This window comes from Natator depressus, chromosome 27 (genome assembly GCF_965152275.1).
Source record: "Natator depressus isolate rNatDep1 chromosome 27, rNatDep2.hap1, whole genome shotgun sequence".
In the NCBI taxonomy this organism is placed as follows: Eukaryota; Metazoa; Chordata; order Testudines; family Cheloniidae; genus Natator; species Natator depressus.
In genome coordinates this window covers 14,447,772-14,728,614 of record NC_134260.1, presented here as the reverse complement: position 1 = coordinate 14,728,614, position 280,843 = coordinate 14,447,772, and the positions used below count along the sequence as shown (strand labels likewise).

General features: G+C 53.4%; 5 protein-coding genes across 12 annotated transcripts in view; 4 read left to right on the top strand and 1 right to left on the bottom strand.

The window, feature by feature from the left end:
* DHX58 (DExH-box helicase 58) overlaps positions 1-11,038 on the top strand; it is an 11,524-nt gene extending 486 nt beyond the window's left edge. For both annotated transcript variants that reach the window (XM_074941003.1, XM_074941004.1), the window contains exons 2-13: positions 146-332; positions 1,269-1,470; positions 2,208-2,398; positions 2,930-3,046; positions 3,370-3,496; positions 4,422-4,613; positions 5,160-5,416; positions 6,120-6,269; positions 6,885-7,046; positions 7,322-7,512; positions 8,075-8,171; positions 8,913-11,038. In XM_074941003.1, coding sequence (XP_074797104.1) covers positions 165-332; positions 1,269-1,470; positions 2,208-2,398; positions 2,930-3,046; positions 3,370-3,496; positions 4,422-4,613; positions 5,160-5,416; positions 6,120-6,269; positions 6,885-7,046; positions 7,322-7,512; positions 8,075-8,171; positions 8,913-9,086 — 2,028 coding nt within the window. In that variant the 5' untranslated portion in view covers positions 146-164 and the 3' untranslated portion in view covers positions 9,087-11,038. The remainder of the gene's footprint in view (positions 1-145; positions 333-1,268; positions 1,471-2,207; positions 2,399-2,929; positions 3,047-3,369; positions 3,497-4,421; positions 4,614-5,159; positions 5,417-6,119; positions 6,270-6,884; positions 7,047-7,321; positions 7,513-8,074; positions 8,172-8,912) is intronic.
* A 55,861-nt stretch (positions 11,039-66,899) lies between these two features.
* On the top strand, positions 66,900-261,450 carry ZNF385C (zinc finger protein 385C). 5 transcript variants are annotated; one of them, XM_074940636.1, is made up of 9 exons: positions 66,900-66,952; positions 142,411-142,650; positions 224,275-224,417; positions 237,452-237,562; positions 246,951-247,110; positions 249,695-250,036; positions 254,743-254,930; positions 255,638-255,736; positions 257,498-261,450. In XM_074940636.1, exons 1-9 carry the CDS (start codon positions 66,907-66,909, stop codon positions 257,720-257,722), a joined length of 1,554 nt encoding a protein of 517 aa, XP_074796737.1. In that variant the 5' UTR covers positions 66,900-66,906; the 3' UTR covers positions 257,723-261,450. The 5 variants fall into 5 exon arrangements, with proteins under 5 accessions (XP_074796737.1, XP_074796736.1, XP_074796739.1 ...); XM_074940635.1 differs by having other exon boundaries at positions 255,638-255,751; XM_074940637.1 differs by lacking the exon at positions 66,900-66,952 and adding an exon at positions 105,355-105,451 and having other exon boundaries at positions 255,638-255,751.
* Positions 200,987-211,657, top strand: C27H17orf113 (chromosome 27 C17orf113 homolog). The gene is made up of 3 exons (XM_074940634.1): positions 200,987-201,024; positions 205,936-206,565; positions 209,444-211,657. Exons 2-3 carry the CDS (start codon positions 206,047-206,049, stop codon positions 210,974-210,976), a joined length of 2,052 nt encoding a protein of 683 aa, XP_074796735.1. The 5' UTR covers positions 200,987-201,024; positions 205,936-206,046; the 3' UTR covers positions 210,977-211,657.
* A 327-nt stretch (positions 261,451-261,777) lies between the features above and the next one.
* On the bottom strand, positions 261,778-267,522 carry NKIRAS2 (NFKB inhibitor interacting Ras like 2). 2 transcript variants are annotated; one of them, XM_074941039.1, is made up of 4 exons: positions 267,422-267,522; positions 265,707-265,842; positions 264,702-264,943; positions 261,778-263,643 (listed from the first exon to the last, which is right to left on the bottom strand). In XM_074941039.1, exons 2-4 carry the CDS (start codon positions 265,798-265,800, stop codon positions 263,404-263,406), a joined length of 576 nt encoding a protein of 191 aa, XP_074797140.1. In that variant the 5' UTR covers positions 265,801-265,842; positions 267,422-267,522; the 3' UTR covers positions 261,778-263,403. The 2 variants fall into 2 exon arrangements, with proteins under 2 accessions (XP_074797140.1, XP_074797141.1); XM_074941040.1 differs by having other exon boundaries at positions 265,707-265,814; positions 267,422-267,516.
* A 2,609-nt stretch (positions 267,523-270,131) lies between these two features.
* Positions 270,132-280,843, top strand: part of DNAJC7 (DnaJ heat shock protein family (Hsp40) member C7) — a 25,704-nt gene continuing 14,992 nt past the window's right edge. Inside the window, exons 1-2 of one of the 2 annotated variants that reach the window (XM_074940844.1) lie at positions 270,161-270,258; positions 273,467-273,526. In XM_074940844.1, coding sequence (XP_074796945.1) covers positions 270,176-270,258; positions 273,467-273,526 — 143 coding nt within the window. In that variant the 5' untranslated portion in view covers positions 270,161-270,175. Of the gene's footprint in view, positions 270,259-273,466; positions 273,527-280,843 lie in introns of both variants that reach the window. The other variant, XM_074940845.1, reaches the window with a different exon arrangement.

Sequence of the window (280,843 nt, the reverse complement as noted above, 5' to 3'; positions counted from 1 at the left end):
AATGGGGGATGGGGGCAAATTGGGGGCTGATCAGGGGGTGGAGAGAGGGAGGGGTTGGAAGGCAGGGCAGGGGGCTAGCCCCTCTTGTTTTGTCCATGCTAATACCAGCTTTGCCCCCTTCACACTGGCCCTGCGCTTCCTGCAGGTGCCCAGCGCCTGCCCACATGGAGCTGCGTGACTATCAGTGGGAAGTGATCCTGCCTGCCTTGGAGGGCAAGAACATCATCATCTGGCTGCCCACGGGTTCAGGGAAGACCCGGGCAGCCGCCTACGTGTGCAAGAGGCACCTGGAGACTCGGGAGCGGGCCAAGGTGGCCGTGCTGGTGAACAGGGTGAGACTGGCTTTGCACTGGTTGGGGGGCATGGCTCATGCGGGGTGGGGCTGATTCTCCCAGCCTGGCCTGCCCCGGCCAGACATGATGGGGAGGCAGGACGTGTTGGGGCTGCAGCCGGAGAGGGGACCAGCCAGAGTGAGGAGCCGCCCCCGCCCCAGGCCTTCAGCTCTTTGCACAACAAAGATGCTACATGTTACGGAGGAACCGTGTGGGCTGAGTCCCCACGTTCCCTGGATGGTCACCATGTGCCAGGCGTGGCTGTGGGGGCAGAGGGCCTTTGGGCTAATTACCCACATCAGGCTGGCCTCACGGTCTCAAGGGGGTGGACTTTACGCTAGGGGGGGAGCTGTGTTCATGCAGCGGGTGGGAAAGCAAACAGGCAAAACATGCCCGCTTCCCCCTCTGCCCAGGTAGCCGAGAGCTGGCTCAGTCCCTTTGGCCAGACATCTCTGGGGGCTGCAGCCTTTCAGCTTGCACAGCGGCCAGGTCTTGTGGCCACCCATCCTCCCCCACGGCCGAGCATGGCACCCCAGCAGTGTGTGCTGTGTTCTCTGCATAACTGGTCCATGTGAGAGGATAACAGCCTACTACTGCTGCTAGCTAATGGCATTACCCTGTTAGCTCCGGTGATGGAGAGGGCTGTGCTGAAGGTCCTGGGTTCAAAACCCGCCGATGACCCATGCTAAGGAGGGAGGGTCCCCAAACACCTGCTCCTACGCTGGAGCCCCCTAGACCGGCCGGGCGTGGCTGGCTTGGGGTGGGCAGGGGCTGCTCTGCTTGGCCTCTGTTGTCCATGGGAGGTCGCTCAGTTCAGCAGCCAGGGCTCTCCCCAGACCCTGCTCTCCGCCCCACCCTGAGCTCGGGGAAGGTTCTGGGCTGACGCTCTTCAGCACACAAGCCTCACCGGGTGCCTCTTGCGTGCTGGGTCGCCAGGTGCACCTGGTGGAGCAGCACTACACGCAGGAATTCCACGCGCTGCGGGATCGCTTCCAGGTCACGCCCATCAGCAGCGACAGCGACCGGAAATTCTTCTTCTCCCAGGAGGTGAAGCTGAGCGACCTGGTGATCTGCACGGCGAAGATCCTGCAGAACGCCCTGACCAGCCAGGACCAGGACATGCACGTGGAGCTGACAGGTAGGAGCCCGGCGGGATGGGAGCCGTCCCACGTGGGGCTGGGATCTCAGGGCCGGATCCCCAGCTCAGGTCAGTCGGCTGTGCCTATGTCAGCGCTGATTGACACCGGCTGAGGATCTGGCCTTTGGTTACTGCTGACCGTGCACAAGCCAGCGAGAAAACCCAGCTTGACTCTCAGATCCTGGGGGATGGAGATGGTGGGAGCGAGAGAAAAGGGCTGGTCCCTGGGCAGAGCCCTGGGCTGGGAGCCAGGCCCCAACGTGACGGTGGCCGATTCATTCCCTGTCGATACAGTGGGGACAGTGAGCCTGCCCTGCCTTGGAGATCAAAGGGCGGGAGAAGGGCTAGTGCCGGTGTTTTGTAAACTGCCCACATTTGATCTGGAGTCCGTGGGAGGCAGAAAAGACAGTGTCATTCCCCTGCCCCCGGCAGTTGCTGGTCACCTTGCAGAGCAGACCCCCAGCTCTGCCCACACGGTCCCCTTGCTGAAGCATCTGCGCCTTGAAATCCTCCCAGACCTGTTATCTCCATTTGGCAGCTGGGGACTGCAACCCAGAGAGGCTAAGTGACATGCCCAAGGCGCCCCAGGGAGTCTGTGGCAGAGCTGGGAACTGGCCCCGGGTCCCCAGCTAGCACCCTAGTCACTCCCGCTCCTTCCGGAGCCTCTCCCCACCCCCCATCCCCATCAGCCTCTCTCCAGGCCCCTCAGCTTGGCTCAGCCTCGTCTCCCTGGGCAGATTTCTCCCTGCTGGTGATTGATGAATGCCACCACACCCACAAGGACGGTGTCTACAACCAGATCATGGAGGATTACCTGGAGTGCAAGATGAGAGGCGAGCGGAAGCTGCCGCAGATCCTGGGCCTCACCGCCTCTCCCGGCACCGGGGGGGCCACCAACTTCCAGGGGGCCAGGCAGCACATCCTGCAGGTGAGTGGAGCGTTCCTCGTGCCCCGCATCCCAGCTAAGAGGGGGACATGGCTGGCTGCCACCCCAGTGGCCCAGGAACTGCGGTACCTCCCTGAGATTGCACCAGGCTTGTCTTTTGGCTGCTGGAAAAGGCCCTTGGAGCCGAAATTGGGGCCGTGCAAGCTGTCCGCCAAGGGAGCCCATCTCCTCGGCGTCTGGTCGCCTGACACACCTGAGATTCTAGCCACAGCAGCCACATGGGTCACGGAGCTGCAGTGTTGTTCCCTCTGGCGTCTGTCAGGGAATGTTCCCCAGGGTGTGGGGGTGTGAGTGGCTGCTGGTGCCACGCTGGAATGCTGATGGTACCCCTGCCGGGGTACATCTGGGATATCCCCCCCCACCTCCTTCATTGCACCGGGACCTTCCCAGCTCGGTGCGTCCAGGCATGTGCCCTTTGGCCCCAGGCTCGTGCCTGTGGCTCAGAGCAGGATGCCGGAGGGGCTGGCATGTGGCTCATACGGCTCTCGGGGGGGGGGCATTTAACCCTTTTAGATCTGCGCCAACCTGGACACCGCCAAAATCATGTCGTCCCAGAAGCACCGTGTCCACCTGGAGGCTCAGGTCCCGCAGCCCAGGAAGCAGTACGATGTGTCCCACGAGAGGCCGCAGGTATAGGGCTCTCAGAGCCGCCAGGAGCTGCCCATGGGTGCGGACCCCAGGGGGGAAGAGAGAGACCCCACTGCAGGGGAGGCCAGTGACAGCCCTTCGGGGTTTAAACCCCTCCGTCAGCTCAGCTTAGGTCAGAGCCTTGGAGGTGGGCAGGGGTGGCCGAGACAGGGCCCTTCACAGCCCATCCCATAATCAGCTGGGTCCCCTGTGGTCCCAGCCTGCGACCCGGCTTGCACCGTGCCCTCAGGGCACCCCGTGGGCAGCAGCCTTCCCCTGGAGACACTGAGCCCCTCTGAGCCCCCCCGCCACACTCTGCTCTCCAGGATCCCTTGGGCAGGAAGCTGAGGGAGACCATGGCCCACATCCACCAGTACCTGGACGTTCGCGGCATGCCGCAGGACTTCGGCACACAGATCTACGAGCAGCGCATTGTCAAGCTGGGGATGGAAGGTGAGGGGCTGTGTGCCAGCGCATGTGGGTTGGGAGGATCCATAGAAATCTAGAGCTAATCAGGGGGAGGAAGGTTGGGCTTGTGGCTCAGGCATTGGATTGGGACTCGGGAGCTCTGGATTAAATTCCCAACTCCGCCTGGCCTTGGGCAAGTCAGTTCACTGCTCTGTGCCTCAGTTTCCCCACCTGTAAAATGGCAATAACGATTCTCTCTTTCGACTGAAGGGGCAGGGCTAGTCTCTTATTATGTGCCCACGTGGTGCCTAGCACAATGGGATCCCTCCAGGCGTTACTGTGTCTACACACAAATGGCCTAGATAAACCAGAACGGGCACCCACGCAGATCCCAATGACAGTGCTTGCAAGAGGGCAGATTCCTCAGCATGTCCCTTAGCTGTGGAACTCCCTGCTGCAGGGTGGGAAGGAAGCTAATAGTCCTGCCGGGTTTTTGCACGGAACAGTGCCTGCAGTGACCCGAGCCATGAATCCGATCCCAAGGATTGTGCAGCCTCATGCACCAAGGCGCAAAGTGATCCGGGGAAGGAATTATCCCGCTCCTCCTGTGGGATAGCCTGGGCCTCTGATCCCGTGCCCCGGCTGCTGTGGGGGACTGAGCCAGGTTATACCGCTCAGTAACCACAGTCACCAGTGTGGCATTTTCTGTTACTGCCTTTTCCTCGTCACTGTGTAATGGGCCTTTGAAACATGCTTTCTTCCTGGAGCTGGGAATAGAACCCAGGAGTCCTGGCTTCCAGCCTCCCCTGCTCTAACACTAGATACACTCCCCTCCTGGAGCCAGGAATAGAACCCAGGAGTCCGGAGCCCGGTCCCCGCACTGGCCCCGCTGTCGGTGACTGTCCAAGGCACCGTGCCGGGGGCTTGGCCCTCAGCAGTCGCTGCAGCGGTTTTGTTCCTACGCCCCCAGGCGCCGAGTCTTTCTGCCGTAAGAAGCGTACGTGCGCCATCCACCTGCGGAAGTACAACGACGCGCTGCTGATCAATGACACGGTGCGCGCGATCGACGCCTTCAGGGCCCTGGACGACTTCTACCAGCTGGAAAAGGCCACCAAGCTTCTGCGGGACCCCACGGAGCGCTTCCTCGTCAGCACCTTTGAGGGTGAGGGCTGGAAGCGGGATACAGGGGGGACCTGGAGAGCCCATAACAAAGCAAGGGGAGGGGTCAGCTAGGACCAATGTGCTCATCTAGGCAGGCCTCCTGCATAGGGCAGGCCAGAGAACCCTCCCCAGGAAGTGGGGGCAGGTACCTGCCCAGACAGGCAAGTGGCAGAACTGGGACTAGAACCCATGTGTCCTGACTCCCAGTCCAGTGTCCTAACTACTAGGCCACGCTGCCCCTCGCAGTGCTAGGCGCATGGGACCTCTCTCTGGGAGGACTCGCTGCCAGATGTCCATTACGTGTGAAGAGCGTTAGGATTAATGTAACCCATGGTGGGGAGGGGGGCCAGTCCCCAGGAGCGGATAAGAGCCTACTGCAGCTGCCAGCTACCAGAGTCGCTCCTTTCACCTCAGCGGTAGAAGTCTGTGCTCTTAGCACTGCAGGCCCTGGGGCTGAATCCTGGGCCAGGGTGTGTGTGCTGTAAATGAGCCCGGGGCTCGCTGGCTCAGAGCTGCAGCCCTCATCCGCCTGCGCATCCCGTTGCAGAGAACAAGAGAGCCCTGCTGGCTCTGGCCAGTGACCCGCGCTACGAGAACCCCAAGCTGAGCAAGCTGGAGGAGATCCTCCAGGAGCAGTTCAAGACCCCGGACAGCTCCCGCGGCATCATCTTCACCAAGACGCGCCAGAGCGCCCACGCCCTGCACAAGTGGATCCAGGAGAACGCGAAGCTGGCAAGGCTGGGCATTAAGGCAGCTGTCCTAACTGGAGCCGGCTATAGCAACCAGACCAAGCACATGACCCAGGTGGGTGGGTGTGTGCGAGGGAGGGGGCAGACGGGGTGAAGGCAGCAGTGCCCAGCATGGCTCTTCTCAGCCCAGGAGCTCCAGGAGTTTTGCACACACAAACCCTCTTGAGAGAGGCCATGGGAAAGAGCGAGAAACTGAGGCACAAAGAAGCAAGTGCCGTGCTCCCCAGGCTGGTGACAGAGCTGGGAAGAGAACCCAGGTGTCCTGACCCTCAAGCTCTACCCCACTAGGACCCAGTCTCCTCTCGCAGCTGGGAGAAGAGAACCCTGGAGTCCCAGCCCCTCCAAGAGCTGGGAAAAGAACCCAGGAGTCCTGACTCCCACCCCCTCCTCTGTTCTAACCACAAGAGCCTCCCCGTGAAGCCTCTCCTGCCCCACCCCACCCCACTGGGTGAGCGGAAAGAAGCGTGGGGGACCTGTCCCCTCGCACTTGGGAGGGAAGGAACGAGTTAGTAGCTTTAATCCATGTGATTCTCACCCTGTCGTGGCCCGGGAGGCCCTGGGGCTGTGTCCTGGGGAGTCCCTATGCAGAGCTGCAGCTTTGGACTCTGTGTCCCAGGTCCCATCTTTCCAAGGTTCCCTGTTGTCCTTTAGCCCAGCGGCTGGGCGATTGCAGACGGGCCTGCCTGGGACCCCTGCAGCACCTGGGGCCAGGCCCGCGGTGGGTGGGAAAGACAGCTCCGTCGCTTCTCTCTTCCCAGAACGAGCAGCAAGACGTGATCAAATTGTTCCGCAAGGGAGACTTCAACCTGCTATTCTCCACCAGCGTGGCCGAGGAGGGCCTGGACATCCCAGAATGCAACATTGTGGTTCGCTATGGGCTGATGACCAACGAGATTGCCATGGTGCAGGTAGCTCCCGGGGCCTGGCCAGGCTCTTCCCTTGTTCCCCGGATCCCTCCCTCCTGGCTCCGAGGGACCGAGCACTAGGCTGGGCTGTGCGTCTCGGCTCCATGGGGTGGGGCGAGCCGCTGCTTTCCTCGGTGCAGGGGGAAGCCGCCTGTCCCAGGCCCACCCGGCTGGGTCTGTGTGACACACACCTGGCCCCCGGCTCCCCAGAGTCCTGCCGGGCGCCGCTCGCAGCCGAGTCCCTCTTGATGGAGCCGGTGCAGAGCTCAGGAGCGGGAGCTGTGCAGCGAGGCCAGGGCCACATGGGGCACAGAGACCAGACTCCCCACTGCTCCCTGGGGGGCTCCCTGCAGGCCAGGGTCTAGGCATGCTGGTGGGGGGGCTGCGCCCATGAGGTCTTGCATCCCCAGTGCCATCTGCCAGCACCAGGGGATGGCGAAGCTGCCCACACCCAGTGGGCTCAGCGTTCCCCCGACCCCCTCGCTAGGGGGCGTTGCAGACCTCCCATCCCCCTACTCCTGGGCAGGGTGTGGGGAGGGGCGCTGCCGGCGCTTTCCCTGGGGCTCCTTCCTGCCCTGACCTCGGGCGTGACCCGACTGCGCGTCCCCGTTTGCACAGGCCAGGGGCCGCGCCCGCGCCAAGAACAGTCTGTACTCCGTCCTCGCCAAGGCCAACAGCAAGGAGGTGTCGCGGGAGCGGCTGAACGAGACCCTGGAGGAGCTCACGCAAAGAGTCATCGAAGAGGTGCAGGCCATGCCCGAGAAGGAGTACCTGGACACGGTGAGGGGGCCGGCACTCGGGCACGGTGCAGAGGGGGGTTCCCGGTGCACTGGGCCCACTGGCGCCTCAGGCCCCGTTCTCCACCCCAGCCACTCTGCTCAGACAGCCTGGTCGGTGCTAAGGCCCCCACGTGCCCGCCCCAGGCCGGCGGTGGGCACAGTGCTGGGGAGGGGACAGAGCGGAGCTGAGGGGGCTGGTGGTGCCTCTTGCCGCGTGTCTGTGGGTGTCTCGCTTGCCCCCTGTGTCTCCGTTGAGCTGCCCTGCCCCTCCCACAGATCACAGCCCTGCAGCGAAGCGCCATCGTTCGCCGGAAGGTGAAGCGAGCTGAAGGCAACCAGAAGCGGCAGCTGCACGAGCCGGACACCGTCCGCCTCCACTGTATAAACTGCAACGTGGCCGTGTGCCACGGCAGCGACCTGCGCACCGTGGAGAAGATGCACCACGTCAACGTCAACCCGGACTTCAAGTGAGGGCGGACTGGGGGGATGGGGACCGGGGAGGGGACCCGTGCGACCGGAGCCCTGCCCTCAGCCAGAGCCTCAGGCAACGGCCCCCATGTCCCCCAGGGGCTCCCGGCCATTTGCTCTGTGTGGGCTGCCAGAGCTGGGAGGGGAGGTGGGCAGACGCCTGCCAGCACCCACTGGGCCAAGGGAATCTGGGGACAGTCGCTAGATGTTTCCCGACCCCCTGCCCTCAGACCTCTCTCATTCTGCGCTGAGGCCCCCTGCCTGGCAGCCCTGCTGGCCCCTCACTCAGCGCTGGGACTCCCTGCGGGGCTAGAGGTCCCTAGCAAGATCCTGGAGAGACATATCTTTCGGCCCCATCAGGCCTGGGTCATTCCCGTCTGCTCCAGGGAGCAGCTTGGCCGTACTTGGAGCTGGGATTGTCCCTCTTCTGGGGCGGTGGGAGGGCAGCTCCCCTCCCCAGGTGGCTGCGTGCTGGCTCCAATTGAGAGCTCTGCACTCTTGGCTCACAAGCACCCTCTTCTTAGCTCCTTATGGCAATGGCTCTTGGTGCATTTCCCGCAGGATTTACTACAACTCCACGTCCGCCAAAGTGGAGATTCCCCGGAACTTCAAGGACTGGAAGCCAGGGGGCAGCATCAGCTGTGCCAGCTGCGGCCAGGTGAGTCCGCGGCTGGGGAACCCGCTGGGGCTGGGCAACGCTGTTAGCTGCTTTCACAGGTGACTCTCCCTTACTGGGTAAGCTGGCCCTGGGGTCAAATTGGAAATACTCCCAGTTTGCGTGGACAGAGTCCAAGTGACGGAGAACCCACACATTCCTTGGGGATCCCAGGCAGCCAGCCCCAAACGTTCAAAAATCATGAGGTTTTTAAAAAGGGGGTTTCTGAGCCTTTAGGAGTCACAGCTCCCCTCCTCCCAGCTTTTCTGCACAGCCATGAGGGCAAGAAACTTCCTTTTTCTTTTAAGGGAAAGCTGAGATTCTCCCCCCCCCCCATCACATGACTTCAGGAGCTGGGGCTTTAAGGAAAGCATCAAATATTAAATGCTGGCAATTGGCAATGGTGGGGTCTGCGCTGATGGCTAATTATCCACATTTCAGAATGGGTGCCATATTTCCAATGTGAGTTTTTCTGCATTAAACTTCCAGCCATTGGATCTTGGGTGTATGTGGGAGTGAGTGTGAGCATGTGTCTGTGTGCGTGTGTTGATCTGTGTGTGACTGGGTGTGTGTGGTTCAGGTATACACACTCACCTGTCTATGACTTGGAGCCGTTTGTACAATTCAGCTCGGGGATCAGATCTGAAGCCCCGTCGCCCAGATGTGTGACCGTTTTGGTCCCGGCGATTTGCGGTGGGTCCTGACTGTCCGTCCAGGTGATGTGTCCCTCGTCTGTCCATGCAGGCCTGGGGCATGGAGATGATCTACCGCAGCGTGACGCTGCCCATCCTCTCCATCAAAAACTTCGTGGTGGCGACACCGGACGGGAACAAACAGACCAAGCAGTGGAGCCGGGTGACTTTCGCCATCGAGGAGTTTGACTACGTGGAGTACTGCAGCAGCAACCTGGGCATGTAGCACCTGGCGTGCTCAGGAGACTGTCTGAGCCCCAAGCACCCTCCCATGGCGATAGGGAGCCTTAGCCCAGCCCTTGGCATGGTAGGCAGGAGCGCCCCTCCCGGAGATCAGCACTGGGCACAGTGGAAGCATTTTAACCCTGCTTTGTCTGGGTGTGGCTCTGTCTTTCCTCCATAAGCTCTGCAGCACCCGGGCACTAGGCAGAAGCAGACCAATGGAGGAGTAAGAACCCCCTGGAGATGGGGGCCCCCCTGCGCTCCTGCCCCTCTCCGCTCTGCTGGGTCCCTCTGGGCCCGCACAGAATCAGGTGCAGGATTGGGACCTAGGGGGGCTGCCTCCCCCAGAGACCAGGCTCTGGGCTGAGAGGTGGTCTAGGGATGGGACTGAAGTGTCCCAGCCAAACAAGGCAAGGGACCATAGAACCATAGGGTTAGAAGGGACCGTAGGGGTCATGCAGTCTGACCCCCTGCCAAGATCTGTACTGTTCAGCCCAGGATTGGCCAAAAAATCCCTCCTGCCCTCCCCAGGCGTCTAACGCACTCCCCCATCCACCCTGCCCTGCCCTCCCCCTCAACACTCACTGCTAAGGGGCAGAGTGTTGTGACCAAAGCACAGCCCTGGGATGCAAGACTCCTGGGTCCTGTTCCCAGCTCTGCCGCTGACTCACTGGCCGATCTCACACGTCTCGTCCCTCCTCTGTGCCTCAATTTCCCTACCTGGCAGCCAATGGATAATGCCGCACCCCTTCTAAGGGGAATCTGAGGGTAAATGTCTTTGTGGTTCTGTGAAGGATGGTACACATCTCTCCCCCTGCCCCTGTCTGGGAGCCCTCCCCGCATCTCGGTCACAGTTTGCAGTGATTCTGTGCAATGCACACAAGCCATGTTTTTTCTTGCTCAGCTGCACGAACCCGAGTGCGTGTCAATTGCAGCAGCGAGTGATCAGTTTGCAGAACTGCCACCAGCCCCTCTGCTGTCCAAACCACTCGCCCTTGCAGCGGCTCATGCTTAGCCAGAGGGGAGAAGCCAGTACGAAAACAGGGAAGTTCTTATGAAAATTATAAGAATAAAGCCAATGGGGGGCCTCCTTGAGCCTCTCGGGGCCCCACACAATTGCTTAGCCTGCGTATGCCTAGTGCCAGCTCTGGGTGGGTAGGAAGGACAAGCCCCATGGAGTCACTAGACACCACACAATGCGGTCGGGAGTGGCCGGCGAGTTGCTTTGCGCGCTGATCTCCAAGCAGCCTGCTGCCACTTGGGGGGTTTGAGGCTGTGACGCTGGCAGGCCAGGTGCCAGCTCATGCCGCAGTCCCCAGGCCTCAACTGACCACTGACAAATACACAGCGGGCACCAGTCTGGCTCCCCGGGAGTTAGTAGTGATAAACCAGGCAGTAGAATTATCAGCATGTGCTTAGTGTTTAGACTTCAGCGAATTGCTGTGAGTTGCTACGTGCGTTAATCTCAGTCAAACTCTGTATCCCACCCTGTAAGGTAATAGCTGAGCATTTGCGCTGTCAGCCTCTGTAACTGTGTAAAGCCCTGGACTGGAGCGAGAGCGATTAGTGTGAAATGCTGGCCCCCGACGGCAGGTGTTACCGCCAGCCCACAAGGAAGGCCCAGCCACACCAGACGGACTAGAGCGGAACATTAATGTGGACAAAAGACTTGGTTGTTTACCCTCCCTCACCCTATTAAGATGAGTCTCGCCTGTGAATTCCTCCCATGTCCCATCAGCTGAGTTTCAACTCCGAGCAGAAGAGGAGAAGGGAATAAAAACCCCTCACAAGGAGGAACCGGATCTTTATGCTTCTTTGCATAGGACAAGACTCGCTAGGCATAAGCAAAAGATCCCCAGCTGCTCAGCCCGGGTTAGCCCTGCAGGACACACAGAGCTTGCATAGCATAGAAGCGTCTGTGACTTTTTCAAACTGAAGATTGGAACTCATTTGCGTGCATCTGTTTACCTGCTTTAACTGTATAAATAACTCGGATTTCCTTTTCTATAGAATAAATCTTTAGATAGGTTAGTATAGGATTGGCTACACGTGTCATCTTTGGTGTGCAATCTGAGGTGCACTTAACCTGGGGTGAGTGATGGCCCTTTGGGACTGGGAGTAACCTGAATATTGCTGTGATTCTTGGTGTAAGGGACCATCTCTCTCAGAGGCAGGCTCACCTGGGTGGCCAGACAGATCAGAGTATCCCAGGGGACTGTCTGTGATTCCGTGGCTAGGTTGTTATGGTGCCTGCGGAGTTCACACGCAATAATTGGCTCGTGAGATCTAAGCCTGGCGCTCACAGCCAGGTTGGGGTTCGTGCCCTGCTTCCTAACAGGCTGCCGCTCACGCTCTTGAGCTGCTGCAGGACAGCTTGGCAGAGGCATGTGGTCTCAGACCATGTCTGTATTTGCCGAGTTTCTCTTAGATGGAAGAGTGCAGGCTAGAGGCCCGAGGAAAGGCAGAGTCCATGAGCCATCTCGCATATCACGCCCGCCAGCCTGCTCAATGCGCTCATGTCCCACGAAACATGGCTCCAGCGTTCACAGCCCCTCAGAACAGCTGATCTACAGACCTTGTGAGTGGCACATCCAGCACCCCATGGGCACGGAGCAGCCACAGCCCATGAGTCTCTGCCAAAAACCCTGAGCAGAACAAACAGCCTGATTAAGACCTGGTCTGAAGAACCCCCCGAGCTCATTTTGTCCACCTGACAGGGAGGAAGCAGCCTGGCTGGGATCTGAACCTGCCCCGGTGGGTATTTCAGAGCTGATGTTCAGACCCCTCTGGCAGGAGATTAAAGGATCAAAGTGGGAGCTGCAGCCAGGCAGGTCTGAGAACCAGCCAAAGTGGCAGTCTGTAAATATTCAGCAAGGTTATTTGGCATCACGAGGGCAAAGGGAGACTTGCTCCTGGCATGTCAAGACAGCCCCTGGCAGCTGTGCTAGGGCTTTTCTGCATCTAATTTTTTGCTTTTTAGTTAATTTGCCATGTTGCATTTTTAACACCTGAGCAAAGTGGCCAGTGAATCTGATCTGGCTGGAACGGCTGATCCCTGCGTTGCTGGGAGCATAACTACACCAAGGGGCTAAGGGATAGAGGAAGGCACATGCCCCCGCTCCATGGCCCAGCCAGCCAGTGGAGACTCTGCAGCAGCCGTCAGCACCGGGGAAGAGTTGTCTTAGTTAATGGGATTGGTTTGTTGTTCACTGGGAACTCAGCTGAGACCCCACCAAACTCATGGCACATGCCCAGCTGTTTCCTCCACAATGCATCAGCCTCTCCCATGTGGGCCAGCCCCACCCTCAGTGTAGCCCTGAATGGATTTAATTTGCAAAATCAAACTGATCACAGACAACAGGTTCGGGACTCAAATGGCGACCTGAGAAAAACGTATTCGGGCTGAGTTTGAGATGGGTTAGCTACACACGGACACCCAAAAGTTCTAATCAAAAGCCAAAGCAAACGGTAAACACTGGGCAATAAATGGACACAAAGTGTAAAGCTGCCTACAGAGCTGATGCACTCACAACTTCATGGAGCAATGAAAATAGAGACAGAAGAGTCAGGCAGTGGAGGGCACCATAAATCGCCTATGTCCTTCTGATGCCCCACTGGTAAATATCCCTACATCAGTTTTTGTACCCCTTTGTTTACATATTAACATCCCTGGCCATCGATAATTAAATCTCCACTTCTTGTCCATATGCGGCCTCCTAGGTAACCATAATTAATGTTCTAATTAGTGATAGAGCTATTCGTGTCAGCACATTCATTAACGTTTTCAATGCGCTAACCCCTGCAGGCTCAGGTTAGGGGGGGACAGACCCACACTCAGCCTGCCGCAACAGCAAAGACACAGTGGCTGGCTGGTTCTTTATAACGTCTCCAGGGCGAGGCAGGCCCCAAGCAAAAAATTTGCCGCCCCAAGTTCTGAGAGCGCAACTGCCCAAGCAAGCAAAAAACAAAGGGGACCCAGAGCCGGTCCTGGTAGCACGCTGTGCGAGGGAAGGTGCTGTCCTGATGCAGTGATCTCTGAAGGGCTGGCGCGTCAGGCCTGGCTCTAGGGGGGATCTTTGCATGGGTGCACTGCAGTCCCCTGTGGTGGGTGCACTAAGGGGAGTAAAACAGGCTTTATGTTGGCCTGAAAACTAAGGGCTTGGCTACAAAGGGAGTTATTCCAGATGAACTGCTCCTAAATCACTCCCTGTGTGAATGCTCTTACGCTGCAATAAACGTGTCATTCCAAAAATGAATCCACTTCAGACGTGGATTAAGCTCATTTGAAATAACTGTTTGTCTGCATAGGGAAGTTAATGTGGAATAAGGGAGGGTGTGAATGTAAAGTGTCTTAATTACCCCTGATTAACTCCCTATGTGGATGTTTTTATTCTGGAATAAGAGTGCCTTGTTCTGAATTAGTGTCTTAAATTAATAGTGGATTAAGTTAATTTGGAATAAGGCACTCTTATTCCTGAACAAACGTGTCCACATGTGGCATTAACCAGGAAGAGTTAATCTGCTTTACATCCACACCCTCCTTTATTCTAGATTAAGGTTCATGTGTAGACAAGCCCTCAAGTAAATAGCCCCAGTCTGGCCTAGCTATATAGGAGGTTGGCCTGGTGCACAAACCCCTTGGGTAGCCAGGCCCTGGCAGCCTGGACCTGCATTTCCTCACAGCGTCACTAGAGGGGAGCCCAGGCCTGGTGACTGAGCTCAGCCCCTCTCTCAGGGCTCTGAGCGGCCGTGGGGGCGCTGTGCTGCCGTAGGGGGGCTCTGTCCCTTGGGGGGGCTGTGAAGGGAAGGGCCTGTTACTGCTGGGCCCTAAGGCCGGCTGCGAGCCTGAGCTCGGCTCTCAGAGGCAAGCGGCAAAGTGAATGAACAGAGGCGGCCGTGTGGGGCTCTGGTCCCAGCTCGGCCAGCGGTGGGGCAGACGAGGCCCCACTTAATCCAGTGTCTGCCGTGTAACCATCCTCCTGGGGCCGCTCCCAGCGTCCCTCAGCCCCGGGCCACGCCGCCCAGCCTCCTCGCAGCCCCTGGCGGCCCCGGCTGCCCTCCCGGGCTCCCTCAGATGGGCCCTGGGGCCTGCAGCCAGCTCCGGCTGGCTGGCGGGTTTGGTGTTCGCCGTGGACTCCCAGTGCGTGGATCCCGATGGCCAAGCAGTGGCCCTCTTGGCCGCTGTGCTGGGAGCCAGCGGGGACCTCCAGGCCAAAAGAATAAGCTCCAGCAGCTGAGGTAAACGCCTTGGTCCTCTGGGGCTGTGACTGCCCCGTATCGGGGGGTCAGGGACGCCCGCCGGGGGACAGCTGTGAGAGCTGCGTGGGGGGCGGGCTTTCGGCTCCCCCCAGGCCGAGCAAGTGCTCCTGGGCCCCTTGCAAACGCCGACGTGTGGGGAGCGGTGGGGGCTCAGCTCCCGGGGTCCCTTGTGATTTTCTCTGTTGCCCGCCAGCCCTGTTATAGCCCCAGGGCCCCTGGCCTCGCCCGGTGGGTTGGTTTGAGGGGGGGCGTTTCTAGCCTCTGCCTTGCTCCCAGGGCTGGTGAGCAGCATGGGGCCCTCTGAGCCCAGCCCCAAGCACTAGGGGAGCGACGGAGGCTGCAGGGGGTCGCTCGGCCGGAGCCTGTTCCCGCGGGTGAGTGATTTACGCTCTAGTTCCCACCCCATGCGCTCCAGGGCGGGTTCCCCCCTCGCCTCGCCCTCTGCACCCCTGGGGTCTCCCCATTCAGGGGCTTCTGCCCTTCATACCCAGCAGGCTGCCCTGCCGGCGGAGTCTGGAGCTCTCTGGCTGTGGCCCCTGTGCAGCTCAGAAACATGGCCTCGTGGCTGTTCTCCTTGCACTGGTATAGAGCAAGGCCCATTACTGGACGGAGGCAGCATGGCCTAATGGCTACAGCATTGGACGAGCACTCAGGAGCCCGGGGTTCTAGTTCCTGGCTCTCCCACTGGCCTGCTAGGTGACCTTGGGCAAGTCCCTTCCCCCCTCCGTGCCTCAGTTTCCTCCTGTAAAACAGGGATAAAGCTGCTGACCTCAAAGCGCTTTGAGTTCTGTGGTGGTGAAGTGCGGGCTGAGAGCTCTTTGTTCCTGGCACCATGGAGCAGACGTTTATGCTGGTTGCTTTCTAGGCAGCCAAAGCACAACCCCAGAGGGTGAGGAGAAGGAGTACTTCCCCCTCCCCAGCTACCATCCTACTCCATGTGCCTGCAGGTCTCGCTCTCTCAGACCCAGCTCCTCCCCTGCTTTGTGCCGTGACAGCTTTGCAGAGCCTGTTGGGCTCCCGGGACCCCAAAATACTGGGGTAAGGGTGGGGGGCCTCTCGGCTAGCATTGTCATGAGCTCGTGGCCACCAACGGCTAGTGACTTGCCAGGAACACACAATGCCAGGGCATAGCTTGGACGCCCTGTTGTAAAACCCACTGGTCTCTGGGGCAAGGCTCTACTTGCTGCTGGTTTACAGCTAGGCTGCAAGGAGACCTGGTGAACAGGGAGTCAGGACTCCTGGGTTCAGTCCTGGTTCTGCTGCTGACTCCCTGTGTGACATTAGGCAATGTGTCCTGGGAAGGAACTTGCCCATCTGTAAAATTGGCAGACCAGCCCTGCCCATGTCTCTGTAACGCTTGCAGAGACTGAAAGCTAAAGCAGGACCTAAGTGTTAATATGGTCACTAAAGCCACTGCCCTGGCTGGCAGTGCAGGGTCCATATCCAGTGTGGTCGGGGGCTGAGCAGACAAGCGAGCCAGTTACGCCCCAGCTGGAGGGAGAACCTCCTTATGGCAGCAGCTCCTGGCAGATGGAGTGAGAGCACCCTGGCCCTCTCTCAGCTGATGCTCTTGTCTTTGTTTCCCTGCAGCATATGGGTTGTGGAAGGTCCTGTCTGTGCCACCTGGGTGCTCAGCAGGGGCCCAGGAAGAGGATGGGACAGACCCTATGGGAGCAGAGCTGACAGCAGGGGCAGGTGAAAACCTCTGTACAGAGCACATATGATCAGGTATGTGGATAGAGAATTGCTCTCGGCCTTGACCCTAGCTGAGTGGCGCAGTTGGTGACCGGGTGGTAAAGCAGTGGGAGGACGTGGGTGAAGGAAGAGCCTGGGAACCCAATGAATGCAGCCTTGGTTGGCTGGCCCGGCAGAGAGCCCCGACGCTCAGTGGCGATTTCAGTGCCTGAGTGGTGACCTAGTGCTGCAGAGCAAACAGCCCACGCGAGCTGCTGGCTTTAGTGATCTCTGAGAAGCTGGTATTCGGGTGCAAAAGCATGAGATGACTTTTTGCCAGGATCAGGTCAGTTTCCAAGGACCTTCCCATGGCACAGGCCCCTCCCGGGGCAGAGCTTTGCAGTCGGGGGCCATGTGAGGCGGAAGGATTTCACGATGCCCATGCAGCACGCACTGGCTCACAGGGTCTTGGTTGGGAGTTGGATGCCAAACTACAATCTGTCGCTGTACAGCCCTTCCCCCGACTGGCCACGGAGCGTGAAATCTGGCTCGTTGCTGCGGCCAGCATGGTTCGTGGCACCTGTGTCCGACTCATCCGATGCCTTAGCACCCTTCCCTGGCTTTTGTAATGTGCAGCCCGCGTCAGATGCTGGGGAATGGGGGGTGGTAGGGGCTCCTGCCGCAGCAGGCAGGTGCTGAGTGGTGAGTACAAATATCCCTTGCTCTCGGTCACGTCAGCATCCCCTCATTCCACCCCCACCAGGGCCTCGCCTCTCACTGCCAGCGCTCCCGGGTGCGTTCTGCTATTTTAAGTGGCTGCTAAACCAAGTTCAAACCCTCCAACCCCTTCAACCCATTAGGAGGCAGGCGGGTGACATCTGTCACTTTCCTCAGTGCTGCCGTCCCCGGGCTCATCCTCTGAATCTGATCCAAGCCCATCAAACGTCTTCCTGAGCTGGCTTGGCCCAGGCCTGGACATGAGGCTCATGCCATTCCCGTGTTCCCCTCCATCTCTGGACCGCGTAGGGGGGGGAACCTGGCTAATTAGCCCTGAAGGAAGGGAGCAGTTGTCAGTGTGATTGGAGGGATACTGCTGTGATTGATGCCGGTTGGGAAGAGCTGGCTGGGGCAAGCAGCTTCTGTGCAGTGTCTAAGCACCATGTCCGTAAAGCAGGCCTTCCGGGCGCTTGCTGCTAGAGACCACTGGGCCCTGTGCAGAGCTTTGTTCTTAGCACAGTACACAGAGCTCTCTCCTGCTCTCTGGGAGAAAGGCGGCTCAGTGACGGGCAGATGCCCTGCTTGGGGGGGATGTTGTACCTTTGGAAATAGCCGGCTCGTGGGGTGAGGATTTTGAGTGGCTGCTCATCAGGTCAGATGGTGGTACCTGATCTAGCTCAGATGCCCTAACTGGGGAATCGTGGCAGGTTTTCTGCTTTGTCCATTTCGGGAGGGGAACAGCAAATATTTGGGACGATGCATGAACTGGCTGTGCAAATGCAAGGAGCTGGGTTCGCCTTGCTGAGTGCTATTGGTTTGCGGAGTGTACGTGGCATTTGAAAGCCCAAGGTCTCTGCCCCAAGGAGTCTAACACAGTGGAGACACGTGAGGTGGTGTGTCCGACGCCAGTGGGTGCAGGGATGCGGTGAGGAGAGGGGTGTAGGAGGGGATGGTGCTGGGTGCCTGGGAGCAGGGAGCCCGTTCTAGGTGAAGTGGGAATGACGGCCCGAAGGGGCGAGTGAGAGGAGATGGCGGGGAGGTAGGAGTGGGAGAGGGGACTGGGGGCGATGGACTCACAGCATTGCATACAGGTGGGCTGTTCAATGAAAGCTAGGGAGGTCAAGGGCAGGTGACTCCAAACATTTTGTTAGAGAGCCCCGTGACCGCGGTACAGAGCAGCGATTCCCGTCTCCCGCGGAGCAGCCGCGCTGCTCAGCTGTTCAGGTCATTCCAGTCTCGATCCCATCTGTGGCACCGTTGATAAGATGCTCTTGAATGGAGGCTCGACAGCAGCCCTTCAAAGAGCGGCGTGACCGAGAAGCGGGGGGCTGCTGCTCAAGTCTTTAACCCAGCCGCGTGTGTGGGGCAGCGAGAGGCACCGGCTCAAAGTCGAGGCGGGCGGAGGATTTAACAACCAAGTAACACAGCGTCTGGCTCCTGGGGAGCGTGTGTGAAATGCTGGCTAACAGCCTAAAACCTACCGCGGAGCATTTGCTGTCCCAGCCCTGGCGGAGGAATCGTCTGTGTGCCCTGCTCGGTGCTGTAGGGAACACAGCGCAATGACAATCCCTGCCACATGGACACCTGAGCTGGTTCTGGCCCTGGTCCCTTATGGCAGAGGGTCCCCGGTCTGTGGCTTTTTCTGCAATAAAGACAATGAAAATACACCAGTGCTCTGCTCCTGGTGCTTCCCCATGGAAACTGCCAGGCCAGCTCCAGCGCGGCTGACACATGGCCATGGGCGGGAGGAGACGATCAGTGCAGTGGTGAATGGGCGGGAGGAGACGGTCTGTGCAGTGGTGAATGGGCGGGAGCTGAGAGATCCATAATGACTGCACGGTGCAGACCCCGCTCCCATCCTTGTGTTCAGACCCATTGTCTGCAGTTCCTCCAGCAGGAAGGGTCTGATGCAAAGTCCCAGGAGGCAGGTGGGGCTTCCAGGCTGAGCCCATTGTCCCAGGCCCCCCTTTCATTGATGAATGGCCTCTTGAGGCAGCAGGGTCGATTCAAACCATCATTTAACCCTTTCCTTTCAATTCCCTGGCATTGGTGGGGTCTCGGGTCAGACTTGCTGTCACATGACTGTAACGCTAGCTGGATGGATGGAAACCTATCACCACTGGGGTCCTGATTGCAGAGGAAACTCGGCAGTTTCATCCCTGGCGGAGGAACAATGGCTTTTCATTCATGACAGGAAGTTTTATGGTGATGGGCAATGATCGCGAATGGGCTGCAGTGGGGGTGGAATTGTCTCCAGGATCCATTCAGCCTTTCAGCTGGGACCGCCGATGGGGATGCAAACCAGGAGGGTTGTTTTATGGGTGCCCAGACCCAGCTCTGTTCACTCCTGCAGTGAGGTCAGTGAGTGCGAGGAGTCGGGGCCCAACCGACCTGGTGACCCCATGCTGCAGCTTCTGCTGGCAGACGTGCCACTGAGGTGCATGCCACCCGCTGTCTCCAGGTGGGAGCCCATCCCCTGACGCCGGGGGGAAACACATTCTCTCACTGTGGCATCCATGAGCCCCTCAGAAAGTGGCAGTTTCACCTTTCCGACCCCGGGGGTTTAAAATCTGCTCCATTCTCCTTGGGAGCGTCTTGGATTGGCCCTTCCTTCACGCTCTATTTTGAATACAGGCTTAGAGAGACTGACAGATTGAGTTCACCAACAAGAAGCCCGAGATGTGATCACAGCTTGTTTCTACCTTCCTGGGGAGAAAATAGCAGGTACTAACGGGCTCTCTGACCTCGCAGGGAAAGGCAGGACAGGCACCCAGGCTGGAAGCTGAAGCCAGACAAATTCCAGTTAGAAATTAGGCAGTTTTTTCCCAGTGACCCTTGGAAGAGGCTCCCGAGGGCAGTGGGGGATTCTCCATTCCTTGGTGTCCTCAGAGCCAGACTGGCTGCCGTTCTGGATGACACATTAGCCCAACACAAGTTACTGGGCTCAGGACAGGGGGAAGCAGGTGAAGATCTCTAGCTGGCTTGTGTAATGCGGGAGGCCAGGCTAGATGATCTAATGGAACTTCGTTCGGGGAGCTGGCCGCGCTCTGCATGCTTCCTTCCTGTTCAGAAGGGCCGGGATCACGGGTCTTACTCCGATTGCGTAGAATGCTGCGCCCGCGCCCCCCAGGCTGAGAGCGGCTGTCCCAGGGGGTGGTGAGAGCTGCTGCTCAGACATGGGAGTACAAGCAGCTCTCGGAGCCAGGGTGCTGGTGCCAGGAGAGGTTGGGCAGCGGGCGGGGTGAGGAGCAGGGGAGGGGTGCAGAGCAGAAGTTTGTCAGCTAGTAAAACTGAGCCACTGATGGGACCCAGGAGCCAAGGTGGGACAGCTGGGCCCATGCGAGGGCAGCCGAGGGGAGGGCAGGAGGCATCAGGGCGCAGGCTGGGGAGGGGAGCTGGGGGGCACAGAAGGGAGTTCATTCCCAGGCATGAGGCTGGGCTCAGAGCTAAAGTTTCCCAATTTAGGGGGAGCTTCAGTTCTGGCACTGACTCACCACAGAGCAAAACTGGGACTTGTTTGGGTCCCCCCCCTCACCCCAACCATATTCTAGACCCCCCCCCCCAACACAGAGGAGCTGAGATGTCCCTCAGACCTTCTGGGCAGTAAGTGCGGACGTGGAGCCAGCCTCACGGGTAGGGGGGACCCAACTCTCCATTCAAGCCCTTGGTGCTTCCCTGGGCTGAGCGGGAGCCCCCTTCTCCAGGCTGTCCTGCCCACGTCTTGCCCTGTTAACAGTCCAGCTGTGCGATGTGTCTCTGGCCAGCCGCAGCCCTAGGAGGAGAACCCCCCATGGCTCTGGGGTGCTGCATCTTTCTCAGCTTGTCTACTGCTGTCAGTAGCTTTGATAGCGCACACAGAAAGAAAATCGATGTGCAGCTTAAATCTATCTTCAGCAACTTCATTTGGGAGATAAATCCGGCCATCGGGAGGATGATAACCCCGGCATCATCCGCTTGGGAGCCTCTATTCCTTCCCCTCCCCTTTCCAAAGCCAGATCCGCCTCCCTCGGTGCTATCCTTTCTCTGCTCCGTGGGTTCAGTCACAATCCACGGTGCAAATGGGATACATTAACTTTCCTAGCGTTTGCAACTACTGCTAATAATCCCTGACGGCTGCGGCCTGCCCCTGTCACCGGCCCTCAGAGAGGTGCGCGTTTCACAGCGTCAGGGCTGAGCTGTGTTTTCTCTCTAGAATATTAAGTGAATTTAGGTGGCGGTGCCAGCTGGACGGACTGATCTGTTGTATCTTTATAATAGCGAGCGCCGGGAAGCGAAGCCTTCCATTACTGATGGGTGACTATTAATGTTTGGCCTTTTCTCTAGTGCCTTCCTGTGGCTGATCTCAAAGCACTTCCGAGCAGGAGTATGTTTGGCCTGTGTCCAGTTTAGAGTTGGTCAGGAAATGATCTTTCCTGTGAAAAATGTCAGCAAAATTTTCCATTAAATTGTTTGAGGGTTTTTTATTAGAAAAACTCAATTTTTTTCAACGGGCAAAAACTTGAACATTTTCAGCCAATTGTGGGAACGTTTTTGGTGAAACCAAGAACTTTTGCCCAGCAGGCCAAAATGTTTCCATTTACATTTCCCAAATGCTGCTAGATTTTGGGGTTCTCGTTCAAAGGTGTAGATTCATAGAGCAAGGCCAGAAGGAACCATTATGATCAGTCAATACAGACCAGGGAACTTCACTCAGTGGTTCTTTCAAGCCGTAGCTTCTGACTGAGCCAGGGCATGGTCCTAGAAAGAGCTGTCCAGTCTTGATTTAAAGAATGCAGGTGCTGGAGAGCCCACCATGTCCCGAGGTCAATTATTCTCACATGTTCCTCTTCTCTTGCCTGAATTTGAGGTGGGGGTGGGAGGGTGTCCTGTGCCTTGTGTATAAAAGTGATGGAGCCTCCAAGCCAGCGTCCCATCAGCTCTGAGGAAGGTCTTGCCTAGCAGCAGTAGGAGCCAAGGACTTTCCTAAAGCTGGGGGGGATTTATCAAAGAAACATTTGAGAAGAATTAGACAGCTGGGCATAGCTCCCGTTTCACAAGCTAATCTCTGTTAGGAGGGCATCGCAGTCTCAGCTGTAACTTCATTGTCGTCCAGCAGTGTAACCCACTTCGTGGCGGGCTCGGTTTTCACGGCCTTCGGGCAGCGTGTGATTCACCTTTACGCTTGCAGGCCCTGGCATTTATCTCACTCCTTGGAAACAGGTTATCTTGTTTGAGTTAAGGCGGCACCTGGAGCCCCCAGCTGAGATCAGGGCCCCGGGTCCTGGGAGCTGCACAGCACAGAGCGAGACATGGGCCCTGCACCAGAAACTCAGGTGGACAAAAGGGGAGACAGAGGCACAGAGGGGCAGGGGCCTTGCCCAATGTCACTGCAGGTCTGAGGGAGAGCTGGGAACACCCCTGGTCTCCCAGCCCCACACTGGTGTCCTTCCCACTAGGCCATCCTGCCCCTCCACGGAGCTTGCTGGAAGGACCTGAAAGCTCCTTTGCCTTTCTCCAGAATGCAAGCCTGGCTTTCGCACCTGGTTGTCATCTCTCCCTCCAGCTCGGAGTCCTGCACCTCAGTCCTTCCTCCAGCAGGTGAACTAGCCTGGAGGTTTCTCCTGGTCCCCTTGGACTCTCTACTCGTGTAGGTAGCAGAGCGAGGTGAGCGGAGGATGGGCTGACACCAGCTCCTGCGTCTAAGCAGGCTCCAGATCCCTTCACTTCTCCCCCTGGCCGGCGGTGACGTCGTACCCCAAGTTACTAGCATGATCTTCCTAAATCCCAAAGCTGCTTAGGTCCTTAATCTGTGCGGAAGCCATTAACCTTTCCCGAGATCTCTCTGGCCAGGACCCATGGGAAAAGCCGGTTAGCAAGATTTTAAAAAACACTTTGGGATGGAGGACCTCTGCCCCGGAACCTCACTGCTCTGTGTGTGGCATGGGATGGGTTTGCATCGCTCCCTGGCTAGTGGCAGGGCTCCTTGGCTCTGCCGTCCTTTCCTAAGATGTGATGCCCGACCCCAAGCCCATTGCCCTCCCTTGCAGGGAATATGGAATGACCGAAAGTGGCATGCGCCACGTGGGAGACTGGAGGTAGCTTGTGAGAGAGACCTTTGTCCTGTGGAGGTCTGGGCTTCTCCAGCTCTCATCGCTGTTACGGATCATCAATAGCTTTTATCTACACACCCCTGGGAGGCCGGGGTGTATTAGCCCCACTTCTTACAGGTGGAGAAAGGAGGCACAGGGTAGGTAAGTGATTTAACTAGGGTCACATAAGAACCAGGCTCCTAAAAGTGTAACAGCCAGCAGACCATGGGCGCTTGCCACATGGGCAGGAGAAAACGGGGCACTTGATGCCAGGGCTAGTTCTGTATCAGTTATCCCGAGTCAGCACATGCAGCAGGTGCCCTGGGGAGAAGCAGCCATGCCGCTCTGGGGTATGACCTCGGTGCATTTCACAGGTCCAGCAGGGCTGCAGCTAGTCGGGACTTGGAGAGTGGGGAATGCCTGCTGCAGAAAGCCAAGATGGCCAGTCAGTGGGAGGCGTTCTAGGCAGTGCCTGTCCCCAGCCCTGGTAAAACAGCCTCCCTACAGCTCCAGCCTAGCAGGTTGAGTGGTCTGGCCCCTTCCAGGACCTGGGACAGCCCTCCAGCCTTTCTCACCATCTTTGCTGACAGTCGCCCACCCAGCATCTGCCTGCAGCTCCAGTCAGCACATCAGCGCCTGGGTGGCTCCCTCTGGCTTCATCATTAATCCGTCAGGGAGCCGTGGTGCTTGCCTTGCCCTGCCATCCCTTTCCCTTTGTTTCTGAAGGAGCTGGGCCCTTTGGCTCAGTTTGTGACTGGGAAGCGCCAGCCCCCGAGTCGTGACAGTGAAGAGCGAGAATCCTCTTGTGTTCCCAGAGCACAGAACCTTTCATGAACGGGGCTCAGCGCTCCCCACCGTTCAGCTGCAGTAAGGTGGACTAGACCGTTATCCTCCATTTACATGAGGGGAAACTGAGGCACAGGGTCTTGCCCAAAGTCTAACTGGAATGTAGTGGCAGGTCCAGGAGTAGCGCTCAGGACGCCAGTGTTGCAGTCCTGCCTTCTAACCTCACTGCCAAAAGGGGTCCCCTCCACCTCACCCCATGCCTAGACGTGTGCACTCCACGCAAGCTGTCCACATGCATTCTGGCCCCGCCGCCACCTACACGCTGAGTGGTTCTGTGCGCCCATCTAGGCGTTCATCTCCCCCCTTCGTTGATGGTTTGAGGGCAGCGCAGGGGTAATAAGTCCACTTGCTGGGGTGGGATGGGAATGGAAAGTTCTAAGGTTCCAGAAATAGCTGGAATTTCCCTCTCCCCTCCGGTCGGATCTCGGGACGTTGGCTTGCCACACCCCTGGCTGCTGGCGTTACACGGCAGGCTGCCGGCATTGGGCTCAGTTACTCCCCCTCTCCCTCTGCCGCTAGAAGCAAAGGCTGCAGCAGGGGCTAGGGTCAGTGGGGGGGCACCGGCTGCCTTTGATGCAGCAGGGTCTGTGTCTGATCAGGTTTATAAAGCAGCCTCTGAGAGGATGCTCTGGCTGCTGATGGGACTGCAGGGCTGGGAACCTCTGCTGGGTTCATGCGCCCATTGCCCAGGGGTTGAGTTAAGTTCCCTGACGGAGGGACGCGCCTGCCAGGGTCAGTGCTCAGTGTGTGAGCCGTGGTGTATGGGCACCTCTGCCCACTGGTTAACTCATCCCAATGGCATGGCCGGGCACCTGCTTCTGTAGTGTGAACTCCGGCCTAGTGAAAACCTGGGCTCACTGGAGCAGCCTCCTTGTCCTCCAAAACACAACCCCTTCCTTTGGCGGGCGTGTACCCCCCATGCAGCCTGCCTCTGCTGTGAGCGGGCGGGAGCCAGAGTGGCTGGCACGCAGGGCCCTGCACTCTAACAATGACGTGAAAAGCAGCCGCGAACATCCTAACCCTTCTCCGCTCGGCAGCCCCCCCCCGACTCCCCAACTGCCGCACGTCGAGCAAGTCCCTGCGGAGCGTTAATCCTGCGTGGGAGCACGTCAGATTGCCGCGGATCAAACAAGGGGATTGACATCCCCCGCCACCCCTCAAGGGGAGGAGGAAATATAATTGCCACGGGCTGGCCTGACCAGGTGGGAAAACCATCAGCCTGTGGACATAGACATGGACCCCACACGGCGCATGGGAGCACTCTCTGTGTGGCACAGGGGCATGTGCCCTGCAGGAGTCACCGCGGTCTCTCTTCAATGCGCCCGCACAGGACCCAGCCATCCCGTCGGGAAGGTTCGCTGACTTTAACTGCCGGGGTGCAAACCCATTCCCTGGCGAGCTACGCTGCAAGGGCAGGAAGTGCTGGATCAGCTCGCAGGCCTGGAGGCGCAACTGGGCAGATCGTTTGTGGGGAAATAATCGCCCTGTAATGCACCAGCCTTCCCAAACAAACGGTCTTCCATCCTCTCGCGGTGATCGAACGCCTGCCCCTTCTATTTTCCCTGGCCCCGCTGCTCTTCTTCAAAGTGCTGGCCCAGCTGTGGCAGCCTCCCTGTGTCAAGCGCTCACGGAGCAGAAGCGGTGGTGTCTGGGCCTTGGTCAACGATGAAAGACTCCGAAAGGGAAGCACCTGGTAGTTTTCGCAGGCAGGTGCTTTGCAGCTTGCACCAGAGGCAGCAGCGAGTCTAAACTGCTTACAGGTGCGGAAAGGAACCTGTCTTCCCAGGGGCGCCGAGGTTTCCAAGCCAGAAGGGACCAGTATGTGGATTTAGTCTGCCCTCCCTTGGGCAGCAGTGTCAACTCCCCGGCTTTTATCTCGTGTCTCATGGTAGCTGGTCAAGGCAGGATGAAATCTCGGCTTTCGTTTGAAAAGCGTTTCTAATACTGACGATTGCAGAAGCAAAGTGAAATGAACACAGCCGGAAGGCTCAGAAAGCCTCCAAACTGTTCCTATTGTTAAGCCAATCTCCAGATTTTCGGGGGGCCAGGCTCCTGGTTTCTGAATGTTTGGGGGGGTGGGGCCAGGCTGCTCCCACATAGCACAAGCCGGAGAACTTCACCAGAGCTTCCAGCACCGAGCCCAGGAGCTCCGGCTTGACCGAGAGCCGCTCTTCTAGAGAGGCAGCCGTGGCTGGAATGGGGAAATGCCAGCTCCGAGGGTGCTGGTGCTGGGGGCACGTGCTCCCCTCTCTCTGCATTGGGGTAACAACTGTCTTGGCCCTTGGGAATCACACGCTTACTTACACCACTGGCCTTCAAAAGCAACGTTGCTGCTGGTGGCCTGCCCGTGGCAATGAGAGAGGCCTAATGCTAGCCGCTGTCGGCTCCGGCCTACGCTGTCTTGCACCTCTGGGCGGAGCAGCACAGTAGACAGAGCCCGGCAAGTAGGGCCAAGTCCTTCCCTTCCTCCCTCTGGGGGAAGGAAGAAAACTCCGTGGGGTTCCCCCCCAGGCTTCCCCCAGCCTCCCTCGATTCTCAGCCACGAACAGAGCGACTGCCCCTGCTCCGGTGCCTTCCTGGCAGTGGTTTGGGGAGGGGTGACTCTTCACACAACACACAGTCAACCTGTGGAACTCCTTGCCAGAGGATGTTGTGAAGGCTAGGACCATAACAGGGTTCAAAAAGGAGCTAGATAAATTCAGGGAGGACAGGTCCATCAATGGCTACTAGCCAGGATGAGCAGGGATGGTGTCCCTAACCTCTGTTTGCCAGAAGCCGGGAACGGGCAACAGGGGATGGATCACTTGATGATTACCTGCTCTGTTCATTCCCTCTGGGGCACCTGGCATTGGGCACTTTCGGCGGACAGGACACTGGGCTAGATAGACCTTTGGTCTGATCCAGATATGTGCACATTCCTACATGCGGGCCAAACAGCTGCTTTCGTTGCCAGCTGGTCCTGTCTGACTTTGGTGCCTGGCTCTGTGAGAGAGAGGCTAAGAGGGGCTGTTCCAGGATGCGACCAGGGCTGCCTGCAATTGGAACAAGCCCGCTCAGCATGCTGCGTGGTGTCTGAATGGAGCGGGGGGTCTCCTTCCCTAGCAGCAGGAATCTCAATATTTGGCTCTTATTGCAGGCCCTGGCCTAAAAGGCTGGAATCTGGCCGCTGAGAATCACAGAAGTAGCCCAGGGTGGGCCAGGCCCCCGTTTGGCAGTTTTCTGGCAGAGGCTGGTCTGGCGTCGGCTCTCGGCCGGCGTGCTCTGTGCTGGCTCTGGAGGAGAGGTCGGACCAGCGGTGTTCAGAGCTTGCGGGGATTTCGGGCCTGTCTGCTGAAATTGACCCCACAGCAGCGCTCTGCCCTTTGCCAGGAGCCTGTCCCTGCCACGCCGGAAAGGGTGAGAGGTCGGGGGCTTGCCTAAGCCAGCACCTGCCGCTGCAGGGGCCGGGGGTTGAGCCATCGGCAGGTTTTGCTCTGTGTTTTTTGGAGCAGTCGCTGACTGCTGCCGAAGGGAGCGAGCCGGGCCCAGATAGCCCTGATTGCACGGAGCGGGCAGCAGTGGGTTCGTGTCGCGAAACGCCCGCCCAGCTCAGAGGGGAGAAGACACGCGCCGAGAAGGCTGCTGGTGCGGTTGCTGCCCCAGCGTGCGTCTCTGCTCCGCGTCTCGCCGCTGTCAATATTTCGTGACCTACTTAGCTGCGCCGGGCTGAGCGCACCGTGATGTGCTCCGTGTGGGTTGCTATGGAGCCAAGTGGCTAGGGAGGGGGAGCGCAAGGACCAGCCCGAAAGGTCTGTCTGGGCGGCAGAGCTACTTCCAGCTCTTTCCCGGGTGTTGCCTTCACCTCCCGCCTGTCCACGCGCACGACCCCACTGACTCAGGTGTGGTGCTCTCAGCCCGGGCTCGCTGGCCCACCCCAGGACCAGGCGCTGCTCTCCCTCGGGCCGGCACCCCGCCCGCATTGCTGTGAGTGCTGATGCTCCTCTAACGCCTTCCCCCCACTTCCCCCGCGTGTCCGGAAGGACAGACGCGCTCTCCCGCTGTTCCCGGGGAAAGAATCACAGGTCGGCTCAGCTCAGTGCAGCGCCAAGAAGCCTGGCAGATGCTGCCCTGCGGCTCCAGGGGGAAGCGTGAGGGTGGTGCAGCTGGCTGGGTGTACAGTCCGGTTAATTTCCATGGCCTTAAACCTGGGCTCTGCCTGGCTACCCCTGTGCTGAGCGCTGGGATGAAACCAGACGCTTTCCTGTTGATATTACAGTGCCAGCAGCGACCGGGGCCCCATTGTACTTGCTGCTGCCCAGACACCCCTGGAGACCTGACAATCTAAACAGACAAGGGATTGGAGGGGAAACTGAGGCACAGACACAGGAATGGACTTGCCCAAGGTTACACAGCAGGTCAGCGGCAGAGCCCTGGTCTCCTGAGTCCCAGCTCAGTGCACTGTCCACATCTGCTGCACTCGGGCTGTTTTTGAATAATTTTCACCCCCTGGTTAATCCTGGTTCAGCTCCGCCCGTGCTCGCGACGGCAGGAGCCCTAGCCGAGGCGGCCCACCGGCGCTCTTTGCAGCACCACGGCCGACAGTCTTGTGCCCACTGGCTGGGGGGATGCAAGGCCAAACGCTGGACCTGCGGCTCGTTTCCATGGGGCCTGCCCGCGCTGCTAGCATCAGCACTGGCAAGGGTGGAGATTTCCCTGATCGGGGCCAGTGCACGGAAATCTGCCCTGGTGGTCAGAGCGGAGTGGGGATGACAGCCGCTTTGCTTCCCAGGAGCGAAGCATAAACCAGCGCAGCCATTGGACACTCCTAACAGGTTAGGAGAAAACCCTTGCGAGGCCTCCCAGCGGGGACTCTCATAAGAGAAGCAGTAACACGACATCTATCACCTCACTTTTCACACCCCATTAATTCAAAAAAAAAAAAGAGGAGAAAAATCAACACTTTTCAATCTAAATGGAGTTGCCCCAGAATCTCTAGCTCGCCGCCGAATCCAGGGACCTTGCGGGAGGCTTTAGTCCTGGCTCACCCGCATCCTTTGTGCAGGAGAAGCACCTGCTTTCTACCGGCTAATGTGGTATCTTTGTCTCGCCTGTCTCCTGCCCCGGCTGCCAGGGCTGGCTCTACACTGTTTGCAGAACTAGAGTTCTCAGAACAGCCAGAAAACAGGGCCCAGGGTGAAGTTGACTCCAAGAAGGAAAAATGTACATTTGTCTCCCCTGCTCAGGTGTGTCTGCGTCCCTTCCTTGAGGAGTTCTGTACAAGGGAAAGACCGTGCAAGCCATGCACAGGAACAGAGCAGGCCAGACCCTCAGCTGCTGGAAGTATCTGTGAGGGGCAATTACAGCAGAGGCTCCTGGGCCCCCACCAAGGTCAGGGCCCCATTTCACTGGGCGCTGTACAGACACCTAGGAAGAGGCTGCCCCCCCCACCCCCCAACAAGCCGACAAGACAAAGAGCGGCAGGGCTATTGTTCGCGTCACCCAGCTGGGGGACTGAGACATAGAGAGGTGAAGTTGTACAGGGAGTCTGTGTCTCAGAATGTCCTGCAAGCAATGCAAGAAGGGGTGGTAATCCCCCCCCCCCCCGCACTGCCCCAAGGCTACCAGAGAGCAGCTGGAGCCTTCTGGCTATTAAATAGATGGCGGTGGGGGGGGGGGGGGGGAAATTCTACCTTTTTCTATTCTATTTCTGCCTCTCTCTTAAAAAAAAAAAAAGAATCAGAAACAAAATTTCATGCACTAAATATCAGGCCCTGCGATTCTGCAGAGACCTGGCTTTATAATTGGATCTGTCAAAAATCCGTCACACCTAATGTGCGGCCGTCAACAAGACGTGTTGTTCCTTGCTACACTTCAAGGATGCTGTGCTTCCGCCCGCCCCCGCCCCCTTCCCCGATGATGCACCCGAGCGGAGTCCAGCAGGGGCTGCCCCTAGCCGGCCCCTCCCATCCTGGAGAGACTTGGAGTGACACATCCATCAAATTGACTCACTGCAAACTGGGTCTGAAAACAATAAGTCCATCCTTCCCCACGGAAACGTCTCTTGTTTTTCTCCTTAGGAAGCACCTGCAACTGGAGTGTTTGGATAACGGGCCAGATCCTCAGCTGGTGGGAATCAGTGTTGGTTTCAACGGAGCTATCGCAGTTTAGGCAGCTCAGGGTCTGGCCTGTGATTTTAGAATTGCATGCAAGGGGCGTGTTTGGGTAACGAGCCAGCTCCTCCCCGGTGTAAATGGCTGGAGCGCCGCTGAAGTCCAAGCCAATTGACATCAGGTGGGGATCTGGCCCAATATTTCCGCTCTCCAGTGTGCTACTAATTTTTTATTTTCCTCCTGAGGCCTAATAACTTAGCCAGGGTTTCACAAGTACACTAGGCTGCCCCACAGGGATGAGTTAGCATAATGCTGTCTTATTTATCATTGACAGAAGGGAGGGAAATCTAATTTCTGAAACCAGCCACAGGCCTGGATCCTTCCTCAACCAGCCACTGGAGGGAAAAAATGTTACAGAGAGCCCAGCTCCTCGGCTGCTGTAAGTCAGCGTGACTCTGTCAACATTAGTGCACTGTGATTTCAGCGGCATGCCGGTGATCTACCCTTGCTGCACACCTGGCCCAACCCAGCTGTGCAGCTGTGACCCTCTCCTCTGGACAGCTCTGAGCTTCTCCCTCTGGCCTCCATCCTACAAAAGTGCATCCTGACTTTAAGCACCAGTGATTTCAGCAGGACAACCCATGCTCAATGTTGAGCATGTGTGATCTACTGGGGAGTGTGTTACTTGTCCCTGCCCAGGCCCACCTATGAACCGTAGGAGTTGGTACAGCCCCAGCTACAGCGCTTGGTTCTTTAGCTTACTCTCCAGCCACTTGCGCTTTTAGTTCTGGAGGTCCCTGGGTCGCTCCCTGAGGTTGGCCAAGAGGGGGGCTGGCCCATGTGCATGGAAGTGTTTGCAGGCTCGGGCTCACACCCAGATTGCAGACCCAGGACCCTGTTGTCCCCTGCCCTGCAAGTTGTGTTGTCATTTACACCCGGGAGTGTGAAATGTACCTGCATGAAGCGGTGGAGAAGTTCAAGTGGGGTGATTCCCTAAGGCCTTGCTGTCTCACTCGTTCTTCAGTGAAAAGCCACGTCCCAATTGCTTTTCAGCTCCGGAACCTCAGCTCCAATTGCCAAAAGAATTCAAAGCCCTGAGCGTGTTTGGAGTGCGAATACCCTTGCTTGGCGTTGTCCCTCGAGCAAGAAAAGACTCCAGCAAGAGCTGTGTCTCCCATTCACATCACCTCACTACTTTACCCCTTCCTCCATGCTCCCGGGCCAGGGGAGGCAACCTATGGCATGCGAGCGGATTTTCAGTGGCACTCACACTGCCCGGATCCTGGCCACCGGTCTGGGGGGCTCTGCATTTTAATTTAATTTTAAATGAAGCTTCTTAAACATTTTAAAAACCTTATTGACTTTACATACAGCAATAGTTTAGTTATATAGTAGAGACTTATAGAAAGAGACCTTCGAAAACCGTTAAAAGGTATTGCTAGCACGCAAACCCTTAAATTAGAGTGAATGAACGAAGACTCGGCACACCACTTTGGAAAGGTCGCCGACCCCGTCCCAGGCCTTCTGTGTCGGACGCCGTCTCTCCCGCTTTGTCCTGGTTTACCTATATTTTAAGCACAACGGGGCAGGAACATTGCCTCTTAGTTGTGTGTAGCGGGCCGCGCACACCCATGGCTCTGTGTCAGTGGAGCTGGGAGCTGAGCAACGCACACGGACCGGCCTGTGGACTGCACAGTGTGACAGGCTTCGGACTCTGGGATGGGCATTATATTGCACAGCACCAGTGAGCTGAAAACTGACGCTCTGCCTCTCACCGCGCAGCTCCTTGCCAGCTGGGCTAAAGGACGCAGGCAGCAGGGCCCCAGAGTCATTAATCTGCTGCTCAGGACAGGCGTACCGCTGGGACCGAATCAGCAACGCAAGCTCAGCAGAGTCGTAGAACATAATATCAAGTGCTCCCTGTCACGGCCCTGTTCAATCTCTTGGTTCAGCCCAACTGAAGTCAGGGCCATGGTGCTGGGCATTGAGCGTACAGCCGGTAAGGGACAGTCCCTGCCTGAACACCTTACAGTTGAAACAGACAAGACAAAGGGTGGGGAAACTGAGGCAGAAAGCGGGGAAATGATTTGCCCAAGTTCTCCCAGCAGATCAGTAGCAGAGCTGGGGACAGAACCCATATTCCCTCCCCCCCCCCAGCCCTACCCACTTGGCCAGACTGCCTCTCCAGATCTTTCATGGAGCTGGTTCAAAGCTCATGGTGGAGCTTAAGAGGCCAGGATATTTTGGGATCCCATCAGGTGTTTCCCTGCCATGGGAGTGTGTTGTTTCAAACCCAGAGTTGCCTGGGGCTCTGCACCTTCCAAACATTGCTGCGCCTTGCAGCACTTTCCCTTCCGTTTTCATGTCATCACTGAACCCGGTTCTGCCAGCCCCGAGGCACACAGAGCGAAAAGGAGGCTAAACCAGTAACCTTCAGAAGGGAGAGGAAATGAGATCAGAGAGAGGCATGGCAGGAGCCTTTCTGGCAGGGGACAGCTTCTCCTAGGGTGACCAGACAGCAAGTGTGAAAAATCTGGACGGGGGGTTGGGGGGAATAGGCATCTATATAAGACAAAGCCCCAAATATCGGGACTGTCCCTATAAAATCGGGAGATCTGGTCATCCTAGTTTCTTAGTGCCAGATCCCCTTGTGATATACCTAGGACCATCCTATCTCCCCCAAGCAGCAGCTCCAGTAGGATTCCTGCATAGGGGGTTATGAGAGGCACACCCGGTGAAGCGTGCATCTCGTCTGGCCACAGCGTGAGAGGACGGTTCCAGCTTGCTCAGCCCTGTCATCTCGTCTTTCTAGCACGTAAAGGGCTGCGTCGTTTCTCTGATCTCGACCTCAGAAAACGTGACCGGTTCAAATGTGCATTGACAATGCTTGTGCCATGCTAAGAGAATGGAACCCCTCCCGAAGTCTGGCTTTGTCCAGGTGAAGTTGGGAGTCATGAAAGCACTGTTGTGTTTTAAACAGGGTCGCTGTGATGTTTGGACCTGGGACCTTCAGCACGTAGCCCTTCCGCTCGCAAGGTAGAGAGAGTTCTCTTTAGCTGCCAGTAGTAGCAAGTTGTTATCCTCTCAGTGTGCCCACATTGGGTCACTACATGTGTGTCCTTGGGCAAGTCTTTCATCCCTCCTTGTGCCTCAGTTTCTCCAGTTGTGTAATGGGGCTAATGAGACCTGGTTACTCTGCAGGGGTGTTGGCTGAACTCTCGTACAGCACTGAGGGGCGATTATAGGAAGAGGGAGAATTACATTAAAACCTGGCGGGCCGGTGTCTGAGGCCCTGGCCTGTGGCTTTGCTGGCTGAAATTAATGTAGGTCACTGACCCACCTAATTGCCTGGTCTGTCATTTCAGTTGGGCGCAGCCATGGGTGTGACCTAAATCACACGTGCCAAATTGCACCCACAGTAATTTTTTGCCTTCTCAAATGGCAGCCTGCTGGAAAGCTTGTTCTCCTGCAGCTGCCATGCTCTCCAGCTGGCTAGCCTGCCGCGTCCGCCACGCGGTCTCCTCGGCCCGCTTGGTGCTGCACCAGACAGATCCCTGCCCTGGACGGCTTGCAGCAGTAGCTGCAGGAGGAGAGGGAAGACACAGAAAGGGAGTCACAAAAATCCAGTAATCTATAACCTTAGTGTGACGAAGCAGGACTGTTCTTAATGTTTCCTCTGAATATTGTGGGGGTGCCTTAGTTTCCCCTAGGCAGTTATTAAGTATCTAGGTGGTGGGGTAAGGGTGTATGATCGTTGCAGAGCCCTAGAGGGCAGGTGTGTGCAGGGGTCTGGACACAGAGAATGGCTGACACCCTGTTTCCTGGCAACTGATGGCCTGGGTCCTTCCCCCCTGCAAGGTGAGAGCTAAAGGGTTGGAGAACAAAGGAATCCGGTGCCCTCCTGGCCCGGGAAAGGGACAAAGCCCAGAGGAGGAGGGGCTGGAGAGAGTTTCGGTTTGGGGCTGGCTGGGGACGTGGAGTGAAGTGCAGACGGGGTTGTCTGGCTCACTGCCCCCCAAAATGGACCCGGCTGAGGGGTCCTCCTCTCTGTACCTACAAGCTCTGTTTTAGACCTTGTTCCTGTCGTCTAATAAACCTTCTGTTTTACTGGCTGGCTGAGAGTCACATCTGACTGCGGAGTTGGGGTGCAGGACCCTCTGGCTTCCCCAGGACCCCGCCTGGGCGGACTCGCTGGGGGTAGTGCATGGAGGGGCAGAGGATGCTGAAGGCTCCGAGGTCAGACCCAGGAAGGTGGAAGCTGTGTGAGCTGTGTGTCCTGAAGACAGTCTGCTCACAGAAAGGAGACTTCCCCAGAGTCCTGCCTGGCTTCATAGGGAGCAGTTCCAGAGCATCGCCCGGGGACTCCGTAACACTTAGTCATGGTTTTCTGTTTGCTGGACAGGGAGGGACCTTGCCTGGCTGTGTGTGTCAGGACACTAGCAGGCTCTGGGGCACGGAATTGGTGATAATATTCTGCCGCCTCCAGGGAACCGGAAAAGGACGGTGGGTCGTCTAGACCAGCATTCCGTTTCCTACAACACTAAGGTGCTCTGGGCCAATATTCCACCTCCAGCTCTCGGTCCCTCTAGTCTGGTACCCGGCTTCCTGCCATCCTGGAGAAGAGTGCTCATCCGTCCTGTCCTCCAAAGCATCGACAGCAGCACCTTGAGAGGTGGGCACAGCCCCTCTGCATAAGACCCTCGGGCCAGTGCAATTCCTTCTTCACCCCCTGTGCACTGACGCCCCAAAGCCTGTGGATTGGATGGGTCTCCCCAGCATTCTGAGCTCTCTTCCTGTCACAGCTCACCCCACAGCCGTTACAGCAAGGCACGCTAGTCCTGCAGGCAGAGTGTCAGCAGCCATCATCCAGGGTGCCCCATGTGAGGAGCCATGATGCAGCTGCCCTCTGGTGTGACAGGACTACAGCAGGGACACGCTTAAGGCTCTTCTTTGGTGTAGCTTCAAATACATAAAAAAATCCAGCAATGTAACAGTTCTTGGCAGAAAAAAGGAGCCCAAGAGATTATCCCAGAGCTGAGGGACAGCGTGACCACCCCACGGAGATGGCAGGGTGTAGTGTTTTACTTTGCAGGTGCTGTTCTCCGCCTGTGGGTCCAAGTTGACATAGACTTTTCTGTTCAAAGGACCTGGCTGTCCCTTCATAGCAGCCTGGCTTGACCTTCTGGGAGATTCATTGACAGGTGCTACTAATTAATCAAATACTTCCACTGTGGCGGGAGGTGGGAGGACAGTTCCCCAGCAGGGGCCTTCTCAGATTCCTCTCTTGCTAGTTTTTATTTTAAAGAAACCGTTCTTCCTGCAGATCGTTTTGGTTCCATGTCTTTCCCCGTGTTTTGCGTGAAGGAAGAGGAAGGCCAGTACATAGAGCATGCACGCACACTCGTGTGCCCTCCCCAGAGTGTTCACCAGCACCACTTCTGTCTCTGCCACTAGGGTCTCTGCAGCATTCCCAGCCTGGGGGACAAGAAATCTGCTTGGGGCCTGGAACCCTCATAGTGTTAAAACCAGGGTCACAGGCTCGAGTTCAATGTGAAATTCCACGTGCATATGTCATAGCTCTTCACAGGTTCTGTCTTAAACTCCCATGTCCAGGGAGGAAGGCAGGCCTGAGCTTCCAGAGCTCTGGGTTCAGTTCCTGTCTCGGCCACAGACCCTAGGTCACTTGGAGCAAGTCACTTCATTTCCCTGGGCCTCAGTTCTCCCTTTGTAACGAGGAGGGAAGAGTTCTCTCTTCCCCGTCTCTTTGGACAGGAAGCTGTTTGGGGCAGGGACTTTCCCTCACTAGGCCTCTGTGCAGCACCTGGCACATTGGGGCCCATCGTCAGTACTGAAATATAATGGCATCTGTCTCATCACCTCGGCTCTATCCCTGTGGTGTCTTAGCTAAGTGCATGCAGTTTCTCCACAGTGCTTCCCTGTGCCGTGTCAGGGCTCCTACTGTGCGCACCAGCTGGTGATTTTTAGCAAATCTTACTAACATTTCTAAAAGCCCTTTTCATGCTTTTGACAAGAGGACAAAAGTCTGGGCACGTTAGTGGTTCTTGCTAGTAAAGCATGTAACACAGAGACGCCTAAGTGCCGATTGGGAAAGGGGTCCAGTGAGTTAGAGCTAGGGAGCGGGAGCTATATTTTCAAAAGTGGCTCGTGGGTTTGGGTGCCACACTGGGCCCTGATTGTCAGAAAGGGCTCAGCACCTGCCTTCTGAGAACCTGACCCCTTAAGGGGTCTTTGAACAGAGCAGCAACAGTTGAGATGCCCCAAATCGCTAGCCATTTTGAAAAACGTTAACTCCCTAGTTCCCAATTTCCCCAAACTTGTGCCAGGGCTTTGGGCTTCTATTCCTGGCGTTGGGGTCGAGAGTGGGGGGCTGGGAATCGGGACTCAGGGTTCTATTCCTGGCGTGTGGACTTGTGGTTCTGTTTGTCACCCCAGCAATCAAACCCTTGTCGCTTGTGTTTGATTAAAGGCCATGACGTGTTACCTTTTGATTCCTTCTCTTTATTTATTTTCTTCCCTTCATTTGTCCCTGGGAGATGAGCGTTGGTCTGGAACTTATTAGTCACAAAGCCCTAACCTCTCACGCATTCTTGCTATCTGAGAAATGAATTATTAATGGTGCATTAAACAGAGCCTGGAAAGGGGCCCCGGGACACTGCTAATCAGGAGCTAATTGAGGAAGAAATGAGATACCGCTCCGCTCGCAGAGTGAGGAGCGTGCCGCATTGTGATACCAAAGGTGACCCTGCTGCAGCGCTGGGGCTGCCAGTACCGGGTGAGTTGCTCACAAACGATCGCTGATGGGCCAAGGGCAGCGGGGAGACTTGTTCTGCCTGGCTCTGGAATTGCATTCAGGTTTTCTCTTCCCTGCTTAGCCCATGCTCCTGTCCCAGAACTGGGCTCGAACTCAGGAAGACCAAGGCGAAATGTAAGCTGGCTCTGGGGGAAACGCTGCCTGCCAGTGAGATTTCATCCCAGGGTGAAATCCTTCCCACAAGGAGGGGCGAGGAACCCCATCTCTGGAGACGTTTTCAACCAGCCCCGATGAACGATGGGAGACTGCGCTCGAGGGCACAGTCCTGTCCCGGATGTGGGGAGAGAGGCTGGGACTTTCCTGCCTCTCTAATGCTGGGGTCCCAAATCCTCAGCTGGTGTAAACCAGCAAAGCTCCCATGGTGTCGGTGGAGCGGCACCAGTTCATACCAGCCCAGCTGGGGAGATGGAGAGAACGCACCTGCCCTACCAGGATTCTCAGGCCTGGAACGTTTCGCTCAGCGAAGGCCATAAAGAAATATACGCAAAGCTAGCGTCTGCCTTCCTACACGTAAAGACCTTGAAACAGTTTGGATGCAGATGAAGAGTTGGTTTTAATTCCCACCACCCCCCCCCCGGCCACACACATGATCCACCCCACCCCTGGAATGAAATCCACAAGCACAGCGGGTTTTCGGTCCCTGCCTTCCAGAGCCGCCCTTGCCAACGTGCAGTACAGACCGTGGCAATCAGCAGGGAATGTCGTCTGCTAGGTTGAGGGGTGGGGGGCGAGCAAGGGGGAAGGCACGGAGCCCCCTTGCTGTGTTTAAAGCCTCCAGCAGCCACCTTCCCACTGCAGAGGGCAGGCCAGAACTGAGCTCTTTCACCAGGAACCGCAGGAAGGTTCTGCCCAAAGCTCTCCCCTGCCAGCCTGGTAGCAACGGTGCCTGAGTGGCAAGAGAATTCTGCCACCTCTCTGGTGATGGCGTTCGTCGTGTGCGAGTCTCGTGGCACAGCAGTGAGCAGCCCCCCCCCCCCCCCCTGCACCTGGCACACGCACGCGCTTGCCAAGGAAGTTCCAGCAGCCATGGAAACACACCTGCCCCTGAACGGTTCTGGTTTGAATTCCACCTTCTGGGAGGGTAACCACCACAGCCGGCCCACCAGCCCCAGCCGACCTCTCCTCACCTCTCCTCACCAGCCCCAGCCGCCAACGGAGGACGGAGGCAGCTCTTCGGATTCTCCATCCCTGAAGCCATTCCCACCCCTGCCCGCCCTAGGCTGCAGCAGAATGTGCCGGTCTCTGCTCTGGGCAAGGCCTGGGCTTTGTGTCCCTCAGCTTCCATCTCTCGCTGCCGGTCACTGAGCCTGTATTTGCTGAGAATCGGCCTCAGTTTACTCCCTGGGAGGCTGAGGCTGGCAAGGAAGAACGCCAGGGAGGAGCGGGTCCCCGGTGGTGTCCTGGAGAACCCAGCCTGTTGGAAGTTATTGGGTGTAGGTTAGCCTTTTGCATTATTCATACGGGCGAGGCATTCTAATAGGCAGCAGGATGATGAAAGCAGGAGGGTAATTGGGGCCAGAGAACGCTCTGTCCAGACCTCCAGGAAGGACGTGCAGCTTTACGGTGAGAGTAAGAGTGACGCTGGGATCCAATGTGTGTGTGAGAGAGAGACAGACGGACAGACATGCCCCCCCGGCTGCAGCCAGCTATCGAGCAGGCAAATGATTTCCAAGGTCCAGTCGATTGCAAACCTCTCGCTGTCACTCCCTGATCACTGGAGACAGAGTGAGACACCCGTGCTGGGCCTGCTCTGTCCTCTTCTCTGCCCTGTTCTCGGTGCAGGACAGGGGTCGGTGGGTGCATGCTCCCATCTCTCCCAGAGGCACATGCTAGCGCCAGTTTTGTGCTGACACAGCTAGCCCCTTGCTGGGCATATGTGGAAATACCAGTGATTCACCCTGAATTTCCTAGGCAGACTAACTGCAGCATGGGGTGTCACCACACCGGGGCGCAGTAAACCCTGCCTGGCTGACCTGCGGTATCAGGATGCACTGCGGGCTGCGTCGTACGGGGAAGATGCTGACCGTCCGACCAGAGCAGAGGGGACAGGCACAGAAGAAGAGGGAACCCTCCCTGCAACGCTGGCCAGTCCAGTGCCTGCGCAGGACGTATCGGCTGCGGGGAGCAGACAATGTGTCCGGCCCCACGAGGGAAGGGAGCTGCGGCTGCAAAGAAAGGACTAAAACTGATGGATGCCAAAGACCGTGTTCTTCTGGAGGGGACCACTGGAGCTCATGATCTATTGCAGCTGGCCTCGGGCCGCCCCAGCGGCTCCGGGCGGTGCCCTGCCGCGCTCCGACACCCTGCGTTCTGAAATGCAGCCACCCGGGCAGTAGCGGGAGGATGTAGGTGGGTGCTCAGCACCCAAATAAGGGGCCTGATTTTCATCGGGCCCGAGCGCCCACAGCTCTCTTTGGCGCCAACGGGAGGGCCAGGTGGTCGGCACTTCCGCCGATCAGGCCTTTTCCGTGGGTGCCCACTTGTGACTCTTGTATTTCACAGGAGGCTTTGGGAGTGCCTGCCGGCGGGAGCACTGCACACTGGGAAGTGTAGTCTCCTCTGTGTCCTGGGGGGGGGCGCCTGTCATCTATAATTTAGAACTCCAGGTTCCCCCTTGTCTGTCTGTCTGTCTGTCTGTCTGATTCCTACTCATTCCCCCACTTCCTCCCTCCACCTCACCTCAGTCACCTCTCAAAATACCCTGAGGTGCAGCACCCATGCAGTCCCATGCCCAGCAGCCCACGGGGCAGCACGCCCCCCCCTTGCAGTGAGCCTGGCGTATGGCCGATACCTCCAGCTGTCCATGCGCCCTGACAGCCCAACCCAGGCCCGCTGGGAGGGTGCTAAAGCAGTGTCAGAGCTCAGTGGCGGTGGGGGTCCGTGCGGAGGAAAAGCAGGTACTGTATACGGCATGCATTTACTGCTCCCCGGCAAAATGTCGTCCTTGCGAGCTGTGCTAAGGCATGCTGCCCTGGCCTGGGCAGCGGGAGCCACCAACCAGCGGCGGCCAGGGAGGTGTCTCTTCCGGGAAGTTTGGAGAACTAGCTTGAATTTTGCCCAGGAAAATAGGGTCTAGCTCATTTATCTTTTGCCCCTCCCCAGCTAGTCCGTTGCGTGTTTGGACCTTTACAGAAATAGTCTCCTGTCTTTTCAATCCATCCAGTTCTGGCCACATCCTGCAGTCCTCACTCAGGCAAAACTCACCATAGAAGCCAAGCTCGTCTCTGGGTGACCTGTGACTGATTGATTGTTTAAAGAGCTGGGCCCTTCCCCCCGATCAGCCCTGTGGTTAGATGTTCAGCTGTGTGTGTGTGTTCTCCCTGTGTGCTGCTCCAGCTCTGCGCAGGCATCGAGCAAACCACCCAATGACCACAAGATCTGTTAAGGGATGAAGGCAATGGGCCAGATTTACTGTCAACGAAGCACGGTACTAGCCCCTGGCAGACTCTGTGAGGAGACTAGACACGTATGCCTGTGACAGTGGACGCAGCTCAGTGAATGGCAGGACTTTCCATTTCCCCACTTGGCTGGACAGAGAGACTCCCTCTAAGATACATCTTTGTACCCTGATACAAACAAGTTAGTACTGCCACTGACAGTTAGTTACTGCCCCCTGATGTGGCTAGTTATTACCCATCACCTTGTACATGTTAGTTCGATCAAAACATCTCTATTACGTACTGTCATCCTGACCTTCTCTTTCAGGAGGGGTCAGTGTGTTCCTGTTATCTTTGGAGAATGTGTCTGTACCATCCTCGATATGGGGATGTTCTGGTACCACTTGATAGCGGGATGTGTTTGCGTGAGCACTCGGTGACTAGCACGTCTTAGGAATGTGTATTTCTGCAGTTATCAGCCCTGTTCTTGCCAGATTCTGTGAGCAGGTCCTGCCTCATCCCAGGCTTCTGATACAAGGGCCTATGTCTCAGGCTCTCTTCCTGCGACAGGCCCGAAGTAGCAGGTGCTGGTTTCTCTCCAGGTCAGGCCATTCCAAGGGCCCCGCAGATTGTAAAGCAGTGGCCGGGAGGGGTCTGTGGTGAGGACCGTAAGGTGTTCAGGGGAATACGGGAGCGAAGGGAAGACGTTGCTAACCTGGATCGGGACGTAATGGTGGCCAGGTCCACTCGGCCCTGGGCTGCATCCAGATTGCTCTCCCATCTCCAGCAGGGGCCTGTCCCAGCTGCTTCAGATGAGGGTATAGACCCTGCAGGGACAGGAGAACTGGCCTAGAGGGGAAGCTTCTTCCCACCCCCTTCTGTTAGAGGTTGACGCCGGAGGGTTTAGAGCCAAAGTTTCTATTATTTATTTAAGGAGACGTCACTGGGGACCAGCTCTATTTGTCCCCCTTGCCTTGGTTTCCTGGCTGATACAGGAGATGGCCTGATCCCAGAGAAGCTGTGACACCAGCAGGCAAGACTGTGCTTTACTAAAACACGCTGACCCCAAGGGGTGATTTCTGTGGCTCGCCCCCGGCTCTGGTGCTCAGGGTCAGGAGCCCAGGAACGCCAAGGCACTTAGCAGGAAATGGCTGTATTAATCGCACGGATATGGCGAGGCAATTGGAAGCAATCTATCCAGCCCGAACTCTCTAGCGCTCTTAATGAGCTCCAGACGTCTGCGTGGGGAATTCCAGACCGACGCAGGAGGGAATTCTCCTCCGTAATGTTTCTTTAATGGCAGCTTAATCTTTGCCGGCAATAGCTCACGGTGATCAAAGCCTTGCCGGGGTTTGTTTAGGGTCAGCTCCTGCTGGTTTTCTCCAAGTGGCATCATGGGAAATAGCAACGGGAGGTTCTATTTAATGACAGGAGATCCAAGCTGCCCAGGGCTTTGGGGATAAAGCCCCATCGGGAGGGACATCCCGGGGACACTGTTCGGATTGACGTGACCGTGGCAGCCCCACCATGCCTCTGGACCACACTGTCATCTGAGCTGGTGACCGGGGAAGCCTCCAGCTGAGCACATGGCTGGGGTGGGTCTTGGAGATCTGTGGTGCCCCTTGCATGGGGTGGTGGTGTGTGTGGTACAGAGCAGGGACAGCCAGTCGAGAGCAGGGAAGATCCTGGATTGCCCTGACAGCCCCAAAGCCATGAGCTAGCCCCATGGCAGCGAGATTCCTCCTGCACCCCAAGATCTCCCGCAGGGCCCCCTCTCAGCGAGAAGAGAGGCAGCGCTCCATTCACGTCCGTCCGTCCTCTCTGCTGATTACCTGGCACTGTGCTGGCATGTGGACACACCCGGGGCTGCCACCCACCCACTGCCCCGAACAGCCTGCTGGCCCATGCTAGGCATACACCAGCTGCGGAGGGCTCGTTAGCCCATTGCCACTCCCTTGCGGCATCTACAGCTGCAGCTTGGCTGGCCCCTGGCTACTGAAGAGTTATTCTGAGTCCTCTATGTGCTGATTAATCAGGTCTGAAACGCCCCCCCACCCCCACCCCATGGGCTGGATTCTGCAGCATGAGTCTCCGGTGTATTCCTGGCCAGGATTTAGGGAGACCTCCATGTGGTGACACTGGGCAGTGCAGGCTGGAAGCTGGCGAGCCAGAGGGGACCGAGGCACTGTCAGTATCCAGCAGCCTCGGTAAAGATCCCTCGTTGTGTCCCTTCCCTGCCATGAGACAGGCAAGAGAAGCGAGTGGAATTTGTGCCTCTGTGCTACGCTGCCCTAGAGAACTCACCTTTGCAATAGCAGCTTCCTTCCATGCCGCACCATTTCCACATCTGTTTCATTTAAACCCACCCGGCAGCCTGGATACATGATTTATACAAAATCTTTTCTGTTGGGGTTTTTACAGTGCAAGTCAAGGCACCTCTTTCGCTTTTCCAGCCTAAGCGACTCCGCGCAGAGTAACTTCTGTCACATTTTAATTACTTCTGCGTTATCATTCTCCACGGCTAGGAGCCATGTGGCTGTCAGATTTCTCCTCTGCCACTTGCCTACATTAAGATACAGAATACCTCTCCTTTTGGACCTGAGTTAAATTGCACAGCTTGGGCGAGCCATAAGACTTTCTGCAGCAGCTCATGCAAAGTGGTGAACGCTGCTCTGGCATAAATAATATCCATTTCTTGCTACTGGAGGGATTGACAACGTCTGAAATTGCTTCTTGCTAATTGGACATGATTGCTCAGAATAACGAGCTCTTTGCTGCGCTGGAATTGACAGTAACGAGGAAGTGCATGGCGTTCAATCTGCAGAAAGAAGAGGCCAGATTTGGTTTTGGGGAGGATTGAAAGCCATTTCTTTTCACCTTCCTGTCTGTCTTGAAGGATGGCTTGTGGCTAATGCGCACAAGACAGCTGGGTTCAGTTCATGGCTCTGCCACAGAACTCCCTGGAAGCCTTTTGGCATGTCACTTAACCATACACTGCCTCAGTTTCCCTTCAGCAAAGTGGAAATAATCTTCCTTTCTCCTGCGCTTTGTGTGTCTTGTCTACATGGAATGTAAAGTCTTTGGGAGCGGACCCATCTGTCACTAGGTGTTGGACACTGGGGGCCCCTCATTCCAGGGGCAGGCGTACTCCAGGGGCTGCTGTGATAAAAAAATTCAGGAGCATTTACACTTAATATTACCCAACACGTCTTGGCCTGTTCTATATTAGCTCCATGGCTAGCACTTTCTGAGTGCCCAGAATATCCACAGTCTGTCCTAATGTCCTGCTGTTTCTAACGTCAGGAAATAACTCCTTTCACTCAAGGAAAGCGTTCTAGGGAGGGATTTCTGCAGCCTGGTGAATTTTCAGCCATTTCACTCTTTTCATGGCAATGCAGTAGAGGAGCCTGATAACAGCAATGACATCTTTAAATGCTATTAAAAGCTCCTTTGTGTAGCAGCCAATGTCACCTCTAGCCCCATTTCAGTTGCCCTCAATTGCCCCTTTGCAGAGTCTCCCAGTTGTCTGATCGCTTGACAGTCAATGAATAGGAACATGAAGCCATTAATGAAGTAAACGGCCGAGTAAGCGGTTTCCCCTGGGTCGTAGCATGCTGGGTTTGATGTTTGGTGCTTTGACAGGGCTGGAGGAGTTGCTTTAGCAGCAGGAAACGTGGTTTGCACCCCAGCCTGCAGCTTGCAAGTAACAACCTAAAAACCGACATACAGATCGAGTAACTGAGCAGTCCTGGGAGTCTCACGGAGTGGGAGTTTTCACTTCCTGTCCTAAACTCTTGCATAGGATAAGTGTGTGGTGGTGGTGTTGAAAAGCTGTCATGTTGCCCCCACCCCAGAGGCAGCTGCATCTTAGTGATGGATAGCAACGTGTGTTGCCCCGTGTTGTTTTACGGTGGAAGGCTGTAACTCAGACTCAGAGACTTTGAGGCCAGAAGGGACCATCGTGATCTTGTTGTCTGACCTCCTAGACATTGCAGGCCACCGTACTTCACCCACCCGTCCTGCAATGGATCCCTCACATCTGCTGAGTTACTGACGTCCTTGGATCTTGGTTTAAACACTTCAAGTTACAGAGACTCCATCATTTACTCTAGTTCAAACCAGCAAGTGACTCGTGCCCCACGCTGCAGAGGAAGGTGAAACCCCCCCAGGGTCTCTGCCAATCTGACCTGGGGGGAAATTCCCTCCCGACCCCTAGTATGGTGATTGATTAGACCCTGAGCACATGGGCAAAACCCACCAGCCGGACACCTGGGAAAGAATTCTCTGTAGTAACTCAGAGCCATGCCCTATCTCCAGTGGCTGGAGGTAATTGCTAATACCATGCTGCTGTAGGCAGCCTCATCACAGCCTCCCCTCCAGAAACTTCTCCAGCTCAGGCTTAAAATAACTTAGTGCTTTTGCCCCCACTGCTCCCCTTGGGAGGCTGCTCCAGAACGTCGCTCCTCTGATGCTTGGAAACCTTCATCTAATTTCAAGCCTGACCTTATTTGCCATGAGTTGCAGGATGGCCAATTAAATGAAGGGGGATATGCTAAATGAAATTTTGATGCCCAGTGTGTAAATTGCAGCCATTAGTCTTTAACCTCCCAGCTTCTATGTAGCAGCTCTGGGTTTGGCTCAGTTCTCTGGTGGTGGCTTGCCGAAGCCTGGGCTGCAGATACCTTGGTACACAGCTCTGTTGCAATCTAATCATCTCATTGGGCTGCAGGAAGTTCAGTGCCTGTGAAAGGTGCTGGATTAACAGCTCTGCAGGTACGGCGCAGACTGCAGCTGGGGCCTATGCCCCGACTCCTGGATGGGAGGCCTCGCCTCTTAGAATGAGAGCGGGTTTCCACCTCCACCGGCCGCGTGAGTCCACTTAGAGCCCCCTGTCCCCTTCAGGCCACATTACGCTGTGGTGCTGTGTGCAGTGCAGGGTGGATTGCTGTGCTGAGGGCAGGCACGGGGCTGCACAGCTGGGGAGAGTCTTGACCTGCCTGGGCCCATTTCTAGGTGGCTTTTGCCCTCTGGGATCCACGTAGCCAGAGCCACATTCTGCTCCCTGTCGGTGTGCTGGGCAGGCTGGCGGAGAACCATCAGGACTGTCCCAGCGTTAATTGCTTGCCTTTCTACGATACCTTGCTGGAAGGCCGTGTAGTCTGGGGCATGGAGTCCTGGACAGGGAGTCCGGAGACCTGGGTTTTAGTCCCAGATCTGCCTTTGACCCTGGGTGGTGCCATGCCTCAGTTTCCTTGGCAATCTCTGCATGTGAAGCCCCATGTGAGATCTGAGCATCATTAGCAACGTCTTGTATTTTAATTCCATTTTATCCCGGGGAGTTCGTTTGGCAGCTCAGCATCCTCTGTCCCTTTAAAACCAGTGGCCGAGTTGGCATGTTAGCAGCTCCGAGGGAGGGACCCAAACTCCTTGCGCCTGTAAATTATCATTAAAAAAGGAATCTAGGTTTACTCTGCGGGGAACTGGCTATTTCTGTAGCGGGAATGGAGCTGGCCTCCCTGACATTTTCTTAGCCCTGAAGGCAGGAGTAACCTTCAGGAAATAGCAAGCGCATTCTACTCCGCTCACCGCACCAGCTCAGGGGTGAGGCTCGGGAAGCGAGAGAGGCATGGCGATGGAGAGGCGTTGTCACAAGAGCGGGGTGGGCGGGACGTGCAGGCCACAAACCAGGAAGCTCGGCATGTACCGTGCACCCTCCGTGCATCACTCGCTTTCCCCCTTAGAGTCACTCTTCCCCCTGCCCCCACAGGACCCACCGGTGGGTTTTGACTGAACTTTGCCAGCCCCACCCTGGTGCAGCCCCAGCTCCCTGTGCTCTGTCTCCCTGTAGAGGTCTGAGTGCTATGCCCTTGCCCTGATGGAGCTGGCTCTCCTTGCTCGGGGAGTGTTCCTCGATCTAGGGGTCATGGGTTCGATTCCTGCTCCCAGCACTGGATGTGCGGGTACTGCAGTGCACTTGCATGCAGCTCCCTTTGCCAGCTGGCACAGAAGGGTCCACCCCCTAGATGGGGGTTGTGATGAAGCAGGACTGTTCTTAATGTTTCCTCTGAATAGTGTGGGGGTGCCTCAGTTTCCCCTATGCAATTCTTAAGTATCTAGGTGGTGGGATAAGGGTGCATGATTATTGCAGAGCCCTAGAGGGCAGGTGTGTGCAGGGGTCTGGACACAGAGAATGGCCGACACCCTGTTTCCTGGCAACTGATGGCCTGGTCCTTCCCCCCTGCAAGGTGAGAGCGAAAGGGCTGGAGAACAAAGGAATCCGGTGACCTCCTGGCCCGGGAAAGGGACAAAGCCCAGAGGAGGAGAGGCTGGAGAGAGTTTCAGTTTGGGGCTGGCTGGAGACATGGAGTGAAGGGCAGACGTGGGTGTCTGGCTCGCTGCCCCCCAAAATGGACCCAGCTGAGGGGTCCAGTTCTCTGCACCTACAAGCTCTGTGTTAGATCATGTTCCTGTCGTCTAATAAACCTTCTGTTTTCCTGGCTGGCTGAGAGTCACGTCTGACTGCGGAGTTGGGGTGCAGGACCCTCTGGCTTCCCCAGGACCCCGCCTGAGCGGACTCGCTGCGGGAAGTGCACGGAGGGGCAGAGGAGGCTGAATGCTCCGAGGTCAGACCCAGGAAGGTGGAGCCGGGTGAGCTGTGTGTCCTGCAGACAGGCTGCTCCCAGAGAGGAGACTTCCCCAGAGTCCTGCCTGGCTTCATGGGAAGCAGTTCCAGAGCATCGCCCGGGGACTCCGTGACAGGGGTCTAGTGCTGGGAGCCATCCTAGGCCTGGCAGGAGTGCAGGGATTACCATTGTAACCAGCTCTGCAAGGGGAAGTGGCTCTACAGCGCCATGTCCCATGGGCACCCACCCCTGGGCAGCTCAGGGGCAAGAACACTGCCCTGGGAGTCAGGAGCCCTGAGCTCTCCCTTGCTCTGCCACTGACCCTTGGGCATGTCACTTCCCCTCCTGCCCGTTGTCTGCGTTTCCCAGCTCGGGTGTAAGTTCCACAGGGCAAGGCCTGTCTCTTCCTCTCGAAAGGAGGGATGGCCCAGTGGATAGGGTGCCAGCCTTGGAGACTCAGCTTCAGATCCCTGCTCTGCCAGCCTCTCCCTGGGACTGTGGGCCAGTTGCACATGTACAACGAGGCCCTGATCTCAGCTGGGGCATTTAGGTGCTACAATAATCATCCTTCCTACAACTCAGTTTCCCTGTCTGTAAAATGGGCATCCGTCTTACTGCTCCAGCACTGTCAGGCTTGGATTCCTGGGGGCGGGCTAGAGAAGGGAGAGTGACAATGGCTGCGACATTCTGTGCGCCTGACACATCCGTCGCTTTGAACCGTGAGAGTCTGGCTAAGAGGCACCCTGGCCAGGTCTCTGGGCTGATGGCTGAGTTTCCTGGGCACAGGAGCAGTCAGCCAGCGGGTGGCCATGTACCTCTGGGCCCTGGAGGCGAAGGGAGAGCTAATCCCAATGCTGCGCACACATGCCAGCGTTTGGGAGGTGGACAGGGAGATGGGCTGATTTTAATTTGCAAGTGTAATTAATTATGACTAATATGCCCATATGCAAATAGGAAGTTACCTTGCGCATGCAAATGCCAGTGGCTTGGATGACGACCAATAGGCTCTTTCTGGGAAAGCAGCGAGAAGCAAACGCAGAGTAAATGATGCCTTGACTGCTGGCCCACGAGCCGAGAAAGGACCCGGCCGTACCATTCAAAAGCCCTTGCTGGGCAGGTTCCCAGCTCCCACGTGAGCAATGGCAGCAGCTGGCTCGGCGGGGGGGTCGGTGCTAGATCGAGCGTGCACAGAGCACGGGAAAGAATTAGTCGCTTTCTTCCAACACTGAACAAGGGGCTTTATTGGAATGAGAAGACCGGGATGATCCGAGAGCTGGCCTGGCCTGTTTCGCTGCCTAGGGGTGCAGTGGGTGCTTCCCAGCCTTTCCCATACCGGGAACCCGTCCCATCCAGCCAGGGTTCCCTAGTTAGCAATATGGCAAGGGCAGGGTGGGCAGGACCCTGTGCGACCCTAGGGTAGGCCGGTCCCTAGCCCCCACTGCTGTCTTGCTACAGGCCTCGGCCATGTGGGTCCTGCAGTCAGAGCAGACTGCAGCTTTGAGCGTGCCCGCTGGAGTACCAAGAGCAGTGACGTGCGGCAGCAGGGGCTGGCAGCCCCAGTGTGTGCCCGGGGTCCCAGGTGGGGCTGCTGCTGTGACTGGAGCCAGCTTGGGTCTGTCTATACCTGCCACGGTCACCCCTCGGAGCGCCCTTAAAGAGACAGCGCTCCCACTGAGCTCTGCCAGGGCAGCTGGCAATGACAAAAATAATCCAAATGCAGCACTCCCGATCAGGCAGATGAGCCAGGATTAGCCCTGGGAGCAGGGATCCGCCGGCTCTTGATGCGGACGGAAGGGCAAGCTGGAGGTCAGCTCTAACGAAGTCACCGGCGTTACTGATTGTACGAGGGAGACGCGGCCCTGGCCTCCCCAGGGCTCGGTGCCAGGGGTGGCTGAGCTTGGAACGAAATAAGTAGAAGAAGGAAGGTCTTTGGTCCCTTTTTGAGCAGCCTGCGAGAGGACCCCGGCGTCCTGTTAGCTGTTCCCACCCCCCTGCTCTCCCTGGGGCAGTGCAAGGAGCAGCCGTAGGGCTCCGCGGGGCATTGCATGGGCACTCGGTCTGGTGTGCCTTCGCGTGCAGGGCGCTGGGTGAGAAGTTGCTGAATGTCAGGCCTGCCTGGTGCAAAGGGGGCAGAGGGTGACTGACAGAGCACGGGGGCCAGAGCCAGCCCCAGGTGCAGGAGACAGAGGAGGGAGGGGACAGAGCAGGGGGCAGAGGGGAAAACCTCCAGATGATGTTGTACCCCGCAGGGGTTCACGTTAGGGCAGCCATCTGACTCCAAGTCAGCTAGCGGGGCACCCGCTGCCTCCCTTCTCTCCCCAGCATAGGGGTGAATGGGGGTGTCCGTGTCTGGAGACTGCACCGACCCCTCTGTGACCCTAACGCAAGGCCTCCGATAACCACGGCCACTGGCATCGCCTGGTGACCTGCCCCTGTGGCTTTGCCTCCCAGCCTGTCCCTCCCCAGCGCAGATGGCATCAGTGACAGTCGCTGACGTGGTGCTTGTCAAGCCAACCTGTCCTCGGCTCTCACCACCTGGCAGGAGCAGCTCTCCCCCGATGCCGCCGTGAGTCCTGCTCCCTGCGATCGGTGCCCGGGGAGGAGGTTCCACCGGGGCTGGAGCATGGGGCTGAGAGATCCTGCCCTGATGCGGGGGGGCGGCAGGACGCATGGAGACCTGCTGGCTAGCGCCGACGCCCCTCCTCCAAGGGTTTTATGGCAGAGCCGTTCCCTTTCTCAAGCCAGCTTGTGAACTCAGCAAACAACCGAAGCAAGTTTGTTTGATGAGAGCTGTTTTCCAGAGCTACGTTGAGTGGCGTTAATCAGTGTCATCCCGTAATTCTTCACTGATTGCCTCTGTGATACGGGGCTGGGAACAGCTTCCAGCGGGTCTCTGTGACCACCCGCATCCCGGTCCCGTAGGGCAGGTCTGCGTGTAAAGCTGACCTTGCTCTGTGCCAATAGTCAGGCGTCTCCCCTCGGCATCGCTACCCCACTTCCCTGGGAGGCCATAGCCCTGCTGCTGGGAGAAGTCTCCCCTCGACTCAGCCCAGTCTGCGCCGGGGGTGCGGTCGGTGAACCTGCGTCGCTCCGGGGTGCGGATTTCACCGACGTGTTTCCAGTACAGACCTGGCCTCCGAAAACCTCTGGCCCTGGACACTGGTGGCGGCCGGAGCAGTTAATGAGGTAGTGAGTGCACCAGCTGGAGAACCCAGGAAGGGAAGCAGCCAGCCTGAAAGCTAACCCGGGGTGCAGGAAAGGAGACCCCTCGTCACTGCTGGGCCTGTGTGCTGCTTATTCACCCACAGGGCTCGGCGCCCGGGTTTTCCTGGAGAGCCTGGCCACAGCCTCCCGGACCAGCCTTGCTGTAATTTTGCCTGTGATTGTCGTCAGACTAATCGGCCTATAGTTACCCAGATCATCCCCTTTACCCTCTCTAAATATTCGCTCCGCCCCAGTTTCCTGGAGGTCCCCCCTGTGACGAAGTGGGACTGTTCTTAATGGTTCCTCCGAATATTGTGGGGGTGCCTCAATTTCCCTTATGCAGTTCTTAAGTATCTAGGTGGTGGGGTAAGGGTGTATGATCACTGCAGAGCCCTAGAGGGCAGGTGTGTGCAGGGGTCTGGACACAGAGAATGGCCGACACCCTGTTTCCTGGCAACTGATGGCCTGGACCCTTCCCCCCTGCAAGGTGAGAGCTAAAGGGTTGGAGAACAAAGGAATCAGGTGACCTCCTGGCCTGGGAAAGGAACAAAGCCCAGAGGAGGGGGGGCTGGAGGGAGTTTCAGTTTGGGGCTGGCTAGGACATGGAGTGAAGGGCAGACATGGTTGTCTGGCTCACTACCCTCCAAAATGGACCCAGCTGAGGGGTCCTGTTCTCTGCACCTGCAAGCTCTGTTTTAGACCATGTTCCTGTCGTCTAATAAACCTTCTGTTTTACTGGCTGGCTGAGAGTCCCGTCTGACTGCGAAGTTGGGGGCAGGACCCTCTGGCTTCCCCAGGACCCCGCCTGGGCGGTCTCGCTGTGGGAAGCACACGGAGGGGCAGAGGATGCTGAATGCTCCGAGGTCAGACCCAGGAAGGTGGAAGCCGTGTGAGCTGTTTGCCCTGCGGACAGGCTGCTCACCGGAAGGCGACTGCCCCAGAGTCCTGACTGGCTTCATGGGGAGCAGTTCCAGAGCATCGCCCGGGCACTCCGTGACACCCCCGTGTTCCAAGATCAACCCCCCGCTCGAAGGTTAACACGGGACTAACTCCCAGGCCCTTCCGCTCAGCACTAGAGGAGCAAACCGGGTGTGTCTCCCCTGATTCTGTGCTAGCGTCGTCACGTGGAAGCAGCCCCAATCCATCCAGCCTGCCGGCATAAATATTTATATCCCGATGCGGTGCTCTTCTAAATATAAAGCTTTATCTGGGATTTCATTTCAATGTTAAGTGTAGATAATTTATTTATAATTAATGTAGACATCAAGTTCCAGCTTCAGAGTGCCAGTGAGCTTTCATTTATAATTGGAGGTAAGTCGGAAGGCAGCGGCTGGGCCTCTTCTCAGTTTCATTTTAATTTTTCCTCCTGCAGGAGATGATGATGGCGCAATTCGGCACTCATTCAAGGAAGCACAAACTTCCCTAAAATAACAATTTCAGGGGGAGTGTGCAACAGAACCATCTTGTTTCTCTCTCTCTCTCCCTTTGATAGGTCACAGCTTTCTTCAAAGTGTTGTTCTTCCTTTAAAAAGAAAAGTTGATTAAAAATTAAAACCACTTTTCAGTACAATAAAATTTACTCCCTGCAATTATGTGAGGTGGCTGGTTATCTCGCCTTTTGTAGATTTTAATTAAAAGGTACAACAGAAGGAAAGAACAACCTCCAGCAAATAATAGAAGTCTTTTCACTAACAATGACGTACAGGCACTTTTTTCAATCACAGGGTGTTTCATGTGTTGACTTCAGAACTAGGAAACGTGTGCCTGGCATTTGCATAGTGGCATGTGGGTGAGAATTTCGTGCAGGCCTGGGAAGAGATCGACGCTGCCTCGTGGCAGGGTGATGCAGGCGTGGGCAATGAGGGGTCGGGGAAGCGCAAAGAAGCATGGACAGAAATGCTTCATTTGTGAAAAGGGGACGTCTTTTGTTTTCCATTGACAGCGGAAGGAAGGGCTGGTGGCTAAGGCACGTTGCACTGAGAGCAAGGTTCCTGGCTCTGCTTGGGTGCGTCGCTCGGGGCCAGACTTGGGTGAGTTGCACGGGGTCAGACGGCCAAATGTCCTGAGGGGCCCTGCCACTGGGGCCAGATTGTCAAAGACGCTCAGTCCCTGTTGTCAGTGGGGAGCTCTCCATTGTCCTCAGTGCAGCAGTCCCATCTTTTTGCAGGACATCAAGAAACCAGACCGTGATGATTGGGAGAATGGGTTGACAGCAATGGAGTGTGCCTTGCACCTGGAAAAGAATGTGAACCAGTCACTCCTTGATCTGCACAAGCTGGCAACTGACAAGAATGACTCTCATTTGTGTGACTTCTTTGTCCCCCGTGCTGGGCGGGGAGTTCGCCGCTGTCCCCCAGGCTGGGCGGGGAGTTCGCCGCTGTCCCCCAGGCTGGGCGGGGAGTTCGCCGTTGTCCCCCAGGCTGGGGTTCTGCACGTCTGGCCCTTATGTAAGACCCCGAATAGGAGCTGAGCTCTGGCGAAATTCTGGCTCTGAGCTCTCTCTCTCTGCCCCTCAGGTTTCCATTTGTAACCTGAGTGTCTACTTCTATCCCCCATTAAATCAATAAACACCCAGTTGTTCGAGGAAGGGGCTGTAACAAGATTGGGGGGGGCGTCATTACAGACACTCAGCTGGACACGTGGCTTTTATGCTCTGGCCCATGGATTTGATCCTGGACTCGCGAGGGCCTGCCTGCCTTCCCCTCACTCCTCAGGCATTCCCGTTGCCGGCAGCGGGGCTGCTTGCAGAGTAGGATGTACTTCAGCATGAGCCAAGGGATCCGAATCCGGCCCTTTAATTATCCTAGGCCATCCAACTCCTCGCGCGAAGGAGCCGGAGTCCTGGGACTAGAGCGCTATCCTGTTGCCACGGGTCAAGATGTCTCGTAAAGCCCACAGCACCCCCAGCCAGAGCGCTGTGCCTGGCGGAGTGGAGCGGGGTGGGGGGGGTCAGTGTGCAGACCACCCTGAATGCCTGTAGTCTGTCAGCACGTGGAACCGCGTGTGCAGACGGTCGGAGCCTAGTGGCAACGAGCCGACAACTGGAAGCGCCTTCCCCGCAGCACATTCTCATGCAGCAGCAGACCAAAGAGGCTTTTTCCTTTCGCTCGTCTTTCTTTCTTTATTTATTTAATTTTTAAACAAAGCTAATAAAGGGATGATCAAAGGATGCTCAGCACCCAGGCTAAAAATAGCCAGCGCATGTGACGGGGTGGGGAGGGGACCCGCCAGGGTGAGCAGTCCCAGGGTAACTGTGTAAACACAGCAGTCGTCGCGCACAGTAATCACGTTAGGGCTTGATCGTCCCTGTCACTTATGTTTTTTTAAAAATCCGGTCTTTAAATTCCAGGTCCCTTAATGCAGCTGCATTTTCTGGGCATGCTGCCCCCTTGTGGGAGGAGACTGGGATGCACCTTCTGAGTTGGGTTCGGTGGTGTTTGGACAAAGGTCTCCTCGGGTACTGTTGCAGGCTCCGATCCGCACGGGTGGACCCCTGCAACTGCAGAGAGCCGTGGGGCCAGCCCACACGGAGCTCTTTTGGGGGACAGGAGCAGGCATGGCTTCCCCCTGCCCGGTGGGCTGTCTAGTCCCGTATCCTGCCAGTCCCAGCTGCATTAGAGGAAGGTGAAAGAACCCAGCAGTGATGGGAGAACCTTCCCTCAGGGAAAAGCTTCATAGATTCCCATTGTGATCGTCCGGGCTGATCTCCTGCAGAGCACAGGCCAGAGACCTGCCCCACGATAATTCCTGGAGCAGAGCTGTTAGAAGAACGTCCCATCTTGATTTTAAAATGGCCTGTGTTGGAGAATCCACCATGATGCTTGGTAAGTTGTTCCAAGGGTTAATTACACTCGCTGTTAAAAGTTTGCACCTTATTTCCAGTCTGAATTTGTCTAGCTTCCACTTCCAGCCATTGAATTGTGTGGGACCTTCCTCGGCCATACTGAAGGGCCCATTATTAAATATTTGTTCCCCACGTAAGTACTTACAGACGGATCAACTCACCCCTTAACTTTCCTTTTGTTAAGCCGAATGGATTGAGCTCCTGGAGTCTGTCACTGTAAGGAAGATTTCTAATCCTGTAATCATTCCTGGGCTCTTCTCTGAATCCCTCCGAGTTATCAACACCCCTTAACAGACTAGTCCGAGGTCAGCTGAACCCCTGACACAATGTTTGCGTATGACAGTAGCACTTAGCAGCCCAGTCACGGAGCTGGACTCTGTTGTGCTAGGTGCTATACAAACCAGTACAGAACAATGGTCCCTGCCCTCAGGAGCCATTGCAGAAGTGCCTTGATAAAAGCAGAGCTGTGGCAGGGAAAGATGAACCATTGGACACAAGGGACGCTGCTTTATTTGCAATTCCCTCTTCTAGTTTTGTACCCTCCCCTCTGGGACAATTTCCTGCAGGAGCTGGTACAACTATTGATGGCCTCATCAACCAGGAACATTCAAAAATCATTAATCACCCCCCCAAAAAACCACACAAAACTGGCTTAGAATCATTAGATTTTTAAAAAAGTAAAAGCTGTTCCATTCTTTCCCTGGCTTCGTGGTTCCTGCACCCACTTCAGAGTCACAAGATTTTCTCACCAACCACAAGGGCAGAACCCCACTTTTCAAACAACGAACGCTGAGCTTTACATGTAGCCCGCGGCACCCAGCAGCTGGGCTCTCACGGCGTGAGCGTCGCAGTCAAATCGCTGGAGTTGGCACCGTGGCCCGAGCCCGATCGTAGCTGACGAAGTAGTAGGCAGGTTTGCTGGCTGGTCTGTCCTGGCGTTTGAAGTTGAGTGGGGGAGTGGTCCCTCTGTACCGCGGCTAAACTTACAGCATGTGGGAGCTGGGCCTTTGGCTCACTCTGGACAGGACCAGTTGAGCTGCTTTCCTGCCCACCCCAAAGAGCTTAGAGTGAGACCAGATGAGCCGGTCCTAGTGTCGAGCCAGAAGTGGAGCCGGCGGGTAGTGGGGGTTGCCCTGTGCAGCAGGATCGCAGCCTTGTTACAACCAAACGGCTTTGCAGAAAATGCCATTTGCAAAAGGGGCTGCTTTCAAGGGAAAAGGTTTCATTTAAAACCCTTTGCCCAGCGCTGCTCTCCAAAGCCCTGAACCTGCAAATGTGTGCTCATGTGAGTAACTCCATCTCCGAGGGACTTAACAAGCCTACTCCCAGGCAGAAAAGGTAGCTTGTGCGTAAATATTTGCAGGAAGGTCTAAGGGTTAGTGTCTGCCACTCTTGCACTGAGTTGCAAGCCCTTAGTCTTCAAGTACTGGCCCTGCTGGGTCCTTCTGTGGCCCCGGCATGGTAGTGACTGAGCACCGTGGACTCTCCCAGTGCAGGGCTGGTGAAGTCAGGGATCAAGAGAAAAAAATTACTGGCTGGACGGTAAAATACTTATCACGGAGCTCAGAACAGCCAATCAGGACACAGTGGTTTGCATACTCAATTTGATTGGTTAATGTTGTTCCAGAGTTTTGCATGGCAATTTACTGATTAATCACATGATTGTTTTCAAACCTGTGTCCCAGGATTCCTCCTGTGAACAACGGGACCTCATGGAAGGGCTCTGAGATTTAATTAAGAATCTGCAAAGCCCTGGCGTGGAAGGGGCTGTCTAAATGGAGCAGTTTATTAATACTGGTTTTTATAACCCCTCTTACAAAACGCAGACCTTTGCCCGGAGCACGGCTTGGGTTTCTTCTGAATCCGGATGGCACCGTACGCCCAGACATTTGTCCGTTTTCCTCAGAGCGGGCATCTTCCCTTGGCAGAAAATGCGCCCTGACCTGCTCGGCACTCATTTCCGAGTCTCGTCGCTGTGTCTGCCAGGAGCCAGGTCATTCGCTCATTCATCGAACGGACACACATACGTGCGAGCACCAAGATTATGCAAATGTTTGGGGTCAGTGTTGTCTTGTCAGGTTCCAGAAGCTTTTATGAATGCTAATGAGGTTGCCCCGATGCCCTCTCCTGTCTGGCAGAGGACGGAGAGAGGATTTTCTGTCCTGGTCCACATTTCGCACCGGATCATCCATTTCCCAGCGCCAACCCTGCAGCTGCCTTTTCCGTCCAGAAGGCCAGAGCTGCAGCTGCGCTCCAGGCGGCTGGGCTGTCACGGAGGATGCATCGCCTGGAAAAGCTGTGCTGGAGTTCTGTATGGTCCATATTTCTAGGGGGGCTCTTGGCCATCTCTAGCTGCGCTCTTCTAACCAAGCATTTCGAGGCTTGACCTGTGTTTTTTTCCCCACCCCCTCCACCTCCTCAGCCCTTCCCACTCAGGAAATACAAGCAAAAGAGAAAAATAGTCTGGCACAATGGGGCCCTGATCTCGGTCGGGGTCTGGGCAGCGCCCGGCCTGACGGGGCCCTGATCTCGGTTGGGGTCTGGGCAGCGCCCGGCCCGACGGGGCCCTGATCTCAGATACCACATCTAGGCAACACTGAAATACTGATAGGAAGATGGCAAGAGGGTGCTGGTTTGTGCTGTTCTGGAAGGTTCAAGCTGATCGATCAGAGCTCTTCGTTTACTCTTTGAAACCAGAGTGAGCTGCGTTGCTGCAAATTGTGTCTACACTTAGGTTTGCTCTAGCTCAGCTCTGTCAGTGCAGCTAAAATCCCGGAGCAGACGAGAGCCTAGCAGTGACTTAAATCTCCCGGGATAACCACCGCTCCCAGGGCACAGGTCAATTCCTGATAGCCAGGCTTTTCTTGGGGGCAACTGGGCTGTGCATGGTGGAGCTGCTTTGGTGGATGCGGGAGAAGCTCCAGACATAGGGCCCGATTCAGCAAGGTACTTGGGCATGTGCCAGACCAGAAGCGTGGGAGCAGGGATGTCAGCTCCAAAGGGACTTGAGGGGCTTAAGCACCTGCTACAGGGAAGCCAGGAGCAGGGCCCAAAGGGGGCTGCTTGGCCCGGGGCATGGCATGGCCTGACCAGCGCTGCTGAGATGAGCAGCCGGGAGGCTGCAGGGTCTGCGGGGAGGCGAGCAGGGAGGATGGATTTCAGAGGCTGAGAAGCCCAAGGGAGCAGAGTGGGTTGCGGCGAGGTGCCGGAGCTGTCAGCGGGGACAGAGAAGGATGATAGATCAGCTGCTGACTTTGTCGCTTCCCCCGCGTGGCAGCAGGATTGATGTCGCTCGCCCGGCGCCGTCCCTGATGGATGCCGGCAGTTCTCACCTTGACAGGGTCAAGTGTTTCCTCCCATCTCGCTTCAAGGGCCTGATCCTGCTGCACAGGACGGTGGCTCCCTTCAGGATCAGGCCCTTGCCCTTCATGTGCCGGGGCCCTGTTCTCTGCTGCCTGGTGTCTCTGGCCAGCCCTTTGCACCAGTGCCAGGCAGGCATGAAGGGCCGTGCTCTACCCACTGGGTTCGGTCACAAAAGGGCATTTGACCTCTAACCTGGGGCTGCTAGCAGGGGAACTGTCTGCATCATGCCATCTGTCCTTCCATTCATCATGGCAACCCCTCTCCATTTCCTCTGGCATCTGCCCCCTCCCTCCCTGGGCACCCCCCTCAGGAACTTTCCCCAGTGCTCTGGGATGCTTCGTTCTCCGTCCTCTGAGCTGAGCCCCGTCCCTGTCAGCGAGAGTTATGCTGCAGTAACTTAAGGCAAACCATACGGAGTCTAACGAAGATGGGCCTCTAAATGGGGGCTATTGATTCGCCGTCACTCTGACCCCCACAGGGGGTACGGACATGGACGGAGCAGCGCTGCCCAGCCCGACGGGCAGGGCTGGCTTGCGATGGCAAGGGATGGCCTGGCATTGGTGGTTTATCTGAGCAATTAAATCCCCCAAAGGGATTGCGCCCAACCCCCTTCTCCCTCCTCGAAAGATGCTAACACTTCTGGATCCGGATTTGAAAAAGCGGTGAAATCTTGCCGGGTTTGCCAAGGGTTTAATTCCCTGCCAGCGCTGCTTTCGCAAGCACACGGATGACTCGACGAGCAATTACAGGCTTAGCAGCCACTGCTGGGGTGAGGCAGCTCTTCGGGGCTGCTTGGTGGGGTCGAATGCGGCGGTGCAGGAGCCAGAGCGGCTGCCGGGACTGCCTGGCCTGCTGCTGCCCCGGTGGAAGAGTGACTCTGGCCGACAGGCAGGGTTGTGCAGTGGGTAGGGATCTGGCCCGACAGTCACATGCTCTTCCCATCTCTGCTACTGACCTGCTGGGCCACCTTGGGCCCCTCGCTTTCCATTGTACCGTGTGGAGCTGGGAAGCTCTTCAGCACTGGGAGCGACTCGTCCTCTGCATCTGAGGCCCCGGCTTGGTACCCCGAAGAGTCAGGAGGCCGTCGCCTGGATGCCAAGGCTGGGCAAACGCAGCACTTCCCTCGGAGAGAGGCCTGGAAAAAGAAGAGCAAAGTTTTCGGTGTATTTTGGCTAATGGAAATATTTGAAACAAGCTGATGGAGGGAGCCCGGCTTCGCTGACAGGACACCTGGGTTCCAGTCCTGTCTCTGCTGCTGCTCTGCTGGGGACCTTGGGCAAGCCCCTTCCCTGCCCCGTGTCTCAGTTTCCCCTCCCACCCTGGGTCTATCTGGTCTATTTCCATGGTAGGCTTGTCAGGGCAGGGACTGCCTCTCGCTCTGTGTCTCGGCAGCGCCCGGCCCTGCTCTCTGTGTGACCACTGGGTGTTACTGTAATACAAACAACGTTACTAATAGTTGGAGCCAAGCAGGCGCCTGCGAGGAGGGATGGCGTGGGGGTGAGACCCTGAGCCTGGGCTACTCCAGCCCTGCGTTCAGCTTCTGCGCTGCCATAGGTATCCCCAGGAACCTGGGGCAAAAGTCACTTACTGCCTCGGGGCCTCAGGCCCACCTGTCCCGTGGGGATAACGGCCCTCGCCGGGGGGGCTGACAGTCTAACCACGTGAACGACTGGGAGGTGCTCGGATAACTGTGGAAACGGGGCTAAGTAGCTAAAATAAAGAGATTGTGCTAGGTGCTGGACAAACTTAGAGCATAAGACAGCCCCTGCCCTGAAGAGCTGGAAATGTAAAAGCTTTTAGCATTCAATCATAATTCACCGGATTAACATCGGGGAGACAGCAGTTTCCAAACTGCGTGGCGAGTTATTTCTCTAGCCCAGTATCCTCCGCCTGGTGCGAGCCTGCCTGGTGTGAGTGGGCCGAGCATCGGGTTCGGCTCTGGCGCAGGTCTTGGCATCAGGGAAATGCTCCCTTTGTGAAGTGAGCTCGGGGGCTCCCTGGCACCGTCCCAGTGGGCTGCACCTGAACTGCAGACCTTGTGCAAAGTGCAGCTGGCTTTGCAGGCCTCTTCTTGGGAAAGGAACGTGTATCTCATGGATCATTCACACCGTACTGCGCTGGCAGCCCCAGCCGCGACTCTACCAATGCTGCGATTCGGTGTTTGAACACATGTTCCGCTCGGGGTGGATGTGCCCTCAGTGCTCCAGCAGCCGTGTGCTGGGAAGGAAATTGCCCGGCTTTCCCCCCTCCTGGCAGCATGAGGTTTGTGCTGCTCATCCATGGAACTCGTTGACTCTGCAGAGAAAAGTCTTTGGGATCAGGAGCTGTTTTAAAAAAATGACTTAAATGAAAAGCTGTCTCTTTGCCAGCTGTCCTAGCTCCCTATGGAGGCTCCGTGATTGTGCTCCCTAATTGGGTTTGTATAGATCTCTGGATGACATTTTAAAGGCAGGTGCGTATGTTTTGCCTGCAAAATCTCACCCATTTCTAGTCTCGGGATGGTTAAAAGTCCAGAACTGGGATCAGGACTCCTGGGTTCTGTTCCCAGTTAGGGCACTGTCTGGCTTTGTAACCTTGCACTGAACCTTCCTGTGCCTTGGTTTCATGTTGTGTGAAATGCTGATAATGATTCTGACTGGCTCTTGTAGCTGGCTTAGTTCATTCTTAGTAAAGTACTTTGAGATCCATGGATGGCAGATGCTATGGAAAACAGCAATGATAAGAATTGCAGTATGGCAACAGACCTGTGGTCCATCTAGGTCAGTTCCCTGTCTCTGACCATGATCAGCACCTGCTGCATTAGAGGAAGGGCCAGAAAACCCCACAGTTATGGGATAACCTGCCCCTAGGGGGAGTTTCCTCCTGAATCTGTCAGCTGGATGTCAGCGCGTGCCCTGAAGCAGGGGGGGTTTAGCTGCTGGTTGGAAAGTGATTTTATTTCCCCGTGAAAAATTTTAGTGAAAACAAAAATGTTTTTTCTCAAAAAACGGTCTTAAAGTTTTTCAGGGTTTTGCTGAAAACCAAAAATGTTAGTTGTCAGTAACCAAAAATCAAAACCATTGCCAAAACCTGAAAAAAGAGAGAGAAGATTTTTTAATGAAAAATGTTGATGAAAAGAAAAATATTTGTGCCCCAATTTCCATCTAATCAAAAAGCCATTTTCCAGCCAAAAGAAGTTCCAGTGGAAAATGTTCAAGGAGCCCTATTTATAACCCTTCGAAAGGTCTTTCTTGTCCTTAAAAAATCCTTATTCTGATCATTCTGGATGTTCTCGTTACCCATAGAAATGTCCTCTGCTTTTCTGAATCCTGCTAAACTCAAAAAGGGGTTTCCTTCAACTTTTTTCATCAGCTTCAACCTCAACTTGTCAGCAGAGCCTGTGTAAAATTTAAAAATATCTCGCTTTTCAGCTGCCATTAAAACGCTGATTTCTGCTTCTAGTTTGAAAGTTGTTTTTATTTATTGGACATGGTTTTCAATTATAACTCCATGCATGAGAGGGAGGATAAAGTTTCAGCTTTAACAAACAACTGCTTGTTCCCAAATTTAAATGATGTTTTGTGCCGAGCCTGCAAAGACAAACCAAAATCAAGATTTTTTTTAAAGAATAAAAGTGTATGCCATTTTGGCTCTGCACTGCTGCACAGCAAAGATACTGCCTTCCGCGCTGTTTAAGAGTCACCAGATACAAGCTTGCAAAAGAGTTTTCCTTCCCCTGCCTTTATAGAATCCTTTTATTTCCTTTTAATGCCAAAAAAATTCGGGGGTGAGGGGCTTTGTAAGAAAAATATAACAAAGGATTTTGGTGCAAGTGGTTCCTCCATTTGGTAAAACTTCTCCCAACATTTGTATGCAGCGGAGAGGCCAATAAGCAGGGGCTGGGGAAACGAGTTTGTTTTAGTTGAACGATTGTGTTTAGTTTTGGAACAATCCGCAGTGGACCCGGAGGGTTGATGGAGTCCGTTCGCAAACTGCTATGCTGCAAATGATGTCATAGGAACACGCTGAACGAAAGGCAAAAAGAAGAGGCGACACCAGCAAGATGAGAGGACGATGATGAGATGGGTCCTGTACTTATTGCTTTGCTTTGTCGCTACGCCCCATGCTTTCAGTGTGTAGTTTACTGGACAGCATTGTAAGGGGCATTTGAGTTAGCTGAGGCCAAATCGGGAAAGTTATTAAGCAGACAGGCAAAAGGATTGCAAAGTCAGCAATATTGATAGAAATGTTTTCCTGACAAATTTAAATAATAAAATTGGTTTGTGTTGAGCCCTCCCTCTGCTGGAGTAGGAGCACCAACCTACCCCAGTGCCGCGGTGTCATGGGGGAACCAGCAGACGCCACTGGCTGGGTTAGTTTCATGGTCTGATGCTTAGATGGCAAAGTCTGACTTAGATGCTAAGGTCCTGGGGCGGGGGCGGTTTCTTTGTTCTGCGTGTGTCCAGCACAGTGAGCCCTGGGCTGTAACTGGGGCCCCTGTGATAATACAAATAATAATCACCCAAAACTCAAGTCAAGGGGCGTCTTGGGTTCTTCTCCAACTAGCTCAGACCTCATTAGAGGCAGGTCTGAATATAAAAAAGTAGGATTTTTTTAAAAGGTGGCAGATTATAGGAAATTAGCGCACTGGCTTTTAGCTTTAGAAACTCAGACTTTGCAAGGAGCAAACTCAGACACCAGCTTCTCAGAGATTCAGCACCCACGACTCAGCTCCCACTGAGACACTGAAATACACGGCCAGATTTTCCTAAGCTCCCACTGTGAGACTTTCGGGGCCAGCTCGGCGCTCTCTGCTCTGATGTCACCTGCAAATCTGGCCTCTGATTCTGGGGCTGAAATGGGAGCTGAGCAGGTCTGAAAGTCGGGCGTGGACTGTGGGTGCTTGAGCCCTTCTGAAAATCCTGGCCACAGAAGGGACTTTCTCAGAGCAGCACTGCTGAGCAGAGAGGTTAGAGCATCTTGTTCAATCCAGGTTCGGGCTCCTACCTGGGAGTGCTGTGGCCAGTAAGTTTCTGTCAATCTCCTGGTCAGACAGGAATCCAGTTAATTGGAGCCACATGTCTATGGTGCTTCTCATGCCCTGCGTCCCAGGAAGCTCTCCAGAACAATAAAATTAACAGCTCGAATGATTATGTGCGAGCCAGGTGAAATTGGCCTATGTTAAGCTTGAGTTTAAGCCCTGAGCGTGTGTTGGCCTCGGGGGCTGCCAGAGGCCAGGATTCCAGATCTGAAGGATGTAGCAGCTGTAAACGTTCTGTAGCCGGGATGGGGGCGGGGAGGGGCTGATCCTTGGGAGTCCCCAGGGAGCCGAGTTTCAGTGCTGGATCTCACAGCGTGACTCGCACAGAGAGCTCAGGCTCACCCTGGTGATCGCAAGTCACCCCTGCAAATACCCTCAGAGGGCCCAGGGTCTCCAGCATAGCCTCTAGCTCTGGGTGCTTCAGCAGCTCAAGGGCAGGTGTGCCCCCTCCCCGGTGAGTGCGTGTGACAGGTGCCCCTCTGTCTGCAACCGAGCTGTGTCAGCAGACGCCCTGGGGCCAGTCCCTGGCATGTCAGCAAAGCGAACGTTCTCTCTGAGTGCTGACCCGCATGTAGCCCTGGCTGGGGGTGGAACCTGGTCCTGGGGAAAGCTCCTGCCTGGCTTTTGGAAGAACATGGAGATGAGCTGCTCGGATTCCTAAATCATTCAGTTCTCCTGGACCTTTCTGGCCCCCAGGAAGATCAGGAGTTATTTGCCCTTGGAAGCACAGGGCTCCTTCCTCATTTCCCCTTGTCGTTCTCCCCAGCCAGACCCCAGGACGACCCTTTCTGCTGCACAGGTCAGGCCTAGGAGTCCTGAGGGAGCCTCTCCCCTCTCCATGGACCCTGAGACGTCCCTTTCCCCACAACACCAGCCTCCGGTCCTGTCTGGGGAGCACCGCGGGGCCCCTCCTGAGCAGGAGGCTTCATGGCACTGTCCAAACACACTGGAAGAGACAGTCCCTGCCCTGCGGACCAGACCCACCGGGGCTGGGGGGTGACTTGCCAAGGTCTTGTGCAAGGTCAGCGGCAGCCCTGCCCCCTGGAGTGCGCTACTTCTCAGTCAGCAAGACACCCGTCTTGGCAATTGAACCTCAGGTGCGCCTGTGACCCTGGTGCATCCTTTACGTGGCTTCCGTGGTTGGCTTCCTGGCATCAGCTTTCGGTTTGGGATACAGAAAACACCCCCCCCCCCCTTGCTTTTTTTTTTTAAACAAAAGCATGAGTGTCCTTTTCAACAGGCCTGTCTCCCCCCGGCTGGGATGCTCCAGCGTAGTCTGCAGGTGTGTCCGGTTCTGTGGAGCGTGCCTCCTTGGGCTGCCCTGCTTCCCTCGCAGTTCAGGGCTTGTGCCTGTTCCCCTGACATGCTATTAGCAGCTGGCTCAGTCCGTTCTGCTTCGCGTCTTCCTCTCTGATACCCTGGCTTGTCCTTGACCATGCGTGATGGTGAGTTACAGCAGCCAAGTCCAACTGGATTTTGTGAGATTTTAACATGCAGCTTGCCCATTCCTTGTAATTCCATTTATTTACCTCCCTGGCAGACCCAGAAAAGTGAAGCTCCCTGGCAGCGTGAATGCTGATTCCCGTGACAGTGGCTGGTTTCCGTATTGCTGCTCCAGTGTGTTCACATCCAACTCGCTGCACAACAAGGGCACAACAAAAATCTCAGGACACGATACCGTGCAAATGCTCCGCCAAACAAAGTGACACCTAGTCAGGGTCTTAATGGGCTTCCTAAAGTGCTCAGGAGCGGGAGGGTTTTGGTTTGATTCAGAAATCCCTGCACCCAGGCTTGGCAAATATATTGTGAAACCATCCATAGATGGGGAAAGTGGCAATGAAATTATTGCATTAGACCGTTAATGCTTGGAGACTGTGGCTTTCAAATGGGACGAGGGATAGTATTATCCAGTGGTTACAGCAGGAGGATATTAGGTACCTCTCCTGGGGGTTGTATTCTTGCAGCTGATTGGCTGTATGGGCTTGATTAAATCACATTGCTGCTTCATGCCTCAGTTTCCCCACCTGCAAGATGTGGGTAATACTTGCTTATCCCCCTCATTGTGTGTGCGGGTTAATTAATGTTTGAAGAGCCCTTTAAAGGGGAGAAGCACTGTGCCAGGACTGCAGGAACACTCCCTCCTGGCCTCATCTCCTGCTTTTTGGAGAGCGGAGGAAGGCTAAGCCATAATTGTCAAGTTCCTGACAGCTCAGGTAATGCAAGGTTTGAGATCCATTAGAGAGTCTGTAATTATTTATAGGGAGAGAAAATCCTGCATTGTAAAATCAGATAGCATAGCAAATAAATGCTCTGGTGATGGAGAGAGGGTTCTTCAAAAATAAAGTAATTTATAATCACAGATACCCAGCAGTGCAGCGTTTCCGCACTTTAATCTTGGCTCTCTGGCCCTGATCCTGCAATCATATCCTAGTGCAGGATCGGGACCTCTCTTTGTGCCCCTTAGGCAGAAGAAGATCCATGTCACAGGGTCACCTGGGTAAATTCTAGTCCCCATTGACTTCATTAGAGGTTACACCAATGTTCCCGAGAGCAAGATTTGCTCAATAGATGCTAGAGCTAGACATAAGCCGGCTGGGTCATCACTTCCATCTCCTGACTAACGCAGGACTGTCCTCTGTCCTGATCCCCCCTAAACTGCATCTGACCCGACAGCTCTCCCAGTGACCCTCTTTGAAAGCCAGTGGGAGCCGGTCTCTTTGAACAGCCTGAGCCATCCCTTTTCAGTGTGGGGTCGAGCATTGTTTTGTCTTGGCATCGATCTGTAGCAACCGTCTAAGAGCTCGTGTGTGAGCTCCATGTACTACGAATAGTCGGCGTGCCCTGGGATAACTCCCCACTGTCTAGTTCCATGGCTTCATTAGTGATTGTCAAGAGCTTTGAGCGTGTTATGCAGAGCATAGACGGTCTTCTCTTTGGGGCAGGAACCACGTCGTCTGTGCCTTTATACAGCGTCCAGCACAACCCTGCCCTGCCTAAGGGTTTGAGGAGCTGCTGCAATATCAAACGCAGGTTTTTCCACTTTGAAAAGACGTTGAGCTTAGCAACAGCCCACGGCATGGCAGCGAAGAAATCTCTGCCTTGGGGGTGCCCTGCAGTCTGTTTGCTGCAAATGCCGTTCCCGGCAGCCAAGCTGTTGCTTCTTAAACGCTAGGCACCTTCTGGCTGTTGTGGTTTTTTAAAAAACTGAACAAAACAAAACAACACCGTTGCTTGTACCTCCCTCCCCGCCAGCCAGTGACTGTCTGGTCAATTCTGCCCTCCCTGCCCATGCTCCCAATGCCATAATGTACGCTAGGCGAATAATAAACACGATCTGCAGCCAGATCACAGCTCCACCAGCCAACGAGGCTTTTCAGAGCCCAGCGTGGCTGGCTTGCAGCTCTTGCCAATCGTGCCACTTAGGCCTGTCACTGTGGCTAAAGTTTCTGGTTGTGGGTTTTGTTTTTTTGCTGCTGCCCAGAGCTAGGGTACTTGAGGGCATTGTCCCTGTGCCCTGAGGGGAAGAGAAAAGGGCAGGGGGGAGGACTTAAAAGGGACCCAAGCAGTGTCTGACATAGTAAGTGGCACAAATCCCACACACTGTATGTAACGCAAGCCTTCCTCCCCCTCCAAATATACCATCCCAGTCTCCCTCCTCCCTCTGGGCTCAACCGGACCCCGCTGCGTTCCCAGCCACCTCTGCTTCATGAGAGGAACACCTGCTTCACTTCCAGTTTTGGTACAAATTAGAGGAAATTGCAACGTCCTTTGGGGAACTGAGGAACAGACCAGGGCCCATGTAGCCCTGCCTCCTCTCACCAAGAGGGGCCATTCCCAGCGGCTTCAGAGAAAGTGCAAGAACCCTGCACTAACGGAATAACCTGCCCCCAGGGGAAGTTTCTTCCTAACCTCTGTCAATCAGGGGTTGATGAGAAACAGGAGTGTTTGTATCAACCCAAAACTCGTGTGTGTTTGTTTTTAAATCCTTAGTATTAAAGCTCTGGATGTTCTCATTATCCATATAAATCTCCAGTTCTTTTTGGACTCTTGCTAAGGTCTTGGTCTCAATGACATCTTGTGGCGGTGAGTTCCAAAGGCTAATCAGGTGTTGTGTAACTCTAATAAAGCAGGGAACATGGCGGCATCCTGAAGGTCACGGATTCTGACCTGTTCCCCTCCCGATAACTCCCTGTTCAGGAGGAACCTCGAGCTGCCTGGCATGAAGCAGGAGGGGCAGCGTGGAGGCCCGTAGGCCGTCCCCGGCCATGTAGTTCCATCACGTGGCCCGTGGCTACTTTCGTGTTTAATTCAGAAGGGCATCCCTCCTGGGGCAGGCACTGCTCTGAACAGAGGCGGGCAGGACGGCCCCTCGCTGGCTGGGGACGTGGTGCTCACCGGGACCGGGACCTGCCCCTGTGTGCTGGTTTCAGGTGGCCCCCCCACTTTCTCCAGGAGACACCCCCACAGGCAGGACCGAGGTGCCTGATCCGCTCTGCCCGCTGCTGGGGGCGGGGGCAGCAAGCTGGGATGGGGCCCAGGAACCCCCCCCTTGTGAGCCCAGGGTCAGCCCCCTCCTGAGGCAGCCCTGGCCCGTCCAGGCAGCTCCCCGACTCTGCTCCCTCGGGAAGAGCCCCCCAGTGTCCACAGCGTGGGGGGTCCTGGGGGGGAACCCAGAGTGCCCCCCCCAGGCTGCTCTCCTGCATCCCTGCCCTCCCCCGCGGGGTGCAGGCCGGGGGCGCTGATGGGCCACCAGGGGCGCGAGCCACGTGCGGGGGGGGGGGCAGGAGAACCAGCTGCTCCGCTCCCCCCCCCCCGGCCCGCCCTTCCCCGGGCGCGCGCGCGCGCGCTCCCCAGGCCCCAGCGCCCTCTCCGGAGCGAGCGGCGGCGGCGGGCGCGCGCGCGGGGAGAATGTTGCCCGGAGCGGGGGCGGCTGCGCGGCGGAGCGGCCGGCCAGGTGAGCGGGGGCCGGGCCATGCCCGGGGATGGGGGGGCGGCTGCGGCTCCGGCTCCGCTTGGTGCACCCCCCCTCCCCCGGCCCCAGCTGTGCAGAGGGCGATGCACTGGAAAGCGCGGCGCGGGTTCGTTAATTAAACTAATGAGCCTCAGGGAGAGGTCTCCTGGGGGGGGCGTGCACGGACGGGGGGGGGCAGAATAGTTTGTTGCAGCCGCAGCAAAAGTTGAGGCAGCCTGAGCCCCGAGCCGCCCCTGCCCCTGCCCCTGCCCCTCCGCAGCCTCCCGTGGCTTCGCTCGACGTGCCCTGGGGGAGCCGGGGCCGGGGCGGGGGCGCAAGCCCCGATTGCAGGTGGGAAACGCCCCCACCGGGCCGCGGGCTTCCGCCTGCAGAGCCCGGGCGGCAGGGCCGGGAGTGGGTCGGGCTGCGGAGCCGGGCTGGTTCCGTGGGACGCTTCCGACTCTCTGCTTTCCAGCCATTTGCTCGGGCATGACCCCCGAAAATACGGGGATGGAGCTGGAGAAAGAGGCCTGATTCTGCTTCCTCATAGGCTGGTGTAAACCAGGAGATGGAGCTGCTCCACCTGGAGTCAAAGGTGTCAGAGTGAGTGAGGACGGGACGCCAGAATCGGGGCCGTTGTTTGCAAGTGGCTGTCCGCAAGGCAGCCCTTTGGATGCATCGGGTTCTTTTCCTGCTTTACTGTTGCTTCCTCTATTGTTTGCGCCTTGCAGCTGGAAATGTCCAAGGTTCCCAGGAAACTGGAGTCTGGGGGCGTCTCGCCCCCTTCACGCTCCCCAGCTCCTTCCACTCCTAACCCTGCAAACTTTCACTCTTCTAAGGCAACGCAAACTTTTGCAATCTCAGCATATTTGAATGAATCCAGTCTCCTTGAAGATCACGCTTGGGTTGCTTGGTCTTTTATTTGTGTGTGTGATGCACGTGGGGGGAGAGAAAACTTTACTTTTTCTTTTAAAAAGTGTGAATTTGGCAGAGAAACCTGCTTTGAAGAACTTAAAAGAAAACGGGGTTCTTTAAACCTCCTTTCTTGTTGCCCTGGGTGAGTAATTCATTTCAAGAACCATTTATCTTGGAAAAAGGGCGGTTCGTTGGTGACGTCTGTGCAGTCTGGATTTTATTGCTGTGATGATAACTCCCATGTCCTGGGATATATTAGCAAACTTGTCAGGCTGCTGCAGTAAGCATGCAAAGTCATGTAATCTACGCACCCTGCAGTTCGGTGGCTGGCTGGGAGGGTGCTCCCAGTGGTAGATTTCATTCAGTAGTGGAATGGTTTTTGTAGAAAATCAAGCCTCAGCTTTCTGGCTCTCTCCACAAGGGGTACTCAGCTTTTAAAGGAAAAGCCTTTTGGTGAGTCCTCATGAAAGCATTTTCTGTGAGTGATTTGGGTAACGAGTGGAGCATTGCTTCAGCCTGCGTAGGAGTGGATTTCCCATTATGAAACAAATGTGATTCTAGCATGTTAATGTCAGTGATCAGCAATTACTTCGTCCCCAGAGCGTCACTCCTGTCCAGACGATTTCTGACCCTCTTGTCCTCCGATATGTTGTTCAGGTCATTTTATTACTCACTTGATAGCTGCATAGTTACTGCTGTGAATTTTCCTGGGGATTGTGGGAGTGGTAGGGCTGGAAATCTTTTCGTGAATAGTAAATCGTAAGTATCTTAAAAAGAAGCTACGTGTCTGATTTATCTTTGGCAGAACACCCGGGCTGAACTGTCAGCACTTAATGCCAAACGTATTAGAGTCAAACGGGGAAAAATGAGTCCGTTCCCTGAGTCTGAAAACGGAGCTTGATGGGGTTGTGCAGCTGATTTCTCCCCCCCCCCCTTTTTTTTTTTCCAGAGACAGAAGTTCAAACTTAAACGCATCTGCTTTTACCAAGCAAAATGGGGTGAAGTCTCTGGTTCTGGGTTGAAGTGAGGTCTCTAGGCCTGGTTTCCCAGCATGGGAGGCTGTGTTAGAGGGCTTATGGGGAGTCACTCACCTCAGGCAGAGGGTTAGCAAAATGCCGGTGCACCACTTAATGCCTCTAATAACCTGAGCCTGCCAAGTTTTATGCCTGTGCTTAACCTAACGCACCAGGTGTTGCCCCTCTGAAGCTGCTGGGGCTGGCTGCATTGCGTAAAGTTAGCATGTGAGAAAGTCTTTGCAGGATTGGATCACTGGAAATTTACATAATGTATCAGCCTGGTGCTTGGTGTGTGCACGGGGTTAATTTCACCCTAGGTACTGATCTGAGCATCTAAGTGTGTGGTCTGGATAGTCTGTATAAGCTTCCATGCTTGCAAATGGGGCGCGCTCTCTTAAAATAGCCCTGTGCGGCTGGAAGCTGGTGCGAGATGTAAGAGGCATGAAACAGGCGAGTCTGTGTCCTCGGTTTCCAGCTTGATCGAGTGTTTCTTCACCAAATAACATCAGTAAATCGCACAATCATTTTTTTTATGAGTGGCTGCAGGTGCTTTCAGATGGAGCCATCCAGCCAAGTGGTGGCTCTTGGAGCAATCTGTTCTGTTTGTCTAGCACAGTTCTGTGGGATACTGAGAACAGAACAGTATGTTTACTGTGAAATGTAACTCTCTGGATGATAAAATTCGAATGTCCTGCCTTGAATACCACTGAATTGAGCAATGGGCTCAGGGCATTTTGTTTTCTGTACATATATTTAAAATTCTCTTATGCTTTCAAATAGGAGAAAATATAGAGGTCTTCAGGATGAAATTTTATAGGATAGTTAAATTATGCTGGCCTATAATTAGTAGGTGAGGATGCACTTGCAAACAATGGCAAAGCTGTTGCAATTGCATCCTGACGCACTGGCCTTAGCACTCCTCAGCTCCTTCACCAGCTCAAGTGATGGTTTTGCGCTGGCAAGGTTTTTAACTCCAGATGTTCAGAAATCGTGAGCTCCAGAAATGCTGGGTGGCCGGGTTCTTGTTTCCTTCTAATTGCTGAGCCTTTAGCAGGTCGTGCTTTTCTCAAGCTTTTCTCTGTGGCCACAAGGGCCAGAAATGTCCTTTTACAATGAAATCTGAGATTCTCCCATAACCACATGACTCCTGGAGTTGGGGTTTTGACACCAAATATTTCGAGACCCTATAAAATCATGACCGCTTCATAAGAAGCAGAAGCTATGAGCAAAATTCCCGTTCATATTGGTGGGAGCAGCATTGTGCTTTAAAGGTTAAACACATTGGTGGGGAGGTCCTATATTTATTGCCTTTAGAGGCAAATTCTTTGCGTGGCTTACCTCCCTCCCCCCTTGCATTTGGCCCTTTCAATTCAAAGCAGCTGTTTTATGCCATGTCCAGCCTGTCTTGTGTAGGTTCCGTTGTTTGTCATCACACAACACGTCAGCGTGTTAGGGTTGTTTTGTTTTGAACAAATGCGATCAGCGCGCAATGCAGTTAAACTTGGAGAGCTGGTCCTGCTTTTCCCTCTGCATCCGAACCGCCCAGTTCAGTCCATGAGGAGTAGAACAACCGCGGATTTTCCCTGCCCCCTTATTTTTGGATGGCTTCCGCCCTGTAAACTGACTCTCAAGGCTCTTGTGCAGAGCTAAATAATAACCAGCAGCAGAAAGGAGGACAAAAATGGCCGAGTACAGTCCGAGGAGGCTGGTTCAGGAGGCTGTTGCAAAGGAGGAGGCTCTTGCACCTGCCGTGGTTATCAGGACCAGGAATGTGGTGGTGTTGCGCTCCCAAGCCCAGGGGGCGTTTTGTAACGGGAGGTTTATTTAGCTTAGGATCAAACAGACAGACTAATAAGCTGGCACAAGCCCTATGGCTGCCCTGTCCTTTAGGAACACACACAAGTCTGCTGCTACAACCAGAGCTAGCCCCGTTGACCCCCTCCACAGACTGTCAGTGCTTAAAGGGGCAGGGCACAGGTCACTTTAACCTGACATTCCCTGACGTGTGCTGTCCTCGCTCGGATCGGTGTGCCCGCTTGGGGATCTGCACAGGCAGGGGGATCCGACTGCAGGATCGGGGCCTGGGTGCCAAATCCAGCAAAGCTGGGGGTGGGGATCTGGGTTAGGATTTGCAGACTCGAGCTATTGTGTCCTGCGGTTGAATCTTGGTGAACCAGAAGGGAAACCTTTTCAGCAAAAGATGGTGATAGACCATTGGTTAACGGGCGGGAGAGCTGCAGCTGGGAGGACGGATTTATTTATATTGCCCTGCAGTGCTCTCCTGAGGTTGCCCAGTTCGGATGGCGATAATGTGGGCGTGTGGGTCCTGCTGGGATTCTTTCTGCCCCCCTGTAAGCTTGGGATGTCTTCATCTTCTTTCCCAACCTCCTTCCTTCCTGGGAGAGCTTTCCATAACCGTAGCCAGCAAAGCTCTAGCCACTGGGCCCAGTTCTGCTCCCACAGAAAGTTTTGCCATGTATTTCTGGGGGGTTAGGATCGGGCCCTCGGTCAGCAGAACCTGGGCGCATGTGCTTCACGTCAGTAATTCCCGCAGAATGGGCTGAATGTCCCACTCGGGTGCAGAGTGTTTAAGCATGTGCCTAAAGTTAAGCATGGGCTTAAGTGCTTTGCTCAATCGGAGCCTTCGTTACTAATCCCTTCCCTGCCCCGCGCCCCCACGTGGGGAGCCTCTCTCCGTTATTGTTGTAGAGGGAAGATACGAGACACCAGATTCAGACACTCGGTGTATTTGTGCTGGCAGGAATTAGCGTAAATACTGCAGTTTAACCGAACAATAATAAACAGCTTGAATAGACACGTCCCATTTAAATCTCTGCTGGGCTTTCCTGCCCTGCCCTCTGATCGCTCTAGTTGGTGGTGGTTTGCGTTGTTTTCTTGCTGCCTTCCAGTCCTGCAGCAGCCCATCAAAATCTCCTCTCGGAATTTTTCAGACACGACCTCAGGGCAAAAGGTGTTTCTGTTGCCACGTGCAAGGAGTGTGTTATCTCGGCAGGTTGGTTTCCTGAGGGCGAAGGGGGCTGGCTTGGCAACCCTTTGAGACCAAAGGCCTTTGTGTTGCTACAGCATGGGCAGCTGCAGCGTGGACTTCTCCTTCCCAGCATGAGCCAGTCCTTCCCCAGCGCGAGCGCCCCGGGGCGAGCGCGCGGTTCTGTCTCTGTTGTCCAATCCGGCCTTGGCCTGTCTGCTGAGGCCGCCAACAAGGGGTTAGCATGCGGGGTTCCTCATCCGCGCAGTTCAGGAATGGTGCGTTACGGGATCGATCGGCTAGAATTCTGAGCGTGACCCATGACTCCTGCAGTTCCTTGCAGTTTCAGCGGCTCTCCCACACTCCACTGCAAATGTTTCCCACGCCAGGATGAGCCTGCAGGTGGTGCAGAGGCCCCTGGGATGCCCAGCCGCAGTGTGCCGTGCTTTTTGGGATACAGCTGCTGCTGTGTGGACACGGGCAACGTAACTGGAGCCGGTCCCGGTGGCACAGTGTGAATGCGCTCTGCCAAAATGGGAGCTTTGATTTCGTGGCACTGGTGTGTCTTCTGTGCGTAGATCCGCACTAAGGTGCAACCGGATTCTGCTCTCCAGCATGTAGATGTAATTCCGGAGTAACCGCACTGAAGGTGATAGTTTACTTCTCCCTGTTTATTCCCACACACCTGAGATAGGGTTTGAACTGACAACTTGGGCATTGTGAAGCTTAATTCTTAAGGTGAAACTCTGGCCCCCTTGAAATCAGCGGCAAAACTCCCACTGACTTCAGTAGGGCCTGGATTGCTCCCTAAATGGTTGAATTAATGTTTTGCTAAGGGGCTCTCATTATAAAGTATTCATAAAGGCACCAATGAAAGACAGCAAGTAGCAACCACACAAAATGAACATGCAAAAAGAAAAGGAGTACTTGTGGCACCTTAGAGACTAACCAATTTATTTGAGCATGAGCTTTCGTGAGCTGCTCACGAAAGCTCATGCTCAAATAAATTGGTTAGTCTCTAAGGTGCCACAAGTACTCCTTTTCTTTTTGCGAATACAGACTAACACGGCTGTTACTCTGAAAAATGAACACGCTTGCTGCTACCTTATTGCCTGCAAAGGGACACTGGATGCTGTGGCTATAATTTGAAATATAGCTACCCTATAAGAGAGAGCTTAATTTCCTGGATTCTTTCCTTCTTTTGCTTTTAATTTATTCTTGCAGCCCTGCGGATATATCTATATTTTAAAAGTGTCCGATGTATTGTAAGCCTGCCTCTGAGTAAACAAAGCCATGTGTTCAAAGCTTTTCTACGCTGGACTGAAACCCCGTGACAGCGTTGCTTTGCGTTGCCTTTTGCTTTGATTTGCTTTTAGTTCTGAAAATTCACTCATGTCTCAACGTATGATTTCTTGGTTTTTCTGAACTAACGAAGAGTCCCATAGAGCTGGTTTTTCTGGCACTGCTGCCCTTTGGCGTTTCCACACCTTGAGCCCACTGTTCCACAGGCTCTTAATCATTCCATGGCAAAGTAAAAAATGCAAAATGTGCAGCCTGGAGAGGAGGAACAAAGCCCACGAGGTTCTCTTTGTCAATTTAGAAATAACATTGTGATATACAAAGGCTGTTTCTTTGCCTGATGTTTTTAGATTGCGTCCAAAATAGTGTGGTGGTTTATATGTCAAGTAGCCCCTCGCAGGAATTGTATTCGTGCTCTCCAGGAGATTTGGTCGATGGCTGCATGGTAACAAGTGCTCGTTTTTGTTTTTACAGGCACCACAACAATTTACTTGCGAGTCATTTAAAAAAAAAAAATCTGTATTTTGAAGGAGCCTCCTGGAGCCTTGGGAGGCTGCAAAGGCCAGCTGTAGAGACATGCCAAAATGATTGTCTTGCTCTGGGTAATTCCTCGTTCCTGTGTACCTGCAAGAAAGCTTGCCTCGAGTGCTCATGGCAGGATGCCAGAGAGGCAGTACTTGCCTCTCTGAATTTGCTTGGTCCATATTCAGGTGTTGCAATTTTTTCCAAGTCCCAATGATCTCCTTGTGTTTGTCCCTCGTACCTGTAGCTTCCAGACCTGAACTTTCTGACATTAGCAGGCCCTGGTGTAATGGCACTGTCCAGATGGTCCAATATCCCACTTCAGGCCACACGAGGACAGACAATGGTCCTTCCAGGCTTGTATCCTGCTTTCTGGCACATCAACACAGGCCAGTAGTCTCAGCCAGACAGGATGCTTGTGCTGCATGACGCAGAAGAGACCCAAACTCTTTCAACGCTCCTCAGTGTGCAATTAAGCAAGGAGGAATTAATTTTCCAGAATCCCATGGGCCTCACAGGCTCAGTGTGTGGGAGGAAGGGTCTGTACTTGCTCTATGGGGCCTCTCATGCTAAAAGAGAGGAAGGAAGGTGCAGTCATTAGACCTCTGTCCTGGGGCTTAGGGGACTTGGCTTCAGTTCCCTGCTCCTTCAGTGTGACCTTGGGCTAGTCTCTGTGTGCCTCAGTTCCCCGTCTGCGTAATAGCACTGCCCTGCCTGATGGGGTTGTGAGGAGAGAGACGGTAAAGATTTGCAAAAAGAAAAGGAGTACTTGTGGCACCTTAGAGACTAACCAGTTTATTTGAGCATAAGCTTTCGTGAGCTCCAGCTCACTTCATCGGATGCATACTGTGGAAACTGCAGAAGACATTATATACACAGAGACCATGAAACAATACCTCCTCCCACCCCACTCTCCTGCTGGTAATAGTTTCTCTAAAGTGATCACTCTCCTTACAATGTGTATGATAATCAAGTTGGGCCATTTCCAGCACAAATCCAGGTTTTCTCACCCTCCGACCCCCCCCCCCCCAACTCACTCTCCTGCTGGTAATAGATTTGGAGATGCTACAGGACCAGGGGCAGCTGTTGTGTAGCCCAGTGGGGTTGGGGGTTGCCTGGTGCTACCACAATGCAACTGACACACAATAGAGAAATGATTGAAGGCGAAGTACCACTCCTGCATACATCGCTGCGAGCATCCTCCGCTCTCCTCGCTTGTTTGGCACGTCCCATCGAGGCAGGAGGTGGGCAAGGGAGAGGAAGGTTGGGACAGTTGCAATAATAGTAACTTGGGTCCTGCACGGTGGGTTGCTGCCATTCGCATCCCAGCTCTTTGCACAATGGAGACAGGGGAGCAGGTCACGAAACCTCTTCTAAAAACAAAGTTAAAACTCCGTGGCCGCTGCGCAGCCCAAGCGGCGGTGAGGCTGGTACCAGCCAGGGGCATCTCTGGGCAAGGCAGAAAGGAAGGGGCAGTTTGCTAAACTGGAGATCAGCCTGGAACTTTAAACTGCATTTTAACAGATTTGCTCTTGTTGCAAAGGGGAATGTTCCCAAGTCTCGATTTCCCTGCCCTAATTATGGGAACTTTCTTAAAATTAGTTGATAAAAAGATCACTGGGAAATTGCAAGGGAAAATTTTCTAGGTTAAGTTTTAATGTTAATCTATTCCTGCCGCGCCTCCCCCCCCCCCCCTCCCCGGCCCCGCCGTGTCTATCTTGGTGCTGAGAGCTGCTGCTTCGGTATGAATGTATAAGAAGGCTCATGTAACCCTGATGATGCAGTGGTGGTATGTGAAGGCAAAAGTGTATATGCTATTTCCTGTAGAAAACAGCGGGGTTCCTTTTACCAACGGGGCTTGGAGGAATTAAACCAAACTAGATTTTGCTCAGTTTGGCTCCATGGTCAGTCTTTAATTTTGTACTTCACAGGGAATGGAATTTGGATCTGAAGTGATGCTTGTTTTATTCACAAGGAGGGGTGGAGGGCAGAGAGGAGGGAAAGCCGGTTAGGGAGGGTGAAAAGACATGGATACTTTTTTATTTTGCAAGTCTTAATTTGCTGAGCAAGCTGACTGGTGCATTTTCCTGCCCTGGCTGGCAATTTATTAAGGCCAGTCTGCCCAAGCTGTTCCCAACAATTTGGGGCACTTCAGTTCTTATGTCTTCAAGGTGCCTGGATTTCAAGGGGTGGGTGCTCAGCATCTTCTGGAAAAGCCACGTGGCCCCCCAAAATTGCTAATCGCTTTTTGGAAACCCTCAACCTCGGTTCCTCCTTTATCAGAGGTTGGGGATGGAGAACGGGCAGCTCCCTGGCAGCGCACAGCATACCAGTGAGCACCTCTCTCTGTCAGACAGTAGTGTAGCCCCCGGAGGCAGCAGGTCACTGTCTCTGGCCGTATTCTGGTCCCCAGACAGCTTCTGCAGTGTCAGCTCTTACGAGCGGAGCAGGGTTGAAACTGGCCAGTGCTGTGATGGGAGATTTATAAGGAAAACCTCTTGTTACTGCAGGAAGAGATGTTGGGGTTTGAGTAGGGGACGTCTTTCCCGCTGCGTCAGTGCTGAAGGGAAAGTTTCAGGCCGGTTTTAGGGGATGCTCTATTGCTGACTGTCACCTGGGAACACTTAGGTTCCCTGTGTGCTTTTCCTAAGAGCAGGGTGTTAACTCTGAGTGCACCACACTGCACCTGCCAGAAGCAGCCGAAGCAGGGATCTTTGCACATTCAGAGACCTGGCTGGGGGTTTGTCAGGACTTGCTCTGTCCTGTCTGTGCTGATTGGCTGCTTGCTCTGACCATCACCCCATCTTCAGTCCACACCTGCCCCTCTTCCTTTCTTCTCCCCTGCCTGCCCCCCTCATCCCTTGTGTCTGCGTGTGTGTGTCTCTCTGTCCAGTTTCAGAGTAGCAGCCGTGTTGGTCTGTATCCGCAAAAAGAAAAGGAGGACTTGTGGCACCTTAGAGACTAACCAATTTATTTATCAATCCTGGTTTAACAGAATTCCTTCAGGCAGTGGTGTCCCAGCATCAGCAACCCCTCTGGGTGGCGCTTCCCACGTGAGTGTCCCTCCTTGCTCCCTGCTTGGAAGGAGAGAAGCTCCCTGGAAGGAGCATAGGGTGAAGAGGTCAGTTCACAGGCTAGATGTCGAGGAGGACTCTGAGCATTAACAAGGGTGAGAAAAATCAGCCCTGCAGAGCCCTAGCAGGCTTGTCGGGGGCGGTAACTGATCACCCAGCACTAGACGCAGGCACAGCTGAGCTTCATTAAGCCACAGGCCTTTTTGTGAAGCAGAAGTTCTGTTGAAGGGGTAAATGTGAGTTAGGTTGAAAAGGGCTGCAGTGGTTTGGGGCTCCCTGGTCACAGTTGCTCTGCTAATTAGCATTTCATGTGATCACTAAATCCTGGGAACTTTCAGAGAGTTCCAAAGTCTTGATTTTCATGTTCTTATTTATTGTGGATGAGAATGTACAGCATTTATAAATAAAATGAATAGGGGGGAGACTGGTGCAAAGGGAGAGGTGGTCTCTTCAGGAGCAAAGTCTCCCTTAGGGCTTTATAGAGCAAACCAGCACCTTAAATTCAGTCCGGGGTGTCAGAGTGCTGCCACGAAGGGTGTGTCTGCACTGTGAACCCTGGGCCGTTTAGCCTTGCTAGAGGCATCTGGGAGGGGGAGTGTGGCCCTGCTAAGAGCTTCATCGTTCGCCTTGGTGAAAAGCAGCGTCAAGAGGTCAGCATCTGCACCGACCCTCTTCTAAGGGGCTCAAGCCCTCGAGTTGCAGCTGATCCTCTCTTGGAATCAACCATGTTGTAGAGGACGTCGCTGCTTCATTCTCCTTGGCTCCTGTCCAGTGGGGAAACCAGCAAGATTGCTACAGGGGTGACCCAACGGGACAGTGTCTTCCTCACGTGCTGCATGAAGAGGTGGGTGCTGAGGTCACGGAATGGTGGCCTCGGGGGTCATCTTCAGCCGTCCTTGGCAGGGCACCACAGCTTGTTTTCTGTGCGTTGCACAGGACAGGTCCCTACTCGCCATTTCCCTCTGAATGGGCTGGCTTGGCTGAATGGCTTGGCTTTGCTGCAGTCCAAAGCCTTTTCCTCAGGGCACCAGGGTTACTTCCTTGACTTGTATGAAAAACGTCATCGTGACCATGTCAGTCAATAACCATGAATGCTCAGGACTTGGTCTTTACATCTCCTCTGAAAGACAGTACCTGCAGTTAGCCATTCCTTCACTGCTGGGCTTTGGCTCAGTTCGGATTTAGACATTACCGCTCTTCCCGGGCACCAGAACAACCCCCAGGGCCATCGACTCCAACGCAAGAGTGCCGACTGCTGAGCCATCTCCCATCCAAGCACGGATCTAGCCTGACCTCGCTGAGCTCATGAGATGCGACAGGATCGTGGCCGGAAGTGCCCTGGCTGGAGGCCGTGAAATGACACAGTTTTTGTTGCTGTAATTGCATGCAGTTTCCATGCCCGACAAACATGCACGTGATCTCGGGGGGTTGCACGAGTGATTTAAAGTTCTGGATGTGAACCTGTCTCACTGGCCCCAACCACATAACTGCCCTTGGGTTTTTGAGCCTGTGAGTAATTACTGGCACCTGGCGTTGCAGAGAGCTCGGGCATGTTGTTCCCTGGATGACTTTGCTTCTGTAATTCGTTGAAAGCACAGGTTGTAATTAATGGGGGTGTGTCTGAAACGAGAATTCCTTGCGTGTTAGCAAGAGAAATAATTGAAGGCAAAGTACCACTCCCGCATACGTCACTGCGAGCATCCTCCACTCTCTCCTCGCTTAATCAGCAAGTCACGTCAAGGGAAAAAGCTGGAAGGTGGGTAAGAAGGAGGAAGGAGTGGAACTGTAGCAATTAGAGGCGTAAAAAACCCATTCCCCTGTCAGGGCAGAGTGGAGTTGCTCACCAGAAGGGTGTGTCTGGTATACAGAACTGATAGGAGGGGTGCTCTGGGCTGAGACTGGGAATGTGGGTTCAACTCTCTGTGTGACCTCGGGCAGGTCATTTCGTCTCTCTGTGCCTCAGTTCCCTCTTTTCCCCCCCCCCCCGCACCTCCCAGCCTTTGCCTGTCTTGACTGTGAGCTCTATGGGGCCGAGATGTTCTCACACTGTCTGGGCAATGTCCAGCCAATGGGGCCCTGAGCTCAGTGGGGGCTTCTAGGCGCTACTGTGATACACCTTGTTCACAGCTGTGACAGCCAGAAGGGGCCACTACAGTGACCTTGTCTGAACTCCCACCTCGCAGGAGCAGAGACTCTTGGCTGGTGATTTCAAACACCAGTTATGGGCTTGATGCAGCTTTACAGCGTAGCTTGTAGAAAGCCATCCCGGTGTGATTTAAAGACTTCATGTGATGGAGAATCCGCCATGGCCCTAGGGCAGCTAGCCCAATGGTAGTAACCCTCACTTTTAATAACATGTTCCTTTCCTCTGGTCTCAGTGTGTCTGGCTTCAGCTTCAAACCACTGGATCTTGTTCTGCCTTTTTCTGCTAGAGTAAAGAGCCCACTGCCATCCGAAATCTCTTCCCCAGGTAGGTACGTGCAGGCCACGATCAAGTCACCTCTAGTCCAAGAGAAGCTTAAACCAATAGACGGAGCTGCTTAAGCTTCTAATTCTAAAGCAGGTTTCCCACACCTGGACTCGTTCTTATAGCTCTTTTCTGAACCCTTTCCAGTTTGTCAACTTCCTCTGTGAATTATGCAAGGACCTGGACGCCATATCCAGTAATGGTCTGGCTAGTGCTGTGCCCAGGGGTGACACCACTTCCCTGCTCCTGTCTGACATTCACTTGCTTGTACATCTGACAACTGCTTTTGCCCTCTTAGTTGCAGCATCACGGTGGGAGTACATGTTCAGTTGGGTGATCTACCGTGACCCGGATTCCTCTGCAGTGTCCCTGCATCCCAGCGCAGTCCCATTCTGGAAGTGTGGTCTCCAGTCTTTGATCCTAGACGGGTGACCTTGCATTGGCTGTATTCAAATGAGCCGCCTTATGAAGCAATGCAGGTCGCTCTGTATAAATGACCTGGCCTCGGTGCTGTTACCATTCCACTGATCTTTACGTCCTCTGCATATTTTGCCAGCCATGATTTCCTATTTTCTTCCAAGATATTGAATAACTTCAGGCCAAGAACAGATCCCCGAGGGGGGAAGATTTCCCATTTACAATGACTCTGAGATCTACCAGTTAACCATTTAAAATCCATTTATTATAGTCACTACCTCTTTTATATAGTGCATTTCATCAGTAGATCAGTGTTATCTTCATTTTATAGTGAGGGGGGGCGGGGGGGGGAACTGAGGTACAGAATGGCGAGGTGGCACAGTTACCCAGCAGGCAGAGTTGGGAGTAGAACCTGGTTTCCGGCATCCCAGATCCGTTGTGCTATCCACTAGGCCACACTCATAGAATCATAGAATATCTGGGTGGGAAGGGACCTCAGGAGGTCATCTAGTCCAACCCCCTGCTCAAAGCAGGACCAATCCCCAACTAAATCATCCCAGCCAGGGCTTTGTCAAGCCTGACCTTAAAAACTTCTAAGGAAGGAGATTCCACCACCTCCCTAGGTAACCCATTCCAGTGTTTAACCACCCTCCTGGTGAAAAAGTTTTTCCTAATATCCAACCTAAACCTCCCCCACTGCAACTTGAGACCATTACTCCTCCTGTCATCTGCCACCACTGAGAACAGCCTAGCTCCATCTTCTTTGGAACCCCCTTTCAGGTAGTTGAAAGCAGCTATCAAATCCCCCCTCATTCTTCTCTTCTGCAGACTAAACAATCCCAGTTCCCTCAGCCTCTCCTCATAAGTCATGTGTTCCAGTCCCCTAATCATTTTTGTTGCCCTCTGCTGGACTCTTTCCAATTTTTCCACATCCTTCTTGTAGTGTGGGGCCCAAAACTGGACACAGTACTCCAGATGAGGCCTCACCAATGTTGAATAGAGGGGAACAATCATGTCCCTTGATCTGCTGGCAATGCCCCTACTTATACATCCCAAAATGCCATTGGCCTTCTTGGCAACAAGGGCACACTGTTGACTCATATCCAGCTTCTCGTCCACTGTAACCCCTAGGTCCTTCTCTGCAGAACTGCTGCCGAGCCATTCGGTCCCTAGTCTGTAGCGGTGCATGGGATTCTTCCGTCCTAAGTGCAGGACTCTGCACTTGTCCTTGTTGAACCTCATCAGATTTCTTTTGGCCCAACCCTCTAATTTGTCTCGGTCGCTCTGTATCCTATCCCTACCCTCCAGCGTATCTACCACTCCTCCCAGTTTAGTGTCATCTGCAAACTTGCTGAGGGTGCAATCCACACCATCCTCCAGATCATTAATGAAGATATTGAACAAAACCGGCCCGAGACCGACCCTTGGGGCACTCCGCTTGATACTGGCTGCCAACTAGACATGGAGCCACTGATCACTACCCATTGAGCCTGACAATCTAGCCAGCTTTCTATCCACCTTATAGTCCAGTCATCCAGCCCATACTTCTTTAACTTGCTGGCAAGAATACTGTGGGAGACCGTGTCAAAAGCTTTGCTAAAGTCAAGGAATAACACGTCCACTGTTTTCCCCTCGTCCACAGAGCCAGTTATCTTGGTGTTTTTTTTTTTTTAAAGCATATGAAATATTTAGTTACATCTGCGATCAGACATACACAAGTTCCCGCAAGGAAAATGCTTCACACACAAAACAGATCTTTTGTTTTTTGCCACATAGCCATTAGTCATAATGAAGGTAAATAACGCACAAGAGGAATTGACCTCTCATCATAGAAGGCAATTAAGTTAGTCAGGCATGACTTGCCCTTGGCGAATCCATGCTGACTGTTCCTGATCATTTTCCTCTCCTCTAAGTGCTTCAGAATGGATTCCTTGAGGACCTGCTCCATGATTTTTCCAGGGACTGAGGTGAGGCTGACTGGCCTGTAGTTCCCAGGATCCTCCTCCTTCCCTTTTTTAAAGATGGGCACTACATTAGCCTTTTTCCAGTCCTCTGGGACCTCCCCTGGTCACCATGAGCTTTCAAAGATAACACTGCCAATGTTTATTTGACAAGGGTTCTGCATGGTTGGTATCGTGCAGGACTAAGTCAAATGCCTTCCAGGAGTCGAAGTACCCTGTGTCGACACAGTGACCTTCATCAACTGAATTTGTGATCTCATCAACCCCCCAAAACAGTAATTACCAATGGAGGGGAATTTATTCCCCAGGGCCTGTTTAGTTCTTGTTCCCTCTGCTGAGCGTGCCAGGAAAGATGCTGATGGTTCTTGTGATGTGATCTTGTCTTGTGTGTGCTTGGAAATAGAACAAAGACCCAGCACCTCATTAGTTCACATAGCCACCAAGCCGCCATGAGTTGGGAACCAGTCGGGTAGCTGTGTACTCCAGCTCTCTGCTCCCTCGCCCACAGAAGCCAAGTGCCTTTTAACAGGTTATTTATTTATTTGGAAAGGGAACAACTGCATTGGTGTGGTGCTGGATTTGCTCGGGCTGTCTGACTCAAATCCTCCTTTTGAAGTAGTAACACTTCTTCCTATTAACGTTTGTCATCCGTTCCCCAGGCTGCTTGCGCCCGCCCACGTCTCATCTCTCCAAGAAACGCCGCGGAGAGCGACACACACATGCTGTTTGTTTTGGGCAGGAGAGCAGCTACTTTGCATTTGTTTGAACTGCTGGAAGCATTTGCAGCACAGAAGATTTACTGTTTGTTCTATGGTTGAAGTTTCTTTTGATGGACTCTGAAATGCTTAAAAATAAATAAAACCCCAGCAAAACCCTCCTTCCTCAGCCTGTTGCTTACATAGCACATGCCAGGAATGAGTGCAAATGCTAGCCCAGTCATGACCTCTTGGGTCCTTTTGAATATGTTGTCCTGTTTAGCCTGGGTTCAGGAATTCATGCTCTGGAGCTGGCTTCCAAGACTTGTTCGTCATTTCCCATATTAATAAATATTGTTGCCCCTTTGAGGAGTGGTAGCAGATTTCAGGGCCTTGCTGGTCGACTTCCCATTAGAGAAGAAATTAGTGAGGCAGAGTGTGGGTGTGCTTTAATGTAACTCGCTATGCTAGTCCTGGAACAGAGATGGTCACAAACAGCATGCAAGCAATCCCTTCTTTCAGGAATCTCAGTCCACAGCACTAACATCCAGTTTCTAGGGAGCAAGAATTGACTCTGATTAGAGAGATTAAGGGGGACAGTCAACTCTCCTATGGTTTTCAACAGCTCTTCCCAACAAGGTCTTCATCACAGAACTGAGAATGATGCTGCATTTTTTCCAAAGACTACCCACGGCTCATGCACTAAGAACAGAACATGTAAGACTGTAACATCTCCTGCCATGACAAGTTCGTTGCCCGAGAGGCTAGCTGGAGTTTGAGCCTGTGGATGTCCCCAGTCAGAATACAAGTTGGTGATAGGATGCGGTTTTGTTTATTTACAAAGAATGTCCCAAGTCCCATGTCTCTGAACTCAGAGGGAATCAAACAGCCGGAAATGGTTTCTTTTGCTCACCTCACCAAAATGCGCTTTTCATCCTGTACCCCTGTCCCAAAACCTCTCCCCAGCTTTCTTCCAGGGTGAGCCACATGCTGTTAGCTGCTCCGTCAGACCGGGTCTCTCACTCAGTCTGTTCTTGTCTGATCGCACGTGCTGCGAGGTTTCTCTTGCCATGCACACACGCACCCGCCCAAGCACTGCTCTGCCAAAAGCTCCTGTGTGCGTTCACGCCCCGGTTTGTCTGCGGTGGGGGCTGATGTCTATAGTTATGTTTATTGAGGGGCGAGATCGAACCTACCAATCTCAATGGGGCTTTAGCTCAACCCATAACAAGGTTTCGCTTGGCTCATAATGATACTTTGTCAGGGGTTCTCAAACTTAATTGCACTGCGACCCCTTTCTGAAAACAAAAATTACAGTACTACAGGACCCCGGTTGTCGGGGGCGGTAGGGACCGAAGCCTCAGCTCTCCCTAGTCCTGCTGCCCCAGGTGGAGGGGCCAAAGCCCGAGCCCCACTGCCAAGGATGGTGGGGTCAAGGCTGAAGCCTAAGGGCGTTAGCTTGAGGCAGGGGGCCTGTAACCCGAGCCCCGCTACCCAGGGCTGAAGCCCTCGGACTTCGGCTCTGGGCAGTGAGGGGTGGGCTTTGGCCCCGGGCCTCAGCAAGTCTAAGCTAACCCTGGCGACCCCATTAAAGCGGGACGGTGACCCACTTTGGGGTCCCGACCCACAGTTTGAGAACCGCTGCTTTACGCTTTGCAAAGCGATTTCCGTCATACAACCCTCAATGAATGTGCATTATGCCCATGGGGGTGGGAGCTTCAGGGGAGCTTGGAGGAGTTAGGCACCAATTCCCATTGTCTTTCCATGGGATTTAAGCACCTAAAACTTTTAGGCTCCTTTGAAAATCCCAGCTGAGTCAGTAAGTATAAGTAGCTCCTTGTTACAAGGCTGCGGGTTGGGGGGACCAGAGAGGAGAAGTGACTTGCCCATGGTGACACACCTAGACAAGTGGCAGAGCCAGGAATAGGACCCGGGATGTCTGACTTCCCAGTCCAGCGAAAAGCCTATTTAAACAGAAATGTTCTTTGACTCATGGAGTGCAAAGGGCCGTTGGAGGGCCTGGACAGAACAGCTGCAATGCAGAGGAGCGTCAGGAGCCACCGCGACGGCTGCTGTTGGGAGACCCTGGGCGGCTAAAAGAAAAGGAGGACTTGTGGCACCTTAGAGACTAACCAATTTATTTGAGCAGAAGCTTTCGTGAGCTACAGCTCACTTCGTCAGGTGCCTTTTTTCATGAAGTTGATAGATTTCCACTCCATACGGCTAAATGCAGTGCCTTGCATAATGACAGGTTTCAGAGTAGCAGCCGTGTTAGTCTGTAGCTCACGAAAGCTTAGACTCAAAACCTGTCATTATGCCTGGGTAGCCAGGGTTTCTGTCTGAATAGCTGCAATGCTGAGAGAATCGGGGTGCTCAGGAGGCAGAGAAGAGCAGAATCTCCCATGTTCCTGGGGAAGAGGAGCTTTTTCCTTCCTGCAGAGAACAGGTGTGTTTTCAGCCAAATGCCTGTCTAGGTTAAGTCTGTGTGCTGCGGAGTTCATAGCTCCAGGCAGCTCAGCTGACTGGCTGATTTGCATCCTGAAAGCTTTAGGGTAGTTCGCTCTCCCTCCGTCTCCCTGGCCAGCAGGGTTTTTCTGCTAGCTGTCCATCTCTGGCTGACGCTGATAAAGCAGAGGTGTGGGCTGGACTAGCCCACTTCATCCAGCCGCAGCAAGAGAGCTCAGCTTTAGAAAATACAGTAGCACTTCCCCCAGAGACGTCCAAAGAAGCCATCCTGGGAGCCACGAGCAGGCTGCTGAGTGAGCGAACCCTGCAAAGGGGGCTTGTTAGCAACGCCCGCAATCCAAGCGGGTGCCTGGCTATTTCCGCCTGTCGTGATGAGCTCTCAAGGACCGTGAACGGCTGCAGTGCGAGGACGCACAAGTGACTCACGGAGTTGGGCTGAGCAGGAGGGCACCGATTGGAAGGGCACCAGTAAAAGTCAGGGGCACAGAACAATACACATGGAGAAGGGAGGGAGCTCCCCATCTGAGCGGGGAAACGATCGAGGGCCAGGGGTTCTCACCCCGCGGGCCGCTTGCGGCCCAATCAGCACACCGCCCGGCCCATGGGACGTCTTCCGGCCCATACGGGTAGTGTGTCTATCGGTTGAGAACCACTGGTCTGGGGGACCGGAACTATGTGCCATTGGGCGTCCCTGTCAAGCCCTGGACTCTGAAATGAGGGACATCAGGGTTTTTTTTATCGAACGCACTATTTTACTAAATATATAGAGATCTGTGGGTACAAGCGAGCCTGAGACTTCCAATTGTTAATCAACTGTTCTGAGATTATGCTTGGCCTATGCAGAGAAACACAAAATGCAGCTGAAATGCTCAAAGGAGACCACATGAGGAGAGCTGTCCCCCTCCTGTTTCTGCCCCCCTTTTCGCCATTCTCCCATTTGGTGCTGAAAAACAGAGGCAACTGAAATCATTAGTCCCTCACTTGAAAATCTTGGCCTGGAGATGAAGTGCTGTTCTACTGGGTCACCCTGACCACTCGACCAGGTGGGACTTGTAAGCTCCAATTTAGGTGTTTGAAAACGTTGTGCATCTCTCTCTAGGCGAAGGGATGTAGGGACAGGGACCGAGGAAGTCCTGTATGTAGCGTCTTCAGAAACAGCCAAGCACAGAAAAGCTCAGGTTTGTGTGTGTGTGTGTGGTGTTTAAGTTAACAATAGAGACAGACTCCAGGACGGGGGGAAGTTTAGGTCATATATCATGTGTGTTTGTGCTGTGACCTTGGTGTAGCTCGTTGACCAGTGGCTAATGTGTTATTTATTGAGTTCTGACAGTGTGCTCACCGTTGCACAAACCTAGAGCAAGATACTATCCCTACCCTAGGGACCTTGTCCCACTGGTGCAAATCCCAAGGTCCTTACTCAAGCAGAATCCCACTAACATCAATGGAAGTCTGGCCGGAGGGCAGCAATGGATCAGCGTATCAGGATTTGAGTGCGTGGGAGCCGGTGGGATTGCACTTTGTCTCGTGTGGCGGCGTGTGTCAGGCTCTGAAGACACGGCACGTCTCGGTGGGACGCCCGGTGGGAAGCAGAGGGGGCTGTGCTTGCCGCTGGAACTCATTCCTGGAGGTTTTATTATCTGCTCCGGGTTGGATTTTCTAAGCACTTGGCACTGAGCGAACTCAGCTGCACTCCCGTCAACTTCAGAGGGAGCGCAGCGAGGCCGTTGCAGAGCGCGCCTGAAAAACCCAGCCCGGTCTCTCTGAACAGGCTCATCTGATCTGTGTGTGTCGGGTGGAGAGGAGTGGGTGGGCGCCTTCCTGCCTGCAGGAAATCATCACTCACTGGCAAAGTTTATTAAACACTTATAAAGTTAATGCCGGCACTTGGTTTCTGGCAGTGTCGGCTGTCAGCCTGGTGTGAAGAGGGACTGGCTCTTAGAGAGAGAGAGAGAGAGAGGGAATATGCACATACACACACGTATGTGCATTCAAATCATTAGCTCTGTTTTAGTCCATTCTTCCCCAAAGTTCACAGCTGTTCCTAAACGCAGGCTGGGTGTGTGCAGAACGTGTGAGTAAGGTCTCTTCCATCTTCCCTCCCTTCAAGGACGCAGTGGCAGTCAGAGCAGCCCCTCTGCGGGAGTCCAGCAGAGCGCCCTTTTTCATCCCATCCCAGAGGTTCAGTTACGGGCTCTGGGGGTGAGACTCTTGTGCCGGGTTAAACCAGGACTCTCAGGAGAGCTTCAAGGCAGATTGAAAGCTGTGACGACTGGGAGCGAAAGCAGGCGGAGCGAGAAGAAACTTAAACAGGATGAATTCAGGCCTTCTCCAAGGGGGAAAGGCAGAGCTACCAAGTGACGCTGCCACGGCTTGCTGTGTTTGCAGCAGGCTGAGGAGTGGGCAAGGAGCCCTAGAAAGGGAAGGGTGTTTGCAGAGTTACTCACAAACGCAGGAGAAGCTAGAAAACCATCGCCTTGGGGTTGGGTGTCACCTGTGCCCTCGCAGTGACCAAGGGAGACGTTCTCCAGGACGTCACTAGACATTCTGGTCTCCTGTCCTGCAGCGTGGAGGTTGTCTGAGAGGCGGTTAAAGGGCGGGTCATGCTGATGTTGGAGCCCTCACTCCAGGAAGAGGGTGGAAATGTCGAACCTGCCAGGATGGAAGTTTGAGCTGTGCTGAGAGCTCTGCAGTGATGGACGGAGAGGCCAGGGGGGGTTGTTCCTCCCTTTATGCTCGGGAGCAGGGCCACAGTCTCTCTCGTTGTTGCCCCTTGTGTCACGGAGTGTGGGGGAGTCCAGGCCCTGCACCCCTCTTCCTGGGATTCACTGAGACTCTCAGCCAGCCAGTAAAACAGAAGGTTTATTGGACAACAGGAACACAGTCCAAAACAGAGCTTGTGGGTACACCCAGGACCCCTCAGTGAAGTCCTTCTGGGGGAGCAGGGAGCTTAGACCCCAGCCCTGGGGTTTCCTGTGTTCCTCCACCCACCCCAAACTGAAACTAAACCCACCGAGCAGGTTCCCTGCTGCAGCCTCCATCCACATTCCTGGGCAGAGGTGTCACCTCCCCCTCCCCCTCCTGGCTCAGGTGACAGGCTCTCAGGTCTCCCGTCCCCAGGGCACATTCCCAGGTCAACACTCCCCCCTCCCTGCTGCGTCACATCGTCACATCTCTCCCCCCTTCGAGACTGAACTGAGCGGGGTCACTGTGACCAGTGACCTGGGGAAGTTCGGGGCCCCCTCTCCGGGACAGCGCATCCGCTATCAGGTTGGCACTTCCCTTCACATGGACCACGTCCATGTCGTAATCCTGCAGGAGCAGGCTCCACCTCAGGAGCTTGGCGTTGGCTCCTTTCATCTGGTGCAGCCAGGTCAGGGGAGAGTGGTCGGTGTACACGGTGAAGTGTCGCCCGAAGAGATAGGGCTCTAGTTTCTTGAGGGCCCACACCATGGCCAGGCACTCCTTCTCGATGGCCGCGTAGTGTTGCTCCCGGGGTAGCAACTTCTTGCTCAGGTACACGATGGGGTGTCTCTCCCCCTTTTCATCCTCCTGCATTAACACCGCCCCCAGTCCCGTGTCGGAGGCGTCGGTGAACACCACAAAGGGCTTGTCAAAGTCTGGGTTTGCTAGAACTGGGCCACTGACCAGAGCCTCCTTCAGCGCCCGGAAAGCCTCCTGGCACTGCTCGGTCCAGACCACCTTGTCTGGCTTCCCCTTCTTGCATAGCTCAGTGATGGGGGTGGCTATGGCGCTAAAGTGGGGCACAAATCTTCGGTAGTATCCTGCCATCCCAATAAAGGCTTGGACCTGCTTTTTGGTGTGGGGAGCGGGCCAGTCTCTGATCACCTCCACCTTGGCCGGTTCCGGCTTTAGGCGGCCGCTCCCCACCCGATGGCCCAGGTAAGATACTTCAGCCATCCCCACCTTGCACTTCTCCGCTTTGACAGTCAGCCCAGCCCCCTGGAGTCGGTCCAGCACTTGTCTAACCTGGGACACGTGGTCCTCCCAGGTCTGGCTAAAGACACAGATGTCGTCAATATACGCCACGGCAAAACTCTCCATCCCCCTCAGGAGCTGGTCCACCAGGCGCTGGAAGGTGGCCGGCGCTCCCTTGAGGCCGAAAGGCAGGGTCAGAAACTCATAGAGCCCCAGAGGGGTGATAAAGGCCGATTTCAGCCGGGCATCTGCATCCAGCGGCACTTGCCAGTAGCCCTTTGTAAGGTCCATGGTGGTAAGGTACCGAGCTCCTCCCAGCTTGTCTAGGAGCTCGTCCAGCCTGGGCATGGGGTAGGCATCCGATACAGTGATGGCATTGAGCTTCCGATAGTCCACACAGAACCGGACTGACCCATCCTTTTTGGGGACCAGCACCACCGGCGAGGCCCAAGGGCTGGCCGATGGCTGGATCACCCCCAAAGCCAGCATGTCCCGGACCTCTCTTTCCAGGTCCTGAGCAGTTTTCCCTGTGACTCGGAAGGGGGAGCATCTTATCGGCGGGTGCGACCCTGTCTGCACCCGGTGGACAGTCAGATTAGTGCGTCCAGGCTGGTTGGAAAACAGCTGTCGGTACGGATGCAGCACCCCCCTGACCTCAGCTTGCTGGGCAGGGGTGAGCTGATCCGAGAGGGGGATTGTTTCCAGGGGGGAACCAGCTCTGGTCCCAGGGAATAGATCTACTAAAGGGTCATCTCCCTGCTCCTCCCACTGACCACACACAGCTAACACCACATTCCCCCTGGCATAATATGGCTTCATCATATTCACATGGTACACCCGGCGGTGGTGGGCCCGGTTCGACAGCTCCACCACATAGTTTACCTCATTGAGCTGCTTGACGACCTTGAACGGGCCCTCCCAGGCGGCCTGTAGTTTGTTCTTTCTCACGGGGATGAGAACCATCACCTGATCCCCGGTGGCGTAGGCACGGGCCCGCGCCGTGCGGTCATACCAGACCTTCTGCTTCCTCTGGGCTCTGGCCAGATTCTCCCTGGCCAGGCCCATGAGTTCAGCCAGTCTCTCTCGGAAGGTCAGGACATACTCCACCACTGACTCTCCATCGGGAGTGGCCTTCCCCTCCCACTCGTCTCTCATCAGGTCCAGGGGGCCCCTCACCCTCCTTCCATATAACAGTTCGAAAGGCGAAAATCCGGTAGACTCCTGGGGCACCTCCCTGTACGCGAACAGCAGGTGAGGTAAGTACTTGTCCCAATCCTGCGGGTGCTGGTTCATAAAGGTTTTCAGCATCATCTTTAGCGTCCCGTTAAACCTCTCCACCAGCCCATTGGACTGGGGGTGATACGCTGAGGCCCAGTCATGCCGGACCCCACATTTCTCCCACAAGCACCGGAGCAGGGCCGACATGAAGTTGGAGCCTTGGTCTGTCAAGACTTCCCTGGGGAACCCCACTCGGCTGAAAATGGTCAGGAGCGCATCTGCCACGGTGTCTGCTTCAATGGAAGCTAAGGGCACTGCCTCGGGGTAGCGGGTGGCGAAATCTACCACCACCAGAATGTATTTCTTCCCCGACCGGGTCGTCTTGCTGAGAGGCCCCACGATGTCCATGGCCACCTTCTGGAAAGGCTCCTCTATGATGGGCAAAGGTCTCAACGCCGCTTTCCCCTTGTCCCGGGCCTTCCCCACCCTCTGACAGGGGTCACAGGATCGGCAATACTGCCGGACGGTGGTGAAGACCCCGGGCCAGTAAAAGTTCTGTAGCAACCTCTGCCGGGTGCGCTGGATTCCCTGGTGCCCTGCGAGGGGGATGTCATGGGCCAGGGACAGGAGCTTGCGGCGGTACTTCTGGGGGACCACCAGCTGCCTCCTGATCCCACAGGACTCCCCTTCCCCTGGGGGAGCCCATTCTCGGTACAGGAACCCCTTCTCCCACAGGAACCTCTCCTGGCAGCCTCTCCTCATGGTCCGTCCCTCACTGAGGTCGGCCAGGTCCCTGAGCTTCTGCAAGGAGGGATCTTTCCTCAACTCGGCCTGGAACTCAGCGGCTGGGGAAGGGATGGGGCCCGGTTCCCCCTCCGTGGCCAGGTCTGAGGCCGCAGCCTCTCTGAGCCGTGCCCCTCGGCGCTCCCTCCCCACCCGAGTAGGGTCTCGCGCCTCCAGTGTGGTACCCTCCCCAGGGTCAGGTCGCAGTGCCCCTCGCCGGCTCTGGCTACGGGTCACAACCAGGGCGGTCTGGGGGTCGCTTGGCCAGTCCTCTAGGTCTCCCCCCATCAAAACTTCAGTGGGCAAATGGTGGTGTACCCCCACATCCTTGGGGCCCTCCTTGGTCCCCCATTTCAGGTGTACCCTTGCCACGGGCACCTTAAATGGGGTCCCGCCCACCCCCCTCAGGGTCAGGTAGGTGTTGGGCACCACCCGATCTGGGGCCACCACCTCGGGCCGGGCCAGCGTCACCTCCGCGCCCGTATCCCAGTATCCATTGACCTTCCTCCCATCCACCTCCAGGGGAACAAGGCACTCTCTCCGGAGGGACAGCCCCGCACCCACCCTGTAAACCGAGCACCCTGAGTCCAGAGCCTCCAGCCCTCTGGCGGGGCTGGCTGGGGGTACTCTTCCCTCCTGAGCAGGTGGCAAACTGGTAGCCCCCCTTTCCTGGGTCGCCTGCCCCTCGTCCAGCTGAGTCCCTACCCAGTTAACCCTGGGTAGGTTGGGTCTGCTCAGTTTGTCCCTGAGCCCGGGGCACTGGGCCCGTACGTGGCCTCTCTGGCCACAGTGATAGCAGCTCAGGTCACGTTGGTCCCCTCGAACGGGTCGGAGGGGCCCGACACCAGGCGTTCCCCTTTGGAGGGGGTTCTCCCTATTTCCCCGCTGGGAGGTCCCCTGGTGACTCTCTCTCTGCCCCGGGGGGGCCTGTTCTTTTGGGACTCCTCCCTGCTACCCCCTGACCGACTGTTCACAAACTCGTCGGCCAGCTGCCCTGCCTGCTGGGGGTTCGCGAGCTTATTGTCCACCAGCCACAGCCTCAGGTTGGAAGGGCACTGTTCATACAGGTGCTCCAGTACAAACAGGTCAAGCAGGTCCTCTTTAGTTTGGGCCCCCGCTGTCCACTTGCGGGCATATCCCTGCATCCTGTTGACCAGTTGTAGGTAGGTGACCTCAGGCGTTTTACGCTGACTCCGGAACCTTCTCCGGTACATCTCGGGGGTCAGCCCAAACTCACGGAGCAGGGCCTGTTTGAACAGTTCATAGTCCCCTGCCTCTGCCCCTGTCATCCGGCTGTACACCTCCACGGCTTTGGGGTCCAGTAAGGGGGTGAGGAACTGGAGCCTGTCTGCAGGGTCAACCCTGTGCAGCTCGCAGGCATTCTCAAAGGCCGTCAGGAAGCTATCTATGTCCTCCCCCTCCTTCCGCTGGGCCAGGAAGCACTTATCAAAGCTCCTTGCAGCCTTGGGTCCCCCCTCACTCACCGCAGCCGGGGCCCCACTGCTCCTCAGCCTGGCCAGCTCCAGTTCATGCTGTCTTTGTTTCTCCTTCTCCTGCTGCTCATGTTGACGCTCCCTCTCCTTCTCCTGACGCTCCCTCTCCTTCTCCTGACGTTCCCTCTCCTTCTCCTGACGCTCCCTCTCCTTCTCCTGACGCTCCCTCTCCTTCTCCTCCTGCTCATGTTGACGTTGTTTCTCCTCATGTTGACGTTGTTTTTCATGATCCTCCAGCTCCCTCATTTTCCTCTCCCTCTCCCATTCCAGCCGCATCCGCTCCAGGGATGGGGAGCTCCGCTGGGAGGATCCCCTGCTGGCTGCTGGGGTCAGGGGGCCCTCGGTATTCGCTGGGCTTCCCACAACGCCTCCCCCAGGCATAGGTAGGAAGGGTCTCGGGGTATCCTGGGCAGCAGTCTGACCCCTCCCAGCCTGGTCAGGCCCCAGGGCCCACGCTGCGTCCGCCGGGCGGCTTCCCTCAGGGACAGGGATCGGGTCATCCAAGCGATCCCTCTCCTCCAGCTGGGCAATCAGCTGTTCCTTGGTGGACCTCCCGACGCGCAGCCCCCTCTGCCTGCACAGCTCCACCAGGTCGCTCTTAAGGCGTTTAGCGTACATCTCCCGGCTGGCCACTCGCAGGCCGGGCAGCTGTCCACGGTTTCCAGGAAAAGCCCCTAGTGTGCCAGTCCTTCTTGAGGTCACCACCTCTTTGCCAGGGTCGAGCTGCAGACTCCTCCGCCCCTGGGACCGCTCGCTGCAATCCCCCGGGGGACCCTGTTACTGCAAAAGTCCTTCTCTCTGGTCACACACTCCCAGGGGTTAACCGCCCCCTGAAACCGTCTCTCTCTGAATCTTCAGCACGCCTGGTCCCCGTCAATCCCCCTTCGTTTTACTGTTCCCCAGTCACTTACTGCAGGAAGCGCCGTTCACGGGGTGCAGTAGATCCCACCTCTGCCACCAGTTGTCACGGAGTGTGGGGGAGTCCAGGCCCTGCACCCCTCTTCCTGGGATTCACTGAGACTCTCAGCCAGCCAGTAAAACAGAAGGTTTATTGGACAACAGGAACACAGTCCAAAACAGAGCTTGTGGGTACACCCAGGACCCCTCAGTGAAGTCCTTCTGGGGGAGCAGGGAGCTTAGACCCCAGCCCTGGGGTTCCCTGTGTTCCTCCACCCAGCCCCAAACTGAAACTAAACCCACCGAGCAGGTTCCCTGCTGCAGCCTCCATCCACATTCCTGGGCAGAGGTGTCACCTCCCCCTCCCCCTCCTGGCTCAGGTGACAGGCTCTCAGGTCTCCCGTCCCCAGGGCACATTCCCAGGTCAACACTCCCCCCTCCCTGCTGCGTCACATCGTCACACCTTGCTCCCAACAAACTGCTAAATCTGTACCCGGCAGCTTGACCCGCTGGACCAATGTTCTAAAGAAGGCAGGTTTGCTCGGTTATTAAGTGGCGCATCTCCAGCGGGTGCTGTACCTGAGCTCCTGACTCAACCTTGCCCTCGGGTCCCGGGGCTGCCGCGGAGTGGAGTACGCGCCTTCCCACCCTGCGGTTACCGCTCTGCCGTTAATTGGCCGGAGGGGCGGCCGTGTCCTGGGGCTCGCTCTGTCAGCACAGCAGCCTTCCCGCCTTCGCCACCGTGTCTGTGCATCCGCCCCTCCCGCGCTGGCAAGCTGGGTTTGCAGCAGTGCATTCTGGGAACGTCTGGGCCGCTGACCCACAGGGCCCAGAGGACGGGCCCCCAGGGCAGCTCCAGAGCACTGCACTCTGGGGTTCCCTCCGGCGCTGGGAGGAAGGGCGACTGCCCAAGCTGGGGTTAGCTTGCTAGGGGCTCTTCTTTCCTGGCTGCTGCTGCTGCATTGGCCACGTGTTTGCAGTGGCTTGTGAAGGCTTTGCTTCCTGCTCTCTATCTTGTACAGTCCAGCTGCTAGGAGAGATGGGGGGATTCGTAACCTTGTGAGTGTGCTGTCCCCGCCTGTGTGCTGGTGGCCTCAATGTCGCATCCCACCAGAGTGCCTAATTCACTCCGTGAGCCACATTGCAAATGCACAGCCCCTTGGAAAGGCGCACGAGCCGGCACGCTGCAGCTGTGCCTGCAAAACCCTATAAGTAGCCCCATTCCACATTTTCGAGAAGTATTAGGAACTGCTTTGGGTTTATTTCTGAACATCGTTATGAAAGGGCTTTAGGGGATTAAAGGACACTCAGATTAATCTTTGCTCGGAGAGGCAGAGTTTGCTGAACGGGCAGTTCTGAAGCCTTGGAGATGTGGCATGCGTGGAAGGTTGAGGCAGGCTTCTCTACGGGTCGCCACAGCTGCATCTCAGCTGGGAAGCTAGATTAGGGCTAGAGGGCTGAGATGGTGTGAGGGGCAAGGAAGAGCCAGTCAGGAGCAGTTCCCAGGCTGATAACGTCCCTCTTTGGGGCCGATCCTTCAGGTCACACCCAGCAGCTTGGTGCAGTTTGTGACACTTGAACGACATGCCCCAGCCCATTCCTGGTCCGAAGCAGGTAAATAGCAAACAGATGTAGCGACTGTCCCACTCCCCTCTGGGAAGCCCGTCAGCAGAGTAAGGTATCGAGCATCTTCACCGGAGCCAGTTTGCTATAATGATGAGAGGGATGGTTTTAAAGAAAATGTAAATACAGCATCTCCATAAGCCAGTTGATGCTTGCTTCTGAATTTTAGCAAACAGCAAAGGGGGGAGTGGTACCTAGTGGTTGCAGCAGAGGCTTGGGAGCCCACACTCCTACGTTGACTTGTTGGGTGACCTTCGGCAAGTTGCTTCACATCTTTGTGCTGTTCATTTCATCGTTCGTTTCTGAAATGGGGCTGAAGCTCCACTCGCTGGGGGGTGAGGACAGGCGTTTGGGAATCCTCTGGCTGAATGGGCCAGAGGGGAGCTGAGTGTTATGGATCCAGGGTTGTCGCAATTACTCCATGCACCCAGCAAGGGGGGCCGAAGAGCTCACAGTGTAATGGACAAGCCGGACACAGGGTGGGAGGGGAACCGAGGCAGAGAGACGGAAAGGGACTTGCCCAAGGTCGCACAGCAGGGCAGTGGCAGAGCCAGGGATAAAACCCAGGTGTTTGGAGAAAACAGACCTAGCTCAGCTACCAAAGACAGCCCACTGGGCCTCCCAAATTCCCTGCTCCATCACTGATGCCATGGATGACCTTGGGTAAGTCTCCTAGTTGCTCTGGGCCTCAGTTTCTCATCCGTACAGCGGGACAGAACACTGTTCTACCTCCTGGGGAGCTGTGCGGATAAACAGAGTCAAGCTTGTGAGGCTCAGCTATTACGGTGATGGGTGCCGGGCGTGTACCATAGGCAGCTGGCCTGCCCTGGGGCGCGTGGGGGCAGAGGCGCAGGGCCGAAGCTGTCTGAAGAGGGGCAAGTGCTGCGAGCCCTGGCTACGTGGCAGTGAAGCCCTGACACTAGGAGATCTTCCCTCTGGAACAGTCACTAGCGTGTGTTTGGACCCACTTAGAAACCGGCGGTGCAGCAGATGGCCTGGTGGCGACGTGTTCTTGCCGGCGGGTGGGTCGGCGCCTGGGAAGGAGCTGGGCCGGGCCAGAGGCAGTGGCCTGCCGCCACGTGGGTGCATTATCCATCCCCCCCCGCCCTTTCCTGGGACATGTGAGATGAGACGGAGCTGAGCTTGCTGGGCTGGAGGGTGACGCCTGGTTTCAGTAGAATGGCTGATTGCAGCTGGGGCTGGATTCAGGCCACCCGGAGATGTGAGCAGGGAGACCCAGGAGCAGCAGCAGGGGCCCTTGGGAGCAGCTGGCATCTTCCCTTCCAAGCTGCGGTGTAGCCACACAGAGTCCCCTGCTGGGTAGGACTGGTAGGATTAATGCCCTCTTGAGTTGCTCGGAACAGTTTCCTTCCGAGTGTGTGTCCGAGGCTCTCGGCAGACTCCGGCAGGCGTCGCAGGGTCGGTCGCTCACCGGTCACGTGTTTAATCTTTTCTTCCTGACCACGAGGTCTAGAACTCGACTTTCTCTTCTAAATGGATGCTGAAATTGTGCTGGAGTTGGAGCTGTAGGTGTGGACCTGCGGTGCCTTTGTCTTAATCCATCCCTGGCCATGCTCCCTTTTAATACAGGTGTGTGCCCCCTGCTGGGACCCAGTGGTTCCTGGTCCCAGAAAGCAGTGCTCCATCTGGATGTGACCCAGGGCAGAGAATCTTCGATTTGCTTCTCTTGTCCTTGGAAGCGGAGAGCAAACCGCGGGAGAAGCAAGTAATTCCCAGTCGCTCTTCATGCCTTCGGCTAGGGATATCACGTGGTGCTGCGTAGCACCTTTCATCCCAGGGGCTTTCAGAGGTAAGCCTGTGTCCCTGTGTCCCATCTCTGGAGCCCGCCATGATGATCTCCATATTGCTACCAAAGCCAAATTTACGCTAGGAATAAAGAGTGTGTGTGTTTTCTTTCTTTTAAAGGGGTGGGGAAAAAAGAAACTAAAATACCCTGGGTCAGAATTTCTGCAAGGAGAGCAGGGCCATGGTTATAGCAGGGGGGGCTGGGAGTCAGGACTCCTGGGTCCGATTCCTACCCCTGCGAGGAGTTGGTGCCCAGTGGTTAGATCTGGGGATTGTGCTGGACAGAACTCCTGGGTGACCTTGAGTGAGTCACCACTTCACCTTTCTGTGACTCAGTTTTCCTTTGTGCAAAATGAGGAGGGTTAAAAAAAAATGAGGAGGGTTAAAAAAATACATGCCTCTTTCCCAGGGGAGGGTTATTTGTGAGGATCCATTAATACCCGCAAAGCAGGACATGATCCTCAGATGAGAGGCGCTATAGAGAAGGGCAAGTTCTGGCAACAGATGGTCTAAGGTATGTAGGAACCCAGCAGCCACCTTCTCCTGGGGATGCTCACGGGGCAGGCTGTTTTAATCACGGAGAGCATGTTGGGTTTGTAAGTACCCACACATGCTGGGGAAGAAATCTGGGCATTTCAGCCAGCAAGCTGGGCTTTCCTCTAGCAGTAAAAACCCCACATCTGTGCATGGGAGAGAAGACACCTGAAATTGGCCAACTCCTATCGGTGCGAAAATACTTTTTTAAAAAAAAGTTTCTGGTTCCCAATCATCCGAACCATTAGGAGAAATTCGACTTTTCCCCTTGTAAGCAAAGGCCCCTGGGGCAGTACTGGTACGGTGCAGCCCTTCCTTTACGCCTCCACTGAGCTCAGAAACAGTAAGCGGGGAGCAGCAGTTTTCATCACTGTCTGATACCGAAGTTCTGAAGTCACTTTGTTTGCCAGGAGCCCCGTTTCCACGTGATCCCAGGCAACGCTAGTGTTCACCCAGTTAGCTCTTCAGTAACAGTGGGGGGAGGGATAGCTCAGTGGTTTGAGCGTTGGCCTGCTAAACTCAGGGTTGTGAGTTCAATCCTTGAGGGCCATTTCGGGTTCTGGGGCAAAAATTGGGGATTGGTCCTGCTTTGAGCAGGGGGTTGGACTAGATGACTCCTGAGGTCCCTTCCAACCCTGAGATTCTATGATTCTAACAGAAATAAAAGTGCCCTGGGGAGTAAGAAGGCAGCTGATCTGCGTGTGGGGCAGGACAGATAAAGCAACAGTCTGAAGTCGAGTTTCCATTCAGCACGTACTCTTTGGGGCAAAGGCAGCTGAGTGGGGCCCTGGCTTGAGAGAAATTGCTGACCTAGACTCTTTAAAAACGATCAAAACCGTTCCAGTGCTAATTAGAAAATGGAGCATAAAACTCCATTTTTGGGGGCGATGCTAGGAACTGGTTGAAGGGAGACGGAGCCTGACTGCAGGACTCACGGGGTGCTCGGAATTCGCACACAGCGGCAGCGTTCCCGAATTCGAGACCGAGGTGCCTGGTGTGGTGTTCGGAGAGCAGGTCCGGCTTGCCCAGTGCCAGAACTCTGCCTTGCCAAGCGCCGATGGCGGGGCTAAGTGCCAGGAAGGACGATGCTTTGCCCCAAGAGCCTTGCTGGGTGCGCAGGCTGGGAGCTGGCTCTCGGAAAGACGGTTGTGTGAGTGGAGGCTGCAGAGACACTGCTGTGGTGTTCTTGGGGCTCCGGCAGTGCGGGGAAAGTAGCGAAGCCACGAAGCTGGCAGCCTGTGGCGGGGCCTCTCCGCTTTCTGGGCGAGGAAACCATGCCAGGAATGTGCCGGGTTTGTCCGCACCCTGACGCCTGCGACTCCAATTCATTGGAGGCTGGTGCGTGCCAGGTGACCCTCCGACCTCTCCTCTCTGAGCCCCCTTTATGAGCCAGGTGAAGAGGGGGATTGTGCAGCCCGGGCTGCGAGGCCAAGTTGGGAAGGAGCTGGACAAGGAACAGACGAAGTGGAGACAGAGGCCTGGTTGTGGGGCTCTGTCCCAAACTGCTGCCTGCTCCTAAGTACAGGAAAACTCTTGTGAACAGGCTTGTTTGCAGGGGTCAGGACCAAGAGGCTTCTGTGGAGAATTTGGCCTCTCTAGTTTCTGGTCCCACAGCAGCTGCTGTGATCCTATGTCAACAGATAGATAAACAAAGTGAAGCCTTCCTGACCTGCCCCAGAAATGGCACAGACCCTCGTCTGTGTAGGAAGCTTAGCCCCCAGGCGAGAGGGAGTGGCGCTGGAGAATCTGAGGGCCATGTTTGTCTCTGTGGCTACATTTCCACTTCGGTCAGCCTGGCGGGACATGTCAGAGAGGGGGAAACCACTGGGGAAAAGCACTGCTTGGACCTGGCCCCGTTACCTCTGCAGGAGCTGGAAAAGTGGAGTGACCACACACGCACCCCCCTCAAGCCTGTTGTACCGGTGAGAGGGTGGGGGTGCAGGGTGGGATGGGGGTCCTGGCTGCAGGCTCGGTCCTTTGCATTCAGGTAACTTGGAAACCAGGTGGGTTTTTCAGTCTCCTGCTAATGAGACAGCTGGTGTGCTTTGAGCGCTGCTCACCACCCTCTGACTGGTCCCTTGTGCCCCTCCCCATCATATACACAGGCTGTAAGCTCTCTGGGGCTGTTTCCAGTCTGTGCAGCTCCTAGCGCGGTCGGTCGTCATAACCCCGGGCTCTGGGGAAGCATTTCAGAGGTGTTGTCCTCACTGACGTGCCGAGGTCACCCAGCCGGTCAGTGGTAGAGCCAGGAGTCGAGCCCAGTTCTCCTGAGTTGCAGTCCAGCGCAAGACCCACTTGGCCATGTCGTCTCCTTTGCTAACCCCCACGGGGCCTCCTGGCCTCAAGGTGCTACCGCAGAACAGATTCTGGCTGTGCCAGGGCCTGGCAGGATCGGGCCCATCTGCGTCCATGTGATTTCCCTACTGGCAGCTCTGGGGACTGATGCTTCTGGGCCGCCCCTGGGCATGGGCACCAGCAGGGCAAGCTTCTCCCAGACACGGGCACTGCCCCACTGATGTCTCGCCCCTGTGTGCCTCTCTGAGCCCCATCCGCTCCTTGGCGTCTCAGCTGGGGCCACCAGCCAGTCTCTGTTTGTGAGGCCAAGTTACTTTTGAGAGATGACGACTTGCCTGCTGGGCACCGGACCTTTAAAACGGGACCCCAAGCTGACGTCATCCCTGCGGAATCGAAGCCTGGTCCTGCCGGATGCTGGAGCTGTCAGCTCCGGTTGAAGGCAGCCGGTGCAGGGAAGGCTGACCATGCGGGAGGGGTGGGTTTGTTTCCTGGCTCTGCCCCAGGCTCCCCGTGTCCCATTTAGGTCCCCATTTCGCAAAGCACTCAAGCCTGCCAACAAATCCCTTTTAAGGTTCTGCTTAAAGTGAAGCACGTGCTTAGATGCTTTGCCGACTTGGGGCCTTAATCTCTTGGTCTCCGTTCCCCAGCTGTACGGTGAATTGACAGTCCCTCCTCTTGTCTGCCTACCCTGCAGGGTCACCAGGGGAATGACTAGTTCACTAGACACCCGTTCTGTGTGTGGCACAATGGGATCTGGATCTTGCCAGGGGGCTGCAAGGAGGGTGCACAGCACCTGGCAGGATCGGGCTCTTGAGCCAGGCTTGAATGTGGCCTGCAGCCACTCTGGACCTGTAGCATCTCCAGGCTTCCTTTTTCCCCCTGGTGGCTGTGATGCTCAGATTCCCCTGTATTCACTCAAAGAAAAGGAGGACTTGGGCACCTTCGAGACTAACAAATTTATTATTCACTCAGCTACTCTGGCCCTGACCGCTGTGCACTCATCCAGGGATTGGCAAAACCTTTCCTGAAATCCTGAGCCATGGGGCATCTTGGGGTAAGTCTGCACTGCAATTAGCCACCTGCAGTTGGTCTGTGCCAGCTAATTTGTGGGCTGAGGGGCTGTTTAATTGCTGTGTTGACGTTGGGGCTTCTGCTGCAGCCTGAGCTCTGGGTCCCTCCCAGCTCGCAGGATCCTGGAGCGATGGTAGGAACGTTAGGGAGGTGGATTTAGCTGCCTGCACCCACGGAGAACACGTTAGGGAGGTGGATTTAAAAAAAAAAATCAAATTAAGATTTGTAGCAAGTGATTAAACTGGTGCCTTTAGCTGTGTTTATGGACACGCCAAAAGTAAATCGGCTCCCAGACTGAATAAATATTTCGCTCAGGCAGGCGAGATTTTCAGTTCATCTGTCTTAGAAAGACCTGAAGCGAGAGGGGAATTGATTTTCTCCAGCCTGAACAAGGCAAGCGGCTCTGAGAACTAGCCAGCTCGTGACGTCCCATTATCCGTTATAATGGGGAAAAAGCAGCTGGGAAATCATTGAAGAGAAAATGAAAAGGAAGGTGCCTTGTGCAGCTAAGCACAAGTCCCTCCCCTTCCCCCGGCCTCTTTCCAGGTGTCTCCTTCTGAGAGTTTGCTGGTGCTGCATCTCCTGGGAATTCTCTGGTGGGGCTTTACCAGTCCTGATGCGTAACCTCGGGAGAGTGTTTGGTAAGGCTGGCTGAGGCTGTCCATTAGCCCCTGCCCTGAGGAGCAGTTGGGGGGGTTCCACCTCGGAGCCGCTTCCTGAGAAAAAGAAAACAGCCCGGGGGGACTGGTCCCAGTGATATGTTCCCTGCAGACCTGCTCTGGGGCTCTTCCCAGCCGCCCCATGTGGTGTCCCATCGGTGTGCTTTGGTCATAAGAACAGCCAGACGGGGTCAGACCAAGGGTCCATCTAGCCCAGTGTCCGGTCTGCCGACCGTGGCCAATGCCAGGTGCCCCAGAAGGAATGGACAGAACAGGGAATCATCACATGATCCATCCCCTGTCGCCCATTCCCGGCTACTGGCAAACTGAGGCTAGGGACACCATCCCTGCCCATCCTGGCTAACAGCCATTGATGGGCCTATTCTCCATGAATTTATCTAATTCTTTTTTGAACCCTGTTATAGTCTTAACCTTCACAACATCCTCTGGCAAGGAGTTCCACAGGTTGACTGCATTGTGTGTGTGGGGGAAAAACTTCCTTTTGTTTGTTCCTTTTGTCATGCCCTGGAGCGTCCTCTCTCAGTGGTGTGAAGGAGCTCAGAACTACAGCAGACAGTTCTGCAGAAGGCCTCCTGTTAACACACAACTTATTGCCAGGATGCGTCCTCTGCTGGTGAGGAACACATAACCCTCCCTATGGGGAAAGCTGCTGAAAAGCTGAGCTCTGTTCCCAGACCTGCTGGGGGACTCTGGGCAAGTCTCTTTCCCCTCCCAGCCTGTGTGTGGCGTGCACATTGTCTCCAGGGTTGTGTTTGTACAGCACCTAGCGTGGTGTGGCCCCAGTCTCAGTTGTGGCCTCTTGGTGCTCTCTGGAATTAAGGGAATTTGGGGTGCCGAAGGGAATTTGGGGTGCCGAAGAATAGTCCCAAGGTTTCCCTTCTTCCTGGGATGTAACCGGGGACCTATGTGTAACCCACGCCCACTCGGCGAGATGCTCTGTCCCCTTTGAGAGGGGCGTGGGCCTGTCACCGCCTCAGCTAACAGATGGATCTTTTCACTCTGGCAGTGGACTCTCAAGTGGCAGCATCCAAAGATCCCGTGTTTTCTCCGTCTGCCTGTGACCCGGCCAGGTGTGCGGCGTTCCATACAGGTTGTTACATCTGAGAACTGGTTAAATACTTCTCTGGTCTGCCAGGGCCTCGAGGTAGCCGATCCCGCATCTGTACTGCAGCGTCTCTGGTACTTTGCATGGTGTATGCTGACCGAGCGGGTGCAGGGCTGGCCCATGGGGTGATGCTGACCAGGATTCACTTGTGTGCTGGTGACTCGGCCATTTCCAGTAATGGAGGATATGTGGGGAGGGGGAAGGTTGGAGGATTTGTTTCCAGCCACTAAAGTCATGGATCATAAGCTGCTTCAGACTCGACTGCTTTGGTGGAGACCAGTTGGGCCCAGTGCCCCTCCCGGTGTGCACTTGTAAATGGTGCGTTAAAAGGTTCTCCGTGTGGTGTGCTTGCCCTGGCACTAGATTGTTCCAGAGTAGAATTCCAGTTCAAACAGATAGTAGATTCAGGCCAGTGCTTGGTATTTTCAGACATCAGTTACCACTAAGACGAGGGCGTAGCGCTACCCCTTCACAGTAAGGGCTGTCAGGTCAGCATTAAGTATGGGCAAAGGCTCGTTAACTGCAAGCACCCACAGGAATTCCAGGGCTGCCCGGTGTCTTTGGTTAACCTGTGAGCTGTTAATCAATCCCCAAAGAAATGCTATTTTTTAAGTACACAGGCAGTTTCTTTCTCCTCCTTTCCCAAGCTGTCCATACCCAAGGCCCTTTAAGGACAGGGTCAGAGGAATAAACACACTGTTATCACCATTGTTGTCTGTCATAATTAAAGCATGTCAATTACCACAACCGTCTTCAACTTTCTTCTCATGCTGTCTGCGAGCTTTGATCCCGTTGTATGGGAGTGGATGGGGAATGATCTTGTGCTCCCAGCGTCCTCTGCCCGTGTTCCACTTCCAAAGTACCCCAGTGAATTAATTGGCTTGATGGCTCTGTATCATTTGCTTTGTAGAGATGATGCAGGACCAGCTGCAGGAATGATGCAGGGTGAAATTCTCCAGCTTGAATTATGCAGGAGGTTAAACTGGATGATCATAGCCTTAAAAATGAGGACTCGGTGCTCACTGGTTTCTGTTCTTTTGAGTTGTGGATGGAGCTAGTTGCAATATTGGTGGTGGGGCTGCCAAATTTTAAACAATGCCAGCCGCTTTCCGTTTGCAAGGTTTGAAACCGGCCGACCTTCCTGTGATTTGAGGTTTTTGTTTTAGCAGAATGTTGGCTTGAAGACTTTCATTTTGAAGCCCTCCCCTTCCTTCTCCCTTTTTAAGTTTCCTTTTTTGCCACTGAAAAAAGGGGCAAGGAAAAGGGATAAGCTGGGAAAAAACCCATTAACATTTTGTTGAAAAAATGGAAAATTTAAAAGGAAAAAAAAGTCAAACATTTGTGCTAACGTCTGAATTCGCAAGGAGAGCTCCGTTTTCCAGGGAACACGTTTATTGTCACAAAACGTTGACCGGCTCGTGGTGACTGACTTCCTATTAAAGGTAGACACCGCTGTGGGTGGTGCTGGTGTGGTTCTCCCAGATTGCCCCAGAACAGTCCAGCTGCAGAAGGGAACAAGACTCCGGCATGTGAGTCGTCAGTCCTGTTTTCATGGCACGTGGGTTTTCACACCCAGAGTGCTCACCCATTCTGCCCCTGCACCGATCCACCATCTCAGATGCTGTGGCACGGATAGTGCTTGTTTCTTGCATGCTTCAAGTTGCCATAGGGTGACAGTGAATGTTGAAATCTCCAGGGCACTTTGGAGCCAAAATGCCATTTTTGCTCACTTCTTTGCCTTAAAATCCGTCTGTTCCAGAGCTGGGATCTATGGGAAGTTTAGCCTGGGCCTGATGCTGAGTCCTGTGCACGTGAGGAGAGGAGTTTGCAAGGCTGCGTATTCTGTAACTTGCTTGCTGCTGTCTGGGCTCCCTCCCCAGTGCCTTAGAGCTCTTCTTATCCACCCTTTGGAGGCTGAAGTTTGTTGTATTTGAGCCTCTGAGCTCACCTCATGCGTTATGAAATCACGAGACTTTGCAAACAATTGATGTCGGATGCTGTTTCTTTGCCTCCTGGCCTTCTTTCTTTGCCTTCCTGTCAGGAATCAGGCGGTCAAGCTTTTCTCCATAACCCCAAGGGCTGGAAATGCGCTGCTTTTTGTAAAGGAAAGCTGAGAGTCTCATGCAATCACCTAACTCCAGCAACAGGGGTTTTACGAGAAACCTTGAACAGCAGGAGTCTTGGGATAAAATCACAGGAGTTGGCAACATGTGGCTCGGTTTGCTTTCAACCACAGGGTCCCCTCTGCCAACCCTATCAGGTGTGCAAGGCTGCAGCAATTCCACTCGAGACAAGTCCTTATCTGATACCTGGTGAGGTTCATGTCCTTTATTACTTGTATTTTGGGAGCACCAAATGGCCCCAACTAGGACCAATACCCCAGTGTCCTGGGTGCCCCACGGACACGTAGGGAGAGGTCGTCCCACCCCCAAAGAAGATCCTTGTCCTGTGAAATAATGCATGTTATTTCCCAATAGAAAAGCCTTGTGTCTGTGGTGCGTCTGAGCAGCTAAAATCGGAGTTGTGCGTCTAACGCTGTGGTGCTGTTGGATGTGCTTGTGGACAGGCTTTGCCAGAGCCACCGGGCAGTGTCTGGTGAGTGAGATGTTACAGAAGCAACTGTGCGTGGCCGTTCAGTGCTCTGCGTGGGCCGGAACGTGCCGGCATCCCTGGACACAACAGGTGCATCCATCGTGCAGCTGACAGGCAGGTCTGTGCTGTTGTTTCTGGTCTGGAATGTTGCCGGCCGTTCCCCTGTTCCGTTCTCTCCCCCGAGTGCCGTGCATGCGGATCGGGCGAGGAGGGCGAAGTTTAAGTTCGGGCTGACTCCGATCTCAGACTGGGTGGCCTGAAAAGCAGCTGAAAGCGTAGGGAGCGACTGGGAGTAGTGAGTGACTGTGCCCGGCAGGGGTTTGCAGAGTGAGTTCTGTCCATGTGGTGCTAAAAAAAGCCACAAGATGAGCAAAATTGTCGACTGAGTCACTAATAATTCACCCGCCGCTTTAGTCACCAGCGGATTCTAACCCGGCATTAAGTGTGCTGCTGAGAGTGCATAACCTGAATTCTAATCGCGTTAAACTGACGTGACTGAAGGAAATAAAGGGCTGCTCTGTCGTCCGCAGCTCCAGCTGGATCATCGGGCTCCATGTACGACCCGTTGTCGCTGGAGATGCTCGATTAACGATGATCCTTAACGAGGAGCGCTGATTAACAGCACCGGAGGAGGCATTGTCGGGAGCCGAGGTGCGGTCCTTAAATAGGGGAGGGATGGTTAGGCAGGGGGTGTAGTGCCAGCCCGGCTCAGTGTTGTCCTGCTGTTCCCTCGCGCGCCCCCCTCCGCCTGTGTCCGCCTGTCTCTTGTTGTTCGATGCGGGCTCTTTGGGGTGGGGACCGTCTGTCCGTGTGTGTGTGTGTGTGTGTGTGTGCGCGCGCGGTGCCCAGCGCGGGGAGGTGCCAGTCCCCACCCGAGGAGCTGCTGTGACTTCAATCATTGAGTTCCGAATGCGTCTCCGCAATGCTGAAGGGCGAAGGTGGGTTCTGGATTTCTAGACAAATGCTTTTCCTGCTTGAAGGAGAGGAGTGGGATAAGTGGGGAGGGGGGGTGTCTGGCAGTCAGGGCTCCTCCGTTCTCCTCCTGCCTCGGGGAGGCTGCGTGGTCCACAGCTAGAGCGAGGAACGGGTAATCGTGGTGTTCGGGTTCTAGTCCCGGCTCTGGGAGGGGCGTGAGCGGCCAGGACTCCTGGGTTCTAGTCCCGGCTCTGGGAGGGGCGTGAGCGGCCAGGACTCCTGGGTTCTAGTCCCGGCTCTGGGAGGGGAGTGAGCGGGGCGGGGGGGTCAGGACTCCTGGGTCGCTCCCCCACCCTGCCGGCACCTCCTGCTATGACTGCAGGAGGGTCCCTCCGCTCCTTGTCGTGGGGCTGCACAGCGGCTGTTCGAGTTGCCCCTCCTCTTGGGGAGCACATTGTGGGCTGCTCGAGTTGCTTCCCCACTCTGAGGAGGAAGGAGAGATTATTGCTCAGGTGTCAACAAATGGCAGCAGCTGAGACGGTCCGTGGCCCCCCCAGACCCCACTTTCAGTGAACCTGCTTACCCAGCACTCCGCAGGCGGGAGAGCGTCGTGCCAGGAATAGCTCACGTGGGCCTGGCAGGAGTGGGGGCGAGAATGAAACCCGCCACAGGCTCGGAGAGGGCCCAGAGGCTGAGTGCAGGGGCGGCCCCGCCGCTTGGGGGTGCTGGGCGCTCACCGGAGAATGAGACCACGACGTGGGAGGGAATCCAAACGTGGATGGAGCCCTGACAGGGACCGTCTTCCGCCCCTGGGGAGGGACCGGTCGGCGCCTGATCACGTGGAGGGATCCCCTCTTCACCCTGTTTGCTGCCATGTGTCCTGGCTGTGAGGGCTGGTGGGAAACCAGAATTCCGCTTGGCGGGAGATTTCGAGGTCTCAGTGTTGGATTTTGTCCTGCAGCAGGATGGCATTGAAAGCTTTCGATGGTTCTGGTTAAAAACTCTTTCTTTCCCTCCCAGGATAGCCCAGCAGCGAGGGCGCTCCCCTGCGAGGTGGGTGAGCCAGGTTCAAGCCCCTGCCACAAATCCAGCAGAGCATGGGCTTGACCCTGGTTCTCCTGCATCCCCGGTGAGCGCACTAGACAGTCCTGGGCTGGGTTTGTCTCTCTTCCACCTCCCACCCCGGAATTCCATCCCGAGAAACCTTCCCGGGGGAAGTTGAGTTGAAACCGAGGCTTTTCCACGAAGAATTTCAACTTTGAGGAATTGGCATTTTGGATTTTAAACATATTTTTGTTGAAAAATTCCTGACTAGCTCTTATGGTTAGTTTTCTGTTGGTTCCGTGGTTAAAGTAGGAAACTGGGAGCCAGGACTCCTGGGTGCTGTTTGTAATGCTTCGGCAAGGAGTGAGGTCTTGTGGTTACAACAAGAGGCCAGGGAGTCCGAGCTCCTGGATTTTATTGCCAGCTCTGTAAAAGGACCATGCTCAAGTGGCTAGAGCCAGGGGGCTGAGAGTCCGGATGCCTGGGTTCTGTCCTGTCTTCTGGTCAAATATTCTCTGCGTGATGCTGGGTGAGTTGCTTTCCCTCTCTGTCTGTTTCCCCATAGAAGTGACAACACCCATTTCACAAACGTATTGGGAGATTTAGTAAATGAATGTTTAAAGTGCTTTGAGATCCTGGGATTGCTGGTAATTTGGAAAGGAGACATATTAATATTATTGTCTGCTGTCATTATTAGTGACATTTCATTAACCTCCCAGCCGTTCCTTAGCTTTGCTTCATGGCCACTTGCTTCTGATGCTTAAGATCCAGGGAGTTCCTCATGGCTCTGCTCCATTGAGAACTTTGTAACCCACCTGAACCAGCAGAAGCTCCCGGGATAACTTTGCGATGGAGCTGAGCGGTGTTGTCCCTGGAGCTGGGAGTGTCTGCGTTTGATACATCGGGCTGCAGCATGAAGCTGTTCTTGTCGCTTTTTACCCGGTTCCGATCAAGACTAGTTACGCCTAAGAAGTCCTTTTTGATTGATAATTTTGTAAGTTTTATTGTTTGTAAGTGGAAGTGCTTGGGGTTAAATGTAGGACAGGTCAGAATGTTCCGTTAGAAATGTGTTTTGATGAAAAATGACTTTTTCATCCAAATTGAAATTTTGCAGACAATATCCATTTTCTATGACACGTTCCGATTTTCTTGAAGGCTTCCCCCTCTCTGAAAAAACCACCCCCCCAGCTTTTGCTGGCTGAAAACTGTTTTGTTTTGTTTTGATGGAAACATGAAAACTTTTGAAGAAAACTTTCAGTGAAACCAAAAACAGTTTTGGTTTTTCATTGCTTTTTTTTTTTTTCTTCTTTTGGCAGCTGTCGTAAAAAGCTTTCTGAAAAATTCCTGGCAGAGGCAAGCGCTGAGTAGGCCCCTGGGAGCCCCAGGGATGGGGCATTGTATAAAACCCTGAGCAGAGTAGGTTCAGGTCATCCCAGGAACGGGACTTTTCTAAATACCTCTTCAGCACCGTCGGCAGCCCAGCCAAACCGAACAGCTCACGGATGGGGCTGGGCGCCTATGCCAGCCGCCTGTCACTCTAGGCAGGAAACCCTGTTGGTGAGCGATGGGAGGAGAAAGAGGCACAGGGTGTAGCTTGTAAAACCATGCTCTGAGATACGTGCCCCAGCAGCCCAGAGGGTGAGTGCTCCCAGCATTGCTGTTGTTTGTGGGAAGGAAGAGGCAACAGATGGGTCTGTTCGGACGCGGGTGCGGAATGGCTCTAAGAGGCCAGTTTGAACGCAGCCCGGGTTGGGAGGCACCAGGAACCATGACGGTCTGTCTTGACGGCCGTTCGATGCCCTCAACGTGGGATGGAGCCGTGGGTTTGATGCAGTCGGTAGCCGGCAGGTGGGACTGGTGCAAAGCTCCTGGCTCCATGGGTGGAGATGGCCCCTCTAGGTCAGGACTGAGGCGTGTGGGCTGCTGCCCATATCTTTCCTGTCCTGGGGTTCACGAGGGCCTTTCGTTGTTAGCGCACACAGCACGGCCTCCATGGTGCCTTGGTTTGGGTCTAATGGGGGCTGCTGTCTCTGCGACCCCCGTTCTGTGCCAGCCACCCCCTAGCGCCAGCCGGAGCCACTCGTGCGTGCCAAGAGACCCCCGGCTCTGCAGCTGGTGGCTCTAACAGGCTCTTGTCCACTCTGGTGCCTCAGCAGGGAGAGGGACCTGCAGGGCAGGGTTATCTACTGGCTCGTGATATCCACAGACAGCCCCGTTCAGCCTGGCGGCCGGGGGAGTACAGCAGGCCCAGCATAATTTCTGCTCTGTGGCCCCGTTGCTCCTGCCTCCTGTGTTGAACCGTTGCTGACAGTGTCTCCTGGTCTCTGATCCCAGCTTTAAGAGCTTCCTTATTCCGCTTGTCCCTGGGGCGTGTCAGAGGGGCTGTCTCAGAGCAGGGAAGAGTCCGAAAAGGCCGGTTTGTGTGGCTGACTCATTGCAGTGTTTTCAGGCTTGGCCTTCGGTGTTTTCCTAATGACAATGTCCTTCTTGCCCCCCCATGCCTGGCACCGCAGACAGCCCTGGGCCTCTGGGCTCTGCTTGAGGCTCCCCATTAGTCCCTTCTGCCTTTTGGGGGCCTCCTGCCCGTGACTCGGGCATGGCTAATCAGGGCAGTGCTGCAGCCAATCCAGCCATGCCCTCACCCGCCCTGAGCACGCTGCAGAGAGGAGTCCAGATCGGCCAGTTCATTAGCTTTCAACTCCATTGGCGCTTCCCCTCTCAAAACAGAAACGGGGGGCTCCACACATTACTCCCACCCCCCCGCCCAGTCTCCCCCCAGCCCAGACAGCAGAAAATCCCCCTCCAAGCCACTGCGGCGGTTCTGGGTTTGGTGAAACGTTTGCAGCCCGGCGCTGATTGAGTGGCGACCTCTCACCACGGGGCACCTGGCGTTGGGGCTGGGCAGCCCCTAGGATTCCCAGCTGGGACTCCTGCCTGAAGCGCACACATCAGATGCAGTTTATGTGATTGTTTCTTGGCTGCCTGCGCCTATTCTTGTCTGTGCAGTGGCATGGTGCCCACTAATGAGCTGGTGCAGACCCTTGGCTCAGGCAGGCCCTGCTGCCTGGTGACAGTGCATCCCAGGACAGGGAGCAGGGCTTCTGAGCAACCTGCCAGGGGCTCTGCTCTGGCCGCTTCACCTCCATCCCATTGTGTTTCCAGGTGCCTGTCACATGTGATGCATGGACCGTAATCTATTTGCTGTCCCAGCATTCAGGCTGCTACATCCTGCATTTAGCCGGGGCGAACAGCTGATGGGCAGCTTACAGCAGTATATCGGAAAGGCTCTTTCCTCTGTTGTGCCCAGATGGCATAGGATATTCGGGGACAGTCCTTCTCCATCATTGTCACTAACTGGGAGCATCCGGGTGTGTCTGCGTGAGCCGCTCTCGCCACTCGCCCTCCGGTCTGAATCGGGCACAATCCAACATCTGTCACTTCCCAGACATCACACATGCTGGGCTGGGCAGTGCTTAATTTGTGCCAGGGCTGAGCCCTGGCCCCTCTGGGCCCGGCAATTCAGAGCCCCGCCCCTCTTTCATTACAAACGATGCTCTGGGGCTGGGGGAAGAAAGAGGAGGTAACAGCCTGCTTTCCCGCCAGCGTGTTAGTGTCCCGCGGTGACCAAGGGGAGCTGAGCCTAGCTGGGCTCTGCAGGGCTCCAGGCAAACCAGAAACTCCCAACAAAGCCCAGATGAACCAGGCAAGCTGCCTTGGGTTTGCACAGACCCAGAAATGTTGCTGCGTTTCAGGACAGAAGCATGAACTCCGGGGACGTTTGCTTCTCTTGGCACAGCCACTTGCAGAGCAGAGCGCTGGTTTATGCACTGCGGTCAGCCCTTCCTTCACCCAGGAGGCTCCGGGGGTTCTGAACCTGGCCAGACGCCCTGGGGGGAGCCGAGTGGATCCCCACACCAGGCGAAGTCTCCAGGCAGGGGCAGTCCGCTCGGGAGCGTGCCCTTAGCTAAGCCATGGAGCAGCACAGAGCTGTGATGGCCCCACCCTACTCGGCAGGTTTTACTGTCTCCTCTGGAGACGCTTTGCAAGTGTTCAGTGGGACGGGCTCAGCTGGTTCGTGCGTGTGGATTTAGTCCTGCAAACAGCCTGGCGACATGTCTCGAGCCCACCCCTTGCTCACTGCACCCCTCAGTTGCACTTGGCTGGCCGCTGTCATTGCCAAGCCGTTGGGTCACTGGCCAAACACGAATCGGCAGCAAGCAGGCGTGGGCTGTGGCACTGCACTCCCTGGCAAGGCTTCTTGGCATTCACTGTTTAATTAACCGGTGCAAACGAGTTGGCAAGACGTGTGTAGACTCTTTCACTGGGACAGGCTCTTTAAAGGCTCTTCAGCCAGGAGGCGAGGAAATGAGAGGCGTTTAGTGTTGGAAATCCACCAGGTCAACAAGGCTGTGCATGGAGACTTGGCATGAAGGGCGTAAACAGGGCTCTTCGGAGTAGTATTATGGTAGGTCCTACAAGTTCCAGACCCCGTTGTGCCAAATGCTGTACACACACGGGCTGAGACAGGCCCTGCTCCATGGAGCTCACCATTTAACAGACAAGCCAGGCAGAGGGTGGAGAGGAACCGAGGCACAGAGAGGGGAAGAAGTAACTTCTCAGGGTCACCCAGCCGGTCAGGGCCAGAGCTGGGAACTGAACCCAGATCTTCTGCTCACTAGGTCACAGTGCCTTTCAGAGTAACCAAGTGCACTGACCTAGTGAGCAGGGCACAGCATGTATGGGGCTGTGGGATCCAGTCGGGGGCCAAACAAGGCCAGCTTTCAGAGGAGAGGGAGTGTGTCTAGGATCCATGGATCTACAATGGGAAGCAGGTAATACTAATAAGCAGGATGAAGTTGAGCAGAGCAAAAAATGTCAATTGGATCTTGGTAACTCTCCTACTGTAACAGCTCCCAGGTCCTGTGTTCTCCCTGAACCCTGCCAAAATCCGAGATTGCGGTGGCAGAGTTGGGGTTAAGTTACAGATCGGCTGAGAGTTTCTCGGCGCTGCAGGCTCACCAGTCTGGCGCGGCAGGAAGCGGCTGAGAGAAGCGGGATGGTAGGTGTGCTCAATGCCGCCTTTTTGTAGCGAATGCCCGCACGTTTTCTGTGGCAGGGAGACAAGCGGCTTTTCATGAATATCGTCCTTTCAGACAGGAAAGCTGAACTGCTAGAGCTTGTTAAACAACGTGTTGAGTGCTGCCCAAACCCAAATACCGGAGCCGCGACCTGGGTTGCCAGCTAATACTGGCTTCCTTTTGGCCTTGCTTTAGCTCAGGTTTCCCAGTTTAATTTGGACACTCATGCTTTTCCTCTTACGCAGGCAGCCTTTGCCAGCGTAGCTATTCCTTGTTCTAGCAAGCGATGTGTTACGACCATAAAAAAAGGGGATGGGTAGAGCCAACCCCCGAAGGGAGTTAGAACTACGAGGGCCTGTCCTCGGGCCGGTTTTGTTCAATATCTTCATTAATGATCTGGAGGATGGTGTGGATTGCACCCTCAGCAAGTTTGCAGATGACACTAAACTGGGAGGAGAGGTAGATACGCTGGAGGGTAGGGATAGGATACAGAGGGACCGAGACAAATTAGAGGATTGGGCCAAAAGAAATCTGATGAGGTTCAACAAGGACAAGTGCAGAGTCCTGCACTTAGGACGGAAGAATCCCATGCACCGCTACAGACTAGGGACCGAATGGCTCGGCAGCAGTTCTGCAGAGAAGGACCTAGGGGTTACAGTGGACGAGAAGCTGCATATGAGTCAACGGCGTGCCCTTGTTGCCAAGAAGGCCAATGGCATTTTGGGATGTATAAGTAGGGGCATTGCCAGCAGATCGAGGGACGTGATCATTCCCCTCTATTCGACATTGGTGAGGCCTCATCTGGAGTACTGTGTCCAGTTTTGGGCCCCACACTACAAGAAGGATGTGGAAAAATTGGAAAGAGTCCAGCGGAGGGCAACAAAAATGATTAGGGGTCTGGAACACATGACTTATGAGGAGAGGCTGAGGGAACTGGGATTGTTTAGTCTGCGGAAGAGAAGAATGAGGGGGGATTTGATAGCTGCTTTCAACTACCTGAAAGGGGTTTCCAAAGAGGATGGATCTAGGCTGTTCTTAGTGGTAGCAGATGACAGAAGGAGGAGTAATGGTCTCAAGTTGCAGTGGGGGAGGTTTAGGTTGGATATTAGGAAAAACTTTTTCACTAGGAGGGTGGTGAAGCACTGGAATGGGTTACCTAGGGAGGTGGTGGAATCTCCTTTCCTAGAAGTTTTTAAGGTCAGGCTTGACAAGCCCTGGCTGGGATGATTTAGTTGGTGTTGGTCCTGCTTTGAGCAGGGGGTTGGACTAGATGACTTCCTGAGGTCCCTTCCAACCCTGATATTCTATGATTTGATTCTATGATTTGGAAGTAATGGGGAAAACTGAGACATTACCGTAAGCACAGAAGATTAATTCAGGCTAGGACGATTTTACTGATTAAATTAAGGTTTTTAATCCCTCCCCTTCCTTTTATCCTCTAGCCAAAGAGCAATGTATAAATTTATTAGTCCACATCCAGGAGACACTGAAAGACGTGGACAATTAATTATCATCTGCCCCGTTTAATTTCCCTGCCTGTTGGTGATGGCTTCTTAGCAGTACAAAGACCAGTTGGCTTTTAAAGTGAGTTAGAAATGAATTGAGGCAAAGGGGCAGTGTTCCTGCTGTGTGATTTCACCAGATGTTGGGGCGGAGGGATTGTGTAGATTTGACATTAGATTCTCGGGACGTCGAAAAGTCCCAGAAGCACCGAAGAGGTGCTCGGTGTGACCCGGGAGCCAGTGGGTTGTGAGAGGAGAACTGAGGCCCTGGAGGTTTTAATAGCACCGTGATGACTGAAGCGGTGCAGCGTTTCACCGTGCTGGGACGAAGGGTCTGCTGTCTGACGGAGGGTGACACGCATCCCACGGCAGGGGGCCAGCACTGGCCTCCGCACCAGGTTTTCTAGATAGTAAATAAATATTCCCGTTCTTGTTCTCCCCGCCAACCCCAAAATCCACATCCTCCCTCCCCGACAGCTGCTCCATGTGTCTGTACTTTGTCACCTCCTGTGGCCTGGGGCGAACAGGGGCAGTCGATCGTTGATTTCCAACTCTTTTTAGAATTTCAAAATCTCCAGTCGCATTTGCTCAAAATCCTTGTTACAACCCTCTGGAAACTCACAAGTTCCCAGGTTCTGGGATGCACTGTGCCGGGGAGCAGGGGAGGTTATGGGTGGGGGCTGTGCCGGGGAGCAGGGGAGGTTATGGGAGAGCTGTTCAGGGGAGCAAGCGGGGGTTGTGGGGGGGCATGTCCAGGAGCATGCAGGGGTTGTGCAGGGGGCCACGCCGGGGAGCACGTGCCTGTTTGATTGACTCTCTGCAGCGAGAGTGGCTGCGTGGCCCCTCAAAGACCTGAAGGATTCCATGGCCTAGAAGGTTTAATAATTCCACTAGATATGCACAAACACCATCATTGGCTTAGGCAAATCCCCCCCTCGGGGCCTGGCCGCCAGCCAACGAACATTAGCAGCCTGCATGGGGTACGTGAGACAGCCAGTGCCAGAGTATCAGAAGCAGCAGAGTTCTCGCACTCCAGGGTGAGCGAGAGTCGTTCAGGTGACCGTGAGGCTCCCAGGTTGTGGATGATAAAAGCAGCGGGTGGGGTGGAATTAGCCCATTGCTGAAATATTTACTGCCCCAGGAAGCAAGTAAGAAGCCAGAAGTAACCTCCCCAGGGGGCACATTTATAAATCAGACATTGTCTCTAGTCTGCAAAACATTTCCTGCGATTGGCTTGCGTGAAACAGACCTGCAGGGGAAAGCAGAGAGTCTGTTGTTCCAAAGACGTTTGCGTCAGAGTTTCTAGGGCCATGTTTCAGAGGTGGTCTCTTGAATGATGCTTTGTTGTTGTAAGACAAGTAGCACGGCTTAAAGCCCCTTGCAGATCAGGGTGCTAGGTGCTGCACGTTATGCTCACCGCATACGTGCAGTGAAGTTATGAAAACCCAAAACCACACTAGCTGGAAGGAGGCAATGTAACGACTTTGTCAGACTTCAGAACAGTAACAGAAAACCCCAAAACAGAGAGAGATGAAGCAGGCTGCTCCCTAAAGCAGAGAGGCACAACTCTCCCCACTTCTAGACTGTCTGGCTGTGACTGAGTCTGATCACACGCAATCAGGACTAGGAAACCCCTACAAATTATGGTGCTAGCTTGTAATTTCAACACAGTTTTCCATACACCAGGTTCATAGACTTCAAGGCTAGAAGGGACCATTGTGATCATTCTAGTCTGACCTCCTGCACATGGCAGGCCACAGAACCTCACCCACCCACTCCTGTGATAGGCCCATAGAGCAAGAGACAGTGCCTGCCCCAGAGAGTTTGTAATCGACGAGGCAGACAAAAGCATGGGAGAGAGGAAGTTTTATTATCCTCATCTGTTAAAAAAAAAAAAAAAAAAAAAAAAAAGGGGGGGGGGGACTGCTGCATAAAGAGATGAAGAACGAGGTTCAGGAAAGCACCCAAGCGTGTGCTTAAAGCGATTCCCTGATTCCAGACCTCTGAGACTTGCACTGGGTCACACAGGGAGTCTGGCAGAGTGCGAAATTCTCTGACCTCTGTTTGGCACCAGCCCTGACGCTCATGTTGATTCCTTCTGGTCTTGAACTCCATGAGCCAATGACCCGTCCAGCTGGAAGGGATGAAGATTTGTTGCCGCTTTTTGGCCTTCTAAAGCTGATGAATATCTTGCCGCCCAGTTCAGCCAGTTGGATCTTGATGTCGATCCAACTGGTTTATAAATAGCTTGGCAGCTTGCTGGTGGCACGTCACAGAGAGATAACAATAGTGGGATGGAGGGAGTGGCCACAGAAGTGGCTTGATACCTCGTCCTGCGGCTGTCACCTGCGGGGCTGACCTCTAGGTGATGAATCAAAGAGGAAATGCTGTGAGAATGTGCTGCTCTCCCTCATGAATAACTAATGCGGAAGTTCACTTTGTCTCCTCGCGGCTGCTATAGGGATGGCAAAAACTGAGCCGCACAAGAATAAGAGGGCAGTGTGGTCCATTGTACAGACCTCCTGGGCTGGGAATCAGGAGAGCTGAGTTCTGTTCTCTGCTGGCTGACTCTGGGCATGTCGCTCACATGTCCCCTCCACCTTTGTCTATTTGATCTGTTCAAATGGTGAGCTCTCTGTCTCTTTCTCTATGTTTGTACAGGCCCAGCATGACGGGGGCCCCAATCTCTGTGCAGCGCCTTGTACCCGGGCTCCCCGATCTTAGCCGGGTCCTTTAGGCACTACCATAATATAAATAATACAGATTTTCAGCATGACACCAAGAAGGTGTGAAAACTTGTCTGGTGAATCAGTAAATAACTGGTTAAGTGAATAAAACCCATTCAAAGGGAGATGATGTAACTTCTGCCTCTTCGGAGGCTACGCAAAGAAAAAGGGGGGAAGTCCCTCTGTTAGTGAAAGTAGCGTATCTGCGTAGGAGAGTGCTACCTCTCCCTTGGCTTGGGCAAACGAGTGCTCGTTTAATGGGAGGCATTTGATAAATATCCCACGTTTCTTTCAACGAAAACCAATAGGCATCGTTGCAGCCCTCATTGCTCGCGGCCACTCGGTTAACGGCTTGGTTGTAAGGGAGGGTGAGGAGTCTAGCAATAAGGATCAAGGATTTAGCACAAGTGATCTCTGTGGCGTATATTTGAATTTTGCTGTGTAGACCTACCCTGAGGGAAGCAAACTGCAGGCCTGCTTTCTATTCTGAGCTCAGCCTCCACGCCCCCGCCCTGCTGTCTGATCTAGCCAGCATTTCTGCGTTCTGACCCCTGAACAGAGTTGTCGAAAGCCCCTAAGTGAAGTAGGAGCCTAAACCCCTTGGGCTTTTGAAAATCTGTGTTTGTCTATGGCTCCCCTTTCCCTTCCCCCACTCCTTTTGCCTTGTGTAGCTTGCAAGCTCTTGAGGGCAAGGACTGACTCTTAGCCACGTACAGTATCTAGCACAATGGGGCCCTGATCTGCAGCGGAGCCTCCCGGCGTTATCGTGATATGACCCATAACTTCTGCGGCCCGCTGCTCCTGGTGGCTTGGAACAGATCTGCAGACAGCCCAACCCGGGCGCTTTAATCCCGCGCTCCAGTGCTGGCTCTCGCTTGTGTTTTCTGCCCGTGGGATCCCAGCTGGGCCATTGTGACACCGATCGGTGCCTGCGGAGGAGGGCCTGGTGTTTTGAGCCTTGTTGCCTTTTGTGTCTGTTTAGCAGGGATGGGAAGGGAGAGGAGGGAGGATCTGACTATGGAGCTATCTGCTGGAGGTGGTGGAGGAGCAAGTGCATCCATTGGGATGGAAGACACGAAATTCTCTGTCATCTCCACTCCCAGTAAACTCATTGTCGTTTCACACTGACAAAAACCCCAGGCCCTTGCTAGGCTGGTAGCTAAACAACGCACCGGACATCAGCTTCCTGTGTCATCCAGCTTATTCGTTCCCTCGATGCCCTGCCCTTCTCCGAACACCCTGAGCTACGGCAGCCTCCTTTGTGCGGTGGGGGGGCCCCTCTGGCGAAGGAGAGCCCCCAGGTTAGAGACTGGCCTACTCTGCCACAGATCCAAACTCTAGCTGATGGGGACTTGGAGGAAATTTGCCCTGGGAGGTAAACTAGCTCATAACTGCAGAACTTCTTGCACCTTGCTCTGAACCGTGCGAGACTGGCCCCTCGGATTCCGGAGGCAGAAGCAGCGATCCAGTCCACTCAGTGTTTTCCTTCGGTCTCCCTCCGCCCCTCGAAGGACGCACCAGCCTCCTAGATGGATTCGGACAACCTGCCTGCCCAACAAAAAAAGCTTGATCCAAAGTAATTAAATTCTTTGGTTGAGTGATGCCGGAGCTGGCCCTCTTTTGAGGACACTCTAGGCTCTGGTGACACCTGCTTGCATTTATAGCACTGGGCTAAAGATAGTAACAAGCCCGCAGAGAGATTGGGGCCCGTACAGTAAAGTAGTTCAGATGCTGGTTACTAATTGCCTCGCAGGAAGCATTTTTCACAAGTTTCTTTCATAGGGAAAGATAAGCAAAGACTTTGATTTAGCTCATTTTTTTTACTGCGGAACGAAGCGGCTCTTTGATCACGTTGGGTTGAGGCTCCTAACAAGCCTCTGTGTTTGTATTATGGGGATGTCAGAGCAGTGACAGGACAGTGTGTCCTCTGCACAGCTCAAACGAAATGAATTATTTCTTTCACTCTCTCTTTGTACCGTCTCTGGGAAAAACGACTGCTCCCGGGATTAGCAGATGGGCTTGTCAGCCAGCAAAGTATCCGTAAACTCGAAGATTAGACGCTGCCCAGCACGGAGTGCGGAATCCGGTCACTCACCAAGGCTGAAGTAAAGGGCTAGTGGGGAGCATTGCCAGTAGAGCCTGGAAGCAAATTGCTTCACGAGTTTATTTTCTTGCATTCATATGAACATATTTTTCTGAAAAGGACGTTGTCAGGTAAAGCCTGGGACGGCCATACGAAGGAGAAACTTACCACCCTGGGCCCTGCTCCAAGATAGCGGTGCCACCAACCCCGTGTGTTCAGAAATTCTGCGTCAGCCTCCCCTTCCCCCCACACCTCGAGTCATGAGATTGTCTTCAAAACGACGAGATTTTATGAAGCCTGGCAAATGTGGGATTCTTTTCATTTGTCATGTGGCTTTTGAGCTAGAGTCAGATTTCTCAGGCATTTCTGTGCAACCGTTGTGTTTGTTCTTTATTTGTATTATTGTAGTGCCCCGGAGCCAGTCATGGACCAGGACCCCCCTGCGCTAGGCGCTGTACAAGCAGAACAAAAAGGCAGCCCCTGTCCCAACATGCCTACAATCTCAGTATAAGACGAGGAAACAGAAAGATATGGACAGGGAACGGCAAGATAATATTGTCTGACCAGACCAGATAGATGCAGGATGCGGGTAGGAGTTTGACACACAAGCAGAGTGAACGGCGTGATGGCAGCAAAAGCCATGAGGGCTGAAAACATAGGGCCAGATCCTCTGCAGGTGTCAATTGTTCTAGTTGCACCCGCTGAGGAGCTGGCCTTTTCGCTTTTTTTAAAACGGAAGCTGAGATTCTCACGGCATCAACCAGGAGCTGGGGCCGTACGGGAAAACACCAACTATCGCGAGGCGTGTTATTAACACTGCGAGAGTTGGCAACACCCGGAAGGCATTTAGGTGGATGTTTAATTCCTGTTGACAATGGTGGGATTAGGCACCTGGTTTAAGTGAAGCATGTGCAAAATAATTGTGAAAATGAGTATAAAAAAGATTAGCCTTTTAATATAGAAATAATCAAAAATCTGTTTTTAACATACTTGTTGGATAATGATTTTCTCTCCCCACAGACTGTTAACCTTTCTGAGCCCATCTTTGATACATTTGCTCATGGAAGTTGTGACTTCAGCAGGGAAAGGGTTACGATTTTTCAGTTTGATTCTGCTTTCCAAACTGGTGGGGAGGGGGGTTAGTTGTATTTAATCCTCCTTTGCCTCACTGAGGAAAGCATTAGTGTAGCAGGCAATTTGCTGGAAGGGCGAATATGTGCTGGAATTTATGCTGAGAGGCACAAAAGTGTCTCAAGCTGCTACATCAGTTACAGTCCCCGGATCCTGCAAAGGAATCCACACGTGCACAAGGGATGTCACCCACTTTCACGATTTTATCGGATGTTTCAGGGTGTTTGGTGTTTTCCTTGAAGTCGGAGCTCCGGGAGTCATGAGATAACAGGACACTCTCAGCTTTACTGTTTGTAAGTTTCTAGACCGCATGATTATAGGGAGAAACTTGGAAACACGAACCCTAAAGGCTCAGAAATCAGAAGGCAAGTCTAAATAATGCAAAATCTCTTTTAATGTTGTTTTTAATCATCATTTTGGGGGCCTGATTCCCAATTTTTGAACACTTGTGGCTGGCGATAGTGCACAAGTCTCTGCCTAAACGGGTTCCTTTGCCATCTAAAAGTTTGTAATCTTTGCAACCTGCAGTCCAGTTATCCAGAGGTTCATTTGGAAGATCAGTTTTGGTTTGGTTTTGTGACTACATCTTTTTTAATAAAGCATGGATTTCTTGTGAAGAGAAGGATTCTAAATGCAATGAGGACTTAAATAAATTCCGGCATAAATATCTGTACCGGATCCAGTTTGGAAAGGGATGTTGAACGACATGCTTTGTAGCATTACATATTTAATTTTGGTTTTATCTGTTTTGTACTAAAGTAGCACCTAGGTGCCCCAATCTACCTGTGCCAGGCAGCGCGACAGACCCAGTCCCTGCCCCAAAGAGCTTGCGTTCTAAGTAGACACGGGGGGGAAGGGACTTGCCCTGGGTCACTCACTAGGTCTGTGGTGGAGCTGGGGTTAGTCTGTGGAGCTCCTCATGTGCTTGACAGTTATAAAGTTGCATTTGGGGAAGGAGCGACAGCAACAAATTAATTCCTAAAAATGTTCCCCTGCGAGCATACACCTGGCCCTTCAGGCCCCAAATTGGATTCTTTCCAGTGACCCTGCTCACGGTTCCTGTTACGAGCAAGGATCATGATGCCCTGGCATCGATAGTGGCCCCAGCCTCGGTCAGCAATTTGCACGACTGGGAGAGCGGCTGCTGCTCTGTTGATGGGATCACCGTTGTATTCATGGCGATTCCATGGGCGGCGAATGGTTGCTGCTGCTGCTTTTCGGAGCCGGCAGTCCTTAGTTGGTAACGGCTGCTTGTTTCCAAGTGATGCTGACCCTTGTCTACAGTTACAAGCAACACATGCGGTGGAAATCGTAGAACTGTTTCAAATGTGGCACTCGCGTTTGTGTGGGCTGGAAAGTCAGTACGGTACACGCTGCCCTGTCCCCGCTTTCACGGGCTCACAGATGGCAGAGCGCAGTGTCTTGTGCTTAACAGGTGTGTCACGGCGCTTCTGAGACGACGTTATTTCTAGTAAACGTTGGGGCTTTTTGCTAGCTAGAAAATAGAAGCTGTTTGTCCTGTTCATATGGGAGCGCGCTTGGCTTGGCTTTGCCTCTCTTTAAACGGGTACAGCACAAAAAAATAGCTTAGTCCAGACTTCATTTAGTAAGGAGGGTTCGTTGCCTCTCCTTTTGAAGTAAGACTTTTAAAGACCAATGTGAGGCTCTCGCTCTGATTCCGGCAAACACAGAATCCAGGAATATACTGACATCATCTCCAAAGAGCCCAGAGAGAGAGCACTCGGCACGTCCAGTGCTTCATCGGTCTAAATTTGTGTCCTTGAGGCATATGTTTGCCTGTATTTTCTTGAGAGGAAAATAGTTCTGGCAGGTTCACTAAGGATACAGGGTGTTGACATGGATTCCAGGGGCTGCTCTGCTGTATTTTAATGGAAACTATTCTGTAACTTAATTGGAAACAAGAGCAGCTCTGTGGGAACACGTGCCACGGCCGCAGTGTCTCCTGCGAGTAATTTATAATAAATGTCACCACTGCCTTGGGCTTGCTCAGTCAGGGGATAAGGCTGCTCATGGCATGGGCCAAACCATTCCCCAAGTGCCCAGTGGTGTTGGGTGCCTGGGGCCTGCTATTCAGAGGCGCTGAGCACCCACAACTCCAGCTGAAGCTAATGGGAGCTGCAGGAGCTCCTCACTTCTGGCGGGGAGGTGGCGGGGGGGAAACAGGCTCCATTTGTCTCATGGTGAGCACCCAGAAGTCATTGACCGCCTCCAAAGTTGTTGGCCTTGGGCCTGATTCTGATTTCCTTTACACCAGTGTAAATCTGGAGTAACCCCATCAAAATCGACAGCGGTAGGCTAGTGGAAAGGGGCTAAGGCAAAGACTGTCCAAATCACCAGTGTTGAGGGACTGAGATCAGGCCCTGAGTGCGATGGGACCTGTGCCCCTGGGTTGCAGAAGTCTGAAAGGACAATGACTAATGGATGTTTGTGTTCACTGAATATCTTTATCTATGCTGGAGTTTTATAGTGCCACCCATCACCGTAGTATCTGGCCTTCCAGTGTAAAATCAGTAACAATGGCAAAGTCCCTAGTGGATGTCTCCTTTTTCAGGGTAAGACTTCTGGGTAGGGTAGTGTTTGTTTTTTTTTTGGGGGGGGGGGGGGAGGGGGAGGTAGAAGGGGCATCAGAGTAGGGATTCAGGGTGAAAGGGGGCATCAGGCTTGGGGTTCGGAGGTAGAAGTGGTGTCGGGGCTGGGGTCCAGGGAGTCAGGGTTGAGATGTGGGTCGGAAGGGGTGTTTTTCTGGTGAGTCTTCTATGGCGGAAAGGCTTTTTCAAAGAGGGAGGTTTTATAATGTGTTCTGCAGGCGGGTTTTGCCTGGTCTCGTCTGCGGGTTTGTTCTCACAAAGCTCCCTTCCTTTTGGGGGTGATTCTGTAGGCTTTAAACCTGACCCAGAGGTACTATTCAAGTTGTCTGCGTTAGGCGATGGAGGCTCCCCTGGGCTGGAGTTGCATGGGAGAACTCAGCCCCTTGTAGGACGTGGCCTCACGGTCTCAGTGCTCGGCATCCAGCAGCTCCTCTTGTGCCCCTTATGGAGAGTGTCCGGATGTGCTGAGCCCTGGTGAACATGTGGCCCTCAGTGGCCAGGCTCATGAGGAGAGACGCTAAAGAGATTGTGTGGGGATTACTGTGAATGGGACACTGAGAAGAGCAGATTCCTAGAACTTAAAAAAAAAAATTAAAAATCCCTTGTCATGTGTTTTAGTGTCAGGCTAATTATTTCTGGATTTATGCGTGGGTCGCCGTGAAGGTCATGCTTTATTATACTGACCAGAGCCAACTCGGCATCCAGAGGAGGAGGCCCTGCCATTTCCCAAGCGGTGTCAGGATTTAATTTCAGGGGGATTTTCAAACCTGTTTGTAGCGACTGGGAAGAGCCTTGAAGGAGCAGCGCGGCCAAAGCATGCACAGTGGCTGCATCAGGTTGCACGCCTCTAATCTATTTTGAGAGGCCGGTGGTACAGACAGTGGGGAGCTGCCCGATGCCATCAACTGTAAAAACATGACAGCAATCAAAGGATTCTTCCAGCAGAACCCCCGGGATCGGTTGCCCCCTGCCCACATGGACGGTGGCCTGACCGTTCTTCCCAAAAGTGTGTCTTTGCCACGTGCTGTGCTCCTGTCTGAGGGGAACGCTGCTGATTCCTGCTGGGCCCTAAATTATATCTGTGTGTGATGGGCTAGCTTGCTTGGGCGATCAGTGGAGCAAGGGCTTTCCAGCAGATCCTTGGGTTATTCTGTGCCTCAGTTTCTCCCTGGTACGATGTGGATAATAGCCTGCCCTGCAGGGGGGTTGTGAGGTGCCCAGATGTTGTGGTGACAGGGGCCTGTGAGCCCTTCAGATAGAGAGTTTAAGGTCCCAGTTCAGCAAAGCAGCTAAGCAGGTGCTGAGCCCCACTGATTCAAACTCGTTTAGGTGCGTTGGTGAACTGGGGCTTGGGTACATCTGTGTTGCCAAAAAAGCCAACAGCCCTATTCCGTGGCAGCGAGTCTCCGAGACAGGGTCTGCATCCTCAGGTCCATGCAACGGCGTGAAAAATCGCCAGGTATTCATTCCCACCCGGGCACTTCCGTGGGTTTCAGAGCCCGAACGGGAACGTCCACGCTGCTGTTTTTAGTGCCACAGCACAAGCCCCACCGGCCTGGGCCCTGAGTCTCGTTCCGCGGATGTTTTCTTGCAGTGTGGACACAGGGACTTGCCCCAGGTCGTTAAAGCAGAGCTGGGACTGACTCCGGAACTCCCCGGGACCTTAACCTCCACCTGTGGCCTCCCCTACTGCTTAGCCCGAGGTATGGAGAGAGACCACAGCAGCATGATCCTGCTCTAGGCCAGCTGCACTGACAGTTACGAGCCTCCGCTGCGGGGTTACTGACAGGTTTCAGAGTAACAGCCGTGTTAGTCTGTATTCGCAAGAAGAAAAGGAGTACTTGTGGCACCTTAGAGACTACTTTAGATGATCACTTTAGATAAGCTATTACCAGCAGGAGAGTGGGGTGGGGGGAGGTATTTTTTCATGCTTTGTGTGTATAAAAAGATCTTCTACACTTTCCACAGTATGCACCCGATGAAGTGAGCTGTAGCTCACGAAAGCTTATGCTCAAATAAATTGGTTAGTCTCTAAAGTGCCACAAGTACTCCCTTTCTTTTTGCGGGATTACTGTGACCAGTTCAGCGCAGTTCTTATGCTCCTCGTCTGCTGGAGTCCTTAGCAACTGATTCTGAGTGTAGGGAAAAGAGCCACGGAAGAAGTAACATTGGCTGGTTCTATTTCATTTCCCCCCAGCTGACAAATCCGGTGTGGTCAGGGAATATCTTTCCTGCTCCAGAGACAGCGAGAGAGCCGCCTCCTCTCTTCCGTCTGGTCTAGCGGGTTGCAGGTTCATTCTCTGCCTGCTGGCAAGCCTGATCGGGGGGACAGGTTTTCTGCGCGGCGTTTGCTGGCCACGGCCGAGATGAACAAGGGCTGAGCAAGACTGAAGTAGATGCCCTGGAGTTCTGGGAGAAAGATGCTGAACAGCAGTGGCTTTTGCCACCTTCTCCTGTGGGTGTAAAGGTGCTTGGGAGGGGTTTACGGAGGTGAGGTGACTTTGAGGCATGGTTGGCATCAGGGGTTTTTGCCCCCGTGTAGCTGCCGGTGCAATCCCCGAGTGTAAACTCACTGCCCTGGTGCAGAGTGGGGCCGGCACCTGTGCCGCGTACTCTGCTTTGAAACCCTCGGCCCTGGGGCACGGCACTGCAGCACTGTGCTCACGTGTAACCAAGACAGTTCAGGGAGCAGTGGGTTGCTCTGCTCTGTCCTTTGTGCTGATATACACAAACTGGCAAGGATCTTGTGACGCCTGCCCTAAAAGTACTGTCCCGCGCCGTTCCCTGTCTGCAGTCTGCATGGCCGAGGCTAAAGGGAACAACAGCTGGATGATGAATCTTCCTCTTCTCCATCTCTCCGATTCTGCCTTTTGCTGCTGTGCTACCATTTCCAGCTGAATCTGTTTGGACTAACTGTCAAACTCTCTGCACACACATTGGCTCTTGCTTCCCCTCCCTGCTGGTGCGAGAGAGACTTGTGTGTTTCCAGGATCTGTCAGTGTTCAGGCAAGATCCGTGTTCCCCGGCCTCATAACAAGTTGCCAGAGGAAATAATGGAGCTAATTTAGTGGTGCCGGAACAGGCCATTCCATGCACAGGACAGCGCCCCCTTACCAAACCCACTTTTCCCTCATTTATGATTGTAAAACAGAAGTAAAGTCCTACACGCTCTGCCTGGCCTTCTACCGCATCCTTTACGCTCTCACTCTTTACCCTGCTCCCCCTGGTCCCTGCTGGTCCTTGGTGAAGCTCGTTAATCAGCTAGGACTCAGTTCTCTACTGCCCCACTGTCTACACCAGCGCAAAGTGCTCCCAGAGCGGAATGGGTCAGGTTTGGCGTCGCTCTGGGGTACCAGGGCATGGTGACTGGCCTGCGTTGGGGCCCAGTGGCAGCCTCCACCTCATGTAATAACCCAGATCTGGGTAGAGGCTCCCAGCATTACCAGTATGGATGCTGCTCTGGTTGTTGCATGCAGAAGAATGCGCGTGGAGCTGGCCTCCTAACAGAATAAGTGAGACCCCCAAAGCACCAAGGAAGTTATCAGAAGAGGTGAAAAAATTAACCCCCCGCCACCCCAGTGAGTATCCTTCTGGCCTGCTGTGGTTTGTCCTGAGTTAACGCAGAAGACAGCCCACATCATGCTGGTTTTCTGTTGATGCAGAACATAGATAGCCCTGGCACATTACCAACCTGAGATTCACAACCGAGAGTTGGCGATGGTCCCCAGCTGATAGCCACACAGGCATGTCTCAGGACTGCGTTCTGCTCTGTTCCTCGGTGGGGAGAGTTCAACGTGCGGGGGAATGTCTGGTTGGAATCACAAAGGTCGTTTAAGGATAGGATTTGGCCTGTGATATTCCTAGGTCTGCAAAGGAGCCACCGCAAACCCCCAGTGCCTTTCTCAGATCTGCCTTGTTGTTTTTACATTTGGAAAGCTCAGTTAGTGGAACTGGACTCTAATCTCGATTGTCAAGTAACGTCTCTTATATTATTGACAATTTATCAGACAAGCTTAGAAAGGGGGGAAAGATGATATGGTTAGATTTAGAAGGAGGGGATAAATATGTCACAACACACGCTGTATTTGTAAATAAAGTCTGTTGCTGTGAATTTTAGCCTCCCACAGAAGGGGAAAGTCTATTTAGGTGGAGGACTGTCTGTTTGTTTGTCATTTGTGGAATCATTGGACACAATCAAGTTTCCTGCTACAGCAAGTCTGATTGTAGTCAAGATTGCTCTGTTTGAAGAAAGGGGGAAAAAAACAGTCCCTCAGCATGGAACTCAGAGGTCTAACGTCTTAATAAACCAGGTTGGTGACTTAGGCCAGTGCAACAGAGTCCCGGCCTGTCTCCCCCAGGGGAATCCTCCTGACCCCAGTTCTCGTGGTTAGAAACCCTCCGCTTGTGAGTGAGTTGTACCCTGTTTGAGCATTTAACCAGGTGTCTGTCCAGAGAGGAGCATTACTTACTTGTATCGTGGTAGCGCTTAGGGGCCCGAGTCATGGACAGGACCCCTTTGGGCTAGGCCCTGGACACACCCAAAACACAACATCGCTCTCTGTCCCGAGGAGCTCGAAGGGGTACAAAGATGGCCCAGGCACTGTTGGGCTTGTTGACTCTCCATTGAATCCCAGGACCAGAGAATCCCAAATCTTGTTCGCTGTTGTGGGATGGGGAGAAGACCCCGGCAGAGGGGTGAGGTGACAGCCAGTGTGGTGCATCTTAGGTGATTGCAGACAAAGTCCTGTGTGAATGGCCAAAGGACGAGGAGCAGAGTGAGCTGACGGCTCCTGGGCTGCCAAGCTGCTACCTCCCATGTGCTGGCTTTGGGCCTGGGCTGCTCTAGCCCCGGGAACCGCTGCCGGATGGGGGAAGGGCCCCTGGGGAAGGGCTCGGGCCGAGCTGCCAAGTCGGGGACAGGAGCAATCCAGCCAAGAGCTCAGCAGAGGGTTTGCACCCAGCGCCCAGAATGCCCCTGGAGAGGGGAAAGTGGCGCCTAGATCTTCCGTGTGCTGGGCTGTCCTAGGGAAAGCGTGTGCAGTCCTGGCTGCCCGGTGACCTCCCCGCCCTAGAGCCTGCAGAAGGGGGGCAAACTGAGAGTGGTTCAAAGCAGACCCTGCGCCTCGGTCCTGCTGCGGTGCCTGCCCCCTCCGTCTCGGGAGTGCTGGGAGACGTCACAGTAGCTCTGCGTTCGGGGCCCTGTAGCAGCAATCAGCGTTTTCCGGGCATGACCTTAGAGCCGGTGCAGGGAGCTTCCCATCTATTCACTCTTACAGAGCTGATGGCAGGTGCATTCTCCCCATTCTTGGCTCAAGGTAATTGCTACAGTTACAGCCGCGTGCCAGTTGGCACCTGCTCTCCCATGTGATGTTCGGGGCTTTAGGGAAACTTGAGGCACCGAACTTTCACTGTTTGCCCGGGGCTTTGTTCGCAGCTTGCTGTTAACAGCTGATTTAGTGGTGATCGAACCGTGTCCAAGTGCTCCTTGCAATATGAGACAAATGTCAGAAATTCTCCCTGGGAGTCTGTTGTCGGGGCATCTCCTCTCCTAACTCTCTTGTCTCATACAGGGGGAGCAGGGTGCCGGGAAGCACCCAGGCAGGGAAACCGGTCTGTTCGGTGCCATTCAGGTAAGAGCCTTGTGCGTTAGATTAATGATGCGAAGTATCGCCTTTTTAAAGCCATTTGTACTGAACGAAGCCGGGATGAATTGGCTGGAAATCTATCTGTCGTAACTGCACTGAAAGCTACTCCTTAAGTAAAGTGATTGTAAAAAGAAATGGCCGGATCCTTTGCAGTGTCAGTAAGAAAAGCTTCCAAAGTAGCATTTAATATGGATTTTCTCTTCTGATGGACTTTAGCATTGGGGGGTTTACGGTGGCTTCTGCTGAACTGTAAGCATGTGTCTGTTCTATCAATAAGAATACATGTTTCTACTGTGTATATAGAAGTTAAGATATTCTAGTACTTCCACAGTGCTTCAGTACCAGGCTTTACATCTTCAAAGTGCTATAAAAATATCAGCTAATTACTTGCTATATGCAAACCGCTTCTAATGGGAATACTTAATGAGCAATAACTGTGATTTACTTCACAAAGCACAAACTGCGAGCCAGCAATAATGTGAAACCGTTTGGGTTGCATTCATTAGGATTTTTCTTGGTTTGTTGTATATTCCTGGCTTCCTTGTGAGTCTTTGTAAGTACAAATATGTTTAAAATTCAGATGCCAAAGGTTTTGTCAGAAGACTCAATCTGGATCATTTTTGATTCAATCCCAAATAATGAAAATCAGTCCTAGTTGTTACTAAATTATGTCTGGACTTAAACCACATGATTTAAACTCCTAGCCATCTTAGCCAGGACTTCGGCATTTAGCTAAAGCCTGTTGTGTTTGTCCCACGCTTCTCGTCAGAGCTGAATGCTGGAGTAGAATTGGTTTCAAAGTTACTAGTCGTTTGTGGGCCAGATCCTCAGCTGGCGTAAATCAGCACCACTCCATTGACTCCAGCTGAGTTATGCCAATTTGCACCAACGATGTGGCCCACTGTTTGTAATTAGCCCGGACTGAGTACCGCAAAATGCCCTCGTGAGGCATGAATAGATGCATCGGATTCTGCACAGATTAAAGAAAGACGAATGCGTCTTCATGCTAGATGGGGCAGTCAGCTTTCAGTGCACGGGGCAATGAGCCTTACACGTGTCGGCACGCACCTCGAGAAAGTGGCTGGAATAAAGCCTTTGCTTGAGAAGGAAGATGACCACAGTTCATGAGAACCTGACCGGATGCTCCAGGGTTTTGTCCGGTAACAGGCCTTCCCTTCCAGGGGCACTGAGTGAGATGCAGTCCAAGGAGATCGATTCTTTTAACACATTTGTCCTTTGATCATCTATGTGTTACTTTCTTGGTGCCTCGGCTCACGTTGATGGCGGGGTGGTTGCCATGGATCTTCTGTCTAGCACCAGTAATGGGATTGTGTGGCCAAGATTTGAAGCAGGTTAGTATGAAAGCGTCTCTTTGCTGCCTTAGTGCTTGGTGCACTGAATAGAAATATGGGGTCCTTGTCATCCCCAACACCATGCGCAAGCTGGAACCTGCCCTGCAGTGCTCTAGTATTCTCCCTGCCGTTGAATGGGAAAGCCAGCAGAGAGGTTAAGTGACTTGCCTGAGGTGATCCAAAATCAGTGTCAGAGCTGGGTGGGGAATTCAGGAGTTCTCAGCTCCCTGGTGTGCACTCGGGCAGTAAAGCCAGAGAACTTTCTCTAGGATCATTTCCAGAAGCTGACTCTGCGTCAAAAGTAAATTGAGGAACTCTCACTGTTTCTGGGATGACTCTGCTTTTGCTCATGCCGATTCAGAGGGACGTTCTGCCACCCGTGGTACTGGAGGGGTGTGACTTCCTATTTGAATGATTTATTATTGGTTTGACCTAGGCGCTCTATTGTGCTTGGAACCAGATTTTCAGGTTCTTGGCAGCCACTCACAGGAGTAGCTAGTCCAAGGAATTCCACTCCTACCTAAGCGCTGAAATAAAGGCCAGGCTTTCCAACGGGCACCCGATGAGCTGAGCTCTCTGGAAAATCTGGCCACTTGCTTAACAGCCTAAATGAGAGCGGCGCTCTCTTGATAACTGGCCCTTGAAGCAGGCCAGTCTCCACCCCAGAGCCGCCTCCTATGCCAGGACACATGAGAGGACGAGGGCAGGAGCCGTGAATCTGCACTAGCAAAAGCCAGCTGCCTAATTCAGCGCTGGTTCGGCTCCAGCGAGGGGAGCAACGGAGGGATCGGTTGCTGGTGCTGAATTTTGCAGCCGATTATTGCTGGTGCAGTCCAGGGCCTGGACTTCACCTCACTCCGGCTTTCGGCTGCTTTAATCTGCTACCACCCTTGGTTTTGCTCCTGAGGTTAGGAGCTGTCAGCTGCTTCCCTCCTGAGGCCGGTTGCAGCCAGGGGGGAAAAGTCAGGAAAAGAGACTGTTTATCCACAGAGCAGGGCCAGCAGGGCGGGGGGTGGTGCCAGCTGCCCCACTGCCCATATACCTGCAAGGACAAGCTGGGGGTGGGCGCGGAGACTTTCCTGGGCCTTCCTGCTGGGAGTCACAGCGAGGGGCAGGTTAGCCTTGCGCGTGGCTGCATGGAACCTCTGCTGTTAGGTTGGCCTGGCCTCCACCATTCCACACCCAGCCCTCACGGGGTGGAGGTGTCCGTTCACCACCAAGCTGGCGGGGGGATTCAAACTGGTGACCTAGATGGGAACGAGAGCTCGTTTCTGCTGACTTCGTTTAGGAAGGATGGGCTTGTGCTTAAAGCAGTGGACTGGGACTTGGGAGATTGGGTTCCGGTTCTGCCACAGCCCCCTGTGTGACCTTGGTCACGTCACTTCATCTCTCTGGACCTCTGCTCCCCCTGTGTGAAATGGGGTTGTCACTTGGTTGGGGCCGCTAACAGCACTGCTGAATATGCTGTGGCTTCCATTCTCAGGGCTGAAGCTGCCCTGACTCCAAAACTCCTGAGAGGATAAAGATGAAACGGTCCCAGTCTGTGTCTCTAGAAAATCAACCGCAAATTGGAGTTGGCCTGTACGCCCGCTGCAGCCTGTATGCTGAAATGCAGATGATGAATGCTCTAACCTGCTGCTCCATAGTCATCAAGTTCCGTACATTTCACCCCCCGTTAAGTCCCAAATCAATATGACCGGGATTTTCAGCTTCAGGTTGATTTGGCAACTCCCTGGTGCCGTCGTAATGGCCCATTGGGGTAATTTAACCCCTGTGTCTGTCTCATACGGTTGGACAAAGATGTTGTGAATCTAGTGAGTCAATTAGGCTTGATAATAGGAGAATGTCCAGAACCAAGAGGGGGAGTTGGGTGAAATCCACTGTGTGTGTTCTTCGTAGGACGGGGCTGGGCAAAATGCAGTGCAGCGCCCCAGCAAAGCTAGTGCAGTTTCATGATGCTTCTGAGGAAGCTTTGGGAGCGTGCTATGGTGCCTCACCCACTTATGTGACCTGAATTTCCAAAAATAATCCCCCGCTGGGCCTGGCTTAGTAACTCGGAGTTAATGCGGCTGAGCGGGACGCTTGGGGGCTTGTTCTGTGCCTGCTCTGACAGGAGCGTGGTGAAGGGCCGCGCTCGTTGCAGGGTTGCATGTGCGGATACAGGCACCCTATATAGCATCCTTCACCCAGAGATCCCAGCACGCTTTGGAAACTTTAACAGAGCCTTACGACTCCCCTGCTGGGTAGGGAATTGTTGTGATGTGCATTTAAAAAGGGGGTAAACTGAGGCACAAGGTGCTACAGTGACTAGTCCCATGATCAGAGGTTGAAACTCACTCCTGCCTAGAACTAGGCTGAGGCACGACTTAAGCCACCGAACTAAGGCTCCGAGCTTCAGTCCCGTCTAGACCCTGTGTGCAGGGGAGAATTTCACTCTCAGTAGATAAGCAACAGAGGCGGGAATACAGCCCAGGAGTCCTGCCGCCTTGGTCCCACGTACAAAACACGCATGGAGGATAAGTCATGACGTTGGGTGGGTGAGAATGTGAACCTCTCTGGGGCTAAACACAGCCTGCTCTCCGGTGGCCTCAGGCAGTTCAAATCCAGGCTCGTGTTCAATGGCTAGGTCGGAGGTCACTTGAGCATCTGAAAATTCAGATCCCAGACCTAGGAGAGATTTAACTCCATACCTTTCCCCTTAATGTCCATCTGGCTGCTCCATGGGGGGAAGATGAGCTCTGCAGTTGAGCACTGTCTATAAAATAGTCCATTTCTTCTTTATTTTAGATGTTTAATGCCTCCGGTTCTAAATTCTCTCTCACATTTGTCCCTGCATTACACCCTGTTGCGATGTGTGATTATGGTGTTATTTAAAGAAGAGAGAGAGAGAGAGACCCGAGGTTATGGACTGTGATACAAGGCTATAAAAATGGCCTTAAAATGATAAACTAGCTGCTACTACGGCATGAAGACTTCCCTGCCTCACGGTTTCTTACTGTATTCAGGGTCTGGAGATGAAGATGTACCATGGAAATCAGCCAAGATGCTGGTGGGGGTTGTAATTCTGAGTTCTTGACTCGGCCTAGCTAATCCAGCTTCAAACAGCAGTGAGGACATAGCGGCATGAGTGCCAGCCCAGGCTGCGACCTGGAGTTAAAGCTGATGTGCTGTACCTTCACTGGGTTAGCTAACAGCAGTTAAGAACACAGCTTTGTTTGCAGTGGGGATGTAGCCTGAGTCACAATGAGATTTAGGCTCCTAAGTCACTTAGGCACTTTTTGAAACCTTTATCCTTTGTCTGCTTCATTTCCCAGCTCAGGCTCCCTGAGCAAAGCACGGCAGTTCTCATTGCTTCGGTTTATTTCTTGCTGCCCCCTGGAGCTCTAACTGTGTCTCTGTCTTCCAGGCTCCTGCTGTACCCGCTCCTAGATTTTAAGGCAAGGAGGGATTGTTCCAATCACATAGTCTGACCCAGGCTGGAGAATTGCACCCAAGGGGAGAATATTTATCCCCCTTATTGCAAATGGGGAAACTGAGGCTCCAAGAGATGAAGTGACTTTGCCAAGGTCACACAGGGAGTCTGTGGCGGATCCAGGTCTCCTGAGTCCCCAGCCAGTGCCTTAGCAGCAAGACTCACTGTCCTCACTTTGCCCCCCTTCCCTCCCGGTAGAGGTCTGGCTTTCCCTTCCCTGCCCTGTCCATGTTGGCAGCTCAGACCTGGCTGTTCACCAGGCTTCTGCCCCCATCACACTGCGGGCATTGGCTCGTGTGTGCTGGGCAGCCCAGCACCTGCCCCTGGTGCTTTCTCACAGCCTCACCCGTAAATGCCCTGCGGGCGTCACTCTGAGGAGAGAGACTCCTGGGAGCACTTAGTGCCTCGCTGCCAAGATCTCTGGTGGCATGACGGTCCAGTGACTCTGACCTTCTTTTATTTCAGAGAGATTTAGACATCTGTCAGGGAGCTTTTCATAGCTGTCAGGAGACCGTGCCCCTGTCTTGCCATCTGTGGAGCTAGGGAGGCAATTTCTGGTCTCCTGGGGACCAAAACCCATCGGCTCCAGTGGGGACAACACATGTGTCCGCTCTGCGCCAATGTGGAGCTTTTGCGTGCCCGCCTGTGACCAGATCTGTCGGTCGACCTGGAATGGTGGCTAAAGTCTCGTGTGTAAAAGCTGTTCCATAGGAATTGCTGGAGGCCCGTCTAGCCCAGTCCCGTCTCCCGTGGGAGCTGCTTCAGAGGCAGGTGTAAGACACCCTGCGGGAGGCAGCCTTTGGATAACCTGCACCCAAAGTAAACTTTTTCCTACCCCCCATTAGCCAGAGGTTTGTGCCCTGTCTCAGCCTCTGTGCATCGTGTAGCTACAGGCATCGACAAATGCAGAAGCTGGCACCGCCAAGCGGCTGTTTAAAGATTGGTGGTGGGAGGGGGGTGAGTAGTGGAAACCACACCTGTTGCACTCAAGCAACCACTGATCTTATTAAGAATCAACTGAAGTTGCAGATCCCCTTGTAAAGTTGTCTCCTGCTGTAAGCCAAGGCCCCTCACACCCCTCCAGAGGGGAAGGGTGGTCTAGTGGGTTAGGACACTGGGCGGGGCTCCAGCGACCCGCATTCAAATCCTGACTCAGCCACAGATGTCCTGTCTGACCTTGGGCAAATCACTCAATCTACTCTGTGCCTCAGTTTCCTTTCTGTGTACTGGGGATGCTATCTGCCTACCTCACATGGCGTCGGCGAGGATACACTCCAGTAGTGATTGAGAGGGGCTCAGATATGGGGATGGGAAGTGCCTGGACAGTTCTCTTTTTGGGTGCAGCGAATGCATGTAGAGGACTGAAGGGGTGCACTCTGCTGGGGTAAATTTCACCTATTTCAGCCAAGCAGTCGGCAGCTGTGAAAACACGAGTCTCTGGAGCTAATCCGTGGGCCCGGATGGGCAACTAATCACCGAATTACAGACCCGACACCTGAGGAGCGGAACGAACACGGGAGGCACCGGAGAAGTTAAGTGAATGAGACAGGCGAGCATACGGCTGGAGCAGGCGTTTTCAGTCTTGTAACGAGAGCCGTGACGGGGAGCTGCGCGCTAATCAAGGCAACAGCGGGGGTTTTTTTTAAGACCAGTGAGATTGTTGAGATATTTAGTCCGGATAACGTTCCAATTTTAGCTTGGCTGCCCTGGCTGCAATCATGGTGAAAATACCCGGAACGGTAAAAGGAGGGCATTGGAGAGAGAGAGAGACACACGCACATACACGTACATCTTGCCACGGCTGCTGTGTCGGGACATGTGAGGCTGGTGTGTTGTCATGCATCCGTCAGGCCCAGACTCCAGACCCTCGTCTCCTTAGAGTTTGTCTTGCTTTGTTGCTGGTTTAAGTTTCGGCTGAGGCTGGAGGGAGGGGGCTGGGATGCTGGTCCCACGCCGCGGTGGGCTGCAGGGAGCAGCAGGAAAAGGCCCTGTAGGTCCACAAAGCGCTGAACTGCCACTCGAGAGACCTGGGTTCAGTTTCCAGCTCTGCCACAGACTTTCACCTTGGGTGACCTTGGACACGTGACTCCATCTACCGTGTGCCTCTCAGTTTGCCGTCTGTGTCCTGGAGATAAACATGGCCCAAGCTCACTGAGGGCTGTGAAGATCAAATCCAGCTCTGATTCACAGGGACTCGGCCCCCGTGGTGCTGACAGCTGTATCAGCAGCAGCACTGTGCCGGGGGCCAGGAACAAGCTGGGGAGATTGACAAATCCCAGATCTCAGTCCGGTGTGTATTGTCTGACCCGTGGCCGTGGCACCTTGGGGCATCAGCACAGCTGCCATAGCCGGGTGGTCAGCGAAGGGCCGGGGAGGGGGAGGAGGAGCTGTTTCAACAAGGGGGCAGGACTCTGAAGCCCCCGCTGCCCTGGAAGGTGCAGAGGGTGTGCCCAGAGAACGCCAGCATGCGAACAGTGAGCGGTGCTCACAGCTGGGGGTGCGAGCTGACTCCTCCTCTGCAGGTGCCGTTCCCCAGTGTGTGAAATTCAACCTGGGCATAGGGCCCACCAAAGGCCTAGATACCACTCAGGTGCCACCCAGGCTCTCAGAATAGGGCATAGGTGGTTGTGGTGCCTAGACCCCGTGCTTGCCGTCTGCCTGGGAGGGATTTCAGGATTTGCCACACAGGAACCTCGCCTCCACCTTTCTTACGAGCCTGGCCGAGTTACTAACGGCCCGGCTGTGAAAATTCGGCCCCAGAGGCTTCCTGGCAGTGCCCCTCTGAGACCTTGTGTAGTTAATTCCCGCCTCCCCGGCCTGTTCTGCCACGGTTGTGTTCTCTTTCTTTGCCTTCGAAAACCAGAGGCAATGGGAGGGAAAAGCGACGAACTGGAGAAAGGGTCAGATGAAAAATAAAAAAAAGGGGGGGGGGGCAAAAAAAAGGTTAAAAAAACAACCCCACCCAAACCCTAAGAGTCCCTCTGAAAGGAATCAGAGGCAGAAAGCGAGAGCTTGTCCTGTGTAAATCAGAGAAATGCACACGGAGTGGATCCTTTTCAATCACTTGTCACAGTCCCTCTTTCTGCCCTGTCCTTCTCTCTGCTGGCCACTCCTGGGTGTACGAGCAGAAGCAAGCAGCAAATTCCAGACGTGTTTGCTGGCTGCTGGGTCAGTCGATAATGCATACCTGCCTCTCAAGCACCTCTGAGCATCCCAGTGCAGCTGGCACCACGGGTTATCGTGCATTGTGGTTAGGGACCGTACATTGCAGGATTCCAGAGTTGACAGAGCAACGGTTTTGTTGTTTAACTCCTTGCTCTTGCAGCGGGAAAACGCCGTTCCACAGCACCTATGGCAATCACAAGTGTTCAAAACCCACGAGTCAAAAATCACGAGACTGGCTTAAAATCATGGGTGTGTTTTTGTTTTTTTTTTAAATTACATTGTGGGTTCTTTTATTTTGAGCCTTTGGAGGAGGTCACGGTTTAGAGTTTTCCTCCACCAGGGGTAGGTACTTAAAGGAAGACCCACAATGCCACGAGACTTGTGATAGACTCATGAGAGATGACTGTGACGAAGCAGGACTGTTCTTAATGTTTCCTCTGAATAGTGTGGGGGTGCCTCAGTTTCCCCTAGGCAGTTCTTAAGTCTCTAGGGGGTGGGGTAAGGGTGTGTGATCGTTGCAGAGCCCTAGAGGGCAGGTGTGTGCAGGGGTCTGGACACAGAGAATGGCCAACACCCTGTTTCCTGGCAACTGATGGCCTGGGCCTTCCCCCCTGCAAGGTGAGAGCTAAAGGGTTGGAGAACAAAGGAATCAGGTGCCCTCCTGGCCCAGGAAAGGGACAAAGCCCAGAGGAGGAGGGGCTGGAGGGTGAGTCAGTTTGGGGCTGGCTGGGGACATGGAGTGAAGGGCAGACGGGGTTGTCTGGCTCACTGCCCCCCAAAATGGACCTAGCTGAGGGGTCCTGTTCTCTGCACCTACAAGCTCTGGTTTAGACCATGTTCCTGTCGTCTAATGAACCTCTGTTTTACTCGCTGGCTGAGAGTCACGTCTGACTTCAGAGTTGGGGTGCAGGACCCTCTGGCTTCCCCAGGACCCCGCCTGGGCGGACTCGCTGTGGGAAGCGCACGGAGGGGCAGAGGATGCTGAATGCTCCGAGGTCAGACCCAGGAAGGTGGAAGCCGGGTGAGCTGTGTGTCCTGCAGACAGGCTGCTCCCAGAGAGGAGACTTCCCCAGAGTCCTGCCTGGCTTCATGGGGAGCAGTTCCAGAGCATCGCCCGGGGACTCCGTGACAACGACAAATGCTCTTTCCAACTTCACGAGCAAGAGTCTGAAAAAATTAGCCTAGCGGTGGGCTTCTGAGTCCCTCCACCAAAATAAGTGGCCCGATTTTTAGCAGTGCCACATACCCACCAGTTCCCATTCACTCCAGGGTGCAGCGGTTTTCAAAACACAGCTGCCTGTGTAGTTGGGTAAATAAGGATTTAGGGATTCTGAGCCTACCCGATTGTATCCCTTGAACGGTACAGCTGTAGTGAAGCCGGTACAACGCTTCTGTAGACAAGACCTCCCTGGGCCCGAACCAGGTACCAGAAGCCAGCGTGTCCGCTGCGTCCAGTTGAACAGCAAAGCTCCAGGCCTCTCCAAGCACCATAGCTCAGTCTACAGCTCAAGAGAGCCCCCGGGTTCCTCTGGAGTTTGTTGTGATTGAGATATATCAGGGCCTGGGCCTGGGAATATTGGGAAAGCTCTGAAGTGGGCTCACGATGGATAACTCCCCCCGCCCCCAACGCCCACACCATAAGGTTGATTGTATTGTGGAGTGGAGTTACAGTACGGTTCTAATTATTGTTCCGTGTAATTATCACTAATTCATCTAACCATGTTCTGTTCTGTGAAGGTTTTTATACCACCCTTAGCGCCGTCGTTTCTGAGAACATTCCCGTCGTGCATTAAGTGACCGGACGGACCTCAAGTGACAGATGTCAGTCACTTCTCTCCGCTCTGCCCAGGGGAGAACTGGGGGAGCAGCCTGGGGTTTGTTTGGGGTTTTATTTTTGGGGGGGTGATGTGCGCACCATGCTGTGTGTGTGAGCGAAGGCTGGTCGGAGCAGCGCGCCTGTCGCTTGGAGAGGATGGTGCTGCAAGGTTGGATGTTCTTGGTCTCTACAGGCGTTCGTCTCCTAGTCTCACACTGGTCCCTGGGAAAGCACCGTGTCCGTGCTGGGACAGCTCTCCTGTGCCTGGAGCGTGGGGTTGTCCACCATGTTCCTTGTCCTGGAGCTTCAGATGATCTTAGCTTTGGAGATAAAGGCCAAGACCTTGCACGTGACTTGCTGGTCCCTAGGGGGCGTAGAGCAGGTGTGACGTGCTGCGATGTTCTGTACCGGTTGGGCTCCCTGGGGGCGATGGCTTCGTGCCCAGGTGTAGCGCGTTGCTGGAAGCTGACCGGAGCTCTCTGAGTCACCGTTGGCTCAGGGTGAATGCAGCCACTTCCCTGCAGGCCCCAGGCTGCAGCTGGCCCATCCCCTGCCACTTGTGCCTCCCCGCAGCCCAGTTCACCATTGCCGCCTTGTGCCATTGCGTCTGCCAGCAGGCAGCGGGTGTGACGTGCTGCCGAGTCAGGACGGTGGTGTTTCACGCTTGCTTTGCCCTAGCATGGACCGCAGTGCGTGGCGCACAGTGACGCTGAGCAAGGCCAGTGGCCATGCCCCATGTTCCCCCATCCCCATTATTGCCAAGGGACACGTGCTTTGTTATCTCCTGTTTGTCCAGACGACTCCCTCCCTGGCATTGGGAGGCCGCTTCGACCAGGGTGGTTCAGGACAGTCACCCAGCCGTGTACAGACCAGGATTAATTGGTCGTCTTCTACCTTGATTAATGGGCCTTCTTGGTCCTCTCTCCCAGTATCTTCACACGAGCTCTTCCTATTCCACTAGGGCCACGTTAACTGCCTCGGCTTTACTGCTGCCCTGCTCCTTCCCGTGCAGCCACGACTAGCTCAGGATGCTGCCCCCCTGCTCCTCCATTGGAGGTGTGAGTCCAGTCACGTCCCCATGGAGACGTGTTGGCTGCTGCTTCTTCCTTGGGTTTCCCCTTCGCAGCCTGCTGTGACTTCATGACGGTGCGTGAGATAGAAACATAGGCTCTATGTTTGTACAGCACCTAGCACATGCCTGGACTCCTAGGAGCGAACACAGTACAGAAAATAATAATAATAATAATAATTTGGGCATTAAGTCTCATAGCACATGTACTACAGGCCCTGGCTCCTGGAGTCATGGGAGTACACCGGCTCTCAGCCTTCATTTCACTAGCTTTTATACTTGCAAAGGAAAGCTGGAAAATGTGATTCGAGTGTCACCGATGTGGCAACATCTGCCTGAGTTTGCAGAGAGCCTGAGACAATTGCTGTGAACTGTGCAGTGCATTTCAAGAGGGTGTTAACTCCAAGACCGCTGCTCTGGGGGGTGCTGGCAACCCCAACCCAGTAGAGGACTGTGTGAGTGGCAGTAGGGGGAGAGTGCGGTGGGCGTAGCCCCCACCCCAGCAGGGACAAGCAGCTGGTGGGGTACATGCTGCCTCCCACACCCCCTGCTGCCATTCCTGCTGCTTTCCCTGGGGTTCTCATGTTGCTGCCCTGGCCTCTTGGGGTGGGAAGCCCCTGCCACTCCTAGTGGAGGGTGGGACAACGGGGTGGGGCCTTGGGGGAGTGGCTCTGGCCCAAGGGGTTCCCAGGGCCCCTGATTGCCATTCGCCAGACCTGGTCCCAGCCTTGCCCACCCTGCTCCCTATCCAGCAAGCTAGGCACACTTACAACTTTTGCCATCTCGGGGAGAAGGAGAGTGTTTGCTCCCTCTTGAGGCTGCTGGGAGGTGCTGCGCCCTTGCAAGGGAAGAGCTGCTGAACCGTTCTGTTACCGCTTAGCAGGACGGGCGCTCGGGATGGGACGGCCCAGACTGTGGGTTCGGTCAGTGCCTTTCTCTTGCTGCTCCTCCCGGGTTTTTACAGCCGTACAGAAAGCTATTTCACCAGTGCAGCGGTTGCTGGGAGTCTTTCCAGCTGAGCGGAGCGCGAGCCGTGCCAGCCAGAGCTGCCGGAGGGGCTCAACGTCTCTGAAAACCTGGCTCTGCAGGCGTCCCAGGGTGGGCTCTGGAAAAGAGAACCCCACAGAAAGTGTGGGGTTGGCGAGGGAGTAGGGGAGGTCATGGGTCTCTTTGTCAGTCACCTCCTCTCCCCCTTCCCCTGCTCCGAGAGGCCTAGAGAAGCGTCTCGGAGCAGAGGGAATCGGTGCAGGGGTTGCTGGGGGACAGGCTCAGGCCTGGGTCGTACAGGAAGTCGGACGAGATGGCCTGGAACTCTGTGACCCTGACAGGAGACACCCCGGCTCTGCAGATAGGGCCGGGGAGGCCTCTAGACCAGGGGGCCGGGCAGGGCAGGGCAGCCTCTGACCTGCGCTGGTCACCGCGAGAGCTCGCTAACGGGACACAGCACCGCTGGGCTCGGGGCTCCTGGGTTAGCAGCACTGCCCCGCGGAGGGCTCCTAAATGGGCCCGGTAAGGGGTGTCATCCTGGGCCTGTATTAACAGCACCGCCACCGCTCGGTGCTTACAAAAACACCATCCTCACCTGTGCCAGGTGGAGCTCGGGCCCCCCCCACCCACCCCAGGTGACGGGACTGTTCCCAGGACTCAAGGGATGGGAGCAGGTGACTCGAAACCAGGCCTGCTGGGAGTTGAAGGCCAGGGGGGTCCAGTTCTCTGGGGCTCCCAAGCAGTGAGGTCTCTGCAAGGGGCCTGGGGAAGGCTCGGCAGCGGGGTCTGACAGGGATCTGGAGCCCAGCTGGGAGGGCTGAAAAGGACTGTAGGGCGGGCAGATGAGGAAGCCATGATAAAGTGCTAGGAAGCCTCTCTGAGCCTAGTGGCAGCTGCTGACGTGGCTCACTGGGGATATGAGGGCTGGATGGTTCTGTGGAGTGTTTGATGGGGGTAAACAACACCCACAAGGGGAGAAGTGTGGCAGAAACACCAGCTGCCGTGGTTTGTTTGAGGCAAAATGGAAGGAAACTGAGGCAGGGCCTGGAGCCAGACCTGGGAAGCCCTGCTACAAGCATCTTTCAGCAAAGGGGTTTTAAGAGCCTTCAGCCTCACAACCCCGCCACTGACTGGGTAACACCATGTCCCTGTTTGGTGAAGGGGCTTGTCCGAGGGCCCCGGGTTAGATTTGGGACATAGCCAGGAACAGAGCCTGGAGGTCAAGGACTAAAGGCTAGAAACTGAAGCAATCCCCGGCTCTGGGAGGGAGTGGGGTCTAGTGGGTTAGAGCAGGAGGGGCTGGGAGCCAGGACTCCTGGGTTCACTCCCCGGCTCTGGGAGGGAGTGGGGTCTAGTGGGTTAGTTTGGGGGGGGGCTGGGAGGCAGGAGTTCTGGGTTCTGGCTCTGGCTCAGGAAGGGGAATGGGGTCTAGTGGGTTAGAGCGGGGGTGGGGGCTGGGACCAGGTGTGTTAGGTGCTGTACAATCCTAGAATAATAGACAGCCCTTGTCCAAAGGAGCGTGCAGCCTAAGCAGACAAGATGGACAAAGGGCAGGGAAAGGGATAGAACATGCAAGGAGAAATACAAACTTACGTTCAACCTGAAGTGACAGGAATCCCCGATTCTCTGTCACATCCAGGATGTCAGACTAGATGATCAGAATGGGCCCTTCTGGCCTTTAGTTGGATGAATCTAAGTGCCCGGTTCTGTGCTCTGACCACTAGACCCCCCGCCCCGGGCTGAGTAGCTGCTGCTGCGCCAGTCGATCCCGTATAACACTTCCTGGTCTCGGGCACGAGCTTGTCTAGTAGGATGCTGGGACCTGCCTTGTGTCCCACAGACAGTAGCAGAACCCCTCTGTCCAGCTGGTCTTTGCGCTCCCCCCGAGGTCTCAGGCTGTCTGTACAGTGTGTGAGTGATAAACACCAGCTGTGGCTCTATCTTTCTCACCTTTTCGGGGCCTGCCTTTCATGGGTGGCAAATGTTCCGGGGGCCCCCAAACTGGGGTGCAGCCGGGCCGCTCCCGCAGCACTGGCACATCTCGGAGGGCACCGTTTTTCATTGTCACAGCACCGCTGGGTGAACGAGCACCTCCCTGGGAGCGGTTTCCCAGCTCCCCCTCAAGTATCCTGTGCAGGGCTAGCTCCTGCCGGTCCCCCAGACCCGGGGATGCCTGCGGACCAAAGATGATTTCAAGCTCCACCAAACATGGCCAAAGTACCCCAAAAACCAACCCCCAGCTCAGCCCAATGTTTGAGTTGAAAGGGGGAAAGGGCCATCCTTCTATTTAAAGGGGCCTCCAAGTCGGAGCTGCAAATCCTACCTTTTGGCACCTCCACAGTGTCAGAGGCGGCATGGGGGACGTGAGGGCCAAATGGAAGGGTTTGGGCTGGCAGGTGCGATTAGCTGTGAGTGCAAAGCGGTGCCCCACAAAAGAGGAGGCTGTGATGGGCGTGAGGGTGGGTGAAGAACCCCCCACTTAGCACAGGCAAGTAAACGATGTCCTTGCAGTGGACGCTGAGCTGGCTTCAGGCAGGAGCCTCTTGTACTCTGCTTGCTCCCTGGGAGAGATTAGCTACTCGCCTCCAGAAAGCCAGAGGACACCAGCCATCCCTGGGGAGCATAGAGGTCTGTCATTCACACCAGGATTGTTGCTGGTGTCAGCGAACTTTAGGGAAGTTCCTTCTTTCCCCATCCCGAGCCCATTGTATCCTCCCGGAAATGCACAGCTCCCCACAGCTTATGCATTAGGTAATGCCTCATGCCTAATGCCAACTCCCTGAGCTGCGAAGGCTGTTCCTGTTGCTTTGGGAGCCTCTGCCGTACCCCTTCTCCTTAGACCCGACTCAGAGCGAGACCCTAGGCAGGCAGAGAAGCCAGGCAGGTGTGTGACCTAAACCTGCCTTGTGTCAGTGCAAGGTAATTCCCACCTTGCCTGGACCCCTGTTCCTGGACTCAGTCCCTTTAAAATCCAAGCACCCGCTCACTGGGGGGGGGGTTGTGCTTCCTCCCGTAGATATGAAACGACCGCTGAGCCTGCCCCACCCTGCTGAGAACAGGACCCACCTGGCCGAGACGGCGGGGAGCCAGTCGGAGCAGCGCACAAAGCGGGAGAAGAAGCACCAGTCGTTCACGCTGTGCGAGGTCTGTAACATCCAGCTCAATTCGCCTGCCCAGGCGCAGATACACTACAATGGAAAATCCCACCAGAAACGCCTCAAGCAGCTCAACAAAGGGAAGGTGCCGACGGGCCAAGGTGAGGGGTCGGCCGGCAGGGCTACCAGCAGGGCAGCTGGAGCCCGGGGGCACTGGGAAGGGCTTGCCTCTGTCGCCCGGCCCCTGTCATCATGGGCGTAAGTTGGGGTGACAAATGGCCCGGTTGCGTGGCTGGGGTTGCTGCCCTGGACTCCGACTGCTGTTGCATATAAAAACCTACCGTCTCGGCCATCGCCAGCCTGCCCCAACAAATCTACCCAATCAGGGGGTGGGAGTTAGGGGGATACCCCAAGTCCCCAGATAAAGGAGTGTCTCCGCCTCCTATTGGACGCCGGTCACTCGCTAGGATCTCTGAACCCAGATGGCTCGGTGACTGTGCGGCCTGAGTTTGCTGCTCTTCGGTGTCCGCATGTTGTTCCCATGCATACACGAGCGCGGTCGCCAGCGCCCTGGGTCGCCAGCGCCCGCTCTGGTTTGGTTTGGGTGCCTTTTGCGCAGCTCCTGGAACTAGAGGTGCTGTGGGGGCTGCCGCGCCCCCTGGCTTGACGTGGTTTCCATCATATCCAGGGTTGACCGTTTGGTTCACTGGCTCTCAGCCCCCCCACTGAACACATTGGTCCAGCACCTCTGGCCTTTTGTGCACAGGAATGGCCATGCCGGCCGCCCTTGGGGATGGCGTAGCTGTTACGTGGCCAGGTTGCCCTGTTTGGATTCGGACAGTCTCCTCCCCGGCGACGGGGCTGCCTGTTTAGTCGTGTCATTTTATGATCTAGTTTCCCAGCCCACCCATCTTTTGTAACTACCTCATGCTGGTTACCTTCGGCTGGCGAAACTCATTCCATGTTGGTGCTAAGGGTGAAGGGTCAGTTTTCACAAGCACTGACATCACTGTCACAGGCAGGTTGGCCCTTGAAGGGGAAATGGGCCCCACTCCCCCGTGACACGACCTATTTGCTGCACCAGGTGGGGAGAAATGAATTGTCAAGCGATAGCTGGTCCTGTGACAAACCTGGGTGCTGCATAGCCATCCCTGGCCAGGAGGGGACACTCGAGAGGTGCCTGACCCTGCTTAAATGTCCCTTTTCAAAAGCGAAAAGTCAGTGGAAGTCATTGGAAATCAATAGGACCTAGGTGCTTCTGAAAAGTTTCACCCGCAATCCTTCTGCCCAGGGGTTTTGGAAGTGGTGACCCTAATAAAGCACCGTGAGGTACTGTGCAGTATTCACACAATGCTAAACGTAGATCCCTTAAATCCACCACAGCTGTCTTTTATGTTAAATTCTTTGCCATTTGTACTTTTCTGCTGCTCCATTTGGCTGTGCATCGTCAGGGCTCAGCATGGTGTTTGCACTGACGGGTCAGTGGACTGCTGATGGGTCACTGGTGAAATGCGTGCCGTTGTCTGTTGTTAGCTCATTTGGAGTCTCATGGTGAGCAAATAGTGATTTGTGACCTGCTGTGACATTGTCACTTGATATGTTTATACCATAAACTGCTCAGTTAAAAGCCAAGAGGTAATCTTTCCATTTAATTCAAACAGCTCTGCACCTGTGTTAGACCCAGGGCTATCAGGGAGTTCATGTTTTCCATTTTTGCTTCCTGTATTTATTGCCAAATTCACAGCTGCATAACTTATCTTAGCTGGCAGCCATCATGCTTGTCCTGAGTAGAACTTGGTGGGCATTGCTCTTTCACTTCTCCACGTCCAGATAGCCACTGGGTTGTGCTTAGTACATCCGATTTGGTGCCATATGGTACTGTGATGTAAAGTCCTTCGCAGAGAATTCCCATCGTGTGCAGCAGCTCCTCGTACGGTCCCAGTCATACAGTGCATGGAGGTGTCCTGGTTTTCCACCTAGAATTCTTCTATCAAACTCTTGTACGGTTGGGTCACTTCGTGTTTCTCATTTTGTTTTGCGAATGGGGAGCACCTCAGTTCTCTTCAAAGGCCTTTTCCTGCTGCTCCTCACTTTCGCTAGACGTGGGTTCCCCATAAAATGCATCCATTGACACGAAGCTCTTCACCAGAGCCCTTGTTTCACATTTACCCAGTGTGTTTGCAAATTCCTGCCAATTTTTCCGCAGTCTGGGCAGCGCTTGTGCGGCAGTTTCTCTGTTGTGGCTTCCCACTCTGTAAGGCCTGTTTCTGCCTCCGCTGATTTCAATGAAACTGCTTGCAGCCAAAACCAACCAGTTGCATTTCTTTCTGTTGAGGAAGAAGGGGGATGTTTAGCTCGTCGCTCCGGTGTATGGGTTGAAAGTTCTGTGCGTCCTGTTGTTTGTTTGTACGAGCCGCAGTTCAGATCAGGGCCCCATTGTGCTCGGAGCTTATGGACACATAGTCCTGACTTAGCTCTTTTATTCTAGAGCTTTTCATCTTTACGTCTCAAAGTGCTTTCCAACGGAGGGTCAGGATCATTACCCTCATTTTACAGATGGGGAGACTGAGGCACGGAGACTTTGATTTGCCCTAGGTCACTGAGCAGGCCTGTAGCAGAGCCAAGAATTGAACCCAGGTCTCATGAGTTCCAGTCCACCGCATTATCCATGCGGCCATGTTACCTCTCAAATATGCCGAGTGTTTCATGGGCAGTGTTTTCAAGCTGCTGTTGAAATGGAACCTCTTTAGAAAGTTTGTTGTTTTTAAGCAGCTTCTCTTTTTGGAGGTCCAAGTTCCTGGAATTGTTTATTGTCCAACTAGTATAAAAGGTTTCAAAGGAGCAGCCGTGTTAGTCTGTATCCGCAAAAAGAGCAGGAGGACTTGTGACACCTTAGAGACCAACACATTTATTTGACCATAAGCTTTCGTGAGCTACAGCTCACTGATCATGTCTGCTTCACAAGAAAACATGGAGTATCCTCCCGGCACGCAGGGTCACGTGTCCACTGGATTCTTCTGCTGCTACCAGAAGTTCACAGTGGTGCAGAATTGCATATTAACCAATTGCCAGTTTGCAACATAACTAAGTGAATACATTTCCCTGCCCCTGGACAGAGCCCCTGCTTAAATACAGTCAGCTTGATCATTCAGAGTCTTCGTCTTTGATTTCCTGGCTGGAGGCAGGGACGTGCCCAGCATCACCCCACGGGTAACTGACAGAGCTGGGAACAGAACCTAGGTCTGACTCCTAACCACTGGGCAGTGCTGTCTCTCCACACCTCTCTCCTGTCTCAGCAGCTGTTCTCAGGAGTTCTCACGGTGGCTGTGATACGTCAGTGTGGGGAGGGCGCCTTCTCCCCGGCCAAGTGGTGTTCCTTGGCGATAATAAACACAGATCAGTGGCTTTTCCTGGGTGGGAGGTAGGAGCCATTAGTTCTGCATGAAGCTTCGAGGCTGCTCGTTGGCAGGGGGGCTCGGTTCCCTTCGGTACTGTGCCTTGAGCTGGTCACCCTGGGCTCGGAGGCTGGCGCCGCCGGGTTGAACACGTAATGTACATTCTGTCCTGCAGGGGGTGCTGCACCAGGAGCCCCCAATCGCCTCCTTTTCTCCCCAGCCTAGACACTGCCGGGGCAGGCTCGGGGCCATGCCTGAATGGGCTTGGCTAGAGATGGGGTCCTACCAAATCGTCACGGAGGCTCGTGACTTCCTCTCCCAGCCAGCCAGTAGCCGGTGGGAGCCCCCTGCTCAGCATGTTGATCCACAAAGTCTCTGAACCTGCTCCAGTCCCGTCGCTTGTGTGGTAGCGGCTCACGGTCCCAGGTTCCGGCCCGTCTCATCCCTCCACGCAAGCAGGGTCGGCGTGGGTTCCCTTTGCCCGGTCTGGGGACGCGTTGAAGATTCAGGGCTGTCAGCTCCGTGCCAGACGCATTTGATACGTTTCGATAGAACTGCAGTGGGAATGGCGCGGTTCTGCTGTGCTCTCCGCACCCACTGGGCCCCCCACACCAGACCTCGCTCCAGATGCTCTACGAACCCTCCCTTGGTGCTGCCGTACCTGTCGGGGCTCACCTCCACCGTGCAGCTTGAAAGCAGAGTGTGGAAAAACCTGGAAACCAGTGCAGTGCAAAATGCTCCTTCTTCTCCGCCAGACGTCAGGCCAGATCCCCAGGTGGTGTAAACTGACGTCAGTGGAGTGACACTGATTCACATGAGCTGAGGAAGTGGCCGTCTGCTCTTAAACTGAAGAGTCCAGTGCTGCAAAGGGCTCTGGTGCTGTGCTGTGCTGGGTACCACCCAGAACGCGAACTGGACTCAATGGGATGCAAGCCAGTTGCAGGGTTAGGCTGGACAGCACTAAATTGCCCTCGAGATCAAATCCTTCCTGGTGCATTCACAGTGCCCAGAGCTGGTGTCTGACTGGGAAAGGGTGCAGGGCCTGGTCGACAGTGGAAGGACTCCTTCTGGAGAGGTGAGATCAGGCTGAGGGGGAGCTGTAAGGAGACGAGACGATGGCCCTTTGGGAGAGGACCCAGCACAGGGCGTGTGAGCCCCTTAGGTCTTCAGACGAAGGCTAAAGAGGGATTTGAACGGTTCTTACACCTGGTGAACTTCACCCAGTGCAGTTCCATAAGAAATGAGCGAACTTGAATGCAACTTGTTTGTTAAAGTATCGAAATCAGAGGGCTTTAAAAAGAGAGAATAAATGATATAAAATAATATGAAGTTGGATAGAGACTGAAGGTCCTTCTGGGCCAGAATTGTATCCTGGCAGACAGCTTGTCTGCAGCTAAATCAAAGGTAGCTTTTATGGTTACTGATAGATTTTTCTCATGATCTCCCTCTTGCTTCTGGGATTAATTCCACAAAGGCTCTAATCACTTACGTGGTGCAGCAGAGAGCTGTGGAAAGAATATCTCGGCAAACAGATACAATAATCAGCACTGTTACTATTTATTAACTGCACCCAAAAGTATCCCGGCGAAATCAAATGATCAGTCGCTGGGGATTTCCTTGTCTGGTAAACCCTGGATTTTTTGCTGTCTGACATTGGATTTCAATGCAGGAAGAAGCTGGGAAGCTGGAATGAGGGATGTTTTCGTTCCTAGGCTGCTGTTTCAAATCCAGCCTGGGTTAAAGTGACTTGTGCTCTTTGGTGCTGTTGCAAGTCCCATCCATTTTTATTTGTGTGGCTAGAAGCCCCAGCCAAGACCAGGGCCCTGTTGTGCGAGGTGCTGTACAAACACCGCGCAAGAGACAGTCTTGCTGCCAAGGAGCTTCCAGTCTAACTCGATAAGACAGACAAAGGACGTGAGGGGAAATTGAAACGGGGAAGTGACTGGTCCCAGGGCACAGAGCAGCGTTGGGAACACAACCCAGCTCTCCCGTTACCCGTTCAGGGCCCTCACCGCTCGACCACACGTTGCTACTGGACGATGGCTCTTGCGTGACTGATGAAAACAAACTTGGTGGGTCTCAGAGCAGTTCCTGTATCTGTGTTGCCCAAAGTGCCACATGCAAGGAGAGATTCTTGGGTCTACTCTGTGCAGGTCAGACTGGCGACCCCAACGGTCCTGTCTGGCCTTAGACTCTATGAGTAACTGGCAGTTTGTCAGCAGGGTTAGCAGAGAGGCTGGGGACTGAACGGGCCACAGAAACCGAGCTCCTTTCCGAAGCCTAGACATGCTCCACCTGCGTCGGCGCTGGGGGCTGTACGTTTGGGAAGGCTCTGTTGGTTCTGGACAGAATGCACCGTCTGTATGGGTAGAGAGACCTCCAGTCCCCAGAGCTGTCGGCGTGACCCCGAAAAGGGGAGTGAACCTGTGAAGAAGCAATTGGATTAGAGTGGCATCCAGTTGCTGCTGTAATTCACAGCCCTGCCCTGTGTCCATGGGGAGGACTGATTTCCATGGGGTGGTAACGTACTTGGACGCCTGGAGCTTGGCACGTTCCAGGGGAATGTTTTTTTCCATCCTATTCGGGCAGGTTTTGGGAAGTTGATGCCGTAAAGAGGAAAATATTAGGAAAATCCTTTGTGCATTTCAATTCCTAGTTGCTGTTTCTCTCCTGCGAACATTCAGGGGATCTTGCTACAGAGACCCCTTCTTGAGGTGTTGGTAACGTTTATCTGTGCTGCACTTTGGCTTGGGTCTCTCATCAAGCGTTCACGACTCCCAAGGACTTGCCCTGTTAACTATCTGTCTGACAAAGGCACGTATACGGCCCCCTTCACCATAGCACAACTCACCCCATCAGGCAGGCAGGGCTACTGCTCCCATTTCACAGATAGGGAATGGAGGCATGGAGAGACTAGGTGACTTTTCCAGAGTCACACAGGGAATCTGTGGCAGAGTAGGGGATTGAAGCCTGGCCTCCCATAGCCCAGGACATTGTGCTAACCCTGGTGTGTCTGGGAGAGTGAGCACGGCGCAAACCATGGGCGTGGATATTCTAACCGTGCATTGAACTGTCGCTCTCGTCTGTTCACCCTGCCGGTGATCTGAGCTTTTCCAGCATTGGGCTCCCCGTATCACAGCATCCTGTCTGCCCAAGCAGTGTAGCCAACTTCCATTGCAGGGTGCTGCCCCGAGTCCAGCTCCAGCATCCTCTGCCCCTCGTTAGCTCCTGGAAGGAAGGCCGTTCAGTCAAACACCAGCTCTGGTTCGGGCAACGAAAGCCTTCTGCTTCAGCCGCCCGCTTTTCTGCACTGGCCTGGGGGTGGCAGCAGTGCTCTACACGCCGTGACCCGACCGTGCTCGCTGAGATCCCAGCCTGGATGCAATTGTACAAATGATGCCGACGCTAATGTGATTTGTTGTAAACGGTTCAAAGTACGAAAATTGCATGCTCCAGCTGGGATTTCAGAGCCTGTATCCTGCCCTGAACCGAGCGCTAATCGGAGAGACGGTGTTTTCCCAGCAAAGCGGTACGTGAAGAATAAAAGATGCTGGGTCTGATGGATTTTTTTTTTCCATTGCTTTGTGCCATCGTTTATACCCCTGCATGGTGGATGCATGTGAAACACGGCTCTGACACCCACTCTGCAGTGGTGTGAATGACGGTACAAGACGCAGGGGAGTGGAGAGTCAGGCCCACTGCATGTTTCCTCCTTCTCTGCACAATGAGCCATCGACAGGTTGGAGGTGCAGTGCAGAGCAGCCCCTTGCAAACAGATCCCCCACACATGCTGCCCTCACGTTTCAGACCTAGCGTTCCAGCCGCCTGGAGTTTCCAGCAGAGCCAGAATTTACTCCCTTGCTGTTTTTGGCTCCTGAAATACAGTCCCTTTTGCCAGTGTCCCAGAAAAGTCATGGGATCTAAGCAGCCGTTGCGGCCGAGTTCCCAAAGCAGCCGTCCCTTGGGCCCTGTCAGCTCCCATCTTGCTGGAATGCAGCGAGACGGAGCATTCTCGTCTCCTGGCCCTTCCACTCAGATGCAAAATGACGTGAACTTGTCCTGTCTCCCTCAGCTTGGATATTGGAGTTAACAAATAACAACCTTTACTCTGAGCCGTTGGAATAAGGCCCCATCCAGTGTCTTTTCTGATTCCAGGAGTGCCCTCTCTCTGCCTCCTACCTGACGCTCTGCTGGCATTGCCCACTTCCAGCCCCCTGAGAATCCATCCGAGCAGTTAGCACCTGCATTGGGGCATGCTTCTTGCTCTTCTCAAAGCTGATGCTAGGTTGGGACAGGTAGACGCAGATCCCCAACTGGTGTAAATCAGTATAGCAGCTCGTCAATGCTCCTTGACACAGCTGCTCCCTCTTGCCCCCGTCGGGGTCTGGCCACAGGCATCATAAAGCCCCCGGGTGCTTTGGAATCAGATTCTTCCCCGGCCGGCTGTGTCTAGGCATGGAGCCGGAGACAGGCCCCACCACGCTAGCTCGGATTGAACTGGTGTGCGAACAATAGAAGCGTCACCCCAGCAGCACGCGCCACCCCAGGACGTACCCCGGGTCTCGGCTGGGATCGTGCCCCCCTGCAGTGGGCTTGTACGACTCCATCTTGGGTCTGCAATCCCCAAACGCCCTGGCAGGGTCGACTCACCAGGTAGGTAACCTGAGTCCCATGTACAGATCTTCCAGGTGAGCCCCTTCAATTCACGTCCCCTCTGCCCCCGCAAGATCCAAGGCTGCTGCGGTCTCCTGGGGGGGAAATTCCTCCCTGCCCATGCAAAGGCACTGGAAGGGCCCAGCCTCGCTTCCCAGAGCTCGTGGCATCTCCGCTCCCCGTTAATGCTGTTTCCTGACGTGCCCCACGGAAATACAGCCTGGAACTTACTTGCCCTTGACAAAGGGAAAGAGGTGGGGTTTCTCCAATTAGCTGTCAAAGTGTCTGCCAGGGCTCATTTGCAGGGCAGCGGAGTTGAGATGAGTGAAGAATCCATGTGGTGGCTCGGGTCATTGTTGCTCTGCACTGACGGTCGTGGGCCATTGGATACTGTGCGTATAAAACGAGCCCCCATGACGCTCCAGCTACCACACTAGTTCCAGGAGTGGGATGGGGGCTCGTGCCTGGCCAAATTCTGTGTGTGGAATAACAATCTTCTGTTCTATTGCATTGTTCTCTCAGCGCTCACCAGGGGACCAGCTGATTCCAAAGCTCAGTGTGTTGCCGGCAGGCTGAGTGCTGAGCTCTTTTGGAAATTCAGCCACTTATTTAGGTGCCCCGGGGAATATAATCTCTTTGGAAAATCTACCTGCCTATGAATCTGAGGGCAGGCACAGCCCCAAATCCCACTCTGCTCTTGCATGCTGGGCTTCTGCAGGTGCCTGCTGAGTTGGTGACGTGCCCAAGTTTTGGAGGCGAGAATCCAAAATGCCTCAGCAAAGGACGGAGGCTGGATTTCTGGGGGAAGGGGGGCTGGTAACGCCTTAGGCAGCCTTGTCACTCTGGATCAGGGGTGCAGCTTGGCGAGGAAAGATCTTCGTGTGTTTAAGGCACTGGACGGGGACTCAGGAGATCTGGGCTCAACAACTTATTCTGCTCCTGGCCTCAGGAAAGTCACTTAGTCTCTCAGGGTAAATTCTGGTCTGGGGGTCCCGGGCTTGTGCACTCAAGTGTTTCCAATCCGGCGCGTGAGTGTCCACACGGCATTGGAAACCTCGGGTTATAATCGTGGGATCTGCGTCTGAGCCTCGTCTCGTGTGACTGTGGCCCCAAAGGCAGCAGTGACCATGTCCCTCTTTGGGATTAGGTCACTTTAGTTATTACCTACCAACATACTGGCTTTATTCCCTCTATGTACAGCCAGTGAATTACCTTCAATAGACAGCAGGGGCTTCATGTGCTCTAACCGGCTGTGATCAAACCCAGTGTGTTGATTTAAACAATAGGCAAAGATACAGGATTGCAGACTAGGAGGTAAATGAGGCCTTCCAGGCGCACACGATTTGCCATTCAAACAGCGTCCTTAAAAGCTGTAATACTTCCCGCGTGTGCCCTGGCTGCCGAGCTGGGGAAATGTCTGCGATGCTGGGCGAGCAGAAGGTCCACTCCCCCTGCTGATCTAAAGTTACAGTGACGGACCAGAGTCGATCCATTTACCAGACCCCCCTGGAAGTCCAGGGTTCACATACAGTTGGACCCAGAGCCAAATCAACACTGGTTTGGGTTTCTCAGAATCCCAACTAGCCCTGAGAAAACCCTGGGCTGGATAGTCGGCGTGTGAATGGGAACTTTTACAGAGTTCAGGGGGCGCTGGGCTCTGAGTTTGGTTTGGGTTTGTCTGTACTAACAAGCCTGCTCCAACTCACATTAGAATCAAAGGAGAGACGCCCATTGGCTTGAGTGGGGGTTGCATCTGTTCCTTCTACAGCCCATTGCAGCCAGGAATCTCAACAGCGCTTTGCAGACATTAATGAAGCCACAAATAAACCCCTTCCCTTGGCCTGAAATTCCCATTCTGGGCTCTGCCCTGCGACCTTGGCTCTCTGGCTCAGCCTCGTTCTCCAGGGAGTCAGGTGGGAATGTACCAATACAGCCAAACCCGCAGCGCAGACAGAGCTCTCGGGGATCAGCCCCCTGCACTGAACTTCCTGGGAAAGGAGCCCGGTCATGTGTTCTGGGACTTGCTGGGCTCTGCCATGTGACAGCCTGGAGCCGCACCACAGAAAGATCCAAATGGGTTTTGTCGTGTTCCTGTGCAGGGAGAGAGGTGCAGGAACCTGATGTGACAGATCCTTGCTGATGTTTGGAAACCCATCTTCTGAGATGCCAACAGCCCAAGCCCAACTGAGCAAAGACAAAGGCGCAAATGCGTCCGGTGAGGCTTCAGTAGGGAAAATTAGCTTCTCTGGCTTCCCCCGATTCCCACAATAAGTTATTGCTTTCCTGCTTTTGGGACTTGTTTGAGAAATTTGGCAGGACACGCAAAGGGTACAGCTGGCCTCTGAGACATGCTTGCAGCGCTCATTTGCCTGGCCTGGCTGAGTGGGTTTGTGATTATGATGTCTGCTGACAGGTTTAGTTAGAGATACCAAGGCAAAAAGGACAGTTGGGAACCTAAAGGCTGATGAATGGGGATGGGGCAGCGGGGTCTCCGAGGGGACTGGGTTTCCTAGACCAAGTGAAGCTGCCGCATGATCCTTTTGTAAATTCCTCCTTAAAACGTACCTCTTCCCCGATGTCTACGGATCCCCCCTCGCCCCCCATCCAGCACTGGTTGGCAAGCAGCTCACTGTGACTTCTGCTCAGCTCTATTCACTTTGTCACCTCGGCCGCCCCACCCTGCCCCTTCCTCCCGCCTGTCTGGTAGGGTGTGAGTGCGCCAGGCCGGGGACGGTCACTGGAGAGGAAGGATGGTGCAGCCTGGGAACGGGGAGACCGGCTCTGTTGCAGGACTGGCTGTATGTCCGTGAGCCAGTCACATGGACATCTCTGGCCCAGACACTCCAGGCACCAGACTCCTGGTGGGTTCAGTGGGCATTAAGTGCTTAAATACCTTCAAAAATCCGTTCCTCTGGGCCGCAGGTCATCTGTGAATGACGGAGATAAGAGCATTTCCCTACCACCCTGGGTGGGGGGTGGGGGGTGTTGTGAGGACAAATACACTGACAATTGTGAGGCTCCAATTCTACAGTAATTGGGGCCCATTAAGTACCTACGGCAGGTAGGTTTGTTGCGGTTTGTCTGCATGGAGCCCTGCACAATCCTTGGCTGGTATTCCGAGTGCTACTGCAACCCAGTTAAGAGGAGTAGGTTATTCCTCGCACACTGAACAGGGACGTCTTCCTATTTAAACTCGATTCCCTCGAGCCCCGTCTCTGGGTGGGGGTGGAGAAAGCAATGGTCATTATCCCCAGCTGAGGCCCAGAGAAACTGTGGTGGAGCTGAGAATGAAACCCAGGCATCCTGACTCCAGGTCGTACGCTTTAACCAGATCCCTTGCGCCTTTCAGGTAACATTTCGCCACAAGCTGCTGCTCTTCTATGTGTAAGTTACTGGTTGGGCTGGTTTCCAGCAGCACCCCTTACGTGTGAATGCACGGCCAGGCCCAGCTCTCGTTCAGAAGACAGAGATGGGGTGGGGAGAAGAGGCACAGGAAAGTAGTCAAGTAGCCATGTTTTCAAAGGTATTTAGGCATTTAATTCTACAGATAGATGCTTCCTGGGGTTAATAGTGAGAGTTCCCCCTGAATCTTAAGGGGGTCTTTAATATACTCCAGGCTTGCCCGATGCAGCACCTTGTGCTATGCGTCATCAATACTGTTATGTAAACCAGTTTGGAGCACGAGTCCCCATGGCTCGTATTTTAAGCTGCTGTAAACTTGGTGAAGGACAAATGTACAGAATTCTGCTGCTCCAATAGATTTGGCTGCTCCATTCAACTGCAAGCAAAGACATCTGAAAATAACCTTCCAGATCAGATTGGAACAGCCCAGAATCTCTGCAGGAGAAATGGATGTTCTCTCACAGTACGTTTTCCTTTCTTTTTCTTATGTGGGATTTCTTCCTTTCCTGGTTGTTATGTGCAGTATGGTAGCACCTGGTGGCTCTCAGTGAGATGAGACCCCATTGTGTGGGGCGTTGTGTACACACGCACACACACACACGGCATAGCTACGCTGCAATCAGAGGTGTGATGGTGCTTGTGTAGGCTAGCTTTAACCCATTAACTTCTATTGATGCATGAAAGCAAATTGTTGTTGGAGAGGGAACCTCTCCACAAACTGTTACAGGAAAACCAGACTGGAATCAAAATGCTCTTTGGGGGAGACCCCTCTGCAGAAGGCCAGGGTAAGCCCAACAGGCCACTCAAGACCCAGTTAGCCCATGGGCGTTACGCTGGACCTCTGCTCAGGGTGTGTTTTGCTCTCTAACTCCCCCCGCAGATGCTCCATGAATTTTGCAAACCCTAATAAAAGTCCTGTCCTTCATTTCTGATGAATTAATAAATGCATCGTAATTTGTCGTCCATTTTATTATTGCAGAGTGATTTTCAGATATAAAAAAATATACATTGATTAGCTATTGACGTGTGCTGGGAGGTTCTTCCTGTAAACCGGGTTGCACAGGAGATCGGCCCCTCTTTCTCTGTGCATATGGATTTCAGCTTAATCATTTCAGAGGCTTTTATGGTACAGATTAGTTCATAAACTGTCTTTGGCATTTAAATGTGTTGGCCAAGGAAGATGCAGTGAAGTTATCAGCTGCCGCTTACCACCAGCATAGTTTGGGCAGGCTGAACAGGGCATGATGGGCTAGGTGCTAGCAGGTTCTGTGCACAGGTGACTGCCTGAAAACTCCCATGAAGTGTGATCAAATCCTGCCTTTCACCAAGCTCCACCCATGTGAGGTGTTCCACAAAGCATCCCAGAGTGGGATCTAAGGAGAAAGGAGCCAGTCCAGCATGCCACAGCTCCCTAGAGACCTGAGCTAACCCGGTGCGGATGATTTATGCTCCTGGCAGGATGATCCCACAGTGGCTGTATCTGGCCGCGATGCCTGGTTTCTGTGATACCAGCTGTCGGTCCTGTGGCCATTGGTGATGATCAAAAACATCACAAACAGTGAAAGAAGCAAGAGGAAGGAGGTCTTGGGGTGCAGGCCTTGGCCTGTGGGGCTGGCAGAGCTGGGTTCAGATCCTGGTGCAGCCATGGCTTCCCTCCGATGAGTCCTTTCACCTGTCTGCGTCTCCCTTCCCCGTCTGTAAAATGGGGCTAACGAGAGTGCTGTGGTATTTGGTGTTTGTCTTACAGTCTCAGCTGCTGGAGGCGTGTGCTGAGCCAGGGATCTTGGCTTTCAGCTGGAAAAGAAGAAGTTTCTAGCCCTTGTGGTTGTGGAGTAAACCTTAAACTGGAGCGTGCCGTAAAGGCTCAGCCTAGAAGGTCCCTCTCCCCTTCCACCCCCTAAAACAAAGTTTGGGTTTTTAATCTGTTTTCAAGCCTTTCTTATGATTGTTTGAGAGACTGACTCATAATTTAACTTTGTGTTTGTCCGATGTGTCTATTTAGACACAAAGCGCTTACAGTCTCTTATGATGTGGGTGAGCAGCAGCTAGCGCAGGGGGCCCTGGTTTCGGTTGGGGTCTCGAGATGCTGTTGTCATAGACAATAATTAATAAGTAAAAGGGTCCATTTCCTTCAGTGAATGAAACGGTAAGGAGTGGTGTGATTTCCTGATGCAGAATAACGTCCCTTTGAAACGAATCTGCACTGTACCCTCTTGTAAAGTGAAATCTACTCTGCTCTATACGAAGCTGCTGGCTAGGAATGAATAAAAGCAAATCACTCCAGGGATGCTGAGAAATATCAGGAAGAGCTCTTCCTAACTTGATTACAGAACTGAAAGTGACACGGAAGGTGACAAGCAACTGTAAATACCGAGACGGGAAAAAATACAGCTATGCGAATGCAGGAGGGATGCAGATCCTTTTAAGAACTGATTGTTGTCGGAAACAGTTCAGTGCATGTAAATATGGAATCGCGGCATTTCTGCTGAGTCCTTTGCTACCTCCGTCTTTAGGCGGAATTCCCTAAAATATGGGGAATAAAGGGGAAAGTCACTGGCAGTCGTTCGTGACTGAGGAGGGAGCAAAGGCTAATCCGTTAGCACTGGGGTGTATTTGAAAGGAAAAGAATAAAAACAGGTCTGCAGGTGTGCCACCTAGCAGTGACAGCAGATGGAAAGAGACAACTGGTGTCATTCAGATCTTCCCAGACTGAGGCAAGAATCAAAAGCCCGGCAAGCTGTGACAGGTCTGAGAGCTCCTGGAACAGTCTGGTCTCACTACAGCAACACTCCCTTGTAACAGGAAATGTTTGTATCGCTGCCTCTGATTCCAGAGAGGAGGCGATCGCTCACAGCCCCCCTTGAAGTCTCTGAAATGTCGATCTCCACCTGGAGAATCTGAGGAGGTGGGGTTGGGCTTTGGGTTTTTGGGTCCCCCCGGCACATGGTGGAGAACACGCTGCTCTGGGAGTTGTTAGGAGGAGGGCAGCGTGGGATTGCAGGGAGTGAAAGTTACTGGGCATGTGGGTTCCATTCCCAGCCCTGCTGCTGACTCACTCTGTGACCCTGAACCAGCTGAATTCATGGTGCCTCTGGCTTGCCTGTCAAACGGCTCTGATCATTTCCTGCCTTGCAGAGATGCGGGGAGTCTCAACCTCACATTGCAAAGTGCTTGGAGGTTTCTGGGGGGAGTGGGCTCTGCCTGATCCTCACAGTAAGGTCTTGTCACGGGTTTGGAAGAACGGATGGTTTTAGGTGAAGAAGGCAGCACCTGCTCCAAGGCAAATTGCTTAAATCTTTGTGTCAGATACTGCGCTGAAAGGGGCCACATAGGTACCTATACGTTCATCGGTGCATCTTCAGAAAATAGAGGTTTTCTGTTAGCCTTTGCCTAACTCCAGTGCTGCAGACCCTGGGGAGCCTTCAGAAATGTGCATCGCAAATAACCTAACAATAAAATAGGTACACTCCATCAATATTGACATTTTCTCAGGGCCCTATCAAGATTTATAGACTCGAGAGAGAACTATTGATCCAGGAGAAGCAGAGGCTGATCTGTGCTTTGTTAAGGTACATGACATAACAGAAAGTTTTCCCAATACCTGGGAATCCATTCTAGACTGTTGCTAAGGTTGCAGGGAAGGGTGGATGAGTCCAACTGGCTAATGCACCCACCTGCTCCCTAAATGTACTGCGCCCTCAGGACAGAGTGGGTATGTCTAGAGGAAGATAAAGGGTCAAGACTTAATCAAGGTGAGCTAACCTTGACCTAAACCCAAATTTTTCATAGTCTAGCTGCAAGGAAACCCCTCATGTCTTGAGTTTGCTGGTGGAGGTGGAGAGCGATACCTGTGTCCAGACTAGGAGAAAGGTCAGGGTTAGTTACAACAGGTTAGCTAACCTCAGCCACTCTTCCTAGTCTAAATATCCCCAATGCGGGCAGGTCATTGTGGTGGAAATCTCCATTTGTACCCACCTGAGCCTGCTGGTCCCCAGCTTTGTATCTTGTCCTTAACCCCGTGCAACACGCTGCCGAATCAGAGCAGTTGCGTTTTAGTCTCTGCCCCAAAGAACTTATAGTCTAAACAGACCCGACAAAGGGCGGGCGGACATGCAGAGGTGGAGGGGGTGGAGAAGAAGCTTGTCCGAGGTCACTCAGACCCTGAGTCTCCTGAGTTCCCAGTGCAGTGCCTTCACCCGCTGGACCAAACTGGCTGCTCCCTATGTCCTCTTTCCTCCGTGTTTCGGGCTGTGCCCTTCAGAGGGGAGGAAGGCAAGCGTTAGTAAAAAACCAAAACACAAACTGGGGCGGGGGTAGGCGAAAAGGCCGAGTGACTTGGAGACGCACGAGCAGAGATTTGTGGGTAGTGTAAAGCTGTCACTGTGAGTTAGGCCTGGCTAGTTAACCTGTTTCATGCGCACAGACAGCAAGTCGTAAGCAATATAGAGTTTCCGTCTGAAGAGATGCTCTGTCCTGGCCATGCTTTCTGTCCCTTTTCTCGGGGTGATCTCTCCTCTCGTGACGTGACGCTATCGCAGCATCTTTTTGCAGAGGGGAGAAAAGTGGGTCCCATCGGCTGGGGAGCTCACGCCGACACAGTGTGCGGGAGCCTGGTGTCCTGTCGCCCCGTAGCTGGGGCTTGCGAAGAGGAAATGTTTAGCTGGAGGGGCCCTGTCTTAGGTGGCCCATGACTGTAGTATCTGAGCCTCACAGTCGTTACTACCTTTGTCCCCACAGCCCCCATGAGGGCGGGCAGTGCAGCTATGCCAGCTTCATGGCGCTGGGCAAGTGACTGGCCCAAGGTCTGTCTGGGGCAGAGTAGGAACTTGACCTTGGGTCTCCAGAGTCTCAAGCTAGTGCCGTCCCCACTGGGCCTTCCTTCTCCTTCCCGACACACCTCATGTTGCAATGACTATTGTTAATGGGTTTTTTTAAACTAATGAGGGCAGGGAATATCCTCCTGTGTCTTTGCCCATGCCTGGCACAGTGGGCCCCGGTCCTGCCACGTCAGCAGCAGCAATCTGCCTTTATAAAGATCCTTGCAAACTCAAATGCTGGCAGTACCCTTGGGAAGTAATCTGCCCATTTTACAGATAAGGGGGGTCAACGTGCACAGGGGATGTGACTTGCATAGGTTCACACAGCAAGTTAGCTTCAGCTAAATTGAAATAAGCTTGGTTTTAACTGAATTGGGTGTGTCCCCGTGGCCTTTTGAACAGGTCCAGTGAAACCAGTTTAAAATCACATTCGTGAGGCTTTGTCTACACAGAGATTTGCACTGGGGTAAGGAAAGAGGGGAGTTGAAACTTTGGGTTTCAACTTTGGTTAAATCAGTGCACCCCCCTGTTTGGATGGGCACTCTTATTTTGGTTTGAGCATGGCTTATTGCCGTTTAAGATAAACTGAAATAAAAACGTCCACATCAGGTTTGCATCAGTTTAACTAAACTGATTTAATTAAACTGGTGCAAGTTTTCTGCATGTAGACAAGTCCTGACGCTTCCAGACACTTGACTGCCACCGAGAGCGATGCTTCTGCCTGCCTTGGGGGAGGGAGGCTCCTGGAGCCATCTCTGAGTTACGGGATCCCAGGGGAGGTTGTAGTGGGGAAGGGAACTAACTGCCTGCTGAGCTTGTGAGCAGATTCACCAGTAGGGGGAGATGAAAACAAAGTTCCCAATTTATAAGTTAGTTCAAGTCCTTTTCCTTGGGGCTGGCTTTATTAACACTCCTAGGTCCCAAAGTAGAGCAAAGCAACTCAAAAGCACTTGGTAACAACCACAGCATCCGGCTGGTGTGATGCCTGGCTGGGTTGTTAGCAATGGGGATTGACTCTGAGACCTCTGATCTAAAAGCACAGACAGCTACTTCCTGAGCGAAAAGGCCCTGCTCCATCAGATGTGTATCTGCACAGAAAGCAAATACTGAGTACTAACGAGCTCTTTACTCGAACAGGGAAAGGCAGAACAGGACCCAGCGGCTGGCAGCTGAAGCCAGACGAATTCCAGTTAGAAATACGGCAGCGGTTTGTAACCGGGCGGGTGACTGACCACTGGAACAAGCTCCTCAGGGCGCTGGTGGGTTCCCCATCTCCTGGGGTCTGCAGACCCAGACTGGTTCCTTTCTGGATGATGCTTTAGCCAGACACAAGTTACTGGGCTCAGGACAGGGGGAACTGGGTGAATGTAATGGCCTGTGATACACAGGTCAGACTAGCTGATCTAATGGTCCCTCCTGGCCTTAAACGCTACGAATCTGAGCAATCCAGGCTCATCAACCTCTCTATGTGGCCCAGCCAGGACTAGAGGCGCACAGAGCACCCCACGCAGCAGGTACGGGTCACACCAGGTGGGAGGGAATGGGACTGGAGAGGCCCTGCCCTTGCAGCCGCTTTCCCTTTCCATATATAGCCACGTTCCAGATCAGCCATGTGCTAGGAAGGGCAGCCATGCTGGGAGCTCCTCTCTGCCTTGTCACGCCCACCACCCAGCCTGGGTCCGAGAGTGGCAGCAGCTCCTGCCACACTCAAGGGATCGTGGTGTTGGACAACGTCTGCATTGGCACCTTGTGCCTGGGCTGCTGCTCCCTGCCTGGGATTTGTCCCCGCTGGGTTATCACAGTGCTTTTGAATAGCCACGGCTCCCACTCTGAATGTACGGCTGTACCTTTGTGTCTTTAGAGGCGGGTGACAGCTGCTGTCTGTGTTTCCAGGGAGATACGCAGCTGGGATGTGATGGGTGGCGGTGCTGCGCGCTCTTGACCAAACATCTTATTCATCCTCCCCGGGGTCCAGAGGGGAGGGGGGGGTTTTCTCCCCAGTGGCCCTGTTGGCTGCTTGTTCTGCTTGTGTAGGAAGTGGCAGGGCAGCGCGTGCCCTGTTGACTTACCCTCTGAAATGCAAGGAGGATGCTCTCGTTGGACAAACCAGAGATGAGAAAGTGGGAGCGCTTCCTTGTGTTGGTTTGGCTTCTCTGCAGCTAGAGAATGGCCCCAGTACCATAGTCCCCCTCAGCAATCTGCTACATGCATCTAACTAAGCCAGCACCGCTCCCAGATGCAACAGCAGCCCAGCTGAAGATTAACTACGGTGTCTTGTGTTCTCCTCCCCTGAACCGGCAGGTGCTCTCTGCACCATTTGTGTGACAGCAGCATCCAGGAGGGCTCGGCGCACTGCACAGTCATAACTAATAAGCTCTACTGTGGGTGAAAATACTGAAGTTCAGGGGCTCTCCGATCGGAGTGATTCATAACAAAGCCCCTGGTTTCTCCCCCTGGGTGGCCACTCCTCCATCATGGAGTGGAGTTCAGAAATGTGTCTTCTGCTGTGACAGGGGGTATGGGAAATGCTGAGAACCACTGATCCAATAAACACGATCGTGTGTCATGTGCAGAGTACCAGGACCGAGACCCTTGTTTTTCATGTGCATTTGGACATGGGGTAGGGGAGGCAGTCGCGTTTCATGTGCAGTATAACATGGCAGAGACAGTCGCCTTCCATAGGCACCTTTTAGCAGGCTCCATGTTCTACTTTACCAAACACTGTCTGTATCTGTTGGCCTGCACAGACTGGTTTTTAAGGTCAGGCTTGACAAAGCCCTGGCTGGGATGATTTAGTGGGGGATTGGTCCTGCTTTGAGCAGGGGGTTGGACTAGATGACCTCCTGAGGTCCCTTCCAGCCCTGAGATTCTATGATCAGACCCCTCAGTCTTTGACTTGCATCCATGAGAAGCAGGAGACGCTGAAGCTGAGACCAGAGGCTTCCTTGTCCTTCAGCTAGCTGGATTCCTTGGCAATTGGAAAGAACGCTCCCTCGTCCCCTTCTCCCCCCCAGCTGGTCTGTCATTGTGACCTTCAGCCCCATATTTTTATTTAAAATGTGTCTGCTGACTTCTCTGCCTCAGCTGCTCCCCTGCATTATCCCCTCTTGGGTGTAAACATGCTCTCTCGTAACAGATCCAGCGTGAGCCATCTGAGCCAGAAATGCTGCTTATTTTGATTTTGTGATACAGTAATCCATGTAAGAGGATTGCAGTTCTTCCATATTCTCTCTTTCTGCCAGGACTAGGAAAACTGTCTTTTGGATCCTAATTTGGGTGCCTAGGACCCATCAGCATTTGGGCAGGAGGAGGGGGCGAGCAGATGTCCCTTCCATTCACCGCCCACCATTCAGTCCCATACCAGCAAAGTGCACGAATTGGTTATTTGAGGCTTCCTGCTGGGATCGCTTTTAGTGAAGGACCATGTGCGTGGTCCAGCCATGACCCTGGGATGCTTGCACCCTGCAGTCGTGACCTTTGCATTTTTGCTGGCATGGGAGGTTTCAAGACTTGCTCTTATCCATGTTTAAGCTGCAGTTTATACACAGTGACCATAGTTACCCTGCAGTTGGGCAGTTGATAACACATTGCTGCTCGTTCGTGTAACTGGAAACGTAACCACATGACGTATTGGCTTGTATCTCTTCAGTGTCCTACCTTATCCGGGTTCACTGTGTCTACACTCAAGCGTGCCATTAGCTTTCTTCTGTAATGAATCCGTAGCATTTGGAGGTTATCAAAGCAGAATTGCTGTGTAATTACACTCTAATTAATCACTGTATTATCAAATGTAGCCTAACTTTGTTTTCCGTCCTTTTTCTCCCTATGATTTCTATGACTGCGCTCTTTGGTATTGTCCTGCCCACAATGTGGTTCTGCTACGGGGTTTGTGTAGCACTGGACACGCCCAGACAGGGGAGGGACAGCCCCCCTTGCCTCAGGACCTTTACTGTGTTTATCCTCAACACCCCCCTGTGAGGTACGGCGGCTGACCCATGCCTGGCAATAGTGGCGGGGCAGAGTGAGGGCAGCCAACTTCAGCAGTGTTACTGAGCATGCTCAGTACAAGCCAAGCAGCAAAGGGGGGGAGGGATGTGACCCCCACATGCTCCCCCTCTTTATTATCCCCACTGTACAGTATGGGAAACTGAGGCACAGAGGGTAAATGACTTCCCAGCGTCACACATGGTGTCTGTGGTGGAGCCGGGCATTGAACTCGGGTTCCGGGCTGGTGCCCGAACAACTGAACTCTCCTTTCTGTCATCTCTAGGCCCCTCCGGACAGGTCCAATATCTCCTCTTCTGAGCCGCAAACTTCCATTTGCCGGCAGGGGGCCAGGGTCTGATCTCACTGACCCTGGTGTCTGCTAGAGTCTTACTGACTTTACAGCCCAGTGACCCAGTTCTGAGTGTGGACACTGAAATCACGCAGTGTTCGCCCTGCATGCACTAAATCCTCCACTGCACACCCAGGGTTAAGCCTTTTCTAGTGCAATGCATCAGCAGGGGGTGTCCGGCTGGGGAAAGGGAGTGAACTCAGGACTAGGGCGTGCTGTTGACACCACAGAACCAGACCCCGAGGAGAGGAGAGCTGCTGAAAGCTGCTGTGCACCCCCCCCCCCCACTCTGAGCTCCCACGACAACAGGCAGCCGGGCGCAGATGGGTTAGCAGCTGTGCACACAGCTGTATGCTGATGCCATATAGGTGCATCCACTTGCATTTGCTTCAATCAGCCGGCAGCCCAGTTTCGCTTCGGGAGGGATGCGGAGGGGGCAGAGCCATTGCCCCTGCACCGTTTGACACAGAGAGCAGCCTTCCCCCTGCCCCGCTGCGACTGAATGTGGCGCTCAGCTGTGCCTGGCTAGCCAGCTGCCTCTTCCGAGGTGCAAGCAGGAGGGACAGATGTACAGCCCGGGAAGTGCTCCAGGTTCATAGCACAAGGGTCCCAACAACGGCCGTGCTGAAAGCAGCGTCCTGCTGTCTGCAACACTGACCCCAGGAGCCATCCAGAGGCCTCCTGGGAGGTGACTGAGTGGGGCAGTCCAGCTCCCGGAAACGCCGTCTGTTTAAATAGCGTAAGAGAGAGAACAAGGAGTCCTTGTGGCACCTTAGAGAGACTAACACATTTATTTCAGCATAAGCTTTCGTGGGCGACAGCTCACTTCATCGGATGCATGCAGTGGAAAATGCAGAGTGTCCAGCTGCCTACGCTCTCGGTGCTTCACATGGCGCGTAGCCACAGGGAGGGTTTGCTGCAGCAGCAGCTTGGCCTAATGCTTGTCTGTTTGTATCTCATGCCCCCCCCCCATGGGAGGCCCCCTAAGAGGCATCCAGGTGCATCGGCGCCTGCTGCCCTCGGGTCCGTGAGTACAAGGGCCGAGCCTCCAGTACTGGATCTGCCAGTAGGAGAGTGCTACCAGCGTGACCGCAGGGTTCTTAGAGACCCCTGCTGGCTCCCAGTCCCAGCCTGTGCCATTGTCCTGTCTGGTCTCGAGGGGGCACCTGCTTCAGGCCATGAATTCACAGGCGGGCAACAAGGTTCTTGCAGGTGAAGGGGGCAGCCACATACGCCCTTCACCCTGGACCTGCTAGGGGGCTGTGACATAATGGCCTTTAGGGGCGACCTATTTACAGATATCGAGCACCGCAGCCCAGCAACCATAGGACTGGGCTGGTGATGCTCAGGCTCATTCTGAGTGGAGGCTGCTTGGACTAGGACGAAGCATTAAGTCTCCGCTGGCCACGTTGCTGTATTAATGACGAGACCAGCTGCCATCTGCTCCATTTAAACCACATTACGCTTGGCCGCTCATGTTCTGCAGAATCTGCCAAGGCAGCCCTGAGCTGGGCAAAATGTAGGGAGCTGTGGTTTAAAAGTTAGCTTTCTGCAGCTGCTCCTCTTCCCAGTGAGAAACGAAGCCAGGACGCCAGTGCCGCTGAGCTCCTGAGTGGCCTCTTCACGTGGTTGGGGAATGTTAATTAAATTGGCGATAAGTCTGCAGTGCGTGGAGGGGGAGGGGGCATCTGGCTTGTCCCATCCTGGACACACAAGGGCTTTGTTCTGTCCAGAGAAGCGTAGATAGCCATTTTGGGTGGCCTGTCTGCTGCAATCTCCTCCTTGAGGGGACTGCTCTAGCAGCCGAGATGTCCTAGCCAAGATCAGGCCCCATTGTGGTAGGCGCAGTCTGTACCCATAGCAATGCTTTGGCCCTGCCTCAGAGAGCCGACGGTCTGAATGGGAGGGGGTGCGAGGGGACGGGGCTTGCCCCAGGTCCCTTCCAAGGCCAGTGGAAGAGCTGGGATTAGACACCGATCCTGAGTCCCAAGCCTGTGCTCTGCCCACTAGACCTGCTGCCTTCCTCCTTTCCTGGCTCTTGTGAACGAGTGAAAGTGTCCCCCAACCTTTCCAGTCGTCAGAACTGCAGCCACCTCCTTCAGTTCTCCCAGTTCCAGCCTCTTCTCCCTCCCCCTCTCTAGGTTTTCCTACCATGCCCCTGGCCGTAGTATCGAAGTCCCATACAAACCAATCTTCCCGGTAGTCACCCAAAGCGCCAGCGTCTTCCCTTCCCCCACGCCCAGACAAGCAAGACACTGTTGTTTTTCACCCTGCCTCATTCCTTCCCTCTTGGCCCCTCCATACGATGCTGTTGATACAAGTGCCTTCTCCTTGGGTGCCTCTCTGCCTCCATCGACACTTAGATTGTCAGCTGTTTGGAGGTGGGGTCCTTTTGTTCTGTGTTTGTACAGCACCAAGCGTGGTGGGGTCCTGGTCCGTGACCGGAGCTGCCTGCTTCCACCGTAATACAGATCGTAATCGCCTTCCTCGCTTACCTGGACCTCTTCCTTTCTTCCTCCCTTTGTGAGCAAGTTCACACCGTCTAACTGCAGGCTGCCTCCCCGTTCCCAGGAGCGTTGGAATTGCCAGTCCTGATCAGCCGCCATCCATGTAGTCCAGGCTCCCGTCCCAAACAGCGGCTAGTCCAAACAGCTTCCCAGGAAGCTGTAAGAAACCCCTGTAGAGACGCTGTTCCTCTGGCCGAGGAGCCGGCCTGTGTCGATGCTTTAATCAGGGGACTCGTCACTTCAGTAATGGACTGCATCCGGCCCCGCAGCCGTAACCCGTGACCCTTCCCCAAAACATTTCGCAAGGGACGTTAGCAGCCCAGCTCTCGATTCAGTAGGACGCTAAGTGTGACTAACTTCCCTTGTAGGATCCTTTCCAGCCCTAGCCTACAGGGTTCTGGTGGAACGTTTCCCGCTCCCCTCCCATTCAGCCTTCGCCCTCGGCTCCGCGGCTGGCAGACGCTGTCCTGATGCTGCTCATTTAGGGGGAGCTGGCAGAAGAGCTGCTACCCCCCGGCCGGCGACCGAGGAGGGAATGCGAGCGGCGTGGCAGGAACACGGGCGTCCGCTGCAGCTATGGATTCTAGGGACGACTTGCCCTGGGAATCGCCACAGCGGGCAGCCGCTCTCCCCACGGGGCGCTGGCCGGCCGAGCCAGGGCAAAGGGGAGGCTGACTGTGTCATGGCTTTCGGTGGCCCCAGTTTAAAGGCAGCGTCGGTCATTTTGTCACAGACCAGCCGCACAAAAGACCCTGTCTTCTCTCTGTGCAGCTCCACAACTTCCCTTCACGCTCCTCTGGGGGAGCTAAAATCCCCTTTGGGGGATGTCTCAATCCAGTTCCTTACAACAGCTGGACAGTATCGTCAATAATAAAGCCCACAAAGGTGCCTCTCCCTCTCTCTCACACGCATCCTCCTTAAAAATAAAACCTCTCCTCCTTTAACAGTCACTTTTGCAGTGGAATGCCACATGCATTCCACTGCAAATGCATGTGGAGCCCCAAGTTTGCCATGGCTCCTTTCTGCCCCCTGCCCTAGATCTGCCCTCCTGGCCACCCAGCTCTTTCCTCCGCGCCATGGGGGTTGGAAGTAATGAAAGTTTCGCAAGACGGTCATCCTGCGGTTAGTGAGAAGGAGAAACCTACCCCAGCTGTTGCCTTGGCCCTACTAGCCAGTAGGTTAAAGGCAGGCCCTGGAGAACTCTGGCCCTCCAGAAACTGGTGGGCAAAGCTGTCCTGGCACCCTCCAGGTGTTGAACCAAGGCCGATCCTGCTGTGAGAACCAGCCCCCCAGCCCTGGTGTTACCCCTGGTTAATTAAACAGAAAGTAATCAGCCCGGCAGTTACCATGCGAACCCCTTCACTCAAGCAGATACTGGCCAATGTGTGGGATTTGAATAACTGACCCTTGAAATCTGTTAAGGGCGGATGTGATAATAATGACTGCTAATTACACACACTTAGATAGCAGTAATTTATCTTCACCATGGTTATGCATGTGGCATTCCACTGCAAAAGTGACTGTTAAAGGAGGAGAGGTTTTATTTTTAAGGAGGATGCGTGTGAGAGAGAGGGAGAGACACCTTTGTGGGCTTTATTATTGACCATAACGTCCGGCTGTTATAAGGAAGTGGATTGAGACATATGGTATATCTGGGGTAACTGGACAAAGCGATAGGGGCCTATTCCAGGAGCCGAGAGATTTGAAACCTCTAGACTGTGTTTCATTCCATATTGTGTGTGACCCTCTTTTATTTTGATCAGCAAGGCACACTGCACCAGAAGCCGCGGGCCCTGCCTGGAGGTTGTGCATTAACACAACTTGGTCACAATGCAAATGACCACACAAGGTCCGAGGCAGCTGGAGAGTCGGGTCCCTCGAGCTTTTAAAAAAAAAAATCCAAAGTTTGAGGTTGCCCGGTGTGGCCCCTGGAGCAGCAGCGACTGGGTGGGGTCGAGGGGTGAAGCTATGAAGCAAACGAGCGAGTGCCTCTCGTCAAACACTTTGCAAGACGGGAGCTTCCTGAGCAGAGGCTTCGCAGGGGGATTTTGCCACAAGCCAGAGCCGTGCCCTGCTCGCCTAGACATAAATACCTGGGGGTGTGATCCAGGCTAACGCGCCGGGGAGGAACTGCTCAACGTCTTTCATGTGTCACAGCTGCCTAGCACTTAACTAGAAGGCTTAAGCAAGATGATACGTTTGCCTTAGGCAGTGGCGGTGTGTCCCACCTCTCTGGAGGGATAAACACGAGTTAAATGTGCACCATGTATGCTCAGACACCACAGAGATGACAATTGTAACAGGGTGCTTGGAGGGCTGGGCGGCCTAGTGCTTAGCACACCTGATGGCCAGCCCCTTGGCTCCCTGGCAGAGGGGCCTCAGTCCATAAGAAGGTGTGGCAGGGGGTATCTGGGTGGGTGGATGGGTAAATGGCACTCTTTAAGGGCCTGATTTGCCTCTCACATAGGCCACCTCAACACCAGTTTAACTCCATTCACTCCCCTGGAGTTGGCCCCTGGGTAAATCTGATCAGTCAGGCCTAGATGATTAGGTACAGCTGGGCTGGAATGGGAGACGGGGGGCGAAATCCTGACAGTGACCCAATGAAACAAATAAGAGAGAAGAAAAGCTCCAGGCAGCCCGACTTGCTGCTGCCAGGGGAGAGGGCCCTGGGCTCCTGTCGGACTCCTAGAACATTGTAGGGTACCGGGGTGCCTATGGGTAGATCAGCGTGGCTCAGGGATAGACCCACTGCAGCCAGACGCCGTCATCCTCTTCAGTACTGAGGTGCTCCAGACCCCTCCACGGACAATTTCCACCTGCTTCAGGGAGTTGGCGCTTGGCATCCTGGGAGCTGTGGTCATTTGCATTAAAGAGAATGGCAGCCGCAGCCGGCTGCATTTTATGGTCTCGCTGTGGAAGGATTCGATGCTCCTAGGCAGCGGAAGGGGGAGAGAAAGTAAATCAGTTTTGCAAATGTCACGTCAGTGCAGCAGCTCTCAAATGGGACTGGAGGGAGCTCAGAGGAGAGCAATGAGAAAGGGCAAAGGCCTGGAAAAACTATCCTATGAAGAGAGACTGAAAAACTTGGGATTGAAAGGAGACTTGTAAGAGGGGCCATGATAAAAGTATACAAAGTAATGATTGGTCTAGAACAGGGAGATCGGGAGTTTCTGTTCTCCCTGTCTCGTAACACAAGAACATTCCATTAAATTGAAAGGGGGGGGGAGAGAAAGACTTTTTCACACAACGGGGATTAGACTGTGGAACTTACTGCCACAAGAAACCATTGAGGCCAAGAATTTAGCAAGATTCCAAAAGGGAATTATTGTTTATAGCCATATCAAGATTGTTCAGAGGTGTCCTAGTAAATGATAATAAAATATCTGGAAGGTATATTAGATCTCATGCCTCAAGGTTAAGCCAATCTCTAATATTAGAGACCAGGGTGAGATCTCTGTGGAGGGCAGATTATCCCACATCAGCGACTGCAGGGTTCTTACACCTTCCTCTGAAGCATCAGACTGGAAATAAGGCATACATTTGTAATGGTGGGAGTAATTAACCGTGGGAACAGTTTACCCAGGGTCGTGGTGGATTCTTCATCACTGACCATTGTTAATCCGAGATGGGGTGTTTTTCTACAAGCTCTGCTCTAGGAATTATTTGGGGGAAATTCTGTGGCCGGGGTTACACAGGGCCAGACTAGATGATCACCGTGGTCCTGTTTTGGCCTTGGAATCTGTGCATCCAGCTGTCAGAGATGGGCTACTGGAGTAGAGAGACGTTGGGTCTGATCTTATCTGCAGTTCCTGTTTTTATGAATTCTCGAGGCAGTAAATCACCGCAGCATCTTGGAGGCTCAGGATTTAAAAGAAAGCAACAGGTTCTCTGCCCAGCACACAGATACCCTGTGCTCGGTGTTGTGTGAAGGTTTTTATCATGCACTTAGGCACATCTCTATTTTCAAATTGGGCTCAGCTGGTTCTTGGACTGGAGGAACTGGATGCGATGCTCTAGCTTGTGTTATGCAGGAGTCCAGATTGGATGATCTGATGCACCCTTCTGGCCTTAAAATCGATGAAACTCAAGAAGAGATGTTCTCCGTGTATAAACGGGGTCTTTGCCACCTTGCTCTGAATTCCTCCTTTCTGGTCCCCTGGCTCCTTGCGTCTAATAGTAATCTGCTGCCCAAGGGGGTGATTTACCTCATTTGTCCCAGTCCTGCCACCAGATGAGGGACCTGCCACCTGTTCCAATTCTACCAAGCCACGAGCTTTCCGTGGGTGGCAGCTGGTGCACGTAGAACATGATTCTGAGCCCACTGAAGTTGGTGCAGAGGCTCCAGTTGGCTTTTATGGCTAGGATCAGGCCCAGTGTACTTCCCAAATTCGACTTTCTGAAAAATGTTTGGTTTGGGTCAGAAATAAGGTTCAAATCATCCTGTTCCCAAGTGGAAAACCTGCAGCGTTTCAAGGTGTTCTGCGTGTGTTTTTCTTCCTTCCTCAGTTAAACTGGACGTGTTTCAGAAAATTAGAAAAGAATTTTTTTAAAATACAGTAGAACCTCAGAGTTACAAACACCAGAGTTATGAACTCACCAGACAACCACACATCTCATTTGGAACCGGAAGTATGGACTCAGCCAGCAGCAGAGACCCCCCACCCCCCCAAAGCAAATACAGTACTGTGTTAAATGTAAAGTACTAAAAAAATAAAGGGAAAGCAGCGTTTTTCTTCTGTATAATAAATTTTTAAAGCTGCATTAAGTCAACGTTCAGCTGTAAATTTGAGAGAACAACCAGAACATTTTGTTCAGAGTTACAAACATTTCTGAGTTACAAACAACCTCCATCCCTGAGGGGGTTCATAACTCTGAGGTTCTACGGTATGTGATTTTCTTTTTTGAGGTTTCTAATTTGATGTGAAATTCCCATCCCTTCGTCTCATAATTAGTTAAATATGTCCGTTTCTTCACTCCATTCGCAAGCCTCTTCTGATTCCCTGGCCACCTTCTTTAACCTTCTCCTTTGAAGGATTTTCTTTCTGCAAGGATCTGATTAAACAATAGCAGATGAAACAGGCCAGATTTCATTGGGCCAATTCCATGGTGCTGCTAAAATGTACACTAGCTGAGGATCTGGGCCCCCCGCATAGCTTGTCTTAAAGTGGTCCCTGGAGTGTACTAACTAGTTGTCTGATTTTCACTCAGTGCTCTGGTTGATCTCAATGAGAGCCACAGGTGCTCAACACTTCTGAAGGCCGGGTGCTACATTACGTTGAGAGAGAAGACTCCCTCCCTGAAATGGAAATTGTTTATCCAGGACCCTAGTCCTGGCAGACTTCTTGCAAGCGTCTTGCATCTTATACTCACACAGAGGAGCTCATTCATAGCAGAGGAATGTTTGAGCAGGATAATACATTGAGCAGCCGCTGTCTTTCAGCAACCTGCCACACATCCTGTAACCTCTCAGGTGCATTACTAGAGGGGGTTGAGGGGCATCTATGTGATACCAAGGAGATGAATGCCTCTATTTAAAATCCCAAGACTCAAGGACATTACTCTCCTGCTTGACGTTACTATTCTGTATTTTAAACCCAAGCAGAAATAATGGTAACTTTGTTATTAAATCTCTGAGAAAATGAGTTTTTTAAAATGAGGGATAAAAAAGTTTCCTTTTTCCTCCCAAAATCACAGAAAAAGGATGTTTTAACTGCTTTCCTCACCAAAAAAAGAACAGAAAAAGTTCTTAACTTTTTAGTAGATTCTCTCATATTGCTAAAGGCTGAGACTTCTCATAAGAATCCCAATTAATGGGTGGGTGGGTGGGTGGGTGGGGGAGGGGGCATTGTTCTCCACTCCTAAAATAGGTCAGATTCCAAGAATAATAATTCTCAAAAAGGAACCCTGAGCATTCTTGAAAAACCAGAGTAGATAACCAACAATGGCATGACCAGACCATCCCTTCATGAAGAAAATTGAGGCTAAATGTCACCTTCCCAGCAGGACATTCTCCCATCTGGTACCTGGCGTCATGTCAAAACTCAGCATTAAACAAAAGACCTTTCTTTGCCCTAAGACTGTTGCCAGCGATAGTCCAACTCTTCACTTCACAACTAAACCCGCCATTAACTTTCCTCGTGCACTTTGCTTCTCGTAGCTGAGAATCCCCTTTTCAACCAACGTAAATCAATAAGGAATTCTGCTTTTACTTGCAAAAAGGGAATGTCCCCCATTTCCCTCTCAGTTTATAACTTTAATTCTTAGTTCATAAATGTAATTAATCTAACATTAATATAGTGCCTTTCACCCCAATTCACTTTTCACTGGGGTTACCGTGGCCACCTCTGGGGTGAAACATGACAAGTGTTTAACCGCTCACAGCAACACTGTGAGGGCCTGATCCAATGCCAATTGAAGTCCATGCAAGTCTTTCCATTGATTTCAGTGGGATTTGGCTCAAGCTTCCATTTACCAAAGGAAGAAACGCTGCTCTTAAAACTGCGGGGAGAATTTAAGGAGGCAGAATGTAATGACACGGTCTGGAAGTTTGGCTGGGACAGCAGCCCTAGCACCTGGTGAAGCTTTCAGACTGCAAATCCTGGGGACGGGGAACGATTATCTGTCTTCTACGTATGGAGCCCAGTGGGATGGGGCTGCAACCCCTATTTGAGGCACTGCTGTAATATAAATAATTCTATTACTAATTATAATAATAACCAGAACATTAATAGCCATAAGTGATCTGGTGGTGCGGAGCATGGGTCTACTCGAGGGGGAAAGGACTTGGTCATAGGACATTTATTAAAACATTCAAAAACTCAAAGCCCCATCAATCTACAAACCCCAGGAGGTGCCTGAGGGAGAAAGGGGAGTTGGCAGGGCTGCTGGGAATCCAGGCAGCTTGGTCCTTCATTTTCTGTGTGGGAAACCCCCAGAGGGGGGAAACCCAACCCTTAATACATGTTATCTTAAAAACACTTGGTCTACACTGCAGCAGGAAAGGTCACCGTCTGGCTTCCTGGCCTTTCAGTGATCAAAGACTGTAGCATTTTGTCCCACGCCTGAGTCGTTTTGCTTATGACTGAGCTTCCAATTACAGAGGCAGAGGAAAAGCTATACGGGTCTTTCAGGTTTATTAATTTTGATGCTATCAAACATCTTTCGCTCCTCAATTATACCCTAATTCTTCAAACAACAAAATTTGCCTGGAGGGGGACCAGTGAACCTGAGTAAGCTGTGGGCCGGGTATTTTCCCCCCTCCCCTCTTCTTTGCTCCTGCATTTGCAAGTTCTTTGCAGAATCTAAGGGTCTGCAGTTAACGTTGGCCAGATTTCCTGCCTGAATGTGCATTTGAAAAGTAAGGACTCGGTAGAATCCTGACCCCGTTGAAGTCAATTTCAAAACTCACCTTGACTTCAGTAGAGCCAGAATTTCACCCCAGAGTCTTGAGCCTCTCATGCTTGTCCTTATTCTGCTGATGTCATTGGGTCTGCTCATGGAAGGAGGAGTACTCCCTGTGAGCAGGGTACCAGCACCTACCCCTGCGGGTCTTTAACCTGCCCTGTTGTATGCTTGTGTTGCAGTGCGTGCCCAAGGGAGCCCAACAGGGCATAGCAAAGGGCACGTGCTCCACTTGTTTATCTGCTTCCGAGAGGGGCCGTGCTGCACGCTCCGGCTGCTCGTCACCACCGTGCACTCAAGGAGAGCCCCAATCTGCAGCACGCTCCGTGCAGTGGGTGCTGGTTTAGTATTCCCTGCACTTAGCCTGGGGATGGGTTATCTGCTGTGGTGGTGCGTCTCCAGATGCGTTCACCACGTATGTGACCATCGGGGGGGACAATTAGGAGGCCAGATAGAGTTGTGCAAAATGTGACTTTCATTCAAAGGGCTGTGGGCAGCTGTGCACCCCAGTGCAACTCCACAGCCGTCCGTGGGGGTCACTGAGGGCCTGCAGAATTGAAAGTCATTAAGAATTCATATGCCTCCCAGCCTGTCTTCCCACTGTAGTGACAGTCGCCGGTCAGTCTCGTGCAAGGGGTGCATTGTTCTCACGCACTGCTTTGCTGGACTGGCTCCCCCAGCACGGCTAGCCCCTCGCCCCCAGTGTCAGAATTGGGGAAGAGGCGAATGCTCGTGCCGGACCCAGCAGTTCTCTGGCTGTGGATATGTCTCCATTTCAAGCTGGGGTGTAATTCCCAGCCCAAGGAGCCATACCTTTGTTTGCTCTGGTTGAGCTGGTGCACTAAAAACAGGATAGCCACGACGGTCGAAGGACCCGTCCGAGACACTAGACGCATTCTCGGGGCCGCTAGCCTCTCCCGCTGCTCATGCCGTGGTAGCTATTTTGTGGCTCGGTCAGAACTAGTTATGTCTCCTTGAGCTGCAATTCACACCTCCAGCTCAGAGTGCAGACGCGCCCTTCATGACAGCAGTGCTGTCCGCTGAGACGCAGAGACACGTGGCTAGCGATGAGCAAAGAGGCACCATTTCATTTCATCCAAAAATTCCCTGACATTTTAAAGAACCGTTCCTTTGCTGCCTTCCCCCGGCCCCATTTTGTCTGAATTTTGCTTGCCTGGATTTCAGGCTCCTCCGTAACAGGCGCACTAAGGCAAGCTAGAAAAGCAGTGAGGTTTGGGGGTGTTTTTGCAAATGCTTATCGCAATCCAAAAATTCCCCTCTTCCGGAATGCAGACAGTAAGCTGCAACATGTTTGCTAGGCGGGGGAGAGCTGCGAATCTCACTGATGCTGATCAGCTAAAACCTGTACTCCTCCTCCTCCATTACTTGTTATCCTGTCTCCCCTGCACTGCCCCGGCTCCCTTGTTTGCTGCCTCCATAATGTTATGGTAGCATCTCCAGGTGGTGCTGTTAGACATAGCCTTCCAAGTTCCTTTCCTTAGTGTGTGAGCAAGTTTTGACTCTTGCGAAGACCTGGGCCCAGATCCCAGGGGAGTTAGGCACCTAAATAATTTTGGGGATCTGAGCTGTTGGGTTAGTTTTTGGGTTACATAACCTTTTTTGTGAGGAGGCGACTTTGGGGGAGAGGAAGCTGCATGGGTAGTGAAGGGTTTGTTCTCCGCCTTGGGACGCGGTTAGGGTCAGTTCTGGAAGCACAGCTGCTGCCTGGGACCTGGGGGTTGGGGATGGACTGAGATTTTTGGGAGACAGGCTCACCCTGCTTTTGCTGTTGGACTGTCTTGTTCCAAGACTGGTGCACGTGGGTAAATAGAGCAAGTTATACTAAGAATGTGCCCAAACTCTGCATGAATGAGTTCTCCTTCCCTGGGACGCCAACCTGCAAGGCCTTGGACATCTGCCATGGCTGGGCAAGGCTGGCGCCAGTAGAAGGGGCAACAATAATAACTATCTCAAACCGTTACCTGCAAGAGGCTTATTTCTGCAGCTGGTCCTTAGGGTCCAGCCCCTTCAATGCAGCCTTGTCCTATTATGATCTCCCCTCCCCAAGTGCACACGGGATACCCTTGAATCCATTTGAAGCACATTCAGTCAATTCCAATCAGGCACGCCCTGGCACAAGAGAGGAACTATCTATCTAGGTATGAAATATCTCAGGAGACCAGCCATTCAGTGAATGGCCACAGCCAAAAAGCAAGTCCATACTCAATGCCAAAGCTATAGCCTAAAACTATAAAACTTATTAGAAGTCACATCTAGGATGGCGATGAAAATCCGTGGCGGTAGCCGAGTGCCGGTTTGCAACCTTTGTCCCAGTGGATACCCGACTCCAAAGCTGCGTACTCGCTTGAGGAGGAGGGGAGAGAAATACCATCTGCCAGAGTTGTGGGGTGAAATGCAATGGCCTGTGATAGGCAGGAGTCAGACTAGGTAATGGATTGTCACCCTGAGCGTCACAGCCCCCTGGCGGTTAGGAACAGGTTCAGGGCGGGACGCCACCCCCACTTCCTTTGTGGCTGGATGGGAGGAAGTTCCATTGTAATCTCGGGTAAGGTAGAGTCACAGCACGGAAAAGCTGGAGAAACCACAGGGCTGTAAAGCCATAATTGCCCTTCTGGCCTTAAAATCTGTGACTCTCCAGTGTCCTCTTTCAGCTTTAGTGTTTGCTTACATTAGTCACTGCCAAACTGCTGATGACATGAACCAAGTTAATATTAAACTTAAATAGCCCAACAAGGGCCTGGTAACAGGCCGTTGGGGCCAGCTGTCAATGGCCGATTAGCAAGTATCCAGTCTAAATTTACTGTCACTATTGTGAAACCAATGCCATGGGCATGTGCTCATGCAGGTGTACAGACGCGCACACAGGAGCCTGTAAACGGTTTTCTGATTCAGTCCTGGGGCAGCTCTAGCTCTTAACGCTTTTTACACCAAAACCCAGTTCCCTGCAAAACAGGCAGGGGGAGCGTGAATGATCCTGAAGTTAAGACCAATAGCGGCCTGTGTTTTAATATGTCAAGATCGGTCCCCAGTGCTTGATAATCAAGGCTGCCTTAGTCAGCATGTGTCAGTGCGATGCACTGATGCTCAGTATGCTCTTGCATTCATTCCTCAGCAATTAGTTGCCATGAACTCTAGTTACAGAGCTTGGATTTGCCATCTGAACTTGCTGACGGTTCCCGAATATCAGCTGGATGTCTGCTTGATTTAAAGAAAAGAGAAAGCCCAGAGACACCCAAACTGAACTGCACTGTGCTAAATGTTTCTAGTGGCTTCAGGCATTTTACAAAATGTAATAATTTCAGCGTTTGCATTAAAATGTGACCTGTTCTAAATGAAGCTGCGTGTATCCATGGATGCTCTCTGAAAAGGGTTTGGCTTCTTGTTGGTTGGTTGTTTCTTTGCATTTGTTTTTAAACTGAAAGAGGCAAATTTTTACCAAACTCTCCCAATTATCTGATCTTCCAAAAAAAAAAAAAATTAAGTCTTAGATCTTCTCTCGTGCTCTTCATTCATAGATCACAAAGCACTTTGTTGCAAAAGATGAGTGTCATTATCCCATTTTACAGATGGAAACTGGTGAAAGGAAATACTTTTTCAATGCAGTGCATAATTAGACAGTGGAATTAATTGCCACTGGGAGTTGTTGAGTCCAAGAACGAAGCAAGATTGAAAAAGGGTCAAGACGTTCATATGGATAGCGAGACTATCTGGAGTCACCATAAGCAATACTAACAAAAATGTGGAAGGAATATTAAATCTTGTTCTTCAGGGCTGAAGCCAGTCTCTGTTAAAGACCAAGATGAGACGTAATGTGGGGGGCAGATTTCCCCCATCAGCTACTGCAGGGTTCACCTTCCTCTGAAACATCTGGTGCTGGTCACTGCTGGAGACGGGCTGGACCAGAAGAAACTCAGGTCTGTTTCATTCTGGCTAGGCCTGTGTTTTTAAACGGTGGCACAATGTGGGGAGAAAGGACTTGCTCAAGGGCACCTGGCAGCTCGGTGGCAGAGCCAAGAGTAGATTCCAGTTCTCCTGTCTCCTCGTCTTGCCCACCAGCCCATGCGGTGATTCATGCCTCTGATTCATGCCCTTTTCCAATTTGCCCTTAGATGCGCCCTCAGGGGCCCACTGAAGTGTCTGGGTCTGCAGCAGAGAACAGAACCAGGCCCCAAGTGGCCATGATGAGCTAGACACTAGGCAGAGTGTGATGTATCAGAACACTGTGCCCTGGGAACAGATCTCTGCTGCTCTGAAGGACAATCGTTTCTAATTATCTCTAGGTAGGTTAATTGATACCCACTCAAGTCTGGCTTTAATCCCCTTTCTGGTTAGCAGGGAATCGTGTGCCACAAAGACACTGGTAATCAGGCAAGCCTTAGCGAGCTGGAGAGGGACTCAGGGTGGAATTGAATGAAGGTTCCAAGGTCAGGTTTGCTTTGGGGACTTCGGGCGTTGCCTTGGTGGGCACAAATGCACCTCGGGGGGTTTGAAGCGGATGAAGCCGTGAATCTGAGCCACGTTGCACAATCACCCTACCGACAGCGTGCATGGGAGTGTGTGTGTGTCTGGCAGAGCTGCTGGGTACCCTGTCAGGGCACCGGAGTCTGGGAAAACGGTCCCAGTCTCAGCTGTGGCCAGTCCCTTCAGTACCAGGTTTACGTTCAGGCTCGGTGGGTGGGTTGCGCTGCCCGCAGATCCTCACAGCTGTTTGCCCCTGTCGCTGGTGTCCGGGGGGCACTAGCCAGCCAGCTGCTCCGGGGGTCGCTGGGTAGCGTTGCCAGCAGTTGTCTCACGGAGTTGTCTGCAGACACTAATAATAATCATCGTCCGGCTCAGCCTTTGAGCCCAAACCCCTCCTCTTGGCTCCTGTCCCTGCCTTTCCTCTCTTAGACCCTGAGCACATCTGGCTGGCAGATGGGGAGCAGCGAGGGGGACACCTGCTGTTGTTCCTCATCTTATCTTTGCAGCGACTTTTGGATGCAGCCTTTCAAACAGAGGGGAGGGAGGAAGCGACAGGGCCTTGGATGATGGCGGGCAGCCAGCGTCCTCTGTGTGTGCGGTGGATGCAGGGTGCAAATGTCGGCAAAGGCTCCCAGCAGGCAGTTTGGAACCACTGGCCCGGCGCAGTGGTGGGGCTTAGAAATTAGTCCTGAGCAGGTCTCAACCCCAGTGTGCCAGGCGCTGCGCAAACACAGTGCCCCAGTGAGTGCACAGGTGAAGCCCGACATCCTGCAAATTCCCGTGGGCTTCATGTTGCCCCTGCGAGTAATCCCACCGCGCTCGCCACAGCACGGAAGCAGCTGTGGGGTCAGGAGACTGGTTTGGCCTCATTTGCATTCTGCTGTGGGAGAACCTGAACCCAAATCGTTCCTGGGCTCTTGAGCAGAGACCGCATCGCCAGCCCCAACTGTTCAAAAATCACGAGATTGGTTTTAAAATCATGAGTAGGGCTCAGTGCTTGACGTGGAGGTCGCGGATTCTGTGACTTCCTGCGACCGCCGTGACGTCTGCAGCGGCGTGTGTGGCTGACCCGAGGGCTGCCCAAGCCGTTGGCCCCGGAGCCAGCCACGCTGGCCGCTGCTGGAATGGCTCTGCAGCCAGCCACTCGGGTGACCCCGCAGCCAGCCGCTGCTGGAGCGGTCCGAGCCCCAGGGCCAGCCACGCTGGCCGCTACTCTGGTGGCCCTGGGCAGCAGGCCCTGGGGACTGCCTGATCAGTGGCCAATGCGGCTGGCCGTGGGGACTGCCGGAGCAGCAGTCCCAGGGTGGCCAAAGCAGCTGCTGGTCCCCCGGGGCTCCCCCCATGGTGACAGCCGGAGCAGCCACTAGCCCCCCAGGGCTCTCCCCTGGCAGCGGGCCCCCCGAAGCCCACCACCACCACTGGTGCCATGAAGTCCCCCCGGCAGCACACCCCCACCCAAGACTCAATCAGGGGTATTTATGGTATAAGTCACGGGCCATGATTTTTTGTTTCTTGCCTGTGACCTGTTCATGACTAAATCGAAGCCTCAAGCATGAGATTCTGTAAAAACAATAGATGTGGTGTTCTTTTATTTGTCTTCTGCTCTTTGAGCCTTTACGGGGTCCTGGGGTCACATTTTGAAGCTTTTTCCACAGCCACACGAGGGCTGGAAATGTACTTTTTCTTTAAGAACACAGGCTGGAATCATCACAGATCCACTTGACTCCAGGAGCTGGGGCTTTAAAGAAAACAGCCAGTATCAGGAGACTCATGACAAACTCATGACACTTGGCAACACTGCAGAGAGCAGGGAGCAAAGCTTAGCTGGTGACTCTGGAATCTGACCACCTGCCCCTGGCCACTCCATCATGCCTTCCTGGAGCAACACTAGCCCTCAAAGAGGAGGACGTTCTGGTCGCTAGCAGGGGGCGAGGAACTGAGCGGCTCCTGGGGGTGTGTCTGTTTCCTGCTCAAAGTTTCTTTGCTTTGGCAGCCTCGGGGTTGACTTTGAGCCAGTCTTGGAGCGAGAAGAGCGCTTGTGTGTTCTCTCCTCCTGGGAAAGGAACGAAGAGAGCGCGAGTGAGCCTGTGAGCGAGCGAGAGAGAGAGAGGGAGAGGGCGGGGGGCATTCTCACTCCAGTTCCTCTGATCCCCCCCTCCCATCCAATTTTCATGTTAATACCTCATCACTGTGTGCTGGGACCTCAGCTGGGAGAGGCTACAGTTGTTACTTTGCCATCTGTGCTTCTGATTGGGCTAAGGAAGGGCCAGTAAATACGGGAGCGTGGCTTTTCCCTCCTAAGGGCAGGGCTCGGTAGAGCATTAAGCTTTTAATTGAGGTATAAGTGTCTCCGTCCAAGGAAGGGGGCACTTGTGCGGCGCACGGCTCTGGAGCAGACGGCTGCTGGCAATCCATGCAGCTGCATTTACACGCACAGGGGGAGACCAGCGGCGAGCGGGCAGCGCAGCCAAAGCAAAATGCTTTTAGGTAAGTGAAATGCAACTTTCCTTTCCTCATGCTTCCAACAACGGGCAGCCTGCGCTGTGGCCTTTTATGTCACGGCGACGTGAAAGCTGGGCAGTCCCCTCCCCAGGTTCCTGTCGCAGTCGGCTTTTTAATCAGCGGGAAGTGGGAAAGCTGTTCGCTCAGATTGTGTGGCAGCTGGAAAATCGAGGGTGGGTTTAGAGGGAAGCTTCTCGTGGGTGCGTGTTACACAGAGATCGCAAAAGCTTGCACCAAGCACTGAGGGGCAGGTGTTTGGCCAGTTTTGCAGCAATGATGGCAAAGAAATCGAACTAGGACGAGCGCCACGAAGGGATACCTGCGAATGGTTCGGGAAAGTCCAGGCTGCTAACATCCCAGGTGCACTCCTCTGTGCAGAGACGGCGCAGCCTTTAATCACCCAGCCACCTGCAACGGGCTTTTATAGAGTCCCCTGAGCCCAGAAACATGAAATCCAATCAAGGTGCAAGTTGTAAAAACTGTCCTGTTTCCTCCCGATCTGAGGCCAGTTCAGCTCAGATTACGGACCCCGAAGTGTGTTTCCCCTTGTGAGCTTGGCCAAAGGCTTGAGGGTCAGTGCAAAAGATCCTGATATGAACTATTGTCAGGAAAGAGCTGAGGAGACTCACGGAACTTCCTGGCTTGGAAATGGTGCCTGGTTATAGGAGCATGATCCCTGAATATCCTCTGCCTAATTAAACCTGTCGGATCCTCCCTGAACCCCTCGATCAGCACCGTGCAGTCCTAAACAGCAGTTTACAAGCCAAGTGGATTCATATCCCTCCCCATTTCCATCCCTCGAGAACCCATTTGAACGGCGGTTGTATCTTTGTAATTAGAACCAGTTCAGTCTTGCATCAGTACACGCTCAGAATGGTCAGCCTCCCCCCAAACACACGCGCACACCCTGTTTCTTCAGCTCCCAGCTTTTGAATTTTAATCACCGGTGGCTTTCAAGCTGAGCTTGATTCACTGCAGCCTATTGATTTTTCCCAGGGCTATGAGAAACAGGTTGCATGCTGACGTGAGCTTTATTTCGTCCTCTCTTTTCATTTGGGGGTCAGCTTTTACTTTGGCGCATCCTCCTGTGTCTGTTTTGCTTGCCTGGAATATGAGGCCGGTGCGCTGTGCTCTTCATATGAAATGAGGTTTGGTGGGGGAGAAGACAGGGCAGCGGCTTTGAGGAAAACACAGTTAAAAAGCTTGCAAGAAGCTCTGCTGATCCTGGTTAGTTGGTGTTTTCTGGCTGCAGAAGGCTCATCGAGTCAAGCTGCAGCGGCAAATAAAGTGTAACTGGAACGCTTGTGTACAGCCTGGTTTCGCTTACAGACGTAGGAGCCGTGGTTCTGTGCTTTGAGTATTATCACTGTCAACTTTCTACCATGCCGTTAAATGACACAGCTTTCCCTTTGCATTTCACGCCCATGTCTTACGTTGTTGTTTTTGTCGTCAGTGTTATGGATGTCTGTACAGCTGGGATCTATAGGATGGTTCCTGCTCGCTCTCTCTTTATGTGTATGTGTGTGTGTGTGTGTGTGTATATATATATATATACTGTATATTTATAGATTGTTACTATATCACGTACATGGGCATGTTTATGTCTGTGTGTGTTTTATAAGACGGTTGCGTCCAAGGAAACACGGATGTTATTAAGCTGGCACATCTGGCTGGGTTTTTTTAACTATGGCATTGCTTGTCAGCTGCCTTGCATAGATCACTTTAATTTTTTTAATCATTTGAAAAACAATCCATCTTTCATGAGCTGTCTTTCCCTGTGTTTCTGAAACAAGTAACAGTTCTCAGGATATTTATCTAGGATATTTGTTAGTCAAAGCAGGTTTTAAAAAATATAGCTTGCCTTTACCCTTGTTGCTTAAAATATGTAACTAATGTTCTGAAAGCTCGACATTTTTATTTTTTAAACTTCAAAATACAAACTATTGTGTATTCTGGCACATGATAACATGCTTCCTCTGGATATTTTCCCTTATTCGCCACCACCTGCCTGTTCTTCTTTCTATTTCCTTTGTCTCTCTAATTTTTCAGTATTCCACCTCAAATGACAAAACAATGAGAATAATTTTACTCCAGAAAATTTCTTACCAGAGGGCACTGTGCAATAAAGTAATGTATGCTATCAATGCCTGGTAGTTTAATGGAACCCTTTGTATAGTATCGTATTCCACTGGGGTACCCTGACATTTTGGAGAAAAGTCCAGGACTGCAAAGGTTTTGTTAGCATATATTCTGTTGGCCATATTTATTCAAGTTTTGTTTACTTCCTGACATGTGTAAAGTGTTCTCCTCTTCTGAAGCGGTGTTTTAAAGCACACAGAGGGAGAGTGAAGCCTCTAAGCCAGAATGTTCTGAATATCTAAAGGATTTGAATAAAAAAATTCTATTTTCCTAGGACATTTTAGGGCTAAAGTGCTAGCATGTGGAGTTAAAAGCTGGCCATGAAAGTTCTTAATTAGCCAAAGTGACAAGTAACTTTGTATTAATGCATGGGTTCTGCAAGGTTCTCCACCAGTGCGTCAATTATTAGCTGCATTGTAATTAAGGCTTTTGAATCCTTTATGAGGCTTTGTCGTTGTTACCACTTTGTCAAATTGTCGTACTTCCACCGAAGTCAAAGGCCTGGCGACTGTTTACACTAGCTGTGGATCTGCCCCGCTTACTCTTTTTGATTTTTGTCTTGACTGCTGCAGGCAGGAACCCTCAACAGGTTTTTTAATTTGTGTTTGTTTTCTTAATAGAATGAATATGAAATAAAACGCACCCAAAGTCAGAAAAACTTTAAATTCTCTTACGGCTCAAAATGATGCTGAGGCCTGTTGTCTCGGGCCATGCAGACGTTTGGGCTGATGGCCCCACGCTAGCTGCTGAATGAGTTGTGTTGCCGTGCAGGTGCTAAAGCTGATGGCTTGTGATGAAGACCTTTGCAGCAGCACTGTGCCTCAAGGGACTTGAGTGCATCTCGTTGACTCCAGTGGGACTACCCGCGTGCTGACAGGCAGGCATCTCCTTACGGGCCTGGCTGAAATGTCCATTGAAGTCAACATTGGCTCAGGCACTTTGGCTTTGGGCAGGTCTACACTTAAAACGCGGCAGCCGTGCAACCATACCACTGTGGCACGTTAGTGACGTGTACCTGGGATTAGCCCGGATTCAGCAGCCACTGGCCAGCAACTGGCATTAGCGGAGCCAGGGTAGACAAGGGAGGCCACAGCTTGCAGTTCAGCGAACCACCTCGGTCTCGAGCAGGGGTGGGCTCAACTGATGCAAAGTGAAACGTTGCCTGTTTGCACTGCGGGTTTGCAGTGGCGCAGCTGCCCTGGTCGCTGGACTCCCGCTATAGAAGTGGCCTGGAAAAGCCGGCAGTAGAATGGGAGTGTCTAGGAGCATGGTTGAGGGCAGCACTGCCCCTTTGTGACGGGGTCAGTCGGAGACTGCTGGTGTGTGGTAGCAGGAAGCCACGTTGTAAATTGCTGGGAGGTGTCGTGCTCGGGTTCTGAAGACATTTGGGGTTTATTGATTCATATTTTATTTGGCTGCTTTTAATTGACTGGGTACTAATGCTTTCTGTTCTCTCCAGAAGAGTAATGTCTCATTAAACCAATAATCTTCCTATCCATCTGCAAAAGGGCCTGCAGTTATAACGCTTTCTCGGGAACATCTTTATGTGTGGATGCCGCAAAAACCAACCGCCACTATTATCTCCCCACAAACGGCTTCTGTTTTTACTTCTCTGTTATTAGCTACCTTCAAAACCTGGGGATGTTGCTCTTCTGTCATTGCCAGGATTTAATGGAGGAAAGAATTAATCTGGATGCGTTCTCAGCATAATGTCAAATGCATCATTTTCCATCCCACTTCAGTTGCGGGATTTGGTTTTCAGGGTCTCTTCATCAAATGCTGGAACCTTGCTTTTTCTGGTATTCTTTGGGGCGAATTTCCCCAGCAGTTACTTTTATCAGAGGGGGCTAACTCTTGGAAAGGTCTTGGGGGAACATCCATTTTCTAATTTCAGCACTCAGCTGTCTTCTTAAAAGACTGTGCTAGTGAGTCTATTGAACCACATTTCCTCTGCGGGCAGCCCCTTTCATAGATTTTTAACGTCGGGGCAGGGCGGAATCACTTTCGACTTTTGTATAGCCCACGCCAGAGGATTTCACCCAGGGATTCCTGCATCAAGCCCATATCTTCTGGTTGAGCTAGAGCAATCTTGATTTAAAGATGCCAAGTGATGGATAATAATGGATTTCTAATAAGTATTTCGAGCAAACCTGAAGGTTGTTGACATTTTCAATAAATTGTGCTCCTGATAGCAAATTGAAGAGCCCTCTCCCACTGTTCCCCGTACTTCAAGAACTAGCTGAAGCAATCTCAGAACTGTTAACAATTATTTTTCAGAATTCAGGGAGAATGGGTGAGGCCCGAGAGGACCGGAGAAGGGCAAACATAGTTCCTATCTTTAAGAAGGGGAACAAGGAGAACCTGGGGAATTATAGACCCTACTTTGATACCTGGAAAGATACTGGAACAAATTATTCAACAATCAGTTTGTGCGCATCTAGAGGATTATAGGGTGATAAGGAATAGCCAACATGAATTTGTCAAGAACAAATCATGCCAAACCAAACTAATTTCCTTCTTTGGCAGAGTTACTGGCCTGGTGGGTAGGGGGAAGTAATGGGCATGATATGGCTTGATTTTAGTAAGGCCTTTGATGCAGTCCCATATGGCATTCTCATAAGCAAGCTCAGGAGATGTGGTCTAGATGAAATTGTGCACAGCTGGTTGAAAGACCAGACTCAAAGTGTAGTTAGCAATGGTTTGCAATCAAACTGGTATCTAGTGGGATCCAGCAGGTGTAAGTCTTGGGTCTGGTACCATTCAATATTTTCATTAATGACTTGGATAATAGAGTGGGGAATATGCAGATGACACCAAGTTGGGAGTGGTGGCAAACCCTTTGGAGGACTGGATTAGAATTCAAAATGATTTTGACAAATTGAAGAATTGGCCTGAATTCAACAAGATGAAATTCAAAAAAGTCAAGTGCCACGTACTTCTCTTGGAAGGAAAAAATCAAGTGCACAGCTACAAACTGGGGACTAACTGGCTAATTGGTTGTACTGCTGAAAAGGATCTAGGGCAGGGATCTCAAACTCAAATCACCACAAGGGCCACATGAGGACGAGTACATTGGCCCGAGGGCCACATCACTGACACCCCTCCCCCCGCTGCCCCCGGCCCCACCCCCACTCCACCCCTTCCCTAACCCTATTCCAACCCCTTCCCAAAGTCCCCACCCCAACTCTGCCCCCTCCCTGCCCCTATTCCAACCCCTTACCCAAATCCCCGCCTCTTCTCTGCCTCCTCCCCTGAGCGTGCGGGTCCCCGCTCCTCCCCCCTCCCTCCTGGAAAGTGCTAAGCACCGCCAAACAGCTGTTTGGCTGCGGGAAGCACCTGGAAGTAGGCAGAGGAGCGGGAACGTGGCACGCTGGGGGGAGGGGAGGCAGTAGGGGAGGGGAGCTTGGCAGCCGCAGGAAATAACTCGGGGGCGGGGAGCTTGGTGGGCCGCAGCAAATAATTCCGCGGGCCGTCGGTTCGAGACACCTGATCTAGGGCGTTATAGTGCATCACAAATTGGATCTGAATCATCAATGGCTGATCTCATTCTGGGGTATATTAACAGGATTGTTGTAGGTTAGACACGGGAGGTAATTGTTTCACTTTGCTCTGCTCTGGTGAGGTCTCAGCTGGAGTCCTGTGTCCAGTTCTGGGTGCCCCACTTTAGGAAAGATGTGGACAAAATGGAGGGAGTCCAGAGCCGAGCAACAAAAATGATCCAAAGCTTAGAAAACCTGATATGGGAGGAAAGGTTAAAAACTGGGCATGTTTAGTCTTGAGAAAAGCAGGCTGAGGGGGTCCTGATCACAGTCTGCAGACATGCAAAGGGCTGGTGTAAAGAGAACGGGGGATGGTCTAGGTTTACATGGTCCTGTCTCAGCGCAGGGGGCTGGATTTGATGGCTTCTGATGTCCCTTTCAGCCCCACATTTCTGTGATTGTCTCATAACGCTCTTAGGCAGGGCCGGATTAACGCAGGGGCTTTAGGAGCTGCAGCCCAGGGCCTCAGGCTAAGGGGGGCCCCCCCCCGCAAAAATAAATCCATAATTATAGACAGTTCAGTGGTCACCAACCCGTCAATCCTGGAGCCTCTGCCAGTCGATCGCAATCTCTGGGCCGTTAAAAATCCAGCGGCGCAGCAGGGCTCAGGCAGGCTGCCTGCATGCCGTGGCCCCAAGCCGCTCCCGGAAGTGGCTGGCTGCTGGCACATCTCTGCAGCCCCTGAGAGTGTGGGGGAGGCGGCGCCGCACGCTGACCCCACCCCCACTACCATCCCTACAGCATGCGGGCATGGGCAGTGCATGGAGACATGCTGTCCCGCTTGCCCCCAGGGGCACGCAGAGATGTGCCAGCAGCCAGCCGCTTCCGGGAGCAGCATGGGACCATGGCATGCAGGCAGGCAGCCTGCCTGAGCCCTACTGCGCTGCCGGCTGGGAGCCGCCTGTGGTAAGTTACTCCTGGCCGGAGCCTGCACCTCGCACCCCCTGCCCCAGGTCAGAATCCCCTCCTGCACCAAACTCCCTCCCAGAGCCCGCACCCCTCACCCTCTCCTTCACCCCAACACTCTGCCCCAGCCTGGAGCCCCCTCCTGCACCCAAACTCCCTCCCAGAAAGAAACTAATAAAACAGTTGTTCTGAGGTAAGAAGTAGGCTATTTTGAATGAATTGAACTATATTATATATGTTTTAAGACTGAAATGTAACCACAGAATGGCTTTATGTTGATTAAAAGGCAAGTTTAGTATAGCATTAATAGCCTCAATGCCATAATTGTGATCATTTTGTTGTAAATTAGGAAAAAGACTTGTATACAGGGGCCCCACACAATCTAATAGCCCTGGGCCCATAGGAGAGTTAATCCGGCCCTGCTCCTAGGTGGGTTCATTTCATCATCCATCCATGATTGTTAAATCTGTAACTAATAACTGGAATTGTGCATTGAATAGATCTCTTGGATTCTTTTGCCTCTTCAGAGCTAGATGGTAGGAAAGTGAGTCTTGTTACGTGCTTGTCTGTCTTAGGCGGATATGTTAGTACAGTTGGGGGGTGAGGGGGGTTACAATGAAATATTAGAACTAGAAATAAAAATCTAATTAAATAATAATGACAAACGTGTATTTGATTCCAAGCATGGACCATGGCCTGTCTAGCTCTGAGGCAAACTTAGAGGAGTGGTATATAATTGCGCAGCCATTACAAGCCCCATTTTCAAGGCTATGTGAAAAGTGGCTCTAGGCCAGTGGTTCCCAAACTTGTTCCACCGCTTGTGCAGGGAAAGCCCCTGCCAGGCCGGGCCGGTTTGCTTACCTGCCGCATCCGCAGGTTTGGCCGATCGAAGCGCCCAGTGGCCGCGGTTCACTGCTCCAGGCCAATGGGGGCTGCAGGAAGCGGCGCGGGCCGAGGGACATACTGGCAGCCGCTTCCAGCAGCTCCCATTGGCCTGGAGCAGCGAACCGCGGCCACTGGGCACCGCGATCGGCCGAACCTGCGGACGCGGCAGGTAAACAAACCGACCCAGCCGCCAGGGGCTTTCCCTGAACAAACGATGGAAATAAGTTTGGGAACCACTGATCTAGGCAGAAACTTGATGAAAAATTCCAAAAGCGAAGAGCAGTTGACTGTTTTACAAGTCAGAGGGAGAACCGAGCTGGGTTCCCTAGGTCTGAAGGTCTTTTCCGCCCTCGGGAACTCTCAACCCTGAAACGGACTCTCAAAGCCACCTCGTGGTCCTCCTTCGAATTCCTCCTTCAGTCTCTTCTCTGCTGTGATGCCTCGACAGCCCTGGACAATGGCTAGGCAGCTGGTTAGCTGTGACCATTGCTTTTCATGCTGACCAGTATCATCTCATGATTTTCTTGAGCTACCCCTGCTGTGGGAAGGGACTGCCTCTTTAATTGTATGTTTGTACAGCGCCTGGCACAATGGAGCTCTGGCCTCCAGACGTGACCGTAATACAGATAAATATTTTAAAATGAAATTTCTGCAGGCTGGTGCCCCAGGTCATTGTGTGCCGCCGTATCTGAAGTCTGAGCTGATGATCGGAAGCGATTCTAATTTTTCTGTTCGTTCCCCCTCCCCTGTAAGCCTCTGTGGTTGGTTGGTTTGTTCAAAAAGAACTTACCCGGAATGCTTTTCCTAGGCACAGCGCGGCATTCAAGGGTCACTGTTGTGTCTGGTTCTGGTGATTGGGTTACTAAAGGCCTCCGTCAGGACCAGGGTCCCTTTGTGCTGGGCGCTGTCTAGACACACAGCGTAGGTGTCAGCCCTTCGCCAAAGAGCTTCCAGCCTAAATCGACACAGAAGGAGAAGAAACTCAGGCAGTTATTAGAAGAGCTGGAAACAGAACCCAGGCCTCCGGATGCCTAGCTCTGTGTGTTAACCACTAGACCACTCTGCTTCTGCAATTAGCCTCGGACTTGAGTGCGACAAGTATCTAGGCCGGTTGATGGTTTAGGGTGGACGACCTCAGAGTGTCACCAGCAGCAGCCCTGCCGGTAAGGCACAGAATGATGCTCTGTTCTAAATGTCTGTTCCCGTACATACACGCCTCTGAGGCCGCCTGTGTCCACTTCCACTTGCATGAACCGTGTTCCACCATAAACAGAGCACTCCCCTGCCCTCTGGCTGAGAGCAGGGCAGGTCCACGGTGGGCTGATATTAAGCAAAGAAGAGATTGACACTCCGCCATTGTAGTGCACGCTACAGTCCCGTGTCACTAAGTGCAGCTATATATGGTCTTGGCGTGTTCTGCGTGTCCTCTTGCCCGGTCACCTTTCCCCGTTGGCTTGGGGTGTGTTGTGGGGGAGGGAGTTTTTTCTTTATTTGCTTTAAATATCTGGGCCATTTTGGAAGTCTCGCACCTGAAGCAGCTCCTTAGCGCTGGGCCATTGCCAGGCCGTATGGGGTCGCGTCCTGGTGCAAATTGCACCCTGCCCTCCAGATAACTAAATGGTAGCGTGTAAATGGGGCTGATCCTCCGCTAGTTTCCACCAGTGTAAATTGGGAGTGCCTTGAAGTCAATGGAGCTACACTGCTAGGACACTGGCCCGAGAGGTGAACGGACGGTGTACACGTACCTAGAGCACATGCCATGGACAGGGCACCTTGTCATTCAGTACCGTTACTTGCCAAAGGTGCTAGACCAGTAAAAACAAAACCTCTCACTGGTGCTTTGTCCATACACCCCGCATGTAAATAATGAGACAGACGGAGATTAGGGGCAAATTTTCATCATCTGTCTTTAAATGTGCACAGACAGGTTTTCACACTCAAGGTTTAGTCCATGCAAATTTGCTTGGGTTTGCATGCAGTATAGGCAGTCCCATTCCCCAGTGCAGTCTGCATGCATGTCCCCCTTCCCCTGCAGTTAGTGAAGAGGGAATTGCAGAGGCTGCATTGGCCCCTCTCTGGACAGTCAGAAACACTGAGCTAAACCTTGTTCTAAATCCACTTGTCTCTTTCTGTGTGTGCCCCTAAACTCTTCAGAGAGACTCACTATGGTCTAGTGGGTGGGGCACTGGCCTGGGCATCAAGAGATTTGGGTTCTGTTCTTGGCTCTGACCCTGACCTGCTGTGTGACTGTGGGGAAGCCACTTCCTCTGGCTGTGCCTCAGTTTCCCCTCCCACTCAGTCTTGTCTAAACCTCTTTGGGGAAACGACTGTCTCTCACTGAGTGTGCACTGCTTAGCACCAGTGCCTTTGGGTGCTACAGTAATAGAAATAATGAAGAACAATAGTAGGTAATTGAGAAGGCACTGCAGCAAGTGCTCCCGCAGGTGCAGGCCAAAGTGGTGGGAGGGAAAGGAACCTGCTTAATTTGCTCTGAATCAGTTGTTTCACCGGAACGGTGAAAGAACCACAATTTAAATTTCTTTCCTCCCTTTTCATTTCCATCAATTATTCTTTGGCTGTAACAAATTGGACTCGGTTAGAATTTATAAATTAAACAGAGCCTGGAACAGAGGCTGAACTGATCGGGGGATTGTTTTCTCTTCTTTCATGAAACATTCCTTCCCCTCCACAAAGGATAAAAAGAAGGGGGGAGGGGTGATGAGGAGGGGAGAGAGCCTGCCTCAGGGTGTAAAGGAGACAGAATTAGGATTTGACAGTTACCTCCTCCTTCCTGACTCTGCCCCAGGTCAGGATTAACCATGCGTCTTTCCTCTGTTGAGAAGCTAGTTACCCGCCACAAAGTTGCATTCCTCTGAGGAGACAAGTCAGATCTTTGCTCCAGTGGTTTGTGTGAATTCAGGGAATGAAGGCTGTCCAGGATGAAATCCCAGAGAACTCCTGGTCACCTTGAAAGGTCACCAGGCCACCTTGAAAACACAGGAACTCCAAGCCCTTCCCAGGTGCAGGGGGGTGGGGGGGATTGATTTTAGGGATGCATTTCTCAAAGCCAATTTCCAACTAATTAGCTGGTGGTTGAAATGGCCGTGGTTACAAATTAAGATGTGCAATCAAAAAGTGGCATTCTCGGTGCTTTATTCTGCACTTTGAGAGAGGAAACTCCTACATCTAGAGAGATTTGAGCTGATTTTTGCTTTTTCATCATCATTTTTTGGCTGTATTATTCCTAAATACGATTTGCTCTATAATGCTCCTCCCTAGCTGCAGGGGCAGCAAAGGCAGCGAATTGCCTTGCAAGAGCCCGTAAGGTGTTGTGAGGCTGGGAATAAGATAGAAGTGGGAGGAAGTGCAGGGGAGGACATGATCTGATTCAACAAAAACTTCCCTTGTTGCTGGGCTGCGCCGCAAGGACTGTACATCCTGGCTCCAGCTCAGTGAACGATGAAGTGCTAGGACAAGCGAATATGATTCAGTCCTCTAGCAATGTCCCGGTTTGGGTGGGAGGAGGAGGGGTTCAGAAGGCCCCTCTGGCATTCTGCGAAATGTCATGAGATCACGGCCGAGTCGGGACAGGAGTTGCTTGAAAAGTCTGGGCATTTCAGTAAATAGAAGAAATAAACTCCCTAGCCCCTCCTTCTCCTTCCTGCTGGCCCATGCTTTGGCGACCCTTGGAGGAGATGGCTGAGTGGGTCGAGTTTGGGAGAGCTGACTCTCAACGGGACATTTCTCGTCCTGCTGCCTGCACAGACCCTGGGCTTTGGCGCAGAGCAGTACTGCCAGGAGGCAGGTTAATCACATACACAGTGACTGGGATGCTCCGAAACAGCCTGGGAGGTTGGTTCCAAGAAGCTGCGGTCGCGGGTGGCGGACTCTGTGGGTCTGGTGCTAGGGAGGCAGCGAGCTAACCAGGCCGCTTGCCCAGTAACCTCTCTCCGAGGAGCTTATCTGGTTCCCGTCACCATAGGATCTGAGCCTCTCTACTGTCTTTGTCCTGCCGACAGGGAGTGGCGGTAATTCCTCATCTGTAAAATGGGGCTGAGACCTAGCGCAAGTGACTGGCCCAGGGCCACACCCAGAGTCTGGTGGAGCAGGGAACTCGCCCTAGGTCTCCCCAGTCCCAGACCACAGCCCTAACCACTGCTCTGCCCTTCCTCCGCCAGGCGCCAGCAGCTCCTCCCTTGTAACAGCTGGCGCGGGCTTGTTGTGTCGGCAGAATGAAAAGGGCTTTGACTCCAGCAAAGGGCTCCCGCCGTGCTGCGCGTCTGGACAATGTGTGCGCAATAGCCGCCAGTATTTTTAATTCCCCCCAAAAGACACCGCGTTGGGTGCTGTCTCCCGTGCGGGTGGGGACTCCCTTCATAAGCCAGCTGCCTGCCCGCCTCCTCCCACCCTTCCTAACACGCCACGACTGGGTTCCGAGGGCTGCCAGGACCGAGCGACCCAGCCGAGGAAGTTCCAAAATGGGCGGTGGCATTCGGGGCTCCTGCCGGTCTCGAGCATGTCCCGGGGGGCTTTCCCTGGCTCTGATTTGATTTTGGAACACAGCCTTCCTGTCGCCGGCTGCGGGGTGGCATTGTAGAAATCCTCCAAGCTGGGCACTCTGGAGCCACTGGCACCCATGCTCACGCCTTCCCCTCTTCCCAGAGAGCCGCTGGCGCAAAATGTAAACTGGCTCCAGCAGAAGAGCACGTGGATCTCTGCGCCACTCGTTATCCCTTATTAGTGCCCAGACGACAGAGGCATCTTGTGCCTGATCCCAACAGAGAGACACGTCGGCCACAGTTGGTGATGTTATGCCGTGAGGCGGTGTTATGTATTACTTTGCTTGCCGCGTGCTCGTGTCACAAGGGTTTGGGTGCGTAGGACCATAGACGCTGCCAGTCTGGATCAGACCCCAGCTCCATCTGCTCCAGCATCCTGCCTCTGACAGTGGCCAGTACCAGGGAGTTCAGTCGAAGGAGGCAGTTGTGGGATAATCTGCCCTCCATGGAGGTCTTACCCTGGTCTCTAATACAAATTGGCTGAAGCCCTGTAGCACGAGGTCTCATATCCCTTTCAAAAATGTTGTTGTAATTAATGATAAGAACTGTGGATGTCTTTATTATCCGTATAAATGCCCAGTACCTTTCAGAATCTTTTTGAGTTCTTGGACTCAACAACTTCCTGTGGCACTGAGTTCTGCAGTCCATGCTGGGTGAAGTTGTGTTTCCTTCTATCGATTTTTCATCTCCCACCTTTTAATTTTGTTGGGTGTCCCATTCTCATGTTACAGGACAGGGGGAACCGAAAGTCCCAATCTCCCTTAGTATCTCTGCCCCTCTGAATACACCCCATGGTCCCACTCCAGTTATTTACCCAATAAACTTGGCTCATCAGCACGTGGGATTTTCTGACCCTTTGTCTCCCCGCAGTGGAACAGAGGTGGAAGCCCAGCTGGTAACAAGGCATTTATGATTATTTATTATTTATTATTATTCCCATAGCACCTAGGAGCCCCAGTCCTGGATCAGGACCCCATCGTGCCAGGCGCTGTACCCCTAGTCTGTAGGAACCCTGCGGGCTTAGAGAGGGGTGGGAGGGCAGTACAGCTTTCCCAGCACTACAGAGCCGCCTTTCTGATGCCCCCGTGTTTGTTCCGTCTGTTAACGGAGGTGGCTAAGTACAGACCATCAGAGACCCTGACCCAAAACAACCAGCTGCCAGATAAAATATGCAGGCAGAGCGCATCATTAAATTCAGCGCCGCTGGAGCCTACAGGGCCAGCCCTTGAGAGACCACCAGGGGCCTGCCAGCTCTTCTCTCCCGCTCCCCAGTGTGGCTTGACCCAGGCCTCTTGGCCAGGGGCAGAGGAAGCAGAGAATCCATGTCAACGCAGCCTGTGTTTGAGGCTGAGCGCTCTTTGCATCAGCTTGACAGAACAGAGCCAGGAGGCCCCGTGGCCATACTGGGCTGCTCCTGCGATTCTGGGTCACTGGCTCTGCCCTTTGGAAAAACCCCTGCAAGGGAAACGAGTGGGGACTGCACATGGGTTTGGGGAAAGACGAACACCGCTCCGCACAGCAGACCTTCCCCTGGGTTGTGATCCCCACGTGGGGCCTCTTCTTGCTGTGGTTTGGGGGTGCGGGGAGGCTCTGTCGTGCTGGGGTGTTGGGGAATCAAGAATTCTGATTGGGCTGCGGTGGGGTGCAGAGGATGCGAGCAAATGTCCCTGCCGACGTTCCAGCTGGGGCCTGGAGCATGTAATGCCAGCTGAGGAGGGGCTCTCCACTCCCACCGGCGTGCTGGAGCGCTTGCCACACGTGTCACGTCGGGTTACGTTGATCGCAGGGCGCCTCCAACCCAGAAAGGAAAGAAAGGTGACAGCAAAGAAAAAGAGAGAGGGTTTAACTCATTCAGGAAATAAAGGGAAGCGTGACTTCCATTAACGGCTTCAGAAAGAGGCACCTTTCTGGCATCGCCGCCTCCGAGTCTTCTAAAGCCAGGAGACTTTGTAAAAAAATAATACTTTGTTTGGGGTTCTTCCTTTTGCCGTCTGGATTTTGAACCTTTCGGTCACACTCAGATCACGTTTGCGGGGGGGTGTTTTTCCCTCTGCAACCACAAGGGCTAGAAAGTAGAACTGGTTGGGAGTTTTCTGATACCTGTTTTTTGTTTGTTTGTTTTTTAAATCGGGGCGGGGGGGTTTGAAAACGTCCCATTTTGACACTTCGTAAAAATCAAAACGTTTCATGCCACAAAGACTTTCTGTACAGACATTTGCCATGTTCTGTTCGAATTTTTTAAAAATAAAAAGGTTGAAATCCAAACAAAACAGTTCAGATTTATTGAAATAAAATATTGATTGGCGTAAGATGGAAAAAAAATTCAGATTTTGTGAAAAATTTTGAGATTTGGACTTTTTGTCCCAATTCAGGATAGGAAAAAATGTTGAAACCTCAAAATTTTTTGTAAGGCAGGAAATTTGTCACAAGATAACATGACTCCAGGAGCTGGGGCTTTTAGAGAGACACCAGATATTGTGAAACTTGTGAGAGCTAGCAACCCTGGGTGACAATCTGGCCCCATTTGGAATCAATGGCCAAACTCCCATTGACTTCAGCAGGGCCAGAATTTCACTCCTTGCATTTGTTTCACAGTAAATCTATGTGCTAGAGATGGCATCTTCCTATCTCCGCCATAAGATCCCTTCTAGGGTATAAGCGTGTCCCAGGACGGGTAGTGTAAACGCCGGTCATTGTCTCTGTGCCGTTTCTGAGAACACAGTTCCGCGAGATTCAGGTCATTCTCACTGTGAACTGGGAAGAATCCCTCTGTGCTATCTGTAACCTGAGCCTGTGTGGACAGGTGAGAGGGCTTCTGGGCTCGGGTCCTGCCTGGAGCTACAGAGCAGGTTGGCCAGCAGGTATTTCTCGGTGATGGGAGCGATTTTCCAAAGAGCCAGCTCCTCTAAACCGTATTGCACGGAGGGAGCAGGAGGAGGCTGACGGGAGGAAGCATTCGCTGCCAAGAGGGGGTTCTGCAGGCTGAGAGGATGGCAGTGCCATGTGCGTGTCTGCGTCCCTCCCCTGAATTGTGAAAGGCTGGGAATTCCTGGGGAAAGGGAACATTTCCGATATGGAAAAACACAGGATTTGTTATTAAAACTGTCTATCACCAGAGCTTGGGGAGGAGCAGTTTATTCTGCAAACTATCCAACATCCAAACACCCTCCAATTAGGGTAAAAGGATGCTTTGGCCAAGAGCTGTTTAGAAACCCTGTCAGCTTGAAGCGATCCGTACGTGGCAGGTCCGTCCTATGAAAAGATGGCTCCTACTTGTCCCCACACACCTCTTTATTTCCCCTTTCCAACCAGCAGCAGGGAGGGATGTCCTGTGGATAAGGCACTGGACTGGGGATGCCACAGACTCCCTGTGTGACCTTGGGGCAGTCACTTAGTCTCTCTCTGCCTCAATTCCTCAGCTGTAAAATGGGGATGGTACTTCCCTACATTAGTGGAGTGCTGGATGGATAAATACATCCCAGGTTATGTAGTTCTTGGATACCAGGGGAACAGGAGCCAGGGCATTTCTTTAGCTCTTCCAAAGCATCCAGTGCCCCTTTAACTACCAAGGTAAGTGGCCAGATTTTCAAAAGAGCCCAGCGCCCAACATGCCCGCTGAAAGTCTGGCCCCAGAGATGGGTGCTGAGCCCTTGGAAATCAGGTTGCTCAGCACCTCTTGGAAGTGTTCAAGGCCTTCTGACTCAGGCCCCAGAGGAGCAGTGCCCTTGGTTCCTGATCAGACATGGAAAGGAATGCTGTAGTAAACCATGTTTATTGTGCTGAATCTTAACGTGGCTCCTGTGCCCAAAATGCCCTTGCCTTCCTGGTGAGGGCTAATTGGGAACCTCTCTGAGCAACTTATGTTCCTGCTCTGTAGAGCATGTGACGGTGCTGAAACCCAGTCGGTGATAACAAGAGGGAGCAGCCGGAGGCCTAGCTAGAAACACAAATCTCCCACGGCCAATTCGCTAGCTAATTTCAGGGTTTCCCTTTTAGCAGTTGTGGTCTCCGAATGCTTGGAAACAAGTTTAAGTTACAGGTGCACTTCTGAGAAGGCTGCTAAGAATCCTGCTGCTGTCCCAAAGAGAGCTGCGGCCCATCTGTTGTTAGAATGATTTATGACATGTAGAGTGCCCAGAAATGTGGCAGGCATGTTACAGAACGGAGAGACGAAGGTCCCTGCCCCAAACAGCTCACAGTGAGATAGGAGATGTAACGTGACAAGAAGGGGCATGGGAAGGAACACGGAGAGGTTGCAGCAAGAAGATCGCATCGAAATTCAGTTTAAGCACATACACCCCTTGGTGGGTCGGCTGGATGTTAATGGTTTGGGGTGTTGCTGCTGGGGTCATTCTGGAGTGCGTGAGTCTTGCTGAGGGGTTGGGATGGGGACTGGGGGCTGCTGGGTAAACAAAAAGGTCCGGAGTTGTCCCAGGGTTTTGGAGGGGATAGAAGTTCTCCTGCGTCAGGGCACGAGCCCGTATCTCTCCATTGATGGCCAGGAAGAAATTTCCCCTGAGAGCAAGTTACCCTGTAACGGCAGGGTTTCTTGCACCTTCCTCTGAAGTAGCGCTGGGCCTAGATGGACCCTATAGCAATTGCTAGGTGCTGTTTGCCCACCGATTCTGCATGTTTTCAGTAGGGTCTCCCCTAAGATCTGGTACCCTGTTAGCCACCACTTCCCTCCCACCCTCCAGTGGAATGCACAGTAACCTGCAGGACTGAATGTGGCTAATACCATTTTCCAGATCCCAGGGAAAATGTAAGCAGTTCCCACTTCCTGGCTAGACCAGGCTGCTCCATCCCTGGCAGTGGGTCCTAGTGGAAGGAGGTTCAGTGCAAGGACAGGGAGAGCGGAGATGAATCTTTCCTGCTGTCTGTTGGAAACTGGGTTAGCCTTTTGCGCTTCCGGACGCCTCTATTTCCCAGCCAGTAGGGTCCTCTGGACATTTCTGTTCACTAGCCCTGGAGCCAAATGATCTTTCAGGTTCTAATGTGGGCTCCTGTGAGACTGGAGGAGGAGAGCGCTTGGTGTGGTGAAAGAGATTCAAAAGACCAAGTCCTCTGTCACGCTTGCCTGAGCGCATTTTCATCTTCCGAGCCCCCGTCTTTGGTTTCATCTCAGCGCCCGGTAGCGCTAGGCGGGAGCTCAGGTATCCGGGCGAGAACGTTCTGGGACAAGGCGTCTCCTGCCAGCCTGTCTCAGATCTTTAAAAAACCCTCAGAGAGAGGAATTCGCTCTCCAGGCTGGCAGCCTTCCCCTCCCCGTTCCAAGGGCCAGCTTCCGCCAGATACAATACAGCTCCTAATCCAGCACATTCCACCCAAGTCTCTGCCCCACCTCCCTTCATCTAATTCTGGCTCCACACCAGGAACAGGTGAAGCAGGAGGCGAGAGCCACGTCTCCGCACCCCACAGGGGCTGGACACAGATGGGGCCAGGCAGCGGGGAGGTAAAAACAGGTACATGCAGGCTCCTCTCCTGAAGGATAAGCCCTGGGGGTGTGTGTGGGGGGGTGTAAATCCCTCCAGCTGTTAACGTTTCAGAGCGGTCAGGCGTCCTCGCACGCGAGCGGGTCCCCCTCCAACCATCCAGGCATCAGGCAGGAGAGGAGAACGTTCCAGGTCCTTTGCCCTCGGGGGCAGGCCTGTGCCACACCGCACCCCGCCATTCCCCTGTGCCCAGTGCCCTCCCGCTCCGAGACCGCCCCCCCCTGCCCACGCACCGCTCACCACAACTGTCCAGTGCCCTGCACACCACCACCACTACCCACAGACCCCTATACCCCCCACAAACTCCCCACTGCCCAGCGACCCCCACCACAGCTGCCCAGGGCCGCACACAGACCCCCCCACTGGCCAGGGCCCCAACACACACAGACCACCCCCACTGCCAAGCCCCCCCCCAACCTCCCACTTCCCAGCATCCCAAAACACACAAACCTCCCCTACTGCTCAGCACCCCACCCCACCCCCCACGACCCACTCCCCCATGCCCTGCATTCGGCCACACTCTCACCATGTCCGCCGGGCTGAGCCGGCAGGGTGACCAGGGCTGGCTCCCTGGCGCAGTGTGATCAGCCAGGCTGGAGCAGGAGCGGGGCTTGCCTGGGCCAGGCTCCCTCAGGACCACTTGTCTGGTGGGCCCTGCCCGAGCCCCCCGCACTGGCCAAGACCGGCCCGGTGTCTGCACCTATCCCAGGTGGCTCAGCCCCGGGGAGGCGAGTGGGGCCCCACAGGTGGGAGCCGGACCCGCACTGGGGAGCAGGGCAGACCTCTGGGACGCGACCCCCGAGAGCCTGCCTGGCCCAGCTGCGCCCACTGGCCCCGTGGCCAGCTGCCTTGCCCAGCCCGCATGGTGGAGCCCGGCTGCTGGGTGGCAAGCCCACTACAGGTGAGCAAACGCTTACACAGCAAGGCCTGGGCGCTGGACTGCCCCGGGCGAGGGGCCAGACCCAGCCGTGTGGATGGGTTAGACGGGTCTGTAATGGGCCCCTTCCCCTTGGCACCGTTGTAAACCCGGCGCCGTGTGACGCTTTAGTTTCAGCATCTGGCTCTGAACTTGCAAACAGATGGGCATGTGCCTGCCTTTACACTGGTGAGTCAGCCTGGGTGACTTCAGGGGGACCCCTGGTCTGGCAGAGTCAAGTATATGCCTGTTCGCAGCATCTAAGCCTGGGGTTCTCAAACTGGGGCTCGGGACCTCTCAGGGAGTCACGAGGTTATTACATGGGGGGTCATGAGCTGTCAGCCTCCGCCCCAAACCCCACTTTTCCTCCAGCATTTATAATGGTATTAAATATATAAAAATTGTGTTTTTAATTCATAACGGGGGGTCACACTCAGAGATTTGCTATATGAAAGGGGTCACCAGTACAAAAGTTTGAGAACCACGGATCTAAGTAACACGGAAGTCGTCACGTTTTACCTGTCCGGGTGTCGGCATGCTGGTCTAGCTCTCCTTAGTGCAGACGCAGTCGTATCCGTATATTATGATTATTATTTACTTAACACGTGTATCACAGCAGCACCTAACAGCCCCAATGGACCAGGACCCCCTGTGCAGCGCTATACACCCTCTGCCCCGCCCAAGAAACCCTATTCCTTGCCCCAAAGAGCTTACAGCCTCGATAGGAGCTTTACACCAGTATAGCTAAACCTAAATGGGAAGGAGAATAATCTCTCCTGGTAAAAGGCACGTTTAGGCTGGTGTAACTGCATCCGCACCAGGGTCGTGCCTGTTATAACGATTTTGGTAACAAACCACCTCCCCTACCCCACTTAGCTGTAGCAGGACAAAAACTGTCTGTGGGCCAAGCCTAAACATCTCTCCCTCAGAGCCGTGAAGCTGGGAGAAACATGAATGAGTGAAGTTTACAAATTATAGGCAGTGCTGGCAGCATCAATAGTTAAGGTCGACAGTAGTTAAGGTTGCCTAACGGTTTCCATGATAAGCCCCTGTTTTGTGTTGCCTCTAATGTGATGGAAGATTTTTGATGTCTCCTGAAATTACGTTGCAGAATTTTTCATCCCAAGAGGGGAGACACTTGAACTATTGCTCTATCGAGAGCGTCTCCAGCAAGAGAGATGTGGCAGACCTGCCCATGATACAGTGTGATCTGTTATGGTATTATAGAGCCACAGGAGTGACTTAATCGTTTAAAGGGGCAGTCAAGCTGGGGGAGGTAATATCTTCTCTGCACCAACTTCGGTTGGTGAGAGAGACAAGCTTCCGCGCTTGCAGAGAGCTCTTCTTCAGGTCTCAAGGGGCAGTGTCGTTTTCAAAATTGTGCATGGTAGTTTTTTGCTCACCGACAGACAGACCCTTACCACATTAAAACTTCCTTTTGACCCACCATTGTTTGTACCACAAAACCAGACTAGTCTGTTTCATTTTGACTTGTGAGTCAGTGTCTATAATAGTTGGGGGGAAATAGGCTAGTTTCAATCATCGGCTGATCCATTTCTGTTATCTGGCATCAGCTGGTGCTGGCTGCGGTGAGAGCCAGGATACTGGACCTAAGGGATTTTGGGTCTGCTCCAGGCTGGCCATTCCTTGTTCCACTTTCCATGTCCCATGTTTCCCTTTTGGGTTCAGGTCGCCAACAGCGATGCCATGTTTGGATTGCAAACGCTGCAGGAGGATGTATGGTCTTGTCTTGTTTTGTTTTGTTGGATGTTTGTTTTTTAAAATAAACGTCCATCCTTTGGAATTTACAAATGAACAGTTAATGGAAACCTTTGGATTGCTTTCTTCTGCTGAGGTTTTTCTGCCGCATCCAGCACTGTAGCACCGGCCTCATACAAAAATCGGGGAGGGGGAGGGAGAGGGGGAAATGAGACCTGCCTGCGTTGAGGTTAAAAGACGTTTCCTTTAGGTGAGATTTGTTTTCGGCTGGGGAAGGGGGCAGGAGTCTGTTTCTGAAGGCGTATAGACGCTGCAGGGATGCGGAGTTCTGTAAAGCAGAGGAGCCCAGGGTTCGGTTCCTACCTCTGCCGCAGGTGGCCGAGCTCGGAGCTGGGTTTCTCCAAAGAGCTCGTTGCCCAGATAGACACCCCAGGGGAGCCGCTTCGTTCATGACTGCTTGATACAGGAGCTGACCGCCTCTCCAAGGGGCCCTTGGCGTCTCTGGGGACCCTCCCTTTGTCTGTCTTGTAAACTCCTCAGGCCCGACGCTGCCTCTTACCATGTGCAGCAGCTGGCACACTCTCAGCTGGGCTGTCTGGGTGCTCTCACATTGCACATCATTAATCCAAATAGCAGCTCACAGTGTGGGCGATGCCTCGGCCTGAAAGGGTTTTTTTTTTGGAAGGAGGTCAGGCCTGTGGCTTGGGGGGAAATAAATCACCTGGGGAGAGACAGGCCCCTCCAGTAAATCCCCCCTCCCACCAGCCCCCCCTTTCCCCATCCAGCCCTGGCCACCGCTAGTGGCCACTGCAGCTGCTGGCAGCTGAGAGCATCTGAGCAGGCAGAGAGTCCACAGAGCAAGATGGCTGCTCCCATGTCCCAGTGAGTGTGTGCAGGGCTGCAGGGCTTTGTCTCCACACATCCCTGCCTCTCCCAGGGCACCGCTTCCTTGGGGCGGGGGGGCTGGGCTTGGCAGCAGCCCGCAGGCTTCTGCCCCTGATGCCTTGGGAAGTCGCTGGCTTGGGGCGGGGAGGGCGGGTAATTTTTGGTTTACAAGGGGTGGGGGGCTGGTTTGATTGTTATTTTCTCTATTTAAAAAAAAAATCCGGGAGGTTTGCAAGCCTGCCCCCCCCCCATCCCAAATCCTATGGCAGCTTTTCAATGGTACGTATCTGGGGGGCTGGCTATGCAGGGGGGTGGCTGTGGGGGAGGATGTTGCTCTTCTCTAAGCAGTTATCCAAACCTGGTCAGAGATCAGGAGCCAGGTGGGTATGTCAGCGGTGTGTTTGTAATCTGGCCTTTGGCTGGGATCTTTGAGGCGTGGATGTCAGGAGAGGGGCTTATTGTCTTCAAAATACATCTGCCCAAACCTCTCTCCAGCCCGGCGAAATTCGGGGGATGCCCCGGAGGGGATGGGAAAGAATTTGGTCACTTTCCCCCCCAAACACACACACCAGCCTCATCTGAGAAGGAAACATGGCTTTTGATTATCTGCCTAGTTCACAGCTGTACGGGGAGTGAGCAGACCTGGAGTTCGCCCACACCAGCTGCTCCGGATCCAGGAAATGCAGGACGAGCTGCTGCTTTTCACTGCACCTTGCCCACCCCTCGCTTTCTCCGAGCGCTTTCACTTTAGCAAGGAAATGGTTGGATGCATTTTTACCCATGTTTTAGCCCAGGTCCCCCCCCGCCGCCCCCCGGCTCTGTGCATTAGAGAGGCAAATTCTTCGGCTGATCCTTGCCTTTGGGATGGACAGTCCTGAACATATTTTTAACTCTTTTTTAGGCTAGTCCTTTTTTAGAAAAAAAACAAAACAACCTGCTTGATGCTCTTTGTAGAGGGTGAGAGGCTGTGAAGTCAGTTTGTTTGTTTTGGAGTTTGGGAGAGAGCAGAGAAAATGGAAGGTTTTATTGTGATCCGTGATTATTGTGTGTATTACGGTAGCACAGAAGTCTCAAGATCCTCAGGACTGTAGCAGCTCAGGTCCCTCTGTGTAGGGAGATACCTGGGGCTGGAGGTTCTAGTGTTGGGGGCTCAGCTGCCCCCATTCTTCTTATGTCACTTGTTCCCCCACCGAAGCTCTGCTGAGTGCTCCCAGGGAGGCTATGGAAGCGGGTCGATGCATTCGCACCCCCTGTGAGTTCAGAGAGCTAGCCATGGCCCATGCTACCATCCCAGGGAAGGCGCAGGTGGGGGTGGACGCCGGGGCAGACTAGCGGGGGGAATGGATGGGATCCAGTGCTCTGGGAGCTAAGCGAGTTTGAGGGACCCTGAGCCATCTCACGTGCTCTGAGGAGGATCAGGGTCTTTGGGGTGGAGAGACTTACCATGACTGCCCGAGTGTTAGTACGGTGAGCAGTGACGTTCCCTGTTGGGAAAGCGGCGGTTGTGGGGACTGTGAGCGGGGCTGTGTCTGTGTCCTAGGACCCAAGACCTTCTCTTGCTGGGCTACCGGCCCCCACTCTGCTGGGTCTTTCCTCCCCTGCATCCCGTGCAAAAGCTGTGTCCCGCTCAGGGAAGAGGAGTTACCTGGCACAGCACCTGGGGCCGGTTGGGAGCGGCTGCTTCTCAAGGAGAGCTTTGGTGGGGCCGCCAGGCAGCTGGAGACAGGAGACCTGGTGGAGCTTCCCCAGGCGCTGTCTGATGGCAGTGCCGAGGAGACATTTAGCAAGAAGCTTTTGGCTTTGACCCTTAGACAGGCAGGGCCATCTTGGCCTCCCAGGAGGGGACATTTCTCTCTCCTTCCCAGGGGAGCTGAGGGTGAGGCTCTTGGGCTTAAGCTGGGCAGGAAGGCTGCAAACTTTGCAGAAGAGCCTCTCGCTTTTGGAACCGTTTTTCCTGTGTGCTCGCAGCTGCACCAGGCAGAGGAGGGGACAGGAGCTGCCCCAAGGAACCCTCAGTCTTGGAAGAAAACAGAATGGCTACATTAGATTTAAAAGGATATCAACCTTCATGCTTCAAGGCACGAATACCCTGCAGTGGGGAGGAAACCTCCCCTCTGGGCAGGTGGGCCCAGTATCGGGTTTCTCTTTCCTTCCTCGGAAGCATCTGATGCTGACTGCTGTCAGAGACTGGCTCTTGGACTAGATGGACTCTAGTAGCTCCAGTCTGCAGCTCCTTTGCTCCTGCTTTAGCGCCTGCTCCAAAGCTCAGTGAAGTCTGTGGAAAGGCACTCCTGGCTTTCGTGGGCTTCGGATCAGGCCCTGAGAGGGGACAGTTCCATGTGCCATATGCGTCTAGGTGCAAGACAGGTAAATATTGTTCCTGGTACAGTTGGTGGGTGGGCAATTGCAGGAGGCATGTGCTTGTGTGGGAGGGTTTTGAACAGGGAAGAGTACCAAGGGTTAGGAGCTTTCTCCCCAGCATGAGGGGCTGTTAAGTAGCAGAGTCCAAATTCTGCTCTGCCTCCTGCCCAGAACATCCACACAGGCTTCCAGGTGGCCTTGAGGCCAGCATGGGTAAAGATGGGGCAGCACATGACAGATCAGGTCCCTTGGCCTGCCGGAGTAGAACAGCGTGAAAGTTTCCTTTGGGTTGAATGTTTTTGGCCGGCTGGAATGGCCACGTGTTGAGACCTGGGTCTCACCCATAGCACAGGTGGACTAACAGTGCTTAGCAGGTGCATGGCTCTTCACAGACATCCTCCCATACCCCAAAGGGAGGCAGGGAAGTACCATTCTCACCATGCTACAGATAGGGGAAACTGAGGCAGGTTTGCTAAGTGAGGTGAGGTCACAATGGAGAGGAAGTGACATTGCCAACATTGGAACCCAGGAACTCCTGACTCCAGGTCCGGTGCTCATCCCACTTGCCCACACCTCTGTTCACCCCTTCCCTGTCCGCACAGGTTCTGCTGTAGCTAAGTCCGTTCCGAGTGTCCATGCGGCTGGGTGACAACTCACCTATGCTGGGGGATGCCTTGCGCCTCTCTGGCATGCTCAGCTGTGGCTGTCTTCCAGTGTACTTCCCCCTCCTCGGCTGGGCTGAACTGGTTACATGTGCTTGGAGAGCAGAGACCAGTGGAGTGTTACAAAGAACAGATTTGATGAACAGGGTGATTACGGGGGGAAATTTAGAGTAGTTGGAGCCTTGGCACAATTGGCTGCCATCGGGAAATGCTTCTGTGCCAGAAGCCCCTAGGAACCGTGGCGATTCGAGGGCGAGTCTGTGTGCAAGTCACAGCCCTTTGTGTTTCAGACAGGAAATGGTTGAAGAAATATACTGACATAGGGAAAGACTTGCTAGTTCTGTGTTGGCTTAGGATTTCAGAGGTCCGGTGGGCGGGAGTGCGCAGAACCCGTAAACCAAGGGGATGTTACAGTGCTCGGCCTAGTGTCTCCTGGAGCAGCATTCTCACTGGAGCCAAGGAGAAACCAAAACTCGCACAGCATTGAGTGGGGTTTGGAAGGGGATGGGGGGGCCGCACAGTCCATAGCAGTGGCCAGCATGCACGATTGTGGCACAGATGCTACGTTCCATCCAGTAGGAAGTGGAGCTTTGGGGCACGCCCTCTCTCTGCTGCTGGAGACTCTCCCCTGCTTTCCTCTCCTGTGGGCTCAGGTTTGGAGGCAGGGCTTGCCGGTTTGATGAAAATGTTGATTATAGTAACGTCAGTTCCTTCTCTCCTTCATTCCCCCCATGCCCTTTTCCCCTGTAATGCCCCATGCTGCTTCCTTTCTCATTGTAATGAAGTAAAGTCAGCACCCAGTGAGGGGTGTTAATGGGTGGGATAACCTGCTCTCGCTGCCTTTTGAGAAATCCTAGGAGCAGATTCACCCGCTAGCCACAAGGCGTCCTTTGCAAGGGTGTCAGTGGGAAATGAGGACTGTAGACCATTGCATAGAAGACTTTCCTTCTCACGCTTGTACTTCCTTATCCCTTTCTTGAGCTGTCTGTAAAATCCCAGCACTGCAGAAGCGAGCCGCGTCTGGGCCATCCACAGAGGTGGGAACTAAATGCATTTGCTAGGGCTTCGGAGTTGCCTTTGACTTGCTCGCACGTCATAACCTAGGCCAATCGCCCAGAACTGTGAACAGCTGTAACGCTCGTCACTGCCGTGCGTGAGGTGGGAAGCCTCCAAAGGCGCTGGGGCAGTGTGTGCCCAGTAGGGACGGTAGAATGCCAAGGGGGGGCTGATGCAAAGGGGATAAAGGGAGGAGCAGCTGGATTGTTTGGGCTTCCAGACATGCTTTGTTCAAGGCCCCGTTTTCATGGCAATGAGAACCAGCCATTGGGCTGCATTATCTCATGACCTGGTGGGAGGGGGACATTGCATGAACTTCCTACTGCTGGGTGAGGCTCCATGGCTAATAGCAACACTGGGGGCACCCACATAGGCCGGCCCATGGAGTTTTAACCTAGCTCAGAGGGGTGTAGACAGTTTGCTGGAACCTTTCCATGTGCTCGCGCTCTTGCCATTATTACCCTGAGCTGCTGGTGATGGCAGCCAAGGGAATGGATGGGGTGGGGGAGGCTAGTAGAGTTGAAGTCCTGGTAGCCTGCACCTCGCCCTTGGGGATGCAGTGCAAAGCATGCTCTGGGCTAGGGTATGACTCCTTGCCTCGCCACCTCTGGATGGTGAAGGGGAGGGTCTGTTGGCCAGGGAGGACAGAAGCGTAAAGGAATCTCTCTGAGTGGTCGGCCTGTCCAATGGCGGCTGACACTCAGTTGGGCGCTCTCTGCGGTTGTTTAGTGCCGCCGTAACCCGGCGTTAAAGACAAGAATAAGTAATGAGCTAAGACAAAGGTTTGCCAGCGCCCTAATCCCTCTCCCCTTGTCTCTTTCATCTCCAGTCGAACCAGGAAAGTGGTACTAGACCTTCCTTACTAAATTAAATGTAGAGGCTGCTCCTCCAAGGGAAAATTCAGTTCATCCGTAGTGTTTGATTTCCCAACCACAGCAGTATGGTGCCTCCAGGGAAAAAGCCAGCCGGGGAAACTTCCAATTCCAACAAAAAGTGCAAGCGCTATTTCAATGAGCACTGGAAGGAGGAATTTACGTGGCTGGAGTTTGACTATGAAAGGAAACTCATGTTTTGCATAGAGTGTCGCCAGGCACTGGTGAAGAATAAACACGGCAAAGCGGAGAATGCCTTTACCGTGGGCACGGATAACTTCCAGCGCCATGCTTTGCTGCGGCACGTCACCTCTGGAGCTCACCGCCAGGCACTGGCGGTTAACAGAGAGCAGCTGGCTTTTGAAGCTCGCGTCCATAACCACCAAGAGCTGCGCTCCGTCATCAAGGTGGACGTGAACCCCGCCAAGATCGCTGTCCTCACCACCGTGTACTGGATGGCTAAGGAGGAGATCCCGGACGAGAAGTGCTCCTCGCTGCTTGAGTTCCAGAAGTTCAATCTCTGCCAGGCGTTGCTGACCTCGGAGCACAATGACTGTTACCACCCCAGCAGCGTCAAAGAGATGCAGGTGTGTGTCAGAGCCGGGCACTGTTCGGTTGTGTTTTCTGTCCTTGTGCTTGATCGCAATGGCTTTGGGCTGCCCCCCCTGCTGGCGACATGCCCACCAGTAAAGACACCTTAATGCCCCCAGTTCAGCAAAGGCCTGACACTCATCTCCAGCAAAGCACCTGGGACCCAATTTGGGAAAAACATCCCTGTACACAAAAGCTCTTTGCGTGTGCTTTACCTAATCAGTGGGACAGGAGCATGTACTTAAAGTTTTTAAAGCATTCCGGATTCGGAGCCATAAGCACATGCTCCAGTCCCACTGGACGTGTCCCTAAGTGCTTTGCTGAACCAGGGTCTAAGAGCCACCTTTTAACAGGGAGCCTCCTGTCTTAAAAAACTACTTGAAGGTGTCCACCATGTAGGTTCTGGTATAATTTTATGGACCGTTAATCCTGATGCCTGGCACTCTTACTGTGCTCTATGTTCTCCTAGTGCTCTGCCGGCGTTACCTAATCAGTCCTCACCAAACTCACTGGGAAGTGGGTAAGTAGTAGTGTAGCCCCATTCTACAAGTGGGGAATCTGAGGCACGGGCAAGTTAATGCAACTGCACAAGGCCACTCAGCTGTTCAGGGCCTGCAAAAGGCCTCGGCTTATTTGGTGCATAGGTCTTGTTCACCGGCCTCTTGCAAACGGGTGAATTCCCCCTTGGGGAATAGTGGCAGAGTCGGGGCAAGAACCTATGAGTTGCTTGTTGGCTCAGTCCATTAAGCCATGTGGCCTCTTGGTCTACACTAAACCTTCACATAAAACCACTTGCAACTGGCGATCCTTCCTTGGTGTTCCTTTGGTGTGGAGGCTCAAGACAAGTTTCTGAGTATTAAAAATTGATGCAACATCTTGTTGGTGTCGACAGCTAATTAGGCAACGAGGGCATTCCTAGGAGTTCGTGGAAAGTGATAGAGTCCATCAGAGACTGGCCTTTGTCAATAAACAGGGAGTTTTGCATTTGTTCACATGCGTTTAGTGTACATGGGCAGCCAGTGGACTTTAGAAGGAAGTGCAAAGAATCCATTTTTAAAATCGGAGACATTTTTTTCCTCCCTCCTGTTTGAATGTGCCAGATTTCACAGTAAATTAATGATGAATATTTTAATGATAAAAGCTCAAGAGATCAATTAGCGTACCAGAGCACCGTGGGGGTTTTTTGTCCTTTTTTTACCCTAAACTGGGTGATCAGGAAGATCAAGTTGAAGGCAAAGAGTTCAGAGAGGATTTTCTTAATTTTACAAATGTTTCATGCCTGTTAAAATCAAATTAAGTTGTAGTGAATTTTGGCTGTTTGCCAGTCATTTAGCTAAATAAAGAGCCCTATTTTACTGCAGCTAAACTAACCCACTAATTAGATTTCTCAGCCTCTAATGGTACTTGCAGCATTTGGGGAAAAAAAAGGATTTTTTTTTTCAAATCAGTGGTATTTTAATAAAAAGGGTCAAATGGAATTAAGGAGAAAAAGACACCATGAAGTTTCATGGCTTCTTCAGCATGTGATTTGTTTTTAAAGCATGAGAGTAACTGATGAAATTATAACAAAATAAAAAAGCAGGTCTTAGGTATTTTAATTATACTCTAACGAGGATGAGATTCAGGAGTCACTATGAAGGGTAAGGGGGGAGATTGAGGAATGCATTCCTATTTGGGATCCCACCTAAGCAGGTGCTTAATGTTAAGCATGTGTTTATGGCTGATTGAAATCAATGGGACTTAAGCACAAGCCTAAAGTAAAGTATTTGCTCAGGTGCTTTCCTGAACAGGAGTGTTAGCCTGAGTTTTCAAATACCATTTTATCAAAACAAGCAGCAAGTTCCCTTATTTAAAAAAAGGAAACCAATTTGGGACAGAGACTTCAATTTCCTGTATGTTTGTTCAGCAGTGAGCACAAAGCGGCCCTGCCTAGTTGAATCCTGTGGGCACTCTCACGGTATAGATATTAATGAATAATACTGCCGTATTTTATAGTAATTGGCAAGAACAGCGCTGTATCAGTGCAGCGGATCTTGGGTCTGATTTACCGCTCTGACGCTGGCGTGAAAGGAGAACAAGGCCTAAAGAGACAGTAGAGTAGGATACAGTCGCTTTTCTCTTTTTTAAATAAAGGTTGCCTGGATAATTGTCCTCGTAGTTTCCATGTAAAAGATTCTGCTCGATGCTGCTCTGTCACCCCAGTGTAAATCCGGAGGGAGTCCTGTGGAGTTACTTCAAATTTAGGCCCCAGTTCAGGAAAGCTCATTTATTCAGGGGGGGAGTTTAAGCGTGTGCTTCTCTTTGAGCATGTGCTTCAGAGTAAAATTTTCAAATGTGCCTAAGTCTCACTGACTTCCATCGACTCCTAAGTGACCTAGGAACCAAAAGGTAACATTCTGAAAGCACCTAAGTCCCATTTCCAAAAGTGATTTAGGCACTTAGGAGCCTAAGTTTCACTGAAAGTCAGTGGGGTTTAGGCCCCTAAATCACTTAAGCCACAATTTTAAAGCAATTTAGGCACCTAGCTCCCTTTAAACATCTGGATCTTGGAGCAACATTTTTTAAAAAGTGCCCAAGTACCATTGATTTTCATTGACTCCTAAGCCACTTGTGTGCTTTTGAAAATGGGATTTAGGCTAAGTCATTTGGGTACATTTTGAAAATTTGACCATAAGTTTCATGGAAAGTCAATGGGACTTAAAGTTAAGCCCATGTTGAAATGCTGTCCTGAATCAGGGCTCTACACTGGGTTAAGTGAGATCAGAGTCAGGACACCTTGCAGCTTTTAGGGGTATTTTTAAGCATGGTTCGAAATTCATTTTAATTTCTTTTTTCCCCCTGCCCACCCCGATGCTGCTTCGTTAACTGGCTCAGGCAGCGATCGTTAAAGTCCTTCACAATGAGGACAGGCACAAGATGAAAGCCTCGCCGTTCGTTGGGCTGGTGGTGGACGAGATGGTCGACATTCTGGAGCACAGGAACCTGGTCATGTTTACAACCACCATCTCCCCGTGCGACGGGCAGACCTCCATCACATTCCTGGGCAGCTTTGAGCTGCCAGCTGGGGAGGCCTACACTGTGGCGGACAAAGCGGTCGAGGTGATGCACTCTTTTGGCGTTCCCACCGTGAAGATCACGTGGCTCAGCTCTGAAAGCTCTTCCCTGATGGCCGATAGGCTGAATGGGGTGGGGACCAAGCTGAAGTCCATCTGTCCTCTTCTCACTGAGATGCACTGCATGTCCCACGGGAGCTCCCTGCTGCCAGCTGAGAGTGTTGTAAATATCGACTATGTCCGGAAATACGAGACCACGGTGGACGCTGTCTACCGACTCTACTCCAACTTCAAAGGGGAGAGCAACAGCCTCCAGGAGCTGCAGAGTGTCCTGGATCTATGCGAGATAGACCTGGAGGGCCCCAAGACCATCCACTGGACTTCCATCTTCCCAGCTGTGGAGGCAATTGACTCCTCATGGCCTACGTTGGTGCTTCTTCTGGAGAGTGAGTCGCAGAGGTCCCCCGTGGCGTTTGGCCTCTGCGAAGAGCTCAAGAAGTTCCAGTTCGTGGCTTTCACAAAGATCCTCCTGGATGTCCTCCCCGTCTTCCAGAAGCTGAGTCGGTTCCCCCAGATTGAGGACTTCGATCTCTCCATCCTGAAGCCCATCGTCTCTGCCACCGCCACCACCCTGCAAGCCCAGAAGACCACGAGCGGCCAGAATTTCCAGGAGTTCCTCAACGAGATGAATGAGCATCCTCGAGAGGACCGGGAAGATGAGAGCCGTTTCTACTACAAGGGGGTGGAGCTTGCCAGCTGCTCCAAGTTGCACCTGAAGAACTTTGAGCACTTGAAGGAGACCTACCTCGAGAGTGTGCGGGGCAACTTGCTGGATAGGTTCCCTAGCCACGTGCTTGAGGCTGTCAACTCCTTCTCCGCCATCTTTAACCCCAAGTGCTACCCCCAGTCTTTGGATGATATCAGCAGCTACGGCATCACCGAACTGAACTTCCTCTTGCAGGCTTATTCCCGGGTGGTGGTGAGTGAAAGGGCACTGAACGATTTCCCTCTTTTCAAACGGATAGTGTTCAGCCTCAGCCAGTTATCCTTCAAGGACCTGTGCATCAAGCTGGTTTACAGCCATTCCGAAATGCACGAGCTCTTCCCGGACTTTGCTGTCCTGGCTGCCATTGCTCTGGTCTTGCCTCTTGGCTCGGTGCTCTATGAGAAGATCAACCGGGGCCGGGCACTCATGAAACGCAGCCAGTGGCGCTATGCGAAGGACTCCAGCCTGTCCAACTTCATGAAAATCGCTATAGACGGGCCCACCATGAACGAGTTTGACTTTGCGTTAGCCATCGAGTATTACGAAAGTCTGAGAGAATCCGACTTCATCATGGCACAGGTTCAATAAGATGAAAGCCAAGCCACCTTTTGGGGTGATTAACTGTGAAAATACGAAATATTTTTGACTCCAAGATAATGTTACCCTGCTGATAGGGTGTGAGGCCTTACATTTAAGCAAGAATATCTAAGGGTTGAGTTTTGTTTTGTTCTCATTATTACGATTTTCCCTTTGCTTTACCACTCTCATCTCTTCCATCATTTCCGATCAGCCAGCCACACAAACGCGCTACAGAATCTAGGGCTAAGTGTGGAATGTTGCAAGAGAGTTCTGTTCAGCGCCGGGAACTTTTGAGCAAGTCCTATTGTGAAGCAGGACAAGGGAGCTTTTTCTTAAATTCATTTCAGTCCTGCTATCTCAAAAGAAATTTGATTGAATTGGCTGAAATGTTTAATATCCATTTTTCCTGCTGGTTTTAGCCACACTATTAAATTTCAAATTGTGTTTAGGTTCACTTTATCTTTCCTTCAAAAAAAAATCTCATATCTTGAGCTCAAACATAATGTTGCTTACGCACACCGTTCCTGGCAGCTTTCTCTTGATGTTCTGTTCTGCAAAAAATATCCAATTTTTTCTCTTTGCAGCCTAGAGAATGAACACTGAAGAGACAGCATATCTTTCTGGGTCCGTCACACATCTCATCTTGCCTAGCAGTGTCTTGTTAAAATTCCTTGCACTGAGCACAAAATATTTTTAGTGTTGGAATCAGCTCATGATCCTTACAAATTCAAGTAATTTGGAGAGTGATTTTGTAATCACCAAGGAAATAGAAACTTTTAAATGAATCCTTGTGTATATATGTTTGTGTGTATATATATAAATTTATATAAATATAGATATATATTAAATAAATATATCTTCACTTTCCTAGTGTTAAAGTACAAAGATATCTAAAAGGACTTCGATTTTTTTTTTTTTGGTGCAACGACAGAATAAATTATATACAAGGGTCCAAAAAAGTAATAAACAGTGAATTCCTGGTCTTTTCAGAACAGTGCATTGTCCCTAACCTTTCCGTTGCAGTCTAAGCCTTCTGCAATCTTACAACCAAAGAAAATGTCCTTTAACATTTACCTTATGGACAAACTTGAGTTTTGTTTCTATTGATTTTTTTTTTTAAACGTTCCCTCGCCTTGGAGCGAGTGACATTGGGACAGTCAAGTGTAAGACGGCTCCTCTGTTGGTATGGGGTCGGTACGCAAGTTTTTAACCTTTGTAACCATGTCCGGATAGAGTCTGTGTTGCATGGCATGTGTCCTCTTTGTTAATTACATGGGCTTATGTTTGTTTTTACCTTACTTGCGGTGTTTTTCTTAGTTTGGGGGAGGGAAGGGGGAGAAGACCCTTATTACTGGTTTTAATTTGCAATAAAGTCAAAACATACATCTAAAGTATCACGTCATTTTACTGCTTGTGCACCCTGACGGCTGTGCTCGTTTAGCAAAGGATTTGGGCGTTATTAGCTGTACTAGGAGGTCAGAAATCCCCCAAGTCTCCAGGTTCCCATGCTGAGCAGCACTGTCCCTGTTACCACCAGGCAGAACCAAGCCTCATTTCATGCATCAGTGCACGTTTTCCCACTAAGGATCCAGAGCCCAGTGAAGACAGTGGGAGTCTATCCACTGACTTCAGTAGACTTTGGATCAAGCCTGAATTCCCAGTGTTAGTGGGTGATGCCTGATGCTTCCCCAGTGTCGTTCCTGGGGGTCCAGATCTGACATTGTCCCCATGAGCGTCTCTCCGTCGCCATCCCCTGTACTTGTGTTTAGTGGGGTGTTTCTCCTCCAGGAGTGTGGGGGCTGTAGGTGTAGCTCCAGGTACATCTACGCGACAGGTGCTACAGAGGGACAGCCACAGTGCTGCAGCTACGTCGCTCTAGTGTAGACACGTGGTAACGTGACGGAAGGGGGATTTCCATTGCTGTGGTCAGGCCACCCCCTCGAGAGGTTGCTGGGTCCGTCGACCTAGCTGAATCTACAGTGCGGCTTCGGTCAACCTAACTATGCCACACAGGGTGCAAAATTTTTCACAGCCCTGAGTGATGTAACGAGGTCGGACCTAAGTTGTAGGTGTAGACCAGGCCGAAGAATCCAGCTCTCGCTGCTGCATTAGGCCAAATTCAGTCCGAGAGCGAATGAGTGTAACTGCGCTGACTGCAGTAGACTTGCACCACTTTGTACGTAGCCCCATTTGCTCCTCGGTGTCCACTGTGCAGTAATAAATCGGCGACCCGGTCTTGCTGAGATGCTGTGTCAGGGATCAGCGCTACATTGGGTTATGCACCGTTCTCCCTTACAATGAAAGCAAGCCTTTAAATCTGCTTCTGTTGCTGTGCTGTCCATCCCACGTACCGCACGAACAAGGGGACTTCAAAACGGCCAATCTGAAAGTCACCTGACTTTCCTGAAGAAGAGCTCTGTGTGAGCTTGAAATCTCATGTCTCTCACCAACAGAAGTTGGTGCAATAAAATATATCACCTCCCCCCACCCCATCTCACTAAATTTCCTGGGACCAAAAGCAGCTGCTACAATGCTGCATGCTTGTAAAGTAAATCCAGCAAGTAAAACCCTTCAGACCGCACTCTCCTTTTCATGTTTTGCTTCGTCATTATGTGTATTCCAGCAGCACCAAGAGGCCTCTTCTGAAATCAGGGATGCATTGTGCTAGTCAGTGAACAGACACTTAGGAAAAGAAAGTCCCTGCCCTGAAGAGTTTGTAACTAAAACGAAGACCCAGGCTGAGTGACAAGAAATGTAGTGATGTTGAGAGACACAATTCATCTTGCAGTCTCCTTAGACTCATGACTTTTGGCTACAGAAATAAGTTGTTTCCACCATGATAAATATTCTTGGGTTCTAACCAGGCTTGAATTTACAGTCACAATCCTTGGGTTACTCCAGATGGTGACAATGGTTCGGTGTAATGCTTTCACTCCTGAGTCCTTCACTGCCTTACATATGGTCTGACTCATCAGGGATGCGCTATATGCCGATGGAGCAGGGCAGTTCATTGCCATCCCTGTCTGTCTTTTTCTGCTCCTACATTTATACCCCACTGATCACCACACTACAGTATCTGAATGCCTTAAATATTATCCTCACCTGACAGATGGGGAAACTGAGGCCCAGCAAGATGAAGTGACTGGCTCAAGGTCACAGAGTCTGTGGCAAAGCCAGTGGCTGAACCCAGATTTCTTGAGTCCCAGTTCAGTGTCTTAACCACAAAACCACCCTTCCCTTCCCTTCATCTCCCTCTTAGAGTAAATGAAGCAAACACTTCAAGGTGCCATCAGTGATTATTATAACAAATACAGCTGTGGGGCCTGTGTAGTTCCAATTATTATCCCTAAAGCTGGCACAGTTCTGCCCCTTGACTTCTGCCTCTCTCCCTAGGTATTTCTCCAGCAAGCTGGTAAAGGCATTTCCTAGGGAAGCGTTTGCTCTTCTGAGTGTGTGGCCTGGTATTCCATCTGTCACTATCCGCCTCTTCTCAGAGCGGGGAACCTTCAGGATAGCTCGTAAACACACGAGCTAAAGGAGAGTAGGGGGCCTTGGTGAACTTTATTGCATATATGTGGAAGCGAGGTTTGCATTTAACAGATTGAAAATCAGGGGCTCGCTCTGCCAGTGGAGCGAAACGCGACAAAAAACAATGCCGTCTGAGAGCTGGAAAGTGTTTGAGGGTCACTGTGTACCCCACTTCCTGGATTCCGGCCACCCGCCTGCTCTGGTGGAATATGCAGCATCGATTGGTCTCTGTATCTTCTAAAAAGCTTATTCTGAAAAGTGACTCTGCAGAAGTGATGGCTCCAGATCAGAACTGAACAGCTTACAGGCAAAAAGACCACAATTGGGTCCCTAACTTACCACTGCCTATTCTCCAAACTCACCCAAGGATCCGACAGTCTGTTTGCGTCCTGTGGGAGTCACACGTCGTGGCCAGCGAGAAAGATGCTGCTGGCTCATATTCTTCCTCCGTTATACCCACACAACCGACTGAGTCCACATTCTGGTTGCAGAGTCATCACTAAGGGTGATGTGTGACCTGCCTGCTCTTCATGATTGATGACGATGCATGAAAAAGGAATTTCCTAAGTTGACTTCAGCTCCCAATGTGGAATTTGCAGATGTGGCAGCTGGGTGGGTGGGAAGGGAAGTCTCTTACCTTCTAAACTCATTGGATTTTATATGGGTGGCAAGACGCAATAAAACACCAGGGTAATTGTCAGAGCAGAAGAGCACGCTCTTAGCTTGGAGGATGCATGTTCTTGGGTTGCGTAGATGCATGGAAAGCCACTTGTCTGGAATAATGAAACCAAGGATTTCAATCTTCAGTGCATGTTGAAAGGGGTGATTGAGTTAGCCATGTCCCCAGCCCTGTTCTTTGTTATAGCTGTTAATATCAACTAGATTGCAGCTGTATTTTGCTGGATAGAGCTGCAAGATCATAAGTGATTTTGCACTGAATGTTCAGATCTTGGCATGAGCTCATCTCACTGACCAGACTTTGCTACCATTTGTTTTCTCTCTAAAATGCGTAGGTGAGGGAAGAGAGCAGCTGTTACTCGCTCTTTAAGGAGTGGAGAAGGGGGAGTCACACGGAGCATTAGCAGAATAGAATTTACTCCAAGTATCAGCCACAGATGTGGGGAGAGGGGTTGTTCCACATGGCTGCAGAATGGATACCCAGTGCCCCATCATTGCAGGGAAGATCTCTGCTTTGAGAAACCGGCGCATCTTTTGGTCCCAATCCTGCAGTGAGCTGGGCAGTGAAGTTAGTGGCAGGGTATGGGCCTCCACCAGAGCCAACCCCGTTGCCTGTGGTGATGGCGGAACATTGGGATGTTGGCCCCAAACAGCTGCGGTGTAGGGGAGTGTGACTTCGCTGAGCTGTGACAGCCCCAGCCTGCGGACCCCAGCTCTGAGGAGGAATCTGTGACTTGTCAGGAACCCCCAGGAAGTTGCAATCTGCTGACTGTTGCTAACAATGCAGTGGGTTGCACTGTTGATCATCTGGTCCAAACCCTGAGAAGCTCAGCGCCCTTTCAGGTGCTCAGGTCCTTTCACGGCAAAATGGCAGCCATGCGCCGTCTCATGCTTTGACCCCCCCCAGCCTGTGGGGAGAGGGGACAGAAAACCTTTCCCAAAGGTCTGATTAAAGTAGTTGAAGTGACATTCAGTTCAAGCTACTAGAGGGCAGAGATTTTAAATCCTGGGGTAGAGAGTTGGAGAGACAACAGACATCGTTGGGAGCGCCTAGAAAACGAGAGAACCGGATTGTTTCTGTGTAAATAAACTGCTGCTGTCCCCACATGCCGTGGGTAGAGGCTGTGCCAACTGTTGCTCATGGCAGCAGTGGGTCCATGAAAATGTGTCCTCGAAATTCTGAGACGAGTAAGCCCCCCGGATTGACGCTGATGCGGTAGGGTGCAGGTCTTAGTGAGTCACGAGTGCACAAGCAGGATGGTCCGCAGGGCGGCTGCTACACTGATCTGTTGGAAAAGGAGCATGGGGGGGAATAACGTGCAGGAACGAATGTGGTCTGCGGGAAAAGTGCCGGCCAGAGAGCTCCGGGACCTGGAGCCTTTCCTGACTGTGCTGCGTGGCCAGCAGCAGCATGTGCTTCCTGCACGCTGGCCCCGAGTGAGCCAAGTCACTCCGTTTGAGAATGGTTGGGAAGGTGGCTTTGAATAACCAGCAAGTTTCAGAAAACGTTTGAATTGCTCCCAGGCTGATTCCCAAGTGGGCGGAGGGTAATTACCCATTGGAACAACTTCCCGAGGGATGTGGGCGATCCTCCGTTGCTCGGAGTCCATAAGTCAAGTCTGGAGTCCTTTCCGACACCCGGGCGGGAGGGTGAAGAGCCGTGATACAATGGGGACAGGAATTACTGGGGCAGGGCTTTGGCCTGCGCTATGCACAAAGTCAGACGAGGTGATCACAATGGTCCCTTCCGGCCGTCAGGTCTATGGATCTGTGCGAGTGCAGGTCCCCCTCGGCGGGAGGAGCATGATTTCCAAAGTTGGGAGCCTAGGGCAGACCACAGGTAGGATCTCAGGTCGGCTCAGAGGCTCTCCGAGATTCACCCCTGGAAGGTGCTTTGCTAGCTAGGTGTATAGCACTGTGTTTGGGACCTATGTGCAAAGTTGGGCAATGCTGCCTTTTGGGCTCAAGCAGGAAAATTTGGGCTCATTCTCTGGCTTCTCTGCCTCAGCTGCTGGGGCCTTGACTTAGAATTTCAGCACATCCCTAGTCAGCGAAATACTTAAGCCTGAGTTCAATGGTGCTGAAGTTGGTGCGTAAGTGCTTTCCTGAACTGGAGCCCAAGGGCAGGGGGCCTGGTGTTTACCCAGCAAGCGGCGGGTTCTCTGCCCAACCAGGAAGCAAACCAAGGCCTGAATGTCACTCCTGCACCAACCTGCACTGAGCCAGTGGGAAACAGGGCGATCTTTATCTCGGAGGATCCTGCATCTACGCCCTTCATCAGCAAAACGTCCCGCTCCTCTGAATGAAGCTCCGGGCTCTGCCATTTTTGCCAAAGCAAATCATTTTAATGGAACGTCTGATTAGTAACAGCAAATACGGCCCCCCGCTGCTGCCGGCATCTCGCTCCCAGCGAAGGTAGGGCAGGGCCGGCACTGCGAGCGAGGAAGCTGTGCAGGAGGGTGACCTTGTTGAAGGCAGCCTGAGGACAGGAGCTGGGGAGTGCCAATTTGCCGGTGTTCAGGGGCGGGTCTGCCGTCAGGAAGCTGCTTGTAGCTCCCCCAGTTGCCCCCTTGCAGGGCGTGGAGCGGTTCACACCGTCGCCGCTTGGCACCAGTGCAGCGTGCCAGTGTTCGAGGTGGGTGCTGGCGTGCCGACATCCGCGTAGATGCAATGCTGCAAATTGTCCTTCCGGTTGGCGGGAGCTGCTGGGCTCCTGGAAGGCAGCGGTTCGTTGAGGGGTTAGGAATGAGCAAACGCCTCTGAAGCTGGGGACGTTCCCCTGCAATGCAAATCCCATTCCGGGTGGAAGTGAGCCCTCCAGCCCCTCCCCCATTACTGAGCCAACGAGTGCTGTGCCATGGCTCCATCACCATGCTATAGAAACCCAGTTCCTGTGATGACGGGTCAAATCCCTACACACAGGGTGTTTCCTGCTGGGGCTGGGCCCCTTCCTGTAACAACCTGCTTAATAAAGAAAGATCCAAAGGTTGACGGTGGTCCCTGTTCACAGAGGGAATGTATGCTTAGCCTAATGCAGGGGTTGGAAGTTGCATCCTACACCTGTGTGACCGAGGATGTGGGTTTTCAGCTGGGAAGGTCACGACCGCCCTGCCCTTCCCCTATTGTGAAGGGGAAGGAGGTCCCAGCTAGATAGAAACGGGTGAGGGAGATGTCTCAGGATGGAAAAGGTCAAGAACTACTGTCTTAAGAGCAGCTTGGGCCTCAGTTTCCCTTTCTGGGGGTAGATAACGCTTCCCTGCCTCTCTTGCGTGTTGTGAGGCTCTGCCGGCCGATGTCTGGCAGCTCACGAAGCGTGGGCAATTATTCCCATGTTTACAGCTGTGCTCACTCCCGTTATTCCAACCCCGGCAGTTTTTCCGCTCCGACGAGTGTCCCCCTCGCCTCCCTTTCTTAGATGGGGGGACGCATTGTTACAGGTTTTATTGTCGTCTTTCGTAACCTTTCCGAGGCCAAACCGGGACGGCACGGAGTGGAAGCTGTGAGGCAAGCTGTCTAGCTGGATCATCAGCTCAGGTCTTTCTGTGAGGCTCCAGGTTACAGACACGTGGTGATACAGGAGAGAGACAATTCGTCTTGCAATCTGCTTGGACTTCTAAGCACTGGGTACAGAAACAAGCGGCTTCCACCCTGAGAAATAGGCTTGATTGCACAGTCACAATCCGTGGGTTACACCAAATGGTGACAGTGTTTCTGAGTAACCTGTTCACTCCCGAATCCTTCTCTCTCTAGTTATGCACACTGCACCAGATATGACGTATGGCATTTGGGGGGTACGTTATCTGCAGATGGATCAGGGTGGTCTGTTGCCATCCCTGTCTGTCCTTTTCTCCAGCTGCACTTATACCCCACTTGTCACCACAGTACAGTATCTGAATGCCTCTAATAATCCCCTCTGGGCAGTTGGGGAAACTGAGGCTCGGAGAGGTGACGTGACTTACCCAAGGACACGGAGCAAGTCAGTGGTAGAGCAGGTAGAAGAAACCAAGAGTCCTGGCTCAAACCACTGTGCTCTAACCACTGGATAACACTGCTCTGAGCAGCATGAGTAATATGGCCTGTTGATCAGCCTGACAGACTCAAAGGGAGAGACAGAGAATCTTGTGTGGAAGACGCTGCACTGGGATTGGGGAGGAAGTCTGGAGTCTGTTCCTAGCTCTGCCACAGACTTGCTATGTGACCTTGGACAAGTCACTTAACTCTGTGTGGCTCAGTTCCCAGCTCTGCAAAATGGGAATAAGAATATTCATACTCAGCTTTTCTCACGCTGTTTGTCTGCCTGGGACAGCTTGAGGGTGAGGGACAATCTCGTATGTATTTGTATCACACCCAGCACAACGAGGTCTTGATCTAGGGTAGGTCTAGTGTACTCAGAATCACCTAGGTACCAGTCCCCCCCCGGGAAACGAGAACCAAGTCCCTGATTCAGCCAAGCACTGAAGCCCAGGCTTAAGGTTCAGCACAAACGTAAGTGTTGCCCGTCGTTATTGCTCGCAGACAGAACGTGCCTGTTACTGTGGGTTTTCCCAGGGAGTTCTTTTCTGAAAATTCTCCCCACCAAACCATGCGACTGTCTGTCGCTTAGTTACAAGCACTCTTCTTGTGGCAATAACGACGCTCCCGGCCCCACACGGCAGGGGCGCCGAGCTAGCAACCGCCACGTTTCACCAGCGCTGCAGAGCTGCAGTCACTGATTAGCTCGTTAACCGTCGACAGAGGCAGAGCCAATTCACCGGCATCGTTCCTCACCATGTGAATGTCAGCGTTCTTTACAAATAACAAAGCAGCAAAAAAACCATTTCGAAGTTTACAGACAAAAGTGAGCAGATGCCCTCGCAGCCCAGTCCCGAATCCAGTCACACTGATGCTGCTTTCTGGTCTAGTATTATAATAGCATGTAAAAGGGTGGGATGCGGGGGCCTCCCTAGGGGGCACCGATCCGGCCGGATGCTGTGCCACGCCAGCTCAGACGATGCGATGCAGAAATACCGTTTCACACCCCAGAACGTTCATTATGTGCCGTTCACCCATTTTTTGCTGGGTTTTGCCTTTTTCTTCTCTCCTTTCCATTTATTTATTTATTTATTTGTTTATTTTTAAGCTGTTTCCCAGATTTCCCTCCTGGGTGACTTTGGAATTAATTCGATCAATGCACGCCTGATGAAGCAAACTGTAATTTTTACCCTGGAGTTAGAACTGGCTCAGGGATAGCGCCTATAAAGAGAAAGAAATGAATATGTGCATTCTCCCAGAAAGAGGTCACTTTTGCCTGGAGGGCCAGTGTGTCACGCTTTTTATTCTGAAATTCAACAATCTTGCGAACTTGGAATTTCAGATTTTCCTCTTGGCTCCCCGATCCGCCAGGCTGTTGCCAGTGAGGAATCTGAAATACATGGAAAGAACAGCCGGTGTCAGGTGAAGGCCCTGATTCGGCAGAACAATTAGGCACATGCTTACGTGCGTCTCTGAACAGGCATGGGATGCTGGAGTGGAGTCTTCGGGTCTGAAGTGACTCTGGAGGGGGAGTACAAAAGACACAAGTGAAATCCTGGCCCGGCTGAAGTCAATGGGTGTTTTGCCGTTAATTTCACTGGGGCCAGGATCTCACCAATGAGATTTAAATGCCTCGCTGCCACTTGTGCCTTTGAGGAGCGCCCCCGCGCCTGCTGCCGTCCCAGTAATAATGGAGAGGCAGTGGGTAGAGATGTGGGTCTTGTTCCCAGCTCGCGTGCTAGCCTGCTGGGGAACCTCGGGTGAAGCGTTTCATGTCTTTGTGCCTGTGTTTTTCCCAGCTGTAAAATGGGGATAGAGTTACTGCCCTCCTCCGTAAAGCGCTTGGAGATCAGTGGATGAGCCGTGCTATATGAGAACATGGGGGTGGGGGGGAGAGGTCTAGTTACCGCACGTTCTGCTCCGGCACATTTCTTTCGGGTGAGGGAAAAGGTTTGTGTTCCTGTAGGAGGCCCAGAACTTCTCCGCGGCCTTACAGACTGGAGAAGTAGCCCAACGAATCTTCTTTGAAATGGGGCGACCAGAGCTGAACGCGGTGTTCAAAACCCACCTCCTTTCTCTGGAAGGACCAGACTTTTTGCAAGCAGAGCTGCAAAGATAAGACCTCGTCCAGACCCCACTGTTAAGCTTCTGATGAGCTTCCATGCTGTCAGTCATAGTTCTGCCGTTATGCAAATACAGCAGCCGTGCCAAGCTAATTGTATGGCTCTGTTAATGGCATGGCTGTGATTCTGGAGATTCATTTAAAGCCACTGGGATCTCTTTAGAACAGAAATTGTGTCTTGTTATATTGGAATGTCTCTGAACTCTCTGAGCGTCTTTGTGTGATTTAAAGCTGGTTGTCAGCTCCTGCCTCCCCTGTAGTTATCTGTGGCCCGGCCCGGGGACTATGCAGCCAGCTTGATTCGCTGTATCTCAGCGACCGTGCGGGGCAGGACAGCGCTCGTAATGTTTTCACTTCTGCAGTGAACGGTGGGTTTATGGCAACAATAAACTTAGCGCTCCACGGTAACAAGCCAGCACGCCTTCATCAGCTGAAGAGTTTTAAAAGTTATAGTCCAAGAAGCATTGGAGACAGGAGGCCTAAAATAAACTAAACCTAAAGGGGAAAAGTAGACACTGCGCTTTCCTGCCAAGAGGGTCAGTGGGCACTTATTCCTTGATAAGCAAGATGGGCACATAGGAATTTCCATAGCAGAACAGGTCCATGGTCCATTCACTTCAGTCCCTGCTCTCTGACAGTGGCCAGCACCAGCTGGGGAGAGGAAGGTGCAAGATCCCCTGCTGGGCGGTTATGGAGTGACCTGCCCAAAAGGGGAAATTTCTTCCTAATCCCCACCCAGGGGTCGAATGGGGGCAAGCTCTGCCCACAAAATAAGCTCCACCCAAAGAGCCAGCACTCCCAGGAGCCTGTGCAGATGTTCAGAATAGGGCTGAATGGGCATCCCTGCTCAGCTTGGAGGGTGGCATCCTCTCCTGCCGTGTCCAGACTGGCTGTGCAGTCTCGGGGGGCTCCCCTGCAGTCCCTCTGCAGCGGCTCTTCCAGCTGATAGCCTGGAACGGAGGCCTCAGCCCCTTCACCGAGGGCCCCTGAACTCACTTGAATGTGTCTCTGCCAACCTCCTCCTCTCCCACACTGGACCATGTGGGCCAGAGCAGGGACCCTGTCCAAAGTGCAAAGGGCTCCCCACACAGCCCCATAGGTGGGGAGTGTATGTGGGGCAGGGTGCCTTGGCCTGGCTCCACACCCTGCGGGGAATGCTTTGCCCAAGGGACTCCCCAGCACTGAGCCTGGAGGGGCCCCCTGTGTGTTTAGGAGAGTGAAGTTCCCAGGTTGCTTTGACCGAGCCCTGCCCGCCTCACCCCTTGGCATCAGGGAGCCGGATCCTGGCTAGCGCTGTGACCCCTCTTTGCTGCCAGAGCAGCTCGGGTGTTTGACGGGACCTTGCAAAGGGGGGGCCTGAGAATCATCTCTGCACAGGGGGGCTCCCCTGGTGGCATCAGGGCTGTACATCTGCCCTGCTCCCCGCCGCTGGCCTAGGGCGCAGCTCAGGGAGATGGCAGGAGGGAACTGTGTGATCGCTGTTATCGGGCCTCCAGGGAAGCGGAGCAATGTTAGAGCAGCCCTGACGCTGCTCTGGCTTACAGCAGCCAGGGCAGAGGGCAGGAAGACGTCATCTCAGCCCATGCCCCCAGCACAGCAGCCATGGCACTGAGGCTCAGGCCCAGCGGCTCTGTTACATCAGTTGTCCATAACTCCTGGGGTCGGTTCCCTTAGCTCATCTGCACAGAGTTTGGAAATCCGGGCTCCTTAAAGTCTTCACGCCCCTTCCCCTTTCGTGCTCAAACCCAGGTGCTCTCTCGGCCGAGCAGCCACACAAGGAATAAGTGGAATTACCACCCCTGCTCCAGCTGTATTCACAGCAAAGCCTCCCACCAGGGTGGCATGGGGAGGTCCCGTGCACTGTGCCTTAAGCCGCACTCAGAACCTCCGCCTTACAGCTGCTGAAAAGGAACGAAAGTAGCAGGCGAAGCAAAGGGAGGAAAAGCAGATTCGATGGGTGAGGGGCAGTGACTTTGATTTTGATGCCATGTGACATTCGTCTTTCAGCTCAGATCTGGTTATTGAAATCCAGTTTCTGCTCAGGTTTCAGAAGAGCCTCTGGCTGCTTAGAACCTATTCGGTTTTCCCCAGTTCCTACAAAAAAATTTTTATTTACTTTAGATTATTTTTAGATCACACACCAGTGCTCACCGTTAATTTGCTGGGGAGGGCGTGCAGCACCCTGAGGAGCTGGTTCGTGGGGCTCAGGATGTGGCTGTTTCTATTATGGACGCTAATAACCCATCAGGGAGGGCTGGTGGGGAGAGCCAGCAGGGGCACACCATCAGCTGTATTTCTAACCCTAGCTAGTGGCGGAGGAGAACTGAGGCTGTTACCCAGTGCCTAAAGCTCAGATGAGGCATTCAAAACCCACTGGAAGTCAAACTCCTTTGACAATCTTAGCATAACCTCCTAGCCAGGGGACATATACCTCCCTCCTCCCCTGTGACTCGCGAGTCTAGCTACTGCCTCTGCATCTCCATTGCTTTTCTTACCGTGTTGGCTCTAGAGTTTTAAGTGTCCGTGTGCTCGGAGTTGGATAAGACTCAAAAGAAGTCCAGGTCCCCGCCCCAAGCAGCCTACAATCAGAGGCCCCAGCCTGCATAGGGTCTGCGAGAGCACTCCCCTGTGCCTACCCAGAATCCCTTTGGAGGGAGAGAGGCCCCAGGATTTCTCGGTGGGCATTTTGAAGGTTACTAGAGCTAGTTGGGAAAACTGGGATTTTAACATGAGAAACTTAAAACAAAAAGACCGTGGTTTGAAATGTTTCCGTTTCCCTGTGGGACACTTTGAACCAATTCAAGGCACAAAAATTGCCTCTTCATGTCAGTATCATGTAATTTCATGTATTTAAAACAAAAAGCAAAACACCATTTTAATTCAAAGTTTCAGAGTCTGCATTTGCCCTTTTCCAGGTGATTTAATTAAGAAAAATCTCAACGTTGTGTCTCCTTCCCTCGCTGTGTAGGACCATCTGGGCACAGCAGCCCCCTCCTAGCATCACTGTCTATTCCTGGGCGACCCCTACACCCGCCACTGGACATCAAGCACTTCCTGACCTTTAGACTCAATGGGACGTCCCCGCTCAACCTGTTCCCCAACTTCAACACGGTGAGTTATTGCGGGGCTCAAAGACCTTTCAGGCTGGAATGGGGGAGATCCGTGCTTCCGCATCTGAAACGCAGCAGCCCATGGGTGCGGGGGGGGCGGGATGCCAGCAAGGACAGACAACCCGTCCCTGCTCACAACGTAACCCCGTCAAGTGCTTCCCATGTTCAGGGAGTGGGGAAGGAATATTCCAAAAATGAGGGTGTGGTGAAAAGGAGCACGTTGGCCAGGGAATAACTGTTCGTTGGGCCATGACGCCAGTCGCTCTAGGTGAGCACAGATGGACTCAGGGCATCAATCCTGGGAGATGCTGGGAATCTGGCTTTGGAGGGAGCTGGGCTCCCTTCCTGGCAGGGTTTGGCCTCTGGGCACCCGCTGTTTTCAGAAGCACTAAACTCCCACAGTTTGGGCCAGATTGACAGTCCAGCAGCTCCTGCCAAGAGCAATGGGAGCTGGACCCTTGTGAAAGCCTGACCCCCACATGAATACAGACTTGGCTGAATCAGATACCTGGGTGCCCAGACCGAAGGTGCCCGTTTGCCTTTACCCGTGACTGGCAAAGTTCTGTGCCAGACGGTATTGAATGGCTCCCAGAAAGAGCAACAGGAAGCATGACTTGTTCACGGTCACAGAGCACATTAATGGCAGAGCAGGGGACAGAACCCAGATCTCCTGTGTCCCAACTCAGTGCCCTACCCACTGAGCCAGGCTGCCTTGTTCTCATTAATCCCATCATCCTGTAAATCCCTTCTCGTGCAGAGCCCTTATTGTTCTGTTCGCTACCGATCACAAGTTCACCGCTCTCCGCACCAGCCCGCTAATTTCCTGGGTTTCCAAAGGGGTCTTCTGAGCGAGACACTGCCCCCGCCAGTTTGTGCACATGTCACTCTTAGCCGGAAGGGTCGCACGTTTGCAAAACTCTGGATGAGAGCGCTCAGTGGGTCCATTGCTGCAGAGGGAGGCGGGTTCTGACGCAGACCAAGGAGACACACATCTTTTGAAACAGGGATGCAGCCGAGATCAATCCCACAAGGCTCCATTCATCTCTATTATAAACAGACATTTTTAAAATGCTTCATTTCGACCAAGATCAATTGGGTTTTGCTCCCAGAATCAATCGCAATAAAGTAGCTTTGGAGAGTAATTTTATGAGTTTAAACACAGAAAAGAGCATCTAAGGGTACAAGGAATCCGTCAGCTGCCATCTATCCAGGTTTTGTTGTCAGTCCTGCTTTGCTCATTGCATGATGTCTCTTGTTAGCTTACTAATGTCAAGGTCAACCTGCAGGCGAGCCCTGGCCTCCGTTATGTGATACTTATATAATAATGTCTCAGGCTTCTAATCTCCTCCTCCTCTGCCCCTTAACCATCAGGGAATTTCAGGGGCCTCTTCCTGTAGCTGGTTGCAAAAAATTTCCATTTAAACCCTTTTTCCATTGGAAAATGGCTTTTTCAACTAAATGGAGATTTTCACATTCTCTCCCCGCACCCTCCCAGCACAAGGTTGGTTTTAAATTTTTGGATTTCATATGAAAATTTTCAATTACACATTTTTTTGTCAAAAACCATTGTTGTTTTTTCATTAAAACTTTTCCGGGGGGGAGGGGAAATAATTTGCCAGCCAGCTGTAAGGAAGAATCTGGGCTGGTGTTTGCAGTGGTGGCCCATGGGATTCAATGGGGATGCAGCATGTGAATGGACGCCCATAGGGCAGCTGAGAAAGTGAGTCGATGGTGCTTGGAGGACAGCATGAAAGAGAGCCAATCCCAATTTTGCATCCTCCATTGGAGACTCTGTCCTGACTTGCTGGGAGACGGACTTGACCTGTCCTTGTAGGTCTTTTACATCTCTGACTTGATGGAATAGTAGACGTTAGAAATACAAAGACTTGGTGAATCACCTCTTTGAAGAGGAAACGTTGTGATCTAACGGGCTGAGTACAGAGACAGAAGACCTGAGATCTGTTCCGGACTCTGCCCCGGTTTGCTGGGTGAACATGGGCAAGTCAGTTAGACCAAACTTTGCAAACATGTCGGCCAAAAGGGGAATGAGTCCAGGGCTGTGCTCTGTGCCGTGCTATGCAGGAGGTCAGACTAGATCATCGCAGTGGTTCCTTCGGGCTGTGTAACCTATTAAAGTTACTCACTGAAATCTTCACTTCCCTGGGAGCTCTGAGCGCTCAGCACAGCTGAAAATGAAGCTGCACTCGTGTGGCTACTTAGGCACCTTTGGGCCTCCGAGTTTGACAACACGGGTGGATTCTGAACCTCGCTGTGCCTCATTCCCCCTCTCCTAGGCAGAGGGGGCGACACTGACCTTCCTCTTGTAAATTACTTTGCGGTCCAGGGATGACATGTGCTATGGAAGTGCAGGTGATTATTGCTGCTTATTTAGGAGAAGATTTTCAAAGATGTTGGGGGGGGGTAGGCTCCCAACTCCCACTAACTTTGGGATTCAAGCCCCAAACTCCCATGGGCTCCTTTAAAATCCCAGCTTTAGCCCCTCTCTCTCCTGGGCTAGAATGCCGGGTTACAGTAGAAGATGGTTTTGCTGACGCTATTAACAGCCATTTTTGCCCATGTTCCTTTTCTGAGCAATCAGAGCCAGCAGCTAAACTGACCCAGTCTGTTCCTTATGCTCCTTGGCTGGCCCTCCCACCTCCCCCAGGCACGTGTGTCCTGTTGTCATGTTGTTGTTTTGTTTTTAAATGAAACTTTTGAAAATTCCTTTCCCCTGTGTTTGCTTGAAACACCATCCCCGCCTGCAACATGAGCCGGTGACATTCCACTGCCCTTCGGGCAGGAAGGTCTTTGGTGGTGGGCTCACCTCTGCGAGGTCCCTTCGCTCAGCAGAGACAGTTGCTCCACACCTGGCTGAGATAGGATCACACTAACCTCTTGAGCAATTTGCCGTGTGTGTGCGTATTTGTGCAGGGACTTTCCTGGTCTCGTTGAAAGTCTGCAGAGCCTCAGGAGGAAACAAGGACTCACGATCAGCTCTGCTTCTGACCCCAAGATGTTTTCACGCGAGTCCTGCCAGGAGCAGGTTGAGGGAGAAGGGCGTAAGTAGCTCTAAGCACAGTGGGAACCTGTGATAAAGCTGTCTGCGCTCAATGGAAATCTTACACCACTGGAGGACCCGTTCAAATCCAGCCCTGGCTGGGAGTTGGTGAAAGTCGTTCCCACCTGACCTGTGGCTGATGGGGCTGTAGTGACTCAGCTCCCCTGGCCCTTTGGAGAGGGTCTCTCTGAGGCAGGGATCAGGACTAGCAGGGGCACGCCCTCTCTCCGCCCGCTTTGTCCCTCCTCTGTGCAACGAGGAGTCCAGGCTGCAGGGACCTCAGCTCACCCCCGGACCGAGCACCGTACTCACTACAGAACAGAATGGTGGAAAATCTTCTGCGCCATCCAGCAGGAGGAAATTGTTCCAGGGAGGAGCTAGCCTCTGGAGCAGGCCTACTGGAGAGTGCAGCAGAAACGGCAGCCGGGTTCCCGGCTCAGCAAGGCTGAGCCTTCAGCTTGGGCAGGGGTCAGATTTAAAGTGATTTTCAGCCCTTTTCTGGGTCAGGTTCATGCCAGTGCGGAGACTCAGCGCAGGGCCTACGGGATCCTCCAGGCTGGATCCCGCAAGGTGCGGTGCATTCTGGCCTCGATCCAGCAAAGCTCTTAAGCATACCCTGAACTTGGAGCAGTTTTCTGGGTCGGGGCCATGGCGGCTGCCCAGCACCTCGCAGGCTCGAGCCCTTACGTGGGATTTAAGTGGCGCGTCAGCCTAGTGCTGGCGCAGCACATGGGGTGGCTTCCATGCCTCCTGCAGGTACTGCTTAGCCGGACCAGATGTGTCCGCTGCAGGGCGCGTAGACCCCTATTGAGTAATCTGCTCCTCCGGGCCTGACAGAAGGTGTCACAGACTTCAGCTGCTTCCGTGTGGAAGCGTCCAATGTGATAGTCCTTGGGCCAGGCAGGGGGGATCCTTGTTCCCTCCTTCTGGGGCTGCCCTTAAACAGCCCCGCTCCCTCCATGCATGGGGGAGGTTGAGGAAGCGAGTGGAGCGACAGGACCTACGTTTGGAACCGGCCTGGCTTCCTGGAGTGGCTGAGACGTCCCAGCTGCAGAGCAGTGTCTGAAGAAGCCCTCAGGCTGGCATTGCAGGAGTTGAGGCAGGTCCTGGTCGCAGCAGGAATAAGGAGGAATTTGGCCACACGGAGGAAGTGAGGGATGAAACACCGACGGCGGGGGGGGCAGAAAGTTCAGAGGCCCCATCTAGGCAGGCGGCTTTACAGAGGATGACAGCAAAGGCCTTTTCTTGGAGGGCAGCTGGACTCCAGCCTCCATTTATTGCTTCGTTGCACCAGGGGAAGTCAGCCTGGTGTTCCCTTATCTCCCTTTCCTGTCTAATCTGCCATGCCGACAGCTCAGTGAGTCCATCTGGCTGCCGAGCCTCAAGTATACGCTAAGGGAAGAAAGAAAAGCTGTTCGTCCTTTAGATTTCAGATTTCCAGCTACTCTGGGTCATATTCAGAGCTGGTGCAAGGAGAGAGCAACTCCACCCATGTCAGTGAACTTGCACCTTCTGACCCCAAGCCCATGGGCTGGCCCTGCTCCTGCTCCGGCCCAGGAAATGTTCTGTAATAGTCACCCCCACCCCACTGGATCAGCGTCGAGGGAGAGTTGCTTGTTACCGCAGAGCTCAATCCTTTGCATGCTGGGCAGGTCACAAGACTCTCATGAACCCAGCAGATGTTCTACTGTGGAGCAAAGCAAATCCTGCCGAGCTGTGCGCTCTTGCTCCTTAGAGCAAAAACCCAATATAATAAAGAGACGGCGGATCGTGTTCAGGAGGCACTCTCTGGCTGTGACTGCATTGAGTTCCCCGAAACCTAACAGTGTCTTGCAAAACCACAATACCAGAAGGCACAGTCCAAACTGACGCTGTCCCTCTGAATTCCCATTTCTGACCTCGGTGGCTGGCAGGAAGTTCAACGAGGAGATCTCTATTTATATCAAGAGGAACATCCCGGGGATAAATTGAGTAATTTGAGTCAATAGGAATTGACTATAAAGCAGAGACATTTGCTCTCTGGATGCACTGTACCCAGAATCGCCTCTCTGCTTTCATGTGAGTTCTCTCTGGAGATGGGGACAGAAGACTCCTGATGCATTCCAATTAATTCTGCTGGAATCTGTAAATGAAAATCGCGTCAGACCAGACACTCCTGAGCCCTGGGAATTGGTACGTACGCTCTCAATGCAGAGATCCTTCAGCAGAGCTGTATTTAGCATAGGCCAGGACAAGTACATCGTGTCACATTTTACTTTTCCAAAGGTGGTCTTGGTGCCACAGAGAATAGACTGTAAGGGGTACAGTCCAGCACTCATCTGTGGGAGGAGACTAGTCAGGGTTATGCCAGGGCTTTTCTAGTCCAATGTCTGTGGCTGCAGAAGTTGGAAGAAAGTTTTTTTTAAGTAGAAGCACAAGAATTCTCAGGTGGCATCAAAGTGTCGGAACCATTCAGCGTCACCCACCGAAAGGAGTCGTTTTGTGCTTCTAGCAAAGTTCTCTGTGTGCTAAAAACACACTGTTCTCTGCAGATCTGCCTGATGGAACAAAGATGCAGAGACAGAGTGTCATTCGATATCTGCAGTGCAGGCGGGTGACTGGAGCAGACCGGCTCCACAGAACAGCTATGCACTGCATGGCCCACTGCCGAACGCCTTTTCAAAACTCAACATTAGATTTGACTTTTGAATACAAGAAATGGTGAGGGGTGAAACAGCTGTGAAACCCTCAGCATCTGCAGCTGCAATAACTCTTGGCTGTAGAGTGGAGCGTTGTCTTGAGGTTTGTTCCAGGGGTCTAAGAGCCAGGACTCCTGGGTTCACTTCCCAGCTCTGACTCTGAGGAAGGAAGTCACTTTGCTTCTCTGTACCTCAGTTTCTCCATCTGTAACATGGGGATCATTCTGGCTGGCCTACTTCCCCAGGGTGTTGCACGGATGAGCGAAGGAGTGTTTGCACAGCGAAGTGATAGCGCTAGATATGAGCTAAGTGTTTATTGTTGTGAAGGAGTCTAACGGTGGGGATGGCCCAGTGATTAGAGTGCGAGGCCAGGTCCAGTTCCCTGGACTAGTCCCTCAGTCCCCCATCTGTAAAATGAGGGTGACCAGCACTGCCCTGCCTCACAGGAGGGTTGGGGAGGATCAATGCGTATAACAGATTGTGAAATGCTCAGAGCCTCAGTAATAGAGGCCATGTGACTAGTGTAAGTCGATAGAGGGAAGGGACAGACGGCATCCCATCGTACATATGGGACTTACTGCTGCAAACAGCTCCATGTAACCCGAGAGCAGGACCTGTGTCCCGGCATTCTGTGAAATCTTTGCATCTCTGTGTCCAGAACAATTAAATGAGCTGGCAAGAGACATCAGTTGGGTGTGATCTCACTCAGCGTTGGATGGGACGTGGCAGCGGCTGCGGGGATGGCCGAGGCAGTGGTTTCATGCCGCACTTTCCAAACTTCATGTCTGGAAACAAGGTCTCTTGAAACGGGATGGCAGCTCCCTTGCCCCAAGCATGTTTTCCCTTCGGAGTTAGCCAGTTCAGCGCTGCTCCCCGGGCCCGGTGCAGGGGCAGAATGGGTTCTTGCCGTGAGCCCCACATTAGAAATGACGGGTCATGTGGGTAACGCCTTCCCTACAGGTGTTACTCCCTACAGATGAATGGTGATGGGAGCAGCAGCCAGTGAACGCACAGCGCTCAGAGGTACTTGCCAGCAGGGAGAGGAGAAGAAGCCACCCCTAGGAGCCTCAAACTTAAGAGCTCTGTGTGCTGGAGTGCTCAAAAGAGCTAATGCGATCCTGGGATGGATAACCAGGTGAATGTTGGCTGGGTGTAGAGAGGTTATTTAACTTCTGTGTTCAGCACTGGTGCGACCGCTGCTCGAACTCTGTGTCCAGTTCTGGTGCCCACGATTCGAGAAGGAGGTTGATAAATTGGAGAGGGGTCAGAGAAGCTCCACGAGAATAAGAAAACCTGCCTTACAGCGATAGACTCAAAGAGCTCAGTCTATGTATCTGAACAAAGAGGAGGGGTGAGTTGATTACCGTCTATAAGCACCTATCTGGGGAACAAATAAGTAATAATGGGCTCGTCACTCTAGCAGAGGAAGGTCTAACGTGATCCAATGGCTGCGAGTTGAAACTAGACAAATTCAGACTGAAAGTAAAGCTGAAAATTTGAACAGTGAGAGTAACGACCCAGGGGTCGTGGAGGATCCTCCATCACTGACCGTTTTTAAATCAAGAGTAGCTGTTTTTCTGAAAGCTCTGCTCTAGGGATTAGTCTGGGGACGTTCTGGGGCCAGACTAGATGATCCCAATGATCGGGCTTTGCAATCTAGCGATCTATGAATCAAACCACTTAACAAACTCTTAAGTACCCACAGGAGCCTAGATGTTGTTGTCACCATTTTACAGATGGGGCAGTCCAAAGCCAAGGGGTTAACAGGCCTGATCTGGAGTGGTCCTGAGTAGCCGCAGCTGGTGTCAGTGGCAGTTGTGGGTGCTTATCCCCTCTGAAATCCAGCTCCCTGCACAGTACAAGGCGTGTTCAGGCTCGTTTAACCTGGCTGTAAGTAATCCACACTGGGCTCTTCTGCACAAGAGCAGATTTTGCAAGTGACTTGCCCCGGGACACATAGGAAATCATTGTCAGAACTGGGAGTGGAACCCAAGAGTCCTACCCCCTAGTGCCTCTGTATAACAGAACTTTACTGCAGGGTCATTTATTAGTCATGTCTCATATGACATAGATCCAGTGAGGCAGGGAGTTACCTGGTGGGACGTGTAGGAGACTGTGTGTCTTAAGGAATGGAACGGAAAGCTCAGGCGAATATCTGTTGTGCAGCTGATACTCAGAGCTGCCAAGAGCCCTGTGGCTTCCCCAAAGATGTCTGGGAATGTAAAGTAATGACTTTGGGATGTGCCACTCCTCTGTTACTCTGAAAGAACCCAGCCAGTGAGGGCAGAAGATCACGTGATGGGAAGACACCAGAAAAGAGCATGATGATGAAGTGGTTGTAGAACAGTGTGAAGACCCAATCTGCTGGGAAACGGGCCGTCCGTTTCATCTCCTTAAACAAGTAGTTTAAAAATCCATCTGGGGAAGGGGTAACTTTTCTTTAATTGCCCCTTCATGGCTGCAGACTGGGGCTTCAAAGGGTTAGAGAGGCAGCTAGGGCCCATCCCCAGATGCTGAATGAATTCATGATGGAGTAGCGCTATTAAAGAGAATATGAACTGAATAAAAATTGATTGGACAGTTAAAATGTCCTGTGGTTTTGACATTAATGGAGGATACTTTATAGGAAGAGTCCAAAATGGAAAGTGAAGCTTTCTGAGAGGCTGTAATTTAGCGTTAATTAATAGGCGTGTAAACCTCTAGCACGTAGCATCAAGGACCCTTGATCATTAAAATACCAAATTGTCTAGTACCCTTTTGTCTCTGTGGTGTGGAGCCTGCATCTCATCACCGCCCCCTCAGAAGGTTCAGTGTAGTAATAAAGAGCCAATCAGATCTGTTTTCCCCATGGGTTGGATTTTTTCCCCCTTTGCTATTAATCCATCTGATTTAAATAGTTGAACAATCTTTAACAAGTGCCCGCAGAGCCTGTCTCTCAGCTGCTCTGCTGGTCCCAATGAGTGTAGCTCTGTTGGAGTCGATGGAAAAATGCCCATTTAAACCCACTGGGAGTCTGGCCCAAAGCTTGACCAGGCATCAAAATCTGGTACTTTTATAATAAAAATAATAATCATTTGCCCACCTTCTGGCCCCAAGTCTCCATGTATCTATCAGGCATTGATGAATTTCCACAGCTCAGCTCTTCTCTGAGGCAGGGCAGTGTCACTATCCCCATTTTACAGTGGGGGAAACTGAGGCACAGATAGAGGAAGTGACTTGCAGCAGATCAGTGGGAGAGCTGGGAATAGAACCCAGGAGTCCTGGTGCCCAGTTTGGAGCATTAACCACAAAACCATCCCTCCTTGCATACATATGGCAGGACATATGTGTGATGCCTGCAGCTGGCTGAACTTTTGTCATTAAAAGGTTGTGGTGTTTTTCCCCTCCAAACAATGGCATTTTGAACGTTCAAAAATTTTCTGTGCAAATGCTTGGCTTGTTCAAAATGTTCCTATTTTTCATCAGAATGAAACAAAAAATTTTGATCTGAATTTTAAAAATTCAGTGTCCTGTTTTCAGTTTTCCCGTATTTCTGCTTTTCCAGTGAAAAAAGGAGTGGAAAGGGGGGGAAGAGCAACAGCAACAAATTTTGGGTTACGTTTCAATGGAAAAATGGAATATGACAGCAAAAAACTTCCCCCGGAATAACAATATTTTGCTTCTCTCTAAAGAAAAACACAAAAAACTTCACAAAAAACTAGGTATATTTCAGCCACCCTAGTAACAACCTCTGAACTGTGTCTTGGTCCGTTCCGTGTCTAACAGAGGCTTGGACACTACACTCTCATATGGGCATGTTAAAGTGATGGGAGGGAAGAATCTGTTTCATTCACAGACTCTTAAATATTCCCCATTTTCCGCCAGCCAGTGCAGGGCCAGCAGGCACACTTGTGAGCTCGCACATGCATGCTTTTGGAGCCAACCTTTTCTACTGGTGGAAGATCTTGAGGCCATGTCTCGACTCCATCACTTCAGCACTGTCTCTGTGGCTGGGCCGGTGTAGCGCAGGCTTTTCCTACAGAAGGGGTTTTTCCACCCCTGGAGTGAATCCGCCTCTCCGAGGTAGCTAGAGAATCCTTCTGCTGACCCAGCCACCTTTACAGAAGGGGTCGGGCCGACCTAAATATGGCTCTGAGGGTGCGACATTTTTCCAGGGCGTGCATCGCATTCCTGGGACTCGCCTAAATGTCTGTGAAATCCTCGGCTGTGATTTGTGGTTCTCATTATAGCAGCTAGAGCCTCCAACCGAGATCAGGGCCCCCTGTGGCTGGGTGCCGCACAGCCCCATTGTGAGAGACGGGCCCTGCCCTCAGGAGCTCGCAGTCCTACTGGACCAGGCAGTGGAAGGATTATTACATTTTTCAAGTTGAAGAACTGGGGCAGAGAGAGGTTCTGTGAATTGCCTAATCAATGGCAGGGAACTCAGAGCTCAGGAGTCCCAGTCCAATGCCTCAACCCAAGCCCATCCTTCCTCCCTGAGTTAATTATGGGCACTGCTGCCTAGAACCACCAATCCCAAGAAATATCTGCTACCTTCCTGAACTTCCCATCCATGGCATCTTCTTAGATCTGTAAATTCCATTCCACCTTCCTCCTGACATCTCCAGTTCTTGGTTCCCTCCTGAGGTGCTAGACATGGGGGATGAGCTCCTTAAATGCAGAAGAGCGGCAGCTACCAGTTAAAATGCTGGGGGGCCATTCCGGCAAGGGAACAGCGTGGACACAGCACCTTGATGCAGCACTGCACGGAGGAGAGAGATTCCTCCTTGTTTGCACTGTGGGGGTGCTGCTGTGAGTGCACGGCAATGTTCGTTGTCAGAGGTGGAGCCGCGTCTTTGTCATCGCTAGAGGCCTCTGGTTCCCCCATCACAACCCAAATGCCTCTTCATTTATATTCCAGATAAGTGAGTAAAATTTCATCGCAAACAGGCACTTCATTAATCACTCGATGTTACCATTCTGTTCACTCCTGGAATGGAATTTGGGGTCTTGATAATGGCTCTGTTGTCCAGGCATGTGCCCTGAAGACTGATGCACCTGTCTCTGCGACTAAATAGCTTTGCAGAGAAATACGATCGCCTAAAAACCCAAGGCTCCACTGACAGCAGGACACAGATAAGATAATCTTCCTATGCCTCCAGGTAGCGGAACAATCCTTGCATTATAGATTACAGCGTCACTCCAACAAAGAGATTATTCTTATTTTTCCCCCTTTTGCATTTTGCTTAAAACAGTTATGGCTTTCGAATAAGTTTACCACGCCGGCTGAGGAATAAAATGACGCTGAGCGTCAGGGAGAGACAGACCCACTGGGGGCTGTCGTTGGTCTGTGTGCGCCTGCCTCACCTCAGAACCTCTGCCCTTTGAAGAATTGTCTCAGAAAGACACAGCCCATTACAAATAGCTGGAGTTGTTCCAGTTCTGTGCAGAGCAAGCGCCCTGTGGAATACCGGGGCGAGGGGATTCCTCGGCCAATAAAAAAATGTTACCGAATAATTGTGATAATAGTTGGATACAGCATGAAAAGTAAATGACTTCTTACAGTGCAGGCCCCAATGGAGATTGGCTGGTGCTAGGCGCTTTCCTTATCCGTAGAGGGAGCCAGTGCCTGCCCCAAAGTACTTACGAGCTAAATAGACAAGTCAGACGGGGTGGGGGAAGGGTCACTACCCCCACTTTACAGATAGGGACCTGAAGCACAGAGAGATTGTGAGCTGGCCCAGAGCACATCTGGGGGGATTCCCCTCCCTGTACATTGTTCCTGGCATGTGAGCAATTCAGCCTAGATCCCAATGGCAGCAACCTGTCAAAGTGCTCCCAAAATTGGCGGCCCAGCGAACACGTTAGCTGTGGGCTGGGCAGCTGACTAGGCATCAGAGCAGGGAATTTTCAGGGTTCCTTGTTCTGAGCTCCACCCCAATCGGTGGGTCTGCATCTCGTAGGATGTCACAACGACACCTCATTGTGAGGAGAGTGACGTGTTGTCACGAGGGTGAGATTCGCTGCAGTGCAGAGGGAAAAGCACAAGATACAGGTGCTGTGTAAACCCTGTAGTGCTTAGGTCTTCTGCTGGCCTTGCATGGGGGTGAATTTTATTCACTGATTAACAGCAAACAAAGGGTTAATGACTGGCGACTCGTTTTTATCGCCTCTGGGTCTAAACACTGAGACCCTATTTCAGTGGCTGAGGTTCCAGCTAAGTCACCTGGCAATGCACCTGTTTCATTGGGCTGATGAGGAGGGCAGCTGGGGACCTCAAATTAAAACCGATAATTTGCCATCCACGACATTGACATCTGTTGTGAACGGAGAAGGGATCAGAGAGGAGGGAGAATCTGAGAGCTTCCTGGATCTCTCCCTGAACAGTTAGCCTGGGGGACTAGGTGCCAGGACTCCTGGGTTCTATTCCTGGCACTGCTACTAACTTGCTCTGTGTCCGTGAGGAAAACTCATTCTTGGTGTTTCTGTTTGCCCCCTCTGTAAAAGGGGGGTTATGATTCCCAGCTCTCAAGGCATTGAGATCTGTGGGTGAAATGATGAGAAAGAGGAATTATTTCTCCCTGGTACTGGGGAAGGGGTCGAGTTACTCAAGAGCCAGGAGAAGGCAGGAAAGCTCCAGAGGCTGGGGGAGAGGAAATATTGTCACTCCTCTGCTGAGCAAGTGCAGATCGTGGGGCCCTGCAGGTTGGTTTCTGATGGAGAGACACCAGTGATGCAAAGTCTGCACGTTTTCTTAGTGTAACTTGCTTTATTTACACCGTGTGCATTAGTCCTTCAGCAGAGGTGGTCACAAACAGCATGCAGGCACAGCCGCTCTCTCTGAAATCTTGGGCCAACACCAGGGCCCGGTTCCCCAAGAGCAAGAATTGGCTCTAGTTGGAGAGACTGAGGCAGAGACCAAAGTCTCCTGCTGCTTGCTACAGCTCCTCTGAAAGAATGAATTGACATTGCAAAATGAACAACGAGGCAGCATTTCTTCTAAGGCTGCACGCAGCTGGCAGGCGAAGAAAAAGATCTTGCAAGACTGTGTAACAGCGCCCTCTTGGGGCTCCTGCTGTAACAATATGATAAGAGGTAACAACATTCGGGCTGCCGGGCAGAACCTCATGGTGTGTTGGACATCGGGGGCTGGGGACAAGTCTGGATTCTGCCCGGACAACACCTGGAGGACAGCACGTGCCAGGAGCTGCATACTGTAGGTGTTGGCAGGGCCCGTCAGCAGTAGCCGAGGAAGGAAAGGATTCGAAGCACAGTATTAAGCACCGAGTAACCACGTGCCCTCCCTCCCTCCCCTTCCAGATGGATCCCGTGCAGAAGGCCGTGATCAATCACACCTTTGGCGTCCCCTCCCCGCTCAAGAAGAAGCAGTTCATCTCTTGCAACATCTGCCACCTCCGATTCAACTCCGCGGTAAGCTGTGTCTGGAAGGGGTGGGGCGGGCAGTGCCGAGGGAGAGGGGGCTTAGCAGCCGGATGGTCGAGACAAGGAAGGAACACGCTCCTTCCCAAAATGGGACAGTGGGCCAGACCCTCCATTGCCAGCAGCTTACATGGGGTACAGCCGAGGAGGGGGCTGTCCGGAGCTGTAGCTGTCCAAGCCCAGGAGCTCTGGCGGCTGCTGCAGCAGCAGCTGGCTATGGCTGCCCCAACATCAGCTGGGCCTCTTTGCGCTCGCCCTGCCTGCCCCGAGGTGCCCACTGTGCCGGGGACTTCAGGGAGGGCGATTTAGTGGGCGGGTCACTGGACCAGGACTCTGGGGACCTTGCTGCAGTTCTTGGCTCTGCCACAGAATCCCCATGTGACCTTGGGCAAGTCTCCTCCTCTACTTTGTGCCTCAGTTCCCAATCCGTGAAATGGGGATAATATGCCCTGATCTCCCAGAGGGTGCTGGGGGGATAAAACCCATTAGTGATGGTGAGTGCTTGCCTGAGGTATGACGATGTGGGTCAGCTGAGTATCTAGATAGGGAGGAGCCAGCTCTGCTGTCTATACCTGCAGGGGGTATTTCCAGTCCGACCTTGCAGAAGGTTTCTGCTTCCTTTGCACCGTTGAGAGTAGATCATCCAGAAAGAAAGCAGAAGGCAGAGAGGTGATGGGGGGTGTTCCTCAGGACATAGGGAAGCCCCAGGGGATTTCTCTTGTCTTTCAAAGGGAGTTGGAACAAAGAAATGTCCTGATGCCTAGGCCAGTCCCCTAAGGCTAAGGCCTTGTCTATACTAGACAAATACAGCAGAGGCCCTGTCGTGCTTAGGTCAGCAGCTGGCCCTTGTGGGTGGGTTTCACACACTGAGGAACAGCAAATGGAGGAGCTCTTGACATGCACCGGTTTCATGAAATCAATTTAAAAACGGATCTAGTGACATTGGGGCAAAGCCCAGCCTAATGTACATACATATAAACCACTTTCCCCTGTGCTCATATTGATTTTGCGGGCATCTGACACAAGCCAGATCACCACAGAGTTAAACAAATTGAAGTGCATCTGCATTAGGCGTTTGCACTGATTTGACTAATTGAGTTTTAAACCCATTTCATCAAACCGGTTCAAGTTTGCTAGTCGAGACAAGGCCCAGCAGAGCTCTCTGAACAGGCTGGGAACGTTGTCAGAACTCCAGTGCTTAACTCCCCGCTGGGCCAGCCCCCTGCTCCCCAGCGCACCAAGCAAAGGCATGTCTGGATTACTTAACCCCACACACATAGTTTTAGATACAATTACAAACTGTGAACGCGCTTGCAGAGGAGTCGCTCCCATTTATAGCTTGGGTGAATTTGCCCTGTAGCATGGAAACTGGCCTGGGTTAAGTCCCCTGCACCACAAGGGAGATCGGTCCAGGAGTTCCTCCCAAAATAGGGTTGGTCATCATGACCTTGTCTTTGCGTCATGCCCCCCGTCCACCCTGGGAAGGGCAGGTTCGGCCTCGGGTATGTCTCATCACAGCCAGCCCCCTGCAGCGGGAAAGCCCTGCAGCATTCGATGGCTTCCCTAGCTTTAATGGGAGGAAGTGTTGCCTAGTGGTTTGAGCAGAGGACTGAGACATGGGAGACCTGAGTTCTATTCCCAGCTCTGGCACAGGCCCGCTGGGTGATCTTGGGTAAGTCACTGCATCCCTTTGTGCCTCGGTTTCCCCATCTATAAAATTGAGACAGTGATGCTGCCCTCCTTTACAGAGCTTGGAGATCCACTGATGAAAGAAGCTAATTATTTATTATTATGGAAGGGCAGCAAGTTGTAAAGCCAGCCTCTCTCCCTTTCCGCTGCCCCCTCTCTGATATGCGGTGCCGTCAGAGGTCTCATTTTCACAGCTGCGTTCCAAGGCACGGATGCAGCTTGCACATACCCTGCACACGTGGTGCTGCAGGTGGATTTACCCCTCTCTGCTGCCCTCCAAGTTGCTCGGCACCGCACCCTGCCCCCTTCTGGTTCTTTCACCCCGTGCAGCTCCATGAGGCCGACTGGCAGCTGCGCCCTCCCTCTCTGTACAGTGGAGCTGCCACGTCTGTTCCTTTGTCTTTCCGCTGCTCTTCATTTCGCTCAGGTCCGCTCCGGCTGCCTCGCTTCTTGGCTTGCACGCTTAAGCTGCTTTATCAGCCCGTGCAGTTCGTATGTGTTCCTCGGGAGCTGAATGTAATCTTTGCCGCCCTGGCTCTGCAGAGCTCTGATGTGCTGGATGGGTTGCTTGGGGTTTTTTTTAGCCTTTTCTTCCAAATCAATCAAACATCTTGTCAAGGGGAGGAAGGTCACGTTCATTCGTCCCCTGCAGTAATGAATTGTACCCAGCCGATCTCTTGTGGGGGGAGCTGATTAGAAGTTTAAAAGGAAATTCTCAGTCAGATCAGATGCTGCAGAAGTTGGGTGGATCCCCAGCAGACAGAGGTGAGGTTCTCTGCTCTGGGACACGTGGGAGGCCAGACTAGATCCCGCCTTACTGTCTATGGCCAGCTGAGATCTGCTCTGCAACCTTCCATGAAGAGGTGACTGACCGTGGCACCGGCCCAGCTCTCAACTCTCATTCCAGTCGAATCTCTTTGCTCTGGCTCAGGGTTGAAACGGTCGTTGTGCACAGAGGGCCGAATCCCAGTGTGTCATTCTGGGCCCCGGATGGGCTCCACGCTCCTCGGCGCAGTCTCCAGGGTGTTGATAGGAGCCTTGCACAGAGGTCAAGGGATAGAATATGGCCCTGAGGGAGTAATTAACCTGGCAGGAATCATGGCGTTGTCCCATTCAGACCATGTTGCCAACCCTGGCGGATTTATCAGGAGTCTTGCAATATGTGGTATTTTAGCGCCTGGAATTAGAGGATTATGGGAAAATTTCATCTTGGAACTAGAACCCTAGGCTGTGCAAAACCCAGAAGGCAAAGAATCAGGACCTGGTGTTTATCATCTTTTCGAATCTCATGATCTTTAACCCAATCTCGTGATTTTTGTGCGCTTGACGCTGGGCGTCATTCACCAAGGGCACCTGGGTGGTTGCAGGCCACTGTTGTGCTGCCATTCGTTTCTCCTCCTTCCCCATCCTCCTTTTTCCGGTTTCTCCCTCTTACCTGTCTCTATAAGTCTGCTCTGTTCTTCCTTCTGCATTTCCCTTCCTTCAGCAGCTCCCCATCTGCCCCCGCTCCTGTGGGCCTTTCCCCTGCTCCCTGTTTGCTGAAGTGATCACCTGCAGGCTTTCAGTGAAAACCGCTCAGCAGGTTACTCTCTCCAGCACCCAGACACCCAGATCCAAACCCCAAATAAATCCGTTTTACTCTGTATGAAGCTAGTACAGGGTAAACTCATAAGTCGTCTGCTCTCTCTAACACTGATAGAGAGATATGCACAGCTGTTTGCTCCCCCAAGTATTAATCACTTACTCTGGCTTTACTAATAAACAAAAGTGATTTTATTAAGTGTAAAAAGTAGGATTTAAGTGGTTCCAAGTAATAACAAACAGAACAAAGTAAGTCACGAAGCAAAATAAAACAAAACACGCAAGTCTAAGCCTAATATATTAAGAAACTGAATACAGGTAAATCTCACCCTCAGAGATGTTCCAATAAGCTTCTTTCACAGACTAGACTCCTTCCTAGTCTGGGCCCAATCCTTTCCCCGGTACGGTCCTTGTTAGTTCCAGCAGACATCTCAGGTGGTAAGCAGGGGCTTTCTCATGACTGGAAGCCTCTTTGTCCTGCTCCACCCCTTTTTATAGCTTTGGCACAAAGCGGGAATCTTTTGTCTTTGGGTCCCCACCCCTCCTTCTAAAGGGAAAAGCACCAGGTTTAAGATGGATTCCAGTATCAGGTGACATGGTCACATGTCCTGCAAGACCCCAGCCTCCATTCTCCCTGGGCTGGCCCACACATACCCAGGAAGGTTTGCAAGTAAACAAAACCGTGTACAGGTCACTGATTCTGACGCACCCTTAATGGCTTCCACTTAATAGGTTTACCTCAGTGGTACACATTTGTCTCTTATTCTCCTGACTCCAGACCTAGTAATAACACGTGCAAACAAATGGGGTGACCACACTCTGTAGATCACAAGCTTTGTAATGAGACCTTCCAAGAGACCCTTTGCATAAAGCATATTCCAGTTGCATCATATTCACAGTCATCAGCATATTTCCATAAAACATACGGAGTGCAACGTCACAGTGGGAACTGGAGTCGGACTGGTTTAACCCCCCATGTGGATGCTCTTAGTCCGGTGTAAGGGCCTTTGTCCGGCTTAGTTTACATGGCTTGGGAAGGGGTTTGAGGTAAACTGAGAAAAAGACACAGTTGTTCTGGGATAAGCATATCCCTTGTGGGGAGTGAAACCGGGGTAGCTACATCAGTGTAACTGTACCCGTCCCCTGTAGACAAGCCCTTCAAAGCCAGGTTAATCTCCTAAACTCTGCAAACAAAACTCTATTTATTTTAAAAAGCATCTGTCAAACTCTAACTGCAGCCTATGTGCTCGAAAGCTAAGCGTCCCCTCTGCCGACCCATACCAGTGTCTCCTCCCCCCGTGCAATATTTAGATCTCACGCATGACAAGCACCCGACCAAACAGATATTGATTTGCTGGTTGCAAAGGCAGGGGTACACCATAGTAATCTCCCTGCCGGTGTGGCTGGAGAATTGAGCCTCTGGCCAGCACCCGAAGTGGGTTAATGAGCGGCCACATGGCTCCTGCGCCTACAGAGAGAGCAATTAGCCTCTTTATACTCTGCTCCTGCTAGTTGAGGCTCAGTAACTGTGCTAGCACGCTTGCTCCTTCCCTTCTCCAAACGGAGGAACAGGGCAGGAGGCTACAGGGGAAACCCCTGTTTCTTGGCTTTATTGAAAGCCATGATGGTTCCACAGCGTTTGGGCAGGGCCTCGTGGTGCCAGGAGACAAGGTGATTGTTGGAGGGCAGGGGAAGCAAGTTAATTGCAGAAAGAGGTGATTTGTCACCAAGAAATCACCAGATCCTCCATCTAGTGTGTTACATGCAGGGAAGCCCAGCGACTCCCAAAATGAATGGCAGACTTTCTGTCTCAGCACTTTGGTAGCCCCTCATCCCCATAGGCTGGGAGAGCCTGATGGATCACGCCTCTGGTGTCCTGTTCACTAGACCACCCTCCCTGCTGTAAAGGCCGCGAATCTGACCCCCTGGCTCTCACTGCATGGTGCCTTGCTCCACGATTAGTCCCATAGTCAGTGTGAGGGAGGGGAGCAGCATAGACCCCGAAAGGATTTGGGCATCATGAAACGCAACACCCCAGAGCTAGTGTGACAAAGGGAGATCGCTAAGAAAACGCCAGTCCTTCCACGCCTCCTTGTGCTTTGCTGCAGATGACCCCAAGGCAGAGAACGAGGCCAGTCGGTAGCTTTCCTGGCGCATTTCTGAGGAGGAGTTTGATGCACTCAGCTCAGCGATCAGCCGCTGGAACAGGCCACACAGACACAAGGATGTGGATAGTCCCTGCTAGCCTGGGAACCTGCACAGCTCCGCCTCTTCCAGAGGAGAAGTGCAGCCCCCAGCCACAAACCCTGCAGGAGGCTGGCTCAGAACAGAGTCCCAGTTCAACTTGTCTGTGTCCTCAGACGGCCTCATCACCGAGTAACTGGGAACATGCAGGAATCTGCTGCCGTGTAACTCGCAGGGCACATTCTAGTGGCTAATGCAGGGTCAGCCTGTTAGCCCCAGATGCACTCACACAACAAACGCTTGTGCTGTCTCACTCGTACACACTCACGCCCACTATCTTTCTGTCTCACTATCCCAAATGCTCACGCGCATCTCACGTGCGCACATGCTTCTTGTCTCTCCGGCACTGCTGTCCTGGCACTTGTTCTGTCTCCCACTCGTTTCTTTCACACCTGGGCTGTCTGCCGCTCACACGCGTACTCTCCTGCCCTTCCCGCCCCTTCTCGCCAAGGCCACGTCTGGAGTGAAATCACCTCGCAGTTTACGCTGTAACGCTGGTTCGATTTCTGCACAGGATGGCAAAGCGCTGGGAGCCCTAGTTAAACTCCAACTCAGCCCTGACCAAATTCCGTTACCTGATGGAGCATCTTCGTATTTGCTTCCTGGTGTGAGCCTGGTGGGTTTTCATCCACGTATCCTGCCATCGATTCTGAATTCGGACACCCTCATTTCTCTCTCCTTAAAGGGGGGTTTGGAGGGTCTGGTTCTACCTAGTAAGTTCTAGCAGCCTAAATTGGCCTCCAGAATTGCCAGGCAACTTAATCTGCCCTGCTCTGCTACAGTGTCTTGATTCTTTTGGGATTTAGTTTCCATAAATTGCTAAATTGTGGTTGCTTTTGGTGACAACACTGTCTTGTCCCCAACTGCTAAGGACACAAATGTTTGGGGCTATTATCTTTTGTGTACGTTTTTATCAGGGCCGTGCAGGCATGCGCCCACCGCTGTGCACTTCATTATTCAATGTTCACCGGGAGAAAGAAGACGGTGAATGGAAATTGCATGTTAGAGGCCTGTTAGGTTACAATGGGAGATGTGTCCTACCCGCAAATGTTTTTTTCCTAACAGCAGGAAATTTATTGTGTGTTTCTGAAGTCAGACATTTTGCCTGAAAGCTTCTTTTGAAAGTGACTTGGCTCATTTAATCAGCAAAGGGCCCTTATCTCAGCCTTGCAATGTGGCGATGTTGAAGCAAAATGATACCTCGGCTTGGATCGATTTGTATGCAAAGCAATTCAATGAAAGGCTGAAACCAGAGCTCTGCAACACACTCCCCCCGAAAATCTCACCTTGGTGGAGGTCTCTGGCCCTGGGGAGGCCAAATGATTTCAGGGCACCGTGTTCTTCTGGCAGCAGATGCTGGTCGGCACCCGCAGATGTAACAGATCCTCCTTCTCCACCTGTAGTCACTCATGCCTATGTCCATCCCAGGCGGCTGGCTCTGCCCCTGGGCTCCGTTTGGGTCGGACTGGGCAGGGCTGAGTCGGCTGGTGTTATTTATTCACTGGTTTGTATCATGGTAGCACCTGAAGACTCCTGCCCCAAAGAGCTCAGGGTCTAAATTGACAAGCCAGACACAAGGGTGGTTGGGCGGGGAAACAGCAACACAGCTAGGGGAAGAGTCACACAGCAGGTCGGGGTCAGGGACAGAGCTGTGAATAGAGCCCAGTGCCCTGCCCCTAGACCATGCTGTGTGTGTCCCCGTCCTCTCTGCAGTTCTATGTCATAGTGCTCCATAGGAAATCCCCTCCCCCCATGCCTCCCGAGACTTGCTTTGGGTTTCAGGTTTACACCATGGGCTCATCCAGAAACCCAGAGCTCCATGGGGGTCCCTTGAAATCCACTTGCCTCTGGGCTGCGCCTCAAACCGCCAGCCCCCAAACAGGCTGGCCCGTCCCGGGAACCTGGCCGGAGTGGGAGGATCGGAGTGGAAGCTGAGGCCGGGCTGGGTGGAGATATTACGGCCAGCACAGGATCCAGCCGTGGGTTAATGGACTCTCCCCGAGCACAGACACCACCCCCAGGGGCAGAGGGAGCCCGCCCGGGCGGGGGGCACTGGGCTGGGCTCATCTGGAGCGGGTTAGGTATCCTGAGGGACTGTCCAGAGCCTGAGGTTTGGAGAGATGCTCGATCTAAGCTGCACTGCACCAGCAGCCAGCTCCCCTTCCTCCTGAGCCCCCATGAGGAGCAGCTCAATGGATAAAAGCCAGGTGCTCAATCTGTTTAGCATATGCAGATTGAGAGGTGACTGGATCAGTGTGTAAGGAGCTTCCCGGGAGCAAACGCCAGGTTCTACAGAGCTCTTGAGTCTAGCCAAGAAAGGCAGACCAGACCACAGGCTGGGAGCTGGAGCCAGACAAATTCCAGTTAGGAATTAGGCACCATCTTTTAACCAGTTGGAACAAGGTCCCCGCAGTGGTGAGTTCCCTGTCTCCGGGGGTCTGCAGATCCAGACTGGCACCTTTCTGACAGATGCTTTAGTCAAATACAAGTTATTGGGTTCAGTGCAGGGGGAACTGGGTGAAATGTAATGGCCTGTGATGTGCAGGAGGCCAAACCAGCCCATCGCAGTGGTTCCTTGTGGTCTTCAACTCTGTGTATCTATGCAAATGAGGCATGGGACTGGAGAAAGAGGATCACTTTATCACATGGTGACTGGCCCCTTGAAGAGGGAGCGGGGTCCAGTGCACCTGGGCCGCCTAAAGGTAGACGGACATGCCCAGCTGCCTTCCCATAAGTCCCGCTGGGCAGCCCGCACTCAGCCACAGATGCTTCGTCACTACGTCGGTTTAGGCCCTGATTCAACAAAGAATCCCCACTCAGTGAAGCACTTAAATCCCGTTTCAGAGGAGCAGCCGTGTTAGTCTGTATTCGCAAAAAGAAAAGGAGTACTTGTGGCACCTTAGAAACTAACCAATTTATTTGAGCATAAGCTTTCGTGAGCTACAGCTCACTTCATCGGATGCATACTGTGGAAACTGCGGAAGTCTTCCGCAGTTTCCACAGTATGCATCCGATGAAGTGAGCTGTAGCTCACGAAAGCTTATGCTCAAATAAATTGGTTAGTCTCTAAGGTGCCACAAGTACTCCTTAAATCCCGTTGACTTGGATGCTGTTCTGAGTCTGGGGCCGGGACTGTAAACTCTTCATTGCGGGGCCTGCCCCACACAGGGGGTCTGAGCTGCACTTCGCACAAAGTGGCCCAGTCTCAGCTGGGGCCTCCCAGTGCTACTGGCAAATAAATACAAGAGGGAAGGTTCTAGGAGCACTCGTTTGCCTCTGCAATTAGCTGTTCCCCAGCTAATCACCAGGAGAGAAACCCTAACCCACACCCCCGTGTGGCCTTTTCCTTCCCTACTTTATGCTACTCTTTCATCTCCCTCTCCTTTTTCCTTCTGTCTCATGAGAGTCTGGCTTCGCCGGCCGACACTGGTGTAAACCTGTGACCAGGGAGAGGCAGCTAAATGCAATGCCTTAGACAGCCTGATGCTGGTACGAGTTTGCCAGGTCTTGGAGTGGCTGATCAGAGCGGCGCTGGGCCTGGGTTTCTCCAGAAGAGAGACTGCACCAGAGACCGAGGTTGCATTTTTTCTCTTTGCTGTTCTTTTCTCTCCCCTAACAAACTTCTAATTAGACAGAGGCTCACCTACCTACAGAGATAAAATGGCTCTAATTAGACGTTTGCAAAGCACGTTAAGGCTCCTGAGCTGCAGAAGAACAAGGAATCCTTGCTGTTGGTCTCAGAACAGCCTTTCCTTTCCTTCATCCCCCTCCTCCCCAGCCCTGTCTGTCTGTCTGTCTGTGCCTTTGTTCACTGTTGCAGCATTGCGTGTGCTCTGACTTGACCTCTCCCTGTTTCCTTTCCTAGAACCAGGCGGAGGCGCATTACAAAGGCCACAAACACGCCCGGAGACTCAAAGCCATAGAAGCTGTGAAGAACAAACAGAAAACAGCAGTGGCCACCAGCCGGGACATCCCAGCAGACTTCCCTGCCACCCTGGACGTCAGCGGGGATCCCCACAGCACAGGTATGGCCATAGCCGCCCTCCCTGGCCCCGGACACCAGAAAGGGGATTTCCTGCACCCCTGGCTCTCGGCCGTCAGCTTGTACCAAACAGTTGCTCTTAGGGAGTAGGAGGTGGCCGAGTCTGTGCCATCCCCTGCAGTACTAATTCCCCTGGGATGAACAGCAGCATGATACTCTTCACGTAGCTCGCTAAGGAGCTGCGCTGCTCTCCAGATATCAATTAACGTCATGCTGGCACGGGTCAGAAACGACATCTGCCTGGCAACTGACAGCACCATGAGCAAGCAGGAGGCCAGCAGGGTTGGGAACAGGCTGCAGGGCTCCTCATTGCTCGGTGACTGGTTTGCCTGGGTCATTAGCTGTGACCCCTGTATGTGGGGAGCTGGGACAGCAGTCTGGCTCCCGGTCCACTGGTGTCTGTGTCCCGGCCTGCCCCTTGGGGGCACATGTGGGGCCATCTACACTGCTGCTGGGGGTGTGACTGTGAGCCCGGGTAGCCCTATGTCTGCTAGCCATGACTCTAGTGTGCTAAATGTAGCAGGGTAGCCATGGGGGCACAAGCTAGCCCCCCAAGTACCAGCCTGTCCAAGGCTCTGGGTCTGTGTTCGGGCAGCCAGCCCAGCTGTTTTCAGTGCACTAGCTGGATCTAGCGTGTGTACATCTGTCCACTCCAGAAGTGACACCTCCAGCTGCAGTGTAGAATCACCCTAAGCCCAAACGCTCCCCACTCGCAGCGCTAATTATCCCCCAGCTGGTGGCCTGGCGATATATACCACAATCTCTACTGCAGTAGGCCGGGGCCGGCTCCAGACAGTGTTCCCCACTAGCGGGTGTGTCACACACATTTCACTCATCCCTCCCCCATCTCAGCCGGAAGGGTGAGAATAAGGGTTGCAAATGAGCAGACAAAGGGGGAAAGGCCCAGATCAGCCTTTAAAAGGAGGGGTCTGTCGTCATAACTGACAACTCTATTGTTAATTACCTGGCCTTCCTCAGACATCAGAAAGGGCTGATTAAGCCCTGAACTGGTGCCAGTTATTTACAGTGGCCTCACTCTGGGCAGCCATTGATTGTTAGGGGCTAATCAGGCTAAAGAGGGTCCTGATTAGTAATGCAATAAACTCCAGGTCATAAATGCACCCACTGCAGGGATGGCCAGAGCAAGTGGCACTTTCTTCCCTCCTGGTGCCTGAGGGTCGAGATCGCTTTCCTGTCCATGAATTGGAGCAGTAGAAACAGCCCAGCTGGGCTCCGTGTACTGTGGCCCCCAGGTGCTTACACCAATGTTGTTGTTCATGGTAGCACCCAGCTCAGGATCAGGTCCCGTGGTGCCAGATGCAGTACAGATGTGAAGAAAGAGACAGTACGTGCCCCAGAGTCCGAACAGGGAGAAGATGCAGGTGGAGGGTGGGAACAGGGAAGGTGATGGGAGTACAAGACAGTGGTCAACTAGAGCTAATCGTCTGTTGGAGACAAAGGCTGGACTCGAGATGAAGGCACTGGTTTGGACTCTGATGATGTGGGTTCAGTTCCTGGCTCCTGTGTGATGCCAGGCGAGTCTCTCTAGGCTGCAGGCCCCTGTCTGTAAACGCTGCTGCCTTTGTCACTACGTCAGTTTAGGCCCCGATTCAACAAAGAATCCCCTCTCAGTGAAGCACTTAAATCCCGTTGACTTGGACACTGTTCTGAGTCTGGGGCTGGGACTGTAAACTCTTCATGGCAGGGCCTGCCCTGCACAGGGGGTCTGAGCTGCACTTCGCACAAAGTGGCCCAGTCTCAGCTGGGGCCTCCCGGTGCTACTGGCAAATAAATACAAGAGGGAAGGTTCTAGGAGCACTCGTTTGCCTCTGCAATTAGCTGGTCCCCAGCTAATCACCAGGAGAGAAACATTCATCCCCTTCCCACCTTTGGTTGAGGGGAGACACACGGAGCTGAAGAAGAGCTCTGTGTAAACGCAAAAGCTTCTCTCGCATCAACAGAAGTTGGTCCAATAAAAGCTCTGACCTCCCCCACCTTCTCTCTCTAATAGTCACTTGACAGACAGGCGGCCTTTCTTCATAGCAGCTTTCACTTGCACCCAGGAGAAACTAATTATGATCTCCGGAAAGCACCGATTTCACTTGCTTGCAAAGAAGCTGGTGAGGGCCCCATTGTACCTTTCTGTTGAGGCACAAAGCAACGCACCCCCTTTGATCTGATTCCAAGGGTGGCTTTTTGAACCAGAGATAGCTGCTGTAGCAAAGGACGCATTTGCTGCTCCTGCTTGAACTCAGCATGCCAGATAACAGCTGAGTTATCCCACTAGGGCTCTTCCTTTCGTGTTGGAGGGAAGAGGTCGATAGAACGAGTGTCTCTCCCTGGAGCCAAGGAGGGATTGGAGCTAATCGTGGCTTTTATGCCGCGGCCGGTTCTGATGAGCCGCAGATAAAAAGCGCTAATGGGAAAGGCCCTGGGTAAATCGGGATCCGTGAGGCAGGACCAGAGCATGGCTGTGATGTCATGGTGGGGCGGGGGCCTCATCGCTCTTTGGAAGCCAGGAATTCTTTTCAAGAAAGGAAAACTTCCCCTTCTGTCTCTTTCGCTAGTTCAAGCCAACGGCCTCCTGGGGCTGAACGAGCCGGACGCTGAGTGTAGCAGCCTCATGCTGACGCCCACCTCGGAGGCGTCCTCAGCCGAGCTGTCCGGCAGCGTCCCAGCCCTGGTCTCCCCACCTGTTTCGGAGCTGTCAGAGGGCCCTTCGGATGCCGCCAGTGTGGCCTCTTTGCCAGCGCCGGGAGCTGAGACGCCAGCCGCTGAATCGGGCGGCGGCAGCGTCGGCTCAGCCCCTGACCGAGGAAAGGAAGGGAAGAAAAGCAAGCAGCACCTCTACTGCCCCACCTGCAAAGTGACGGTGAACTCGGCATCCCAGCTGGAGGCTCATAACACGGGTAAGGGACTCAGCCGCTAGGCCGTGCCCTGGCCTCCCAGGTGCCCCGTGCTAGCGAGGGCCCTATGGCGTTACTTTCCCGTAGCTGGTGGGCAACACAGTCGACAGGATTAAGTGCAGGACTCCTGGGTTCTCTTCCAAGCTGTGTGAGGAAGTACAGTCCGGTGGTTAGACCAGGGGAGACTGGAAGTCAGAACTCCTGGGTTTAATGGTTAGAACAAGGGGGACTGAGAACTAGGACTCCTGGGTTCTATGCCTGGCTCTGGGAGGGGAATGTGGTCTAGTGATTGGACCAGGGGGTTCCGAGAACCAGCACTCCTAGATTCTGTACTTGATTCTGCCACTGACTGACAGTGTGACCTCAAGCAAGTCATTTACCTCTGTGACTCAGCTGTAAACTGTACAAATAGAGCCATACAAACCTTGCAGGGGAATCATGAGGGGTAATTAATATTGCTTTAATTAGAAGGGGTAAATTAAGGTGCTTTGCAGATAGTGGTGTTGGTATATCTAGCTCATGCCTGCAGGGGTGGATTTTAGCAAGGTCGAACTCTCTCCTGTTGTTCATGTCACTTAATTAAAGACATTTTCAGATACGTTTAATCAAGTAATTGGAGGATATTTGATACTCCAGAGTCGTTTTCCTTTAAGTTAATTTTCCGAAGTGACTTGGGCTCCGAAGTGTCTAAGCCACTCTTGAAAATAGAACTTTGGCTCCTAAGTCTAGTAGGGGCTTTTGAAAATCCGCCCCCCCTCCATTTCTTCCCCTCCCCCACCCAAACCAGACACTTGCTCACATTTTTGTGTTTGCAAATTATGCACATCAGAAAAGACCACGACTCCGTGAAGCTGAGGAGGATTGTACATTCTGGGGGGCAGGGACAAGCTTTTGGTCCTGTGTTTGTCCCACCCCTAGTGCAGTGGATTCCTGATCCATGCCTGGGCTCTGAGGGGCTGCAGTAATACAAACAATAATAAAACATTGCCTGCGGAAGAAGCATGATTCCAACATTAGCAAAAGCTTCTTGTGCCTCAATATAGGAGCAATTATCACCCACCTGTGGCACAGGTCGGGGGCTGTGAGCAGTAATTAGTTAACGCCTGTAAAGCAATTTGAATGTGAAAAATAAGCCCTGTTATAATGTTCCTTTCTGCTCTAGGATGTGGGAGGCTGAGAGCTGCAGACAGACACACACAGCATTAGGCATGCAGCTTTCCAGTTGGCATATGGCAAATGAGCCTCTTTCCGAACGCAGAAGAGTGGCAACAGACCTAGCCATGCTGCTAGTTTGGGGGCTGCCATCAGTGACCCTGTCTAATCTCTAGAATTACTTGGGGTTGAAAAATAACGCGGAATAAGATCACATTTATTGGGGTAGCCAGCGAGTGTTGGTTTGTTCCTTCAAAGCCGCACTCCTCCGTAGCAATGGTGACACCTAGTGGCTTTTGAATCCCCTGCAGCTCCATGCACCTCTCTGAAATTTTTCTTCATGTGATGCTTAGAAACAACCACTCTGCAAACGAAATAGAAAAAACAAAGAACTACACCCGGGTTTAAAAGAGAGGGGCCCCCAAATTCAGTGAAAGCTGGAAATTAAATCGTCTAGCCCAGCGAACCCTCTGAAACACAGCCAGACTCTGCCATGGCAGTGCTCAGGAGCAGGAAGGTCAGCTAAGGACAGTGGCTCAGCTTAGCTGCAGACATGTCCTTTTGCTTTTGTCAGCTCGGCTTACAAATGTAGGAGCTGATTTGAGGAAAAAGAACCAACCAACAAACAAAATGTTCAGGGTTTTTTTTACTGCTATAGCACAGAAGCCGGGCACAGAGTCAGTGGAGTGTCAGGTTCCTAGTTGGGAGCTTAACAGTAAAAAAGGGTGGGGAGTTGCTTTGCTGTTTATTTCATTTCAGTTGTTCATGGGGGGGTCTCTCTGAAAGGATTCACACTCCCTAAGGTTTACCCCACTCCAGATGGCTGAACATGGTCTTTATAGGGGTTTGAGCAGGGGAAACTGGGAGCTAGGATTCCTGGGTTCTCTTCCCAGCTCTGAGTGGGGTGTGCAGAGTGCCTAGAGAAAGCGGGGGAATGGGAGTCAGGACTCCTGGGCTCTATCCCTGATTCTGCCACTGACCTACTCTGTGACCTTGGGCATTGCTCATCTGCTAGGCTACTGGCAGCCACTTCCATGTACCTCCCTAGACCACAGTTAATGCCGACACACTCCGTGATGTGCCCTAGAAAATGCTTGAAAGAGCAGTTTTGCCAAAGCTCTTTGCGGAGGGATATTCTCTGGCAACTAGCTGGACTGGCTGAGACATCCAGCAAGCCTCCGAGACTTGGGAAACCACATAGGGAAGGTCTTGAGAGCAAGCCAGCATGCCCTTCGGTCAAGTCAGTTTTCGCTGCTTGAGCAATAAATAAAAAGTCCCAGTCGAGGGTTTCTACGATGCCTCTCTGGAACTCTAGAAACGTAGGGGAAGGGGGAAAATGCTGCCGGGTGAGACATGGGATGTGCAGGATCTGCTGAGAAATCGTTCTGGAATAGAAATCACTGCCTGCAAAGAGGCAGGGTGGCCCAGTGGTGAGGGTATTGGATAGGGTTCTGTTCCCAGCTCTGACCTTGGACAAGGCCTGCTCTGTGCCTCAGTTTCTCCACCCATAACGTGGGGTAATGGTCCTGCCCTTTTCGGTAAAGCGCTTTGAGATCTGTGGGGGAAGGACTTGACAGAAGAGCTACTGAGCAGCCCTGCTTCTGGAGCAGGCATGTCCACACAGCCCAGCCCATTCTGGGGCCAGACCCGTGCTTTCTGCATGCGCAGGCCTCGCCTCCTTGGAGCTGGGTCCCACTAGCGCAGTAGGTGGCAGCTGTACCGGGTCAGCCAAAAGGGCCATTTTCTAGCAGAGCTGAAAAGAGACAGGGGTTGCCTGCCCCGGGGCCGTGCTGAGCTGGTCCCAGCTGCAGCTGGGAGTCACACGCGCACCCTGGGCTGAGCCAGTAGGAGCCCCCTGGAGCTGGCCCGAGCTGGGAATCACTCTGTGTAGATCTTACATTCCTCTCCCCTCTGGGAGCATTGCTGAGCTTGGCTCACTCCTCCCCCCCCCCCCCACCTTGGCTCTGATTTTTTAGTCCCTCCAGCTCTTGGCAGATCTCCTGCTGTTTTATGTAAAACCTGCAGCATGCAGTGTCTGAAGGCCGGTGCAGCCCTTAGTCCAGCGTGAGGGAGAGCTCAAACCACAGGCTGGCGGATGTCACGCAGAGGACACTCAGCAGAGACCCAGTCTCTTTGGGGCCTGGAATCATCCCCTTCGAAGCCAGCCCCGTCTTCTCGTATTACACGTGCCCAAGATCAAAGCAGGCTCAGCGCTTCTGTCCAGAACCTGAGCCCCAGGAGGATGCGAGAGCTTTGCCTAATGGGTCAGAGATTGGGCCCGGGAAGGAATGCTGAGCTAGCCAGCACTGTGACCACCCGACACCTGGGGGAGCGAGAGATCCCAGAAACGACCTCCGCTCATAGTGACTCTGACACCACATGCTGGGCACCAGGTGTCAGGCTGCAAGGCACAGGGGGCAGAGAGATGCCTTTGTGCAGGGAGGAGAGCCCAAGAGACAATTTCCTCTGGCTCCTAGACCTTCCTTAGAGCCAGATCCTCCAGCAATTCCAGTTCAGACTCTTATACTGTCAGGGATTATAAACTGGCCCTAGAGGTTTCACTCTGAGCTTAGCCGTGGAACATCACAGGGGAGGTTCGGATTCTGGGCTTTGGCTGCTGTTTTACTACCTTGCTCTGAAGTTCTCCTCCTGGGTGATGTCTAATGGGTGGGTTTCTCATTAAGGGAAAAACGTCCGAGCTCTGAGAACAGGGATTGTTTGTGCTTTCCCTGGCGGCCGCCATCTAAGTGCTGGGAGACACTGGGCTTCAGAGTCAGGAGACCCGACTCCTATCCTGGCTCAGTCACCGACCCATTGTGTGACCTTGTGCAAGCCCCTTTCCTGCTCCGTGCCTCAGTTTCCCCTCCCACCCCATGTCTGTTGTGATTATTTAGTCTGTAAACTCTTCAAGCCAAGGGCCATCTCTCACTATGTGTATTGGGGCCCCAGTGTCAGCTGGGGCCAGTACCTGCTACTCGAATGCAAATAGTAGTGACAAACACTGCCAGCTGCCTGCCCGAAAGTGACTAGAAGCAGGAAACCAAATCTGAACAATGAGCAGGACAGAAATAACAGCTTCCGAGCGGGTGGAAAACCCCTACGATTGATTAAATTAACCGCATGAGATGGCGCTAATGTGACACCAGAGCTCGAGTCCTACCGGCACGCTCTGAGAGGCCGGTCTGGCACTTTTGGGGGAGCCAGAACAGTGGAGTACGGCACATCTGGTCGCTGTGTTCCAGCACTCACCCACTGTATAACACCCTGGCAAAGAGTCTGGCGTCCCCCTCTAGAATCGAGTCCATGGAGGGGAACAGCCTACCACTGCTACCAGCGAGGGGAGTTAGTCCTGTAGCAGGGGTCTATGCTCCTCAGTCCGTACAGGGAGTGGGCGTGGGGTGGGGAGAGTCTTACATGAGTAACAGCACAAGCGGCAAGATTTCCAAATGCGTCTTGCGCCTCCTCCGGAGCACTGCATTTTTCAGCGGTGTCTTAATCCAAACGCCGGCCGGCTGATCCCTTTGCTGAGGGTCTGTCGTTTTCCCTCTGCCATCCAGGGGCCAAGCACAAGTCTATGCTGGAGGGTCAGACCACCCAGATGCGGCGGGGCCGGGGCAAGGTCATCCCCAGGGCGGGGCACAAGTCCAAAAGAATTGGCAACAAGGGCAGCATCCACATCCAGAACAAGGCATTCCATTGCCAAGTGTGCGAGATCTACGTCAACTCGGAGACCCAGCTCAAACAGGTGATACCTCCAGCTCTCCCACTGTGCGGGGAGGGGGGGACTTTCTCCTTGGCCTCTCCCCTCGCTGGGCAGGGGCACGGGGTCAGTCTCAGCACCCAAGCCCCTGAGGTTTTCACGAGTGCCAGGGGGTGGGGAGGGTCCTGCCCCACAGCCCCCCAAAACATCCTTAGGGGGTCGCTTGGCAGGATGATCCGTGCACTCCCAGATCCCCCAGAAAAAAAAACCCCACTGCAGATGGCACCTTGCGAAGCGCAGTTCTGTGGTGCAGTGGGGGGGCGACGAATCCCTTTACCTGGGCCCGGTTGCTCCTCCCCTCCAGGGGAAGAGAACAACACTTGCTGTTTTCATGAGGTTTGCAGAGCCGGCGTGGAGGGGCTGGGTGGCTGGGGATTAGGAGATGGAGAGACGCAGGGATCAGACGATGGAGTGAAATGGGTGCCTGGCACAGCTCCAGATAAGTCAACGTATGTATATTCAGTAGCGCCTTGTTCAGAAAGAAGCTGCCAGGTGGGTAACCCAGGGCCCAAGGTATTGAGAAAAGCCATTCTGGGAGCAGGGGTCTTCCGCGGAACACGAATGCCCCATGCGAACCGTCTCTTCACCTCTAGTGACTAGACCGTGCGGAGAGCTTGGCTTTGCAGGGTCACTTCGCATGCAGTGGGTTTGTTTACTGTCCACATGTGTGACTCTGTGTTTTCCATCTGCAGCATGTGAGCAGCAGGAGACACAGAGACAGGCTTGCTGGGAAGCCACCCAAGCCAAAATACAGCCCATACAACAAGCTCCAGAAGAACGCTGTCCTCGCAGTGAGTATTCTGAAGGTATCTGTCTCCCAGAAGCCCTCTGGCCATGGTGCCTGTCTGAAATGTTGCTCACACGGTTTGTCAGCTCATGGGATTTTATCACGAGGCCTGTGATATGTGGTGGTTTCTGTTTTCAAAGCCCCAGCTCCAGGAGTCCTCTGATTATGTCAGAATCTCAGCTTTCATTGAACAAAAAAGGGAGATTCTTACAGTCTCTGACACCACAAAGCAAAGAAGAAGAACTCAGTGTTTTTTATTTTTAAAAGAGGATGATCTTTACCTGAATCCCATGGTTTCTAGGGGGGCTGACTCACAATTTTTAAATGCTTGGGGTTGGCAGTGTTTTTGTTCAGCTCATGCCAAGTTCCAGGGTTCGTTCACAGAGTCACGAGTCTGGTCTGCAGCGCAGCCGCGGCTAGTCCTGTCCCAGTGACATAGCGCTAACAATCGGCTATGCTGGGCCTTGTTTTCTGCTTCCTGTCCCGAGGGGAGAAATTGATGCTTTGATGGTCATTTCTCAGGTAGGTTCAACCCCAGGCTCCCTGGCCTCATCGGTGCTGTGCTCTGATGCCATATACAGAAAAGGGTTCTGCTGACACTTACTAATAGTTTTGTACAGAGCCATTCTCGAGCCCCCTACTCCCAGCTGACCAGCTGCTTTAAGACCAGTCCTGGCCTGTCTGCCCTGTGAGCTGCCACCAGATCAGTTCTTGACAAATGGCTTTAGAAGGGTTGCTTTGGTGGGGAGACAGGGCCTGAGTGGGGAGAGGAGTAATTCCAAGTGCACGCCGACCCCCGGCTGGAAACAAAACCTGGGACACTTGAACTGCGGCGCATCAGGGGTCACTGAGATCCGGGAAAAATTCTCAGCATCTTCCTAGGACACAAAGTGCTCCGTAGTTTCCTGGTCTCCAGATCAGCAGTATCTTGTCTGCGCAGGGAGACAGGATGAAATGCTTTTGGAGGTATCCTGCGGCCGCATGTCAAGTCCTTTCAAGGACAAACCTGATACTGGCAGCTCCTTGACCCGATGGATTCCCAGCTCAGTATTAAAGGAAATAGCTACCTAGATGGACAGGCGTTTAAGGCCAGAGGGAACAATTAGGATTGTGTAATAGTCTGACCTCCTGGATAGCCCAGGCCAACAGCCCCACCCAAGGATCCCTGCCGTGAACTTCAAAGGGGAAGCTAGAGTAGATCTGTGAGAAAGGCCTCTGGCTATCAGCTGTGAACCTCCCTGGACAGGTGCAAGCTTCGTGGCTCTCTCTACTGTGTAGGAAACGTAGGATGGAGGCTCAAGTTGAGTCCCCAGAGTCACCATTGTGGATGGATTCTGGGTTGGGTTAGTGGTCTGCATTCGTCTGGCCCAAAGACCAAGTCCAGGATCCACTGAAAGCCAGAAGATTCAAAACTGAGACCTAGAAATATGCCTCCCTCCGACACACAATGAATGACTGGCCTGTGGAACTCATGTCCACATGATATCATTGAGGTCAGGAGCCTAGCTGGATCCCTCTGAAGCTGCAGGCTCTGGACTAGAAGGGTCCTTGGTCTGATCCCCTGGGGCAGTTCCTATGAAATAGAAACTGGGTGACTCTATTGGACCCCTGTCTCCGTGCCCGCATGCCTGTTATCAGACTAACCCTGAGCCCAGGGCTGGCTGCTCCACTCCCCCGCAAAGCCGGTGGTGCCAGGATCTCTCCCCTACTGCAGCCAAATGGTTCACGTGCTTTGTCTCTTTCTCTCTCTCTCTCCCCCCCACAGTCCAAGCTGGCTTTGCAGAAGCACCTCACCAAAACCTTGGCCACCCGCTTCCTCCCGAGCCCCCTCACCACGGCAGCCATGTGCGCCATGCCCGGCCCACTCACCCTCAGACCAGCCACCGCCACCGCCCTCTTCCAGGCCCCGCTCCTTGGACCAGCGCTCTTCCGAACCCCGCCAGGCCACGTCCGCACCACACCTGGCCCCATCGTCTTCGCACCCTACTAGAGCCTCGTGCCCTCCAAGGCTCCGTCTCTCCCGGACGTGGCGAAGAGCCCGGGGAGCTATGCAGCAAGGGGCAGCACTACTGGACAGGGCTCTGTTCCGATTGAAGGCAAATGATTCTTTGTAACCGTTGATCGGTGGGCGGGGGGGTTCTTTCACTCCCAGCCGGTTCCCACTGGGCTAGGAGATTCCCCATCTGACTGCTCTGCCAGGCCTGGCTGTGCCCCCGTTACCCACGCCCGGTGCCCCAGTCAGTTCTGCCACCCACTCACTCAGTAGCTCTCCAAAAACACAGCTCCATGTCTGGTTTGATTGGATTCAGTTAAAGGGACAGTGCCAGGATCCCCTAGGCCCATTGATGCCCATGGCCAGCGGGTGCCCCTCTTTGGCTAGTGAGTTTTTCATTCATTCCCTTCCCAGTGATTCATTTAAACCAAACCAGGGAAGGGGCCTGGCTGACCCTCTGGAAAGGGAGGGCCTTTCTCTCAGACTTGCTGGTTCAGAGCCAGCCCAGGTTCCTGGCGACCCCCAGATCATAGGCCCTGTTGGAAGGAGTCTGTGGTGGATCTCAGGCCAGTTTCCAGTGGGAGAAACCTCCCCAGCACAAATTCCACCCCCCTGTTTCCTACCTGCAGCAGGGACGACGCAGCCTAAGCCCTGCATGGGACATGAGGCACGTAGGCAGAGAGCCGCGTGGTGGAAGATTGCCCTTCCTACTGCCTGAGCCATCCTGGATCTGAGGATGCAGGGAGTGTTACTCTCCAGCTCCTCTGGTCTGGTCCATTTCAGCGGCAGGAAATCCAGAGGAAAAATTAACAAAAACAGACACCGGCAAACAGGGACAGCGTTTTCCCATAGAACAAACAGTTGAACCCCGGGGCTCCTTGGCAGCAGAGACCTCTTTGCTGCTCACTTCAGAAAACACATTCTCGTCCAACACCGGAAGTGCAGCGGAGGGCCACTCAAACTGGATAGGAGCGTTTGTCTAGAGCAGTGGTTTTTAACCTTTTTTTAATTTGCGGACCCCTTTGGAAATGAGATATAGTCTGAGGATCCCCAGGGGTCCGTGGACCACAGGTTGAAAACCACGGGTCAAGTGGTTAAACAACAGGACTCCTGGATTCTCCTCCCAGACCTGGGACAGGGTGTAAGAACAGGAGGTGGGGAATCAGGACACCTGGGTTCCATTCCCAGTTCAGCTAAGGCCTGGAGTCAACTGGTTAGAGAACGGCCCTTCTCCTTGGCATCTATTCCCAACTCTGCCATTCACTCCCTTGCGCCACGGTGCTTCACCTCTTAGTGCCTCAGTTTCCCCCCATTAAGCAGGGGATAGCTCTGTCCCTACCTCGCAGGGAGGCTGAGTGAAGGTTCCTAAAGCATGTTGTCCTTCCATAGCGCCTTTCCTTGAAGAGCTGCAAAGCATTCCTACTGTTAACAGGCCAGCAGACACAATCCAGTCACCCACCCCCTTGAAACTAGGAGCTTCCAAGGAAACTGGGAGGATTCCCTGTTCGTTCAGCCCGACAGCCCAGAATCAAAGAGCAGGTTCGTTTAACAAGCCCGTGGCGTTGTCCCTCTCATGCTCTGAGTGCAGCTTGCAGACCGTGGGGCTCCAGGGCCCGCGCTAGGCGTTATGGGAGCAATGGGTTTGTTTTTCACTGTGTTAAAAGACGGCGCGAGGACCTGGTCTGAACAGTCACCGAGCCGCTCTGGGCTCCGTAGCGCGCTGTAAATAGAAATATGCAGGAAGGTTGCGACCCGCACGGACCTTGTGCCGGAGTGACAACCCGTCCCGATCTATGCAAATCCGAACGGAGCAGCCCGTCGTCGTGGTAGCCGGGCTGCGTCCTGCGGCGGTGCCCGCTCTGTCTGTACAGCGAGGAATGTTGGTCGGAGCAGAAACTGAACCATGCACCTCTGTGAGAGAGCCCCCTGCTCCCCACTGCACAGGCTCTGGGCCCCCAGCGGAGCTGCCCTCCGATTTGGGCAGCTCGCAGTCCCCACGCACAAGCACACCTGTCCGATGGCTGAACTTGAACACACCAGCTGTGTGTCAGGAGGCGTTCGGGCAGCACAGGGAGGATCCTGCTGCCCCCCCCACCCCACCCCCACCCCTGGAGGCTGAACACGGTTTCCAAACACCATGGGGCCGTGAGATTGTCACTTCCCCAGAGCTCAGGGGCAGTCCCTGGGTGCTTTGGGCAACACGGGTCTGTGTGTTTCATGTCCCCGATCCACAGAGGAGATGGGTCGGTTATAGCTCAAGCTGGAGCATTGTGCTTTTAGTGCTGGAGGTCCCCAGTGCAAGGCCTGATGGTGCTGTCCCACAACCCCCTCCCCCTTGGCGTGGTCACCAGCGGGGTTTGACCTGGGGCCGACAGCACCACAATGCAGATTCCTACCGCTTGAACTGGCAGTAGTAGTGGGTTGTTATCCCCTATAGGACCAGCCCACTAGAGGGGGCTGTGCTAAGAGCTCGGACAGCGTATTACAGGAGCGCACTACAGGGGGACATGGCAGCTCTCAACACGTGGGATATGCCAGGGAGACTGTTCTCCCCCTCCCCGCTTGGGAGTGCGTGGAGCTGGTGCAGGATGGACTGGCCTGCCTGGGGTAAACCAGAGTCAGGCCTTGGGGCTGAGAACTGGGAGAGCCAGCCCTGGGGCTGGGGGGAGGGGCACATTTTGATGCCAGTTTTTCTGGGCACCTGAAGGTGAAACCTTGGGGGGTTCTTTTTGGGGGGTTTAAATGTGTCCTACGGAGCTTGCAATAACCCCCAGCACCAGCCAGCTGTAGGGGACCAGCTCCGTCCCTTACGGCCTCAGGGTGGGCGAATCCTCTGCTAGGCGTCCACAAGGGAACGGAGTCCCGGTGGGGGCTAGACCCCCCCAGATCACAGGAGCCCCTTTCATAAATCCCATTGCAAACCATCCCCTCACGAAGCTTTAGATGGGGCAAGGGAGGGATCTGGACACCTCTGTGTGATGCCGGTCATCCCCTAATGCCATCAGCCTCCAGGTAACCTGGGACTTACCCAGGCGCCGGCCGTCCAGCCCCGCAGCAGCCTCTCCTCCATCTGCCTCTAGCTGGGGTTGCTCCCTCCCGCCACCATCCTGCTCCAGCTCCGGTCTCCTCCCCGGGGCCGCAGCGCCTGCTGTCTCTTGTGCAGTGGTCGTTTTAGGAATTCAGGAAGCACAAAGCTTTAGCCATGGCCCCCACTCCACCCTGAGAGACTCCGGTCGCTTTCCCCAGAGTCAAACCTGCCCTCAGCCCAGCGGCGGGGTCATGATACACTAGGACACTTCGCACTTTAACCCCTTGAAAGCCATTCCTTCCCGTCACAGCCATCCTGCAACGGGCTGCTTCAGAGCACTCGACTGTCCCCCTCACCTCCGGACCCCCGCACGCCGCCCCCTGCGCTAGCCAAAGCAGTTACCGCCTCTGAGTTCGCATACGCTGTGGTAGGTCATAGGCCCCGGCGCTGACGTGTGCCCCTCTGTAAATACCCTTGGCGTGATGTGAACAATGTTTGATTTTCACAACTAAAAAGCAAACGAAATAAACAGCCTCTAGGGACTTGGCCAGTACCCCCCCACACCCTCTGTACTGTTCAGTGTATATTTTTTGATGTACTATAACCGTTGGAGGGGGGGAAAGGAAACTATTTTGATAATCGAATCTCATTGCTTTCTTGTGTTACTCAGTAAATAAAAGGAACCTGTATAAATGCGCCTGGACTTTTGCGCGCCATCTTTCTTTGGGACCGTGAGGTTGGAGCCTGTGGAGGTGGAAATAGGAACACGACGGATTGCCAAAGGATCGTTCACCCTGTAGCCAGCGGCTGGGGAAAATCAGCCACATCCCCAGCCAAAGGATGGCCTGGCTCAAGCTTTTCCTGTAGTTTTCCATGAAAGGCTGGACCAATAACAAATTGTTAGTGTGTAACAGGGCCTGGGAGCTACTCGGCCGCAGGCGGCCCTAGCTAGGCCCCGGTCGTAGTGCCATGCCGCCAGCCAGCCATGTTCCCGGGAAGCACACACGCTCCGAAAGCAGCTGAGCTGAGTTTATTGACGGCGCTTGCTAACGAGGAGGAAGGGGCTCCACATGCCTCTGACATGAGATTACATCCATGCAATCATTAAAAAAAGAAACACCAGCCAGAAGGTGCCCTGCTGCAGGGTGAGCTAATCCAGGACACCCCAGTGAGCCCCAGTCGTGCCCCCACAGCAGCCAAAGCACATTCCCTCCCATCCCTGATTTCTGGCCAAGGAGAAGCTTGGGACCATCTAAAATTAACCCCCTTGGTTCTTGGCCAACTGACCATTTTAATGGCCTGCTGAGGCCACCTCTGCAGCCCGACCCCAGTTCCGTCCAAAGAGCGTCAGCCCAACAGAGCCGCAGGGCGGAAACGTGTCTCCTGGGGGCCAGCTGCTCCTCAGCAACAAGGCTGAGCTGAGCTGCACCTGCCTAACGAGCGATGCAAATGGCTGGTGCGTGGCCTCCCTCCAGCGGCTGGCCCACGCCCAGGCTTCTGCATTGAGCTCCCCCCGCTGGGGTCTTCAGCTCAGGCCGTAGCGGGATCAGAGGCAGGGGCGCAACCCCGACATCATGGCTTGGCCTGGCCTTCGGCCTGGGATCGCAGCATGGGAAAGCTCTGACGTGCTTGGACACTGACGAGGCTCTAATGAGCTTAATGAACCTAAACCCAAGCTCTGCTCGGCCTGGCCTCACCCGAGCGCCCCAGTTCTGCTGCTGCAGAGGGGCCAGGTGCGGTTAAAGAACTGAGGGGGACGGGGGGACCTAGGAGCCTAGCAGACAGTGAAGGTTCTGCAGGGACCCAGGGCAGTCCTTGCTCCCCACGATCTTCAGGGAGGCAGCTACGGAGCCCCCAGGGAGTGAGTGCAGCATGCATGGGGCTAAGAGCCCAGCAATCTTGGAGCCCCCATCCACCTCCCCAGCTGCAGGTGCCTGTTGGTGGGCGGAGAGGCCTGGACGATGAGCGCCTTCACCTCTCGCCTGTAGCTCCAGCTCCACTGTGCTCAAGGGACTAGTTCAGGAGCCGAACGGCTCCACAGCCGGGGAGCTCAGGGCCCACCTTCCGGCTGGGCACCGGCTCCAGCGCCAGCCTGGAGGAAGGAACTTTGGGGAGCCAGGCCAGGGCATTCTGCAGCACGGGGGGAGGAAGGAGCTAGGTAGTGTCACGATCTTCTTGTGGAGGGAACGCTCCCCTCCAGGTTCAGGGCAAGAGTTACAATGGGCCAAATGGAGTTTGGAGCTCGTGAGGCCTTTGCAGGCCTCCTGCTGCCCACGCAGCCCCATGCCAAGGCAAGGAGTGTATTTGCCGAGGGCTCTGTCTAGCCTGTGGTTTGGGAGCAGAGACCAGGCCAGTAGCTGCCAGTTCGCAGGGCTCCCGGGGCATGGTCTGGGAGAATCCCGAGTTCAGACCAGCCGCCCAAGGCTGCCCTCCCCTTCCAGGCAGCAGGGATGGGCCAGATATCCTCACTGCCCCCAGCGACCATCCCTGGCACTGGGTCCTCGCCATGCTGCCTGGTGCAGCCAGGGGCCAAGCCCCCGCCACCCACTCGGCACCTCCCTTCACCAGGCTTCGTGCCAACACCCCAGAGCTCAGGAGAGGGTGGATGCGCCGGGGGAGCGAGGTGGCGGGGGGAGGGGAGGCCAGGCCTTCAGCCGTCCATGGAACCGCTGCCCTTGTTCTTGCGGCTCAGCGGGAAGGCGGACTTGCTCTGCGGCTGCGTCATCTTGCTGGCCAGGTAGGTGAAAGGCTCGATCAGCGTCCGGCGGTCGGCCACGGACACCTCCCACAGCTTCACCTTCTCGCCCTTGGCCCAGTGCTGGGCCGCGTCGTGGTCCACACGCCGCTGCTCCTGCAGGTCGCACTTGTTGCCCAGAACCACAATGGTGACCTGTACGAATACACACAAACAGAGCACACTCAGGGCCGGCTGCCTGGCCCCGCAGCCTGGGGCAGGCCCAGGGACAAGGCTGCTGCGGATTTCACCCCCAGCACTGCCGTCTTTCTGGTGAATGTCTCTTTCCCTTTGGCGCCTTCCGTCCAGATTCCCTGCTGTGCTCGGGCGGGGCCATGTGGCTCCTGGCCCAGCCTTCGCCCCCACCCATGTGGCCAGCTGAGCAGCAGAGCTGATGGGCTCCAGAGAGTCCTGCCCAGTTCCCTGTAGCTGGAGCTTGGGCAGAGGCTACATGGGTCTTTCCGAGGAGGAAATAAGGGGATTTGGGATTTGCCAAATCGGATCAGACCGCTGGTCCCTCCCGTGTGTCTTCCCCTCCACTATCACCCCCAGCCGACACCGGACAGCCAGTGTTCCCTCCCTTCTGCTCAAGCAGGCCTGGCCAGTCGTGCAAGGCTGTAGGTGGCAAGGTCCCTCTCTGAGCCAGCTGGTGCCCTGAGGTCTGATTGGCTTTCCAACCCCAGTTTGCAAAGCGACAGAGGTCAGGGTGTGAGCACAAGCGCCGGCTGAGCACTTGCAAACTCAGCCACTTGCTGGCTGACTTAAAAATCCGGGGGGAGGGGAGGGGAGAAGGGGGGCAAGGAGAGGAGAAAAAGCAGAGAGACCTTGAATGTGGTGCTGGACTGACAGCGCTGGAGACCAATCGCCTCTGACGAAAAGGGGAACTCCAGGGAGCAGAATTCAATACCCCCCCTCAAGCCGCCACCCCCACACACACACACAGCTGGCTGCATCCCCCCCAGCTCGGTCTCTATGGCCTGTTTCTCACGGCCGCTGTGCTGAGTATCCGAGAAAGAGGGCAGCCGGTGGCAGGGAGGGGACCCCCCGACTCACTTCCTCCAGGACACTGACAAGCCACCAGAAGGATGCGCTCACCCGGCTGGGCAGGATGGGGAGCTCCGGGGAAGGAGACTCCATTCCCCATACCCAGCCCGCCCCGCTCTCCAGTGCCTGGGGAAGCCTCCTCAGTGCCTGCCCCTGCGGCAATGCCTCACCTCCTTCTTATCCTTGCACTTGTCGATTTCCTTCTTGAGCAGCTCCACCCTCCGGAAGGACTCCTTGCTGTCGATGCTGTACACCAGCACGTAGCCGTCCGTGCAGGAGAAACAGTGCTTGGGGAGCTCCACGCCCTCCCGCAGGCCCCGGGTGTCGTAGAACCGCACCTGCTCCCGCACCCCTCGGTCCGTCTCGATCGAGCCCACGTAGATGTCCTCCTGGGTTTCTATCATCTCGGAACCTGCAGGGAGGCGGGCGGGCGTGGGGTAACGTGGAGAGCTGGGCTGCGGAGTCTGCCGTGACGGAGGACTGCGGCAGGAGCATCCTCGCACTGTTCCACTGGACTGGGCGTCGGGAGGACTGTGTTCTATGGCTGCCTCTGCCACTGACCGGCTGAGTGCCCGTGGGCAAGTCCCTCCCCTTCCCTGTGCCTCAGTTTCCCCTCCTGGCCTTTGTCTGCTCTGTTCAGACTGGGAGCTGTTTGGGGCAGAGCCTGGCACAATGGTGCCCCAAGCTTGCCTGGGGCCCCTAGGTACTACCACATCATAGCAGCTCCTTGCCCAGGCCAGTCTCATACTCTGCTCCTTGCTCATTCAGGTTTCCCGCATCCGTGGGTAGAGCAGCACTGCTGGGGAAAACAGCCTGTAGAAAGGAGCTGCTGGAGGCGGCATCTCCAGGTATTTTTCGATTTATTCTCCCCACCTGGGACACTGGCAGCCAAGCCCGCCTGTCCCCATCCCCGGTCTCTCACTGCACCACCCTGTCTGCCTCCAGCATGTGCTGACACTCGTCCACTTTAGTTGCAGAGGGCGGGGCAGTTCCACTAGAGTTTGTTCTGGACCGCTGGGCGGTTGATGCTCATTTGTTATTGTAGGGTCTCTCGTCAACAGCTGGGCTAGGCACTGATTTGTTATTGTCAGGGGGTTGGTCTTTACAAAAAGCCAAGAATGAGGGGGGCTGCAGGACGCCCCCTTGCTGGTCACCCGCCCTGCCCCCACACTTACCAACCACATGGTTCCCATAGAGGACCTGCTCCAAGATCGACGTTTTCCCGACTGAGGCTTGGCCGCAAACCACCACCTTGCAGCTCTTCCCCATCTGGGGTCTCTTTCCTGGGGACCGAAGAGCGGGACGTTGGAGCTGGAGGAAGACATCTTCTCAAAGTCAAGTCAACTGGGCAAGGCCACGTGGGCTGGAGCTTGCAAGGTTTCCTGGGCCCTGCCCAGTCTCCCCAGTGCTCGGCGCTGCCCCGGGAGAGGGAGAACCCTGGAAGCCTAGGGCTGGAAGGGGACGCCAGAGGTCAGCTCAGCCACCCCCTGCACCGAGCCTGGTCCCTTACTCCTTGGGCTGGGGGGCCGCTGGGGCACGTGACCCTGAAGTGACACTAATGGGCCCCCTCCACAGATGGTGGCTGGGACACAAGCCCCATGGGTCACTGCCCAGGACTGATGCAAGGGGCAAACCTAGCATTACATTAGGCTGGAAGGAATAATGAGGGTCCGAATCGCAGGTTTCATCCCCTAATCTCTCTGGAACCCCAGCTTTGCATCCCAGCACGGTCAGTCCTTGAAGGTCCCCTCATCGCTCCCAGGCTGAGCTCCCATCTGTGGGAGCATTTAACAATTCCTTGGGACACTTCTGGTAAGAGGCAGGACTTTCCTGGGGCCCCTGGCCCAAACTCCCCCCTTTACCCAAAGTTGTGCTGCGGGGTTGCCACCCTCCTCCCCAGAGGAAGCTGCAGTTCAGGGACCGGTGAGTGAATTGCGAGGTACATGTGGCAGGGGGGACGGTAAAATGGTTTTCACAACCAGATGAGGGCGTTGGGAGAAATTCGAGCCCAAACCCTGCGCAGGTAGGGGGCAGAAGGGAAGACAGGAAAGGTCTGGCACTGGGCTAAGGCTCAGGAGATTGGGGTTCAGTTCCCAGCTCTGCCACAGACGTCCTGGGTGACCTTGGGTGAGTCTCTTCACTTCTCTGTACTCTGGTTCCCCATCTACCAAAGGCGGGCCCTTCTCCCCTTCCTCCATCAATGGTTTTGGGGCTCACATGCTACCAGGCCAGGGGCCAGGAAAGCAGCTAGAACAAGGCACTCCGTGATCCACTCGGTCTTTTCCCTCTCACCAGCCCCCTTCTCCCCGTTCTGTGAGCCGTGCTGGAGCGCCGCCGGCGGTGTATCCGGCTGAACCCCCGTGGCCTAGGCACGCACACGCTCCTTCGGGAGTTTTCGGCCCGGGAACGAACCCACCACCTAAAATCCTGCCGAAGCTGAAGAGCGGCTATTAAAGTGAACGTGGGCAAGAAGGCCCAGGGGGCTGGGCATTCGGCAAGGCTGGGGAGGGGGAGCTCAGTGGTTTGAGCATTGGCCTGCTAAACCCAGGGGTTGTGAGTTCAATCCTTGAGGGGGCCATTTAGGGAGCTGGGGCAAAAATTAGGGATTGGTCCTGCTTTGAGCAGGGGGTCGGACTAGATGCCCTCCTGAGGTCCCTTCCCACCCTGAGAGTCTATGATTCTATGATCACAGGGTCTAGGCTGCCCGGGGGCCCGGCTGCCACTGCAGCCTTGGCATGATCACGAGCCCAGCTGGCCTCTGGCTGCACTGGACGCACAGAGGCAGCTGGCTCTTGCTTTATGCATCTGTGAATCGTGTCTCTCCCCCTTTCCCCCCACCCAGATGGCACAGCGAACCTCTGATGGTGGGGGGGGGGGGTCCTCTGCCTACCTTCTCAGGACAGCTGTCTGTCTCTGCTTTCTCCTCTTCCTAAATCTTCAGGCTCGGCTGACTCACCTCGCCACCAAGGAAGGGGAAATCAGAGACAGCAAGGCAGGGCACCCGAGAGGCGAGACAGCCCGACAGCAGCAGGACAGCACCATCTAGGGTTGCAGAGGACAGGTGGTGTCGTGCTTCCCTTTTCCATAATGACAGGTTTCAGTGGGCTGTCGCTCACGAAAGCTTAGGCTCAAATAAATTTGTGAGTCTCTAAGGTGCCACAAGTCCTCCTTTTCCTTTTCCATTGGAGCCCGCCGGTCTCAGTACGGTGGAAAAACAAACCAGAGCTGCATTACCTAATAATAGGTTTCAGAGTAGCAGCCGTGTTAGTCGGTATTCGCAAAAAGAAAAGGAGTACTTGTGGCACCTTAGAGACTAACCAATTTATTTGAGCATGAGCTTTCGTGAGCTACAGCTCACTTCATCTGATACATTCAGTGTGCATGATAACACCCATTTTTTCATGTTCTGTGTGTATATAAATCTCCTCACTGTACTTTCCACTGAATGCATCCGATGAAGTGAGCTGTAGCTCACGAAAGCTTATGCTCAAATAAATGGGTTAGTCTCTAAGGTGCCACAAGTACTCCTTTTCTTATTACCTAATAATCTAACTCCAGACGCACACCCAAAGGTTCATCCGTGACCATGTTCTTAGTAACTTCATGGGGGGGAGGGGAAACCTGCAAACTCTTTCATTAGCATTGAAGATGCAATTGCCAGGCAGACTTGTAGGAAAGAGATCTTTATTGAGCTTGCGTAGTGGCCAGAGTTAACGGCATGAGAGGTCTGTGCTTGTCTGGCAGCCTCCTGACCCCCAGCTTGCAGGCCTGGGGCCCTGGTGCCCCACTGAAGCGGGTCTTTCCTGAAACCCTCCCCCTTCCTCCCCATCAAACTTCACCAGCCATGGTGCAAATATGACAAGAAAAACGGAAACCAGGGCCACTTCAGGCAACTAATGGCCACTAGGGCCACATCATCCGTTTAAGGAAAAGCCTTTTAAAGAACCAGCAACTTTCATGTCTGAAAATATGGAGGGAAAGTACCCCCACTCGGCTCTGATCTTCTTGTCTTTGAGATTCCAGATGGTTTTGAAGAAAGCGAAGCTTTCTGGCTGCAAATATCCTGAAATCTAGCGTGACAGTCTAGCCCCCACTCAGCTTTAAGAATATTTGGGATGACATCTCAGTTGCCAAAGGCTCACGTCAGGGCATTGTTGTGAGAGAAAACAAGACATGGGTTTTAAAAAGCATCATTACGATGAGTAATTTTTTTTTTTTTTAATGATACGTCAAGCACCTGGAGGAGGGCTAGGCAGCTCCCAAAGCGAGCAAAGACATGCCTCTTGTTCTAGAGAGCACACAATCCTGCAAGGAGAACTGCATGGGCTGATCCCTGCTCCTGCGTGGAGCCCCGCTGGAGGCAAGGGGCTCTGTGGGCGTGCAGGGGTCCACCTGCACAGTTCTCTTTTGTAGCAGGACCTAAGTAGGCAACACCATGGACAAGGGCAGGCAAGGAAGGACACGGGTCACAACAGAAAGATCACACAGATATGCAATAAAGACCTGATCCTGAAATGAGCTCTGTGTGGGACGGTCCCTGCTGAGCCTCCGCATTCATTGCAAGCTCAGGGCCTAAGGCAGTGGTTCTCAACCTATTTACCACTGTGGGCTGCACATGCAGCTCTCTGTGTGTTATGTGGGCCACATCCACTCCACAGATACACTGCCTGTGTGGCCTGGAGGATGTCACGTGGGCCGCAGTAGTGTGCTGATTGGGCCACAAGCAGGCTGCAGGTTGAGAACCACTGGCCTAAGGCATGGGCACAGCCTGATGTTTAGGAACCTAATTATCTGTAAGTGGTTGTTATCTGTGAATGTGGTTACGGTAACAGTTTGGTGCCACGGGGCGGTGGTTTAGCGGGAGGATGCCTTAGCATGGCAGTTTACTATTTACACCATTATCACTGCCATTTATTATCAGCAGTGTTACAGCAGGACCTAGGTGCGCCCTTTGGGGGTCAGGGCTAGGCGCTGAACAGACACCAAGAGCTCGTCAGGCTGCATGGCCGGATGCCCCCACGTCCAGTGTCGCTCTCCACCCAGCAGCCGCTCCACATTGGGCCAATCTCAGGTGCCCTCTGCAAGTCACCAACATGGCCCCCTTGCCGCCTCCCAGGCAGGGCTCCCCCCTTCCCATCCCCCCAGGCTGGCCAGGGTCTGGGCTCCCCCCTTCCCCCAGGGCTCCCCCCAGGCTGGCCAGGGCTCCCCCCTTCCCATCCCCCCAGGCTGGCCAGGGTCTGGACTCCCCCCTTCCCCCAGGGCTCCCCCCTTCCCATCCCCCCAGGCTGGCCAGGGTCTGGACTCCCCCCTTCCCATCCCCCCAGGCTGGCCAGGGCTCCCCCCTTCCCATCCCCCCAGGGTGGCCAGGGTCTGGGCTCCCCCCTTCCCCCAGGGCTCCCCCCTTCCCATCCCCCCTGGCTGGCCAGGTCTAGGCTCCCCCCTTCCCATCCCTCGCCCACGGGAGATTGGCCCTTCTGGCCCCTCCTGCGCCCTCTCGGTGGCCCCTCCCCTGGCGGGCGGCGGGCCCCTCTTGACGGACCGCGGCGGCCTCTCCTTGCTCCCGGAAGTCCATGTCCCTTCCGGTTCCCCCCCCCCCCCGCCGCCCGCTCTCTCCCCCTCCCCAGGTGCCCGGCCCGGCGGTAAGATGGCGGCGGCGGCCGAGTGCGATGTGATCATGGCGGCGCCCGAGGGACCCGGGCTGCTGGGCGGCGAGGAGGAGACTCGCAGGTAGCGGCGGCCGAGGGGGGCGCGGGGCCTGGGGGGGCCGGGCCCGGGGCCTGGGGGGGCCTCAGTCCCCGGCACCGCCCCCCCCCGGGGTGTCCCGTTCCTTGGGTCTCTCTCCCGTTGTCTCTGGGGGGGCCCGGTCTCAGGGTCGGAGGGGTGCTCGGGGAGGCAGGACCCCCCCCCCCGTGGGGCCTGCAGCGGGGGGCGGCTGCCGTGAGTGGGGCGGGGCGGGCCTGCCCCGCTGCGTGGCTGGGGACAGTGGGCGCAGCGAGGTGTTAACGCCCCCTCACCCCCCCCCCCGCAGTCCGGGGAAATCCGCCCCCCACGGCCGGGTGACGGGGGGTGTCCCGGGCATACTCGGGGGGGGGGGTGCCTGGGTGAACAGTCCGGGTCCAGGTGCCTTTTTCTGCCACCCCCTTGAAATGTCTTTGTAGCCCCCCACCCCCACCACCACCACCACCCGTGCCGCTTGCGCTGGGCCCTGCGGGGGCTGGGGGCTGTACACCAGGTCCCTCGCGCCGGCCGCGGAAGGGAAACTTGTCCAGGCACCTCGACTGCGCCCAGCCGTCGCGGCCCCGTCTGGGCAGAAGGGCCCCGTCTCCACCAGCTGCCGGCCCGGGGGGTGGCCAAGCGGCTGCCCGGGGGGTGGCCCAGGCTATGCTGCCTTCACCTGGCCCGATCCGAGGAAGGGCGGCCGCGGTGACCTTTCTTCACGCTCCGTGTGCTGGGTCTGCAGGACTGAGGAAGAGGGGTGCTCGGAGCGGAGTCGGTCCGCGGCCGCCCTTTCGGGAGGGAGGTGTCGTGTGCATGCGGCATGGGGAGGAGGGCCTGCCGCTCCCAGCATGTGAGGCTTCGTTTCGGGATGGCTTGGCCGCATGTCGGATGCGAAGCTCTGTGGCCTTGGCTGGCCATGCCCTAGTACGAAAGGCAGGGGTGGTTCCAGTCCCTGTCTGTTTTACAGAAAAGGTTCAATCTCCTTTTGGCCAAACTTCGTGCAGTACAGCAAACCCCAGCCCGCTCTACGGTGCCCGTTGGCCTACCACTTAGCTATTGCAGTGATGGGCGCCACAGAAAACATGGATAGGCAGCAAGTCTGGGCTTCCTTGAACTTGGCTTTGGTCTTTATCAGTGTGTTCCACCATTTCTGCCTGGAGCAGTGTTGACTAGGGCCTGCAGAAGCCTTTCTCTGCCAGATCGAGGTCTGCCCCAAAGAGGGAGTTAAAGGGTTAAACTATGCATGTGGTGGGGGGGATCCTCATAGCTCAGAACCCTTGAAGAAGGTTCAAATCCTTTTCCCTTCTCTAACTCCTTTGCCTGAGGACTTCACGGATACTTATTAATTGCACCTACCTGCAACAGAACAGTTATTGTTTGAGATTTTTGATGGAGTCCTGCTCTCCAATACCTGTCCCGTGCTCTGTGGGAAAATGGTCACTGTGCACATTGGTTCTCTAAAGTACACTATGTATTTGAAGGCAGGATTGGGTGTTGAAAGTACTAGGGCAGCTGCGTTCTTCTCCATCTAGTAATTGCTGAAAGATCAAACCTCCTTCAACCCTAAAGCTAGTTGGCAAATTTTGCTCAGCGGTGAAGATGCTGTCTGAGGCTGGGCGTGGTGAGGATCACAGCCCTTTCCTCTGGTAATTCATTTTCTTTACAAGAGCAAGTGCTTTTGTTACCACCCGCTGCCACAATCACAGCAGGGGGTGAAGTTCCTAGATCCTCCTTTAGGAGGCACTGTGCTAGTTCTAGTGTGCAAACCTGGCAGCTGTGTCTCAGCAGTCTGGTGTCTCCAGGAGGACTACAACATCTGGGAAGGGGTGGCTGAGCCTGCCACTCTAGAAGGGTGGTCACCTGACTGAAGCAGGAGGACAACATGAAACTGAAAGGGGCCTCTGGGTAGTGCCAGTTTCAAAATGAGGGTGAAGGCCTGAGGTATGTGTGCTGCTTATTAGCTATCAGAGGGTGAGGGCCAAGGGAGTGGCACTGGGAGTATTGTAGCACCCTGGTGTGGTTAATTAAATAGATAGATAGCACTGTTAAAAAAACACCTGAATGCTGCGTAAAATATCCGAGTATCATAGCGTTACAGAAAATACTAGTGCAGGGAGAGCCCTGCTAAGTTTCATGTGATCCACACCCTCCCCTGGGCTAATGTGCGATTGCTCCTTACAGTATTTTCTCCAGGGCTTTGCTCACTTTTAAATGACTAGTTGAAATATTAAATGTATCAACATTTAGAAATCACGAACTGGGCTCAGTCTTCCTACTACAGAGTTCTCTAGCACCAACCTCTCTCCTCCTCCATACCTGTGTGCAGAAGGAAATGAAATGGTCATGAATAAAACGATCCCCATAGAAAGGACTGCAGAGTCCCAGAAACAGAAGAACTTTGACATCCTCAGTGGGAGGGTTGGTTCCTGGCCCACTCCAGATAGAACCCTGGGAATGGAGAGCAAAAGCAACCTAGCTCACTCAGCTGTCTTGATGGGATAGGGCCAGTACCTCAGTCCCGAGTCATTAAGTTTCAATCTTTCATCCAGTGGTTGTCCTTTTGAGTGTGGGATCCCCAGGCTTTTTTTTTTTTTTCCCGTTGGAGTGATCCTGTCTTTTAATCTGATTGAGGGGTGGCAGGGCAACACTATTGCAGGGTCACCTAGAGGGATGGTGTTGAAGGAAGGAATTAATATGCTACTTCCAAGATGCTCCCATCCCCTCTTGGTAGCTCAGAGCTTGGAACCTACATATCCGTCTTCTGTATGCCAGCTGGTAGCCTCTTGGTTTGAGCAGATGCCTGCAGTCAAGAACTTCCTGAGTGTTAATCTTCTCTTTGCCATGAAGCTCCTCTCTGGGTTTGAGCAAGGTCTTTAGCGTCTCTGGCCCAGTTTACCCATTTGTAAAATTGGGATACTGCTCAGCTGTGTCAGAGAGGGTGTTTGGAGACTTAGCTAATATCTGTAAAGCCCCTTGAACCATGCAAAGTGCTATAAGAACATAAGAATGGCCATACTGAGTCAGGTCCATCTAGCCCAGTGTCCTGTCTTTCGACCATGGCCAATGCCAGGGAATGAACAGAACAGGTAATCGTCAAGTGATGCATCCCCTGTCGCCCATTCCTAGCTTCTGGCAAACAGGCTAGGACACTATCCTTGCTAATAGCCATTGATGGACCTATTCTCCATTAATTTATCTAGTTCTTTTTTGAACTCAGGTATAGTTTTGCCGGAGGATGTCGTGAAGGCCAAGGAGTTCCACAGGTTGACTGGTCTATGTAAGTGCTTCGTGTTACTGGACTTAGGCAGACTAGGCATTGGAACCTGATGCTTCACTGCAGCTTTTGTAGAGCGCCTGGGTAAATTTCCTAGTAAAAAACCCACCCCACAACCTGCGTAAATTATTTTGATACAAACGTGTTTTTGGACTAACCTTTGCCCGAATGTACTAAAATGGTTCTGATGGCTGCTTCTGCTTACCCAGGCTGGAGGAAAAGCTAGACGGTAGCAAAGCAGTGATTTGTATTTCAGCATAATTGTCCTGGCATTGCACTGAAACAGCTGCAAATAAACGGAATGTGTCATTTGCAGGTTGTTCAAGAGACGTGTCGGGGGAAGGAGTGGAGTATGGTCATGGGGTAACGGTTGCCTGCTGCTGCATAAATTCCAGGGATACTTATGGAAAATGATGGATGTAACTGCACTAATTTTATCTGGTGGTGGTGCAGTTAGTGACAGTTATTGTTGAACAGCTGCATTCTGATTGGCTAAAGTTCTGTGTTCTGATCCAATCACAGATCAGCATATCCACAAGAGGGGGAGTTTTTTTAAAAAGATTTCTAGACCATGGAAACGGTTTTCTTGTGGCTCAATTGATTTCTGAAGCTTTATTTCACTTCATTTTTTATCAGATAAATAGTTTCTCGGTCATCTGCTTGGCAGCTCCAGAGTCTATCTGTTGTGCATATATGTGGGGGGATGTTTCCCCTCATTCTTCAGTGCTGAATGATGTGGAAGAAGTATCTTAAAAAGAGGTATCTTTAAAAAGTCTCATTGCTAAATTAATATTAGGATTAACAGTTCCTTGATCAAACCTTTTCCTTTACTATTTGGTACCAGCTTCAGAGTGGCCATGTTCCCAGAAGGTGCATCAGTTACCTTTGTAAAATGGAGAGGGTGAGATTTACACAATGAAGAAAAAAATGTGCCAGACCAAAGCATTTGAATTTTCCCTCATCGTGGGGTCGGAAGGCTTCACCTTTAGGTGGCCGGTTCAAATCCAGTGTAGCTCCATAGTGAGGGGATCACTGCCATCTCATATGAAATGAGTTGGTGGGTCTCCAAGTGAACAAATCTCATTAATTAACTCTTTTGTTGACAGCGTCAGCAGCAAACTAAAGGTTTAATTGGCCATGAAGCCTGAAGACATTCTGCTCATGGATAAGGTACATTGATAACATTGGTACTGTACCTGTGCTGTGAATAAATAGGGCTTCCAGTGGTCAAGGCCAAAATGGAATTCTTTTTTTAAAATAACCAGTGGTGCTGAAAAGAATTCTTCACACAAATACTAAACTAATATGAATACATAGTGCACTACAGGATTTGAATAATTGTGTTTATAGAATCAGTGTACAGTAGGTGTACAAAAATTAAATATTTAATACATACATTTTATGTAGAGCCTTACGTCTTCAAAGCATCGTACAAGCTCCTTTGTTTTGGTTGAGGAATTCTATATTGTAGAGGACGAGCATGGGCTTATCATAAATGTGTGTTGGTTACTTATTAAACCTCGTCAGTTCCCTTGATTTCAGTTGGTCTTATCAAAGGGCTCTCTGGCTGCACTCTTTAAACCTCTAGCTCCACAATAGTTCTGGGTCTATGTCCATTTCCATGAAAACAAAACGGAAGCAGAATATTCCTGGCACTGGGCCCATCTACGAATGTTATAAAAGTGGCATAGTGGGTGTTGTCCTCACCAGAACTGATTTAAGGCCGTGATTCTCAACCTTATTGATACCAGGGGTCAGCTTGCTGCCTTCCTAAACTCTGTCAGGGAGATCTCAGGGACCGGCGCTGGTTCACGGACTGGTCGTTGAGAAACAGTGGTTTAGGGGATTCCTGTGGAATAGGCTATGCTGCTTCACACACACCCCATTGGCTGCAGCGTTATATTTGTACTTAACAATGGAATTGAAAACCTCCAATGCCCTTTGAAGTGAATCGGTAGATAAACACAAGCATCTGCCTGCACAGCGCTGGATTTCCCCACCTTCCTTCCTGCCTATTGTGAGCTGTAGGTCCTCTTTCATCAGCTCAATACCCTGCACTAAGCACCAGGTAGCAGCATTGCTCCTTGATCAGCAGGGGGTGCTGCTGCACAGAGCAATGTGCCGCTTGACATGCTACAGAGCTGCTTTGTATTGTAATGAGGCTGGCTCCCAGATGACGTTGTCTAGCTGCAGGATAAGATCATGATTTAAGTTTTAAAAAGTCTCGTTTGAGTTTAGAGTGATGTGAGAGGCTGGCTCGACCGGCCTGAAGACAGCAGTATGGAAGTACACTATAAGCTTTACGTGTAGCCTCCACCCTCATTTCCCAGCAGCTGTTTCTCATCCCTGACCTGAAAGAAGCATCTCTAGGGGGTGAGAGAGGAGACCCCGCTCTGTGCTGCGTGTGACCCATTCATTCCTTGGCTTCTCTGCTGAGACTGTCAGCATGCCAAGGGGAGAGGGCTGTCTAGTGCTAGGTAGGATGGCTGGTTTTAGGCTGTAATCACCTACCCACTGTGAACGGCACTAAGATCACCAAGCTCATTTCACACAGGTAAGATGAAGATTTTGTCAGCATGACGTTTACTGAAAATAACCGACAGGTTGCACAGGCAATAAACAAAAAATCACTGGCATCCATGGCCTGTCTGTGACTTTTACTAAAAATAGCTGGGGGGAGGAATGACAGCTGAAGCAGGGGGGACTGACAGCCCGAGCCCCACCACCGCAGCCCCGGCTGCAGCCACTGACAGCTGAAGCCAAAGAAGTCAGAGGTCCAATAAAGTCACAGAATCTATGACCTCCGTGACTAAATCATATCCTTACACAAAGGTAACTGAATAGCATCTGATGGTAGAGGTCTGGCCTGGATTTCAGCTGAAAGGCTCCATATCCTGTAGCAAAATGCCTTAAATGCATCAGTGAAGCAAGTTGACTGTGGCCTTTTGCCCCTGCAAGTGACTAGAGGGGTTGCTTGGACCTCCTGGGGATTCACTAGTGCCAGCCCAGAGAGTTTGGAGATGCAAACAGACCGCTGCATGGCAGGGCACTAGGCGAGCTGCCTGGAAAGCAAGTCAACATGTGAACTGCCTGGAGTGTCTGACCTTGGAGAGCCTCCTAAACACAAAGCTAAGCACTTGACTTCCTGGAACTTTTTCCCAGCTCTTTAGGTCCCAGAGAAGCTTAAAGTACTTTGCCGTAGAGGCAGGAAGTGAAAGGGGAGTGATGGCTGTGGGAGGCGTTGAGTCTGCCACCTCAGTAGATTGTACAGACCTGAGTTACACATTCAGAGATGCGGATGGCTGCAGAGTGCCAGGCAGGAAGGCTAGTGCAGCAGCTGTGTTTGGGAGGTGGTGTTCAGACGGAGCTCGGAAGGCTCTGGTCATTCTGGAAATGACTTGTTCTTGGCTGTGCCTCTGTTTCTGTGCTATGAAAATCATGTATGCAATTTGGGTGATGCTATGTTAAAAGAGGGTCGCAAGCTAGAGCAGCGGGAAATCTGTGTTAAGATTTATATGGTGGTAGGAGGCAGATGAAAGATGCTGCTCAAAAAGGAGATGATAAAGCTCTTGGGCTAATCTGGGACCATCTCACTGTTGTGCAGGGTGAGTTGTCCGTCTTGGCAGTTTGTTCCAAGAGCTAGCAAGGGTTGGGATTGCTGCAGAGGCAGTGTGAGCAGAGGGCCTACCAGCCACTGGGGTTGAATAGTTCAGAGGGGAGTTGTTGAGGCCACTGCCCTTCTGGAGGAGGGCACACGTCTCCAGTAAGGATGTGGCAGATCCTAGGGGAGAAGGTATCGGGAATGTTCTTCCTGTGAAAGGAGTCCGAGGAGCCTTTCAGGTTGAGCTGGGCTGTGGAGTAGGACAGCCTGCAGCACCTGGAGAACTGAGAGCGCATGACAAGCTTGGTAACCTAGCGGTTCGCCACGTTTCAGGAGAAGGGAGTTGTTTCAGACAGCTGGCTCCTAGCAGAGCTCTCAGTGCTTGCAGGCAATGAAAGAGACGCTTCTTAGTGAGTCCCTTGGTGTGGCTCTGTTCCTCCCCACCCCCTGGGTTCACCACGGAGAGGCCCTCAAGAGACACTGACCTCTCCGAACAAAGGAATCCATTCAGGCCTGGATTGTATTTTTAGCAAAGCAGAAGTGGGGAATGCAGCCTACATCAGTGTGAGATGCAGAATGATCTCATTCAGGCTGCAGCATCTGTTTGGATTGAAACAATTACTAATGATATCAGGAGATCTGCATTTGTTTTGTTAGGATAGCCAGAGACAGTGATAAACAAGAACAGTTTTCTGTGTGTTGGGCTATGTTGTTAGAACACAACTGGGGAGAGACGCTGCCGTTCTGTTCCTGGGCTCTCACGCCTTGGATCTTGCAAACCCAGCGACTCTGCCTACACTTTGATTTTCTTGCAAGACTTCATCATTCAGCTTTAAAGGCATGTAAACAATAAAGGCAGCCGGGTTTACTTCCTCTCTGGTAAGGTTATCCAGCCACTGAGGTTTGACATGTCAACAAAGTGCTGTCTAGTAAACACTACAGAGAGAAACCCAACCAACGCTAAACAGAAACAACCATCCTCCTACTCTTCATCCTGCTGTAGCACCTCATCAGGTTATATCAAAGGGCTTTATAAGAACTACTGAGCCTTACAGCTCTCCTGTGAGGTAGGTCTGTATTTAACCCCCCGTTTCACAGATGGGGTAATGAGGCGCAGTGGTCAGTGACTCACTGGTGGTCAGGGAATAACTCCAGGAGTCCTGGCTTACAGCCCTACAGCTAAAAGAACAGGAGGACTTGTGGCACCTTAGAGACTAACAGATTTATTTGAGCATAAGCTTTCGTGAGCTGCAGCTCACTTCATCGGATGCAGCTCACGAAAGCTTATGCTCAAATAAATCTGTTAGTCTCTAAGGTGCCACAAGTCCTCCTGTTCTTTTTGTGGATACAGACTAACATGGCTGCTACTCTGAAACCAGCCCTACAGCTGTAACCACTAGAAACACTGCAGTGCGTAATGACTGGTAAAGATGCTTAAAGATTTACAAATCAGACCAATCTGCTCGCTTCTAGCAGGTGGCTCAGCAGGCCAAGAGATCAGGTTTGGCAATGATCCTTGCTGCCCTGTTCTTCAGAATACATAACCACAACAACAGGACCCTAGACCAGAGGTGGGCAAACTACGGCCCGCGGGCCACTCCTGCCCGGCTCCTGGCCCGGGAGGCTAGCCCCCGGACCCTCCCCTGCTGCTCCCCCTCCCCCCAGCCTCTGGGTGGCGGGGCTGCAGACCCGCAGCCTGACCCGGAGCTCTGTGCTGTGCGGTGGTGTGGCTGCCTGACCCGGAGCTCTGTGCTGTGCGGTGGTGTGGCTGCCTGACCCGGAGCTCTGTGCTGTGCGGTGGTGTGGCTGCCTGACCCGGAGCTCTGTGCTGTGCGGTGGTGTGGCTGCCTGACCCGGTGCTCTGTGCTGTGCGGTGGTGTGGCTGCCTGACCCGGTGCTCTGTGCTGTGCGGTGGTGTGGCTGCCTGACCCGGAGCTCTGTGCTGTGCGGTGGTGTGGCTGCCTGACCCGGTGCTCTGTGCTGTGCGGTGGTGTGGCTGCCTGACCCGGAGCTCTGTGCTGTGCGGTGGTGTGGCTGCCTGACCCGGAGCTCTGGGCGGCGCAGCTGTAGCGCTGCCAGCCACCCGCGCAGGGGGGGTTGGATAGAGGGCAGGGGAGGTCAGGGGGTGGGGGTGGGGCGGTCAGGGGAGTCCCGGGGGGCGGGGATCAGGAATGGAGGGGTTGGATGGGGGGGCCCTCAGGGGACAGGGAGGGGTGGATGGGGCAGGAGTCCCGGGGGGGGCCAGATGGGGGGGGGGCGGGCCATGCCTGCCTGTTTGGGGAGGCACAGCCTCCCCTAACCAGCCCTCCATACAATTTTGGAAACCCGATGTGGCCCTCAGGCCAAAAAGTTTGCCCGCCCCTGCCCTACATGCTAGAAAGCAAACCTCTAGGCACCACTTCCTTCTCTGCCTTCTGAATGCTTCAACCCTCCTCATCTTCAGAAGTGGCCATTGTGCATGGGTGTCTTATCTTATGGAGTGAAAATCCCCTCCCGATTAGTGGTACAAATCCACCCCCTTGGCACGAGTTACTGAAACAATCACTATTCCAAGAGTTGAGAGAGAGAGACCGACAGCCTGGCACCGATGAGATGTACATTGCATGTGTCTTCTAAAGTGCCTATTCACCAGCCCGGAGGAGCACTGTCTGTCTGTGGGGACAATGCCATTTTAAAAAGTGATTTTTCATTTTGCTGTAAATCAAGTAGGGGGCATATTTGTCTAGCTCTGTTTCCATCTAGAGCCAGTGCAGTGCGGGTGGGGAGTTCTGCTCTGACACTTGCCACGTGTTCCGACGCACTCCAGGGTGCATCTCCCCCGGCTGACTTGGTGGTGCGGCTGGAGATTACAGGTTTCAATCACAGCAGCAGAGGGTTCATTTCTGATGGCAACCTTGGCATGATGCCCTTCCTGGGCATGGGTGAGGAGGGCATATTGGCAGCTTCCCACCAGATAGAGATGAAAGCTCATTCAGACCAGACTCAGGCTAGGTGTTGGATGGGAACTTATTAGATACCTTTCAAGGCCCTGAAGGGAATCCACTGAAACAGAGGGAGAGGGATCTGGATCTATTGCGTTCCCAGCACTCCCACTTTGGGACATGCACTCTCCGAGCACCACATGGCAGCTCACTGCTCTGCCACCCAGTCGCCCCTGGACTCTGACTGATTGTTTTAAATAGTACTTAAACGTACTGGGCCAAGTGTGTCTGGTGTGTCTGACCAGTGGAGTGCCACTAGACCTGGGTCTTGCCCATTGTCAGCATCCCGAGCTGAACCTAATTCGGAACAAGATTAAAAATGGAAGTGAGCAGCACATATTTTAGCCCTGACCCTGAAGGCCCTTGGAGTGGTAACACTCTGTATCTATTGTTTTGCCAGCTGACAAACTTGCCTTGTTTCTGTGAAAACAGCCCAGTGCATGAGGCAGTTTTGTGGGAGTGGCCAATGGCAAGCCCGAATGAGGTTAAAAACATGTTAACTTGCCTCCACACAGTTCCCTTTGTTCCTTTTTTAGTGGGCTTGCCAAACATAACTCGCGTTGTTCGCTTCAGATAGCCTTCAGCTCAGTGCCCGCTGAAATGCCGTCCTTTGGGCAGAAAGGGGCCATGGCAGTGTTTCGCTCCTTACAGAGAGGGGCATGTGGACGGCCAGGGTTTTGAATACCCAGACCAGGATTTATTCTGTATCAAATGGTGATTTAATTAGGGGTGGTGTTG

Coding starts and splice junctions, on each gene's coding strand:
- NKIRAS2 (XM_074941039.1), bottom strand. CDS start 265,800: ATGGGGAAGAGCTGCAAGGTGGTGGTTTGCGGCCAAGCCTCAGTCGGG. Junction 264,944..265,706: donor CTATGGGAACCATGTGGTTG/GTAAGTGTGGGG, acceptor GCCTCCCTGCAG/GTTCCGAGATGATAGAAACC. Junction 263,644..264,701: donor AGTGCAAGGATAAGAAGGAG/GTGAGGCATTGC, acceptor GTATTCGTACAG/GTCACCATTGTGGTTCTGGG.
- C27H17orf113 (XM_074940634.1), top strand. CDS start 206,047: ATGGTGCCTCCAGGGAAAAAGCCAGCCGGGGAAACTTCCAATTCCAAC. Junction 206,566..209,443: donor GCAGCGTCAAAGAGATGCAG/GTGTGTGTCAGA, acceptor TAACTGGCTCAG/GCAGCGATCGTTAAAGTCCT.
- ZNF385C (XM_074940635.1), top strand. CDS start 66,907: ATGTTGCCCGGAGCGGGGGCGGCTGCGCGGCGGAGCGGCCGGCCAG. Junction 66,953..142,410: donor GCGGCGGAGCGGCCGGCCAG/GTGAGCGGGGGC, acceptor TTCCTCCCGTAG/ATATGAAACGACCGCTGAGC. Junction 224,418..237,451: donor TGTTCCCCAACTTCAACACG/GTGAGTTATTGC, acceptor CTCCCCTTCCAG/ATGGATCCCGTGCAGAAGGC.